Here is a 288,358-nt window from a genome sequence, read left to right as displayed (position 1 = left end):
CATAATCCTGAGAATCCTCTACCCAGAATATAGACTTTCTGACTGGCAGCAAATGTGACAAAAGAAGATGGTGGAGGCCATTGGGAGGCCCCAGGTTATTTCCGTAGGAGTTTCTCAGGGCAGTGTCCTAGGCCCAACTATCTTCAGCTGCTTCATCAGAAGGTCTGAAGTGAGGCCGTTTGTAGATGATTGCACGGTGCTCAGCTCCACTCACAAGTCCTCAGATAATGAAGCCATCCATGCCCGAATGCAGTAAGACATAGACAACATCCAGGTTGGTAAGTGGCAAGTAGTATTCACTCCAGGCAATGACCATCTCCAACAAGAGAAAGCCTAGCCACCTCCCATTCAATGACATTACCATCAGCGAGTCTCCCACCATCAACATCCTTGTGTGGGTAGGGGACGGTCACTGTTGACCAGAAACTCAACTGGGCCAGCCATATAAATACCGTGGCTACTAGAGCAGCTCAGAGACTGGGCATTCTGTGGCAAGTGGCTCACCTCCTGACTTCCCAAAGTCTTTCGACCACCTGCAAGTCACAAGTAAGTAGTGTGATGGAATACTTTCCACTTGTTGGATGGGTGCAGCTGCAACAACAGCCAAGAAATTCAACTATTCAGTCCGTTTGATCAACACTTCATCCACTCGTCTAAATATCCACCCCCTCCACCACCGGTGCACCGTGTATAGTATCCACAGGATGCACTGCAGCAACTCCCCGAGGCTTCTTCGGCAGCACCTCAAAAATATCTCCACCACCCAGAAGGTCAAAGGCCGCAGGTGCATAGAAACACCATTACTTCCACGTTCTCCTCCAAGTCGCACACTATCCTGGCTTGGACATATATTGCCATTCTTTCAGTGTTGCTGGGTCAAAACCCTGGAACTTCTTACCTAACAGCACTGTGGGTGCACCTTTACCACACCATCTGAAGGGGTTCAAGCAGAAGGCTCTCAACTACCTTCTCAGTGCAACAAGGAATGGGAAATAAATACTGGATTTGCCAATGATGCCCACATACCGAGAAATAAAAGTAGAAAATATAGGCATATGTACTTTATCCCCAATTGCTACCTCTACTGCACCAGTATGAATTCTCACAATTCTCACATCTACCTTAGTGTAAAGTTACACCAAATCATGTGGGCCTACCCGCGCTGGGCGTGGGTGAGATCTCCTATCTCTTTCATAGCACTTTTTTGGTTGCAGATGAATAGGCCTGTTTCTTCACTCTCACTATTACTTATCATCAATAAAAGTCTTTGGGTTGTAAAGTGCTTTGTGATGCCCTGAGGTTGTCAAAGACACTATATAAATACAATTTTATTTTTCTATAAAATATTCTCTTTCTGATTATTCAATTTTGCATGCCTTCGTGACTAATTTTTCTGAGACTATTTGATAATTTTCTACTTCAGTCCTTTTTTCTACTCAGTGCAACCCATTATCTCCATTTTGCTGCATCTCTGTTGTCACATTGTTTGTCCGATATCCACTCTTGGATGAGCCAGTTTCTTGCAGTTAAACATTGGGAAGACCGAAGCCATGGTCTTCAGCCCCCACTGCAAACTCTGTACTCTCATCACCAATTCCATCCCCCTCCCCAGTCATTCAGCTGCAGGCTTCCCACCCCATGTACAATCCATCATAAGACCGCCTACTTCCAGCTTGTAACATCGCCCACCTCCACCACTTGCATCAGCCCAGCTGCCACTGGCACCTCACCATTGGCACTGCCATTGTCCCCTCTAGATTTAAGTATTCTAATGCCCTTCTGGCTGGCCTCCCTTTCTCTAGCCTCTGTAAACCGCAGCTTATCCAAAATTGTGCTGCCCAGAATCTATTCCGCATCATGTCCTTGCTGACCTATAATAGCCCCTGGTCCTCCAAAGCTTCATTTTTAAAATTTTCACTCTTGTGTTTAAATCCCTTCATAGCCTTACCCCTCCCTATGTCTATAGCTTCCTTGAGCACTCACACCCCATCCGCCCCTCCCCACTCCATCCCGAATTCTCTGTTCCTCTGACTTTGGCCTTTTCTACATTCCCTGCCTTCGCCCCACCATTGGCAGCCGTGCCTTCAGCCATCTAGGCCCAATGCACTGGAATTTCCTCCCTTATGCCCTCCTCCTCTCCACCTTCCTCTCTTCCTTTAAAGACTACTTAAAATCCAGCTCTTTGACCAACCTTTTGGTCACACCTCCTAACCTCTCCTTTCTCGGCATTGATTTTTGTCTGATTACAGGGTTGTGAGGTGCTTTTGGGACACTTATCTATGTTAAAGGCACTATACAAATGCAAGTTGTTGTACATCACCTCTTCTTTCACAATCATTCGTGTTGCATAGAATTTACAACATGGAAACAGGCCATTTGGCCCAATAATGGCCAATAAGTTACTCTGTCGAAAATTCGAGCATTTTTACTAAATTGAAAAGCACAGCCTGCACTAACTTTCCATTTAACTTCATTTAATTAAGGTCTGTTCAGCTTCCTGAAAAGGCTTTGAGCTTTAAGTAAATTGTGTAGATTGTATTTATAACACACCTTTTTAGGCTTAACAAAGTATTTTAATTGCTGTTTTTTTTAAATGACTATAATCTCATGCCGGTATTTCGGCTCCATATGAGCCTGCCCCTCCTTATTTCATCTCATCCTGCAGTTGAGCCATAGGTGGAGAACTGTATCCAGTTGTGGGTGCCCTACATAAGGATGTGAAAGCCGTGGATGATGCCAGAGAGCTAATTCCCTTCGTGGCACCATGTTGTGAGAGTTTGGCAACCAGCATTGGTAGATCAATCAGAGTCCATAGTCCTCCTCACACTTCATGCGACATCAGCAAGCAATAGCTCTTTTCCATTACTTTGATAGAGCTTTGAAATCTTGCAATCAGAGTGTGACTTTCAAAGTGTTTGGAATTTGCCATGCATTATATGTTACATAGAAACATAGAAACTAGGTGCGGGAGTAGGTCCTTCGAGCCTGCACCACCATTCAATAAGATCATGGCTGATCATTCACCTCAGTACCCCTTTCCTGCTTTCTCTCCATACCCATTGATCTCTTTAGCCGTAAGGGCCATATCTAACTACCTCTTGAATATACTCAACGACTCTCTGCGGTAGGGAATTGCACAGGTTAACAACTCTCTGAGTGAAGAAGTTTCTCCTCATCTCAGTCCTAAATGGCTTACCTCTTATCTTTAGACTATGTCGCCTGGTTCTGGACTTCCCCAACATCAAGAATATTCTTCCTGCATCTAACCTGTCCAGTCCCGTCAGAATTTTATATGTTTCTATGAGATCCCCTCTCATCCTTCTAAACTCCAGTGAATACAGGCCCAGTCAATCCAGTCTCTCCTCATATGTCAGTCCTGCCATCCCGGGAATCAGTCTGGTGACCCTTTGCTGCACTCCCTCAATAGCAAGAATGTCCTTCCTCAGATTAGGAGACCAAAACTGAACACAATATTCCAGGTGAGGTCTCACTAAGGCCCTGCACAACTGCAGTAAGACTTCGCTGCTCCTATACTCAAATCCCCTAGCTATGAAGGCCAACATACCATTTGCCTTCTTTACCACCTGCTGTACCTGCATGCCAATTTTCAATGACTGATGTACCATGACACCCAGGTCTCGTTGCATCTCCCCTTTTCCTAATCTGCCACCATTCAGATAATATTCTGCCTTCGTATTTTTGCCATCAAAGTGGATAACCTCACATTTATCCACATTATACTGCATCTGCCACGCGTTTGCCCACTCACCTAACCTGTCCAAGTCACCCTGCACTCTTTTAGCGTCCTCCTCACAGCTCACACCGCCACCCAGCTTAGTGTCATCTGCAATCTTGGAGATATTACACTCAATTCCCTCATCCAAATCATTAATGTATATTGTAAATAGCTGGGGTCCCAGCACTGAGCCCTGCGGCACCCCACTAGTCACTGCCTGCCATTCTGAAAAGGACCTGTTTATCCCGACTCTCTGCTTCCTGTCTGCCAACCAATTCTCTATCCTCGTCAGTACATTACCCCCAATACGATGTACTTTCATTTTTCACACCAATCTCTAGTGTGGTACCTTGTCAAAAGCCTTTTGAAAGTCCAAATACAGCACATCCACTGGTTCTCCCTTGTCCACTCTACCAGTTACATCCTCAAAAAATTCGAGAAGATTTGTCAAGCAGGATTTCCCTTTCATAAATCTATGCTGACTTGGACCATCACTGCTTTCCAAATGTGCTGCTATTTCATCTTTAATAATTGATTCCAGCATTTTCCCCACCACCAATGTCAGGCTAACCGGTCTATAATTACCCATTTTCTCTCTCCCTCCTTTCTTAAAAAGTGGTGTTACATTAGCTACCCTCCAGTCCATTGGAACCGATCCAGAGTCGATAGACTGTTGGAAAATGATCACCAATGCATCCACTATTGCTAGGGCTACTTCCTTAAGTACTCTGGGATGCAGACTATCAGGCCCTGGGGATTTATCAGCCTTCAATCCCATCAAATTCCCTAACACAATTTCCCCCCTAATAAGGATTTCCTTCAGTTCCTCCTTCTCACTAGACCCTCGGTCCCCTAGTATTTCGGAAGGTTATTTGTGTCTTTCTTGGTGAAGACAGAACCAAAGTATTTGTTTAACTGGTCCGCCATTTCTTTGTTCCCTATTATAAATTCACCTGAATCTGACTGCAAGGAACCTATGTTTGTTTTCACTAATCTTTTTCTCTTCACATATCTATAAAAGCTTTTGCAGTCAGTTTTTATGTTCCCAGCAAGCTTCCTCTCATACTCTATTTTCCCCCTGCTAATTAAACCCTTTGTTCTCCTCTGTTACATAAAGTAAGAAAAGCAAATGCAATGCATTATTCCCTCCTCCTCCTTTAACTCAGAAAAGAACCATAGCCAGGGATGGAGTTGCCAGAGAATGAGAAATGCTCACAAAAAATGAGCTCTTTCTGTCAGAAGTGATGACAGACAATACTGTGGAAATCATTAATTAGTAATCAGATCATGCAAAAGGAAGCATCAACAGTCCAATGTAAACTGAACTCTACTGACCCAAATTTTTCTGAAGATTTAATGTTCTCTCACTTTTAGAGTGCCGGCATAATCAGCTTTTTAATAAGTGTTAGAACTGAGAGTTTATTTTTCAATTAAAACCAATCATCCGCAGTGAGCTCACAGTGAGTCGGAGGATATTTTTTTAATGAGGGAAATATAATGTAACAAAATACACTGTAATCTAGTTGCTCTCCTATAACAGAAGAACATAAGAAATAGGAACAGGAGTAGGCCATTTGGCCCCTCGAGCCTGCTCCGCCATTTAATAAGATCATGGCTGATCTGATCATGGACTCAGCTCCACTTCCCTGCCCACTCCCCATAACTCAAAAGTTAGACAATGTGATAAAGACATCACAATGAGAAGTCACAGAGAGAGATGAAAATCACAAGAAGAATTAGTGAATAGGAAGGAAGCATTAAATTAAACAGTAATTTTGACCAAGTGCAAAGTTATATTAATGACTTGGATGAAGGGACCGAGTGTAATTCAGCCAAATTTGCTGATGATACAAAGATGGGTGGGAAAGCAAATTGTGATTGTCAGGGGTGCTCAGTGGCAGGTGTACATGGTTGTTAATGAAATGTCTTATTCAAGTAGCTTGGTTGAAAATAAACAATATTCACCCTAACAGAAGCAGGTGGATTCAAGTGACAGGCACCAGCCTAGTATTTGAAGCTATTAGTTTAAGTTAACAGTGGCGTAACTAATGCATAGATGTGCCATCACATTAAAAAAGTAAGTACAAATAATATTAATAGGAACTTTCTATTCATTGTTTTCGCAGGTGTACTGGATTGGCCCTATCCTTGGTGCTATCCTCTCTCAAACATCTGTCGATCTCCACCTTAAATATATTCAATGACCCAACCTCCACAGCTCTCTGGGGGAGCGAATTCCATAGATTTACAATCCTCTGAGAGAAGAAATCCTCCTCATCTCAGTTTTAAATGGGCGGCCCCCTATTTTAGTTTCCCTTATGAATAGAAATATCCTCTCTGCATCCACCTTATCGAGCCCTCTCATTATCTTATATGTTTCGATAAGATCTCATTTTTCTGAACTCCAATGAGTATAGGCCCAACCTACTCAACCTATCTTCATAAGTCAATCCCCTCATCTCCGGAATCAACCCAGTGAACCTTCTCTGAACAGCCTCCGATGCAAGTATATCCTTCCTTAAATACGGAGACCAAAACTGCATGCGGTACTCCAGATGTGGCCTCACCAATACCCTGTACAGTTGTAGCAGGACTTCTCTACTATCCCCCTTGCAATAAAAGCCAACATTCCATTTGCCTTCCTAATTACTTGCTGTACCTGCATACTAACTTTTTGTGTTTCATGCACAAGGACCCCCAGGTCCCTCTGTACTGCAGCACTTTGCAATTTTTCTCCATTTAAATTATAATGTGCTTTTTTTATTTTTTCAGCCAAAGTGGATAACCTCACATTTTCCCACTTTGTACTCTATCTGCCAAATTTTTGCCCACTCACTTAGCCTGTCTATATCCATTTGCAGATTTTTTGTGTCCTCCTCACAATTTGCTTTCCCACCCATCTTTGTATCATCAGCAAACTTGGCTACATTACACTCTGTCCCTTCATCCAAGTCATTAATATAACTTTGCACTTGGTCAAAATTACTGTTTAATTTAATGCTTCCTTCCTATTCACTAATTCTTCTTGTGATTTTCATCTCTCTATGGCTTCTCATTGTGATGTCTATATCACATTGTTTAACTTTTTTGTAACTGCTTCTGTCTCACTATTTTTACACATCTCTTCTCCCTTCTGTCTCCTGTATGTCCCCAATGACACTGTGTAACTCTGTACTACTGAACTCAATTTGGCCAATTTTGAAAAATCAGCAAAACCTGGAACCAAGGGATATGGGGATAGTGTGCGAAGGTGAAGCTGAGGTAAATTTTCAGCCATAATCTTGTTGAATGGCGGAGCAGGCTGGAAGGGTCCCGAAGGCCTACTCCTGTTCTTAGTTGTTTAGTTCTTATCTGTGGGGGACAACATTAGCTGTCTGGCTCCAGCTTGCTCACTGCACACCGTGCCCAATTTTGTGGTATCAATTTACTTGAACAATTAGCACAAGACCTCAGGACAGCTTTGCCCTCCCACCAGCAGATTACCGAACGGAGGATATGCAAAGTTTGCCCATCAGCTCACATTTAAAGGGATGTTCTCAAATAAAAGTATCTGTAAATAGTGCAAATATTATTTCAGCTTTTGTAAAGCTTCAAAATTAATCTTAATTATTTGTCAGCCTTTGCTAAGGGGGAATATCAAGCAAGAAATAATTGGAAGGACACAAATTGAGTTTGTTGGCAAGTGACGGAACAATGTAGCACTCTGTTGAATGGCTAGCAAAGTCACCACCCTGGAGGAAGGGAACCTGTTTGGCATTTCAGGGCATCCTCTCCAGAGAATGCATCTCACCAGTCAGGAGGTGGCAACCAGGCTCAATGGTCTGAACAACACACTGGTAGCATCCATACACCTTATACTCTTGGGAACCCTGGCATCTGAAAAGCATTCACTTTGGTTGAGAGGAAGCAAAGTGATATATTTTGGTAGGTAGCAGATGCAGGAAGATACTGGTTGGAATGAATGGTGGCAGACATGCAAAGATGGATTGTGGGATCATTGACGGTACGGGAACACAACGAGATTGCAGTTTTGGGATTGGGAGCACTTTGTGAGTGGCTGACTCTGTCAACAATCATGGAGGGCTGATGCATAGGAGTAATGTGGTGGGATGCGAGGCCTGGGAGCACTGGGGGTCTGGAGATAGTCAAGGAGGAGGATAGGGGCATTTGGGGCGGGGGTGACAGAGCATTGAGGGTCTTGGTGTGGAGTGTGGGACTATTTGGGTAGCAAGGGCATGGGAAGTGTTATGTATGTAAACATTACCAATGTGTAAGACTTGCAACCAGGGGCGCACATATGGGAGACCCAAGGGTCACCTGCACACCCTGGGCAAGCAGGTATAAAAGGCAGTCTACCATACTGCTTCCTCACTCTGGAGTTACATTAAAGAGACCAAGGTCACAACAGTTTTGAACTCACAATATACCATCTTGTGGAGTTATTCTGGACATAACAATTGGCGATGAGTAACAGATCACGAAATTTCACGCGGTTATGGCTGCCGTTGGTATTCTTGAGAGATTTGTTGAGGGTGATGATTTGGAAGCCTTCATTGAGCGCCTTGACCAGTACTTCGTGCCCAATGAGCTGGATAAGGAAGAAACCGCGGTCAAGCGCAGGGCGATTCTCCTCACCGTTTGCGGGTCCATGAATAATGGCCTCATCAAAAATCTGCTGGCGCCGACGAATCCAATGGAGAAGACATATGCAGAGTTGTGCATGCTGGTTCGGGAACACCTTAAGCCGAAGGAGAGCATCTTGATGACCAGGTATCGCTTTTATATGCACCATCACTCCGAGGGCCAGGACGTGGCGAGCTATGCCGCTGACCCAAGATACCTTGCGGGACCGTGAGTATTTGCTGGATTTTTGGGGTGTGTGTTGCGGGACTTTTTTGTGCTTGGAATCGGCCACGAGGTCATGCTTCGCAAACTGCTGTCTGCCGAATCCCTAGATCTGAGCAAGGCCATTACGATAGCCCAGGCTTTCATGTCCTCGAACGATAAAACTAAACAGATATCATTGCAGCATCGAAGCTCACCGGCAAGCTCTGTGCATAAAATAACGCTTTCAGCAGGCAGAACTGTACATGGCAGGGCCTACACGCCCGCAGAGGCCAGACCTAGGATGACACAGAGTCCACCGTGAGGCATGAATGCAAATCCATTAACATTATGTTGGCACTGCGGGGGTAATCATCGAGCCCATCAATGTTGATTCAAGCACAATGTGTGCAAGGGCTGTGGAACAATGGGGCACCTCCAGCGAATGTGCAGATGTGCTGCGACTCACCACGTGGCAGAGTCGGCAGAAGATGACTGATTCGGCGCGGATTACGCTGAACGAGTAAGAGAGGCAACTCAACCCGAGGCTGAAGAGGAAGTGTATGGGGTACACACCTTCACCATCAAAAGCCCTCCAATAATGTTAAAAGTCAAATTAAACGGCATTCCAGTTTCCATGGAATTGGACACGGGGGCGAGTCAATTATGAGCCAGAAATCTTTTGAGAAACTGTGAGGCAACAAGGCACAAAAGCCAAAACTAAGCCCAATCCACACCAAGCTGAGCACTTACACCAAAGAGCTCATACCAGTCATTGGCAGTGCGGCAGTGAAGGTATCGTACGATGGAGCTGTGCATGATTTATCATTATGGATTGTACCAGGCGATAGCCCATTGCTGTTCGGCAGAAGCTGGCTAGGAAAGATCCGATGGAATTGGGACGACATCAAAGCACTGTCTTCGGTGGATGACGCCTCGTGCGCCCAGGTGCTAAACAAATTCGAGCCAGGCATCGGCAACTTAGAGGCGCCAAAGTGCAGATCCATCTAGTCTCTGATGCATGACCCATTCATCACAAGGCCCGAGCGGTTCCATACACGAGAGAAAGCCGTTCACCAAGCTGGATCTAACCTCTGCTTACATGACACAGGAGCTGGCTGAACCTTCGAAAAAATTGACGTGCATCAACACGCACAAAGGACTGTTCATATACCACAGATGCCCCTTTGGGATTCATTCGGCTGCAGCCTTCTTCCAGAGGAACATGGGGAGTCTGCTGAAATCGATTCCGCGCACCGCTGTGTTTCAAGACGACATCTTGATCACTGGCCGCAACACCACCGAACACTTGCACAACCTGGAAGAAGTTCTAAAGCGACTGGACAGAGTGGGACTCAGGCTGAAATGCTCCAAGTATGTTTTCCTGGTGCCAGAGGTCGAATTTCTGGGGAGAAAGATTGCGGCGGACGGCATCAGACCCAAGGACTCCAAGACGGAGGCCATCAAGAATGCACCCAGACCACAGAATGTGATGGAGCTGCGTTTGTTCCTGGGACTCTGCAACTATTTTGGTAACTTTCTACCGGGGTTGAGCACTTTGCTGGAGCCTTTGCATTTATTGCCAGGCAAGGGTGACGACTGGGTTTGGGGTAAATCTCAAGAGACAGCCTTTAACAAGGCCAGAAACCTGCTATGTTCTAACTGTTGTGTATCTGTAAAGCATGCACTCCTATGTTCTGCCACCAGGGAGCTCATCCCCAGAAATCCCAAGAGATCCCAGCATCCCTTAGAAGCACTGTATATAAGCCGGCCCCTAAGGCCTGTTCCTTACTCTGGAGTGTCTAATTAAAGACTGATGTCACTGTTACTTTAACCTCCCTGTGTGCAACCTCATCTGTGTTAGGAACACAATAACTGGCGACGAGAATACGAATCCAACGCAAAGATGCAGCAAATTGTGGGCATCCTGGAGAAGTTCTCGGAGGGTGAGGACCGGGAAGCATATGTTGAACGGCTAGACGAGTACTTTGTAGCCAACGAGCTGGACGGAGAAGGAAGCGCTGCAAAAAGGAGAGCGGTCCTCCTCACAGTCTGCGGGGCACCGACCTACAGCCTCATGAAAAATCTTCTGGCTCCGGTGAAACCCACAGATAAGTCGTATGAGGAACTGTGTACACTGGTTCGGGAGCATCTTAACCCGAGGAAGAGCGTGCTGATGGCGAGGTATCAGTTCTACACGTGCCAGCGATCTGAAGGTCAGGAAGTGGCGAGCTGCATCGCCGAGCTAAGGCGATTTGCAGGACAATGTGAGTTTGATGGCTATCTGGAGCAAATGCTTAGAGACTTTTTTGTACTGGGCATTGGCCACGAGACCACCTATGAAAACTTTCGATTGTAGAGAGACCGACCCTCAGTAAGGCCATAGCACAGGCGTTTATGTCCACTAGTGATAACACCAAACAAATCTCTCAGCACACAAGTGCGAGCAATGTTCATAAATTAACTGGAACTGTGTTTGCGAGCAGAAATGTACAGGGCAGAACCCACGAGTCTGCAACTGCCAGCAGGCCTCAGGTGACCCAGATGACTTAGAGTCCCCAACAAAGGATGACTGCAAGGCAATTCACACCTTGTGGGCGTTGTGGAGGCTTCCATTCAGCCTATTCATGCCACTTCAAAAGGTATGTTTGCAAGAGCTGTGGAACAATGGGACACCTCCAACGAGCGTGCAAACGAGCTGCAAGCTCTGCAAAACATGCCAACCACCATGTGGCAGAGGAAGATCAGTCCGTGGTGGATCAAAGCAATTTCGAGCCTCAGAGAGAGGAGGCAGATGCTGAAGTACACGGGGTGCACACATTTTCGACAAAATGTCCACCTATAATGCTAAACGTAAAATTGAATGGCTTACCCATAGCCATGGAACTGGACACTGGCGCTAGCCAATCCATCATGAGTAAAAAGATCTTTGAGAGACTGTGGTGCAACAAGGCATTCAGACCAGCCCTGAGCCCCATCCACACGAAACTGAGAACATACACCAAAGAGCTTATCACTGTCCTGGGCAGCGCCATGGTCAAGGTCAGCTATGAGGGCATGGTGCACGAACTGTCACTCTGGATTGTCCCGGGCGATGGCCCTACACTGCTTGGATGGAGCTGGCTGGGCATAATCCGCTGGAACTGGAATGACATCCGAGCGCTATCACATGTCGATGAGACTTCATGTACCCAGGTTCTTAACAAATTTCCTTCCCTTTTTGAGCCAGGCATTGGAAACTTTTCCGGGGCGAAGGTGCGGATCCACTCGGTCCCAGATGCACGACCCATTCATCACAAGGCGCGAGCAGTACCTCACATGATGAGGGAAATAGTGGAAATCAAGCTGGGCAGGCTGCAATGCGAGGGCATCATCTCCCCAGTGGAATTCAGCGAGTGGGCCAGCCCAATTGTTCCAGTACTCAAAAGTGATGGCACAATCAAGATTTGCGGCGATTATAAAGTAACTATTAATCGTTTCTCCCTATAGGACCAATACCCGCTACCCAAGGCAGACGACCTATTTGCAACGCTGGCAGGAGGCAAGACGTTCACCAAGCTCAACCTGACTTCGGCCTACATGACGCAGGAGCTGGAGGAGTCTTCGAAGGGCCTCACCTGCATCAACACGCACAAGGGACTGTTCATCTACAACAGATGCCTGTTTGGAATTCGGTCGGCTGCAGCAATCTTCCAGAGAAACATGGAGAGCTTACTCAAGTCGGTACCACACATGGTGGTCTTTCAGGACAATATATTGGTCATGGGTCGGGATACCGCCGAGCACCTACAAAATCTGGAGGAGGTCCTCCAGCGAATGAATCACGTAGGGCTGAGGCTGAAGAGGTCGAAATGCGTCTTCATGGCAACAGAAGTGGAGTTTTTGGGGAGAAAGATCGCGGCGGACGGCACTCGGCCCACAGACGCCAAGACAGAGGCTATCAGGAACGAGCCCAGGCCACAGAATGTCATGGTGCTGCGATCGTTCCTGGGACTCCTCAACTATTTTGGTAACTTCCTACCGGGGTTAAGCACATTTGAGAGCCCCGACATGTGTTATTGCGAAAAGATGAGAACTGGGTATGGGGAAAAAAACAAGTAATTGCTTTTGAGAAAGCCAGAAACATTTTATGCTCCAACAAGCTGCTTGTATTGTATAACACATGTAAAAGACTCGTGCTAGTATGTGACGCGTCGTCATACGGAGTCGAGTGTGTATTATAGCAAGCTAACGTTGCGGGGAAGTTGCAACCTGTCGCCTATGCTTCCAGGAGCTTGTCTAAAGCCGAGAGGGCCTACAGCATGATTGAGAAAGAGGCATTAACGTGTGTGTTTGGGGTAAAGGAAATGTATCAGTACCTGTTTGGCCTCAAATTTGAGCTGGAAACCGATCACAAGCCCCTCACATCCCTGTTCGCTGAAAACAAGGGGATAAATACTAATGCCCGCATACAAAGGTGGGCACTCACGCTATCAGTGTATAACTATACCATCCGCCACAGGCCAGGTGCCGAGAACTGTGCGGATGCTCTCAGTCGGCTACCATTGTCCAGCGTGGGGGTGGAAATGGCGCAGCCTGCAAACTTGTTGATGGTGGCGCAGCCCACAGACTTGTTGATGGTCATGGAAGCGTTTGAAAATGATAAATCACCTCTCACGGCCCAGATCCTCTGCTGTCCCTAGTAAAAAACTGTGTCCTACATGGGAGCTGGGCCAGCATCCCCGTTGAAATGCAAGAGGCAATCAAGCCGTTCCAGCGGCAAAAGGACGAGCTGTCCATTCAGGCAGACTGCCTGTTGTAGGATAACCACATAGTGCAACCAAAAAAGAGCAGGAAGACGTTCATCTCGGATCTCCACAGCACACACCCGGGTATAGTAATGATGAAAGCGATAGCCAGATCCCATGTGTGGTGGCCCGGTATCGACTCTGAATTAGAGTCCTGTATACAGCAATACAGCGTATGTGCTCAGTTGAGCAACGCGCCCAGTTTGTGGTCCTGGCCCTCCAGACCAGGGTCAAGGATCCATGTTGACTATGCGGGCCCGTTTCTCGGTAAAATGTTCCTGGTGGTGGTGGATGCTTTTTCAAAATGGATTGAATGTGATATAATGTCGGGAAGCATCGCCACCGCCACCATTGAAAGCCTGAGGGCCATGTTTGCCACCCACGGCTTGCCTGACATACTGGTCAGTGACAAGGGGCCATGTTTCACCAGTGCCAAATTTAAAGAATTCATGACCCGCAATGAGATCAAACATGTCACCTCGGCCCCATTTAAACCAGCCTCCAATGGGCAGGCAGAGCGGGCAGTACAAACCATCAAACAGAGCCTTAAACGAGTCACAGAAGGTTTACTCCAAACCCGCCTGTCCCGAGTACTGCTCAGCTACCGCACGAGATCCCACTCGCTCACAAGGGTGCCCCCGGCTGAGCTACTCATGAAAAGGACACTTAAAACCAGACTCTCGCTGGTTCACCCCAACCTGCATGATCAGGTAGAGAGCAGGCGGCAGCAACAAAATGTAAACGATGGTCGCACCACTGTGTCACGGGAAATTGATCTGAATGACCCTGTGTATGTGCTAAACTATGGACATGGTCCCAAGTGGATCGCGGGCACGGTGATAGCTAAAGAAGGGAGTAGGGTGTTTGTAGTCAAACTAGACAATGGACAAATTTGCAGAAAGCATCTGGACCAAACGAGGCTGCGGTTCATAGACTGCCCTGAACAACCCACAGCAGACACCACCTTTTTCAAGCCCACAACACACACCCAAAGGATCAACGACAACACCCCGGACCAGGAAATCGAACCCATCATGCCCAACAGCCCAGCAAGGCCAGGCTCACCCAGCAGCCCTGCAGGGCCAACAACACGCCAGCCCAGCGAGGGCACAGCCAACACACCAGAACAGACATTTGTACCGAGGCGGTCCACCAGGAAAAAAAAGATTCCTGACCGCCTCACCTTGTAAATAGTTTTCACTTTGACTTTGGCGGGGGGTGGGGGGGCGGTGATGTTGTGTATCAGTAAAGCATGCACTCCTATGTTCCGCCACCAAGGAGCTCATCCCCTGAAGTCCCAAGGGATCCCAGCATCCCTTGGAAGCACTGTATATAAGCCGGCCCCTAAAGCCTGTTTCTCACTCTGGAGTGTCTTATTAAAGGCTAAGGACATTGTTACTTTAACCTCCCTGTATGCAGCCTCATCTGTGTTAGGAACACAATACTAACAAGTTACTTGTATTGTATGACCCGTGTAAACGTTTAGTACTAGCTTGTGATGCATCTTCGTACGGTGTCAGGCAAACTGCAACCAGAAGCTTATCTAAGGCTGCAAGAGCCTACAGTATGGTTGAGAAAGAAGCATTAGCATGTGTATACGGGGTTAAGAAAATGCACCAATACCTATTTGGACTCCGGTTCGAGCTCGAAACCGACCACAAGCCGCTCATTTCGCTGTTCTCAGAAAGCAAAGGTATTAACACCAATGCAGTCCAAAGATGGGCACTAACGTTATCTGCGTATGACTATGTAATCCGCCACAGACCAGGCACTGAGAACTGTGCTGATGCCCTCAGTTGGCTACCATTGCCCACCACCATGGTGGAAATGGCGCAACCTTGCTTCTTGTAATGGATACTTTTGAGAGCGAGGGGTCACCCGTCACAGCTCGCCAGATCAGGACCTGGACTAGCCAGGACCCTGTGCTATCACTAGTAAAAAGCTGTGTCCTCAATGGGAGCTGGTTGGCGATTCCCGGGGAAATGCAACACGAAATTAAGCCGTTCCACCGACGCAAGGATGAAATGTCCATCCATTTGGACTGTCTCCTATGGGGAATAGTTTTGCCAAAAAAAGGCAGGGAAACGTTTATACGCGACCTTCACAGTACCTACCCAGGCATAGTCATGATGAAGGCTATCGCCAAGTCGTACGTTTGGTGGCCCGGCATTGACTCGGAATTGGAGTCATGCGTACACCAATGTAACACTTGCTCACTATTGAGCAATGCACCAAGGGAGGCCCCACTGTGTCTGTGGTCATGGCCCTCCAAACCGTGGTCCAGGGTCCATGTAGATTTTGCTGGCCCCTTTCTCGGAAAGATGTTCCTAGTAGCAGTGGACGCTTACTCTAAATGGATTGAATGTATAATACTGTTGTCATATACGTCCACCGCCACCATTGAAAGCCTCCGGGCCATATTCGTCATCCATGGTTTGCCCGACATCCTTGTTAGTGACAATGGACCATGTTTCACCAGCTCGGAATTCAACGAGTTCATGACCCACAATGGCATCAAGCATCTCAGGTCTGCGCCGTTTAAGCCCGCATCCAATGGTCTAGCAGAACAGACAGTCCAAACCATCAAGCAGAGCTTGAAATGCGTGACGGACGGTTCCCTGCAAACCTGGTTATCTCGGATGCTGCTCAGCTCCCGCACGCGACCCACTTGCTTACTGGGGTTCCCCCTGCAGAATTGCTAATGAAGAGAACACTCAAAACCAGGCTCTCCTTAGTCCACGCGGATCTCAATGATCATGTAGAAACCCGGCATCACCGGCATAACGTGTACCACGATCACGCGGCTGTATCGCGTGACATTGAGGTTAATGACCCTGTGTTTGTTCTTAATTATGGTCATGGTCTCAATTATGGTTGCTGGCACTGTGTTAGCCAAGGAGGGGAATAGAGTGTTTGTTGTCAAACTTTTGAATGGACAAACGTGCAGAAAGCATTTGGATTAGACCAAACTGCGGTTCACTGACAACCAAGAACAGTTTGAAGAGGACATACCATCAATGATCCACCCACACACACCCAACCAGCAATCGACCTCGCTGTCAACCACGAGGATGAACCCACCATGCCCGACAGTCCGATCAGGCCAGCCACACTGCAATGCAGCAATGATCCGATCGACTCACCCATGCCAGGACTTCAACTCAGGTGATCAACCTGAGAACGCAGAGCGCCAGATCGCCTCAATTTGTAAACAACTTGTATCTAAGACTTTGGGGGGGGGGGGGGAATGATGTTATGTATGTAAACATTACCAATGTGTAAGACTTGCCACCAGGGGGTGCACCTGTGGGAAACCCAAGGGTCACCTGCACACCCCGGGTATAAAAGGTAGTCTACCATGCTGCTTCCTCACTCTGGAGTTACATTAAAGAGACCAAGGTCACAGCAGTTTGAGCTCACAATATACAGTCTTGTGGAGTTATTCTGAACATAACAGGAAGAGCAGTGTGGGCTGAGGAAGGGAGGGAGGGAAAGAAAAAGCAAGAGAGAGAGAGGAAGTGAAAGAAAAAGAGGGAAAGAGAGAAAAAAGGAAAGAGAGAGAAAGAAAATAAGAAAGGAAGAAAGGAACATTTTTATGACACCTTTCACAAGCTCAAGATGCCCTAAAGTGCTTTGCAGCCAAAGAAGTACTTTAAAATTGTAATCACTGCTGTACTGTCGGAAAATGAAGCAGCCAATTTGCGCACAGGGAAGTCCCACAAATAGCAATGAAGTAAATGGCAAGACAATCTTTTTTGGGGGGATGTTGGTTGAGGGGTAAATATGAGCCTGGACACTGGGAGAACCTGCCTGCTCTTGTTCGAATAGTGTCATGGGATCTTTTATATCCATTTGAAAGGGAAAATAGGGCCTCAGCTTAATGTCTCATCCAAAAGACAGCACCTCTGACAGTGCAGCACCCCCTCCCTACTGCACTAAAGTGTCAAGTCTCTGCAGTGGAGCTTGAAACCACAAAGCAAAAATGTGACCGGTGGACCAAGACTGACAACTGGAAGTACAAAGAGTAGGTGTACTGGGAGGCATGCTTGTGGCAGCATCAGGGGGAGTAGGAAGCACTGAGTGTGAGGTGGGGACTGGACGTATTGAGGGGTAAATATAGGTTCTGAGAAATCTCAGTGGGTAGCTGGGAGCACTGAGGGGGGCGGGGGAGAGGGGACATAGGGGCTGTAACCACTGAGGGATTACACAGAATTACGTAGGATATACGGCACAGAAACAGACCATTCGGCCCAACCAGTCCATGCCGGCGTTTATGCTCCAATCTTGTCTTTCCTCATCTAAATCTATCTGCATAACCCCTTATTCCCTTCTTCCTCATACGCTTACCTAGCTTCCCCTTAAATGCATCTATACTATTTGCCTCAAATACTCCCTGTGCTAACGAGTTCCACATTCTCACCACTCTCTGGGTAAAGAAGTTTCTTCTGAATTCCCTATTTGATTTCTTGGAGACTATCTGATATTGATGGCCTCTAGTTATACTCTTCCACACAAGTGGAAATATTCTCTCTGTATTCACTCTATGAAAACCTTTCATAATTTTAAAGACTTCAATTAGATCACCCCTCAGCCTTCTTTTTTCAAGCGAAAAGAGACCCAGCCTGTTCATCCTTGCATTTCTGGTATCATCCTTGTACATCTCTGCACCCTCTCCAGTCCCTCTATATCCTTTTTATAATATGGCAACCAGAACTGTACGCAATATTCTAAGTATGGTCTAACCAAGGTTCAATACAGGTTTAGCATAACTTCCCTACTTTTCAATTCTATATCACTAGAAATAAACCCCAGTGCTTGGTTTGTTTTTGTATGGCCTTGTTAGCCTGTGTCGCAACTTTTAGTGATTTGTATATTTGTACTCTGAGATCCCTTTGTTCCTCTGCCCCACCTAGACTCGCACCCTCCAAGTAATAAGTGATCTCCCTATTCTTCCTAGCAAAATGTAATACCTCACATTTATCTGTGTTGAATTTAATTTTCCAATTATATGCTCATTCTGCAAGTTTATTACAGGAAACTCTCGTTTATCCGGATACGAATGTAACGGAAAACCCGCCGTAACGGAATTTAAAATAACTGTCACACACATGAATATCTCGCTCACTTCAACTAGCGCAAACGTGAACAGGTTGCTCAGTTACACACAAATTGACACAAGCGTGGACTTCTTTCTCACTTTTCAACTGTCACACGCATTGAAAGCAGTTCAAGCAGTCGGGTGTACAATTTAAAATGTCTTGTGACAGCACAAAAAGGAAACAAAAAGTATTGAGCATTCAGCAGAAATTAGAAATTATAAAGAAGTCTGAAGCTGGCAGAAGTGTGTGTACTTTGATGGACGAATATGAAGTTGGATCATCAACAATTTAAGATATAAAGAAGCAAAAGAAAGATTTAGAAAGTTTCACCGATGCTTCTGAATCTTCCGTCAAGGCAATGTCCCGCAAGAATTTGCGAAAGCTGAAGCTTGACAAACTAGACCAAGTGCTTTATGAATGGTTTTCTTTGAAACGGTCTGAAGGCGTGGCAATTTCAGGGCCAATGATTACAGCAAAGGCCAAGGACTTCAAGATGAGAATGAATCCAACTGACGAGTGCATTTTCTCAGAGGGCTGGCTCACACGTTTTAAGCATCGCCACGGCATTCGCCAGCTGGATGTGTCGGGCGAAAAAAAATCAGCAGACAATGAGGCCGCACAGAATTATTCAAGAACATTTGCTGAAATGGTGCAGGAAATGAAATTGACTGCAGATCAAATATACAACGCCGATGAGACTGGCTTCCTATGGAGGTGTTTGCCAACTGCTACATTGGCTGCAGCAGGGGAGAAGGAAGCTGTAGGCTTTAAAATGAATAAGGAGAGGTTAACAATCTTGAATTGTGCCAATGCCTCTGGAGAACATAGACTTCCACTTTTAGTGATTGGCAAATCAAGGAAACCACGTGTTTTAAAAGGAATTGCTCAGTTACCAGTTAGCTATAAGGCTCAGAAAAGTGCATGGATGGACAAGGACATGTTCATGGAATGGTTTTCAACAGAATTCGTCCCCTAAGCTCAAGAAAACATGAAGAAAATAGGCAAACCTAATGGAAAAGTGTGTGCTGCTTCTGGACAATTGCAGAGCACACCTGCATGAATCAAAATTAGTGTCTAGTTGTGGCAACATCTTTGCATGCTATTTGCCCCCCAATGTGACCTCGCTCATTCAACCTATGGATCAGGGTGTCATACAGGGTGTCATACAGCAATAACTTCATGCGCAAATTGATTAATAGTGATCAATCAATCTCTGATTTCCAGAGAGCATACAATATTAAAGATGCCATCTATGCATGCTCTCTGGCATGGAGAGAAGTAAAAAATGCTACATTGAAGAGGTGTTGGCACAAGTTGTGGCCCAATGTCGTATTCGAAGACAGTGCATCTGATGACGAAGAATTCGAAGGTTTTTATGTATGGGCTAATAAAAAACAGGCTGTAAAAGAAATTGTGGAGATTGTCAGCAGTGCACATGAAACAAATGTCGAGGAACCAACCAGAGAGCTGGCCATCCTAGACTGGGTGATGTGTAACGAGAAGGGACTAATTAGCAATCTTGTTGTGCGAGGCCCCTTGGGGAAGAGTGACCATAATATGGTAGAATTCCTTATGAAGATGGAGAGTGACAAAGTTAATTCAGAAACTAGGGTCCTGAACTTAAGGAAAGGTAACTTTGATGGTATGAGGTGCGAACTGGCTAGATTAGACTGGCAAATGATACTTAAAGGGTTGATGATGGATAGGCAATGGCAAACCTTTAAAGATAATATGGATGAACTTCAGCAATTGTACATCCCTGTCTGGAGTAAAAATAAAACGGGGAAGGTGGCTCAACCGTGCTAACAAAGGAAATTAAGGATAGTATTAATTCCAAAGAAGAGGCATACAAATTAGCTAGAAAAAGCAGCAAACCGGAGGACTGGGAGAATTTTAGAATTCAGCAGAGGAGGACAAAGGGTTTAATTAAGAGGGGGGAAATAGAGTATGAGAGGAAGCTTGCTGGAAACATAAAAACTGACTGCAAAAGCTTCTATAGATATGTGAAGAGAAAAAGATTAGTGAAAACAAACATAGATCCCTTGCAGTCGGATTTGGGTGAATTTATAATGGGGAACAAAGAAATGGCAGACCAATTGAACACGTACTTTGGTTCTGTCTTCACAAAGGAAGACAAATAATCTTCCGGATGTACTAGGGGACCGAGGGTCTAGTGAGAAGGAGGAACTGGAGGATATCCTTATTAGGTGGGAAATTGTGTTAGGGAAATTGACGGGATTGAAGGCCGATAAATCCCCGGGGCCTGATAGTCTACATCCCAGAGTACTTAAGAAAGTGGCCCTAGAAATAGTGGATGCATTGGTGATAATTTTCCAACAGTCTATCGACTCTGGATCAGTTCCTATGGACTGGAGGGTTGCTAATGTAACACCACTTTTTAAAAAAGGAGGGAGAGAGAAAACGGGTAATTATAGACCAGTTAGCCTGACATCGGTGGTGGGGAAAATGTTGGAATCAATCATTAAGGATGAAATAGCAGCGCATTTGGAGAGCAGTGATAGGATAGGTCCAAGTCAGCATGGATTTATGAAAGAGAAATCATGCTTGACAAATCTTCTCGAATTTTTTGAGGATGTAACTAGTAGAGTGGACAAGGGAGAACCAGTGGATGTGGTGTATTTGAACTGTCAAAAGGCTTTTGACAATTTCCCACACAGGAGATTGGTGTGCAAAATCAAAGCATATGGTATTGGGGGTAATGTACTGACGTGGATAGAGAACTGGTTGGCAGACAGGAAGCAAAGAGTCGGGATTAATGGGTCCTTTTCAGAATGGCAGGCAGTGACTAGTAGAGTGCCACAGGGCTCAGTGCTGGGATCCCAGCTCTTTACAATATATATTAATGATTTAGATGATGGAATTGAGTGTAATATCTCCAAGTTTGCAGATGACACTAAACTGGGTGGTGGTGTGAGCTGTGAGGAGGACGCTAAGAGGCTGCAGAGTGACTTGGACAGGTTAGGTGAGTGGGCAAATGCATGGCAGATGCAATATATGTGGATAAATTTGAGGTTATGCACTTTGGGGGCAAAAACACGAAGGCAGAATATTATCTGAATGGCGGCAGATTAGGAAAAGGGGAGATGCAGCGAGACCTGGGTGTCGTGGTTCATCAGTCATTGAAAGTTGCCATGCAGGTACAGCAGGCGGTGAAGAAAGCAAATGGTATGTTGGCCTTCATAGCATGGGGATTTGAGTATAGGAGCAGGGAAGTCTTGCTGTAGTTGTACAGGGCCTTAGTGAGGCCCCACCTGGAATATTGTGTTCAGTTTTGGTCTCCTAATCTGAGGAAGGACATTCTTGCTATTGAGGGAGTGCAGCGAAGGTTCACCAGACTGATTCCAGAGATGGTTGGACTTACATATGAGGAGAGACTGGATCAACTGGACCTTTATACACTGGAGTTTAGAAGGATGAGAGGGGATCTCATCGAAACATATAAGATTCTGACTGGACTGGACAGGCTAGATGCGGGAAGAATGTTCCCAATGTTGGGGAAGTTCAGAACCAGGGGACACAGTCTTAGGATAAGGGGCAGGCCATTTAGGACTGAGATGAGGAGAAACTTCTTCACTCAGAGAGTTGTTAATCTGTGGAATTCCCTGCCACAGAGAGTTGTTGATGCCAGTTCATTGGATATATTCAAGAGGGAGTTACGGCTAAAGGGATCAAAAGGTATGGAGAGAAAGCAGGAAAGGGGTACTGAAGGAATGATCAGCCATGATCTTATTGAATGGTGGTGCAGGCTCCAAGAGCCGAATGACCTACTCCTGCACCTATTTTCTATGTTTCTATGCTTCTAAATACACTTAAATCCCTAGCAGAAGATGACATTGCTAAGTGGATAGATGTTGACATCGAAACAGATGTAACACAAGCTTACACTGACGAGGAACTTATCGGCATAGTCATCAATAAAGACAAATCTGACGAAGAGATGAGCGATTCAATGAAATTGAAGAAAAACAAAAAAAGACTTGGACACCCGCTGAAGAAGCAATGAAATATGTCATTGGTTTTTTTGAGGAGAATTCTCATTTTAGTTCTCACGAGGTTCTGCAAACTCATATCATCCACAACATTTTAATTAAGAAGAAAATGAATTAATTTAAACAAGCAAATATAAGATCGCTATCTAAAAAATCAATCTCAGTTTTAACAGATTAAAATAATTTTTAATTTCGAAACATTATGAATCAATTTTCATTTATTTTGTTTCGGTCACGTTCAAATAACATAAACTAAATCTTCGTGGGTGGTTCTATCACCTTCAAATATTAGCTTTAAAATGTAAACTCGCCCTATCGGAGAATTTGTTTACCCGGAATTGCCGAATCCCCGAGCGATCCGGATAAATTAGAGTTTCCTGTAATATCTTCCTGTAATATGTTGCAGTCCTCCTCAGTATCGGCTAGCACACCCCCCACCCCCCAATTTGGTGTCATCCACAAATTTAGAAATTGTGTTTATGATTTCAAAGTCTAAACCATTAATATAAATTGTGAACAACAATGGTCCCAGCAATGATCATAGTGGAACACCACTCCCCACTTTCAGCCACTGTGAATAGCTACCCTTTGCCCCTACGTTCTGCTTTCTGTCTTGAAGCCAGCTAGCTATCCATTCTGATACTTGTCTCCTGACTCTGCATTCACTGACTTTATTTATTAGTCTATTATGTGGTACTTTAGCGAAGGCCTTTTGAAAATCTAGATAAATTACATTTACTTCGTTACCCTTGTTACCTCTTCAAAAAATTCAGTGAGGTTGGTCAAGCAAGACTTTCCCTTTTGAAATCCATGCTGACTATTCATTATTGTGTTCTTGGTTTCTCAATGTTCTTCTATTTTCTCCTTTAGTAGGAATTCCATTATTTTTCCTATCACCGATGATAAACTGACTGGTCTATAGTTCCCTGGACATGTTCTATCTCCCTTCTTAAATATATGCATGATGTTAGCTATCCCACAGTCCTCTGGCACTACACCTTTTTCTAATGAATTATTAAATATATGTAATAATGCCTCTACTATCTCTTCCCTAGATTCTTTTAAAATGCGTGGATGAAATCCATCCAAACCAGGGGTTTTTTCCTCTATGAATTTGATTAGTTTATTTAATATATCTCCTCTTTTTATCTTTAGTGCAGTTATTTCATTACTAATCTCATGTTCCAATGTCATGTACACCTGTTCTATCTCCCTGGTAAATACTGAGGCAAAGTAATTATTTAATATTTATGCCATCTCTCTATGGTTACCTGTGGTATTATCCTGTCTATCTCTTAGTGGCCCTATTCCCATCCCGATCTTCCTTTTTTTATTATAAAAACAGAAAATGTTGGAAATCTCAGCGGGTTAGGCAGCATCTGTGGAGAGAAACAGAGTTACCGTCTCGGGTTGATGACCCTTCGTCAGACCCGTGAGTCCTGATGAAGGGTCATCAACCCGAAACGTTAACTCTGTTCCTCTCCACAGATGTTGCCTGACCCGCTGAGATTTCCAGCATTTTCTGTTTTTATTTCAGATTCCAGCATCCACAGTATTTAGCATTTGTGTTCCTTTTTTTATTGATATGCCTGAGATAAGAGCTGGAAGCACGAAAGGTATGGGGCTAGTAGTTCTGAACACACGACCAAATCGTGGGTATAAGCCCAGGTCCCATGTTTTGGCACATGTTCAGGTGTAGCAAGCTCTAGTTCTGGAAATGGACAGAGTTCCACCGATCTCCTGCTGAAATTATGGTGGGGGTTTAGGAGAATTCTTGCGGGATTTCAGGGCTAAGACTTTTAATTACATACAATAACAAACAACAACAACTTGTATTTATATAGTCCCAAGGTGTTTCACAGGAGTATTATGAGATAAATGTTTGACACCGAACCGCATAAGTAGAAATTAGCGCAGATGACCAAAAGCTTGGTCAAAGAGGTATGTTTTAAGGAGCGTCTTGAAGGAGGAAAGAGAAGTAGAGAGGCGGCAAAGTTTACGCAGGGAATTTCAGAGCTTGGGGCTTAGGTAACAGAAGGCACGGCCACTAATGGTTGAGCGATTATAATCAGGGATGCTCAAGAGGGCAGAATTAAAGGAGCGCAGACATCTCGGGGGGTTGTGGGGCTGGAGGAGGTTACAGAGAAATGGAGGGGCAAGGCCATGGAGGGATTTTAAAATAAGGATGAGAATTTTGAAATCGAGGCGTTGCTTAACCGAAAGCCAATATAGGTCAGCGAGCACAGGGATGATGGGTGAGTGGGACTTGGTGCGTTAGGACACGGGCAGCCAAAATTTGGATCACCTCTAATTTACATAGGGTAGAATGTGGGAGGTCAGCCAGGAGTGCGTTGGAATAGTCAAGTTTAGAGGTAACAAAGGCATGGATGAGCTGAGGCGAGGTCAGAGACGGGCGATGTTACGGAGGTGGAAATAGGCGGTCTTAGTTATGCTGCAGATGTGTGGTCAAAAGCTAATTTCAGGGTCAAATATGACACCAAGGTTGCGAACAGTCTGGTTCAGCCTCAGACAGAAGTTGGGGAAAGGGATGGAGTCAGTGGCTAGGGAACGGAGTTTGTGACAGAGACCGAAAACAATGGCTTCACTCTTCCCAATATTTAATTGGAGAAAATTTCTGCTCATCCAGAACTGGATGTCAGACAAGCAGTCTGACAATTTGGAGACCGTAGAGGGGTCGAGAGAAGTGGTAGTGAGGTAGAGTTGGGTGTCATCAGCGTACATGTGGAAACTGACGCTGTGTTTTTGGATGATGTCGCCAAGATGCAACATGTAGATGAGAAATAGGAAGGGGCGAAGGAGAGATCCTTGGGGATCATCAGAGATCATCATCATATCATCATCATAGGCAGTCCCTCGGAATCGAGGAAGACTTGCTTCCACTCTTAAAATGTAGCTGAACAATCCAATACGAGAACCGTAGTCCTTGTCACAGGTGGGACAGATAGTCGTTGAGGGTAAGGGAGGGTGGGACAGGTTTGCCGCACGCTCTTTCCGCTGCCTGCGCTTGATTTCTGCATGCTCTCAGCGATGAGACTCGAGGTGCTCAGCACCCTCCCGGGTGCACTTCCTCCACAAAGGTAACAATGCAGGGGCAGGAAGAGAAGCCATTGCAGGTGATTCTCTGGCTACGATTAGATAGGTAAGAATGGAACCAGGCGAGTGCAGTCCCACCCAGCTGGATGACAGTGGAGAGGTGTTGGAGAAGGATAGAGTGGTTAACTGTATCAAAGGCTGCTGACAAGTCAAGAAGGACAAGGAGGGTTAGTTTGCCTTCATCACAGTCACAAAGGATGGCAGTTACTGTGGCAGGCGCGGAAACTGGATTGGAGTGATTCAAACATGGAATTGCGGGAAAGATTGGCACGGATTTGGGAGGCGACAACACATTCAAGGACTTTGGAGAGGAAAGGGAGGTTGGAGATGGGGCAGTAGTTTGCAAGGACAAAGATAAAGATTTGAATAAGTAAGTTGTCCCCTCTTCCCTTCACCAAAGATCAATGAAAATAATGTGTTGGTATAAGAGATAATTTTAAGACTTTGCATTCCTGTTCAGGAACCTCGCCCAGCTGAAGCATATATCAGACATTAAGGCGTAACATCTGCATGAATTTCCAATAGGCATTGTTGGCAGGCAAGGCTATTGCTGGAGGTAGAAAATTACCCCATATCAATGTTCTCACAACTGTGAATAGTTTAAAAGTTTGTCTTAAGCAGCCTTCTTTCTTCAGTTGTCTGAATTCCTAGGAGATCTATCATGTTACATTTTGGGTTTGCAATAAAGCTCTCCCTGTGTCACATGGTAAAACTGTAAGGGCACCATTATTTTAAATGAACTAGAGTTGAATAATTGCTTTCTAACTCATATGTTCCGTGATCTGTGTAAGTTTTCTCAGCTTTATCTCATCCCATGGTTGTCCATTAAAAATTCCACTCGTCACATTCATTCCCTATTTTCGTGCTGCTCTCAAATTTTCTCACAGTGATTTGCTGATTTCTTTGTTTCAGCTGCCAAAATGATGCAATTTTTAGCTAATGTTTCAAGGATAGTCGATCATTCTGCAATTACTAATATTACCATTTCAGCCATCATTTCACTACAGTGATAGACCTGCTGAAGATGCCAAAGGGTAGATGTTCATGTGGCCACTTCCATTGGGCCAGAGGTGGCTGGAATGAGTCTAGTGGAAGTGGTTGGAAGCCCGAACCATTTTCATGGTCAGTTAACATTTAAATACAATCGATAAGCTGCCACCATTAAATCAGCTTTGATAGGCAGCTCGTCAATCATAGGGGGTAGGAAACCCAATCCTGGTACCTGCGCTAGAAGGAGAAACAAAGTTCACAAAGGATTGGGAGAGACAGATAGAGTAAGAAATAGTAAGTTACCAGCAGAGAGCCGCAAAATATTTGCAGTCAAATTAGTATCTTTATTGCAACAGTACTTGTTTAGACTGTTATCTTCTTCGTCTATAGAATCAACGCTGATGTCCTCCCTCCCTCCACCCTCTCTCCCTCCCCTCTCGCTCCCTCCCTCCCTCCTTCTCCCCCCTCCCTCCCTCTCTCTCTTCTCTCCCTCCCACCCTCCCACCCTTCCTCTCGCTCCCCCGCCAGCCTCCGTCTCCCTCCCAACTACCCTCTCTCTATCTCTCAATCTGCCACCTTCTCTCCCCCTCCCTCTCTCCCCCTCTCCCACCCACCCTCCCTCCCCCTCCCTTGCCCTGCCATCCTCCCTCTTTCTCACCCATCGCTCCCGCTACGCGTTTCTCTTGGCTCTGCAGCAATGCCCGAGGAAGCCCCCCCACCCCACCCCGTGCCTACGCTCATTGGTCCCACCGCATCCACTGCCACCTCCTCATTGGAACAGACCCAGCGTCATCACTTCCCGCCCTGATTGGTTGCGAGATCAGGCGGGCTCTGATTGCCCATTGGTCGGTGCAACTGTCACTCAGTCCGGACCACGTGTTCCCAGCCCCCGGCCCTGCCCCAGGACAGACAAAGGACTCTCACTCGCCCTCCTTCTCTTCCCCTCCCTCTCTCTCCATCTCGCCCACCCTCCCTCTCCCTCCCACCCTCTCTCCCTTCTTCTCTCTCCTCCCTCGCCCTCCCACCATCTCCCTCCCTACCACGCTCCCTCCCACTCTCTCTCATCATCTCCCACCCTCTCCCTCCCACCCTCCCTCTCTCCCCCTCCTTCCCTCCCTCTCTTCCCCCCTCCCTCTCTCCCCGTCTGCAATGTATGCACCTGTGAGTATGCGGAGTTGTGAGTGGCTTAGCCAGTCACGCGATGTTCACAAGACTCAATAAAACCCCAGCCAGTTGGGTTCAGGGGATCCACGATGAGGCAGGTGGTTGTGAGCCTGGTGGATGAACTGGTAATGTGTAGTGTGGTGGTTAAACCATTGCTAATAAACCAATGAATGCTTAATAGCAATATAATAGCAATTCTTAAACAAAAAACCCACAAAGCAAATATATTACAAAAACACCTTTCCTCCCTCCCTCTCTCTCGCTGTTTCTCACCCGCTGCTCCCGCCACGCGCTCCTCTCAGATCCGCAGGAATGCCTGGGGAGGCCCCGCCCCCGCCGTGCCTGTGCCCTTTGGCCCCGCCACATCCACTGCCGCCTCCTCATTAGAGTAGACCCAGCATCATCACTCACCGCCCTGATTGGTTGCAAGACCAGGCGGGCCCTAATTGGCCATTGGTTGGTGCAACTGTCACTCAGTCCGGACCATGTGCTCCCAGCCTCCGGCCCCGCCCCAGCCCCAGGACAAAGGACCGACAAAAACTGACTATTATTATTGTAGATTAGGTGGGGTCAGACTAAGAGAGAATGCAAGAAGGTCTAAAATAGGTTTACAGTGCATGTGTGTTAACGTATGAAGCATGGTAAATAAGGTTGGTGAGCTGCAGGCACCAATAGCCACAACGGAGACCTGGCTCAAAGAAGGGCAGGATTGGGTATTAAATATTCCTGGATATAATGTGTTCAGGAAAGATAGGTGTCATGTATTCAACTATCATTGTAACCCATGTATAAGCTGACCTAAGTTGTATACCTTGAGAACACTGACCACAGGGGGCGAACTTGTGGGAGACATTCCTAACCTGAACTTTCCGGTTTAAAAGGGGAAGCTCTACCCACCGTCTGTCTCTTGAGGTCTTGGTAATAAAGGTAACAGGTCACAGAGTGATCTTTTCTCAAGTATGGGCCTCGTGTGCATTTATACTGTATAGTAAGGACATATTGTTGGCGACGAGAAACTGGGATTTAAACCATGCGAGCATGGCCACTAGCAGCACAGAAGAGAGGTACTGGGTTGGGGATGATTGGGACGACTTTATTGAGAGACTACAGCAAAGTTTTGTCACTAAGGAATGGTTGGGACAGGATTTGGCCGACAAACGCAGGGCTCATCTCCTGACGGTTTGTGGATCCAGAACGTACTCCCTGATGAAAGACCTTCTAGCGCCAGAGAAGCCGGCGGACAAGACGTTCGAAGAGCTCAGTAAATTGATCGGGGAACACCTTAAACCGGCAAGCAGCATGCACATGGCGAGACACCGGTTTTACATGCACCGGCGACGAGAAGGGCAAAGCGATCCAGACTTCGTGGCAGATCTCCGGCGACTGCCGAGCCTATGTAAGTTCCCAGATGCATGCAGAGTGGAGATGCTGCAAGACTTTTTTATTCAGGGCATCGGGCACGCTGGGGTTTTCAGGAAACTGATTGAGACCAAAGACTTGACCTTGGAAGCAGCGGCTCTGATAGCCCAGACAATTATCTCAGGGGAGGAAGAGACCAGAATGATTTATGGCAAAAATCTTGCCTCAAATGCAGCAAACGGCCAGGGAGTCAACATTGTTAACGTGGCACACAGTTCTCTAGGCAGACAAGGGCAATCGGACATACCTCAGCATGCAGTCGAACCCAAAGGGGGAATTCAACAGAGACAATGGCTAGCTGAACGGCGATTCATGCCATCGTAATGGACAATGCGGCCAGTAATGGAGCCATCAACACCTGTTAATGGTGCGCTTTAGGACAGTTACAGCAATATACCTGCAGAAACTGCAACATCAGTGGTCACTTGGCACGTATGTGCAGGAAGCCTGCAGCCAGGTTGATGTATGAGGAGGACAGGCCCGATGTAAGCCCTACGAAGCCAAATGAATACTGCGGGAAATCGCTGGAAGCTGAAGTTCAGCGAGTTCATGTGGAGTACATATACAGTTCATATACCAGGACGCCACCGATAATGATGAAAGTGCTCCTCAATGGCATCCCAATATTAATGGAACTGGACACGGGGGGCCAGCCAGTCCCTGATGAGTATCAAACAGTTCGAAAGGTTGGGGGTGTCCAAGGCCAGGAGGCCAAAATTATTGCCGATTGACGCACTGCTACGGACATATACAAAGGAGATCATTCCGTTGCTAGGCAGCGCCACGGTAGTCATGACCCACAAAGATTCAGAGAACAGGTTGCCACTCTGGATTGTCCCGGGGGACGGTCCCGCACTACTGGGGAGGAGTTGGCTTGCTGTCATGAACTGAAAATGGGGCGATGTCAATGCAATTTCCTCTGTGGAGCGCGTATCATGCTCATAGGTCCTGGACAAATTTGACTCATTATTTCAACTCGGCATCGGCACTTTCATGGGGACCAAGGTAGTGATTCACATAAACCCGGACGCCAGGCCAGTACACCATAAGTTCGCCCCCTGTGGTCAGTGTTCTCAAGGTATACATAAGAATAACATAAGAATTAGGAACAGGAGAAGGCCATCTAGCCCCTCGAGCCTGCTCCGCCACTCAACAAGATCATGGCTGATCTGGCCGTGGGCTCAGCTCCACTTACCTGCCCGCTCCCCATAACCCTTAATTCCCTTATTGGTTAAAAATCTATCTGTGATTTGAATACATTCAATGAGCTAGCCTCAACTGCTTCCCTGGGCAGAGAATTCCACAGATTCACAACTCTCTGGAAGAAGAAATTCCTTCTCAACTCGGTTTTAAATTGGCTCCCCCATATTTTGAGGCTGTGCCCCCTAGTTCTAGTCTCCCTGACCAGTGGAAACAACCTCTCTGCCTCTACCTTGTCTATCCCTTTCATTATTTTAAATGTTTCTATAAGACCACCCCTCATCCTTCTGAACTCCACGAGTAAAGACCCAGTCTACTCAACCTATCATCATAAGGTAACCCCCTCATCTCCAGAATTAGCCGAGTGAATCGTCTCTGTACCCCCTCCAAAGCTAGTATATCCTTCCTTAAGTAAGGTGACCAAAACTGCATGCAGTACTCCAGGTGCGGCCTCACCAATACCCTGTACAGTTGCAGCAGGACCTCCCTGCTTTTGTACTTCATCCCTCTTGCAATGAAGGCCAGCATTGCATTCACCTTCCTGATTACCTGCTGCACCTGCAAACTAACTTTTTGGGATTCATGCACAAGAACCGCCAGGTCCCTCTGCACCGCAGCATGTTGTAATTTCTCCTCATTCAAATAATATTCCCTTTTACTGTTTTTTTTTCCCAAGGTGGATGACCTCACATTTTCCGACATTGTATTCCATCTGCCAAACCTTTGCCCATTCGCTTAACCTATCTAAATCTCTTTACAGCCTCTCTGTGTCCTCTACACAACCCGCATTCCCACTAATCTTTGTGTCATCTGCAAATTTTGTTGCACTACACTCTGTCCCCTCTTCCAGGTCATCTATGTATATTGTAAACAGTTGTGGTCCCAGCACCGATCTCTGTGGCACACAACTTAGGTCAGCTTATACATGGGTTACAATGATAGTTGAATGCATGACAATAGGGAAGGAAAGAAAGAAGGTGGGGTGGCAGTATTGGTTACGGAGAATGTTACTGTGCTGGAGAGAAAGGATGTCCTGGAGATGTCAAGGACAGAATCTATTTGGTTAGAGTTAAGAAACAATAAACCTGCCATTGCACTACTAGGTGTATTCTATAGGCCACCGACTAGTGGGAAAGATTTAGAGGAGCAAATTTGCAGGGAAATTGCAGAAAGGTGCAAGAATTATGGAGTAGTGATAATGGGGGCTTCAATTATCCTAATATAGACTTGGATAGTAATAGTGTAAAGGGCAGAGCGGGGGAAGAATTTCTTAAGTGTGTTCAGAAGAACTTTCTTGATCAGTATGTTTCCGGCCCAATGAAGAAGGAGGCATTGTTGGATCTGATTCTGGGGAATGAAGTGGGTCAAGTGGAACAACTGTCAGTAGGGGAACATTTAGGGAGCAGTTAGCATAGTATCATAAGATTTAGATTAGCTATGGAAAAAGACAGGGAGCAATCAAGAGTAAAAATATTTAATTGGAGGAAGGCAAATTTCAGTGGGATGAGGATGGATCTGGCCAGGGTAAATTGGAATCAAAGATTGGCAGGCAAAACTGTAATCGAACAATGGGTTGCCTTTAAAGAGATGGATCGGGTATAGTCAAGGTACATTCCCATGAGGGGGAAAGGTAGGGCAACTAAAGCCAGAGCTCCTTGGATGAGATAGAGAGTAAGGTGAAGCAGAAAGAGCATGTATGACAAATGTCAGATTGAGAATATGTGAGAATCAGGCTGAATATAGAAAGTTCAGAGGGAAAGTGAAAAAGATAAGAGGGGCAAAGAGAGAGTATGAGAATAGATTGGCAGCTAACATAAAAGGGAATTTAAAAAGTCTTCTATAGGCATATAAATAGTAAATGGGTAGTAAGAGGAGGGGTGGGGCCGATTAGGGACCAAAACGGAGACCTATGCATGGAGGCAGAGGGCATGGCTAAGGTACTAAATGAGTACTTTACACGTGCCTTCACCAAGGAAGAAGATGCTGCCAAAGTCATTGTGAAAGAGGAGGTAATGGAGATACTGGATGAGATAAAAATTGATAAAGAGGAGGTACTAGAAAGGCTGTCTGTACTTAAAATAGATAAGTCACCAGGACTAGATGGGATGCATCCGAGGATGCTGAGGGAAGTTAAGGAGGAAATCATGGAGGTACTGGCTATAATCTTCCAATCCTCCTTAGATACGGTGATGGTGCCAAAGGACCGGAGAATTGCAAATGTTACACCCTTGTTGAAAAAAGGGAGTAAGGGTAAATCCAGCAACTACAGGCCAGTTAGTTTAACCTCGGTAGTGGGGAAGCTTTTAGAAACAATAATCAGGAACAACGTCAACAGTCACTTGGACAAGTGCGGATTAATTAAGGAAAGCCAGCCGGATTTGTTAAAGGCAAATCATGTTTAACTAACTTGATCGCGGTAACAGAGAGGGTTGATGAGGGCAATGCTGTTGACGTGTACATGGACTTCCAAACAGCATTTGATAAAGTGACATAAAGTAGGTTTGCCAGCAAAGCTGTAGCCCCTGGAATAAAAGAGACATTGGCAGCATGGGTGCAAAATTGGCTAAGTGACAGGAAAAAGAGAGTAGTGGTGAACGGTTGTTTTTCAGACTGAAGGAAGGTATACAGTGGTGTTCCCCAGGGGTCGGTACTAGGGCCACTCCTTTTCCTGATATAGATTACTGACTTGGGCTTGGGTGTACAGGACACAATTTCAAAATTTGCAGATGACACAAAACTTGGAAGTATAGTTAACAGTGAGGAGGATAGTGATAGACTTCAAAAAGACATAGATGGGCTAGTGAAATGGGTGGGCACGTGGCAGATGAAATTTAACGCAGAAAAGTGCAATGTGATACCTTTTGGTAGGAAGAATGAATAGAGGCAATATAAACTAAAGGGTACAATCCTAAAGTGGATGTATGAACAGAGAGACTTGGAGGTATATGTGCACAAATTATTGAAGGTTGCAGGGCAGGTTGAGAAAGCGGTTAAAATAGCATAAAGTATCCTGGGCTTCATAAATCGAGGCATAGAGTACAAAAGCAAGGAAGTTATGATGAACCTTTATAAAACACTGGTTTAGCCTCAACTGGAGTATTGTGTCCAATTCTGGGCACTTCACCTTAGGAAGGATCTGAAGACCTTCGAGAGGGTGCAGAAAAGGTTTACGAGAATGATTCCAGGGATGAGGGACTTCAGTTACATGAATAGACTAGAGAAGCTAGGGTTGTTATCCTTAGAGCAGAGAAGGTTGAGATGAGATTTAATAGAGGTGTTCAAAATCATGAGGGGTCGAGACAGAGAGAAATTGTTCCCATTGGCAGAAGAATTGAGAAACAAAGGTCACAGATTTGAGGTGATTGTCAAAAGAAACAAAGACGACATGAAGAAAAACTCTTTTACGCAGAGAATGGTTAGGATCTGGCATGCACTGCCTGAAAGGTGGTGGAGGCAGATTCAATTGTGGCTTTCAAAAGGGAATTGGATAATTAACTGAAGGAAAAAGAATTGCAGGGTTACAGGGAAAGGCAGGGGAGTAGGACTAGTTGAAGTGCTTTTGCAGAGAACCAGCACGGGCTCCATGGGCCAAATGGCCTCCTTCTGTGCTGTAACCATTCTATAATTCTGTAGAGCTGAGCTGAGCTGGTCGTAGTAAGTAAAACTGCAGGAAAGTGATCCCAGGAGAAGGCCAGAGAGGGTGAGAAAGGTATAGATGTTTGAGAGGTCAGGAGGTGCCTAGACTAGCCATTTCAAGGTCCTAACCAAAATGATGATGGCTGGGGTGGCAGTGAGAATGGGGCTGTCATGTCCACCGCGATTTTCACCGTGCTACCATCCTGTTTCTACCCGGCAATGACAACATTTCTTCCCTTAGATTCTTGTGTTTCTTTTCACTCTTTTACTTAGTGCATCTCCCAAGGTAATGCTCGTGGGCCAAGGAGCTGAGACCCAGGAGTGAGTGTGATGGAATGCCAGCCAAGGCCTGAAAGAGAGTGAGAAGACAAAAAGCAAGAAGTAGGAAGGTGCGAGTTAGTAGGCTAACTTCAGGCACTGCTAGTGGGGATGTCATCGTCAATATGCTGGTTGGCATTAACAAAACAAGTTACAGTTAAACACTTTAATTTGGTTTGTTTATTGGGCTATATTCGGTGTTAGCTGTGGCTCAGTGGGTAGTACTCTTGCCACTGAATCAGAAGGTTGTAGGTCCAAGCCTCACTTCAGAGACTTGAGCACAAAATTCTGATGACACTCCCAGTGCCAGTACTGAGGGAGTGATGCACTGTCGGCAGTGCCATCTTTCAAATGAGATGTTAAACCGAGGCCACGTCTGCTTTCTTCGGTGGACTTAAAAGATCCCATGGCATTATTTGAGGTAGAGGAGGGGTATTATCCCTAGTGTCTTGGCCAATGTTTAATCCTCAACCAACATCCCTAAAACAGATTATCTGCTCATTATCACATTGCTATCTATGGGACCTTGCTGTGCATAAATTGGCTGCCGTGTTTCCTACATTACAAGTGACTACACTTCCAAAAAAGTACTTACTTGGCTGTAAAAGTGCTTTGGGACATCCTGAGGTCGTGAAAGGCGCTTTAGAAATGCAAGACTTTTTGTTTCTTTTTTTTTATAAGGCCACTGAATTTATTTTATAACATCTGTATCAACCAGAAAACTATGGCAGAAGCATATCCTGAACCAGCCAGAAACCTCATAGTACAGTTTGGTGAGTGACTCTGCTCGCTTACCCAAGCAGCCATACGATTCTATGATTTGTGAATGAGCATCAAAAGGCTACTTTATTGCAGAGCTCATCACAATTGTGTCCCTACCTAAAGTCTATGCAGGAGTGCTTCAATCAGGGGTTATTGAATAGCAGTAAGGAGCTGCTATTTCCCAAATTACAACAGTGACTACACATCAAAAGTACTTCATTGGATGTTAAGCTCTTTGAGACGTCCGGTGGTCGTGAAAGGCGCTATATAAATTCAAGTCTTTCTGTTTAAGGAGTGTGAATTCTGGTTGAGTTTCCCCTCCCTAACCCAGAAGTGCTGATGCCAACTGTAGCAGCCCACTGACCCTAGACTGAAATCAGCTAATTCAGCAGGTTGCGGATCAAAACTGGGATCTTCCCGAACTGTATGGCTCAGCGCCACACTGCATAAATTCAATGAGCCATTGGGGGAGCTATAGGCATGTCAACAAAAGTTCAAACATGATTTTGACAATTTGCAGCATTCACATTTAAAAACAATCCCGCATCTGATGATGGGAAGTCACTTGCGAAGTTGTTTAAACTCTCATAAAACTCTAAGTCACTGAGGCAGTTAGTTAAATGTTTATGGATGTTCAAACGCATGCACAAAGAGTTCCGAACATGCTCATTTTGAAAACAAACAGTGTCTGATGACAGGAAGTCACTTATGAAGCTTGCTTTAAACACGATAAAGTGTTTTGAAGTTAATGGGCTGGTAGGTCAGTGTTTGTGGATACTTACAGGTCCCAGCATGCCCATTTACAAAAGCAACTCATTGCCTGATCAGCTAGTCACTTATGAAGTCTGGTTAAAAGTCTGACGAAGCATTTTAACTGACTGCTATGATCAGTTAGCACGAAAGCAGCATAACCCAGGTACTCCAACTTTATACAAAGGGATAATACATATCTAAAGGCATTATTTGGATTTCCTAACTTGATTCTCTCTCTCATATTACACATAAATTATATGAGTACTCTTTGCTGTGAATATTATTTTTATGTTCTGTCAAACAGTGAATCTTCTGGATTACCATATAACAATTTTTGTACTGCAGCCATCAATTACTCACCCTCAAACACTGTTCCCACACTTTTTCTAAACTTCATTAAAGCTTGTGCCACATAAATCATTTGGGCTTTTTGGAACACAGCCCTGTGTGTTATAGAAAACAAAACTTAACAAAATGTGGTTGTTATGTGGCAGACAGAAACAAATCCAATAGGATTAGGCATTTTTAATAGCGGCAGTCACTTGTGAAGCATACGGCATGTCAGAACACATTTAAAAAAACAAAAGAGCTGATACAAGAGCTTTTTCACAGATCAGCCATTACATTTCTGAAGTATATCTGGACAAAAATAAACCTATAAACAGTAAAATGGTGACCATCATATACAGGTCAATCCTGTGATTTTCTGATCCAACTTTTTTTTAAGCAGACCTTTACTGTAGAAAAAACCTCAGAACTATTGGTCAGAAATGTTTTATTTTGAAAGCAGATTCCTTATAATTGCATGGACACATTTAGAAACAAGGTCACACACTTAGGGTATTGTTTGTTCCAATAAGTTTAATGCAGTGATTATAGTTACTAAGAGGGTTAAAAAAAACTGGCGCAAAATTGTTTGGATTGGAGATGGATTTCTTTTTAATGTTCCCACACTTTTGTACAGCAATACGTCTTCCATTACAAAGCACAGTTCTCACAAGCAGAACATTTGTGAACTACACATTTTGTCATTTTGTGAGAAATAGGCTCGTCCAAAACTGTCCCATCACGGCTTTCAGACATGATGTGATTTTTACACATGCAAGAAATTTAGAATTCCCGCACATGGGAATACTCAATGAAAATAAACAGAATGAAACTGTAATAAAATAAACATTCCGGAGGGAAGGACAGTAGGGGGAGGAGTTCCTCTACGTGATAGAGCTATTGAGAGATAATGCTGAGTAATTTTTGCCGTTCTAAGCGTTTGGGTGCTCCAAGCACATCTTGTGAAATTGTTCTCTTCTATTCCAGACACTAATCCGGCATAAGTCATATTTAACTTGTTTGTGTCTTATTGGAGGAAAATAATGGAACGGTGTGTAAATCCTGTAGATTTGGGCCCCAAGGTCCTCAGCAACCGGTCAAGGGCAAGCATGTTGAAAGTTGATGTTAGAGGAGCAGGTGAACTAAAACCGACATACAGGACAGTTGAGGGAAACGGATACAACCAGGAATGAGGGACTTCAGTTATGAAGAGCGACTAGAGAAGCTGAGATTGTTCTCCTTAGAAAGAAAGACTTGCATTTATATTGCACCTTTCACGACCTCAGGATGTCCCAAAGCGCTTTACAGTCAATGCAGTAATTTTTGAAATGTAGGAAATGCGGCAGCCAATTTGCGCAAGCTCCCTCAAACAGCAATGTGATAATCTATTTTTAGTGATGTTGATTGAGGGATAAATATTGGCCAGGACAGCGATGAAAACTCTCCTGCTCTTTTTCAAAATAGTACAATGGGATCTTTGACATCCACCTGAGAGAGCAGATGGGGCCTCGGTTTAATGTCTCACCTGAAAGACGGTACCTCCGACAGTGCAGCACTCCCTCAGTACTGCAGCACTCCCTTAGTACTGCACTAGAGTGGCAGCCTAGATCTTTGTGCTCAAGTCTCTGGAGTGGGACTTGAACCCACAACCTTCTGACTCAGATGAGGGTGCTACCAACTGAGCCACGGCTGACACTAGAGCAGAGAAGGTTAAGGGGAGATTTAATCGAGGTGTTTAAAATTATGCAAGGTTTTGATAGAGTAAATAGTGAGAAACTGTTTCCAGTGGCAGGAGGATCGGTAACCAGAAGACACAAATTTAAGATAATTGGCAAAAGAACCAGTTGAAATTTTTTTTTACATAGCAAGTATGATCTGTACTGCCTGCAAGAATGGTGGAAGCAGATTCAATAATAACTTTCAAAAGGGAATGGGATAAATACTTGAAAAGAAAATATTTGCAAGGCTATGGTGAACATGCAAGGGAGTGGAACTAATTGGACTAGTTTCAATGCGCCGGCACAGGCACGATGGTCCCAGACTGATTCCTGGGATGGCGGGATTGTCCTATGAGGAGAGATTGAGTAGACTAGGCCTATATTCTCTAGAGTTTAGAAGAATGAGAGGTGATCTCATTGAAACATACAATATTCTTACATGACTTGATAGATTAGATGCAGGGTGGAGTTGAGGTAGATGATCAGCCATGATCTCATTGAATGGCAGATCTCTAGGGGCCGAATGGCCTGCTCCTGCTCCTAATTCTTTTGTTCTTATGAATGGCCTGCTACTGCACTTCTATGCTTCTAATTATTCCTTTTATAAACAGTAGAAAATCACAGTAAGTTAGCGGATGTTATTTCATTCTAATTAGCAGTATGTAATACTGCTGGTGCTCTGTGTCTCTTTCAACCTACCAGAGTGCAGGAAGTTTCTAGCTGATTATTGTAATAGCTGCTCATGCAATTGGCATGTGCTCCAGTTAGTGACAAGTTGATCCAAACTGCTTCTAGTGGGATGAGCATTTGCTGACTTGTATAAAACACACACAGATCTCCCATGGCATTGCTCAATGCAAGTTATATAATATGTTGTTTTAAAAGGAGTGTTATACCATGAAAATTCAATGGCCAAGACTTTCCATCCTGCTCTGGAAAATGAATTTACGTTGATAGGGCTTGTTAAGCTACCCAGCTCGTTTCCCAACTCAATTAGAGGACGATGGTCTGATGATGTCATTCATAGCGCGTCATTGGCTGGTTTCCTTAAAGGGACCATGGCCATATTTCTTTTGACATTTGTGCTGTCAGTGTTCTACAGTATTGAAGAGCTGAAAACACTGACATTCACTGCACAAAGGTGCAGGGTTGCACCCAGGTTCTCCCATGACTCCCTCGATATGCTTGTGGAAGGAGTCAGAGCACACAGATGGGACCTCTTCCCTTCCAATGGACAAAAGACACCTCCTCAGGAGACCAAAACAACCTGGTTGCACATTGCACAGGAGGGCACAAGCAGGGATGTGGTCAGGAGGACCTGGCTGCAGTGGCACAAACATTTCAATGATCTCAGTAGATCACAAAACGTTAGTACACAGCCACACTCAACCTCATCCTGCTGTGCCTCTCATCACATCCCCATCACTTCCCTACTCTATGTCTGCACATTCTTACTCATACTAACTTACCTTGCACCTCCACCCATCCTTCTCTATCTACATTATCACTTCCCCATCTCACTAGCCACTCCTCACACACCCTCATCCTAGTGCAATCATATCAACTAACAACTCATGAAGGTAGCCACTTGGGTGTTTTATCCAATGTTTATGTAAAGTTTCCAAAGCTGTCAAACATTGAAATCTTTATTTTCAACACTTTGCATTCTTGGGACAGATTTGTGTGCACGTTTGGAAGTGGCTTCGTGAGTTACAGTGAATGTTGAGACGTAACGGTACTCCCCCACCCCGCAAGGGTGGTGATTGTGAAAGGAATATCTTGGACATTGTAGAGATGCTTTATGGTGTTGGTGTGAGGTGATACCAACCTGGTACATCATGTGGCAGCCAGGGTGTACAGCATCAAGTGATGTAAATCTAGCCATATTGAGGCCATCCCTGGCCTCCCGGGCAGCAACGTGCTCGGATGCTGATGCCTTCTCTACTATGCAGCATCAGGTGATTGCAGAAAAGGTTGGTGTTGCTTTTGGTGCTGCTGGTATGCCTGATGTTGGGGCTGATCGTGGTCGGAATCTGAGAACCAAAGTGAGACAGTATAAAGCGCACCCATGCGAGACAGTATAAAGGGCACCTATAAAAGGCCCAGTGTCATCGGGGAGGCCAGCGGGAGATCGAGGAGGTGGAGCGGCAGCGTTGAGGAGGCCTATAAAAGGCCCAGCATCGTCAGGGAGGCCAGGGGGAGTTTGAGGAGGCGGAGTGGCAGCATCGAGGAGGCCTATAAAAGCCCAGCATCATCGGTGAGACCAGCTGGTACAGGTGCAGGGAGAGAAGGCAAAAAAGTAGAAAGAAATCGAAGGGTGACGTCACAGCCAAGGGGTTACGTGATTGGTGAGCAGTTTTTCTTCTTTTTCTTTTCCTTTATCAGAAGGTAACCTTTATCATTGTTGCCAAATTAAATTAATCTAAGGGTTAAGTCATGGCAGGAGAGCTCGGACACGTGTCATAGAAACATAGAAACATAGAAAATAGGTGCAGGAGTAGGCCATTCGGCCCTTCTAGCCTGCACCGCCATTCAATGAGTTCATGGCTGAACATTCAACTTCAGTACCCCATTCCTGCTTTCTCGCCATACCCCTTGATCTCCCTAGTAGTAAGGACCTCATCTAACTCCTTTTTGAATATATTTAGTGAATTGGCCTCAACAACTTTCTGTGGTAGAGAATTCCACAGGTTCACCACTCTCTGGGTGAAGAAGTTCCTCCGCATCTCGGTCCTAAATGGCTGACCCCTTATCCTTAGACTGTGACCTCTGGTTCTGGACTTCCCCAACATTGGGAACATTCTTCCTGCATCTAACCTGTCTAACCCCGTCAGAATTTTAAATGTTTCTATGAGGTCCCCTCTCATTCTTCTGAACTCCAGTGAATACAAGCCCAGTTGATCCAGTCTTTCTTGATAGGTCAGTCCCGCCATCCCGGGAATCAGTCTGGTGAACCTTCGCTGCACTCCCTCAATAGCAAGAATGTCCTTCCTCAGGTTAGGAGACCAAAACTGTACACAATACTCCAGGTGTGGCCTCACCAATGCCCTGTACAACTGTAGCAACACCTCCCTGCCCCTGTACTCAAATCCCCTTGCTATGAAGGCCAACATGCCATTTGCTTTCTTAACCGCCTGCTGCACCTGCATGCCAACCTTCAATGACTGATGTACCATGATATTTAGGTCTCTTTGCACCTCCCCTTTTCCTAATCTGTCACCATTCAGATAATAGTCTGTCTCTCTGTTTTTACCACCAAAGTGGATAACCTCACATTTATCCACATTATACTTCATCTGCCATGCATTTGCCCACTCACCTAACCTATCCAAGTCGCTCTGCAGCCTCACAGCATCCTCCTCGCAGCTCACACTGCCACCCAACTTAGTGTCATCCGCAAATTTGGAGATACTACATTTAATCCCCTCATCTAAATCATTAATGTACAGTGTAAACAGCTGGGGCCCCAGCACAGAACCTTGCGGTACCCCACTAGTCACTGCCTGCCATTCTGAAAAGTACCCATTTACTCCTACTCTTTGCTTCCTGTCTGACAACCAGTTCTCAATCCATGTCAGTACACTACCCCCAATCCCATGTGCTCTAACTTTGCACATCAATCTCTTGTGTGGGACCTTGTCGAACGCCTTCTGAAAGTCCAAATATACCACATCAACTGGTTCTCCCTTATCCACTCTACTGGAAACATCCTCAAAAAATTCCAGAAGATTTGTCAAGCATGATTTCCCTTTCACAAATCCATGCTGACTTGGACCTATCATGTCACCTCTTTCCAAATGCACTGCTATGACATCCTTAATAATTGATTCCATCATTTTACCCACTACCGATGTCAGGCTGACCGGTCTATAATTCCCTGTTTTCTCTCTCCCTCCTTTTTTAAAAAGTGGGGTTACATTGGCTACCCTCCACTCCATAGGAACTGATCCAGAGTCAATGGAATGTTGGAAAATGACTGTCAATGCATCCACGATTTCCAAGGCCACCTCCTTAAGTACTCTGGATGCAGTCCATCAGGCCCTGGGGATTTATCGGCCTTCAATCCCATCAATTTCCCCAACACAATTTCCCGGCTAATAAGGATTTCCCTCAGTTCCTCCTCCTTACTAGACCCCCCGACCCCTTTTATAACCGGAAGGTTGTTCGTGTCCTCCTTCGTGAATACCAAACCAAAGTACTTGTTCAATTGGTCCGCCATTTCTTTGTTCCCCGTTATGACTTCCCCTGATTCTGACTGCAGCGGACCTACGTTTGTCTTTACTAACCTTTTTCTCTTTACATATCTATAGAAACTTTTGCAATCGGTCTTCATGTTCCCTGCAAGCTTCTTCTCATACTCCATTTTCCCTGCCCTAATCAAACCCTTTGTCCTCCTCTGCTGAGTTCTAAATTTCTCCCAGTCCCCAGGTTCGCTGCTATTTCTGGCCAATTTGTATGCCACTTCCTTGGCTTTAATACTATCCCTGATTTCCCTTGATAGCCACGGTTGAGCCACCTTCCCTTTTTTATTTTTTGTCATGTCATGTGCCTCTTGTGCTTTGTGGGAAAATATGGACGCTTGAGTGTCCCTGACGACTACGTGTGCAGGAAGTGTATCCTACTACAGCCCCTGACAGACCTATTGCGGCATTGGAGCTGCGGGTGGATTCACTCTGGAGCATCCACGATGCTGAGGATATCGTGAATAGCACGTTTAGTGAGTTGGCCATACCGCAGGTAAAGGATACACAGACAGAAAGGGAATGGGTGACCAACAGGAAGAGCAGTGGAAGGAAGGTAGTGCAGAGGTCCCCTGCGGTCCTCTCCCTCCAAAACAGATACACTGTTTTGGGTACTGTTGCGGGGGATGAATCATCAGGGGAGGGCAGCAGCAGCCAAGTTCATGGCACCGTGGGTGGCTCCGCTGCACAGGAGGACAGGAAAAAGAGTAGGAGAGCTATAGTGATCGGGGATTCTATTGTAAGGGGATCGGGACTCCAGGATGGTATGTTGCCTCCCTGGTGCAAGGGTCAAGGATGTCTCGCAGCGGCTGCAGAGCATTTTGGAGGGGGAGGGTGAACAGCCGGTTGTCGTGGTGCATTTGGGACCAACAATATAGGTAAAAAAACAGGATGAGGTCCTACAAGCTGAATTTAGGGAGCTAGGAGTTAAATTAAAAAGTAGGACCTCAAAGATAGTAATCTCAGGATTGCTACCAGTGCCACGTGCTAGTCAGAGTAGGAATTGCAGGATAGCTCAGATGAATACGTGGCTTGAGGAGTGGTGCAGAAGGGAAGGATTCAAATTCCTGGGACATTGGAACCGGTTCTGGGGGAGGTGGGACCAGTACAAACCGATTGGTCTGCATCTGGGCAGGACCGGAACCAATGTCCGAGGGGGAGTGTTTGCTCGTGTTGTTGGGGAGGGGATAAACTAATATGGCAGGGGGATGGGAACCTAGGCAGGGAGACAAAGGGAAGTAGAATGGAGGCAGAAGCAAAAGATAGAAAGAAAAGTAAAAATGGAGGGCAGAGAAACCTAAGGCAAAAATCAAAAAGGGCCACATTACAGCAAAATTCTAAAGGGGCAAAGCGTGTTAAAAAGACAAACCTGAAGGCTCTGTGCCTCAATGCGAGCAGTATTCATAATAAGGTGGACAAATTAACTGCGCAGTCAGCAATTAATGAATATGATATAATTGGCATCACAGAGACAGGGTTCCAGGGTGAACAAGTTTGGGAACTCAACATCCAGGGGTACTCAACATCCAAGGATAGATAGAAAGGAAAAGGAGGTGCGGTAGCGTTGCTGGTTAAAGAGGAAATTAACGCAATTGTAAGGAAGGACATTAGCTTGGATGATGTGGAATCTGTATGGGTGGAGCTGCGGAATACGAAAGGGCAGAAAGCACTAGTGGGAGTTGTGTACAGACCACCAAACAGTAGTAGTGAGGTTGGAGGCAGCATCAAACAAGAAATTAGGGATGCGTGCTATAAAGGTACAGCAGTTATCATGGGCGACTTTAATCTACATATAGATTGGGCAAACCAAACTGATAGCAACACGGTGGAGGAGGATTTCCTGGATAGGGATGGTTTTCTACACCAATATGTCAAGGAACCAACTAGAGGGCTGGCCATCCTAGACTGGATGATGTGTAATGAGAGAGGACTAAATAGCAATCTCGTTGTGCGAGGCCCCTTGGGGAAGAGTGACCATAATATGGTAGAATTCTTTATTAAGATGGAGAGTGACACAGTTAATTCAGAGACTAGGGTCCTGAACTTACAGAAAGGTAACTTCGATGGTATAAGACGTGAATGGGCTAGAATAGACTGCCAAATGATACATAAAGGGTTGACGGTGGATAGGCAATGGCAAACATTTAAAGATCACACGGATGAACTTCAACAATTGTACATCCCTGTCTGGAGTAAAAATAAAACGGGGAAGGTGGCTCAACTGTGGCTAACAAGGGAAATTAAGGGTAGTGTTAAATCCAAGGAAGAGGCATATAAATTGGCCAGATAAAGCAGTAAACCTGAGGACTGGGAGAAATTTAGAATTCAGCAGAGGACAAAGGGTTTAATTAGGTGGGGGAAAATAGAGTATGAAGGGAAGCTTGCTGGGAACATAAAAACTTACTGCAAAAGCTTCTATGGATATGTGAAGAGAAAAAGGTTAGTGAAGACAAACGTAGGTCCCTTGCAGTCAGAATCAGGTGAATTTATAATGGGGAACAAAGAAATGGAAGACCAGTTGAACAAATACTTTGGTTCTGTCTTCACGAAGGAAGACACAAATAACCTTCCAGAAATACTAGGGGACCGAGGGTCTAGTGAGAAGGAGGAACTGAAGAAAATCCTTATTAGGTGGGAAATTGTGTTAGGGAAATTGATGGGACTGAAGGCCGATAAATCCCCAGAGCCCGATAGTCTGCATCCCAGGGTACTTAAGGAAGTGGCCCTAGAAATAGTGGCTGCATTAGTGATCATTTTCCAAAAGTTTATCGACTCTTGATTAGTTCCTATGGACTGGAGGGTAGCTAATGTAACACCACTTTTTAAAAAAGGAGGGAGCGAGAAAATGGGTAATTATAGACCGGTTAGCCTGACATCAGTAGTGGGGAAAATGTTGGGATCAATAATTAAAGATGAAATAGCAGTGCATTTGGAAAGCAGTGACAGGATCAGTCCAAGTCAGCATGGATTTATGAAAGGGAAATCATGCTTGACAAATCTCCTCAAACTTTTTGAGGATGTAACGAGTAGAGTGGACAAGGGAGAACCAGTGGATGTGATGTATTTGGACTTTCAGAAGGCTTTTGACAAGGTCCCACACAAGAGATTGGTGTGCAAAATTAAAGCACAAGGTATTGGGGGCAATGTACTGACGTAAATAGAGAACTGGTTGGCTGACAAGAAGCAGAGTCGGGATAAACGAGTCCTTTTCAGAATGGCAGGCAGTGACTAGTGGGGTGCTGCAGGGCTCAGTGCTGGGACCCCAGCCATTTACAACATACATCAATGATTTAGATGAAGGAATTGAGTGTAATATCTCCAAGTTTGCAGATGACACTAAGCTGGGTGGTGGTGTGAGCTGTGAGGAGCATGCTAAGAGGCTGCAGGGTGACTTGGACAGGTTAGGTGAGTGGGCAAATTCATGGCAGATGCACTATAATGTGGATAAATGTGAGGTTATCCACTTTGGTGGCAAAAACACGAAGGTAGATTATTATCTGAATGGCGGCAGATTAGGAAAAGGGGAGGTACAACAAGATCTGGGTGTCATGGTCAATCAGTCATTGAAAGTTGGCATGCAGGTACAGCAGGCGGTGAAGAAAATCCTTTCCCACCCGACCCGACACCGCTCGCTGACTCCCCTGAAAATTCCGGCAAATGTCTTACTCTGATAAGGTGCAGCTATGACCCTTTAAGGGCACGATTTTCTAATCGATGAGTAACCAGAGGCTCAAATAAATTAAGAGTATAATTGTTGATTGGTCAGAAAACTTTGCGGGATTGGTACGTGCTGATCAGTTTCAGGCTGCGGCTCCAAAACATACAATGTTTTAATTTTGCATTGTATTGGTAACAAAGTGTAACATCTGGAGCCATGCCGCGTGCATTGCTGTCTACAATTGAAGCATAGCACTACTGTACTTGCATGTTTCTTCAATTTTATTCCCACTGTGCAAAATAATAAGTTTACAAATATTATGAACATGTATATGAGCTTTTAAAGCATTCCAATTTCTGAGGCACCGCTTCATTTCATTTGTATAGAAACATAGAAAATAGGTGCCGGAGTAAGCCATTCGGCCCTTCTAGCCTGCACCGCCATTCAATGAGTTCATGGTTGAACATGCACCTTCAGTACCCCATTCCTGCTTTCTCGCCATACCCCTTGATTCCCCTAATGGTAAAGAGTACATCTAACTCCTTTTTGAATATATTTAGTGAATTGGCCTCAACAATTTTCTGTGGTAGAGAATTCCACAGGTTCACCACTCTCTGGGTGAAGAAGTTTCTCTTCATCTCGGTCCTACATGACTTACCCCTTATCCTTAGACTGTGACCCCTGGTTCTGGACTTCCCCAACATTGGGAACATTCTTCCTGCATCTAATCTAACCTGTCTAAACCCGTCAGAATTTTAAACGTTTCTATGAGGTCCCCTCTCATTCTTCTGAACTCCAGTGAATACAAGCCCAGTTGATCCAGTCTTTCTTGATATGTCAGTCCCGCCATCCCGGGAATCAGTCTGGTGAACCTTCGCTGCACTCCCTCAATAGCAAGAATGTCCTTCTTCAAGTTAGGAGACCAAAACTGTACACAATACTCCAGGTGTGGCCTCACCAAGGCCCTGTACAACTTTAGTAACACCTCCCTGCCCCTGTACTCAAATCCACTCGCTATGAAGGCCAAAATGTAATTTGCTTTATTAACCACCTGCTGTACCTACATGCCAACCTTCAATGACTGATGTACCATGGCACCCAGGTCTCATTGCACCTCCCCTTTTCCTAATCTGTCACCATTCAAATAATAGTCTGTGTCTCTGTTTTTACCACCAAAGTGGATAACCTCACATTTATCCACATTATACTTCATCTGCCATGCATTTGCCCACTCACCTAACCTATCCAAGTCACTCTGCAGCCTCATAGCATCCGCCTCGCAGCTCACACTGCCACCCAACTTAGTGTCATCTGCAAATTTGGAAATACTACATTTAATCCCCTCGTCTAAATCATTAATGTACAATGTAAACAGCTGGGGCTCCAGCACAGAATCTTGCGGTACCCCACTAGTCACTGCCTGCCATTCTGAAAAGTATCCATTTATTCCTACTCTTTACTTCCTGTCTGCCAACCAGTTCTCAATCCAGGTCAGCACACTACCCCCAATCCCATGTGCTTTAACTTTGCACATTAATTTCTTGTGTGGGACCTTGTCGAAAGCCTTCTGAAAGTCCAAATACACCACATCAACTGGTTCTCCCTTGTCCACTCTACTGGAAACATCCTCAAAAAATTTCAGAAGATTTGTCAAGCATGATTTCCCTTTCACAAATCCATGCTGACTTGGACCTATCATGTCACCTCTTTCCAAATGTGCTGCTATGACATCCTTAATAATTGATTCCATCATTTTACCCACTACCGATGTCAGGCCGACCGGTCTATAATTCCCTGTTTTCACTCTCCCTCCTTTTTTAAAAAGTGGGGTTACATTGGCTACCCTCCACTCCATAGGAACTGATTCAGAGTCTATGGAATGTTGGGAAATGACTGTCAATGCATCCGCTATTTCCAAGGCCACCTCCTTAAGTACTCTGGGATGCAGTCCATCAGGCCCTGGGGATTTATCGGCCTTCAATCCCATCAATTTCCCCAACACAATTTCCCGACTAATAAGGATTTCCCTCAGTTCCTCCTTCTTACTAGACCCTCTGACCCCTTTTGTGCCCTCCTTAGTGAATACCGAACCAAAGTACTTGTTCAATTGATCTGCGATTTCTTTGTTCCCTGTTATGACTTCCCCTGATTCTGACTGCAGGGGACCTACGTTTGTCTTTACTAACCTTTTTCTCTTTACATATCTATAGAAGCTTTTGCAGTCCGTCTTAATGTTCCCTGCAAGCTTCCTCTCGTACTCTATTTTCCCTGCCCTAATCAAACCCTTTGTCCTCCTCTGCTGAGTTCTAAATTTCTCTCAGTCCCCGGGTTCGCTGCTATTTCTGGCCAATTTGTATGCCACTTCCTTGGCTTTAATACTATCCCTGATTTCCCTTGATAGCCACGGTTCAGCCACCTTCCCTTTTTTATTTTTACGCCAGACAGGAATGTACAATTGTTGTCGTTCATCCATGCAGTCTCTAAATGTCTGCCATTGCCCATCCACAGTCAACCCCTTAAGTATCATTCGCCAATCTATCCTAGCCAATTCATGCCTCATACCTTCAAAGTTACCCTTCTTTAAGTTCTGGACCATGGTCTCTGAATTAACTGTTTCATTCTCCATCCTAATGTAGAATTCCACCATATTATGGTCATTCTTCCCCAAGGGGCCTTGCACAACGAGATTGCTAATTAATCCTCTCTCATTACACAACACTCAGTCTAAGATGGCCTTCCCCCCTAGTTGGTTCTTCGACATATTGGTCTAGAAAACCATCCCTTATGCACTCCAGGAAATCGTCCTCCACCGTATTGCTTCCAGTTTGGTTAGCCCAATCTATATGCATATTAAAGTCACCCATGATAACTTCTGCACCTTTATTGCATGCACCCCTAATTTCCTGTTTGATGCCCTCCCCAACATCACTACTACTGTTTAAAGGTCTGTACACAACTCCCACGAATGTTTTTTGCCCTTTGGTGTTCTGCAGCTCTAGCGATATAGATTCCACATCATCCAAGCTAATGTCCTTCCTAACTATTACATTAATCTCCTCTTTAACCAGCAATGCTACCCCACCTCCTTTTCCTTTTATTCTATCCTTCCTGAATGTCGAATACCCTTGGATGTTGAGTTCCCAGCCCTGATCATCCTGGAGCCACGTCTCTGTAATCCCAATCACTGTTAACATCTATGAAAGTGCAAAAGGTGGCACTCATACAGCATAACGTCTGTTGAGTCAAGTGTCTTGACCCAGGATTCAGTGGACATGTATCCTGGAGCTGCTAATTAACTGTAACAACACTTTTACAAACGATATCTCGAACACAGGCTGCAATTTTTCATTTGCAAAAATCAGAAGTGTTGCCAAAACAGGGCTCAGTGGATTCTGGGTTTACCATTTGTAGCCCGTCCAATCAGAATGAAAATCAATGGCGACATCTGCACCAGACAATATTTTGTAGAGTGCAGCTTATTCAAGTGCCCTTTTAGCATCATTGTTGCAGGTGGATTCTGATTGGTTCATCAGTTAGCACATCAATTGGCCATGTCTTCTAACAAATTAAATCTTGCAAAAATTGCGTTTCTTTTCAAAATATTGCATGATTAAAAATCTGGGCAGAGAAAGTAACACTTGTTCAATACATTTTTTTTGTGCCAAAAGAGGAATTTCATCCTGGCCATTTTCTTTCTGGCTTTGTTCAGTTTGGTATAGAAAATACCACTGACAGAACAGAGAGAAAATCACAGCTGTTGAAAGATACAGGTAGTGAATTCAGAAATTTTACATGACCCAATTGTATTATAATAGAACCCCAATCAATAAAAACAGATTATTTGGTCATTCATCTCATTGCTGTTTGTAAGACCTTGCTGTGAGGAAATTGCCTGCCACGTTTCCCTTACAACAGGGACTGGCTATGAAGCATTTGGGGATATCCCGAGGTCGTGAAAGGTACTATATAAATGCATGCTCTTTCATTTAAAATTTCTGGACTTCTATAAACCTGTATTTCACACGTTCCGACAGCAGAACAAGACTCAACATTTTCTTGCAATTGTGTGTACGAAGGCACAAAGTCCTTTGTTTATAATTACAAGCCACTTGTTTAACCGTGTAGTTTTCTGCCTACACTCTTTTCAGAAATACATATGTTTTAAGGGACAAAATACTATCTATTTATTAGTTGAAATAACAGTGATCAGCAATTGATTAAAGGGATGTGCTTTTTGAATTGAGGGTTGTACATACACATACACAAAAGTGGCTATCCTACCCAAGTAAATACCTGAGTCATCTTATGATCACGGGGTGTCTCAGAATGCACCCCCTTTTTGATAACTGTCCATTATTTTACAGCAATTAGTTCTGGAGGTTACATGAAAATATGAACATATTTCTGACAAAGGTACAAAAGACAATGACTACCAATTGCTTAAACATGACCAAAATTTTATTGCAATGCAGTTACCCAATTAACAGATATTTCTGCTTATAATCAGATCTCAGTTATCAAGTTCAGATCAGGTGATTTGACATGTATGAAATGTTAGGATGGCTCGCTAAAAATGGCCCAACACACATTTAAGTTTGTAAACTTCATGAAAATCTCAATGACACTAAAATTGATTACTGATTAGTAGCTAAGTCTGAATGTTAAAATACTCATGTACAAGATTAGTGGACCATATACTGTCCAAATATTCTAACGAATTTGAGTCAATGATCACCACTGATCATCAGTTTCCTATTTGACCCTGAGCTAGCTTCAAACCCCACTTCCCAGCCTTCTACATTGCCTATTTCCACCTCCACACCACTAAGCACCTCTGTCCGTATCTTACCCCCACTGCTGCTGAAAATTTCATCTCAGCCCTCGTCACCTCAAGTCTTCTCTGGTCAATGCTCTCCTCACCAATCTCCCAGGTTCCCACTCTACATAAACTACTACTTATCCAAAAGTCAGCACCCACACCCTCTTCCGCACTTCCTCTTCCACTTCTCTATCAGCAATGTCCTGTTCGCCAGACATCAAATTCAAAATCCTTGTCCTCTTCTATACTTTCTACAGATTAAACTCTTTAGTATACAAGGCTTTCATTTCTGTAGTTTTTAAAAAAATAAACAAGTGAGATTGCTAAGCACCTTAAATTAAAATCTCTGTAAATCTAGGTTGAGATCTCAGTGGAATGTGACAATAATACAGCAAAAATCAACAATTTCATCAAAAGTTACATTTTGAAAACCACAAGATTTCTTAATTTAATAAATTCATATACACTGGAGAGCAGGAAAAAGAGTGGGAGAGCTATAGTGATAGGGGATTCAATTGTAAGGGGAATAGATAGATGTTTCTACGGTCGCAACCGAGACTCCAGGATGGTATGTTGCCTCCCTAGTGCAAGGGTCAAGGATGTCTCGGAGTGGGTGCAGGGCATTCTGAAAAGGGAGGGTGAACAGCCAGTTGTCGTGGTGCATATAGATACCAATGATATAGGTAAAAAGCAGCATGAGGTCCTACAAGACGAATTTAGGGAGCTAGGAGCTAAATTAAAAAGTAGGACTTCAAAAGTAGTGATCTCAGGATTGCTACCAGTGCCACGTGCTAGTCAGAGTAGGAATCGCAGGATAGCTCAGATGAATACGTGGCTTGAGGAGTGGTGCAAAAGGGAGGGATTCAAATTCCTAGGACATTGGAACCGGTTCTGGGGGAGGTGGGACCAGTACAAACTGGACGGTCTGCACCTGGGCAGAACCGGAACCAACATCCTAGGGGGAGTGTTTGCTAGTGCTGTTGGGGAGGAGTTAAACTAATATGGCAGGGGGATGGGAACCTATGCAGGGAGACAGAGGGAAGTAGAATGGGGACAGAAGCAAAAGATAGAAAGAAGAAAAGTAACAGTGGAGAGCAGAAAAATCTAAGGCAAAAAGCAAAAAGGGCCACATTACAGCAAAATTTTAAAGGGGCAAAGTGTGTTAGAAAGACAAGCCTGAAGGCTCTGTGCCTCAATGCGAGGAGTATTCGGAATAAGGTGGACGAATTAACTGCACAGATAGCAGTTAACGGGTATGATGTAATTGGCATCACGGAGACATGGCTCCAGGGTGACCAAGGCTGGGAACTCAACATCCAGGGGTATTCAACATTTAGGAAGGATAGACAGAAAGGAAAAGGAGGTGGGGTGGCATTGCTGGTTAAAGAGGAAATTAATGCAATAGTAAGAAAGGACATTAGCTTGGATGATGTGGAATCGGTATGGTGGAGCTACGGAATACCAAAGGGGCAGAAAACGCTTGTGGGAGTTGTGTACATACCACCAAACAGTAGTAGTAAGGTTGGGGACAGCGTCAAACAAGAAATTAGGGATGCATGCAATAAAGGTACAGCAGTTATCATGGGTGACTTTAATCTACATATTGATTGGGCTAACCAAACTGGTAGCAATGCGGTAGAAGAGGATTTCCTGGAGTGTATTAGGGATGGTTTTCTAAACCAATATTTCGAGGAACCAACCAGGGAGCTGCCCATCCTAGACTGGGTGATGTGTAATGAGAAAGGACTAATTAGGAATCATGTTGTGTGAGACCCCTTGGGGAAGAGTGACCATAATATGGTAGAATTCTTTATTAGGATGGAGAGTGACACAGTTAATTCAGAAACTAGGGTCCTGAACTTAAGGAAAGGTAACTTTGATGGTTTAAGGCGTGAATTGGCTAGAATAGACTGGCAAGTTATACTTAAAGGGTTGACGGTGTGTAGGCAATGGCAAACATTTAAAGATCACATGGATGAACTTCCAACAATTGTACATCCCTGTCTGGAGTTAAAATAAAACGGGGAAGGTGGCTCAACCGTGGCTAACAAGGGAAATTAAGGGTAGTGTTAAATCTAAGGAAGAGGCATATAAATTGGCCAGAAAAAGCAGCAAACCTGAGGACTGGGAGAAATTTAGAATTCAGCAGAGGAGGACAAAGGGTTTAATTAAGAGGGGGAAAATAGAGTAGGAGAGGAAGTTTGCAGGGAACATAAAAACTGACTGCAAAAGCTTCTTCAAATATGTGAAGAGAAAAAGATTAGTGAAGACAAACGTAGGTCCCTTGCAGTCGGATTCAGGTGAATTTATAATGGCGAACAAAGAAACGGCAGACCAATTGAAGAAATACTTTGGTTCAGTCTTCACGAAAGAAGACACAAATAACCTTCCGGAAGTACTAGGGGACCGAGCGTCCAGTGAGAAGGAGGGACTGAAGGATATCCTTATTAGGCGGGAAATTGTGTTAGGGAAATTGATGGGATTGAAAGCCGATAAATCCCCGGGGCCTGATTGTCTGCATCCCAGAGTACTTAAGGAAGTGGCCCTAGAAATAGTGGAGGCATTGGTGATCATTTTCCAACAGTCTATCGACTCTGGAACAGTTCCTATGGACTGGAGGGTAGCTAATGTAACACCACTTTTTAAAAAGGGAAGGAGAGAGAAAGCGGGTAATTATAGACCGGTTAGCCTGACATCAGTGGTGGGGAAATTGTTGGAATCAATTATTAAGGATGAAATAGCAGCGCATTTGGAAAGCAGTGACAGGATCGGTCCAAGTCAGATGGATTTATGAAGGGGAAATCATGCTTGACAAATCTTCTGGAATTTTTTGAGGATGTAACGAATAGAATGGACAAAGCAGAACACCAGTGGATGTGGTGTATTTGGACTTTCAAAAGGCTTTTGACAAGGTCCCACACAAGAGATTGGTGTGCAAAATCAAAGCACATGGTATTGGGGGTAATATACTGAAGTGGATAGAGAACTGGTTGGCAGACAGGAAGCAGAGAGTCGAGATAAACGGGTCCTTTTCAGAATGGCAGGCAGTGACTAGTGGAGTGCCGCAGGACTCAGTGCTGGGACCCCAGCTCTTTACAATATATATCAATGATTTGGATGAAGGAATTGAGTGTAACATCTCCAAATTTGCAGATGACACCAAACTGGGTGGCGGTGTGAGGGGGACGCTAAGAGGCTGCAGGGTGACTTGGACAGGTTAGGTGAGTGGGCAAATGCATGGCAGATGCAGTATAATGTGGATAAATGTGAGATTATCCACTTTGGGGGCAAAAACGCGAAGACAGAATATTATCTGAATGGTGGCAGATTAGGAAAAGGGGAGGTGCAACAAGACCTAGGTGTCATGGTTCATCAGTCATTGAAAGTTGGCATACAGGTACAGCAGGCGGTAAAGAAAGCAAATGGTATGTTGGCCTTCATAGCTAGGGGATTAGAGTATAGGAGCAGGGAGGTCTTACTGCAGTTGTACAGGGCCTTGGTGAGGCCTCACCTGGAATATTGTGTTCAGTTTTAGCCTCCTAATCTGAGGAAGGACGTTCTTGCTATTAAGGGAGTGCTGCGAAGGTTCACCAGACTGATTCCTGGGATAGCTGGACTGACATATGAGGAGAGACTGGATCAACTGGGCCTTTATACGTTGGAGTTTAGAAGGATGAGAGGGGATCCTTTAGAAACATACAAGATTCTGACGGGACGGGACAGGTTAGATACGGGTAGATTGTTCCCGATGTTGGGGAAGTCCAGAACCAGGGGACACGGTCTTAGGATAATGGGTAAGCCATTTAGGACTGTGATGAGGAGAAACTTCTTCACTCAGAGTTGTTAACCTGTGGAATTCCCTGCCGCAAAGAGCTGTTGATGCCAGTTCACTGGATATATTGAAGAGGGAGTTAGATATGGCCCTTATGGCTAAGGGGATCAAGGGGTATGGAGAGAATGCAGGAAAGGGGTACTGAGGGAATGATCAGCCATGATCTTATTGAATGGTGATGCAGGCTCGAAGGGCCGAATGGCCTACTCCTGCACCTATTTTGTATGTTTCTATGTTTCAATACACAATACATTTTCCTCCTCCGTCTCCTGCACTCTGTCCTCAGGTGGTCCCGCAGTCCCCTGTGGCAATTCCTGTGACCACATGATTACTAAATTATGCAACATGCAGCACACCACTGTAAACTGAGCAACCTGCTCAGGGTGGTATTGCAGCCTGCCGGGGGGTCCAAGCATCGAAAGCGCTGTTTCAGCACTCCAATTGTCTTTTCGATAATACTACGTGTGACTATATGGCTCTTATTATATCTTTGCTCTGCTTCTGTCTGAGGGTTCCGTGGGGGGGGGGGGGGGGGGGGGAGTGGGGGCGGGTGGTCAAGAGCCAGGTGGCGAGGCCGTCAGCATCCTCCAGCATCTAGCATTTACTATGTGGCTCAGACTTCAACAGGTCAGAAACAGTGCTCTCACGCAAGATGTGCGCATCATGGCTGCTCCCTGGAAAGTTGGCATTCACTGCCATTTTGCGCTTTGTATGGTCGCATATGAGCTGCACGTTGAGGGAGTGAAATCATTTATCGTTTTGGTACACCTCCGCCTCCTGTAATGGTGCTCGCAGGGCAATATGGGTACGGTCAACAGCACCCTGCACCTTGGGGAAGCCAGCAATGAGTACAAATCCCAAAATCCTGTTACTCTGTGCCTCCCTGGTCATTGGGAAGTTTATAAACTTCATTCGGCGTGCATACAGTGCTTCGGTTACCTGTCGAATGCACCGATGAGTAGCGTACTGAGAAGTACAGCATATGTCCCCAGCTGATGCCCGAAAAGAGCCATATGCCTAAAAGGAAAATGCCGCAGTCACCTTCATCTAGACAGACGGTGCAGTAATGTTGGTGATACTGGGCTGCAGGTCTGCCTTAATGAGCTGACAAATCTCATCTTTTCGGAAGCTTATCCTTCGAACACACTGTCCAAGTATAAGTGCTTCTCCTGAAAATCCTTTGGGGGCCAGGCCTCCTCCTCTTCAGTCTGTGACCTCTTTCATTACCCTGATAACTCTGCTCAATAAACCTTCTCCCATCTGGATCCTGCGTTTGACAGGTAAGGAGCAATACAGGCTGAGATAGTACATGCCCCATTCTTTTTAAATCTCCAGAAGATTTTTCAATGAAAAAAATATAACTAAAATGCCTTTGATCTTAATAAGTTACTCAGTACCAATAAAAAGACCTTTTCCACTGTAAATCGCACTGTAAAGTCACTGTTCACCTCAGAAATAGAGGTGCTGCTTTAGCTGACCGTTCTTGATTTCAAAATGGCGGCTCTGAGCACTACCGCCTATTCCCGCCCACTTAACATCGCGGAAAACCACCTTTTCCAGGATGGTATGCAGCTCCGGTGGTATGTCGGCGGTATGCCATGAAAATCGGACTTTTTGGGCGGTATGCGGGCGGTTCTGCACGGCGGACGGTGTGCCTATCGCCCGGCGGTATGTCAAGGATGAATATTCCGCTGGCGGCAGTATGTAGGTGTTTTTTCACCAAAATTTCATTTTTGGGCAGTATGTCGATGAATTTCGAGTCCTATACTTCTGCCTTGTATGGATCAGACTTGCATCCTCCCATGATGTGGTGCTGTGAGTTCGTACTTTAACATGCAGAATGAATGCATTAACACACAGCATGACCATGCCACCCAAGTACTGATCTGGTCAATCAGAACTGTCTGAGAAAAATGATGTCATAAAAGACACATGTAGATGGTTTTAGCTTCTGTAACTTTGGCAGAATATCTTTCCAAGCAGCATGGCAAGTAATGCTAAATACAGCTGTGACGTCAGGTTAGATGTTATACTGTAGGTCTTGTGTTGGAATGTTATGGAATGTCAGGCTTGATGTACTGCTGGGGCATGAGAGTTTAATTCTGGTCCTGAATAACATATTGTAACTCAACTATCAAATTAGCTGTTTCTACTGCTACTTGCAAAGCATTAAGTTTCACAGTGTACGAGTCCAATACTAATTGATCAGGGAAGTATTCACTAGGTTTCTCAAGGGGCATTTCTAGGCTAACTATTGCTGTCCTCTTACCTAGAACAGTCCAGTTCAGATTTTGTTGCGCTGTATATAATCCACAAGCACACCTCGAAAATACCTCCGGCCAGTCAGTGTGTAGAGGCATATTGGGCTGAACTGACCAACGATGACCATACATAGTGTCAATGAAGTTCTCACCACCGTCATGTTCCAGTGAAGAGGCAGTACGTTCCAGTGAGCGGCAGAAACCATCAGCAACAATTCTGTACTCTGTTCGAGAGCAGCCCAGCTCTGCTAATTTATCGTCAGTCACACAGTGGCTCTGTGAAGAGAGTTCAGCTTAGAAAATATTTCACAATAATCTAATAACTATGCTTGTGATGCACAATCGTTGTGAAAATCACCCTAATCTTCAAAAATACAAAATATATATAACTGTACTGAATCACAATGGATTTCATCATACTCTAATCCAGCATATATACTATCAAATAAAGTGTATTGGTTGTTCTCGTACACATTCACAACTTTGATGTCAGCAAAACATCTACTGCACAAGTGCGCAAATCAAACCTCTGCATTTTCAGGTTATGAAAATCTGTGTTAAGATATGACAGTACTTCTATCACATTGTTTTACACTATGCTTTTCTAAAATTATTATAACGCAAGGCAAAATTTAACTCATATAATTTACACCGGTTTTGACTGAATTACATGCAAATATGCAGAAAAGAACTCTTGCGTGACAAATAGCTCAAATAAAAAGAATCCAGATTCAAATCTTTAAATATGGTTTTGAGTAATTCTAATTAGCACTTTTTATTATATATAACTGCACTGAATCACAATGGATCGGATAAAATTACGTGGAAACCTAATAAAAGGGTTCCGACGATGTCCAACCCGGTGAGGAAAATTTGAATGCTTTATTGTCATCTGAACCATGAGATCAAATTATTTTCTTTGCAATTGCTCCCTCTTGTTATTTTTAAATTGAGTTCATGCCACTTTTTGTTGTTCTTGTTTTCCTTTATTTTTCCCTTAGTGGCAGGTGTCATAGAACATACTTAGAACCAGTCTGTTCTATGCCACTGATGTGCAATGATAGCAACACTAAAGCATCAATATTGTGAGATAAGCAATTTATCCATTACTTAATATATATATTAAACGCACAGGCACACACACACAATCAATCTCTCATGGCATTGCACATGGGGAGTCAAGGCCAATTTTATTTTTTCAGATCAAGCAGAGTTAGATGTAATATTATAATGTTGGGAATAAGACAAAGGCAGATAGAAAGTCAAGGAGAAAGCAGGAGGTAAAGGGAGAGAGATGGGGGAGAGGAATAGATAGGGAGGTGAGGGGAGAGAAAGAGAGAGCATGGGAGAGAGAAGAGGAGGCAGCGCAGAATGGAGTAGGGAGGAGGGCATGGGAGAAGGTAAGGGAGGGAGAAGAGGGGAATGGAAGAGAATGGGGAGTAGGAACAGAGGCGAGGGAGGGCAGTCGAAGAAAGGAATGGAGCAGGAAAGATAGAAGGGAGGAGATGTGCAAAGGGAGAAAGGAGAGGTGGGACAGGAGGGGAAGGAGACAGGAAGAAAGGGAGCACAGGGTGAGAGGGAATGGGAGAAAGGGGCACAGGAGGGGTTGCTGTTCAGTGGGAGTGGTTGGGTGCCAAATACTATCATGTAGTGAAGTTCTTGTTTAGGCTATGGTATAATATTAGATGTTGCTTGATTGTTCCATAATGTTACGTTTTCAGCACTACCTGCAGATGCAGTAGCTTTGGAATCTTGAGACCTTCATTGCTTTTAATATATTGTCGATATAAGTCAATTTCCCATGGTGCTGTACATGGGAAGTCAATACCAAATGTAGTCTTTAGGTGAACTGGAGGGCAAAAAAGCATATTTCAGCCGCCAAATTAAAGCACCACATTATGGGCTCAATTTTCCCCAAAGCTTTTTTTTGGCATACTTGAAGAGTTACGCCCGTTTTTTGGGGGCCCCAAGAACACCAAAGAAAAAGAAATTTGAAGTTTCCCCTTTGGATTTCTTCATTTTGGCATGGCCTAACCTGTCCTTTAGTTTTGGGGGTGGAGCCTTGATCTGTGCCAAAAAGATGGGACTGCCATGGTAACCAGGGACACAATGCGGGCTGAGGCTGCAAAGTGAAACATACAGCCAGCTCCCAACACATTAAAACATATTGCGTCAACTTAAAAACACATTAAAGGATATTGCATCAACTTAAAAACACATTAAAGGATATTGCATCAACTTAAAAACACATTAAAACACATTGCATCAACTTAAAAACACATTAAAATATATTGCAGCAACTTACCTCCAAATATTAAAGCCGGTCCCGCTCTCCGCTCCTAGCCGAAGGGCATGCCTAGCCCGCCCCAAGCCCCTTGCTGTTGCCCCCCACCCCAGTGCCTTGCCAGTCCCGCTCCCCCCCCCAACCCAGCCCAGAGTGCCTTGCCAGTCCCGCCCCTAGCCCTGGCCGAAGGGCTTGCCGGTCCGCTCCCTGGCCCCGAGTGCCTTGCCCGTCAGCTCCCCTGCCCCTGGCCGAAGGGCTTGCCAGTCCACTCCCCTGCCCGCAACTGGCCATGAGTGGCCTCCCGGTCCACTCCTCTGCTCCTAGCCCTGGCCAAGTGGCCTCCCAGTCCGCTCCCCCGCCCCATCCCAGGTCGAATGGCCTCCTCCCTCCCAGTCCCCGCACCTAACTACACCCGAAAGGCTTCCCCCCACCCCCTCGCTCCCCCCCAACCCCCTTCACTTCCCCCCCCCTCCCCACCGACACCTCTCTCACCTTTCCTGCTGCTGCTGTCCCGGCATTGCCGGCACTTACCTGTGCCGATTTCTTTAACTCTCCAGAAGGTTTTTCTGCAGAGGCCACATACGCTGACCTAAGTAGAAGTGGAGTAGCTCTCAGCTGGCCAAACTTGCCTAAATGGCCAGAATTGGCACAGATGGCAGGCTACGCCCCCTTTGGCTGAAAAAAAAAACTTACCTAAAAAAATCGTAACTAACTGAGTTGCACTGGTGCAAATTAATTGGGGAAACTGTGGTTTTTTTAAAACTTATACCAAAAAAAGCAGCCTGTTCCAAAAAAATGGCACAAATCACTGGGGAACATTGAGCCTTATGTTCTTACATTTTAAATTATACAAAAGCAAAAGCAAAATATTGCGGATGTTGGAAATCTGAAATTAAAAACAAAAAATCCTGGAAAAACTCAGCCGGTCAGACAGCATATGTGGAGAAACAGAGTTAACATTTCAGGTCGATGACCTTTCGTCAGTTCTGATGAAAAGTCATCGGCCTGAAACGTTAACTCTGTTCCTCTCTCTACATATGCTGCCTGACCTGCTGAGTATTTCCAGCATTTTTTGCTTTTATTTTAAATTCAACTTTAACTAGAAATAATACTATAAAATCAAACAGCAAAATTTAGTGGGGCCGAAATTCAGGCACGCCAGAAAGCTGGCGCACCCACGATGTTTTAATTTTTTTCCTGCCGGGAACGGTGAGACGGCCTGCGGAGCTATTTTCCCTTCACTTTAACCTTTTATCCCCGATGGACCGGAAGTCAGTCATAATGGGGGCGGAAGTTGGGGCGTTAAGTCCTGGAAGTTTGGGGCTGGACTGAGTCTCCGCTGCTGCGGAGATGACGCAACGATGCGTTTGCGTCACCATGCTCTCCCCTTCACTTAAAGGGGAGAGCATCGGCATTTTTAAACTTCGGCCCACTGGGCCACCAGGGAGGGTTTTGGCGGGCCTGTGACCTGGCACCCTGACGATGACACGGTCAAACAGGGCTGCGTCATCGCCCCAACCCTCTTCTCAATATTCCTCACTGCCATGCTCCACCTCACACACAAGCACCCCGCTGGAGTGGAACTAAACTACAGAACCAGTGGGAACCTGTTCAATCTTCGCCATCTCCAGGCCAGGTCCAAGACCACCCCAATCTCTGTAGTTGAGCTACAGTACGCGGATGACGCCTGCGTCTGCGCACATTCAGAGGCTGAACTCCAGGACATAGTCGACGTATTTACTGAGGCGTACGAAAGCATGGGCCTTACGCTAAACATTCGTAAGACAAAGGTCCTCCACCAGCCTGTCCCCGCCGCACAGCACTGCCCCAATCATCAAGATCCACGGTGCGGCCCTGGGCAACGTGGACCATTTCCCATCCCTCGGGAGCCTTTTATCAACAAAAGCAGACATTGATGAGGAGATTCAACACCGCCTCCAGTGCGCCAGCGCAGCCTTCGGCCACCTGAGGAAAAGTGTGTTCAAAGACCAGGCCCTCAAATCTACCATCAAGCTCATGGTCTACAGAGCTATAGTAATACTCGCCCTCCTGTATGGCTCAGACATGGACTATGTACAGTAGACACCTCAAGTCGCTGGAGAAATACCACCAATGATGCCTCCGCAAGATCCTACAAATCCCCTGGGAGGACAGACACACCAACATTAGTGTCCTCGGCCAGGCCAACATTCCCAGCATTGAAGCACTGACCACACTTGATCAGCTCCGCTGGGCAATCCACATTGTCCGCATGCCAGACACGAGGCTCCTAAAGCAAGCGCTCTACTCGGAACTCCTTCATGGCAAACGAGCCAAAGGTGGACAGAGGAAATGTTACAGGGACACCCTCCAAGTCTCCCCGATAAAGTGCAACATCCCCACCGACACCTGGGAGTTCCTGGTCAAAAACTGCCCTAAGTGGAGGAAGTGCATCCGGGAGGGCGCTGAGCGCCTCGAGTCTCATCGCGGAGTGCATGCAGAAAACAAGCGTAGACAGTGGAAAGAATGTGCGGCAAACGTGTCCCACCCTCTTTTACCCTCAACGACCGTCTATCCCACCTGTGGCAGGGACTGTGGCTCTCATATTGGACTGTTCTGCCATCTAAGGACTCATTCTAAGAGTGGAAGCAAATCTTCCTTGATTCCAAAGGACTGCTTATGATGATGATGATGATGATGATGACCCAAGCGGGGGTGCCAGACTGCCTGTTGGTGACCCGGCCAAACGTGGGGGAACAGTAGTCCGGCCGACATGGAAGTTGGCTGGCAAAAAAAATAAGATGGCGGCCGTGGCATTCGGCCCTCGCCTTTAATGGCCGCTGCACCGCTAGGGCAGAGAGAGATCAGACAAGGTGCACCGACAGAAAAAGCTGTCGGGAGCACCGGTCATCGGGTCGTGGATTTTTTTCAGCAAATTTGGGGCAGGATTGAAATGGAGGTGCGGGATAGCAGCAGCGTGCGCTTTGATGATGCGTTTGCGGCGTTCGGCAGCAGCGGGGCGTAAGTGGGGACAGGCCAAAAAATCCCCGTCCTGAATTTGGGTCGAGGCGGCCAATGGACTGGAACGCGGCGGCCATTCGATTCCGCTGCATGGTCGCTGCAAAACGGCGGTAACGGGCCATATAGGGACCCTGAATTTCAGCCCCAGCAGATGCATTGGTTGTCATCTTCCAAAAATCCATAGATTCTAGAAAGGTTCCCGCGGATTGGAAGGCAGCAAATGTAACCCCGCTATTTAAGAAAGGAGGGAGAGAGAAAACGGGGAACTACAGACCAGTTAGCCTGACATCAGCAGTAGGGAAAATGATAGAATCTATTAAGGATGTCATAACAGGGCACTTATTAAAGAATAATAGGATTGGTCAGAGTCAACACGGATTTATGAAAGGGTTTGACAAATGTTTTTTTGAAGTTGTAACTAGCAGAATAGATAAGGGGGAACCAGTAGATGTGGTGTATTTGGATTTTCAGAAGGCGCCACACAAGAGGTTATTAAACAAAATTAGGGCTCATAGGATTGGGGGTAATACACTTGCATGGATTGAGGATTGGTTAACGGACAAAAAACAGAGTGGGAATAAACGGGTCAGTGCTTGGGCCTCAGCTATTCAGAGTCTATATCAATGATTTGGAAATATATCTAAGTTTGCTGAAGATACAAAGCTAGGTGGGAATGCAAGTTGCGAGGAGGATGCAAAGTGACTTCAAAAGGGATATAGACAGGCTAAGTGAGTGGGAAGAACATTGCAAATGGAATATAATGTGGAGAAATGTGAAGTTATCCACTTTGGTAGGAAAAATAGAAAAAAAGAGTATTTTTTAAACGGTGAGAGATTGGGAAATGTTGGTGTTCAGAGGGACCTTGGTGTCCTTGTACATGAATCACTAAAAGTTAACATGAAGGTACAGCAAGCAATTAATACAGCAAATGGAATGTTGGCCTTTATTACAAGAGGATTTGAGTATAAGAGTAAAGATGTCTTACTGCAATTATATAGGGCTCTGGTGAGGCCACGCCTGGAGTATTATGTAGTTTTGGCCTCCTTACCTGAGGAAGGATATACTTGCGATAGAGGGAATGCAATAAAGGTTCACCAGACTGATTCCTGGGATTGGGGGGGGGGGGGGGGGTGATTGTCCCATGAGGAGAGGTTGAGCAGACTAGGCCTATATTCTCTAGAGTTTAGAAGAATGAGAGGTGATCTAATTGAAACAATCAAAATTCAGGGCTTGACAGGGTAGATGCAGGGAGGATATTTTCACTGGCTGGGGAGTCTAGTACCAGGAGTCAGAGAATAAGGGGTCGGTAATTTAGGAATGAGACGAGGAGAAATTTCTTCACTCAGAGGGTGGTGAAACTTTGGAATTCTGTACCCCAGAGGGCTGTGGATGCTCAGTTGTTGGCAGAGATCAATAGATTTTTGAACATTAAGGGAGTCAAGGGATATGGGAATAATGCAGGAAAGTGGAGTTGATGTAGATCAGCCATGATCTTAATGAATGACGGAGCAGGCTCGAGGGGCCAAATGGCCTACCCCTGCTCCTAATTCTTATGTTCTTATTTGAAATAATTTTAGCAACAGAGTATTAATGTTCCTTGGAGTATAGGGGCTCTTCTGCAGTACAGGATGAGGAGCTGGGAACTGCAAAAAACCGAGGTGCTGCGGTGCCACCACTGATAAGGGGGTATAATTAGAGGGTGACAAGTTTACATAGGCAGATTCCATTCCAAATGTGGTCATAGGAACTTACAATGGAGAAAAATTGACACAGGAAATGGATATAGGTATAAGATCTTTATCACAGTTTTTTCCCCAGTCATTAAGTATGTTATTTTATAACTTGAGAGAGAGGATTAAAACTATTCCTCGTTACATTTAATGTGAGTTTTTAAAACATGTAATAAAACTTCTATGGATCGTTAAGTGAAAAAAGTTATTTTCAAATATCCACCAAATAAAGCACAAACCTTATGTCCAACGTAAGTAGCTAGATGACTTTCAGTACAACCTCCTCCTAGTAAAGCCAAAGGTTCTTTGAGTGCGAGTCGCATCACACATTTTGCAGATTGACAGACAAGCTGCAAAATACAGGTAGATAAACTTTGCAAAGAATGCATGCAAATTTAATGTAGAAAATTCTGACATAACTGCCCTTTACATTACCACCTCATTCAGACGAGTATTTATGAGGAAATATATAATTTATATTACACTTGCAGATAACAATTAAAATATTATTTTCAAGCGTACATTTTCTAATCGATAGAAGTATAAATCCATGAATAAATACAGTACCCTAGAAGCACACTTTGAACAGATATTTCTGTGGAACAAAGGATAATTTTCAACCGGGTGCTGCAAACTGCTTCATCTGTTGTTTTTCTGATTTTAGATCATTAAAACCATCATCTAACACCAGTTAGCTACAAAGGGAGCCTCACATTAGAAAAAAAAAATAATTCTAATTTCAATGGCTTACTTAGTCCTTCTTTGAATTGTGTGCTGTTATGTTGTAAAGAAACACTGTACAAATTATCTTATCCCTTTGGGTTATTTGCAATCCTCTGAATTAAGCTTTGTGATTTTCAAGTCATTAGATGTAGACAACAAAAAACAGGACTTAAGAAACTGGTGGATCAGAATTTTCTCCCAAAAGTTTTTAACTATGTGCTGCAGTGCCTTTAATAATGTATTTTGTTTTCACCGAGGGAAGCAATTGATTTTCCTTTGTGCAGTGCATTCTAGGAAATATAACATTGTAGCGTTGCTGTAAAGCATTTCATATAAATTTATTTCATACATAAGCAACAGATTAGATATTTTCCAAAGCAAAATTCTCCAGTTTTACAATGCAGAAATAGAGCGCTATACAGCCAGTGGTCTCATCCTTCCCAGAATTCACTTCATAAAGGAGCAACAATAGGTCTTTTCCTTATAGTGAAACAATATAATTAATTATTTATCTCTCTACAACACAGAGCAAATGAGCCAGAAGACTTAGGAGTGAAATTTTCTTGTTAGTGAACTGTTAAATCAATTTATAAAAGAAAGTATTTAAGATTCTTTAATGTTGTATCGCTCTGCAGCTTCCTAAGATTATAACTTTAAGCTTCCTTTTTGAATGAACTCCCAAACGGTGTTCTCTGAATTAGATGGCAACTTATTCCACAAGTAAACAATCCTGCATGAGAAAAAATTCTTTCCAAATTCCAGTTCAGTAAATGTTTCATAATGTGAAAGCAACTCTCTTTTCCTGCAATCCTGATTAAATTAAACAAAACTGTTAGCATTCACTTCATCTGCTCTTACTTTAAAAAAGCAACTCCTATTTTCTTGCTTTGTGAGAGAATAATCTTTATTCTCTTATCTTGTCTTCATAGTTCAATGATTTAAAATATCATTGTGGCTTTCAGCTTCTTTCTAATGGATCAATGCCTCTTTGGAGGTCTATTGACCGACATTGAATACAATAATCTAAGCACAGTCTTGTCAGCATATTATACAGAACTAAAAAAACTTCCTTGGAATTGTACCCCAGGATTTTGGCAATGTGGCTTAACATTCTATTGTTAATATTAATCACCAATTCGCATTGTATATACTTTTTAAAGTAACAATTTGCAGGGAATCCCAATTTCTATTACTCTTCAACATCATGAAAGTTATAATCGCCCAATTTGTAGCTGAAGTAATTTTTTTCTGCCATTATCACAGGTCTTTGTGATAATGAATGTTAAACACCACTTGCTTATTATTAGTCCATGTGATGAGTGCTTCTGGATCCCTTTAAATAATTGACACTGCTAAGCATTCTGCCATCCCACACTTTTCTGTGTCATCAGCAAATTTAGAAATTCTGTTTCTAATCCTCTAATCTAGCTCATTTGTAGTCTGTGAAAAGTAGAGATCTAATGACTGGTCTGTGGCATTGTCCACTAGGCATCTCCCAGGTCAAATAATACACATTTATAATTAGTCTGAGTTTCCATTTGTCTAACCAGTTTTTCATTCACTAATTCCACAAGTCCTTACTTTTGTTCAACCTCTTTATCAAATGGCTTTTGAAAATCAAGAAGCTTAATTTCACAGGATGCCAGACTTTAAAGGGGCCAAAATAATTTTGTGAAAGACTTAACATAAAGGCTTGCAAGGAACTATAACCCCGAGTGATTATCTTGTTTTCCAGAACCCTTATTGTGAATCTTGAAACCCTATTGAGTCACCTCCAATAGGAGAATTAAAAGTTAATATAGTTATAATATCTACTCCGAGAACCTGCCTTAAACTCATAATCGACCAATCTTTGTACATGTACCAGATTTTTTAGAACCACATGCTTAATGGGCCCTTCTCCAAGGCCCATCATATAACAAGCCCCTCATATTGACTGCAATATACAGTATAGAGCTCAAAATTCCTAATATAAAAAAGGAATTCTGTTTTTTTTCCACAGTTAACAATCCACAAATTAAATCACCAGATGATGGCTCTCAAATGGGATTTTGATCATTTTCATTAGTGGGTCACCCACTAGGCAAACAAATAATTTATCTCCTTCAGTAACTACGCTATCAGTTTTAAGCTGGCTGGTGCAGGATGGGAAAGAATATTAGTCTCTTCTAAGATAGAGGAAATCTGTCAGTAGCTAAATTAATTCTGTATCTTGCTCCTTTAGAATGTTTTATGCAATATCCCATTCTCCCATGTGGCACAGAGTGATTCACTTTGAAGTGCATGCTTTGCTATGTCTGCTTAGCCAAAGGTGTCAAAGTGATAGAGAACTTGAAGCAGTTGGCAGTCAATGAGATGATTCCAAGCAGCCCCCTCCTTTTGATGTTTGGAGGATTTTTTATGGGACAAGAAAGCAAATGACTGGAACAACTGTAGACTTTGCAGTCTTGCTTGAACTCAATGCTTCAGCAATGTCCTGGAATTCTTCCAATCAGTGGTTTTATGAACCTTGGTGAAATCTTTGCCTGAATCCACATAATGCAAAGTTGTGATTCAGAACAATACATTTGAGGTACCAGTCACACTCGAAAACAGAAGCTATCTTCCTGCATGGTATACAAATTTAGAATCTAGGATATGTCACAAAATCAATTTTAAATGTAAAAGTGTTAACAGAAGAACTCAACTATTAAACTTTATTAAACATTGACCCACAAACTGAAACAGATGCATTACCACACTCAGTTTTTTTCCATTTAATGACAAGAGCAGCATGGAACTAACATGGAGACAGTAGGTGAAAAGTCACTCAGAGAATCATGCTGCATAAATTGTATGTGGAAAAGAAAAAAGAATCTTATTTATAATGGCAACGTGTTATGTTGCTTAAAATGTTCAGAACAGTGCAGCCTTGGCCTAGATGCCCTATCTGGAGTTAATGAAGCATTGAAGGTTCAAAAGGTTTTTTCTTTCTGCAGGGTTTTGACGCTGATAATCCCTATTTCCCTACCCTTTTGGTTATAAGCCTGCTTCATCTATTTGTTGCTATTTCAATCCAAATTGTGGGCACAGCCTCAAAGATTTGTGGCTTTACACAATTAAGAAAATAAAAACACATCAACAAAGCTGGATTTTATGGCTCTGATTCACTCGCCATTTACAAGTTTTATAATAAATGCTGCTTGATTAATATGTAATGAAAAATCACAGCATTAGAATAAGATGATCTGGCACGCATCAGAAATATAATAGAACTCTACAATGGAGAACATTTAACCTACCTTCAGCTCATTCACTCCAGCTTCACTTCGATTGCATAGTAACAAACTACACACAGACTTGTTTTCATTCGGGACCAGATGCAGGAATTGCTTGGAACCACACTTCACAACACACAGGTTCTTAACGTTGCCATAGCAGCTGGGGGAAATTGGATGATAATATGAACTAATGGACTGGCCACCTAGAAAATTCAAAATGGCCAAAAATTACAAAATTGTAGATATTGCAAAGAAATTGAAAAATCCACTAACTAAAAATTAGATCAAATGTGGGAAAATTTAATAATAATCCATACAAATTAACATTTCAGATAATGCATTCATATAATTACTGAGTAAAACAATAACTAATGGAATATGGAAAGTTATGGCAAATGCTCAATGATAAACTTTGATGGTCCAACAACAAGCAATTTGCCAGATTAAGTGTGCTTCTAAATTAAATTTTCATTAAAAAGACTATCAAATAATCTAACTCCTATTGATAATGTTACCATTCAAACATGTATTTTTAGACTGTATGCTATTAATTTAGCAGCAGTTATTCAGTAGGTAGGGATGAAGGGTAAAACTATTTGGAATGTAGTATATGAATAAGAAAAACCTTTTGTGTTGTAATTTGATCAACTTCATAGCCATCCGAAACAAAAAAAGCCAAAATTAAGGGGTAGAATTTCTGCAGGGGTTCTCCTGAATGTCCATCATAATTTCAGTGAAAGAAACGGCATGTGCGGCACTACAGTGGACGATCAGTAGAACCCACGCAACGATTCCAGGCAAAAATGTTCTAATATTTTATTTTACTACATAAAGCAATTTAGAGTTTCAGAAAAGATGTGATGAGGCTAGTAAGATGAAGTTTTGATTTTGCTCAAAAATTTTCCGAAATAACGTATTAATTAATTTGGAGAAGAAAATTTGCACCATTATAGGATCTAGCCCATATTGCAACAGTGACACTTCAAAAAGAACTTAATCGGCGCTTTGAGACATCTGGTGGTCGTGAAAGGCGCTATATAAATGCAAGTCTTTCTTTCTTAGCCTGCTGAGTTTGTCCTTCAGTGCTCATACACGTGGCATCTCACTTTCCCTCATATGCAGATGTGAGGTTAACTTCCACATGTATGTTACTTATTATTTAGCGTATGCAGACTCGACATACAATTCAATCCATCTTAGACCATCGTCATTGTCAGCATGCAAAGTGCGTAGGCCACTAGATCGTTTAGATAGTGGGAATGATTCAACGATGTGGGACATGGTTTCTATTTATGTGCAAGGTCATTGGTGTCATCATGAGGGTGAAGATTTGAGGCAATTTTGGTTACTACTGCTAATATCTCCTTCAATGGCTTAATGTCCATTTTTTAATTATGCCTGTGTGAAGCACCTTGGTACATTTTACGACTTTAGAGCTCTATAAATGCAACTGGTTATTGTTGTTGCCCTAATATTACACTTCATTCAAACGTACTCTGTAATTTGCAAATATAATTATCCAATTGTTCTAAATGCTGGATCAAAACTAAAGTAACTGATTGTTTTTGCAATACATTGGCCCTGAAATTGCGGTGTGTATGGCATATTTCTTTTGAAATGCACCGCAAGTTTGGGATTTCCGCATGCGCATGCATGAACTTCAGAATTTGGGGCCTTTCAAAGTACATTTTGACAGGCCATCCGCAGGGGCCACAAAAAAGCAATCGCTGGCGCAGAGCTGGGCTATTTGCCTACCGACTGGCCAACGATTGCACATGGAAGTCTTATGGTTAATGCAAGCAAGTGCAGGGCCTGTTTGCATCAGCGTAAGGGGATATCTAAGCCATCAATTAAACATTTTCATATCATAAATTATGCCCATACACTGTATGAAATAAGTTTATGCAAATATTGGCCCGGATTACAGTTTTAAAGATGTATAAAATTATCAAAAAATTTTATTTTTATGTGAGGTTAGTGGAATGAAGATAATTCTGAATAAAATTCCAATTCTGTATTTTGTGTAATTCTTAGATTTGGGGATTCCATTGCATTCAATGATTGAAATGGAATTCTGCTTATGGATAGGAGGACTAGGCCCACCTGATCACAGGTAGTCTTCCGCACCGCTTGCGTCCCTGGGATCCATGGGACTTTATGCAGCCCTCCGCCTCGAGGCCCGAGACCGCAGGTTTTCACAGCCTAAATAAAAGGCTTTGAACCACAGTTATGCAGGAGCAATGTAGGTTGACTCAACCACTCATTTTCTCTTCCTCTAATGGAACCACTCCAACCACTGCTTTGGTCAGATCACCTGGCCCAGAATCGAAAACTGCAATTACTGGTGTAATTCTGAGTTCTACTATTTCTACGGCACGCCAAGGTAGGGTACTTACACACTGCTGATTGATTTCTGATACCATCAATGTCATATTAAGTTCATCTTAACTAAACAGTCTATTTTTTGTTGAAATCAGTAAAATCAGTGTTAATAAAAACTATTGCTGCAATGTTTAGCATTGAGAATAATTAAGGGTGAAACTGGTGGGGTGATGGGCTGAACATGGGGTTTCTCTTTTGAAGTATTTTATTTTCTATGTGGAAAAAGTATCAACTATCACCAACCAAAATGGTTTCCCACATAGGAACATTTTAACAATAGTTTCTGATAGTCTGGTTTTCTGCATTAATTCAATATGGATGTCAAAAATAAAAAATTGATTGTAAAAGTTTGCAAAATCATATAGATGGCATATTAATCTAAAAATATAATTTGAAAAGTTTAGGCATTTGAAGTCAGCGGTCTGCACTTGACTTCGCACTAAAGATACTAAGTTGTTTTATAGACAGATGTACAGACGTTTAAAAAAATATTATTTTGATGGCTTTTCAGTACTGCCAATCTTTGTCCGCTACATTAGTGAATTGGAAAAACACTGCAAAAAAAGTTGATTTGAGTTCTGATTAGCAAAAATATTAAAAAGTTATGCATTTCCCATGGGACTACACCAATATGCATTTTACATCTGAAAAGCAAAACCACAGAAATTGAGTTTGTAAAAATAATGCAGAAATAGCAAGCAGTACACAGACCACTTAATTTGCATGTGCTCGTGAGAAGGACCTGAAGAACTCATTCGCACATACAGCATCGGTAAATTACAGTGTCCTGCCTTTCACACGCTCTAAATAAAAAGGTACAGTAAACTGCCAACCCTCTATTAGTCTCCATATAATCATTCAGTAACAGAAGCTTGTTTCATGGACTACACCAGTAAAACTTTATGGTGCTAGTATAGCATGAATAACTCAAGCTACTGAAAAATGCAACTTTCTAATACGCTCCCGACTTGTCACAAAATGCTGTGGTTTCATTAACTTTGCTCAGCGTTTCCTGAAATCAGCTAGCAGTGTTGCTTCAATCTTGAATAAAAACATTCCATTTGAAATTTAAGTCATAAAAATACACTAGCACAGAATATTACAAATAACTAGGGTACTGTACCTAAAAAGTTTAATGCTGCAATGGAATCTTTGGATTTTGATAAACTACAAGTGCAACTTTAGTCTTTGAATTCTCTCAGAATAAGCAGACTAATTTATTTACATCTGGTGATTTTGTGATGTAATGGGTTTGCACATTGCCATTCATTTTTGAGACTCAAATCTGAATCCAGTCGATACTGACTCCAGCTCAAAGGGTTCTCTATGGGATGGATTTCAACCCAGTGTCTAGTAGGTGTAGGCCCACAGCACACAGTGCTCTTGGTAACCCGGTCAGGATTCCCTCTCTTGATTGTTGCCCAGTGACCCTTGCTGGAAAGTACTTGTGCATGGAAATTGGCTAAGAACAGGATCGAGCTCAGCTAGGATAGCATCCACTGTAGAATAGTCTATTGACTCTCATTGTCCGAGCTTCCACAGAAATACGACCATTTGAATAAAACTGGAATTTATAGAACGTGTAGTCATTGAGAATGCACTCACAATAGATCACTAGTAACTGGTATTCACTAGTCATCCGTCAATGGCTCTAATGACATGTCATTGCTAAAAAATCATCATAAATAGAATTCACAGGATTAATTTCTCCACAAGTTTTCAATGTAGGTTTAACATTCTAAAAAGAAATTCAAAAGAGCCTTTTCTAGACTGTAATGGTTTGAACTTTGGATTTGAATTATATTGTAGTTGCACCTGCAGTAACTTTACTATCTTTGAACATAATTGGCTGTTATTTGAATTGGATTTTGATAAATTTCCGTTTGAAGATATTGGTCTGGAATTACCTGAAAACTCGTGTTGAAACAATGGCATAATATCGTGTTTAAGCACGAAAGATTAAGGAAATGTAGGTGTTAGTGACTTACTTTCTTTTGCGAGCCTATTTTCTCCAGTTTTTGCACTGATTCCACAAAACCACCAGCAAATTCCTCTGCTGCTCATTAACAGATCTGTTCCCATGCAAAGGAGCAGCTCATGTAAATATCCTGCATTGATGCTAGTCTTCCCCAGGTGTAAATTTTGTGTGAAGCAATTTAGGCACAGCAGGGACTAGTGATTATTTATGCAGTTTTACAGCATTTACTTTTTCTTACTGAGACCTACACTGTATTATCTACATCTCTGAATTCCTTTTTATGGAATCAGAAAGTGTTAATTAAAAATGTAAATGCTTTTGTGATGCACATAAATGATGGTTTGATGGTTTCAAACTTTAATTTTCAAAGATAGAGGTTCTTAAAGACGGAACTTTCTGTGCTTCCCTCGAGTCCCAATTGCTTACGCTGATTACTTCTTGTTTCCGCCAGTTTTTACATTATGGCATATGCTAATAAGATAGGTAGGACATTTTGGCGCAAGTTCTGATTGGCATAGCAACTGGCCTATCTTTTGATCCTGAAGATTCCTGACCAATTGTTTCCGCAAGAATAGAAATATGTGAAAAGAGGAAGTAGAAAGTAAAGGGTAGAGGCAAAAGGAAGTTTCTCTGATTACAAAGATATGGCGAGGTGTTCTACATGAGTCTGCCTTGGGGCTGCACTTACATGATATGTGCATATAAATAATTAGAATTTATGAATTAGGGAAATATATAAAACTTGCTGATGACTGCAAATTGGAGGTATGGCAAATTGTGAAAGACTTCAGGAGGGCACAAGATAGGCTACTGCTGGGCAGAGAGGTGGCAGATGAATAGTAGAAAAATGTGAAGAAATTGTTTTGAAATCAATAGGTAGAGATTACATCTTAAATGGCAAGCATTTAAATTGAGTAGGAGAGCAACTTTGATGTGCAAATAAAATGACAATCAGAACTTTTGGTTTGTAATTCAAGGTACAGAATAAAAAAGCATGGTGAAAGTGTTGAACTTGTTCAAAGAAAGACCTTAGTTGAGCTGAATTGGGAGTATTTTGCACAGTTCTGGGCAGCCCATTATAGGAAGGATATAACAGCAATGAAAACGGTGCATAAGAAGGTTAAGGGATGATCTAATCTTCAAAATTAGTGAGATTATAAAAAGGTAAAAAATATGAGTTGTTTCCACAGGCTGTCAAAGATACACGGTGCAGCACTGAGGGAGCACTGCATCAGTGAAGGTGTAATTTTTCAGATGAGATATTAAACTGAGGTCCCGTCTGCCTGCTCAGGTGGACACAAAAGATCCCGCAACACTGTTTGAAGAACAGCAGGGACTTCTCCTGGTGTCCGGACCAACATTTATCCCTAGCCTAAACCACTAAAATCAGACTAACTAGTTATTCATCTCACTGTTGTTTGGGGGGACCTCGCTGTGTGCAAATTGACTGCATTTATCTACAGAACAGCAGACTTCAAATATAATTAATTGGCTGTAAAGTGCTTTGGGATGTCCAGAGGACATGAAAGGTACTATATAAATGCAAGTTTGTTCTTTCTTTATAATCACAAAAAAAATTAAAGGGGAGATTAGAAAAATACCTTTACACACAAGATTGAACCGAGACTTCTCAAGGCTGTACTTCTCAGCCACTCAATAAACTTGCTCAGCCATTGGAATGCTACAGTATAATTTTCACTAATATAGTGTATTTTTATTGTATTGAAAATCTCTCACTTTTTGCATCCATTGTCACCTCCTGGTCAGGTGTAGGAAAGACCACCTCCCAGCAATAATATCTTCGGGAGTTAAACAAAAACCACACAAATAATGGGCTTATGTATAAAGAACATTCTGTACATTTTCACCTTCAAAGAATTAACCTGTACACAAACATCACATAGTATATCAGTATCAGGGACACGAAAACAAGCGTACATTGTCAGTGGATAACATACTGACCTGTCAATTGAATCAGAGGCTCCATGAGGGCAACTCCAAGTCGATCTTCCACCATCACTTGTTGCTCCTGGAGATACTGTTTTAGAATTGGATGGATCACTTTCTGGCATACCACAAGGTGAACTTGATCACAAACTAGCTGCTTTCCCACCTTCAGCAGCTGTGTAAGCGATTCATCTTCTGGACAGAAACCCGATGCCACCTCCCAATTTCCATTTCCGCTGTCAACAACATCTCCTGACATGGAGACATTGAATACAGCAATCTTAATACAACCAAAAGTTAACTTTGTGATATCAATTGTCGTTGAATGAGATGCAAATATTTCTATAAGGATTCCAGAAAGCACACAGGAGTCGGTAACACTTTGTCCCTCAATGGGAACAATCAGCATCTTTCCCAAGGATACATTATCTCCAATCACAGATGGAATTGTATAAAAGAATGCCTTTAACACTAAGGAACTGATGTAGTCAGCTTCTTTAGTCGTCAACATGCAAGTAGGTTTATTTATCACTGCACGTACAAGCGAAATCAAAGTCTTGCTGTTACTAAAATCTATTTGTATTCTGCAGCTACATTCCTCAGAAGTTAGATAGTCAATGCAAATATTCAGAAGGTGTTTATGGATTTTGACAATGTGACTGCTTGGTATACTAAGTCTTTTTGCATTTTCAGCCAAATTACAGCAGAGAATTGCTGTAAACAGTCCAGAATCACTAAATCGAGAAATGTGATTCAACACCGAAGCTATTAGCAGCTTTATCACAGGATGGGACACAGAAAGATTACCCAAAAGGGCAGAAGACTGTGATGTGGTTAGAACGTAGCCTCCCACAGCGTTGTGAATTAATTTTAGTCTACCAAATGGACCATAACAGGTCTCCACAATTCCTCTGAGAGTGGAAAGTGCCTGACAAAGTACATCACTATTTAAGTGTCCAGAGCTGCATAAAGATGATATTTTAGGTTCAATGCTGGACATCATTCAGGTAGGGAGGAAGGTTTTAAAGACAGAAAACTTGCGTCGAAGTACAGTTGGTTTATTATTTTCGAAAGGAAACCAAAATTTAACATACAGCATTTTATGTCTGATTTTTAAAAAGTGCAATGCTTGTATGCTTGCTGTACATGCCAGCCATATAATAGAAACATTGAACATTATTTGAAATTCCCATAGAAGTATATTTCAATGTTAACTCAACTAGAGGAGCAAAATCTGGGCATATTGCAGAAGATTTATCCTACATGACAGTTCTATATTATTTTCCATCATTCGTCTGCTTCAGTTCTAAACTGGACTGAGTTGATTTTTTTACAAACTTCTGCATCAAATACGTGACAGTATGAATGCCAAGTAAGGATAGTCCTGACACCAGAAGCCAGTTTTGTCGTAACCACCTTTTACTCCTCATTCCACAATGAAATATCCAATTTAATTTCCGCAATCCAATTTAATGTTACCTGTAATTAAAAAATATGTAGTCAGAATATGCTTTGATAAAATGAAGTTTTCAATCACAGAAAAGAATCATAGACTCCTACAGCACAGTGCAGGCCATTTGGTCCATCACACCTCTTTGAAAGAGCTGTCTAATTTAGTCACATACCTTTGTTTTTTCCCCATAACCCTGCAAATTAGTCCTCTTCAAGTACATGTCCAATTGCCTTTTAAAAGTTGCTATGAAATCTGATTCACCACCCTTTCAGATAGTGCATTCCAGATCTTAACAATCCTGTGAAGACATTTCTCCTTATTTCCCCTCTAGATCTTTTGCCAATTATTTTAAATTTATGACCTTTGGTTACCGACCCACTTGCCAGAAGAAATAGTTTCTCCATACTTGCTCTATCAAGACCCCTCATAATTTTGAATACCTTTATTAGGGCTTCCTTTAACCTTCTCTGCTCTAAGGGGAACAATCCCAGCTTCTCCAATCTCTCCATATAACTGCACCCCCTCATCCCCGGTAAAATTCCTCTGCACCCTCTCCAGGGCCCTGACATCCTTCCTGAAGTGTGGTGCCCAGAACTGCACATAATACTCCAGTTGACACCTAACCAGAGATTTGTAAATGTTAAGTATGACTTCTTTAGTGTTTTTGTATTTAATGCCCCTATTTACAAAGCCAAGTATCCCATACGCTTTCTCAACCACCTTCTCAACTTGCCCTGCCACCTTCAAAGATTTGTGAATATGCACCCCAGATCCCTCTGTTCTTGTACCCTGCTCAAAACAGCACCATTTAGATTATATTGCCTCGCCATGTTGTTTCTCCCAATGGGTCTAGCCTGGAGACAGCGAAGGTTGAACAGCTTCCCACTGGTTCTGTAGTTTAGTTGCACTCCAGCAGGGAGCTTGTCGACTGTGAGGTGGAGCATGGCAGCGAGGAAGATTGAGAAGAGGGTTGGGGACGATGACGCAGCCCTGCTTGACCCCAGTCCGGACATTGATTGGGTCTGTGATGGATCCGTTGGTAAGGATCACGGCCTGCATGTCATCATGGAGCAGGCGGAGGATGCTGACGTACTTTTGAGGGCATCAGAAACGGAGGAGGACGCTCCATAGACCTCGCGGTTGACAGTGTCAAAGGCTTTTGTAAGGTCGAAGAAGGCCATGTATAAGGGCTGGCGCTGTTCCCTGCATTTTTCCTGCAGCTGTCGTGCTGCAAAAATCATGTCCGTTGTGCCCCATAGGGGACGAAATACGCACTGCAACTCCGGGAGGAGCTTCTTGGCCACAGGGAGAAGACGGCTGAGGAGGACTCTAGCGATGACTTTCTCAGTGGCTGATAGCAGGGAGATTCCTCTGTCGTTGCTACCGTCGGACTTGTCCCTTTTTTAAAAAATGGTCACGATCACTGCATCTCTTGGATCCGTTGGTAAGGATCACGGCCTGCATGTCGTCATGGAGCAGGCGGAGGATGGTGACTTACTTTTGAGGGCATCCGAAATGGAGGAGGACGCTCCATAGATCCAGCATGCTCTCCTCCCTCCAGATGAGAGAGATGAGGTCAGTATTCGTGCCAGTAGTGCCTCTCCGCCATACTTCAGTGCCTCAGCAGGGATTCCATCGCTCCCGTAGCCTTGTTGTTTTTTTAGCTTTTTCTACCTCGTGATCCAAGACCACCCAACCTCTTGTCGTCGAGCTACAGTACGCGGACGACGCCTGCGTCTGCGCACACACAGAGGCTGAAGTCCAGGACATAGTCAACGTATTTACTGAGGCATACGAAAGCATGCGCCTTACGCTAAACATCCGTAAGACAAAGGTCCTCCACCAGCCTGTCCTCACCGCACAGCACTGCCCCCAGTCATCAAGATCCACGGCGCGGCCCTGGACAACGTGGACCACTTCCCTTATCTCGGGAGTCTCCTATCAACAAGAGCAGGCATTGACGACGAGATCCAACAATGCCTCCAGTGTGCCAGTGTAGCCTTCGGCCGCCTGAGGAAAAGTGTGTTTGAAGACCAGGCCCTCAAAACTGTCACCAAGCTCATGGTTTATCGGACTGTAATAATACCCGCCCTCCTGTATAGCTCAGAAACATAGACCATGTATAGTAGACACCTCAAGTCACTGGAGAAATACCATCAACGATGTCTCCGCAAGATCCTACAAATCCCCTGGGATTACAGACGCACCAACGTTAGCGTCCTCGACCAGGCCAACATCCTCAGCACTGACCACACTTGATCAGCTCTGCTGGGCAGGCCACATTGTTCGCATGCCAGACACGAGACTCCCAAAGCAAGCGCTCTACTCGGAACTCCTTCACGGCAAACGAGCCAAAGGTGGGCAGTGGCAACTTTACAAGGACACCCTCAAAACCTCCCCGATAAAGTGCAACATCTCCACTGATACCTGGGAATCCCTGGCCAAAGACCACCCTAAGTGGAGGAAGTGCATCCGGGAGGGCACTGAGCTCCTCGAGTCTCGGCGCCGAAAGCATGCAGAAATCAAACGCAGGCAGCGGAAAGAGCGTGCAGCAAACCAGACTCACCCACCCCTTCCCTCAATGACTATCGGTCCCACCTGTGACAAGAGACTGTGGTTCTTGTATTGGACTGTACAGCCACCTTAAGAACTCATGTTAAGAGTAAAAGCAAGTCTTCCTTGATTCCGAGGGATTGCCTATGATGATGATGCTCCCAATGTGCATCACTTCACACTTACCCACATTAAATTGCATCTGCCATGTGTCTGCCCATTTCACTAGACTGTTAATGTCCTCCTGAAGCCTGCTATTATTCTGCTCACTATTTACTGCATTGCCAAGTTCTGTATCATCCACAAACTTCAAAATAGTACTCCTATACCCAAGTCCAGGTCATTTATATATAAGAGCAATGGTCCCAATACCGACCCCTGGTTGACCCCACTGCAGTCAGAAAGATATCCGCTCACCACCACTCTCAGCCTCCTATCCCTTAGTTAATTTCGTACCCAATTAATCGCCGTCCCTTTAATATCAAGTGCTTCTATTTTCTGAATAAATCTGTTATGAGGTACTTTATCAAATGCCTTTTGAAAATCCATATATATAAATCTATTGTACTCCCTTCTATGACATACGCCTTTACTTAAATGCCATGGAGATATCAACAATTCCAGATTTGCTTCTCTAAATTTGCAAATGTAGCATATAGTGGAAACCTATTTAGGTTTGCATGTTGTTTAAAGCATGTTCAGCCTTAATGGAACTTGATGAAAGCTGCAATGAATACCCATCTCCCTTTTTCTTCAGTTGCCCAACCACTTTCTTCATGTGGTACGATGGGGTAGACTTGGCCACAGATATTCTTCACAACTGCTGTCTGTAATAACCTATGACTGAACGCAACCCAAGTATAAAATAATCTACTCCTATGCAGCATACCATCATCTGAATAAGTTTAGTGACAGAAGAAACACCAACAGAGATAGCTGAATTCAATCTTATTTTGTGATAGTCTATAAAACTAGATAATATGAAGTAGCTGCGATGAGACTAATTAAATGAATTGAAAATGGTGCAATATTTTGGAATTTTATATCTTTAGTTTGTAAACTGAACAATGATCATATCAATACTACCTGCTGCACTTCGAAGCAGCAAAACACAGGTTCACAGCTTGTTCCCAAATAGGTGGTTTCTGATCTCAGCTAGTATATTAGCAAGAAGGCATCTAGCATAGACAATCGCTGCTCTAGAGAATATTGGAAAATAAAAATAAGAACCATAGCAACACAGGGTAGGGCTTTACAGCATTAAAGTTCAGTCACAGAGTAGGAATGAATGCAGGTTCAAATTGCACTCCACTCACTGTCCAATCTGAGTCACAAATGAGAAAAAGCATTAAGCAAACGCTGTGGTTTCTTCCTGCAGAGCGGAGTGTAAACTGGAAGGAACAGTCATATTTCATCACCTGACAGACAATAACATAAGGCATTGAATGTGGTCTGGAAATAGGCCACTTTTCTACCCATCTTCTTTACAGCAAAGATGCCTTGGGCAGGCAGAAGAGAGGGGATCATTTACAAACAAAAATGACATGAGAAAAATCAGAAGACAGGTCAAACGTGTTCTCCTAGCTATGAATCCAAGGAGAGCACTAAAGTCACCCTGGGGTATCTGTCTGCCCTCCCACACGCATAGCCGAAACTAAAAGGAATACTTTTATCTTAAAAACAGATAACTGCTTGCTAGTACTGCAATAGGAGATGGGCTCATGCAAATTATTTCTAACCTAGTTTTGCACACATTTCATCCCAAATAATTCTGTGTTGATTCCTTATTCTCTGAAATATGAAACATTATTTGACATAAGTAATAAAGGGAGTGTACATTACCTAACAAATCCAGTTACTATTTTCCCTTTGGTTCCTTGATGTGTGTCACAATTCCAGGTTCTGCAATATAGTCTTGGTTTTTGTTCTTGAAAGTTTCACTGGACTTTATATTATACCATCCCCAATGAATCATTGCAAGGCTTGTCCCCATAACAATTAAAACTCTGTAATTCTTCCAAGCAGCTTTAAGACTCATGTCTAATTTTAAAAATCACCTACAAATAAAATAAAATTTATTCAGTGAAAATATTAATAGCGCAGTTTAAATAAGGATAAAGTATCTATTATCTTTTAAAAATCTATTGCATGTTGTAATTACACTACAGATACTTCATATTTATCGTACATAGAAGGTACAGCACAGAAACAGGCTCTTCAGCCCAAATGGTCTATGCCAGTGTTTATGCCCCACACGAGCCTGCTTCCCCCTCCTTCAGCATATCTTTCTATTCCTTTTTCCCTCGTGTGTTTATCTAGCTTTCCCTTAAATGCATCTTAACTTTTAAAATAAAGTAATTCAAAAACATTAAAATAGAACTGTATTGACAAAACATGATTTCTGGATGTAATTAAACCCTCTTCTGTATGAAATTTTTTGTATGATACAGTATTGTGACACCAATTTTTTTAACGAGCAAGGAATGGCTCATGCAAAGGGAACACAGAGTCTTAAAATACAATTTAAACTTTTTCCTATCTTTTCCTAGCTCCTTGTCTTTTATCACTTTGAATGATCCCTCTTATGAAGACCTATAATTCAGATCTTCCCACATGGAAATGTTCCACTAATATAGTATATCGTGATGCCTCGGAGTACAAATCTACAGTCCAGACTGACCTGGACATTTCTGAGCCACAACACAGTAAGAGTGCTACAATTTGTTTCTGGACTCTCAGATTAGGAAGGGAAAAATTGGTCAAGAATCCTACTCCTGACCTATATCCACCAACCCACTGGAAAGCACATGTGCATGGGATCTAGCAAGCATTCAGCTGTGATGGTCCGTCTAGATTGAATAGGTTACGAACATTTACCGTCTGGGCTCACAATTGAATAAAGAGAACTTGGGACTTGGTACCAGAGGTTGACTGGTGCCTGTCTAACTGTAACACAACAAGAGTGAAGGATGGGAGTGGAGAAAATTGGCAGGTAAAGATAGCAAAAATCATTAGCATAATCCAGTGTATAAACCATGCTTACCATCGAATTGTCTCAGGAGCTAAGCAAAAATCTAAAATTGCAGGTCTTAATAGGAAGAGTAATATACAAGGGAAAATATCTCCCTCCATGTAAAACTTACACATAACAAAACATCCCAGGCTGTTTGACAGCAGTGGACATGAGATGAGGAGAGATGACCAAAAGCATTACATTTTTAGAAGGTTTTTGAATTATTAGAACAAGGAGGCAAGGCAAAGAGGTTCAGAGAGAGTTCTAAAGTGCAGGGATGTGGTGGTTGAAATCTCTTCCACTGATAGTGAAGAGAAGCAGCCAGGGCAGCGGCAGACATACAGAAGAACTGAGGAATGAATACGAGGACATAGGGCTGAAGATTGGAGATAAGGTAAAGCAAAGCCATGTAGGCATTTGAGGATGAAGATTTTAAAATCAATATGGCAGGCAGAGAGCAGCAGATGGGTGTGCAGAGTTTGGTGTGTCAGGGTACGGGCTACAGATCCAAGGGAAAGTTAGAGCTTGTGCAAAATGCAGTTGGGGAGAGGGGCAAGTAAGGCATTGTTGAGATCAAAACTATGAGGTGACCAAAGACATGGATGAGGACTTCAACAGTAGTGGAGCAAATGATATACCTGTAGAGAACTCATGTTCCGCTTTAGCGGAATTGTGGTGCATCGTCAGAATGAAGATCTGGTGAGAATGTGAGGTTGAGGTAGATGATCAGCCATGATTTTATTGAAACGGGCTCAAGGGGCCGGCATGGCCTACTCCTGCTCCTATTTCTTATGTTCTTAAACAAGCAGACTTGTCAATGGACACTGGCATGTGGCTCAGTTCACGGATTAGCAAGATACCACATCTGTAGTATTGTGTACAGTTTTGGTCTCCTAAGAAAGGATATACTTGCCAAAGAGGGAGTGCAATGAAGGTTCACCAGACTGATTCCTGGGATGGGGGGATTGTGCTATGAGGAGAGATTGAGTAAACTAGGCCTATGTTCTCCAGAGTGTAGATGAGAAATGATCTCATTGAGACATACACAATTCTTACAGGGCTTGACAGGGTAGATGCAAGGAAGATGTTTCCACTGGCTGCGGAGTCTAGGAGGGTCACAGTCTCAGCACAAGGGGTTGACCATTTAGGACTGAGGTGAGGAGAAATTTCTTCACTCAGAGGGTGGTGAATCTTTGGAATTCTCTGCCCCAGAGGGCTGTGGAAGCTCAGTCTTTGAGTATATTCAAGACAGAGATTGATAGATTTTTGGATATTAAGGGAATCAAGCGATATGGGGATAGTGCAGGAAAGCGGAGTTGAGGTAGAAGATCAGCCATGATCTAAAAACAGAAAATGCTGAAAATCTCAGTGGGTCAGGCAGCATCTGTGGAGAGAAACCGAGTTAACATTTCGGGCCGATGACCTTTCATCAGAACTGCCGAATGTTCGAAATAAACAAATTCTTAAGGAGCACTTGAAAGGGGGGGGGGGGAAGAGGAGAGGAAAGATCAAAAGGGAACGTCTGTGATAGGGTGGAAGAAAACTTAAGGAAAGGTAACTTTGACGGTATGAGGCGTGAAGTGGCTAGAATAGACTGGCAAAGGATAATTAAAGGGTTGACGGTGGATAAGCAATGGCAAATATTTAAAGATCACATGGATGAACTTCAGCAATTGTACATCCCTGTCTGGAGTAAAAATAAAATGGGGAGGGTGGCTCAACCATGGCTAACAAGGGAAATTAAGGATAGTGTTAAAGCCAAGGAAGAGGCATATAAATTGGCTAGAAAAAGCAACAAACCTGAGGACTGGGAGAAATTTAGAATTCAGCAGAGGAGGACTAAGGGTATAATTAAGAGGGGGAAAATAAGAGTACGAGAGGAAGCTTGCAAGGAACATAAAAACTGACTGCAAAAGCTTCTCCAAATATGTGAAGAGAAAAAGATTAGTGAAGACAAACGTAGGTCCCTTGCAGTCGGTTTCAGGTGAATTTATAATGGGGAACAAGCAAATGGCAGACCAATTGAACCAATACTTCAGTTCTGTCTTCACGAAGGAAGACACAAATAACCTTCCGAATGTACTAGGGGACAGTGGATCTAGTGAGAAGGAGGAACTGAAGGTTTTCCTTATTAGGCGGTAAATTGTGTTAGGGAAATTGATGGGTTTGAAGGCCGATAAATCCCCGGAGCCTGATAGTCTGCATCCCAGAGTACTTAAGGAAGTGGCCCTAGAAATAGTGGATGCATTGGTGATCATTTTTCAGCAGTCTATCGACTCTGGATCAGTTCCTATAGACTGGAGGGTAGCTAATGTAACACCACTTTTTAAAAAAGGAGGGAAGAGAGAAAACGGGTAATTATAGACTGGAGAGCCTGACATCAGTAGTGGGGAAAATGTTGGAATCAATCATTAAGGATAAAATAGCAGCGCATTTGGAAAGCAGTGACAGGATCGGACCAAGTCAGCATGGATTTATGAAAGGGAAATCATGCTTGACGAATCTTCTGGAATTTTTTGAGGATGTAACTAGCAGAGTGGACAAGGGAGAACCAGTAGATGTGGTGTATTTGGACTTTCAAAAGGCTTTTGACAAGGTCCCGCACATGAGATTGGTGTGCAAAATCAAAGCGCATGGTATTGGGGGTAATGTACTGATGTGGATAGAGAACTGGTTGGCAGACAGGAAGCAGAGAGTTGGGATAATCGGGTCCTTTTCAGAATGGCAGGCAGTGACTAGTGGAGTGCCGCAGGGCTCAGTACTGGGTCCCTAGCTCTTTACAATATACATTAACGATTGAGATGAAGGAATAGAGTGTAATATCTCCAAGTTTGCAGATGACACTAAACTGGGTGTTGGTGTGAGCTGTGAGGAGGACGCTAAGAGGCTGTAAGGTGATTTGGATAGGTTAGGTGAGTGGGCAAATGCATGGCAGATGCAGCATAATGTGGATAAATGTGAGGTTATCCACTTTGGGGACAAAAATACGAAGGCAGAATATTATCTGAATGGCGGCAGATTAGGAAAAGAGGAGGTGCAACGAGACCTGGGTGTCATGGTTCATCAGTCACTGAAAGTGGGCATGCAGGTACAGCAGGCGGTGAAGAAGGCAAATGGTATGTTGGCCTTCATAGCTAGGGGATTTGAGCATAGGAGCAGGAAGGTCTTACTGCAGTTGTACAGGGCCTTAGTGAGGCCTCACCTGGAATATTGTGTTCAGTTTTGGTCTCCTAATCTGAGGAAGGACATTCTTGCTATTGAGGGAGTGCAGCGAAGGTTCACCATACTGATTCCAGGGATGGCTGGACTGTCATATGAGAGACTGAATCAACTGGACTTTCATTCACTGGAGTTTAGAAGGATGAGAGGGGATCTCATAGAAACGTACAAGATTCTGACGGGACTGGACAGGTTAGATGCGGGAAGAATGTTCCCGATGTTGGGGAAGTCCAGAACCAGGGGACATAGTCTTAGGATAAGGGGTAGGCCATTTAGGACTGAGATGAGGAGAAACTTCTTCACTCAAAGAGTTGTTAACCTATGGAATTCCCTGCCGCAGAGAGTTGTTGATGCCAGTTCATGGAATCTATTCAAGAGGGAGTTAGATATGGCCCTTACGGCTAAGGGGATCAAGGGGTATGGAGAGAAAGCAGGAAAGGGGTACTGAGGGAATGATCAGCCATGATCTTATTGAATAGCGATGCAGGCTCGAAGGTCCGAATTGCCTACTCCTGCACCTATTTTCTATAACAACAGAGATTAGAGAGACAAAAGGGATGATGAGATGGTAATAGCAGGTTAGAAAAAGATTTGTTTAGATAGGGTGTGAATGGCAGGATAATTACCAGCTGCCATGGAAAATAGAGAGAGAGAAAATACATTAGAGCAAAATATGGGCAGAAGTTAAGGTGTGAAATTGTTGAACTCGATGTTGAGTCCAGAAGGCTGTAATGTGCCTCATTTTAATGTGGAAGCAAGTCATCCTCGACTCTGGGGGACTGCCTAAGACGACACGGTTGATCCCAGAACTTAAGGAAATTATGCACAAGGAAATGCAGGAGGAACCGGCAAGTAAAAGAGCTGGAGCGGCATACCACTTCAACCTCCAGTGTGAGCTGCTCCAAGGATTTTGAGATGGGCACCTGGGTGGCATCATCAAAACCCTGGTCGCCGTTTTGAAGCATGGGCAGGAACATCGGCAGGGCCCAGGTACAGAGGAGTGGGAAGGTCGGGACGGAGGAGCGGCGAGTGTTTGTGGCGGAGGTGCGACAGATGAGGGTACGGGGCCGAGAAGAGCCGAGGGCCCAGGGGCAGCACGAACCAGCCCACACACCGATATGTGTGCACGCTAGGTCCGTGCAGCAGAGCAGGTCTCCAGTTGTCTTGGTTAACCCTTGCCACTGGACCAAGACCTAGCTCTGTCAAGCCCGTGTGGTGGCTCGTGTGCAACGGTCACCACACTCTTAAAAAAAAATCCACGCACAGGCATCTTCCACCCACTCAATTGGAGTTCAAGACTGGAACATCGGGTCCTTCATCGAAAGGACCTGCGAACTCGTGGAAGCAAGTCATCTTCGTTTGAGGGACCGCCTATGATGATGAATGTGTCTAAACGAAAGATGAGTTGCTGTTCCTCGAGATTGCATTGAGCTTCATTGGATCAGTGCAGGAGATATGAGGAGTGGAGAATTAAAATGACAGGCAACTGGAAGCCATGATCTTATTGAATGGTGGAGCAGGTTCAAGGGGCCGAATGGCCTACTCCTGCTCTTAATTCTTATGTTATTATGTTATGTTCTTATACCAAGGGAGCATTAGGGAGCCTTCAATATGTGTGCAGCCAGGTAAGGCAAGAAGAACCAACAAAAAAAGAGAAAATGCTGGAAATCTCAGCGGGTCAAGCAGCATCTATGGAGAGATAAACAACAGTTAACGTTTCAGGTCGAAGACCCTTCGTCAGAATCAGCAACCCGAGGTGGAAATAAATTTGGCAGCACCCAAACAGAATGGCTTCAATCTTGCCTCTGCTGTTGAATTTAAAAAAAAAAATACGTTCTAGTTTAATCTACAGCTTGATGTTCACCAGAGTAGAGGCGGGATGGCGAAATCTTCAGCTGCCCTTCAACATTTAAAAAATGAAATACAGACAGATGGAGATGAGGGAGTACTTCCTCCTGACGTCCCCTTCACCTTGCAGCACATTTAGCGCTTTTCCTGTCGAATCAGACAAGTCTCACTAACTTTACAGCGGCTCTTAGCTGGCGGGCGCGGCTGAATGTTGCTACGGGGCTTCGCCACCTCTCTCCCTTCACTCACCTGGAGACGCTGCCAAAGCCGCTTCCCATCGTGTGCAGGCCCTGGCTGCAGAGGGCCTTCCTCAGCCCGCCGCCGGCTGTCCGCTTCACTCCTACTTTGGGAAACCCAGAAGAAAAAAAATATTGTAAAATATTTCGTTTTTTTTAAACGGTCTGAAAATTAACGATTCGGCTGGGGCATCACATTAGCCGTACTGGTATCTATATTTTATTAATTATAAAAATCCGGCATTAATGTAGCCACCTATAGTTATTTATCTATATCTATTAGACGAGATATATCGATTTTCAGTTTCTTGTTTTTGTCTTGAGGAAGGGATGGAGTGTGATTTGTATTGTGGTTGGTTGGTGAGGGTCGCTGACTGTGCCAGAGCCCGCTAGCAGTTGACGCATGCGCCGAAAGAGTCCGGTTTGAATGAGACGGCGGGTTCGAAACGGTTGGTGACTGCGGTGGGCGCGCGTGCGCGCGAGCGAGTGGGGGTTCAGTGAGCGCGCGGCTGCAGCTTCTGTGCACAACATTTCAGGTACTGTGCGGTGCCGCTGCATATTGCTGGGGCTGGGGGGGGGTTCATGCGACACTGGGCCAGCACCAGCTTCAACACCATCTCTTTGCAGTACCAGCCATGGCTCAGCGGGTAGCACCCTGGCCTCTGAGTCAGAAGGTTCATGGGTTCAAGGCTTGAGCTCATAATTCTAGGCTGACGCGCCAGTGCGGTGCTGAGGGAGTGCTGCACTGTCGGAGGTGCCGTCTTACTGGTGCACCGCGGCCTCCGTTTACTCTCTCGTGGACGTAAAAGATTCCACGGCGATATTTCGAAGAAGAGTTGGGGACTTCTCCAATTTTTATCCCTCAATCAACATCACTTTTTTTTAAATCGAGATTATCTGGTCATACTGTTTGTGGGAGCTTCATGTGCGCAAATTGGCTGCTGCATTTCCTACATTACAACAGGCTGCACCTCAAAAGTACTTCATTGGGTGTAAAGTGTGTTGGGATGACCTGAAGTTGTGAAAGGCACTATATAAATGCAAGTCTTTCATTCTACCTCCTCTATGGTAATGAGGTGCAACCGAGAGTATGTGTTAAAGTGATGTGGGCCAGCACCAACCTTTTCTTTTGTATATTATCTATTTCTTCTGCTACATTGATTTTTAAGGCAGTGTTGTCCAATTACATTAGCTACATAGAATGATGGAGGCCATTTGGTCCATTGTGCATGCTGGCTAATTGGGAATACAGATATGATAGTCAAAAAGTGAGTAATATAGACCATGAAGAATGGGACTAACTGGATAGCTCTTTCAAAGCGCAGGCACGATAGGTCGAATGGCCACCTTCTGTGGTGCATGATCTCAGTACTCTTTCATATGGCATATACATGTGTACTTAAACGTTTTGTGTGTTGGTAACATGACAAGACGAAAAGCAGACTATCTGAGTTTTATTTTATTGTGAGTGCTTTAATTCCTTAGTTAATTCCTTGGTGGTAGATGTTTAAGTAAACATACACATGTGAAGTACATGATGAAAGGCTTGAAAAATTGGGTCATGTTTCACTAGAATATAGATTATGAGGTGACATGATAGAATTGTTTAAAATTGTGAAACAATGGGATGGGATAGAAACAAAACTGTTTCCAGTACTTGAGGGGTCTTGGATGTGGGCCATAGATACAAGATTAAATGTGTGAGACTTAGAACAAAATGGAAGGAGAATGAAATGAGAGCATATGGAGTTCATTTTCAGGGTTAGTGGTTGAGGTAGCTACTGTTAACCTTCAAGATTGGATAGTGGATGAAGGAAATGGGATTGAAGCTATATGGGAACAGGGTGGGTAAATGTGATCAGGAATATTTGCTTGGGGGAGGGTAAACACTGACATGGACTGGCCGAATAGCTTGTTTCCATGTTGTAACTTCCATGCATTGCTATGTACATTTACCTGTACTGTGTGTGTTCTACTGAAGTTAGTGCATGTGGCTAAAATAGTGTCGCTGTAGTCACACTTGTGGCTAGTCAGCAATTTCTAATGTACAGCAATGTTTTAAGGGTTCCTAATAGTTCAGCATTGATGGAAGGAAAATAACTGGATTTGTTATGGTTGAAACTCCTGTACATACATTCTAACCATCAGCATTTCATGGCTAATGGCCACTTTCCTGGTCACGCCTTGATTTTTAAATTTTCATCCTTGCTTTCAAATCCCTCCATGGCCTCACCCCTCCCTACAACCCTCTGAGATCTCTGCATTCCTCCAATTCTACCCTCTTGCACACCCCTGACTTTAAATCGCTCCACCATTGGCAGCTGAGCCTTCAGCTGCCTAGGTCCTAAGCTCTGGAATTCCCTTTCCACTTCTCTCTCCTCCTTTTAAGACCCTTCTTAAAGCCTACCTCTTCGACCAAACTTTTGGTCACCTGACCTAATATCATCTTATGCGGTTCGGTGTCAAATTTTGTTAATGCTCCAAAAAGCACCTTAGTGAAACATTCCATGTTAAAGGCTCTATAAAAAGGAGCCAGACAGAAAGCAGGAAACTATAGACCGGTTAGCCTAACATCTGTTGGGAAAATGCTGGAGTCCATTATTAAGGAAGCAGTAGCAGGATATTTGGAAAAGCATAATTCAATCAAGCAGAGTCAGCATGATTTTATGAAAGGGTAATCATGTTTGACAAATTTGCTGCCGTTCTTTGAGGATGTAACGAACAGGGTGGATAAGGGGGAACCAGTGGATGTGGTGTATTTGGATTTCCAGAAGGCATTCAATAAGGAGCCACATAGGTTACTGCACAAGATAAAAGTTCCCTGGGTTGGGGGTAATATATTAGCATGGATAGAGGATTGGCTAACTAACAGAAAATAGAGAGTCGGGATAAATGGGTCATTTTCCGGTTGGCAAACAGTAACTAGTGGGGTGCCGCAGGGATGGGTGCTGGGACCTCAACTATTTACAATCTATATTAATGACTTGGATGAAGGGACTGAGTGTAATGTAGCCAAGGTTGCTGATGCTACAAAGATGGATGGGAAAGCAAATTGTGAAGAGGACACACACAATCTGCAATATTTGGCAGATGGAGTACAATGTGGGAAAATGTGAGGTTATTCACTTTGTCAGAAAAAATGGAAATGCAAATTATAATTCAAATGGAGAAAAATTGCAAAGTGCTGCAGTACAAAGGGATCTGGGGTCCTTGTGCATGAAACACAAAGTTAGTATGCAGGTACAGCAAGTAATCAGGAAGGCAAATGGAATGTTTGTCCTTATTGCAAGGGGGATAGAGTTTAAAAGCAGAGAAGTCCTGCAACAACTACAGGGTATTGGTGAGGCCACACCTAGAGTACTGCGTACAGTTTTGGTCTCCATATTTAAGGAAGGAATATTGGAGGCTGTTCAGAGAAGATTCACTAGATTGATTCCAGAGATGAGAGGATTGACTTATGAAGATAGGTTGTGCCTATACTCATTGGAGTTCAGAATGAGAGGTAATGTTATCGAAACATAAGATAATGAAGGGGCTCGACAAGGTGGATGCAGAGAGGATATTTCCACTCGTAGTGGAAACTAAGACTAGGGGGCATAGTCTCAGAATAAGGGGCCACTCATTTAAAACTGAGATGAGGAGGAATTTCTTCTGAGGGTTGTAAATCTGTGGAATTCTCTGCCCAGAGAGCTGTGGAGGCTGGGTCATTGAATATATTTAAGGTGGAGATAGACAGATTTTTGAGCGATATGGGGAGCGGGCAGGGAAGTGGAGCTGAGTCCACGATCAGATCAGCCATAATCTTATTAAATGGCGGAGCAGGCTCGAGGGGCAAAATGCCTACTCCTGCTCCTATTTCTTATGTTCTTATATAAATGCAAATTGTTTTGCTGATTTAAAAAAAGAGTGGGATTTAAACTGGCTATACTGCCTGGCCACTTTCTACAAATTGCAACAGAGCTACACATGTAGGACCACAATTAGGTGACTGCTGTGCTTTCTTGTAATCAAAGCACCCAGTGGCAGGTGAGTAAGCCAAATTTGTTGTGCCTTATGTGCTGAAACTCTCTGATCAATGAGATCAGAGAGGTTGTAAGTAATAAAGATGTGCTGATGGGTATAATAAAGTCAGATTATAAACATGTGTATCAATTGCTGAGGCCTTAAAACTAATCTCTTCAAGGTGATCTTAATGTTTAGATAAGCATTTCACACAATGCCTAATCCCAGTTCAGTTGCTAATAAACTCTAAATATGGAATATACTTTCCTCCATTTTCAGAAAGTTTGAACAATACATTTTTGCTAAAATACTTACTCTGGAGATCCAAATTCAAATGCCTTTAAACTATAAGAACTTAGACTGAATCAGGTCACTTAATTATTATTGTTGTACATATCAACAGCTTTATGAAAGTTGCTGAAAATAGACTGCTCCTGGCTCTTTGGGTGCTGTGCAATCTTGGACAAAGCCAAAAGCTACCCTACAAATTACTCAAAAGAGCAAAATACAGCCTACTCCTGCTGTTTTGTGGAACCATGCTGTGTGCAAATTGGCTGCCACATTTCCCTATATTACAACATTGGCTACACTTCAAAAGTACTTCATTGGTTGTGAAATGTTTTGGGATGTCCTGAAGTTGGGAAAGGTGCTCATGAACAAACTGGAAACTATGGGTGTATACAGGATTTGACTGCCATTCTCCCCTTCAACATCAATCATTTAGGGAGAACAATGTTAGGAAGCACTCTTAGTTGGTTCTGCCTTTTCCGGGGCTGGATTCTGTTTCAGGCATGCATATCCTTGGTGTTTCTGAGCACAATTATGGTTTCTATCCACAAGAAATGGGATTCTGGTGAGCCTGAAAACTATCAAGGAATAAACTTAAGGTTGTTCTTTGTATTATTGTGGCATACATATTGGGTGCTTTGAAAGGCCGCAGAGTAATCAGAAAGGAGTAGGCTGGATTTTGCTTTTTGAGTAATTTTAGGGTAGTTTTTGGCTTTGGGTGCTCTACAATCTTGGACAAAGAGCCAGGAGCAGTCTTTCAGCAACTTTCATAAAGCTGTTGATCTAGTGGTCACTGAGGTCCTGTCTGCCCACTCGGGTGGATGTAAAAGATTCATGGTACTATTTGAAGAAAAGCAGGGGAGCTTTCTTGGTATCCTGGTCAGTCTTTATCCCTCAAGCATCATCACTAACACAGATTATCTGGCCATCTTTTTCATTGCTGTTTTGTGGAATCTTGCTGTGTGCAAATTGGCTGCCACATTTCCCTACATTACAACTTTAGCTACAATTTAAAAGTACTTCAGTGGTTATGAAATGCTTTGGGATGTCCTGAAGTTGGGAAAGGTGCTCATGAACAAACTGGAAACTATGGGAGTACACAGCCAAATTTTGGATTTAATCTGGGATTTTTACGCAAGTTCCAAGCTTCATGTTCAGTTGGACGGAAGAACTTGCTATAAAAGTGCAAGTTGTGTTCTTCAATATTTTATTTGCACTGAAAACAATGGGGGTAATTGTAACCTAACACACAAACCGAAAGCTAACAGGATCCAAATCCATCGGTTTCCTATTGGGAACATTGGATTAAAATTATCCCCTTTATAATACTTTTTCTATTTCAAAAATGTCATCATAAGTAAAGCTACAATCCATTATTAGTTACATTATTACTTTATCCATCTATAGCACATGCATAAATGTAGGTCTGCTGTCCAGCAAAGAATGATTAAGAAAGCAATAAAGAAAGGAAAGATAGATTATGAAAGTAAACTTGCGCAAAACATAAAAACAGATAGTAAAAGCTTTTACCGATATATAAAACTGAAAAGAGTGACTAAAGTAAATGTTGGTCCCTTAGAAGATGAGAAGGGGGATTTAATAATGGGAAATGTGGAAATGGCTGAGACCTTAAACAATTATTTTGCTTCGGTCTTCACAGTGGAAGACACAAAAACCATGCCAAAAATTGCTGGTCATGGGAATGTGGGAAGGGAGGACCTTGAGACAATCACTAGTGCTGGACAGGCTAATGGGACTCAAGGTAGACAAGTCCCCTGATCCTAATGAAATGCATCCCAGGGTATTAAAAGAGATGGCGGAAGTTATAGCAGATGCATTCGTTATAATCTACCAAAATTCTCTGGACTCTGGGGAGGTACCAGCGGATTGGAAAGCAGCTAATATAACGCCTCTGTTTAAAAAAAAAAAAGGGGGTAGACAAAAGGCAGGTAACTATAGGCCGGTTAGTTTAACATCTGTAGTGGGGAAAATGCTTGAAACTATCATTAAGGAAGAAATAGCGGGATATCTAGATAGGAATAGTGCAATCAAGCAGACGCAACATGGATTCATGAAGGGGAAATCATGTTTAATTAATTTTCTGGAATTCTTTGAGGATATAACGAGCATGGTGGATAGAGATGTACCGATGGATGTGGTGTATTTAGATTTCCAAAAGGCATTTGATAAGGTGCCACACAAAAGGTTACTGCAGAAGATAAAGGTACGTGGAGTCAGAGGAAAAGTATTAGCATGGATCGAGAATTGGCTGGCTAACAGAAAGCAGAGAGTCGGGATAAATGGGTCCTTTTCGGGTTGGAAATCGGTGGTTAGTGGTGTGCCACAGGGATCGGTGCTGGGACCACAACTGTTTACAATATATATAGATGACCTGGAAGAGGGGACAGAGTGTAGTGTAACAAAATTTGCAGATGACACAAAGATTAGTGGGAAAGCGGGTTGTGTAGAGGACACAGAGAGGCTGCAAAGAGATTTAGATAGGTTAAGCGAATGGGCTAAGGTTTGGCAGATGGAATGCAATGTCGGAAAATGTGAGGTCATCCACCTTGGAGGGAAAAAAAAACAGTAAAAGGGAATATTATTTGAATGGGGAGAAATTACAACATGCTGCGGTGCAGAGGGACCTGGGGGTCCTTGTGCATGAAACTCTTTTGAGTTTACCTGAAAAAAAACATAAACATTAAACCGTGCCACCCGCCTGGGTGACACAGCAGACATTTTCAAGGCCCCTTTTTTCCCCCCTTTTTTTGTGTTTTTTTTGTTTTTCTTTTTTTTTGGTGCTAAAATCACATTTTTCCAAGTGCCCCCTATAAAAGGGGAGGGGGACACTAAAAGCACCGGCAATTAAAACAAATTAAACTTTAAAACGTAAAATCAAATTAAAATTTGGATGCCGGGCGTGATGATGCACTCCAGTCCCTCCGGTGCCCACCTCTCGCGGAAGGCCGCGAGCGTACCGGTGGACACCGCGTGCTCCATCTCCAAGGACACCCTGGACCGGATGGAAGAGCGGAAGAGCGGCAGGCAGTCAGGTTGAACGACCCCCTCGACCGCCCGCTGCCTGGACCGGCTGATGGCACCCTTGGCCGTGCCCAGGAGCAGTCCTACGAGGAGGCCTTCGGACCTACCCGCTCCCCTCCGCACAGGGTGCCCAAAGATCAGGAGAGTGGGACTGAAGTGCAGCCAGAATTTCAGGAGCAGCCCCTTCAAATAATAAAACAGGGGCTGCAACCTTGTGCATTCCATAAAAACATGGAACACGGACTCTTCCAGACCGCAGAAATTGCAGGCGGCCTGGGAGTCCGTGAACCGGCTTAAAAATTTGTTGCACGGCACTGCTCCGTGCACCACCCTCCAGGCCAAGTCCCCGATGAATAGTGGGAGGACCCCTGCGTAGAGTGCCCTCCATCGGGGACCCCCGCCTCTTCCGGACGGCAAGATGGTACGCCATGGCGTGTCCGGACGGCTGGCGAGGATGGCAAAGTTGAGAGTGTGCAGGAGCAGCCCGTACAGGAAACCCCTCCGCGCGGAACTGAAAGGCACGGAGGGGATTTCCCCGAGGCGGCTCAAGTTGTGAGGCGCCGGCTCCCGAGGGAGGTTCCGGGGTTTGGCGCCGATGAGGAATTCCGTCCGGACGGGGGTCAGTTCGGACGGGATCTCCCCACGTGCTTGAGCCTCCTCGATGCACCTAATGGAGTCAGGGCCCAGAGCTGTTTTTAGCGACTCGATGGCATCGGCCGCGTGGCGAACGTTGGCAGAATTTAGGCGCCGCGCCAGCGTGTCTGGCGCCATCCAGCCCGCCCCTCCGCCATCGAGCAGGTCCCTGACCCTGGTCACCTCACCAGCCACAGCCCTCACTTCCGACCGCCACATAAAACCTCGGTCGTGGAGGTACGGATTCCCGAGCAGCGGCTCCTGCAGGACGGCCGCCACTCCAGCCGGCGGAGAGCTGCGCTTGGTGGAGACTTTGTTCCAGACCCTGATGAGTTCCTTGTAAAAGACAGGCAGCTCCCGGAGGGCGGTCCTGACACCCCCCAAGTTCACAAACAGGAGCTGTGTGTCATAATTGAGGTCGCGCTGCTGGCGGAAGAAATACGTCGCCAGAGCACACCACCTAGGAGGGGGCTCGACGTAAAGGTATCTCTGCAGGGTCTGAAGACGGAAAGTCGCGAGCTGGGCGCTGGCGCACACCAACGACTGACCGCCCTCCTCAAGCGGGAGACTCAAGATCGCAGCAGAGACCCAGTGCTTCCTGTTGTTCCAGAAGAAGTCCACCAGCTTCTTCTGTATCTTGGCGACAAACGCAGGGGGAGGGGTCAAAGTGACCAGCCGGTACCACAACATTGCGGCCACCAGCTGGTTTATGACTAGCGCTCGACCCCTGTAGGACAGCACTCTGAGCAGTCCTGTCCAGCGTCCTAGGCGAGCGGCGACCTTGGCCTCCAGCTCCTGCCAGTTCGCCGGCCAGGCTCCCTCGTCGGGGCTAAGGTAGACTCCCAGATAGAGGATATGGGTCGTGCTCCAGGCAAAAGGCCTGAGCTCCTCCGGCAGGGAGTCCACCCGCCACTGACCCACCAGGAGTCCGGAACATTTCTCCCAGTTGATCCTGGCAGAGGACGCGGCCGAGTAAATCTCCTGGCACTCACGCATCCTCCGCAGGTCAGCGGGATCCTCTACCGCGAGGAGCACGTCATCGGCGTAAGCCGAGAGGACGACCCCCACGCCCGGCCCTTGCAGAGCCAGTCCCGTCAACCTCGTCCGCAAGAGGCGTAGGAAAGGCTCCACGCAAACGGCGTATAACTGGCGGACATGGGGCATCCCTGGCGCACCCCTCTCCTAAAGCGAAGGGGCGCCGTCAAGGACCCGTTAACCTTAATCAGACACTCCGCGGCGGCGTACAAAAGTCGGATCCGGGTGACGAAATGCGTCCCGAACCCGAAAGCGCGCAGAGTTCCGAGCAGATAGTCGTGATCCACCCTGTCGAACGCCTTCTCTTGGTCGAGGGATAGGAAGGCGACCGACAGACCAGCCTCCTGGGAACAATGGATGAGGTCCCGGACCAGATGGATGTTATCGTGGATTGTCCGGCCCGGGACCTCCTTGTGCATGAATCCCAAAAAAAAGTTAGTTTGCAGGTGCAGCAGGTAATCAGGAAGGCGAATGGAATGTTGGCCTTCATTGCGAGAGGGATGGAGTACAAAAGCAGGGAAGTCCTGCTGCAACTTTATAGGGTATTGGTGAGGCCACACCTGGAGTACTGCGTGCAGTTTTGGTCACCTTTCTTAAGGAAGGATATACTAGCTTTGGAGGGGGGTACAGAGACGATTCACTAGGCTGATTCCGGAGATGAGGGGGTTACCTTATGATGATAGATTGAGTAGACTGGGTCTTTACTCGTAGGAGTTCAGAAGGATGAGGAGTGATCTTATAGAAACATTTAAGGTAATGAAAGGGATAGACAACAAGATAGAGGCAGAGAGGTTGTTTCCACTGGTCGGGGAGACTAAAACTGGTCGGGGCACAGCCTCAAAATACGGGGGAGCCAATTTAAAACTGAGTTGAGAAGGAATTTCTTCTCCCAGAGAGTTGTGAATCTGTGGAATTCTCTGCCCAGGGAAGCAGTTGAGGCTAGCTCATTGAATGTATTCAAATCACAGATAGATTTTTAACCATTAAGGGTTATGGGGAGCGGGCGGGTAAGTGGAGCTGAGTCCACGGCCAGATCAGCCATGATCTTGTTGAATGGCGGAGCAGGCTCGAGGGGCTAGATGGCCTACTCCTGTTCCTAATTCTTATGTTCTCACTATCACCTATTGATGATACAAAAATTGTAACTTGTAACGAATACCTTATTTCAATATTTAAAATATCTGTAAGCCTTTCAGGATAAATTTGGTTCAAAGGCAGAATTACAATTTCTTCAAAATATTGGAAAAAGTGTCAAAACTTGCATATCCTGAATGGGGAAGGGGAGAGGTCAGCAAATAATTTCAGATTTGCCTATAATCAATTGGCAGTCACGACAGAAGCTTCAGAATTAACCAGAAATGTACAGGACCATTAACATTAGAGTCCATCAGCTGGCATGGTAGCATAGCATGTTGCAGCTCTAACATGCTGCAACGCTGGGCAGTGGGATGTCGATTTGCACCTGCGATTTCTCCTTCCGCAATTTAATTATTTCAGTTGTGCAATCCCAAAAAGCGGTCGAGTGGGCAGTTGGAGTGAGACTCTCCCTGGGGCTGCTCTCATGTACCTCCTAGTGGTTGGTCATAGAATGTCAGTGGCATACTTTTCAGATGAGGGAGCCTGCCTATTTTGGCGAGGGATGGCTTGTAGTACACAGATTACAAAGGTAAAAGGTAGAGGAAAAATATTTTTTAGAGTGGAGTTTATCCTTCTCCATGTTTTATACAATTAATAATAGAATTCAGAAACAATGCAGGAGTAGTTACTATTTTTAAACTATGCCATTTTGTAAGTCATGAGTGTTTTAATACAAGTTAACTAATTGCCAACTGGTATGATTAAGGTGAAGGACTATACATTTGATCTGGTTGCTTAGATCCAGTTTTGCAGAAATCCTTTGACAACACCTCTATTTTTAGTGCAAATTATAATTTTTACAGTTGACAGGCTGTGGGTATTGTGTAAAATGTAATGTTAAACAAGCTGAGACTTGATCAGCCTGCTTATCAACACATTATTATAGAAGTCACTTAATGTGCATTGAACCAGGAAACACCATTTCAAGAGTAGCCTAATATGAGAAGTATTCTAAGTATTACAATATTCTGAATATCTCAATATACCAAGTATCTCAATAGTCAATATAACAGAATAATCAGCTTCAGCATGGTCTGGGAAAAATTTTAAAATATGTATTCTACTTTCAGGTGCACTTTCCACTAACAAACTTAAAATGCCGGATGTTACAAAAGCAATTTGTAAAACTAATTGTTTTCGTTTAATATTTACGGGTTGACATTCGGTCATTTTCTCTGAGGGCAGGAAAAAATGGAAATTGTAAATACATTACCACTCCAGGAAGGCTTGTTTTAATCTCTGGTCTGTGCTATGTGAATTAATCTCAATCAAAGTAGGAGCAGTTAACTCCACTGCCTCCAGATTAGGAGGGGAAAAGGCTCTTGGTATCTAGCAACCCCTATTGGAAGTGCAGATGTATGGATGTCAGATGAGGATTGGACTGCGCTCTTTGATGATCCTTGCAGCTGAGTAACCCATTGACGCTTGCTGTTTTTTTTTGTGTTTTTCTTTTTTTTGGTTTTTTTTTTTTGGGCACTGAAATCACAATTTTCCCTAGTGCCTGACGCTTGCTGTTAAAGCTCTCGCATGATGGAACCTGAATGAGGTTAACGAGACTGCTCAGCCAGCACCTGTGATATCCCAGTGAGGAGTCAATGCTTTCAGAAAAGGGGGCGGGGGAAGAGAGATTAACAACAACATGGAAGAATTTCCAAATTGAAAAGTTAAGAAAAAAACGTACTTGAGTTTAATATTTAACAGCTTCAGCAACTTACATTTATATAGCACCTTTTAATGTAATCAAATATTAAATACATTTCATACAGACCGTAAAATCTAATCACCTTTGAGGGGCTTTGGAAGTAACCAGGCTCTCTCGGATCAAGTTGGCTCCAAGCTGGTATGTCTGGTAATCGTACTTTGAAACGGAGTCAATCTTCTGTGAGGCAGATTCGATAATCTGATACCTGAGCTCGTCAGGCCTTCAGTACTTAAGGGTTTGTTGATGAATGACCAGCCAGCCTGACTCATTGATAAGACTCGGAGAGGTAAACCTTGGAAGGGCTGGGATTCTTCTCCCTCGTCTCAAGATGACTCTGCCAGCCATTGCCATAATTAGAAGGTTGGTCCGCCTTTTGGCTAAGATCAAGTGTAGTATCTGTTCTTCTTCTCGGCCTTTTGGCTAAGATCATGCGTAACTGACCTGACGGGGGAGTGGCCACCATGACCCCAGGGTGGTTCTCCCTGGATCAGGAAGGTATATGCTTGCTTTTTTGGAAATAGGAGGTGGGTGGGGTGGCTTGACCCATCCACCTCCACGGAGGTGTGTGGGGGACCTGACCCATCCACCTCCATGGCACGAACCTGGTATTGCAGTACTTCCAGGATCGGTGCAGTGGCTCTAGGCCTTTTGGCTAAGAGCATTGGCGCAGAGTGATCCTTGGCGTGTGCAAGGTGACCTCTGGCGTTTGTGATTTGACAAAGAATTGGAACGATTGGCTACGAATTTCAAAAAAAAAAAATTAGAAGGTTGGTCCAGCTGAACAAGTGCTCTGTACTGATGCATACCATTCATTCCATAACATGGAAAAAGGAAAGCTATTCGCTCCATCCAACATGCTCTTTTAAAAAGGCAATCATGAACTCTACATTACTTATTTAATCTAAACTGCAAGATTTAGCTGATTAAACTCCAGCAGTACCCTTTTGCACATGGGGAGCATCTATTAACTACAATGGTCCAGATGCACGTGGCAGGGATTGCAGATTTAAAAGTTCAATATTGAATTCAAGCTAAGTGTTGCCTTAATTTCCTACCTAACAATAAACTGGCAGGTGCTGGAGTGTTCTCGGTGCAACACAAGTATGATCTCTCCATGAAATACTGTAACTTGATAAGGGAAGTAGATATTCACCTGTAACGATACTAGTTACAAATTAATAACAATTAGCCTACCGAGACCACTGAATTACTACCAGCGATGCAGTAGAAGTAGATTTTCCCCAAGGCCCTCACCGCCTGATTGCTGTCCAGAAAATACCGCTAAGCTTCATCAGTTAACGCCGGCGAAAGTTTCCACTAATTAGGTAATTTAAATCGCCCGGCGAGAAAATGGTTTTTATGCCAAGATTCTCGGCGGTTTCTGCCGAAAATAGTGAGAACGGGCTGTTCTTAAAATGATTTTTTTTTAAATTTACTCTGAGGCTGCAGTTGGGCCTAGGGAGAGGGGGAAAACTCTAAATATTTTTTCACTTAAACAAAAAATAAAAAGTTATAGAACATTCTCAATACATCTTTTAACGTAATCGGCATTTTAGAATGTTTAAAATAATTTATAAAAAACTTTACCTTTCTTTGCAGGGTACTCACCTACCGCCCTGTTTCAGGCAGATTTTCGTGGGCGGTTTCCTTGGCGGTGTGTATGGGCCTTCCGTTGAAGTAAAATTTTGATCCTGGTGGTTTTCTCAGCGGTGCACGTGGGCGGTTTGGTACCCGGCGGTCTTTTCAAAATGTGGGCAGAACTCTTCAAAAAATAAAGAGGAAACTTTTGCCGGCAGCTGTAGCGCCAAAAATGAAGGCGAAAGTCTAGCCCTTTGTGATTTCTAAATTGTTAAAGCGGCTAGAAATCTTTGAAGTGTTTGACATGTTTTGAAAGGATTGAGAGAGCAAGAACTTGCATTTATATAGTGCCTTTCATGTCTTCAGACCATCCTAAAGCGAATTATGTTTGAAGTTACAATTATGTGTACAGCCAGGTACCTCAAATAACAAAACTGAAAGTCCAATTTGTTTTTGATAGCATTGATTGAGTGGTAAAGATTGGCCCAGGACACTGAGAACTTCTTTGGATAGTACCGAGGGATCTTTCATGTTCACCTGAACTGTATGGGTCTGGCCTCGGTTTAAAGTTTAATCAAAGACTGCAAAATTGCACTGAAATATCAGGAACCAGAATACATGCTGATGTTGTGAAGGAGGGCTGCAACCCACATTTTTTTGACTCCGAAGTGAGAGTGCTGCCAATGAGCCAAGTTAGCACTTGGTGTTTAATGTAGTGTTTATATTTAATTCGTATTTGGTTCCCATTGCATTTTATTTACAAACTGTTTTTCTGTCTACGCTCGGGTTGACTGTCCTATTGTGTGAATGAAATGATAGTTAAATAAATTACTATCATTGCAGGTTAAGCAAGATCTGTTTCTATTGCAGTAATGCCCTCAAACAAATTTGTCCTTCAGGTAAGTCTACTTCAATGTTCAACTAATCCTTTTTTATGTATAATTTTGCATTGTAAATTACTGTTATTTATATAAAATCACTTCTTTATGAATGGAGAGTGCTTAGTTTATAGGGGGAAGGGAAGAGGGAATTGCTGACTAAGACCTGTGATACACAGAATGGAGTAATGGGTTACTGCGCGTGACTGATGGAGCCTCTTAACATCGAGGCTGAACTGTAGTCTTAGTTTATCTCCACTGGGGTCCAACTGAGGTTGCCAAAGACATTGCTCTCATAAACTAGTTATTTTCTTTAGTGTTCCCATGCAACATGAAAGTAATATCCTGCCCTTCATGGAACTCTACCTCACCGTGAGTCACTGATTTCATGAGTGATAGGTAAGGGGAGAGAACTAGATGATTAAAAATAATACCTTTCCCAACTCATCCTCGTTTTGAATGGCGGTGCAGGCTTGAAGGGCCAAATGATCTACTTCTGCACCTATTTTCTATGTTTCTATCCTGATAAAATATAATAGAGAATGCAGCATTTTAAAATTGTTGCATAGAAAAATGATTGTAGTTGTTTCGCTATACACTTTTCTGCCTTCTGCTAAACAAAATACGTCATCCTGGATTATAGTTCCACAGGCTCTACTAACTGCCTAGCAAGTCACCCAACTGGCAATTCTTCAAGGTTAAGGCCCAACAATGAGGGGAGTTTTGCGACGGGTCGAGTGGGCAAGTTTTTTTTTTTTACCTGGTTGGGACCCCGCTGTCAACCTGCCACCACACGCCTTTCCCAAATGTCGGGTCTGTCCGCGCTAAGCAGACCCGACATGCAGCGGCAGGGGAGGCAGCTTGGGTCCTTATGACCTTGTTAAGAGGGGATTAAGAACTATTTTCAGCTTGCCTTCAGAGTTTACCAGGTTGCCCACAGAGTTAATGCTGCTCGGGGATCACGTCGGGTAAGCAGGGCGGGAGTTAAATGGCCTTGGAATCATTTCATTCTTGACAGCTGTTAATGTGCTATAAAAGCTCCCATCTCACAGCTGTTCACTTCCAAATGCAGTAAGCAAGAGCTTCTGAGCTTGGAAGACAGATTGAGCTTTATGAAGGTTGCAAGTGTTTGGAGCAAACTCTCTATCCAGTGTCACCTCATTGGAACCTCCTTGCGTGCTGTGACTCCATAAACATATGGAGGGGAGTCATGGGAAAGCATGAATGCAACCCTTCACCTTTGTGCAGTGTTTGCAGCACCTCAGTGCTGTAGAACACTGTCAACACAAATGTCAAAATTAATTTGCGCATGATCCCTTTAAGGAAACTGGCTGATAACGTGTCATCAAGTGACGCCATCAGTCCCAAGTGAAGGTTGGCATGCAGGTACAGCAGGCGGTTAAGAAAGCAAATGGCATGTTGGCCTTCATAGCGAGGGGATTTGAGTACAGGGGCAGGGAAGTGTTGCTACAGTTGTATAGGGCCTTGGTGAGGCCACACCTGGAGTATTGTGGACAGTTTTGGTCTCCTAACTTGAGGAAGGACGTTCTTGCTATTGAGGGAGTGCAGCGAAGATTCACCAGACTGATTCCCGGGATGGTGGGACTGACCTATCAAGAAAGACTGGATCAACTGGGCTTGTATTCACTGGAGTTCAGAAGAGTGAGAGGGGACCTCATAGAAACGTTTAAAATTCTGACGGGTTTGGATAGGTTGGATGCAGGAAAAATGTTCCCAATGTTGGGAAGTCCAGAACCAGGGGTCACAGTCTAAGGATAAGGGGTAAGCCATTTAGGACCGAGATGAGGAGAAACTTCTTCACCCAGAGAGTGATGAACCTGTGGAATTCTCTACCACAGAAAGTAGTTGAGGCCAATTCACTAAATATATTCAAAAGGGAGTTAGATGAAGTCCTTACTACTCGGGGGATCAAGGGGTATGGCGAGAAAGCAGGAAGGGGGTACTGAAGTTTCATGTTCAGCCATGAACTCATTGAATGGCGGTGCAGGCTAGAAGGGCTGAATGGCCTACTCCTGCACCTATTTTCTATGTTTCTATGTTTCAATTGGTTGGCAAATGCGCTGGGCGGGCTTAACATGCCCAATTTGTGGGGGGGGGGGGAGAAGAGAGAGAGAGAGAATCATTTTGGACATTGTGCTGGAGCCGCCACCGAGGCCGGGACCCGCCCCCGATGTCGCCCACCATGGACCCGCCGACGTTGATAAAATCCAGCCCTGAGTGTTGCCAACTATTCTGTAATGGGGGACATCACTGCTAAAACTGTAGTGAGATTTTGTGTAGATGATATAAGAGTTACCTAGGCTATACTGCACAGAAAGAGGCCATTTAGCCCAACCAGTCCATGCTGGCATTTATGCTCCACTCGAGCCTTCTCCCATCCTTCCTCATCTAAATCTATCGGCATAACCCTCTATTTATTCCCTTCTCCTTCATGACCATATCCAGCTTCCCCTTAAATGCATCTGTACAGGATCTGGGGACCCTGCATGCTGGCACCGTCCGGCTTGTCTGTGCTCTTTCTCCGCCGACCGATGACTGCCGAAGGATTGGGGATTAGGCTCGTCGAGTTGGTGTTCGAACTAGTTTCAACATTGATTTGAGAGAGGGGTCGTTGACTCCAGCAATTTAATCTAGCATCAAGTTATAAATTTGGGACCCAAACATTCTCGCCAAGTACCTAGCAGCAAAATCGTTTACCCAGAATAGCCCGATCCCCGAGGGACCCGGATAATCGAGAGTTGCCTGTATTCACCTCAACTACTCCGTGATAGTGAGTTCCACATTCTAACCACTCTAGATAAAGAGGTTTCTTCTGAATTCCCTATTTGATTTCTTGGTGACTATCTTATATTGATGGCCTCTAGTTTTGCTCAAGTGAAAACACTCTGTGACTACTCCATCAAAACGTTTCATAATTTTAAAGATCTTTGTTAGGCTACCCGTCAACCTTCTCTTTTCAAAGGAAAAGAGGCCCAGCCTGTTCATCCTTTCCTGATAGAATCGAGAACTATCACTGCAAATAAATAACCAGCATGTAGAAAGACAAACATGACATTTTAGCAAAGTAAGCCTGCTTTAAGAATATTAATGAGGTTTGTGGATAATTTAAAAGAATTAGGATGAGTTCAGGAGATATGGATATGCCTAATTAACTTCTGTACCATTTAATGTTTCGAGGCCTGTATAATCATCATAGGCGGTCCCTCGTATCGAGGATGACTTGCTTCCATGCTAAAAAGGGATGAGTTCACAGGTGTTTCAATGAAGGACCTAATATTCCAGGTCCCGAACTACATGTTGAAGGGTGGAAGATGCCTGTGCATGGATTTTTTTAACGTGTGGTGACCATTGTGGTGGCACACCAGCCACCACTCTGGCTTGACGGAGCTAGGTCTTGGTCCAGTGGCAAGGATTAACCAAGACAACTGGAGACCAGCTCTCCTGCACGGACCTAGTGCGCGCACATATTGCAGTGTGGGCTGGCCCATGCTGCCCCTGGGCCCCCTCCGCTCCTGGGCCCCAAAACTCACGCGCCTCCTAGGCCCGATCATGTTGCTCCACAATCACCCTTTTTTATCCAGAATGAGTCAATAACCATGGATCCATTGTATCCCATATATCTGTATCTGTCTAAGTAACAATACAGTTCTACTAGTAATATGGCACCAATATTACCTAATGTACCCTCATTCAACCTATCCAATACCCTTCAGTTCCTTTTAAAATTGGTGCAAGAGTGCCATGACACATTTTGATACTACTTTAAAAAGAGCTTTACTTTTGCATTATAGAAGATAACATTTGCAATATACATTCAACATGTTCTTTGATACTGAAAATGGTGTAGACTATTATAAGGCTAGATGATGCTCAGTTACCATTAATACAATGTACAGCTAGCACTAAAGTTGAGAATATCAAAGTGTGGTTGTACATATAGTCCGGAATAGAATAAGGAGTCTTCAGCCTGACTGGGTAACTGGGCCTGATGGCATTCACCACAGGGTACCTAAAGAAATGGGATCTGTGTTAAGTAAGCACCTGGCTTGTATATTTAATAGCTCAGCAAAGACTAAGGGGTGGAAATTCGATCTTCTGCTGCCTCTCTTAGCGCCTTGGAGAAGCGGTAATGGCGGCAGAAAGCACTTGCGCCCGGCGCCCTCACAATGGTGCTAGTATCAACAGGGCGTGGAGCATTACTGCTAGGAAGTGGCGAGCCAGTGTGAAACGCCCCTGGTTGTAACACCAGCTCGACTTTTGTTTGCCGCCCAATCCTTGGCGTTCTGTGGCACGCCCTGGTGGGAACGCCTGTGAAGGCCGCTGTGAGGTAAATAATGCTGACCTCCGGTAAGTGTGGTTTTTAAAAAAAATTTATTGCATTTTATGTTGTGGTGGTGTGAGCTATGTATTGGGAATGTTTTTGCTAGGTTTTTTTCCGGGGCTTTTCCCCCCAGGTCTCTACAATGCACTGCGAGGCCAGCTGTTTTGCTTGGGGTTTTCCCTTGCTCAGCCGGCCTAGCGCCCCAAGAGGTGTACATCGCCTCCCTTAGCGTCATTTGCCGGCACAAAATTTACCACACCGCCCCAACTGAGTACTGTCCCCATAAATTTGAGGGAGGCTAATGCAGTTTCAATTTTTTAAAAGCATACTAGGTCAGATCCAGGAAATTATAGACACATTAGCTTAACTTCAATTATTGGAAAGTTGATAGAAGGGATCAATAGAGATGCCCCATATGATCACCTGGACAGAGATGGGGTTATTAGAGACTCACAACATGGCTTCTGGAAAAGAAAGTCATGTCTCACCAACTTGATTGACTCCGGTTAGCTCCTGAAAAAAACTCAATCACATTTAGACAGCTGCACAACACAAGAATGAATCTGTAGATGCTTTTCGTAAATGCTGATATCAACCAGTGCAAAATGTAATTTCATTGTTGCAGATTAGGAAATCAAGACATAGATTATAGAAAGAGATTAACTCAAATTTTACACTGTTGAGCCCTAGAGAGAGAATGTACCTTAGATGAGAACTTAGAACTGGACTAAGCATTCCGTCTTATAAGAAATGAGAGCAGGAGTAGGCCATCTGGCCCCTCGAATCTGCTCCGCCATTCAATAAGATCATGGCTGATCTGATCTTGGCCTCCGCTCCATTTCACGCCCTCTCCCTATAATCCTTGACCCCCTTGTCTTTCAAAAATCTGTCTATCTCCACCTTAAATATATTCAATGCCACAGCCTCCATAGCTCTCTGGGTAGAGAATTCCAAAGATTCACGACCCTCTGAGAGAAGAAATTCCTCCTCATTTCTGTTTTAAATCGGCGACCCCTTATTCTGAAAGTATGTCCCCTAGTTCTAGACTCCTCCACGAGGGGAAACATCCTCTCTGCATCTACCCTGCCTTGCCAAATATTGTGCAATAGATGTGGAAGCTAAGCAACAAGTCTCAATGACTGGATAAACATTAAGTGTGAACCCTGTTGTGCTAAGCGAAACCATAGTGAAGCCAGGTCAGCTCCAATCACGTGTTATTACTTCGGTGGAAATTATCCTCATATTGATTGTCCAGCAAAACACAATAAATGTCATGCATTTACTGCATTCATGCATTCCCAGAGTACTTAAGGAAGTGGCCCTAGAAATGGTGGATGCATTGGTGGTCATTTTCCAATATTCTATAGACTCTGGATCAGTTCCTATGGACTGGAGGGTAGCTAATGTAACCCCACTTTTTTAAAAAAAGGAGGAAGAGAGAAAACAGAATTATAGACCGGTCAGCCTGACTTCGGTGGTGGCGAAAATATTGGAATCAGTTATTAAAGATATAATAGCAGTGCATTTGGAAAGAAGTGACAGGATCGGTCCAAGTCAACATGGATTTATGAAAGGGAAATCATGTTCGACAAATCTTCTAGAATTTTTTGAGGATGTAACTAAGAGAGTGGACCAGGGGGAGCCAGTGGATGTGTTGTATTTAGACTTTCAAAAGGCTTTTGACAAGGTCCCACACAAGAGCTTAATGTACAAAATTAAAGCACATGGTATTGGGGGTGATGTACTGACGTGGATAGAGAACTGGTTGGCAGACAGGAAGCAGAGAGTCGGGATAAACAGGTCTTTTTCAGAATGGCAGGCAGTGACTAGTTGGGTACTGCAAGATTCAGTGCTGGGACACCAGCTATTTACAATATGCATTAATGATTTAGATGAAGGAATTGAATGTAATATCCAAGTTTGCAGATGACACTAAACTGGGTGGTGGTGTGAGCTGTGAGGAGGACGCTAAGAGGCTGCAGGGTGACTTGGACAGGTTAGGTGAATGGGCAGATACATGGCAGATGCAGTATAATGTAGATAAATGTGAGATTATCCACTTTGCTGGCAAAAACAGGAAGGCAGATTATTATCTGAATGGTGACAGATTAATAAAAGGGGAGGTGCAATGAGACCTGGGTGTCATGGTACATCAGTCATTGAAAGTTGGCACACAGGTACAGCAGGCGGTGAAGAAGGTAAACGGCATGTTGGCCTTCATAGCGAGAGGATTTGAGTATAGGAGCAGGGAGGTCTTACTGCAGTTGTACATGGCCTTGGTGAGGCCACACCTTGAATATTGTGTACAGTTTTGGTCTCCTAATCTGAGGAAGGACATTCTTGCTATTGAGGGAGTGCCGCGAAGGTTCACCAAACTGATTCCCGGGATGGCGGGACTGACATGAGGAGAGACTGCATCGTCTGGGCCTGCATTCACTGGAGTTTAGAAGGATGAGAGGGGATCTCATAGAAACATATAAAATTCTAACGGGATTGGACAGATTAGATGCAGGAAAAATGTTCCCAATGATGGGGAAGTCCAGAACTAGGGGTCACAGTCTAAGGATAAGGGGTAAGCCATTTAGGACTGAGATGAGGAGAAACTTCTTCACTCAGTTGTGAGCATGTGGAATTTTCTACCACAGAAAGTTGTTGAGGCCAGTTTGTTAGATATATTCAAAGGGAGTTAGATTTGGCCCTTACAGCTAAAGGGATCAAGGGGTATGGAGAGAAAGCAGGAATGGGATACTGAAGCGCATGATCAGCCACGATCATATTGAATGGTGGTGCAGGCTCGAAGGGCCAAATAGCCTATACTTGCACCTATTTTCTATGTTTCTATGCAGGAAATTAAATACTTTCTCCTGGTGTTGGCAATTATACAATTATAGACGTCTACAGAAGCATCCAATGAGAAATGGTGGCTCAGGTACATATCCACAAAAATATAGTCAATCAAAACTCCACATTGTGCAGCACGTAACTGAAACAGTACCCACTTTATGCAGGGCCGGAGATGACTCATACAGTCGAACTTCACTATAACAAACCCCCTTAGCACCGGCACAAAAGATTGGCGATTTTGCTGCATCAGAAAAATGAAGGACCTACATATCCAGCGTAAATTGCTTCATATTATTCGTGCTTCCATGCACGGTGTTTCTATCTTGTTAACTAGTCCAAACAGATACTCAGTTCTAGGTAATGACTATGAAGATTTGAACGTTTGCGATTGCCTTTCTGAACTCTCCAGCAAAGGGATAACTGGTTCTGTGCCTTCCATGTCCTCGTCATCAGAAGTTTCCTCATCCTCTCCAGGACACAGTGTCGCTGATTCAGTAATGTCCTCATCGCTCATTGTTGCTCATGAAGGGGCTTGGGTTTGTTCAAATTCAATTTTCCATCATTTTTCTTTCCAAAATTCTCAGTGTATCGCCTTCCCCTCTATCAGACATCTTATCAGGCAACGAATGCATACGTCATACTGGATGTACACTACAATAGGTTATCTTTCATTTAGCCTCAGTTTGAATTCCATCGTTGTAACCGAGTCGGTTTGGGTCAATACTGCTTAAGTGTTCGCTGCAGAAGAGCTGATTGCCATTGGGAAAAAAATCTGTTCTTGCCATTGGGATCGTTTAAAACCTGGGTTTTATTGTAAAGCAGGGTTTGTTATCGTGAACTTAGACTTGATTTATTCATCATATCAGAACAGCACATCATCAATTCAGTAACTAGCAACAAGCCAAGGGCAATATATATTTTTAAGGGGTCACAATCAATGTTCCTCCTAAGGCTGCGCGCGCATCAATCGCGAGGTCCCATGCAGCCTGCTCATCAGCTGCTGCTGCTGGAAGAGATACCAGGCTGCGCAGTAAATTTAAAGGAACCGCACGCAAAAAAAAATGAGGGAGCATTGGTCACAATTCAAGCTACTGCTAATTCAGTTGTCCACAGAATATTATTGGCAAATCAAGTTATGAATCTATTGTTACTTGTTCTGAATCTTGATTGAAGGTCCACCATATGCTGATCCAGTTATTTCCATTTGGTACAGATACCTTTTCCAGTGCTTGATAAATGTTTTTTTCATATCGAGTCCAGCAACCAAGCAGTCTCAGCTGATGTATTTGTCATGGAAAGAAAGCCTGGTTGTCTACACACAGCTCAGGCATTACAACTCATTAGTCTACCTACAACAGTATGTAGCATCTATATACCAGAGCTACTGCTTCTATTTGCTGTCTAGTGATCCTGTTGCTGGAAAGTTTATGTGGATGTTAATAAGAATGGGATTAGACTCCACTGTGATGGTCCACAGTTAACTAACCACCAACCTGTCTTGGCTCACAAATCAAGATTGGCCAAGGTACTGGAAGTCAACCATCATCTGTAGAACTGTACTTTAACATCAGTCATTGTTTTTTTTCAGAAGAGGGGAAGGGATTTTGGGGAGAAGCACTTCTCTATACTTGCTCTTTCCTTTTAAAATCAACATTTTGTTTAGATTGTTTATTCAAATGTACTTTTATTCTTTATCAAATCTTTGCTGAGATCAGGCCATGGTAACTTGTCACTGATCAGGATTCTGTTTAATAATGTATATTAGTTGAGACTGCAGGTACTGTAACCCAGAAGAGGGAGCACTTGAGCTGCATTTATATATAATGTTCTGCAATATTCCCTACGCAAAAATATGTAATGTCATTTTAATTTTAGAAAAAATGGACATTTGTATTATAAATTTATACACCAACACAATCATTTTCTTTTAATTTTGCATGGAACTGAACAAACTTGGTTATATTTGCTAATTCAAACAATATTGCTTTAAATTTCCTTTATTTAATGTTCCTGAAGAAAAGCAGATCAGTGATCACAGAACTGTCCACTTAGCTGTATTCAAAGTAGTTTCCCACAGTCAACATAATCAACTTTTGTCCCGCCCACACAGATTTCTCACTTCTGGCTGGTCAATCATCACTGTCAATTATTACTTGCTGAAGTGAGTGATGATTGACAGTGACGATTGGCCAGCCAGAAGCGAAATAACTCCATGGGTGGGACAAAAGTTGATTGATAGGCCCGTATTCACACTACCTTTCATGTCAAAAGTATTGTGCAGTCGGTCCCAAGCTCTGAAGTTGGCCACAGTCCACCATCTGAAGACCCCTGAAGTATCTGACATTCGACTAGCAGTAACGTTAGCTTGGTTTAGTTCATAGCAGTCACACCTCTGATTCAGATTTTTGTGTTTTGAAGTTCCACACCAGGACTTCAGCGCAATATCTAGGCTGACAGTTCAGTGCAGCACTAGGGGAGTGCTACATTGATGGAGGTGTTGTGCTTCAGATGAGAAATTAAGCAGAATCTATTTATCTGTTCAGGTGGATGTTAAAGATCCCATGGTACTGTTTGAAGTAGTGCTGGGAGTTCTTTCTCAACCAACACCACAAAAAATAATAACTAGTTACTCATCTTACTGCTGAACATGACTGTAGTGTTTGCCTACATAAAGAGTCAGTAAACTTCAAAAAGTTATTAATTGTGCGAATCACTTTGAGACTTTGTGATCTGCTATATAAATGCAAGTATTCAATTTCAACTTTCTTCTGATGTAATGATTGACATTTTAGAGCATAGCAGTGCCATATGATACTCATTACTGTTTAAAGCAGCTTACCTTCATTATTTTGCATTAGTATACATCAATGAATTCAGTACCTATACACGTATGTTGTGACTAGTAGTGTCTCACAGGGATCTGCGTTAAGGCCTCAACTATTCACAGTATTTATTAATGACTTAGATGATGCATAGAAAGTAATATATCCAAATTTGCCGATGACACAAAGTTAGGCGGCATTGTAGTCGGTGTAGATGAAAGCATAAAATTACAAAGGGATATTGATAGATTAAGTGAATGGGCAAAACTGTAGCAAATGGATTTCAATGTAAGCAAATGTGAGGTCGACCATTTTGGACCTAAAAAGGATAGAACAGGGTACTTTCTAAATGGTGAAAAGCTAAAAACAGTGGAGGTCCAAAGAGACTTGGGGGTTCTGGTACATAGATCATTAAAATGCCAAGAACAGGTACAGAAAATAATCAAAAAGGCTAATGGAATACTGGCCTTTATATCTAGAGGACTAGAATACAAGGGGGTAGAAATGGTGCTGCAGCTATACAAAGCCCTGGTTATACCACACCTGGGGTACTATGAGGAATTTCTTCTCTGAGGGTCGTGAATCTTTGGAATTCTCTACCCCAGAGGTCTGTGGAGGCTGAGTCATTGAATCAAGGCTGTGATAGACAGATTCTTGAACTATAGGAGAGTTGAGGATTATGGGGAACAGGCAGGAAAGTGGAGTTGAGGCCAAGATCAGATCAGCCATGATCTTATTGAATGGCGGAGCAGGCTCGATGGGCTACTCCTCCTATTTCTTATGTGAGCAGTTCTGGCCACCACACCATAGGAAGGATATATTGGCCTTGGAGGGAATACAGTGTAGGTTTACCAGAAGGATGGAATGGTGTCTCTAACAATTCACTTGTAGGAGGCAATATTGTGTGTTAAAGGAATGGTCCTGCCAGTTGTGTCATTCTCTAAATTCTAGAATGGTCCCAACAGATTGTAAGGTAAAAAATGTAACCCCACTATTCAAGAAAGGAGAGAGCGAGAGAGAGAAAATTGGGAACTGCAGGCCAGCTAGCCCTGCATCAGTTGTCTGGAGAATGCTGGAATCCATTAATAAGGAAGTTGTAACAGGGCACTTAGAAAATCATCATATGATTAGGTAAAATTAACATGAAAGGGAAATGTGTTTAACAAAATTGACTTTTTTCAGGATGTAACTAACAGGATAGATAAAGGGGAACCAGTGGATGTAGTATACTGTGTTTAGATTTCCAAAAGGCATCAATAAGGTGCCACATTAAAGGTTACTACACAAGGTAAGGGCTCATGGGGTTGGGGGTAATATATTAGCCTGGCAATAGGATTGTTTCTATCCGTTAACCAGAGAGTCGGGATAAACGGTTGGCAGACTGTAACTATTGGGGTTCCACAAGGATCGGTGCTTGGGCCTTAGCTATTTACAATCTATATTAATGACTTGGATGAAGGGACAGAGTACAATGTATTCAAGTTTGCTGACGATACAAAGCTAGGTGGGAAAGTAAGTTGTGAGGAGGACACAGTCTGCAACGGGATATAGACAGGTTAAGTGAGTGGGTAAGAGGTGACGGATGGAGTATAATAGGAAATGTGAGGTTATTCACTTTGATGTGAAGAATAGAAAAATAGAATATTTTTTTAAATTGAGAGAAACTTAAATGTTGGTGTTGAGAGATTTAGGTGTCCTCATACAGGAAACACAGTTAGTGTGCAGGTACAGCAAGCAAATTTTTTTTTAAATCGTTCATGCGATGTGGGCGTCTCTGGCAAGGCCAGCATTTATTGCCCATCCCTAATTGCCCTTGAGAAGGTGATGGTGAGTTACCACCTTGAACCGCTGCAGTCCGTGTGGTAGGGTACTCCCACAGTGCTTTACGGGGGGGGGAGTTATAGGTTTTTGACCCAGTGACGATGAAGAAACAGCGATATACTTCAAAGTCAGGATGGTGTGTAACTTGGAAGGGAACTTACAGGTGATGGTGTTCCCATGCGCCTGCTGCCCTTGTCCTTCTGGGTAATAGAGATCGCGGGTTTGGGAGGTGCTGCTGAATAAGCTTTGGTATCTTGTAGATGGTACCCACTGCAGCCACGATGCGCCGGTGGTGGAGGTAGTAAATGTTTAAAGGTGGTGAACGGGGTGCCAATCAAACAGGCTGCATTGTCCTGGATGGTGTCGAGCTTCTTGTGTGGTTGGAGCTGCACTCATCCAAGCAATTGGAGAGTATTTCATCACACTCCTGACTTGTGCCTTTGGCCGCCTGAGGAAAAGAGTGTTTGAAGACCAGGCCCTCAAAATTGCCACCAAGCTCATGGTCTACAGGGCTGTAGTAATATCCGCCGTCCTGAATGACTCAGACATGAACCATGTACAGTAGACACCTCAAGTCACTGGAGAAATACTACCAACGATGCCTCCGCAAGATCCTACAAATCCCCTGGGAGGACAGATGCACCAACATTAGCGTCCTCGACCAGGCCAGCATTGAAGCACTGACCACACTTGATCTGCTCCGCTGGGCAGGCCACATCGTTCGCATGCCAGACACTAGACTCCCAAAGCAAGCGCTCTACTCTGAGCTCCTTCACGGCAAACGAGCCAAAGGTGGGCAGAGAAACGGTACAGGGACACCCTGAAAGCCTCCTTGAAAAAGTGCAACATCCCCACTGACACCTAGGAGTCCCTGGCCAAAGACCCAAGTGGAGGAAGTGCATCAGGGAGGGCGCTGAGCACCTAGAGTCTCATCGCTGAGAGTATGCAGAAATCAAGTGGAAAGAGCGTGCAGCAAACCTGTCCCACCCACCCTTTCCCGCAACGACTGTCTGTCCCCCCCTGTGACAGGGACTGTGGTTCTCGTATTGGACTGTTCAGCCACCTAAGGACTCCTTTTTAAGAGTGGAAGCAAGTCTTCCTCGATTCCGAGGGACTGCCTATGATGATGTCGGCGGCGGCTTCTGCTTCTGCTTCTACTTCTACTACTTGTGCCTTGTAGGTGGTGGAAAGGCTTTGGGGAGTCAGGAGGTGAGACATTTGCTGCAGAATACACTGCCTCTGACCTGCGCTTGTAGCCACAGTATTTATATGGCTGGTCCAGTTAAGTTTCTGATCAATGGTGACCCCCAGGATGTTGATGGTGGGGGTTTCAGCGATGGTAATGCCATTGAATGTCAAGGCACGGTGGTTAGATTCTTGTTGGAAATGGTCATTGCCTGGCGCAAATGTCACTTGCCACTTATCAACCCAAGCCTGAATGTCGTCCAGGTCTTGCTGCATGCGGGTATGGACTGCTCCATTATGTGAGGAGCGGCAAATGGTATATTGGCATTTATTGCAAAAGGGGGTTAGAGTACAAGAGTAAGGAAAACTTACTATAATTATACAAGGTATTGGTGAGACCATACCTGAAGTATTGTGAAGTAGATTTGGCCTTTCCCCTCGAGTTTAAAAGAATGAGAGATGATCACATTGAAACATGCAAGATTCTGAGGGGGATTGACAGGGTAAATGCTGTTTTCCCTGGCTGGAGAGTTAGAATTAGGACATAGTCTCAGGATAAGATAAATGTAACCCTGCTATTTAAGAAAGGAGGGAGAGAGAAAACAGGGAACAACAGACCAATTAGCCTGACATCAGTCATAGGGAAATTTTTGGAATCTATAAATACAGGACACTTAGAAAATAATAATAGGATTGGGCAGAGTCAACATGGATTTATGAAACGGAAATCATGTTTCCAGGGAAACCATGGGTCACAGACTCTGAATAAGAGATCGGCCATTTAGGACTGAGATGAGGAGAAATTTCTTCACTCAGAGGATGGTGAATCTTTGAAATTCTCTATCCCAGAGGGCTGTGCATGCTCAGTCGTTGAGTATATTCAAGACAGATCAACAGATTTTTGGATATTAAGGGATATGGGGATAGTGTAGGCAAGTGGAGTTGAGGTGGAAGATCCTTCAGGCTCGAGGGGCTGAATGGCCTACTCCTGGTCCTATTTCTTATGTTCTTATAAGGGGTCAGCCATTTAAGATTGATGAGGAATTTCTTTGCTCAGAGGATTGTGAATCTTTGGAATTCTCTGCCCCAAGGGGGTGTGGATGCTGAGTCATTGAGTATATTCAAGGCTGAGGTTGATAGACTTTTGGATACTGAAGGAATCGATGGATATGGGGATCGGGTGGGAATTGAATGGCGGAGCAGGCTCAAAGGGAGGCATGGCCTACTGCTGCTCCTAATTCTTATGTTCTTATACACTGCCGAGGGGCACTGTGTTCCAACTAATGTCCACTTAAAATTGAAGAACCTCTCCAGTGAGTTTAAGTGAGCTCATGTGTCACTTAAATTGGAATTTCACATTTTTAGCTTCATAGGTTGATCATCTAAAGAAAGAGTTAGCAGGTCACCCCAGTTAAGTGTTAAAACACACAAAGTTGGGTCAATTAAAACGAAAGTTAACAGCTTTTTTGAGAAAAGAAAATGTCATTTTATTTTCTTAGCCTACATTATAAAATATTCAATTTCAAATAACATTTTACAACACAGAAGGAGGCTCTTTGGTTTTGGTGGTTGAATCATAATATTGACCCTGTCACATTTTATATATGCATGCAATTTTTCAAAATAATTAATGTCAATGCAGTAGCATCCTGGTACTCTACTAGAAGTGCATTGTTTCACGTGGGTGAGCGGAGCTGACCACAGCTGCAGGTTCCGACCATTTCACATTCCATGGTGGAGTAATGAAAGGTATTTAAAATTTTTCAGTAATGCTCACTTTTACTTTTGTCAAAATGTATTGTTCTCAAGTGCAACATTTGGAATGAAATCATAAAAATATTAGCATTCTTGGAACCTTTTTTCCAATAAAGGTTGCACATGTATAATGCAGTTTTTGTATATTTTTTTAAGTTGATAATCTGGCATCCTAAGCAAAACCAATAAAGCTTTGAGTTTTGAGAAATGCAACCCAGTGTGCTTTTATACTTTAAAACAATATAGAAGAGACACACCATTTATGTCTGGATATGGTATTGTGTGTGTTTGAGTGGGGGGGTGGGGAATCATTCGATTTTTGAATTTAAATCATATCTTAGTTGATTATTGGGCTGCTTCCTATTTCTCACCGAGATGCAACATTGGCTCCCAGTTTTTGAACCACCCATACAACTCCCCCCACCCCCACCAGAATCCTCTGTTCCTCAGATTCTTGTCTCTTGTACATCCATCCCTCCCTTCCTTCACCCCACCATTGACGGCCCTGCCTTCAGCCGCCTACGCCCCATGTACTTGAATAGTCTCCCTAAATCCCTTCATCTCGCTCTCCTTGAAATCACCCTCTTTGAGCAAGCCTATTATCATCCCTACTAATATCTTCTTTAGCTTGGTGTCTATTTCTGTCTGATTATGCCTCTGAAGAACCTTGGGTTGTTCGTCTACATTATAGGCCCTATGCAAATGCAAGTTACTGTTTTTTTACGTCCAAATGATGGAATCAATTATTAAGGATGTCATAGCAGCGCATTTGGAAAGAGGTGACATGATCGGTCCAAGTCAGCATGGATTTGTGAAAGGGAAATCATGCTTGACAAATCTTCTGGAATTTTTTGAGGATGTTTCCAGTCGAGTGGACAATGGAGAACCAGTTGATGTGTATTTGGACTTTCAGAAGGCTCTCGACAAGGTCCCACACAAGAGATTAATGTGCAAAGTTAAAGCACATGGGATTGGGGGTAGTGTGCTGACCTGGATTGAGAACTGGTTGGCAGACAGGAAGCGAAGAGTAGGAATAAATGGGTACTTTTCAGAATGGCAGGCAGTGACCTAGTGGGGTACCGCAAGGTTCTGTGCTGGGGCCCCAGCTGTTTACATTGTACATTAATGATTTAGACGAGGGGATTAAATGTAGTATCTCCAAATTTGCGGATGACACTAAGTTGGGTGGCAGTGTGAGCTGCGAGGAGGATGCTATGAGGCTGCAGAGTGACTTGGATAGGTTAGGTGAGTGGGCAAATGCATGGCAGATGAAGTATAATATGGATAAATGTGAGGTTATCCACTTTGGTGGTTAAAAATGGTGACAGATTAGGAGAAGGAGAGGTGCAACAAGACCTGGGTGTCATGGTACATCAGTCATTGAAGGTTGGCATGCAGGTACAGCAGGTGGCATGTTGGCCTTCATAGCGAGGGGATTTGAGTACAGGGGCAGGGAGGTGTTTCTACAGTTGTACAGGGCCTTGGTGAGGCCACACCTGGAGTATTGTGTACAGTTTTGGTCTCCTAACCTGAGGAAGGACATTCTTGCTATTGAGTGCAGCGAAGGTTCACCAGACTGATTCCTGGGATGGCGGGACTGACCTATCAAAGACTGGATCAACTGGGCTTGTATTCACTGGAGTTCAGAAGAATGAGAGGGGATCTCATAGAAACGTTTAAAATTCTGATGGGTTTAGACAGGTTAGATGCAGGAAGAATGTTCCCAATGTTGGGGAAGTCCAGAATCAGGGGTCACAGTCTAAGGATAAGGGGTAAGCCATTTAGGACCGAGATGAGGAGAAACTTCTTCACCCAGAGAGTGGTGAACCTGTGGAATTCTCTACCACAGAAAGTTGTTGAGGCCAATTCACTAAATATATTCAAAAAGGAGTTAGATGTAGTCCTTACTACTAGGGGGATCAAGGGGTGTGGCGAGAAAGCAGGAATGGGGTACTGAAGGTGCATGTTCAGCCATGAACTCATTGAATGGCGGTGCAGGCTTGAAGGGCCGAATGGCCTACTCCTGCACCTATTTTCTAAGATGCTTTATACACTTTTTCAATTGACATCAGTCATCTGCACTACATTAAATGTATCTTTTAAAGAAAGCTGTTGGAATATAAACAAAATGGTTGTTATTCTGAGGGTGCGCATACTGTAACTATTTTGCAATTGACGTGTATTATTTCAAATTAGATTATGGGTTTGAAATCTACACTGTTATTTGCACCGCATGTTACCTGTAAAACGAATTGCAGCGAACCATTGTGGGACAGTCAAAATGCACAAATGCCAATGTGGCCAGTGCAATATTTAGAATTGGAATATTGTGTCACTTCTGTATTTGTGACTAAACTTTTAAAAAAAAACTGAATAGTATATATCTGAAGCTCAAAGAAAGTAAATACTGATCTGAATTACTTTAAACGTACCAAGTTATATTTACAAAACTATCTAATGGTGCCATTGATTACCTACATTTTGAAAACTTCTGGATGTATATATATTTTGTACATCCCAACACTAATTGCATTTTGAAGTGAATTTGACATCTGGAACTATTAAAGAAATTAGATTTCTAACATGCTGCAACATATTTAGACTGGATAGAGCTTGGGTACTGGAACTGTTGGATAGTTAAATGTTTTTATATACTATTGCTGCACTACAGTATAGAGGGTTCTAAGACCACACGCACTTAGTTTGTAGGTGCAGTAAAGTATTTCTCGGTTATTGAAAGTGCTATATATGGAGACTTAATCAAAACGTCTGTATGCAGTAAAGGCCTGATGAGAATGACATTGTGCTGATATGCATTTTAACTAATATGAAGTGCAATATGTTGAATTAAGTAATTACACTCACATTTATTTTGTATGTCAGTACACAAATCCAGACACACACACCTCAAACTCTGACAGTGGTGTCACTAAAAGATATCCTGCTAATCTTTTCCCATGAAAAGCTGGGGTGGATGTAGATTAAAGGGTTACTATGACCTACGTCATCTATATGTCTAGAACTTTTGCAAAGTTCACTCATTAGTTATGTGATACAGACACAGTTTCATAATGAGGCTATACTTCTGAAAGTATAAGTGTTAAAAGGTTGTGATTCATATCTAATGCTATAGTGTTTTTTTTCAGCTACGTGTGTAGGCACATTTTTTTACAGTAAAGAAAGACTTGCAATTATATAGCGTCTTTCATGACCTTAGGATGTCCCAAAGTGCTATACAGCCAATGAAGTACTTTTGAAGTGTAGTCACTGTTGTAATGTAGGAATTGCAACAGCCAATTTCAGCACAGCAATGTGATAATGACCAAATAATTTTTTTTTTTAAGTGATATTGATTGAGGGTTATATATTGGCCAGAACACCAGGGATACCTCCCCATGCTCTTCTTCACAATAGTGCTACAGGATATTTTACATCTACTTGGGAGTAGACAGGGCCTCGGTTTAACATCTCATCCAAAAGTACTATAGTATAACATTGTATTTTACATTATTAAATGTCATCAAATGTCCAAAATTTAGGAACAGAAATATATTTTCTTTAGCAATGTCTGCAGCCTTTGACACGATTGACCACACTATCCTTCTCCAACCCCTCTCCATCGTCGTCCAGCTGGGTGAGACTGCACTTGCCTGGTTCCATTCTTATCTCTAATCCTAGACAGAGAATCGCCTGCAATGGCTTCTCTTCCCTCCCCTGCATCGTTACCTCTGGTGTCCCTCCAGGATCTATCCTTGATCGCTTCCTATTTCTCAGCTACATGCTGCCCTTTGGCGACATCATCTGAAAACACAGCGTCAGTTTCCACATGTATGCTGATGACACCCAGCTCTGCCTCACTACCACTTCTCTCGACCTCTCCACAGTCTCGAAATTGTCAGACTGCATGTCCGCCATCCAGTTCTGGATGAGCAGAAATTTTCTATAATTGAATATTAAAAAGACAGAAGCCATTGTTTTTGGTCCCCACTACAAACTCCATTCCCTAGCCACTGACTCCATCCTTCTCCCCCAATTTCTGTCTGAGGCTGTTCGCAACCTTGGTGTCATATTTGACCCTGAACTGAGCTTTCGACTACATTTCCACCTCCATAACTTTCGCCTGTCACTGCCCTTGCCTCATTTCCTTTGCTGCTGAAGCTCTCATTCATGCCTTTGTTGCCTCTAGGCTTGACTCTTCCAACACACTCTTGGCTGACCTCCCACATTCTACCCTACGTAAACTACAGGTGATCCAAAACTCGGCTGCCTGTGTCCTAACTTGCACCAAGTCCTGCTCACCCATCATCCCTGTGATCGCTGACCTACATTGGCTCCCAGTTAAGCAAAACCTCGATTTCAAAATTCTCATCTTTGTTTTCAAATCCCTCCATGGCCTCGCCCCTCCCTATCTCTGTAATCTCCTTCAGCTCCGCAACCACCCAAGATGTCTACGCTCCTTTTAATTCTGCCCTCTTGAGCATCCCTAATTATAATCGCTCAACCATTGGTGGCCGTGCCTTCTGTTGCCTGGGCTCTGGAATTCCCTGCCTGGACCTCTCTACCTCTCTCTCCTCCTTCAAGATGTTTCTTAAAACCTACCTCTTTGGTCAAGCTTTTAGTCACCTGCTCTAATTTCTTATGTGGCTCAGTGTCAAATCTTTTGTCTCATAATACTTTTTCACAATAACGTTTCACTACGTTAAAGGCGCTATATAAATACAAGTTGTTGTTTGAAACATGACTCTAAATGCCTCAGGCATATCATAGGATGAGCTATCTATTAGATTAGAAAAGGACATTAACGAGTGATTATAGGTTTTCATTGTCGCAGTTGCAATTGTAAAAGTGAGTAAATTGTTATAAATTAGGTGTTGTGATCTATAAACTGGGACTGTACCTCTGTCGTTCTGTTTATTTGGATCTGGTTTGTGTTATTGTTCCTGCATACAATATGCACATTATACAAAATGGTTGTGGTTTCTGTAAGGCTTCTAACAATGTGGCAGCTAAAATCCTGTAGGTTGATAGTAGTGTCAAAGGGTACAGAGGTGCTGAGCAATGCATTCATTTATACTGTGGTTCACTACACTGCAAAAACATAGCCTGGTAGTGGGAAACTAGGCAGAAGATAAGAGGTGGTGGAAAGATGTCTGAGAGCTGTGAGTGATGTAGAACAGAGCTAGCAAGGACAACAAGTGAAAAGAACTTTGTATTGATGGCATTATTAGTTTGTTTTGTCAATTAATAGATTAAAATATAAAGATGGAAATAGTTTGAATTTGATTAAATATATTGTGCAGAATAGAATTCTATTTAACTACAGTAATTTTTAGAATGTTTAAGCCAGGTTTAATTATAAGGTATAGATAAAGATCATAAAGTGCATTTGCAGTGTTTTCTGCTTAGAATTGAGCATCATTGAACATATGGCGAACAGTTAAAGAAATAATTCAGAATTCTCAACTAATGTACATTTCTTTGAGGAATCAAAACTCTGGGAAAAGTGGTCCAATGGTGACTAACTAGAGAAGTTAAAGATGTTATTAGATTAAAAGAAGAGGCATGCAATGTTTCCAAAAAGCATAGTAAGCCTGAGGTTTGGGAACACTATAGGAATCTGCAAAGGATGACCAAAAAATTGATAGAGGGAGGAAATAGAATACGAGAGTAAACTAGCAAGACATATAAAACTAGACTATAAAAACTTCTACATTTATGTAAAAGGAAAGAGATTAGCGAAAATAAATGTGGGTCCCATAGAACCAGAGGCAGGAGAATTTATAATGGGGAATAATAAATGGTAGAAACATTAAATAAATATTTTGTATCTGTCTTCACAGTAGAAGACACACAAACATACCAGATAGAGGGAAACCAGGATCTAATGAGTGTGAGGAACTTAAAGTAATTAATATTAGTAAAGAAATAATACTGGAGAAATTAATGGGACTAAAAGCCAACAAATCCCCTGGATCTGATGGCCGACAACCTAAGGATTTAAAAGAGGTGGCAACAGAGATAGTGGATGCATTGGTCTTCCAGAATTTCCTACATTCTAGAATAGTCGCCATAGATTGGAGAGTAGAAAATGTAACCCTGCCTTTCAAGAAAGGAGAGGGAGTGAAAGCAGGAAACTATAAGTCAGTTAGCCTGACATCTATAGTAGGGAAAATGCTAGACTATTATTAGGGATGTGGTAACAAGGCACTTTACCTAATCATATTATGATTTACTGAGTTAACACGGTTTTATGAAAAGGAAATCATGTTTGACAATCTATTCGAGATTTATGAGTGTGTAACTAGCAGGGTAGATAATGGAGAACCAGTGGAAGTAGTACATTTGGATTTTCAAAAGATATTGTGTCATGTATGAGGTTGCACAAGATTGGGGCTCGTAGGATTGGGAGTAATATATTAGCTTGGATTGAGGATTGGTTAACGGACAGAAAACAGTAGGAAAAAAAAGATCATTTTCAGGTTAGCAAGTTGTAATGAGTGGTGCCGCAAGGATCAGTGCTTGGGCCTCAGCTATTTACAAGCTATATCAATGACTTGGATGAGTGCACTGAGGGTAATGTATCCAAGTTTACTGATTATACAAAACTAGGTGGGAAAGTAAGCTGTGAGGAAGACACAAATAACCTATAAAGGAGTATAGACAGGTTAAGTGAGTGGTAATAAGGTGGCAGATGGAATATAATGTGGGGAAATGTGAAATTATCCACTTTGGTAGGAAGAATAGAAAAGCAGAATAGTTGACCTTTTCAAACCTGTCTGCAGCCTTTGACACAGTTGACCACACCATTTTTTGTAAACTCCTCTTCACCTTGCCCATGAGACTCACCACCTGCTCCCTCGACCCTATTCCTGCTAAACTACTGACCACCCAACTTCTGTTCCTGGCTCTCATGTTGGCTCATATTGTAAATGACTCTCTCTCCTCAGGTACTCTCTCCTCCGGTTCTGCCGTCATCACCTTCTCAAAAAAAGCACCCTTGACCCCTCTGTCCTTGCAAACTATTGCCCCATCGCCACCCAACCTTTCCTCTCCAAAGTCCTTGAACATGCTATTACCTCCCAAATGTTTGAATCCCTCCAGGTTTCCACCCCTGCCACAGTACCAAAACGTTTTTTATGAAAGTCACAAATGACATCCTATGTGACTGTGACTGTGGTAAACGATCCCTCTACGCCTTCCCGACCTGCCTGCAGCCTTTGACACGATTGACCACACCATCTTTCTCCAACATCTCCCCTCTGTAGTCCAGCTGCTGGGACTGCACTCACCTGATTCGATTCTTATCTATCCAGTCGTAGCCAGAGAATAACCTGCAATGGCTTCTCTTCATGCTCCCGCACGGTTACCTCTGGTATCCCCCAATGATCTAACCTTGGCCCTCCTATTTCTCATCTGCATGCTACTCCTTGGTGACATAATTCGAAAACACAGCATCAGTTTCCACATGTACGCTGATGATACCCGTCTCCAACTCACCATCACCTCTCTCGACCCCTCCACTGTTCGTCCAACATCCAGTACTGGATGAGTAGAAATTCCCTCCAACTAAATATTGGGACGACCAAAGCCATTGTCTTCGGTCCTTGCTGCAAACTCTGTTCCCTAGCCACTGACTCCATCCCTCTCCCTGGCAGCTGTCTGAGGCTGAACAAGACCGTTGGTAACCTTGCTGTTGTATTTGACCCTGAGATGAGCTTCTGACCACATTCGTGCCATCACCAAGACCGCCACCTTTTATCTCTGTAAAATTGCCCGACTCCACCCCGTCTCAGCTCACCTGCTGAAACCCTCATCCATGCCTTTGTTACCTCTAGACTTGATTATTCCAATGTTCTTCTTGCCAGCCTCCCATCTTCCACCCTCCATAAATTTGAGCTCATCAAAAATTCTGTTCGTATGCTAACTCATTCCAAGTCCCATTTACCCATCAACCCTGTGCTCGCTACATTGGCTGGCAACGCTTCTATTTTAACATTTTCATCCTTGTTTTCAAATCCCTCCATGGCCTTGACCCTCATTATTTTTGTAACATCCTCCAGTCCTACAACACTCCGAAATCTCTACGCTCCTCCAATCCTGGCCTCTTGCGCACCCCCTATTTTAATAGCTCCATTGGCGGCCGTGCTTTCAGCTGTCTAGGCCCTAAACTCAAATTCCCTCCTTGAACCTCTCCACCTCGGCACTTCTCTCCTCATTTGATGTGCCTTAAAACCTACCTCTCTGACCAAGTTTTTGGTCATCGGTCCTTATGTGGCAATCTTGTTTGATATAACTCCTATGATGTGGCTTGGGATGTTTTATCACATTAAAGGCGCTATATAAATGCAAGTTGTTAAAAGGTGAGCAACTAATAAATTTTGGTATGCAGGGGGATTTGGGTGTCCTTTTACAAGAATCACAAAGTTAGCATGCAGTTACAGCAAATAATTTGGAAGGTAAATTTTATGTTCGCCTATATTGCAAGGGCTTTGGAATAGAAGAGTAAGTCTTGTTCCAATTATACAGGGCTTTGGTAAGACCACACCCTGGAGTACTGTGTACAGTTTTGGTCTCCTTACCTAAGGAAGGATATATTTGCCTTGGAGGGAGTGCAACGAATGTTCACTAGATTGAGAGGGTTGTCCGATGGGGAGAGATTGGGTAGAATGGGCCTGTATTCTATGGAGTTTAGAAGAATGGGGTGATCTGATTGAAGCGTGTAAAATTAGAGGACTTGACAGTGTAAATGCCGAGTGGCTACTTCACCTAGTTGGAGAGTCTAGAACTAGGAGTCATAGTCTCAGGATAAGTGGTCGGCCAATTAGGATTGAGATGAGGAGAAATTTCTTCACTCAGAGGGTTGTGAATCATTGGAATTATCTACCCCAGAGGGCTGTGGATGCTCAGCGTTGAATATATTCAAGAATGAGTTTGATAGATTTTTGTGCACTAAGGGAATCAAGGAATAGGGCAGGAGCATTATCAAACAAGCTTGCCACATAAGGAGTTGAGGTAGAAGATTAGTCATAATTTTATTGAAAGCCGTAGCAGGCTTGAGGGGCCGTATGGCTTATTCTTGCTCCTAGTTCTTATGTTCTTATAATGAAAATTACTACAATGTACTGCACATTTTCCCTCTTCTAGAAATGATCCAAAACTTGGCTGCCCGCGTCCTAACTCACACCATGTCCCACTCACCCATCACCTCTGTGCTCGCTGACCTATATTGGCTTCCGGTTAAGCAAAGCATTGATTTCAAAATTCTCATCCATATTTTCAAATCCCTCCATGGCCTTGCCCCTCCCTATCTCTGTAATCTCCTCCAGCGCCACAACCGCCCCGAGATGTCTGCACCCCGGAATTGCGCCCAAAGCAGAAACTCTACCCCAACATGTAGACAACACTTACAAGCAGCATTAGAGTATTTAATTGAAACAGATAAACCACCTTTGTTTTAGATAGTTAGAGCTGTATAGGCTTAGCTATGTAACAATTTTTTTTTAAATTAGCAAAAAAAGTGGAAAGATGTAATCAACTAAATTGAGGCTTAGTTCCATGAACCTGCCAAACTTCACCAAGTATCCCTGTTCTGTTAGGTAAGTTACAGTTTTAAAAACTATTAAACTTGTATATTTCATTAAAGCAAAAATGGCATTATTTAATTTAAATTTTCTCTTTAATGTGACATGTTATTCCACTCCTGTGGGAGTACAGATAGGTCACTGCACTAATATATGCAAGTGTGGAGCCAAGAATTAATTTCCTGCTCCAGTTCCCAGATCTGCTTCAATTAATGATCTGAAAATGACTAGTATCGTTGTTAGTCTAAAATTCTATTTCTCTGAGACTAATATAAGTATATTTTTAAAGTAGTATTGTAAAGAACGAAAGTGAGGATTGTTTCTATTAACCACCAGTTTGTGATAAGGCCACATACCAACATGGCAAATGTATATTGATAGTTTCATCATTGTTTTGTGTCAAATGCTTGCCACGTAGAAGCATGACCATTTAGTAATGCATAACACGTTGAAGCTGGATTTGAAACATAGAAAATAGGTGCAGGAGTAGGCCATTCGGCCCTTCGAGCCTGCACCACCATTCAATAAGATCATGGCTGATCATTCACCTCAGTACCCCTTTCCTGCTTTCTCTCCATACCCCTTGATCCCTTTAGCTGTAAGGGCCATATCTAACTCCCTCTTGAATATATCTAATGAACTGGCATCAACAACTCTGTGGTAGGTAATTCCACAGGTTAACAACTCTGAGTGAAGAAGTTTTTCCTCATCTCAGTCCTAAATGGCTTACCCCTTATCTTTAGATTATGTCCCCTGGTTCTGGACTTCCCCAACATCGGGAACATTTTTCCTGCATCTAACCTGTCCAGTCCTGTCAGAATTTTATGTGTTTCTATGAGATCCCCTCTCATCCTTCTAAAATCCAGTGAATACAGGCCCAGTCGATCCAGTCTCTCCTCATATGTCATTCCTGCCATCCCGGGAATCAGTCTGGTGAACCTTCGCTGCACTCCCTCAATAGCAAGAACATCCTCCGATTAGGAGACCAAAACTGAACACAATATTCCAGGTGAGGCCTCACTAAGGCCCTGTACAACTGCAGTAAGACCTCCCTGCTCCTATACTCAAATCCCTTCGCAATGAAGACCAACTTACCATTTGCCTTCACCGCCTGCTGTACCTGCATGCCAACTTTCAATGACTGATGTACCATGACACCCAGGTCTCATTGCACCTCCCCTTTTCCTAATCTGCCTGTAATTTGTGACTTTTATCCACTCTAATGGTCATTTTCAAGATGGTAGATAAAATCTTCTGGTGAGAGATACAAGCCATTTCACATCAACGCATGTTGATTACTAAAGTATCTTCTGTGCTTATAATATTCAGATTACAATAGAATTGATTTAGTAACTGGAAAGATTAGCAGTAAACTAATCGAGAGATTTATCTGAATCACTGGGTGAATTTACTGTTGTGAAATCATTTCCTTATATCCATTAGTTTTAATTTATAAAACATATATTGAAGAGTTGGTGGCAGTTGTTTTTCTCCTGGCAGTAGGTGTTGTGGCAGACGTTTGCTATGGTGCTCTCTGTAATTGGTGTATATTGACATCTTTACTGAAAGATTACTGATAATCATATCATGTTTATCCAGTAATATTTTCTAGTTTTAAATTGATCATTCCCTGTACATACCAACCGACCAATCATTTAAAAAAAAAAGTCTCACCTTTTTGATTGTCTCAAATATCCATGTTATTCGCTCACATATACACAGATAGGAAAAGCCACTGGGCCATAATGCTTCTTTTTATCTACCGTATTTTAAATCTCTACAGATAACATTTTTAACATTATAAGCACATACAAAATTCAACAATTCTGAAAAATCTATGACATAACTACCAATACAGTTGCTCTGTCCGTGGAACTCATATAATTCTCCTTAGCCTCCATTGCTGTGCTAACTGCACAACTCAATGTTTTTATAGTCTTGCATGTGTGAATTTTCCCTTAACTGCTGTTAATCTTTCACCTTGCCGTGCATGTACACCTTCATTATTGCACTCCTGTGTATATAACTCTACTTCACTTTGTGAGTGTTAGACACATGAACTGCATGTACTCATTGAACCTGCTCACACTCTGTCAACAACTTTACACCAGTGCATACAGGAAGACCTACGATATCAATGTTGCAATATCCCACTGCTGCCACTCTGCGAGCAACACCACTGGTGATCTCCTAATATTAAATACAATTATGTTCTTTTACATCATTATATTTATGCTACAGTTGAACCTCCATTATCTGCCAAAATGGAGATCACCCAATATATAAAGAATCAAATAATTAAAATGGAATGATTTTGATCCTCCCATAATACTGCATTTGGTCTTAACTCTCCATATGCAATGCCATGGGATATTGATTAATATAGATGCAAATAGAAAATGTTGTGATAACTTCTTATTTCAGCAGTAAGTCACTTATCAAATACTGTGGTTTTTATATTATCCTTCTTCACATAAGTGTGGATAATGATACAATTGAGCAATCTGTCTTGACTGCTGGAATCTCTTGACAATTCTCTTTCCCCCCCCCCCCCCCCCCCCCGCCACTAGATTTGACTCCAGCACTATGAAAAGAGAAAGATTATCTTGTTTTCTTAACTCGTCATCCTCCACTTCGACACAAAGCTTTCCCATCCCTTCAAGCCTTGTGAAGAACACATTGTAATTTTTGTTCTCTTGACTACTTCAAAGTAAACTTGCCATTCAAACCTTTTATGCTGTGTGGGAGCAGGGAATACCATATTGGAAACATCTTAAAGGGAGGTCGTCCCTCACATAATTTCCTCGAACATGATCCAAGCCTGGCTTAATTCCAGCTGTGTATGGAAAATACCTTTATCCAAGAAGGCTCTAAGTTAGATAATCTTTCTAACTACTGAACAGTACATAACATGGAAGAAAAAGGACTGCTTAATATTTGGCTACCCATGCAACTGAACTGGAGAGCTGTCTGAGGATTTTGTTTTAATATGCACATGGGAATTATAAAATATAACTTGGATGTGAGATACAACCGGCCTGGTTTGCTGCTTGCAGCATAATAATTCCATTCTGCATAAGCTTAACTGGATCCAGTTTATTCTTGCTGCCCTTGAGGTAGCTTCCAAGTTAGGTTTTCTAAAGATTTTTTTTTAAGCTGGCCTGGTACAAGTTAAATTTCAGGAAGTTAAGATTAAGAAGGGAAGTATAGCAGACACTTTACAGAATGAGAAGTCGGGTGATGCACGTTTTACATAAAAGGGCAGTAAACTTCTGGAATAAGATTCCAGGAAGACTATTGGTGGATTGTATAAATGAGCCCAAGAGACAGTTTGATGCATTTCTGTGGAGAGCATGGATTGAGGGATTTGGTAAGGAGTGTAGGTGGACAAAATGATGTGCTTGTTCAGCTAATGGCTAATTTCTCTGCTTAAAAGTTCTTTCATTCTGATTTGCCGATTATTAGAGTTGGTAGTTAGCAGTTCTTATCTCTGAGGTCTCTGAAGTGCAAACTCTTTATATAAAAAAAAATCCACTCTGATCTTGACATGATAGAAAGTTATTGACACGTATTCATTTTTACATTGTTGAGACTGGTAATATTTTGCTCTGCAGCTAAAATTCAGTACAGATACATTCAAAGATATTAATTTACGTCCTCTCATTCTTAAATTATTGTAAGGAATAGATAGAGTGCTGTTCCAAAAGATTATACAAAAATCTTGCAGCACAAAGGGAAGTACCAACTTAAGCAGTAAACAATGCCACTGATCATTGTGGACAAAAAGATTTACAGCAGCTTTGAAATGTGAGATACAACAATTTAAGATTGGATTTCAGTAGGTGAGAGTAATTGAATACAGTGGTATTGTATTATATTCTTGTCTTGGAACACTAAGTCCTTCAGCTGCTTTTGTGCCAATCCAAACTTGCAACAAATTGCATTATAAAATGAATAAATTAGAATTTAGCATCTATGATGTTGACCGACTTTTATAACAGTACTTTGTCTATTTTATATGAAAGAGAAAAATAAACACTTTCATTTTGATAGGTGTAGCTAATGCTTCAAATGTTAAACTATTTGGAAATAAATCTACCTTCATATACTCTGAACTTGGACCACTTAAAACATACATGTGTCTTGATTTAATCTAGACGATGACCATCCTAGGCTTAATGTTAAAAATCATAGCGGTGGCAAAAATCTGATAGTAATTTCTTCTGTCTGCAAGGCATGTGCCTTGCAACAATCAGTAACTTTTCCTTTTGTTTTGCAGTGTGGGAACTTTGCAGTTCTGGTGGATCTTCATATTTTGCCTCAAGGAACAAGTAAAGACACCAGCTGGTTTACTGAACACCACAAGGAGGTACAACAAAATCTACTTTCTACTTCAAAAAAAAAGCAGATAGCTGCAGGGAAAGAACTGAAGTACAATGATGTGTTTATATCTTGGACATTGTTAGGAAGATAGTATTATGAGTTACACCTGAATTCTCAACAATTTTTGTGATATTTGAAGCCTGTGATATGTTTTATTTCATTGGGTGTCTCAATGCTTCCTTTTTTATTGGTTTTAATATTTTGGCAAACTATAAAATGAAATTGCAATAGCTAACTCATCTGAATTAGCCAATAAGATTGTTAAACTAATTGACCTACCTACATATAATTAACTCTAGTGTCATGAAAAACCATTTTGCTGGAGCGAGGCATCAGGTGCTGGTCCTGTTAGACTTGTTCGTGCACATTTAGATTTTATAAATTTTCCCTACAAAGTTGCTGGAAGTGCAAGCTGATAACGGCGCAGCGAGGGCAACAGGGCACCTGGGACCTTGGTGAACAACAGGACAAACAGGGTTTCTTAGCCAGTGAGATAATAAGGATTAAGAACTAATGAATGATTGAGAAGGAGGGTGAATTACAGTGGGTGAGTTCAGTGTTAACAACAACAACTTTTATTTATCTAACGCCTTTAAAGTAGTAAAACGTCCCAAGGTGCTGCTCAGCAGTGTTATAAGACAATACAAATAAATTTTACACCGAGCCACATAAGAAGAAACTACGGCAGATAACCAAAAGCTTGGTAGCGTCTTAAAGGAGGAAAGAGAGGTGGAGATGTTTAGGGAGGGAGCTCCAGAGCTTGGGGTCCAGGCAGCTGAAGGCACGGCCACCAATGATTGAGCAGTTATAATCAGGAATCCTCAAGAGGGCAGAATTTGAGGAGCACTGACATCTCATGTGGGGTTGTGAGGCTGAAAGAGATTACAGAGATGGGGAGAGGCGAGGCCATGGAGAGATTTGTAAACCAGGATGAGAATTTTGAAATCGAGGTATTGCTTAACCTGGAGCTTATGTGGGGTCAGCTAGCACAGGGGTGATCAGGAATTGGTGCAAGTTAGGACATGGGCTGCTGAGTTTTAGATTACCTCAAGTTTACGTAGGGTAGAATGTGGGAGGCCAGCCAGGAGTGCATTGGAGTAGTCAAGTCTAGAGGTAACAAAAGCATGGATGAGGGGTAACACTAGTATAGAGAGGGAAAGAGAGATTGGATTAATAGAGAGGAAAAAGCCACTGGGTCAGTAATCTCGGTTTTTTCCTTCCCGCGGGCGTTCGAATGGAATATAGAGAAAAGATGTGCACCTACCTGAAGCTGTTGCGGCCACGCGAGATCCCGGTTCGGAGGCCTCTCCTGACCGCGCATCGCAGTGCATGCACGTCGAGATGTGCACAGGCCTGGAGCTGGAGTCACATGGCTCTGGGCAGCCAATCAGGTACAGTATATTCTCATTCATAATAATGAGAACTCCGTAAGTTGGAGTTCCCATTATTATGAATGAGAAACAGCCCCCGAAACACGAATATACAATAATAAAAGATAGAAAAAATGCGCAACTTATTTTTATTAATTTAAATTAGTTATTTATGTATTTAAAAAAATATATATTCCCGATTTAAAAAAATTTTTTTAATTATGCTTTAAAATAAACCTACTGTAGTGGGGAAGGTTTTTAACAAAATGTGTTTTTATAACTTTATTTTAAAATGTTTTTGTGCATTTTAAAACTCTTACGCCTGTAAAAGTAGGCTATGTGCCTGCTTTTATCAGGCGCAAGAGTTTTGAGGACATTTGCTGGGCAAGAAAAGGGTAAATCCCGCAATCTTGCCCTTGCAAATGTCCACGCTCCCGATATGCACGAGATCTGTCAAGCCAGAAACATGCGCATTGTATGCTGAAAACCGGCTTTTCCGAAGCCTTCCCGGATCCATAGAAACTCCGTACGGACCTGGGGAGGCTGGGATTTCCACACCAATGGAAAAGTAAGAAAAAAATGTAAAAATTGACATTTTTTTAAATCTCCTAGAATAATTCATAACCTGAAGGAATGAGACTCCACACTTTTAATTGTTTACTTTTTTGGCAACAGGTTGACTGGGAGCCATTGCTACATCGTTAAAAGGATACTTGCGTTGCTAATTACAAGACTTGATTTACTGGGCAACTAATGTGCAAATGGAGGTTAAGCGCGAGATGCCGCTTTCTTGAAGCTAATGGCGGGGTGACACAAATCGGCCTGCAATTTGCGGCGATACACAATTCCCGGGTACCCTTTCCTCGCTTCAAATTGCTGAACGATTTGCGCTTTAATACCAGCATGCATTGTTTGGATGTTTATTTTCAGCAAAATCTGGCCCCACATGTTTAAGCTAAATTCAAGTGACTGTCTTTAAACGATTGGATTTTAAAGTACTTGACATAATTAGGTACGGTGGTGTAATGGTTATGTTACTGGACTAGAAATTCAGAGACCTGCACTAATAATCCAGACAATCTGAATTCAGTTTAAAAATTCCGGAAATAAAAAGCTGGGATACATAAAAGTGACCATGGAATTGATGGATTGTAGTAGAAACCCAGCTGGTTTATTAATGTCCTTTTAAGGAAAGAAGCCTGCCATCCTTGCCTGGTCAGGCATATATGTGACTCCAGTCCCACGCCAATGTGGTTCACACTTAACTGCCCTCTGAAATGGCCTAGCAAGCCACTTACTTGTATCAAACTGTTACCAGTGGTTCACGAAAGCCCACCATCGCCTTCTCAGCATAACTAGGGATAGGCAATGAATGTTAGCGACATCCACCTCCCAAGAATGAATAATAAAAATAAATCCCATTAGTTTGGCCAGTCATTTTACTAATTTTGTTCTGTATATTTACTTTTACTTTAGTCTTAGTACTGTAATCCGTAAAAGCAACCTTTACAGGAACATTGTTTAGTGGTTTGGAGTTGATAGCTTACTGTAGGATATTGCGGTGATACTGTTTTTTGAATTAAAGCAGTTATGTGAAGACTTCAGCGTCCATTTGAATGTGACAAGGAAATGTGACCAATGCCATCTTTTAGCCAGCTAAGCTTTAGATTTTGAGTTAAGCCTTAGCTTTTGAGCTGTTTGCAGTGGCTTGAGTTACGAACCACAGCAAACGGTAAGAATACTTGGGTGATATGACAGAAGTAGTAATTCAGGGACGGAAGTATATCTAAGGTAAATGTTCAGGAAAATGTTGTCAAATCTCTTGGGATATATATAGAAAAATCTGTAGTACTTCTCCCTCTCCCTCATAAGAGTGAAAGCAAGTCTTTCTTGATCTGAGGGACTGCCTATGATGATGATGGTATCTGGTGTATAGTCATATATCTCTATGTTGTTCATTCAGGCCAATAAACCTGGAAATGTGATTGATGCACCACTTGAATCTCAATCTTCTTCCCTGTAGACCTGCCAAAGCATCTATAAGCCAATATAGATGCTTATCTTTATATTGCATCTATATATTATTAATTCTGCCCTGACATTACTCATAATCGAGCAACTAATAACTACCTGCGGGGTGGGGAGGGAAGGTAAGTCCTTTGGGATCGAGGTGCCTCTAAAATGACATGTCTGATGACAGAAATAGGACAGTAATGTCCTGTGGTAGAGGTTTACAATTGATGTAGAACGCAGTGAATTGTGGGCTTGTTGAAGAAATAGGGAGGGGCAAGGCCATGAAGGAATTTAAACACGAGGATGAGAATTTTAAATTTGAGGCATTTATGGACTGGGAGCCAATGTCGGTCAGCTGGGAGAGGGGTGATGAGTGAGTAGGGCTTGGTGCAGGATAGGATACAATCAGCAGAATTTTGCATGAGTTGAGATTTAGAGTGTGGAGGATGGGAAGGCCAGCCAAGCGAGCATTGAAATAGTTAAGTCTAGAAGTGACAAAGGCATGGATTTGAATCTGGTGTCTGCGGATGATGTGGTTAAAGGGCAGCATGTAGTTGAAGAAGAGAAGGTGGCCAAGGATAGATCCTTGGGAACTCCAGAGGGTAATGGTGCAGGGCGGGAAGAGAAGTAATTGCTGGAGTTTCTTTAGCTACGATCAGATTGGTAAGGGTAAAATCAAGCGAGGGCATTGGAGGAGGGTGGTGTGGATTACCATGTCAAAGGTTATAGAGGTCAAGGAGGGATAATGCAGCAGTGACAGAGTCTAATTTTTGATTTGGATTAGGGCTGTTTTGGTGCTAAGGCAAGGGTGGTGACCTGATTGGAGAGATTAGACATAGAGTTGCAGGAAAGATGGCAATGAAATTGGGAGGCAGCAGTGATTTAGAATGATGAGAATAAATGCAGATGCCGAATTTTTTTTTGAGTATGATGGTTAATACACAGTTGGCACCATGATTCACTTGTGGAAGGCACCTGGTTGAAGTTGTAAATTTGGATTAACGTTTTGCTCAGTTACCTTTTTTGAGGTAAGAATTACATTTCATAGAGCATTTACTTTTGTGGGGTTTACCTGTGATTCTTTACCTTCCTCAGGAGACTGAATCAATTGGGTCATGTCAATGATTGGGCAAATTATATACGGTCTGGGTTTGATCCATCAGGAGAGAGGAGAGCACCATGAAGACCGACTTTAGTCATGCTATTTGTGCTGGGTCCTGTATCTTAATGCCCACTGTTTTGTGGGAAGGCGGACATGTAGGTATCAGTTAGTTCCTTGCGATCCTGACCGAGGGTGCTCTCGAGGCCACTTACCATTATTCCTTCTAAATGACCCGCAAAACCTGAAGGCCAGTTGTCAAAGTAACCACATTTTATGCATTGACTGGTCTCAATGTCGCTTTGTCGGGGGAGGGGGTACTGATGCAGATGTTCATGGTGCTGCCATATGCTCAAGGTGGCACTATATTGTGTTGAATCCTTCTTGGATATTGGCACTGTCCTGTCCCCTGCCATCTAGCTCAGACCCTCTGAGATGGTCCATGTGAATCTGATGCTCCACAGGCTCTGGAACTAGGGGCTGAGTTCAATGACTCTTCACCCCACTGCAAGATCCCACTTTTACCTCTGACTCCTTTGGTGCCCTCATCTACTACCCAGTGGAAAAAGCTTAATTGGAACTATATACCCCACCCTCCCAACCCCGTTGGATTTCTCTGGGCAGGTGAGTACGAGAGAAAGGGTCAGTGATAGCTTGTGAGGATATGGCTAGTTGAGCAGAGGTGGAAGGCCAATCAATTATTTCTTCCTTTTCTTCCTCTGTCTCCTCAGCAATATCTTGATTTAGTATATCTAGAGGAAGAGAAAATGGAGACGTCACAATGTGGTGTGGCTACCATTATATTTCGTCTAGCTTTGGAAGGTGCCTATTCTAGTTTCTTGCTAACGTGCTTGCACTCCCAAACCATTATCCAGGGAAGCTACAGAAGGTTCAAACAAACCTGCAGCAGCTACTCGTCCTCCTACGTCTTCCGACTCCAATAAGTACTGTCACACAGCTTCCCAGGATCTTCAAGACTTCTTTCTCACGAACAATGACGGACAACAAAAGGCTGCCTGGTCCATCCAACCTGCCCCTCGCAACTGTGATACTTTGTGTATCACAATATATATGCTCTCCACCCCACCCGAAACCATGTTATCTCCTGGGAGAGGAGAAAAAAAACAGTTTAAAAATCCAGGCCAATTTGGTGAAAAAACTCTGGCAAGTTCCTCTCTGACCCCCCCCCCCAGGCGATTGAAACTAGTTCAGGAGATCACTCTGGCACTGATGATTCTATGTAGTACCTACCTTTTATACAAGGTGACCTCCAGAGTAAGGGTGCAAGTATTGTAGACTTTGGGCTATTACTAGTCATGTCCAGATCACAGGAGAAGAAAAGCCAACACATAGGATTCAACATTTGAAGTGTATGATAACAATTGTCATGGGGACCACCACCCATGGCTTGAAATTCCCAGTGATTATGGGCCACCTTCTCTTGTGAGAAAGAAGAAAAGAAGACATGAATATTTCAGTGAAGGCTGGCAGGCCTTTTGTTACAATGTTTTGACACGTAAGGTTATAAGGGGGGCAGAAAGCAAAAAATGCTAAGTGTGATGAGTTCGGCAGGCATGCTCATGCAGAGCACACTGTGAGGGAAGCTGCATTTTAGGTTGCAACTGAAACAGGATGGGAGAAGGGATCAGAGGTTCAGAGTACAGTCTTGGAGCACTGGGAGAGTAATGAATGAAGGTGTGCCACACACACAAAGATAATACAAGGAAAGGTTAGGGGAGCAGGTGGCTGCTCTGGTGACATGGTTAAAATTCGTCCCGTATTGCAAAGGAGTCCTGGTAGCCAATGAGATGACACTCACTGCCACAGCCCGTTCCTCCTACTCCATAAGTCCAGATCAGACTCCCTAAAGTTCATTGCTCTTCCATTTAATCTGGATGTCATCCTTCTTGCCCAGGTTACCTGCTTGCTCCACTGCTGCCATTGCCCTCTGAAGCAGCAGCAGGTTTTATATCTTGAATCAGTGCTTCAGATGTCTGGACAGATCAGGGCCGCACAGCTCTCTAGTATCATTGCCACCTGTTGCATGTTCCATAGCTTTGTTATACAGAGGCCAAGTCCTAGTGGACAAGGAGTATCCAGAATAAATTCTAACCTTCATCAAAAAATCCATCATTTGCTGATCTACCTTATTCTGCACAATTACAATGAAAATCTCAGCATGAGATACAAATCGAGTGCAAATAATTTATTTCCCTAATTTATGTCATATGTCTGCAGCCATTTTTTTTACACAGTGCTTCCGCTTAGTGCTGGTGGGTTGTATGTGATGCCTAGTAACTAACCTAAAAGCCTTCTATTTCAAAGTGATTGTCTTGTAGCCCTGCAGCTGATTCAGCCACGTCTGATGCCGCAGTGATTGGCTGGTTTGCTGGCACATTTGCTGTGACTTGACCAAGGCCGCTGAAAGGGCAACGCCATGCCTGGCCCAGAGAATCAGCAGCCACATCTGTGTCTACTCTAAGCATGCTGCTATAGGGCCCTTCCTCACCATGCCTATGATGTATGTGGAAGCAGAATGTTGGGTGATAATGAGGTCTGCGAATTCCTGCCTCAAAGTTCTTTCAATCCAATTATCAAGCATGTTGAAGCTGGAAGAACTGTTTTTTTAGATTTGAGCCCAAGGCCTCTATAGCAGCAGTCTGAGCATTTGTGAGAAATGCCCCACTGTGCTTAGAACCTGCACCACAGCGAGCTCCGTGACTAAGCGCTCCATGATAGACTGCTGTACAGACAACTGTTCATCTACGACTGAAGATCTGGCTTCGGATTTTTCCATATGCTTGGCCGTACCTTGCAGGATTATTTGCATGGGCATATGTGGCTTATGTAGACTGCCCTGCTCAGACAGCAATCTCCTTTTCAAAGCAGGCCCTGTGATTGTGCAATCTCTGGGCATTGCAGCACTGATTCAAGATATAAAACCTGCAGAGGCAAGAATTATGGTGGCTCTTTGGGATACGGGTATCTGCTGGTGCTTGCCAAGATGGTGAGAGGACACACTGAACTGAGATGTTGGTTTAGTCGGGGACCCTGGCTGCAGTTTTAAGTCTTTTCTTCCAGGCATCCAAAAACAGAAAAGGAACATGTGTCAAAATACTATACAACAGAGAAGTACCTTCAAGCAGTTCTTCTATTGCAATATACTGTGTTTGATGTTTTTGAAACTAAGTATATGCCTGTTTTTCAGTGACTAAGTTAGAACAGAATAGGAGCAAGACTGAACACAAATGTTTTGGTACCAACCCTAAGTTTGGGGCAGGCCTCCAGTTTCATCCTTCCCAATTCCCTCAATTATTCTCACCCAACTATATCCAAGTGCCATCTTGTCAAATAAGTAGATTTAAGATGTGGGAAGTTTAGTTAGCACAGATAGTGATATATTATCGTGCTGCTCTTCCAGCCCCTCCTGTCTGCCAATAACTGACCATGCATCATATACCTAGGTTGGCTTGCAATGATTTCTTGGGTTGCTTATTGTATTTCTCCTGTGCTGCAATTCAGTGTTCTGCTTGACTTATAACAGTGTTGCACTGCATAAGCTTCTATTATTTCTGATTGTTCATCATAAAATCTCTTCCAGGTTATGAGGGTACATTTTGTGGCATATCCATCTGAGCTAGGTGTTCGACGCACTAAACTGCAATTTAGACTTAGCTTGGCTGCTTTCTTTAGATAAGTTGTCAACAACTTATCTGTCCGTTCCCACTGGTTTCTGGAATCTATTTATTTGTTCCCAAACCTGCTAGACTAATGGGAAGGTTCCTTTTAAGCTTCATACTGAACCGCCCTACTACCCTATTCTTGTACCAGTGCTTCCAGTGTCTCATCCTCAAAACAACTCGAGTTCTGGATGTCTGCACTTTACATACAACAGTATTATTGAAGAAACCCCATGCCTGCTCTTTCTGCAGTTGCAAGGTTTAAATGCCTCCCTAATATAGTTAACAGCTGCTCAGCCTTGCTATGGCTTCTGCACTGCATTGATGAATCTGCTGTGCAGAAACCAGCAGTGTTGGGCTAATGAGCAGCAATAAACTCTTTCAGAAACTTTTAGTAAGCCACAGTTAACTACAGAATAGCACACAAACAGCAATCTCTGGGTCATAATGACCATGCTAATCACATGACTATCATGATCACAATTCATATTTTTATATTACATACCAGAAAAATGCAATATTTTGTTAAATTGACTTAAATTGTGAAAATTACATTGCATCATTCAGAAATAACGTTAAAGCAGCAAAGAAAAATTAACTAGTAATTCAGCATTTAGGTCAGTTCAGAAGTCAAATCCACAAGCAGATAGGAATGAATGTTGCTGCAACCGTATAAGGTATTGGTAAGGCCGCACCTGGAGTACTGCGTGCAGTTTTGGTCACCTTACTTAAGGAAGGATATACTAGCTTTGGAAGGGGTACAGAGACGATTCACTAGGCTGATTCGAGAAATGAGGGGGTTAACTTATGATGATAGATTGAGTAGACTGGGTCTTTACTCGTTGGAGTTCAGAAGGATGAGGGGTGATCTTATAGAAACATTTAAAATAATGAAAGGGATAAACAAGATAGAGGCAGAGAGGTTGTTTCCATTGGTGGGGGAGACTAGAACTAGGGGGCACAGCCTCAAAATACGGAGGAGCCAATTTAAAACCGAGTTGAGAAAGAATTTCTTCTCCCAGAGGGTTGTGAATCTGTGGAATTCTCTGCCCAAGGAAGCAGTTGAGGCTGGCTCATTGAATGTTTTCAAGTCAAAGATAGATAGATTTTTAAGCAATAAGGGAATTGAGGGTTACGGGGAGAGGGCGGGTAAATGGAGCTGAGTCCACGACCAGATCAGCCATGATCTTATTGAATGGCGGAGCAGGCTCGAGGGGCTAGATGGCCTACTCCTGTTCCTAATTCTTATGTTATTATGAATGTCCTCACCATTTACAGTGCATTAGTGCATAAGCATTGTAAGAAATCGCTTTAGGCAGGAAAATCAGGCAGAGGTCGTTCACACCCAATTTCCCTTGCACTTTTTGAACCTTCCTGCAATCTACCTTCTGACTCCTGACCAACCTTATTTGCATATATCAATTGATGGCCAGTGGAGCAGCAACTCCAGGGTGCTTGGTTTTACATTATTAATGCACTCTAATCAAGATCAGCTGATTCCAGCAAAAATTATGAGTTTATGAGCCTGAAATATTTTAATCGTGATTCTTGTAGCTGGGGATTTTTTTTTCCCATTCTGCCAACAGATTCCTGCATTATAGAATCATAGATGGTTACAGCATGGAAAAAGGCCGTTTGGCCGGTCGAGCCCGTGCCGGCTCTCTGCAACTGCACTTCAGCTAGTCCCACTTCCCCACCCTTTCCCCATAGCCCTGCAAATCTTTTTCCTTCAGGTACTTATCCAACTATCTTTTGAAAGCCACGATTGAGTCTGCATCCACCACTCTTTCAGGCAGCGCATTCCAGATCCTAACCACTCGCTGCGTAAAAAGGTTTTTCCTTATGTCGCCTTTGGTTCTTTTGCCAATCACCTTAAATCTATGTCCTCTGGTTCTCGACCCTTCTGCTAATGGGAACAGTTTTTCTCTCTCTACTCTGTCCAGACCCCTCATGATTTTAAACACCTCTATCAAATCTCCCCTCACTCTTCTCTGCCCTAAGGAGAACAACCTCAGCCTCTCCAGTCTATCCACATAACTGACGTGCCTCATCCCTGGAATCATTCTTATATAACTTTTCTGCACCCTCTCTAAAGCCTTCACATCCTTCCTAAAGTGCGGTGCCCAGAATTTGACACACTACAGCTGAGGCCGAACCAGTGTTTTATACAGGTTCATCATAATTTCTACACTTTTATACTCTTATACCTCTGTTCATTAAGCCCAGGGTACCGGAAGCTTTTTAAACTGCTTTCTCAACCTGCCCTGCCACTTTCAACGATTTGTGCACATATACCCCTAGGTATCTTTGTTCATGAACCCTCTTTAGGATTGTCCCTTTTAGTTTATATTTCCTCTCCTCATTCTTTCCACCAAATGTATCACTCACACATTTCTGCTTTAAATTTCATCTGCCATGTGTCCGCCCATTTCACCAGCCTGTTTATGTCCTCTTGAAGTCTCACTATCCTCCTCACTGTTCACTATACTTCCAAGTTTTGTCATCTGCAAATTTTGAAATTGTGTCCTGTACGCCCACATCCAAGTCATTAATATATATCAAGAAAAGCTGTGGTACTAGCACCAACCCCTGGGGAACACCACTGTATACCTTCCTCCAGTCCAATAAACAGCTGTACATCACTACTCTGTTTCCTGTCACTTAGCCAATTTTGTATCCATGCTGCCACTTTTACTCCATGGGCTCCAACTTTGCTGGCAAGCCTAATATGTGGCACTTTGTCGAACACCTTTTGGAAATCCATATATAACACGCCAGCATTGCCCTCAGCAACCCTCTTTGACCTCATCAAAAAATTTGATCAAGTTGGTTGAATGCAATTTGCTTTTAACAAATCTGTGCTGGCTTTCTTTAATTAATCCACACTTGTTCAAGTGACAATTTTGTTTCTAAAAGCTTCCCCACTACTGAGGTTAAACTGACGATAGTTGCTGGCTTTATTTTTACACTTTTTTTTGAACAAGACTAACATTTGCAATTCTGCAGTCCTCTGACACCACCCCAGTTTCTAAGGCAGATTGGAAGATTATGGCCAATACCTCCGCGATTTCTTCCCCCTCAGCGTCCTAGGATGCATCCCATCTGGTCCTGGTGACTTATCTACTTTAAATACAGCCAGCCTTTTTAGTATTTGGTACCTCCTCTTTAGCAATTTTTATCCCATCCAGTATCATCTCTAGCTCCTCCTTCACGATGTCTATGGCAGCATCATCTTTCTTGGTGAAGACAGATGCAAAGTACTCATTTAGTACCTCAGCCATACCCTCTGCTCCATGCGTAGGTCTCCTTTTTGGTCCCTAATCGGCTCCACCCCTCCTCTTACTACCCGTTCACTATTTATATGCCTATAGAAGACTTTTGTGTTACATTTTATAAAAGCTCCATTCTGTTCTCATACTCTCTCTTTGCTTCTCTCTTCTTTTTCACTTCCCCTCTAAACTTTTATATTTTGCCTAATTCTCAGATGTATTCTTGACCTGACATCTGTCACACATACTCTCTTTCTGCTTCATCTTACACACTATCTCTTTCTCCATCCAGGGGGCTCTGACTTTAGTTGACCTACCTTTCCCCCTAGTGGGAATGTACCGCGACTGTACCCGAACTATTTTCTCTTTAAAGGCAGCCCATTTTTCCACAGTTTTGTCTGCCAATCTTCGATTCGAATTTACCCAGGTTAGATCCGTTCTCATCCCACTGAAATTGGCCGCCTTCCAATTAAGTATTTTTACTCTAGATTGCTCCCTGTCCTTTTCCATAGCTAATCTAAACCTTATTATACTATGATCACTGTTCCCTAAATATTCCCTAAACGGCCATCTCTTAGACTGTGCCATCTCTTGTGGCCTCGCTATTCCAATCGTGTCAATTACAGATAAAGCCATCTCTGACCATTTCCTTGTATCACTCTCCACTCGCATCCTCTTTCCCCAATCCAAACCTACTTCCTGCTGCATCCGCCCCGGAAAAAACTCTCTCCAAACTCTTACAACTGCACTTATCAATTCCAAACTGTCCAACCTTTGGCCCTTCTTTCACCATGACATTTCTGCAGCCACCGATCTGCTCAACCACACCCTCACCACGACCTTTAATGCCCTAGTCCCTATTAAAACTATTACACGCTCATCCTGGCTGATCCCCCTGGTACAGCCTTCATCTTTGCTCCCTCAAGTCCAAGGGGTGCAGACGTGAACGGAAATGGCGGACAACTGGTTTAGCCATTTACCACCAGGTCTGGCTCTAATACAAAGCATTATCGGATCCATCGTCCAGCTGGGTGGGACTGCACTCGCCTGGTTCCATTCTTCTCTATCGAATCGTAGCCAGAAAATCTCCTGCAATGCCTTCTCTTCCCACTCCTGGATCATTACCTCTGGTGTCCCCCAAGGATTTATACTTGGCCCCCTCTTATTTCTCATCTATATGCTGACCCTTGGCGATATCGTTTAAAAACAAGGAGTCAGTTTCCACATGTACGCTGACTATATCCAGTTCTACTTCACCACTTCTCTCGACCCCTCCATGGTCTCTAAATTGTTAGACTACTTGTGCGACATCCAGTATTGGATGAGCAGAAATGTTCTCCAATTAAATATTGGGAAGACCAAAGTCATTGTCTTTGGTCCCTGCCACAAACTGCATTCCCTAGCCATTAATTCTATCCCTCTCCCTAGCATTTATCTGACACTAAACCAGGTTGTTCGCAACCTAAGCGTCATATTTGAATCTGAAATGAGCATATCTGCAGCATAACTAAAACCGCCTATTTCCACCACCACAAAGCATTGCCCGCCTTTGCCTCTGCCTCAGCTCTTCTGCTGCTGAAACCCTCATCTCTGCCTTTGTTACCTCGAGACTTGACTACACTATGTAGACTTGAGGTAGACAGGATGAATAGACAATGTCCTTGTAGTGTATGTAGGCACCTTTAGTAATGACTCCACGAGGCAGGGTATGATAAAACTGTGGAGACCTGTAGTCCTTTATTTGCAGCTCCTGAGTGAGGACAACAAGCTGTGAGTTCCTTTTTATACTGGGTTACCTGCAGTGTACAGGTAACCCTTGGGTCTCCAGCCGCAGCACCCTCTGGTGTACAGGTAAGGTGTGTACAGTATAAGAACATAAGAATTAGGAACAGGAGTAGGCCATCTAGCCCCTCGAGCCTGCTCCGCCATTCAATAAAATCATGGCTGATCTGGCCGTGGACTCAGCTCCACTTACCTGCCCTCTCCCCGTAATCCTTAATTCCTTTATTGGTTAAAAATCTATCTATCTGTGACTTGAATACATTCAATGAGCTAGCCTCAACTGCTTCCTTGGGCAGAGAATTCCACAGATTCACAATCCTCTGGGAGAAGAAATTCCTTCTTAACTCGGTTTTAAATTGGCTCCCCCGTATTTTGAGGCTGTGCCCCCTAGTTCTAGCCTCCCCTACCAGTGGAAACAACCTCTCTGCTATCTTGTCTATCCCTTTCATGATTTTAAATGTTTCTATAAGATCACCCCTCATCCTTCTGAATAGAGTAAAGACCCAGTCTACTCAATCTATCATAAGGTAACCCCCTCATCTACGGAATCAGCCTAGTGAATCGTCTCTTACCCCCTCCAAAGCCAGTATATCCTTCCTTAAGTAAGGTGACCAAAACTGCACGCAGTACTCCAGGTGCGGCCTTACCAATACCCTATACAGTTGCAGCAGGACCTCCCTGCTTTTGTACTCCATCCCTCTCGCAATGAAGGCCAACATTCCATTCGCCTTCCTGATTACCTGCTGCACCTGCAAACTAACTTTTTGGGATTCATGCACAAGGACCCCCAGGTCCCTCTGCATCTGAGCATGTTGTAATTTCTCCCCATTCAAATAATATTCCCTTTTACTGTTTTTTTTTTCCCAAGGTGGATGACCTCACGCTTTCCGACATTATATTCCATCTGCCAAACCTTCGCCCATTCGCTTAACCTATCCAAATCTCTTTGCAGCCTCTCTGTGTCCTCTACACAACCCGCTTTCCCACTAATCTTAGTGTCATCTGCAAATTTTGTTACACTACACTCTGTCCCCTCTTCCAGGTCATCTATGTATATTGTAAACAGTTGTGGTCCCAGCACCGATCCCTGTGGCACACCACTAACCACCGATTTCCAACCCGAAAAGGACCCATTTATCCCGACTTTCTGCTTTCTGTTCGCCAGCCAATTCTCTATCCATGCTAATACATTTCCTCTGACTCCGCGTACCTCTATCTTCTGCAGTAACCTTTTGTGTGGCACCTTATCGAATGCCTTTTGGAAATCTAAATACACCACATCCATCGGTACATCTCTATCCAGCATGCTCGTTATATCCTCAAAGAATTCCAGTAAATTAGTTAAACATGATTTCCCCTTCATGAATCCATGCTGCGTCTGCTTGATTGCACTGTTCCTATCTAGATGTCCCGCTATTTCTTAATAGTTTCAAGCATTTTCCCCACTACAGATGTTAAACTGACCGGCCTATAGTTACCTGCCTTTTGTCTGCCCCCTTTTTTAAACAGAGGCGTTACATTGGCTGCTTTCCAATCCGCTGGTACCTCCCCAGAGTCCAGAGACTTTTGGTAGATTATAACGAATGCATCTGCTATAACTTCCACCATCTCTTTTAATACCCTGGGATGCATTTCATCAGGACCAGGGGACTTGTCTACCTTGAGTCCCATTAGCCTGTCCAGCACTACCCCCCTAGTGATAGTGATTGTCTCAAGGTCCTCCCTTCCCACATTCCCGTGACCAGCAATTTTTGGCATGGTTTTTGTGTCTTCCACTGTGAAGACCGAAGCAAAATAATTGTTTAAGGTCTCAGCCATTTCCACATTTCCCATTATTAAATCCCCCTTCTCATCTTCTAAGGGACCAACATTTACTTTAGTCACTCTTTTCCGTTTTATATATCTGTAAAAGCTTTTACTATCTGTTTTTATGTTTTGCGCAAGTTTACCTTCGAAATCTATCTTTCCTTTCTTTATTGCTTTTTTAGTCATTCTTTGCTGTTGTTTAAAATTTTCCCAATCTTCTAGTTTCCCACTAACCTTGGCCACCTTATACGTATTGGTTTTTAATTTGATACTCTCCTTTATTTCCTAGGTTATCCACGGCTGGTTATCCCTTCTCTTACTGCCCTTTTTCACTGGAATATATTTTTGTTGCGCACTATGAAAGAGCTCCTTAAAAGTCCTCCACTGTTCCTCAATTGTGCCACCATTTAGTCCTTGTTTCCAGTCTACTTTAGCCAACTCTGCCCTCATCCCACTGTAGTCCCCTTTGTTTAAGCATAGTACGCTCGTTTCTGACACAACTTCCTCGACCTCAATCTGTATTACAAATTCAACCATACTGTGATCACTCATTCCGAGAGGATCTTTTACTAGGAGATCGTTTATTTTTCCTGTCTCATTACACAGGACCAGATCTAAGATAGCTTGCTCCCTTGTAGGTTCTGTTACATACTGTTCTAAGAAACAATCCCGTATGCATTCTATGAATGCATTCTAGGGTACATTCACTGTGGCATAACAGTGTTACAGGCATCACACAGTAAACAGGCATACATACACAACAGTCCTAGTAAAGGAACCCCTTGGAATGAGTGATCATAGCATGATTGAATTTCAAATTCAGATGGAGGGTGAGAAAGTTGGATCTCTAACCAGTGTACTAAGCTTAAATAAAGGAGACTATGAAGGTATGAGGGCAGAGTTGGCTAAAGTGGACTGGGAAAATAGATTAAAGTGTAGGACGGTTCATGAACAGTGGTGTTCATTTAAGGAGATATTTCACAATTCTCTCAAAAAATATATTTCAGTGAGGAGGAAAGGATGTAAGAGAAGAGAGCCATCCGTGGCTAACTAAAGAAATAAAGGACGGTATCCAATTTAAAAACGAGGGCATACAAAGTGGCCAAAACTAGTGGGAGGACAGAAGCTTGGGAAGCTTTTAAAAGCCAGCAAAGAATGACTAAAAAAATGATTAAGAAAGGGAAGATAGACTATGAAAGTAAACTAGCACAAAATATAAAAATAGATAGCAAAAGTTTCTATAGTTATATAAAAAGGAAGAGTGGCTAAGGTAAATGTTGGTCCCTTCGAGGAAGAGACCGGGGAATTAATGGGGAACATGGAGATGGCAGAAACTCTGAGCAAATATTTTGTATCAGTCTTTAGAAATATAGAAAATAGGTGCAGGAGTAGGCCATTCGGCCCTTCGAGCCTGCACCACCATTCAGTATAATCATGGCTGATCATGCACTTCAGTACCCCAATCCTGCTTTCTCTTCATACCCCTTGATCCCTTTAGCCGTAAGGGCCACATCTAACTCCCTTTTGAATATATCTAACGAACTGGCCTCAACAACTTTCTGTGGTAGAGAATTCCATATGCTCACAACTCTGAGACACTAACAATATCCCAACCGTGGATAGTCAAGGGGCTATAGGGGGGGAGGAACTTAACACAATCATAATCACTAAGGAGGTGGTACTCAGTAAGATAATGGGACTAAAGGCAGATAAACCCCCTGGACCTGATGGCTTGCATCCGAGGGTATTAAGAGAAGTAGCGGCACTGGTTATAATTTACCAATATTCCCTGGATTCTGGGGAGGTCCCAGCAGATTGGAAAACTGCAAATGTAAAGCCCCTATTTTAAAAAAAAAAGGAGGCAGACAAAAAGCAGGAAACTATAGAACAGTTAGCCTAACATCTGTGGTTGGGAAGATGTTGGAGTCCATTATTAAAAAAGCAGCAGCAGGACATTGGAAAAACAGAATCAGCATGGATTTATGAAGGGGCAGTCATGTTTAACAAATTTGCTAGCATTCTTTGAGGATGTAACGAAGAGGGTGGATAAAGGGGAATCTGTGGATGTGGTGTATTTAGACTTCCAGAAGGCATTTGATAATAGAGAAACATAGAAATTCAGTGCAGGAGCAGGCCATTTGGCCCTTCGAGCTTGCACCGCCATTCAATAAGATCATGGCTAATCTTTCAACCTCAGTACCCCTTTCCTGCTTTCTCACTATACCCCTTGATCCCTTTGGCTGTAAGGGCCATATCTAACTCCCTTTTGAATATATCTAATGAACTGGCCTCAACATCTTTCTGCGGTAGAGAATTCCACAGGTTAACCACTCTCTTGAGTGAAGAAGTTTCTCCTCATCTCGGTTCTAAATGGCTTACCCCTTATTCTTAGACTGTGACCCCTGGTTCTGGAACTCCCCAGCAAAGGGAACATTCTTCCTGCCTCTAACTTGTCCAATCCCGTCAGAAATTTACATGTTTCCATGAGATCCCCTCTCATTCATCTAACCTCCAGTGGATACAAGCCCAGTCTCTCCTCGTACGTCAGTTCTGCCATCCCGGGAATCAGTTTGGTGAACCTTCGCTGTAGTCCCTCAATAGCAAGAACTTCCTTCCTCAGATTAGACAACCAAAACTGAACGCAGTATTCTAGGTATAGCCTCACCAAGGCTCTGTACAACTGCAGTAAGACATCCTTGCTCCTATACTCAAATCCTCTAGCTATGAAGGCCAACATGCCATTTGCCGCCTTCACCGCCTGCTGTACCTGCATGCCAACCTTCAATGACTGATGTACCATGACACCCAGGTCTCGTTGCAGCTCCCCTTTTCCTAATCTGTCACCATTCAGATAATCTGTCTTCCTGTTTTTGCCCCCAAAGTGGATAACCTCACATTTATCAACATTATACTGCATCTGTGATGCATTTGCCTGCTCACCTAACCTGTCCAAGTCATCCTGTAGCCTCTTAGTATCCTCCTCACAGCTCACACCACCACCCAGCTTAGTGTCATCTGCAAACTTGGAGATATTACATTCAGTTCCTTCATCTAAATCATTGATGTATATTGTAAATAGCTGGGGTCCCAGCACTGGTCACTGCCTGCCATTCTGAAAAGGACTCGTTTATTCCGACTCTCTGCTTCCTGTCTGCCAACCAGTTTTCTATCCACGTCAAACATTACCCCCAATACCATGTGCTTTAATTTTGCACACTATTCTCTTGTGTGGGACCTTGTCAAAAGCCTTTTGAAAGTCCAAATACACCACATCCACTAGTTCACCCTTGTCCACTCCACTACATACAAGTTTACTGCACAAGATTAAAGTTCATGGGGTTGGGGGTAATATATTAGCATGGCTAGAGGATTGGCTAATGAACAGAAAAGAGTCAGGATAAATGGTTTATTCTCTGGTTGACAATCAGTAACTAGTGGAGTACTGCAGGGATCAGTACTGGGACCCCAACTATTTACAATCTATATTAACGACTTGGAAGAAGGGACCGAGTGTAATGTAGCCCAGTTTGCTTTTGCTCCCATCTTTGTATCGTCAGCAATGTGTGAGGAGGAGACACAAAATCTGCAAAAGGACATAGACAGGCTAAGTGAGTTGGCAAAAATTTGGCAGATGGAGTATAATGTTGGAAAGTGTGAGGTCATGCACTTTGGCAGAAAAAAATCAAAGAGCAAGTTATTATTTAAATGGAGAAAGATTGCAAAGTGCTGCAGTACAGCGAGACCTGGAGGTAATTGTGCATGAAACACAAAAGGTTACCACAACCCTCAGAAGAAATTTCTCCACAGCAAGTGATCAGGAAGGCCAATGGAATCTTGGCCTTTATTGCAAAGGGGATGGAGTATAAAAAGCAGGGAAGTCTTGCTACAGTTATACAGGGTTTTGGTGAGGCCACACCTGGAACACTGCAGTTTTGGTTTCCACATTTACAAAAGGATATACTTGTCTTGGAGTCAGATCAGAGAAGGTTCACTAGGTTGATTCTGGAGATGAGGGGGTTGACTTATGAGGAAAGGTTGAGTAGGTTGGGCCTCTACTCATTGGAATTTAGAAGATTGAGAGGTGATCTTATTGTAACGTATACGATTGAGAGGGCTTGACCAGGTGAATGCAGAGAGAATGTTTTCACCCAAAAGAACATAAGAAATAGGAGCAGGAGGCGGCCACACGGCCCCTCGCGCCTGCTCCGCCATTTAATGCAATCGTGGCTGATCCGATCATGGACTCGGGTCCACTTCCCTGCTTGCTGTTCATAACCCCTTATTCCCTTAACATTTTTTTTTAAACTCTCTTTCTGTCTTAAATTTATTCAATGTCCCAACTTCCACAGCTCTCTGAGGCAGCAAATTCCACAGATCCACAACCCTCAGAGGAAATTTCTCCACATCTCAGTTTTAAATGGGCGGCCCCTTATTCTAAGATTATGCCCTCCAGTTCTAGTCTCCCCTATCAATGGAAATATCCTCTCGAGGGGAGGGGAGGGGAGGGGGGGGGGTATAGAAACATAGAAAATAGGTGCAGGAGTAGGCCATTCAGCCCTTCGAGCCTGCACCACCATTCAATAAGATCGTGGCTGATCATTCCCTCAGTACCTCTTTCTTGCTTTCTCTCCATACCCCTTGATCCCTTTAGGTGTATCTAACTCCCTCTTGAATATATCCAATGAACTGGCATCAACAACTCTCTGCGGTAGGAAAAACACAGGTTAACAACTCTGAGTGAAGAAGTTTCACCTCATCTCAGTCCTAAATGGCCTACTCCTTATCCTTAGACTGTGTCCCCTGGTTCTGGACTTCCCCACCATCGGGAACGTTCTTCCCGCATCTAACCTGTCCAGTCCCGTCAGAATCTTATATGTTTTTATGAGATCCCCTCTCATCCTTCTAAACGCCAGTGTATAAAGGCCCAGTTGATCCAGTCTCTCCTCATATGTCAGTCCCGCCATCCCTGGAATCAGTCTGGTGAACCTTCGCTGCACTCCCTCAATAGCCTAAACAGGCCGGGCCGCCGCTGAGACGACACTTCGGGCGGGCCCCGCCGACGACATGGGGGGAGGGGAGGAGAAGGGGGGAGGGGGGGGAAGGCTGAACGGGAGGTGGGGTGGGGAAGGCTGAACGGGGGAGTGGTGGTGGGAGGCTTGGGTGGGGGGGAAGAGATGAGGGAGCTGAATGGGAGGAAGGTCCAGTCCGATCTTTGCCTGGTGAGCCCATTCAGCCAGGGCTAGGGTCGGGCCCCTCCCACGCAGCCTCCGGGGCCTGGAGCTACTGCACATGCACGCACACTCTAGCACGCATGTGCAGAAGTCCCGGCACTGTTTTCAGCGCTGGGACCTGGCTCCGCCCCTGTCCCCTTGTGCTGCGCCATGCTGAGCACAAAGACGTCCTGAGGAGACCGGAGAATCACAAGGTAAGTTTTCGGCGCCCTTTTTCTTCCAGAAAGTTGGTGCACCTTATCGAGATGTGCCGTTTTTCCAGAGGGTGTAAACTTGGGCCCATAGATTCTGTCCTTGGCCCCTCCAGAACCAATACTGGCGCCTCCTTAACCAATACTACCACTCTGCCTCCTATCTTTTCTTCCCTATCTTTCCTGAACACCTTGTATCCAGCAATATTTAATACCCAATCCTGCCTTTTTTTGAGCTAGGTCTTTGTTATTGCCACGACATCCTAGATCCAGGTGGCTTTTTGTGCCAACAGCTCACCAACCTTGTTTACATTGCTTCGTGCGTTCACTTACATACACTGTAAACCTGTGTTAGACCATCCTGTATTCTTAGTCTGACCCCACCTAATACTATTCATTTCTTTAGTGCTATCTGTCTCTCTCTTCTTTGCACCCTTTGTTTCTCCTTTCTAATGTTACATCCTGGTGCCCATCTCCCTGCCAACTTAGTTTAAACCCTCCCCAACAGCACAAGCAAACCTCCCCGCAAGGATATTGGTGCTGGCTGTGTTAAGATGCAACCCGTCCAGTTTGTACTGTTTCCCCCCTCCCCCAGAACTGGCCCCAATGCCCCAGAAATCTGAAGCCCTCTCCTACACCATCTCTCCAGCCATGCATTTATTTGCTCTATCCTCCTTATTTGTATACTCACTAGTTCGTGGCACCGGGAGTAATCCAGAAATTACTACCTTTCTGGTCTTGCTTTTTAATCTCTTTTCTAGCTACCTAAAATCTGCCTGCATACCTGCAGCCCCTCATCTCTCTCTCTTTCTACCTATTTCGTTGGATATGGACCATGGATTCTGGCTGTTCACGCCCCCCCCCCCCCCCCCAGCATCCTTAACTCCCAATTGAGGGGGTGGAAGATGCCTGTGTGGTGACTATTGCACATCAGCCACCACATGGCCTTGACAGAACGAGGCCTTTATCCAGTGGCAAGGATTAACCAGGACGACTGGAGACCTGCTCTGCTGCACGGACCTTGTGCGTGCACACATTGCAGTGTGGGCTGGCCTGTGCTGCCCCTGGGCTCTCTCCTCTTCTGGGCCCCGTACCCTCATTCACCACACCTTCGCCCACGATGTTCTAGGGCCCGGCGCGCCAGCTCTATAATCCCGACCTGCGGTGGTGGTCTCTCACAGGTCGGGGCAGCCCACAATGTGACACTAACAATACAGAAACACACACACACACACAATACTAAATACACGCAATACACCCCAATCCGCGCAATACACACACGCAATGCACACACGCCAGAGCGGGGGGAGGCTGGGTTTGTATGGGGGGGGTGGGGAGCTGGGAGAGAGAGCACTCCTGCTCTTCACCTCGCTGCAGAATTCCTGAGGCCCGGGGAAACAGTTAGAGCTGCGAGGGAGGTTAAATTACAGGCTTCCAGCCTCATTATCATATTGAAATTGCCAATTACCTCGTGGGAGCAGGGTGACTGCCCGCCTCGGGTAAAACCCGGAAATCGATGGGTTGGAGCCGGCTTCCAAACGTACTTCCAATTTTCCCACATTTAATGCGCCCTGCACCCATCACTTCTGTTTGAATTACCCCCGTGGTGCCAGCTGTGGCTCAGTTGGTCACACACCTCCCTACAGGGGTCACTGGAGAGGGAGCAGGAGCCCCCTGTTGGACCCTCAGAGCCTCCGTGTGGGCTGGAATTGAAGCCTAGTCCACAGGTGAAAGGTCAGTATCTAACTCCCTGTGCCATCCAATCCACCAAAAGTACAAATTTGAATTCAGCAATCTATCCTTGAATCACGTCTGCGGCCGCAGAAACGAGTGTCTATTCCCCTAACTATCAAATTCCCCTACCACTATTGCCTTCCTAATGTTACACCTCCTCCCACTCCCCTTAGTTCAGCTGAGCCACCCATAGTGCCGTGGACTTGGCTCTGGCTGCATTCCCCAGAGGAACCATCACCCTCACCAGTATTCAGTACAGGATACTGGTTGGAGAGCGAGATGCACTCAGGGGACTCCTGCACTGCCTACCTGGTCCTCCTTGTCTGTCTGACTGTTACCCATTAACACGAGAAGCACCCTGGATTTCCCACATGGCACATGATGTGCATTCCGCGGGACTGAGCTGCTGTGCAATCTCTCTATTAAGTTTATTTCTGTAAGTTAGTTAATAGCCAATTTTGGTTCCTTAGTCTTAGGCTATCACCCTGGTTTGGTGCAGTAACCTCTCTGGGCCTTTAACATTCCGTTAAAGGGGAGGGACGCTGCGAGCTCTGCAGGCCATTTGAGGAAAATGCAGCCAACCAGACATTACCGCCCCTCCCACAGAATAAAGCGACAGCGCAAGTCATTTGAGGATTTTTCTGACGAGTTGTGCTTTACCAAAGAGGCAATAAAGCAGCTCTGTCATTACTTCAGGAGGACCTGCAGCCACACTCATCTGACCGCAATGCTTTCATTGTGGCTATAAAGGTGACCACTGCCCTCAACTTTTATGTTATAGGGTAATTTCAAATAGCCTCAGGTGATCGATGCAAAAGCAGCCAGGCAGTACTATAAACATGCACTCATCAGGTCGGTGACGCCCTTTATAGGACAGCAGACACATTCATCACTTTTTGGCACCACAGCAGCAAGATGGGACCATCCAGTACGACAGTGCTGCTGCCATTCCAAGGTCCAGGTTGCAAAAATTGCGCATGCGTTGTTTTACATCCTTTCACAGAAAGCCCCTTTCCACCACATAAGCAGGAATAGTTTCCACTACCTGAATGTGCAAATTGTATGTGACGTTAACACCTAATATGTTGGAAGTTGTCTTACTGTCTTCATACTGTGGAATCTGGCCTTCCATGATCTCTTCAGAAAAGAACATGACATCAACAGACATCTTCTTGGTGAGAAAGCCTACACCCTGCTCCCATCGATAATAAAACCAGTATGAGTGGTCTGGACAGCAGCAAAGGTGTGCAGCGAGGCACATGTCTCTACAGGATTGATCATTGAGAGGACCATCGGGATCTTAAAGGCACACTTTTGCTTCCTGGACAGGTTGGGAAGGGCTCTGCAGTCTGCTACAGTTTGTGTGTCATGAATAGTTATAAACTGCTATGCCCTTCATAACTTGACCATTTAAGAAGGGCTGGACTTTAACATTGTGGTGAAGCGTCCCTTGCTCCAATAAACCCAAAACTATATGGCGAAGTGCCTCATGTTGACCGACATTCGGAAGACTCCTCCGTGACTGGTGCAAGGACCATCAGAGCACATTTCACCACTCCCTTAATACCCTTGCCCAATAAAAACCTGTCAATCTCAGCCTTGAAAAAGTTCAATATGACCCAGCATCCACAACCTTTTGGGGGAAAGAGTTCCAGATTTGCACTAACCTTTGTGTGGAAAAAAAATGCTTCCTGATTTCACTCCTAAATGGTCAAACTCAGATTTTAAGATTGTGCCCTCTTCTTTATGATTCCTCCACCAGAGGAAATAATTTATCTGTATCTGCCCTATCTAATCCCTTTATCATTATAAACACCTCCATTAGATCAGCCTTCACCCTTCTAACAGCACATCAGCACCTTTTGCACCTGTATGAGCGTGCCAATACTCATCGCCTGAGTGGATACGTCAGCACCAAATAAGTGCACCCTTTTGCGTATAACTTTAACCTCCATGAATAACAAAGGGTCATGCCATTTTGATACAATAAAGTCCAGGATGAACACAAGCTATTCTCCCCTTTCTTAACACTGCTTCCCCTAGGTGCCTGCATGTGCCTTTCTTTCATCTATTCTAATACTTTGCTGAAGTATAGCCCAAGGGCCAGAACCATGAGAGGTGGTTGACTGTTATACTCTACAAAAGGGTCATGGGACTGAGGCAGCTGTTTTCTCATGGCAGTTTGGTCCTGATGGGGAGGTGCTGCTGGCTGTGTCTCTGGAGCTTCCTCTTGGGAAGCCTGGTGTTGCTTCCCACTTGCACGTGGTACTGAGGGGGAAGACTGGATGCCTGGCTTGTGCAACTTTCTTAGGAGATGGCAGTATCAGGCAGGTGAACTCCAGCCATTACCATTCCACTGGGCTCCGGATCTGTGGCCCCAGCGAGGTGGCTAGATTAATTGCAGCTATAAAATCCTGAAAGGATCGAGCACTGCAGCATGCATCGTGGCTGCCGTGATCTCGAAGCTGGTATGCAGGATGTTGTCTATTCTTTTCTCTATTACTACCAGAACTGCAGTCTGTGGAGGTGGAGGCACAAACCTGGTCCATGGCTGCTGCTTAGTTGGGGGTGGCCTGCAGATTCCAATGAAGCTGCCACATGCTTCATTGGTAATGAAGACAGATTCTATGATGTTGCCACAATGGAGAGCTGTAGATTCGAAAGTCGCACCTGTCTATTATTGTACTTCCTCTGAGATTAACCTTAGAGCTTGCATGTAGGTGTGATGTTTAGATAACTAATGATCTGTATATGGCAGTGTTGTCATCAGGCATTCAAAACATCAGGCATTATATTCTATAGCAAAGTATGTGGCTGGGTATGGTCAGAATGTCCCAAAGTTTACAACCAATGAAATACTTTTAAAATGCAGTCACTATTGTAACGTAGGAAATGCGGCAGCCAATTTGCACATAGGTAGGTCCCACAAACAGCAGCGAGATAAATGACCAGATAATCTTGACTTTTTTTTTCAGTTGTTGGTTGAGGAATTAATATTGAGGAAAATTCTTTTGCATCCACCTGGGAAAGCTGACAGGACCTCGGTTTAACATCTCATTTAAATGACGGCAGGTACCTCTGCCAATACAGCACTCACCTAGTACTGTGCTGGAGTGTTAGCCTAGATTATGTGCTCAAGTCTCTGACTCAGAGTTGAGAGTGCAACCACTGAGAGAAGGCTGACACCTTGCAATTCATTTGAGGAAAAGGATTTAGTTCTAGTGGGCTGTTGTGACCATGTAAGGTACTTTGGGGGCGAAATTTGCATGGTTTGCAACTGCCATTAGTGTCCCCCGGAGGCGCTAACGGGGCGCAAACCATTTCTCGCCCGGGGAGGGCGGGGACAGCCGGCTACTGCGAAATTGCGCGAGGGTTAGTGGAGGTGCAAAACCGGTGGCGCTGCATCCTCGCCAGTAGCACCCCGGGTCGCTGCACCTCTGGCAATGACATCACCATGCGCAGTGGCTCATTTTCGCCCCACGGCATCACCCCGTGAGGCTGCCATGGGAACTGCCAGCGCCAACCTCGCGGGTCGTGAGCCAGGCTGTACTCGTTCGAGGGGCGGAACTTAAAGGGGAGGTGCGCGGTGCCATTTTACGCTGCCCTCCGACTTACCGGTCCGGCCTCGGTGTCAATTTTCACGGGGTATGTGTTGTGTTCGTGCAGTCCGCCACTCCGTTTCGGTGCCGGGCTGCGGCCATGGCACACCGCATCCCTGGCGGCCTAGTCTAGACCCCTGAAAACCCTGCAGAGCTCGCAGCGTGCCCTCCCCTTTAACGGAAGGAGAGCGCCCTTGGAACGCATCAGCGCTAAGCGGAGAGGCCTCGAGGCGCTCCAACCTTTGCTCGGGTAGCGCCCCCGAGCCAGACCCGATGGAGTGGAGTGCCCGACATTACGGTCCAATTCCTCTCGGTGACGGTAAGCCCAATTTTGCTTCCAGTGGTGGGACTTCTGCGCCGGCCGCAGAATGTCCGGCCTTGCAAAGATTACCACCCCCAAATGGGGCGTACGCAATTTCGGCCCCTTTAACTTTAAAATGATAGAGTAACCTTTGTCATTGATAATGGTATTTGCATGTTTGATTTTTGAGATCTAATATTAGCTGGATTGTCTGGCATCTTTAGGAAATAATTAGCATTTTGCAGTTTGGTGCTGTTGTTCATTTAATGTTTTTAAGTCTGTTCAAAATAATAAGTCTATTTATAGAAAATTTGCAAAGAAAGAATTTCAAAGTATTAACCTGCAGTATTCAATTTACAAAGAAATGCAGCCTTCAATTGAGATGGCTGTCTAATTTTAATAAATAACCCACTAAATTTTTATTTTTAATTGAATAATTGTTAGTAAAATTAGACACCACCATTAAAAGCTACTGCAATTTTGCTTTGTAAATTAAGGCACTTGATTTGATCATGACCAAAAGCTTTCCTGTTACTGAGATGAAATTTAGCACACAACGTTGGGCGATGCTTCCCAGTAAGCTTTACCAAAGTCCTGGTGACACAAAGCCTTGAATTTTACGATCCAGTGACAATCGTGCCAGGTTGGTGGTGAGCTTTTTGCCTACTTGTCTCGTTCCACCCTGATCCCAAAGGATCTTCTGGAGTTAAACCAATTATCATAATTGTGGCAAACTTCCGGCTGTATTACCTTTCCACCATTGGCAGCAGTGCCTTCAGCTGCCTAGACACTCAGCTCTGGAATTCTCTCCCAAATTCTCTCTGCCTCTCTACCTCTCTCCTTCCTTAAGATGCTCCATAAAACTTATCTCTTTCGCCAAGCCTTTGGTCAACTGTCGTAATATCTCCTTATGTGGCTCGATATCAAATTTTGTTTGTTAACATGCCTGTGAAGCGCTTTGGGATGTTTTACTACCTTAAAGGTGCTACACAAATGCAAGTTGTTGTTGGGTCGCCCAGCTCGGGGACTTCCCGCAGTGCAGTGTTGCCATGTGTGATGGTCTGGGTGAAAACAGTTTTCTGTATTTTTTAAAATTATCTTTTAGGTCTAGTGTAGTCTGTTATTCTGAATGGATTGCACAATTAGATTAAGTTCTTAAAATTTTAAATGGCCCTCCACTGACTTAGTTATACTGATCACCACAATGGCAATGGTGTTGCTGTCTCCCAGTGTCGCTAAAGCGTTAATGATGGAAAATAATTCTAATGTATTTTCATCTTTAACATTTATTTTGAATATGCCCACCCAAACATGGGGAGGTATATTCAGCTTCTGTTGATGGGGAAATCCCGGAGGTGACACTTGAAGCTGGCGATCCAGCAGAACAACTCCTTGGCATATATAGAACTGTCTGCCCAGCACCTGCCTGAAAACAGAAAATTACTTGGAAAATCAGTACAAAAGTCTGTAAAGGGAATGCCTTTGATGGCTTAGTATTTGTAACGTATGCTCACAGGTTTGTGAGTGGCTTAGCCAGTCACGTGATGTTCATAAGATTCAATAAAACCCCAGTCAGTTGGGTCGAGGTCATCCACGACGAGGTATGCGGTTGTGAGCCTAGTGAATGAACTGCTAATGTGTAGTGTGATTGTTAAACCTTTGATAATAAACCAACTAGTTCTTAATAACAATGTATTGCGATGAATTCTTAAGCAAAGAACCCATGAAGCAAATACATTACAGTATTCTTTTCTTGTTCTATGCTTTATTTCCTTCTGAAGAGTATAAAGTCACACAAACTTTTAGATGTGAAGGTGTTTCAAAAGCAACATATGCATTGCAGCACTAATATGGCAAGTGGGACACGGAAATAATTGTTTTACACTCTTAAAAAGTTTCTAGTCTTCGTCACATTGCTGTGGGAGGTGATGAATGAATGCCAGAAAGGGAGGAGAAAATGGCTGAAGTTATCACTGGGACATTCTTTTAGCAGGTTCAGAGCAACATTGCAATTCATCTGGGCACAGGTCACTCTCCCACACTCCCTGCTGCAGATTTTACATGGCCTGGGAAGACCAAAAAATAAAACAAAATGAAATAAGGAAACCACTAGATTACTCAGATGTTAGGTTAGATTTAACAAATTTGTGCGTCCGCAAGGAGCTTCCATGCCAGGAATAATGCATATTGGGATTTCAGGCATGGAGATCAGCAGACTCAACAGGATTTCTGGTCCATTTGCCTGAATTCCTGGTGTACATGCCTGTACACTAAGCTCCTTGCCAGGAGCATGAAGTCAGAAAATCGACCTGATTATTTCTCTGTTCAGCTGAAAGAGATGCACAGAAATAAATCTGTGACTCAAAAAGAGTAAAATGTAAATGAGCTTTTATCAGGGAAAATATGTATAAATTGAGAACAAAGATATTTGGATATTCATTTCAAAATTAATTATACTGAATTTTTATTCATATATAGGAGATTAGTGCACTTGTAAAGGAAGATGTTGATTTAAGGATCAAACAGTACCTTGAAGCGAGAAAACAACGTGGTAACATGCAACCTAAACCAAGCAAAGAACTGACGCCCAGTAACCCACTATGCATTAAAGGTAAGAAACCCTTTATTTATGTGTACACTAATGAGAATAATTCACTGGAGATTAGGTCTGAACCTGAAACTGTATTGTCAAGTCATGAATCATCACCACAAAACTACTGTAAAACCACTGAAATGTATATAGCGCAAAAAAATAAAACAAATGAATTTGAAGCCCAAATTCAGCTTAAAGGATACAATGTAGGAGCCAATACAGAGACCTGGTTACAAGTTGGACATGATTGGGAGAAAAATACAACAACAACTTTCATGTATATAGCGCCTTTATCGAAGTAAAACATCGCAAGGCACAGGAGCATTATCAAAATAAATTGACTCAAATGTGACACCCAACCACATAAGATATTGGGACAAGTGACCAAAAGCTTGAGGTGGGTTTTAAGAAGCATCTTAAAGGAGGAGAGAGACGGAGAGGTTTAGAGAGGGAATTTCAGAGCTTGGGGCATCGGTCACTGAAGGCATGGCCACCAATGGTGGAGGGATGAAAAACGACGATGAGCAAGAGGCCAGAATTGTAGGAGAACAGAATTCTTCGAAGGTTGTAGGGCTGGAAGAGATTACAGAGATGGGGAGGGTTGGTGAGGCCATGGAGGGATTTGAAAACAAGGATGAGAATTTTTAAATCAAGGCATTGCCAGATCGGGAGCCAATCTGGGTTAATGAGCACTGGGGGGAATGGGTGAACGGGACTTGAGTTTTGGATGAGTCCAAGTTATGTAGGGTGGAAGATGGGAGGCTGGTCAGGAGAGGATTGGAACAGTCAAATCTAGAGGTAACAAAGGCAAGGATGAGAGTTTCAGCAGCAGATCAGCTGAAGCAGGGGTGGAGTCAGGTGATGTTACAAAGGTGGAAGTAGACAATCTTGTTGATGGAGCAGATATGTGGTCGGCAGTTCACCTCGGGATCAAACACAACACCAAGGTTGCGAACGGTCGTGTTCAGCTTCGAACACGTGTCAGGACAAGGGATGGAGATGGTGGCTAGGGAAGAGAGTGTGGCAGGGACCAAAGACAGTAGAAGGATAAAATTTCTGCTCATCCAATACTGGATGTCAGACAAGCTGTGACACAAATGGTCAAGAGACATGGTGGTGAGGTAGAGCTGGGTATCGTTAGTATAAATGTGGAACTTGATAATTGTGTTTTTGGATGATGTCACCGAATATCAGCATGTAGATGAGATGTAGGTGGGGGGGCCAAGGATAGATCCTTGGGGAACTTCAGCGGGAATGGTGCAGGAGCAGGAAGAGAAGCCATTACAGGTGATCCTCTGGCTACAACTGGATAGATAAGAATGGAACCAGTCGAGTGCAGACCCACTCAGCTGGATGACGGTGAAAAAGTGTTGGAGGAGGATGGTATGGTCAACCATGTCAAAGGCTATAGACAGATCAAGAAGGATGAGGCGAGATAGTCATGTAGGATGTTATTTGTGACTTTGATAAGAGCCATTACAGTACTGTGGCGGGGCGAAAATCTGATTAGAGGGATTCAAACTTGAAGTTGCAGGGAAGATGAGCACAGATTTGGGAGGCAACAACACGTTCAAGGATTTTGGAGAGGAAAGGGAGGTTGGAAATGGAATGGTAGTTTGCAAGGATAGAAGGGTCAAGGGTGTTTTTTTTGAGAGGTGTAATGACGGCAGAGTTGAAGGGGAGAGGGGGCGGCACCTAAGGAGAGGGAACCATTAACAATATCAGCTAACATGAGGGCCAGGACGGGAAGTTGGGTGGTTAGCAGTTTGGTGGGAATAAGGTGGAGGGAGCAAGAGGTGGGGGTACGATGGACAAGATGAGCTCAGAGATGCCATGAGGGGAGATAGGAGAGAAACTAGAGAAAGATGTGAGTTTAGGCTGGGGCTAGTGTGAATCTTGGGGGAAGTTTTGGCTGGTGGGCTAGGGAAAGGAAGGGAAGTGGTAGAGGCAGCTTAATGAATGGTCTTAATCTTAGTGACAAAGATGTCCATGAACTCCTTGCACTTGTTTTTGGAGGTGAGAGTGGAAGAAGCGGGGGAGAGGGGTTTCAGAAGTTGGTTTGTAGTGGAGAATTATTAGCTGGGGGTTATCTTTGTGTTCCAGGATGATCCTGTAGACAATGAGGGAGAGTAATGGTAGCCATAGCCTTGCCCCACCTCCTCCAGCCCTATAACCCTCCATGATCTCTGCACTCCTCCAATTCTGGCCATTTGCGCATTCCTGATTCTCATCGCTCCACCATTGGTGGATGTGCCTTCAGCTGCCTAGGTCCTAAGCTCTGGAATTCCTCCCTAAAACTTTGTGCCTCTCTACCTCACTCCTCCTTTAAGTCGCTCGTTAAAACCTACCTCTTTCACCAAGCCATTTGATCACCTCTCCTAATATCTTTTTATATGGCTCAGTGTCAAATTTTGTCTGATAAAACAGCCCCATAGGATGTTTTCACTATGTTATTTAAATGCAAGTTGTTGGTGTTGTTGTTGTGAGATAGTGTCAATCTGGAGAGAAATCACAAAATGTATTTTGTTGAGTGCTGCAAGAGAGTTAGTCTGTACTTTTAAGTTACATCTTTAAAGTGCAGATGTTGTTCCCTATGAGGATTAGCAAATTTAAAAAAACAATTAAAGCAATAGTTTCTTTGCTTAGTAGAATTTGTGGTATGTTCAATCCACTCACGCAGACTTACTCCAAATCAGGAATTGACATGGGTGGCCCACTTTTTAAACTGCTGTGTCTGTTCAGACATGACTAATTTGCAACAGGGCCAAGACACAACAAGAGCGTCACAATGCAAAAGTGAAAATCATCAGCTTTGCACTGCTCAAGGAAGCTCAGGCACTCCATGATATCAGAGTTGCTGTGCATCCTTTTCCTGAGATTCTGAACATCGATTAATCCATATGTGTCCCATTGCTTTACTGTCCATGACGATCATGACATTGCCAAAGCGTCTGGTCTCATTAGCATTTGAAGTTTTTAATGTAGATATTTCAGTGATACAAAAGCTCTGGTCCTCACTTGCATATAGTGTTCATAAATTACTTTAGTGCTCCACAAGGAAAAATACCTACTTGGCTACCTTCTCTGTAATCCTACAGACTCTACTATTCTTTGATGTGATTGATTGCTGTACAGATTATGTAATTTTTCTTTTTGTAGTTACTTCGTTCACACCCTAGCTCTCAGAATTTACTGAAAAGGGTGCAGTCGTGTAACACTGCCTGTCCAACTATGTCTGGTGACTTCATGTTAAATAGAAGATTTTTTTTCCGTACAGTATCTTGTCAGTACCATACCTTAACCTCATTCAACTGTATTAACAGTACTGGTCAATAAAACAGACTATTTAGAGAGCTAATATTAGTTTCTCATAACAAAGCTTTGTGAATGCACAGCAAAGATAAAAGTTTTTTTTTTAAGGTGGAATTCCTCTATTGAAAATAAAGTACTAAACTAAAGCATGGCAGAGAAGCACTATTGGCGCGAATCCATTAACCCATTTCTCTTATTTGGAGAGCATGCCAGGGGATCTCAAAGACGTCGTATTCGTGACCATCTTCAAGAAAGGTGACCAGTCCGATTGCGGTAATTACAGATGAGTTTCTCTGCTGTCTGCCACAGAGAAAGTCATCGCAAGAATCCTCCTCCATCGTCTTCTCCCAGTGGCTGAAAAGTTCCTCCCAGAGTTGCAATGCGGATTCCGCCCACTAAGGGGCACAATGGACATGATCTTCACCGCGCGTCAAATTTAAGAGAAATGCAGGGAGCAGCACCAACCTCTGTACATGGCCTTCTTTGACCTCACAAAGGCCTTCGACTCTGTCAACCGTGAGGGATTATGGAGTGTCCTCCTCAAATTCTGCTGTCCTCAAAAGTTTGTCACCATCCTCTGCCTGCTCCACGATGACATGCAAGCCGTGATCCTGACCAACGGATCCACCACAAACCCAATTCCCCTACAGATAAGGGTCAAGTAAGGCTGTATCATCGCACCAACGCTTTTCTCGACCTTCCTTGCTAGAAATTTACAGCGCGGAAGGCGGCCCTTTCAGCCCATCTTGTCCGCGCCAGCCGACCAAGGACTATCCAGCCTAATCCCACTTTCCAGCTCTTGGTCCGTAGCCCTGTAGGTTACGGCACTTTAAGTGCACATCCAATTATCTTTTAAAGGTGGTGAGGGTTTCTGCCTCTACCACACTTTCACGCAGTGAGTTCCAGATCCCACCACCCTCTGGGTGAAGAAGTTTCCCCTCGTACCTCCTCTAAATCTACCCCCAATTACTTTAAATCAAGCCCCTTGGTTGTTGACCCCTCTGCTAAGGGAAACAGATCCTTCCTATCCACTCTATCCAGGCCCCTCACAATATTATACACCTCAATCAGCTTCCCCTTAGCCTCCTCTGTTCCAAAGAAAACAGACCCAGCTTCTCCAATTTTTTCTCTTAGCCAAAATTCTCCAGTCCAGGCAAATTCTTGTAAATCTCATTGCTGCAATGCTCCAACTCACCCTTAATAAACTCCCCGCTGGAGTGGAGATAATCTACAGAACAAACGGGAAATTGTTAAATCTCTGTCGCCTTCAGTCCAGATCCAAGCTCGTCCCATCCTCTGTCATTGAATTACAGTATGCAGATGAAGCTTGCGATTGCGCACACTCGGAGGTCGAACTCCAAATCATCGTCTGCACCTTCACCGAAGCGTACGAGAGTCTGGGCCTGACACTAAACACCCGTAAGACAAAGGTCCTCTACCAACCTGCCCCCGCCACACAGTACTGACCAACCCCCATTATCAAAATTCATGACGAGGCCTTGGACAACATGAACCATTTTCCTACTATCAACAAGGGCAATTGTCGATGACGAAGTGCAACACCGCCTTCAGTGTGCCAGTGCAGCCTTTCGTCGCCTGAGGAAGAGAGTGTTTGAAGACCAGGACCTCCAACCCGGCACCAAGCTCATGGTCTACAGAGCAGTGTTGATACCCGCCCTCTTGTATGCTTCATAGACATAGACTATGTACAGCAGGCACCTGAAAGCACTGGAGAAGTACCACCAACATTGCCTCCACAAGATCCTGCAAATCCATTGGCAGAATAGGCGCATCAATGTCAGTGTTCTTGCTCAGGTTAACATCCCCAGCATCGAAGCACTGACCATACTCGACCAGCTCAGTTGGGCGGGCCACATTGTCCACATGCCTGACACAAGACTCCCAAAGCAAGCACTCTACTCGGATCTCCTACACGGCAAGCGAGCCCCAGGTGGGCAGAGGAAACGTTTCAAGGACATCCTCAAAGCCTCCTTGATAAAGTGCAACATTCCCACCGACACCTGGGAATTCCTGGCCCAAGATCGCTCAAAATGGAGAAGCATCCGGAAAGGCGGTGAACACCCAGAGTCTCTTTGCCGGGAGCAAGAGGAAGCCAAGCGCAAACCGCAGAAGGAGCGCACGACAACCCAAGCACCCCACCCACCTGTCTCTTCAACCACTGTCTGCCCAACCTGTGACAGAGACTGTAGGTCCCGCATTGGACTCATCAATCACCTGAGAACTCATATTAGTGTGGAGCAAGTCATTCTCGACTCTGAGGGACTGCCTAAGAAGACCACTAAACTATTGATTGAAATTATTAAAATATTATATAGATTCTCTCTCATTTGTATGGGTATCAAAAATAGAGTTATGGGTGATTTTTGATTGAGATCATGATGTTGCCACAATTCCATTCTGGTATAGTTGAAGTTGGAAAATTAGTAAATGCAATGCAGGCAATGGTGTTTAATGTAGGTGAAATCGCTCTAAAATGGTCTTTTTGCATCGGTGAGATGTAACAAAATATAGATAGATAATTATGAAAGGAAAGAACAATGCAATGCAAGATAAAAGGAAAAAATGGACTATACTATGCTTGAGTAAAAAGACCATGCAACGTTAAATGAGATATTTTGTACGTTACCACTAATGTGACCATCAGTAAATTCGAGGTTTGTGGGATGTAATGTGAGTTTAGTTCTGAACCAGCAAGCAATCAGTCAGATAATGAAATAGGAGGATGGTATAACAATCTAGATTAACCAGGATTATTGATCATTTTCAGATTCAATTAATAGGATTGATTTTGCTTTTAAATGTTTTCAATATCATAATTTGTAAGTTAATAATGGATCAAAAACCTGGTTAGTTGAAAATGTCTAAACATGATATACACTTTTCCTTGCTATGCACTAAACAAACTCTAAATTTCCTTTTCGCTCCTTTTGATGCAAGGTGCCACCTGTGCATGTGTAAATGAGAACGATTAGAATTTCAATAATGGAATGAGTTTTATAAAACAATTTTCAGATTAAAACTGTTTGTGTATGGTCACAAATGTATTCTACCGTACTTGTTTAGTGTCTATATATGTCAAAATAAAATCTTCAACTCCACAGGAATAGCTGATTCATTTTTGATGCTGGTTATATATGTGTGGGAGAGTCGCAGCAGGTAGTGGTGTCCTTGAGAATGACAGTGAGGGAATGAGGACAAAACTGAATGCAAGGGAATGTGTTAGATGTGGTCTGACCTGTTATTGGAATCTGAAAGCAAATGGGTAAAAGTTTGCTGCAACAATTCTAATGAAAAACAAGAAACACTTTGATTAAGTAATTGATATTGATGGGACGTCCCTGCTGAATTACCTTGTCTGTTAAGTCTTTTTCATGGTATGTGATAGCTGTGTCCACTGTTCATCGGACTGTGGGAGATGTGGTAAGATCTAACAGTGCCACAGGGCTTTCAACCAGCACAGAATCAGCTTCTACTGCTACTTGATCTGCTTTTACTGATGTTCACTTTGTAAGTAAAAACAAAGAAATAGAAAGTTATCTTAGCCGTTAGTCATTCTTTTTCTACACCTGGTTAGTTTTTTCCTATAATCTTGTACTGTTTTGTTTCTTTCTCTGGTGTGATCCAAGACAGGCCGGGGATGCAATTACCATTACTTCTACTACGTAAGAGTATAATTGACTGAGGGATAACGGGTAGCCACAGCAATAAAGGAAGGTCAGCAAGACTTGAAGCTAGCTATGTGATCTTTGAATTTTGCAAACCAAGGTTCTATCTATAAATCACATGGTTCACATTTCTATCCATGATATTCTTACTGTAATTTATCAATAAGGCTTGCTGCATGAGTGGACAGCAGAGAAAAATAGCCAGATCCTTGCAGTTCAAGACTTCCAATTTCTAATTCTCTTCAAATGTGTGCTCCTTTCTAAAATTATAATTGTATCCATTTTGTTAGAAAGTCTTGAGTTAATCTTTGTGACTGAAGAAGCTTTCACAGGCCAATGGTTTCAGTCTCCCAGTTCCTAAAGTGGTATGCATGTAATGTGAGGCTATAATTTGAAGTATGCAAATAAAATTGTTATTAACCCTCTCCTCTCCAACCAACCAACCCCTTTTTCCTAGATAGATGGACAGAAGGGGTGGAATGGACATGTGAAATAAACTATGGCCGGGATTTTGCACACCTCGGCGGGTCTGGTGCGGCGATGTTGGTGGCGGGTCGCGACCCCGCTGCTGGCTCCATCCCGCTATCGAAAATGAATTTACGTTGATGGGGTTTGTTCAGACTGCCCAGCGCATTTCCCGGTCCAATTAAAGGAAACGGGTCTGGTGATGTCATTCATGCCACATCATCAGCAGGTTTCCTTAAAGGGGGCCATGCCCAACTTTCTTTTGACATTTGTGCTGTGTCAGTAGTATTCTACAGCATTGAAGTGCTGCAAACATTGACAATCACTGCACAGAGGCACCCAGGTTCTCCTGTGACTATGGAGAGAGTCAGAGCACACAGGGAGGTCCTCTTCCCTTCTGATGGGCAGAAAGCACCTCCCCAGGAGACCAAAACAGCTTGGTTGCACATTGCACAGGAGGGCATAAGCAGGGATGTGGTCAGGAGGACCTGGCTGCAGTTGCGTGAATGTTTCAGTGATCTCAGTAGATCACAAAACATTAGTACAAAGCCACACTCAACCTCATCCTTCTGTGCTTCTCATCACATCCCCATCACTCTGTCTTCCCTACTCTACTCCTGCACATCCTTACTCGCACCAACTTACCTTGCACCTCCACCCATCCCTCTCTATCTACATTATCACATCCCCATTTCACTGGCCACCTCTCACACTCACTCTCATCCTAATGCAATCATACCAACTAACAACACCCAAGGGTAGCCACTTGGGTGTTTTATTCAATGTTTATGTAAAGTTTCTATTAATGTGCTGTCAAACATTTAAATCTTTATTTTCAACATTTTTTCTGTTCTTGGACAGATTTGTGTGCACTTTTGGATATGGCTTAGTGAGTTGCAGTGAATGGTGATACATAACGTTGCCCCCCCCCCCAGCAATGGTGATGAGTGAAAGAAATGGCTTGGTCATTGTAGGGATGGTTTATGGTGTTAGTGTGGGGTGGTGCCAACTTGACGCATCATCTGGCAGCCAGGGTGTACAGCGTAGTTACGTTAAGTAAATTTGTCTATGATGAGACCATGTTTGGCTTCCTGGGCAGCAACATACTCGGGTGCTGATGCGCTCTGTCCTGTGCAGCATCAAGTGATTGCAGAGAAGATTAGTGGTGTTGCTGGGGCACATCATGGTCCGCTTCTGAGAAACAAGGTGAGACAGTATAAATGGCATCTATGCTGATGGAATAGATGACAGAAGTGATCTGTCAATGGTGAAATAGGTAATGAGGTGAGATTAGATGGAGATGTGTGGAAAGACTTGCAACATGCTGAATCGGTAGTGGAAATACAGTCAAGAACAGCTTCTGGCTGAGTAAAATGATTTCTGTCAGGTGGGAGCTTTTATTGTATATTTGAAGCTATCAAGGAATCAGCTGGAGCAATGGCCACTGAACTCCCACCTCAGATTGACAGACGTGGTCACCAAAGAGCGTAGTTCCCATGGCAGTGAAGTTAAAGTTAAAAGGTAAGGTACAAAAGCCTGTTAAGGGTCTGGTAAGTACATTATAATGAGTTTAATTGGGTCGCCCGCCGCTCCAGTTGGGCAAGAGATCTTTGCAGCCTTTCCCAATTTATTTCATTCCCAATCTGTGAGAACCAGCAACAATCTGAAGAGAGGGCAGCAGCAATGAGAGGAATGGGTGTAGATTGGGGATTGAGGTGGAGTTGGAGAGTGGGTCTACCTGGGTTCTGGAGTCAGGCTTTAGGCCCCTTGTGTTAATTTCCATCTGTGGTCGATTATTTGAGGCACAGGTTTCTAGCGGTGAAGTTTGTTTTAAAAAAATTATGTCGGTAGCTGTAACTTGGGTGTTATTGGAGAATTTACTTTGTTTTAAGTCATTTCTAGTGGTGGTTGTCAGTACGATGGGCTTCAACGTTTCATATGGAACCGTGGAGTCATAAGCCAGTGGAGAAATAGTGAAGTGGTGAGAAACGTGTGGGGTTACTCGGGAAGAATTGGGGTTGCACGAAAGTTACTTTGGGTGGACATCTGGGAATGGACGGAGGAAAGAAAGCATTGGGCAATGTAAAGATGTGGTCAGGGCTGTAGGGAAAGACTCCAAATGGCCTTAATTTGAGGCTTATGTTGTTGACGTACAATTACGCCTGAGGCAGAAAATATTTTCGAGGGATTCAGAACACTAGAGTTCAGTAACGATAAGGATTTTGTTTAAAATTTAATTATTTTCTTGTGGGCTTATGTTATAGATTTAATTTTCATCTGTATATTTTGAGTTTGATTTCTCTTTCATACGATTTCCATTGTGATGTCCTACAGGTTTACAAAAATTAAGAAATTTGCATAAAAGCTAAATCAGCTGGAAGAAATTTGCCGAGGATTTTGGTTATGATTAAGTGCAACACAAAAAAATACTATGCCATTTTATTATTTACCAGTTGCTTTACTCCAACATGTCAAATGATATTTTATAGGGACAAGCACATTACACCATGTAATGAGCAATTCATCATTCTACTACTAAAGTGAAACTGTGTTTTTTAAAGCCACAAAATCTAAATGCCGTTGTATAAATGGGGTGAATTTAATTTCTCTACATGCTGCAGATCAAAGCCATGGTTTTCTTTTTCCTTTTAAGTGATTGTCAATCAGAGCTTACATATTCTGGCTCTTATCAATTATTTGTAACTGCTGGAGGACATTTGATAGCCCAAATTGCAAGTGGACTTTGTATATTCCAAATTACTACCTTTGTTTTTTTTTAAGTGTACGAAACTCCAAGTGTGACTGTCGCGAAGTGTGCTTTACTCATGCCATTTTATGACAGCGGAAGAGGGGACAATTGCCCTCAGGAGTGTTGTAGAGCCTCCTCCTCCTGGCTTTGTCAAAACTTTTTTTTTTAAGTTTTTTTTATTTATTTAGCTTTCTGGTGGTGGATGCTTGTTTGGCTGCATCCACATGAGTAAAACCTAAATGGAACAGGTCGCTGGCATTTTCAAGAGGGGTCTAAAACTGACATTGGGTCCCTCATTAGCATATGCAATAAGCCCAATGCCTGTTTCAAACAGCCACCCTAACGCCTGAAAAAGGCCCACTCCAATATCGGGTTGGACATCTTTCAGACATCCTTGGTCTAAAAAAATTGGCCCTTTTTATGGCTGTTTTACACCTGTAAAATGGGCGCAACTATGAGTGCTCTCTAGCTCTAATTTAGAGAGCGGAGTTTTATTTATAACTAAGTATCACACCACATATTACATTGAGCTATCAAAGGGCAATCATCACCATTGTTAACCAAATATTGATCCAACTGTTTTGTACAGAATTTAATCAACATAACTTTCGATGGGAATCTATTCCATAATTGTTGGCAAAAATACTTCATCAAATTTCCAGACTAGAAAGGCATCTGGCACATCCATTTCTGAACAAACCCTAATTTGATGAAAGGAAATCCCAATCATGAATTCAGTGCAATTAATACTTGTATACAGAATGTTGTTTACACAAACTGGATACGTGTAATTTTCCCTACGTCACTCTTTGAATGAAACCCATTTTCCAGTGGAAATTGGTGAAATTTCGGATAAAATCTGGGGTCATTTAAGTGATTGAGATGACCAAGTTATTATTTACAGATGGATAGCATTGCAACTTAAATCACTCTCATCCACGCACATATTGAAGGGAGATTAGAAACATGAGCGAAACCTGTAGTATAGGCCAGCTTGAACCATCTAGTTGTCACTGGGCCAGTTTCAACCATTTAGTTGTCATTTAAGGGATACCTACCAACAGTATACCAGTACATTCTGTATCCATGACAAAGAACCACAGACATATGAAACATTGGAAGTGATTACACTGGTAATCTCTCTAGATGTCCACAGGCTATTTGAGGTGGTTTTATCAAAGCACATCTGTTCCATTTCTAGAATAACGTACTTATTATCTGACTGCATGAACTTTGTCTATATAAGTAGGTTTAATTATCATCCACAAATTTATAAAAGCAGTTTAGATACCCCTCCTGTTTTACACTGCTTTATAATCTCATTCTTGCTTACGTAAGACTTTCAGTACCCTTATGCTGAAAAAGTTTTCTTTTGTAACGATTGTGATTGAATGATTGTTAAAAGTTTAGGAATGAAATGGTTAAACTCCATAGGTAAAATGACAAGTGTCTCTTGAATTTGTGTAGTTTCACCTTGTATGTTGGCTGTTTACAGGAAGACAACGCGCCTCCTTTAATCTAATACGCAGCTTCGAGAAAATGCTGCTGGTGTTAGTGGTAAAGTTATGCAGGTGCCAGATTCCGCTGGGACAAGAACACCTGCCAGGCTGCTCCAGATAACTCAGCAGCTTTGAGCATTTTCCCAGGCTCCCAGATGAATGGTCACTAATAACCGTGGGAGAGGGCTTCCAGTGTCGCATAGTGTACCACATTCTCCACTTGGCAGTGTTATGTAGCTGAAGTCTGCTTGGCTGTGATTGCAATTTTTTTTTAAAGTAAGACTGAAGAAATATGCAGCTGAGGATTTTTAAATTTTAATCTCAAACAATTCTTAAATTTAGTAAGCATAACAAAATGATCTAATTTTAAGATGGTAACTTTGAAATGTAAGCAACTGCAGTATCTCCTAAAATGATGTAATTTGATTACAGTCAGTGTATCAGATAAGTACACTGCTGGAAAAAGGCTGAAGGTAGCTGCCAAAAATGACTAAAAGTAATTGCACATCATTCTGCAGTTGGTGAAGTTATTTTGAAAGTTTACATGACTTGAAATGCTCAGACATACTTGACCACTTCCCAGATTCAAGCAGAGACATGTAACTGTGCTATCTCCTGGGAAATAAAGATATTCACTGAAAACATTATTTCCAAAACCCAGCGTGGTCAGCATTCTCAATGTGTGGTTTAGAGCGGATCTACAAAACTATATTAAAAGTTTGCATTTATGCACTTTACCAGTTGATTAGTGTAACTAATAAGATTATTAACTATATATAAAGTATATCATTCAATAGTCAGAAATTGATAGTTTCTTTCCTATCGAAATGCATACAGCTTTTCATGTTGTTTTGTTTTCTGTTGAGGAATGTGCATTATTAGCATATAATAAAATGCAAGAATTCTTTCCTAAAGCCACATCTATTGCTGATGTGCCTTGCTCACTGTGTGATTTGTGTGCCTGCCATGATTTTAGCTTTGAAACTTATTTTTTTTATTGTCTTAATCATTTTTATTTTCTAAAAATATGTTTATTATATTGGCTCATTACTAGAATTCAGATGGGTAACTCAGAAAAAAAATAAGACTTGTAGACACACTTGTGGGAGTTGGTCTTTCAGTCCTAAGGCCAAAAGGTGTTGATTACCTATTGAGGAAAATGTCCCATTGGTTGATAGAGATTCAAACTGGGATGACTGATTGGCAAAAGCTTTTTAAATTCTTGTTCTCTCAGAATCCGTTTGAAGAAGATGAGGTTCTAAGAATCCCTTGGGGCACCACCTCCTTAAATCACCAAGGTTCTCACATGAATGAGTCTCTCCGGGGACCAGCTAACAGAATCTGGTCACTACAATAGCTTAACTTCTCCCTTACAGCAGACTTAACTCTGATCACTTCTCTCAATATTAACTACCATCGTAAGCTTTAGACTGGAGAGGTCATTAAAGTCCATGTCCCCACATCCAGTACCTCAGTGTATGGTAAGTGAAAGAGAGTGGGCTTGTGGCATAATAACAGTTAATTTTCAAATGCATTTTGAAAATGCACGTCCTTTTCTCTCGCCCAATTTTCTCTTCTTGTATGTCCACTGTTGCCAAGTGCTGAAATGTTGCATCCTTCATGCAAGTGATCCAACTCATAAGAACAAAAGATAAGAACATAATAAATAGGAGCAGAAGTAGGCCATCTGGCTCCTCGAGCCTGCTCTGCTATTCAATAAGATCATGGCTGATCCGATCCTGGCCTCAACTCCTGGCTTCCCTGCCCTCTTTCAATAACCCTTGACTTCCTTATCTTTAAAAAATCTGTCTATTTCCAACTTAAATATATTCAATGACTCAGTCTCCACTGCTTTCTGGGGTAGAGAATTCCAAAGATTCACGACCCTCTGAGAGAAGAAATTCCTCCTCATTTCCATTTTAAATGGGCGACCCTTTATTCTGAGACTATGCTCCCTAGTTCTAGATCCTCCACGAGAGGAAACATCCTCTCTGCATCTACCCTGTCAAGCCTCCTCAGAATCTTATATATTTCAATAAGATCACCTCTCAGTATTCTAAACTCCAATGAGTATAGGCCATTTTGGTCATCTGTATGTGGGGCAGTACTATTTTGCATTGAGTTTCTTTGAGGAACTCATATAGATACTGGCAAACTGTTTCAAAATAGAAAAATCTCTGTCAATCTAAGCTGCAATTTGAACTTGGGTCTTAAGTTTGGGCACTCAACACTCGTATGCTCTAAATGAAAACCCTTTTTAAAAAGATTAATTGTGTGTTTTTTTTAAAAAGTGTGCATTAAATGTCCATAATAGATTTTTTTTTTAAATTATGTCTATGCACACCGACCCCCGTCTACAAAATCTTTCTTCCTGTTGTCAAAGTTTTCTATTGTAAATGTTTATGTCCACATTTATAATAAAAACTGCCAATGTCACACTGTAATAATACCCTCCCACCTTTATTGGTGCTGTAGTGCCTCAGTTGGGGTCTCCCAGCACCTCGTCTTACCACCACCTCTTCCATGCCTAGCAACATATAGGGCAATCCATTTCTTCCACTGCTTTTTACATCCAGCAGATCGTATTCTGGGTTGTGTCCGTATCTAAGTCCCTTTTAGCCGTACTCACATCTCCCTACCAGGAGAACCGAGCAGATGCAATGGGAAAGACACCACTCCCTTTCCATCGGATGCGAGTACCCTGCTAGATGTTAACACAGTAGTCAGATGTTGTAGTTCTGATCTCCTGCTTGCCTACTGGGATGGATCACTCTGCTCCTGTTGGATAAGAATACCCCACTGGATGTCAATCCAGTATTCAGAGACTGAAACTATCGTCTCTGCTTGCCAGGGCTCCTTGGCTTGTACTGCATAGAAACTCCAATGCTCCAACTAACGCAACTTCTCTACTTCCTAACTTGCCATAAGTTTTGCTATCTAACCATAAATAATATAAAATTGAAGTATTGGAGACAACTAAGGGCACACTTTAAAATTGGAACTGAATTACATCCCTAGTCAAGTGATCCCTCCTACCCCGCCCCTCGAAACCCACTTCCCTTGAAGATTATACTTGATCTTGACTCTCCATGTGTAATGCCATAGGTGATCAACTAGTACAAAAACAACTTGGATTTATATAGCACTTTTAGCATAGAAAAGCATCTCAAGGCATTTCATGGAAGTGTAAAAATGACTTAAGAGCATAAGAACATTAAAAATAGGAGCAGGAGTAGGTCATACAGCCCCTCGAGCCTGCTCCGCCATTTAATACGATCTTGGCTGATCCAATCATGGACTCGTCATCTCAGTTTTAAATGGAAGGCCACTTATTCTAAGATTATGCTCTCTAGTTCTAGTCTCCCCTATCAGTGGAAACATTCTTTCTGCATCCACCTGGTCAAGCCCCCTCATAATCTTATAAGTTTCGATAAGATCACCTCTCAATCTTCTGAATTCCAATGAGTAGAGGCCCAACCTACTCAACCTTTCCTCATAAGTCAACCCCCTCATCTCTGGAATCAATCTAATGATCCTTCTCTGAACTGCCTCCAAAGCAATTATATCCTTTCGTAAATATGGAAACCAAAACTGCACGGAGTATTCCAGGTGTGGCCTCACCAATACCCTGTATAACTGTAGCAAGACTTCCCTGCTTTTATAAGGGAAATTACAAGGAGATATTACAAGTGGCTAAAAGCTTGGCCAAAGAGATGAGTTTTAAGGAGGGTGTTAAAGGAAGTGAGAGTGGTGCAGAGGTGCAGAGGTTTCGGTGGGGAATTCCAGAGATTAGGACCTATATAGCTGAAGACACAGGTGCCAAAAGGCCAGAGTCGGAGAAACACAGAGTTCTCAGATGATTGTATGACTGGAGGAAGTTACAGAGATAGGGAGGGGCGAGGCCATAAAGAGATTGAAACACGAGAATGAGAATTTTTAATTTGACGCGTACTGCCTAATTCTCTCGAAGCCAGATCACATTTTATTTTTTGTTATTTACATTAATGATGCACAAATCAAAGGTATTTTGTTACATTTATATGTAATTTGTTTAAAATGTAAGTAGTGCTTTAAAATGATACACATTTCTTTACATACAGAGACATTTAACATTTTTCCCACCAAACTGCCATTGGATAATGTTTTCCCATCATCTTGCATCACTTCAGTGCACCTAATCATTTACACACAAACCAAAGATGGCTTGATGTTGTCTTAGTTCAACACTTTAGATGCAACTATTCAAATTTCCATTCACAAATAGGGTTAGTAAAATATTTTATGCAGTAGGATTGCATGATAACCTGTAATAGAATGTTGGCATCTCAACTCATGGTTATCTGTCACAGCTGTGGCTTGTTAGTCCTTGGATAGACTGCTGGATAGGGTACCCTTTAAAGTAGACTATTGCACTTGGTATGAGAGAACAAAAATATATTTTCCACGTCTGTCTTCTATTTGTGCTAAATTAAGCAGTAGTGGCAACAATACTGGAGTATTCCGCATCCTGCACTCTTCTGTTCTCATACTGGAGAAGAATATATATATATGGGCCCCACAATTCTTGGTCCTGGGAGGGTGAGATCGTTCTTGCGCCAGATGGGGAAAGGAGGGATACGGAAATTTAGGCCGGGGCATGTACTACAAGATTTCGCCCCTTTTTATCGATGAACAAAAATTCTTAAGGGGGTGTGGGGCTGCTTACTGCACCCACCTGACATCACTAAAGTAAGGTGAGCTAAGAGAATGACGCCCCCACCAGAAATTCCACCACATCTACTCTTCTTGCAGCCACCCAAAACCAAGCCTGAATGATGCAGGCATACTTAATAGACCATCGTAGAAGTAGGGGTCTAATGCCGGTTTCTTGATACAGTCGAGCGAGCAGAGGAAAAATTCCAGTAACAATGCTCATGCTCGTCATGCCGGGAACCAGTCTCTGAAAGGCTGCACCCCAGTCACGGGAAGCTCAGCAACCCCTAGAACCCTAACCACTCAAAAACAGCAGGTGCCTAGTTCCCTAGTTCATAATGCGATATAACCAGTTAGAGGGAGCATAGAGACACCTCGATGCAGTAGAAAAGAAATTATTCAGCCACAAGTTAATCTCAGAACATTGCAGGCTAGTCTCTAGCAAATGAAGTAGGTGTTTTAGAAACATGTGAAATGCATATCTTGGCAACAGTTCATTACAAGAGATGATTTGTTCAAAATATGTTTTCTATTTTCACGTGATTTATTTCGTAGGACAAAATTTCCGTCTTGCAGCTTACTTTATGAAGAGACATACAAACTTGAGATGTGTCACAAAGCGGCAATATTGTGGTATGTACACATTTAGGAATGATAAAGTTTAATTACATTTTAACCAGAAAATATTACCTATGTACTACATGCCTATAAGTCACTGAATACATTGAAAATGCTAGCTCTCTTTAAAATGTTGTTTTTGTTATTATGCATCTTTTAGCATTGTTCTATTTTTTATTCTTAAAGTACGTTTGGTTGGATTGTCTCTTCTGTATTTTTGTTACAATAGAAGGAAAAATAACTAGTCCAAGAGCAGATTAAAATAAGAACTGCTTCAGAGCCACCCAACTCTACAAAGCCACATTACAAATTGGAAATCTGACATTGGTGACTGTGTATAAAACAATTGAGGGACTCTGCAGGGCAAATTTGGCCACAATCCCAACATATGGCTGAAGTTTTAAATGACTACTTTGCATCAATCTTCACTACTGAAGATGACACCGGGTTACCAATGTTGTAATATATAGCTGATGCTAAAATTGTTTCTGTAAAAGTAAATGTTGAAATAGTCCTTGCTAGAGTTAGACCTCTTAAAGAAAACTGAGCTATGTTGTACTGGCTCATGTATGTAGTATCTCACCAAGGTCTGGGATTGTTCCCACAAAAAACAAAAGGGACCCACGGGATGCCGATATTTAAAAAGGACAATGTCAGAACCCGGCAACTACAGGTCTGTTAACTTAAATTCACTTGTCGGCAAGTTGCCAGAAGGGATTATTGGAGATGCTGTATATGATCATCTTGATGGAGATGGGGTTATTAAGGAATCGCAGGCATGGCTTCTGGAAAAGAAATCTCACGCATTTGAATTTTTGAGGCAGTTACCAAGTTGATGGATAATGAAAGCCGGGTTGATATTGTATATTTAGATTCTGAAAAAAGCCTTTGATAAAGTGCTACACAAAAGGCTTCTAAGTAAGGCTGTGTTTTGAGGTTTGCAGGCAGATCTCTGGTTGGAAAGTGGATAGTTGCACTCGCATAAGGGGGCTATTAAAGGCCATTGAGACTGCTCAGTAGTGGTGCCCTGCAGGAAACAGTTTTAGGGCCGTTGTTGTTCAAAATGTTTATTAATGATCAGGATGAAGACATCAGGGGAACACAAGTTTGTGGATGACGGAAAGAGATATGCAGGAATTAGGACCTTTGATGGGGAAAGAAAATTACAGGTGAATGAAGAAGCAATGGGAGAATGGGTCCCTATCTGACACATGTCTTTCATATTAGATAAATGCATCGTGAGTCATTTGAGCTGCGCTAATTCCAAGCAGGTACGCACCATACTGGGTTGCACATTCAATAATGCTGAATAGGAGAAGGACCTGGGAGTTGGAGCAGTTCTGGGCACAACACCTTAGGAAAGATATATTGGCCTTGGAGTGAGTGAAGCGTAAGTTTACCAGAATGATACCTAGATTCCAAGTGTTAAGTTACAAGGAGAAATTACACAAATTAGGGTTGTATTCCCTATAATTTAGACGGTTAAGGGGTGATTTGATCGAAGTTTTCAAGATATTAAGGGGAACAGATAGGGTAGATAAAGAGAAACTATTTCCATTGGCTGGGATTCTAGGACTAGGGAGCATAGTCTAAGAATTAAAGCCAGACCTTTCAAGAGTGAAATTAGGAAACACTTCTACACAAAAAGGGTGGTAGAAGTTTGGAACTCTCTCCTGCAAACCGCAAATTGCTCATTTTAAATCGGAGATTGATAGATTTTTGTTATCCAAAGCTATTAAGGGATATGGAGTTAGGTTGCGGATCAGTCATGTTCTGGACATTGCTCATGGCACTATAACAACCTAGCAGCAAACAAAACTAATATTATACTTTGTAATATAATATATATTTTTGAAGAGTATTTTGAACAACAAATAATCCCCAGATTCCCTTTTAAAACTATATTAAGTTCAAGAGACTGGGAAGGAATTTATTATGATTATTATGCACATATTAAGCAGCATTTCGTAATCAAACTACATGTTTAGAAGATATATAAAGATTAATGTTTAAATTAATTTATAAATTAACTTATTTTTGGTATCAACATCAAATTGCTAGTTAAGGATTAGCCTCTTAATTCCTCTCCATGCTATTAACAGATGGACGTGTAACATGTTCAAATAACGTTACTCTGGCCACTTTTAGAGGAGGCATTAGCCCATTTAAAGTAAATGAGTTAATGGCTCTGTTAAAATAGGAGATAGAGAAATGTCACATCGTGTTAAGCATTCATCTAATAGTAATTTTTGGATTATTATCTATTAGCTTAACATGAGTGGCTAGAAGGTGAAGAGGAGGTAATATTTATTCTAGTGAAGCTCACTGAAAATCTACAAGCAACAAATTCACAAGAACATTTATGTTCACTCATAAAATTACAGCAAAAGAAAACCCAATATATTTTCTGTGTATTTTCTATTGGCTTACTTTTTAATGTGAATATTTTCAGTTATTTATAATTATGAGTTGAGATTTGTTTTTGTTGTGCGAATCACTACATTTGGTACAGTGCAAAACAACATATGTTATATTCAGGGTATGTGATGCATATTTTTCTATGAACAAGAATCATATCCAACACATCTAGGTAGTCTGAAGAACTGAATCATGTTATAAAGACTGATTGGCTGAAAAAAAATGTATAAAACTTTGCCTGACCTACTCATTCTATGAGGATCATAAGTTTGAATGACCTCCAAGGGTTAATGGTAAAGATGTATTAAAATCTTGTAAATGGAGTGCGATATCTGAACTTTATTCATGACACTTCTACCAGAGTGAATACCTGAGAACAATTTAGATTATATTTTATAATGTGCCAGAATGAAGGTATGATGTCGTATTGTAATACTTAACAGATGGGTATCTGGCAATGATCTATAGTCAAGTTATTAATAGTACCATTACACTCAGTCAGTATTGAATTTGTATCAAAAATAAAAATTATAAAACTAAAATAAATCCTTTTTATAAATGCCAATATATTTTATTTAAACTTGTAAGCAATCGTATGTAAAGAGTGAGTCTCACCCTCCCCAATTTAAAAAAAAAAAAATCAAAGCATTACCATTAATTTTCTTTTGTCGTTCTGTTAATTTATGTATATATCTTCATCACCATCTGTTACTCATGGCGGGAGCTGTCTGTGTTGGTAATGTGGTCAGAGTCCATTTAAAATATTTTGATATCATGCCCTCCTCCTCTGAGAGGTAATGTACCTTTAGAAAGCCTTTTTATTGCCCTTTATATGCTTTGCTAATTTTTTTGCATAGTTCCACATGGTCTATTTAATCTCCTTTTTGTAACTTTCCTTTATATATTTGTCCTGGCTTTCATTTGCTCCATAAGCACTCTTATGCTACTATTTTAGTTTCAAATTTGATGTAATCATCCTATTCATTCATGGAACCCCAGCCTTCCATGCATTCCTTTTGTTCCGTACTGGACTATACTTAATTTGTACCCTTCCTGTTTCCTGTTTCAATATTTCTCATTTCTGATCTCGTTTTATTTGCCAATTTGTACTTTCATATAATGTGGACAAGATCCCTTTTCATTTTGCTATAATTTGCTTTTTTTTAGTCAAGAGTCCTTGTCCACATTTTTTTTTTCCTTTACTGTTCTTACACTGAACCTAATTATATTGTGGTCACTGTTTCACAAATATTCCCTAATTTTAAGTCGCCTACCTGCTCTATTTAATTAGCCAGATCAGGTCAAGTTGTGCTCCCCTCCTTGTTGGAGTAACAACATATTGATTGAGAACAGTTTTGAACACACTGCAAAACAAAAAGTTATTTTCCTTTTTTACTACAAACATTTTCCTACCATAATCTACTTTTGAATAATTGGAATCTCCTCTGATTTTTATGTTATTGTTGAATTTTGCATTATCAGTTTGTGTCAGACATTCAAAGTAGTGCCAAAAGCCATTCTACTACCTCGTGCCAATCTCAAGAAAGTCATCATAGACAGTTCCAGTTAAGCCTGCTACTTGGAACAATTCTCATTCTTTTACCAGATGTTGCTGTCTGGAGTTTAGAGCCAAGAATGATCTGCAGTTAACTCGGTCTGTTCTGACTCTAAGCAAGCAGGCCATTCTCCTTCTCCTGTGCACTTTTAGGTCAGACTCCCACAGTATGTGAAATATGCTGAATGAACAAGAAAATAAGATTACTTATCTGTAGGGGCTTCCTCATTCTTCAAACTATCCTTCACATACCATGATGCATGCCCTCTACCCCGTTTGGAAATGATTGTATATATTTATACCACATTGCATTTTCTGCCTTCTATGGGGGAGAATTGATTCACCAGCACCTTTACACAGCAAAAAAGGGGCCGTTCATTGGTATTTAAAATATATTAAAGGGATTATATCCACCTCTGAAAATAGCAAAAAATAGTTCTTCTTTCTTTGCCCCCACCCCCCCTTCCCCACTAAATCAGAATTATCTTTACAAGGAATTCAAATGGCTGGATTATCCCATCTTCCAGAACTGCATTCAACCTTTTGAAGTTATCTGCCAATAGAGTAATGTCTGCGTTATATGGGGTGAGGAGGAAGGAGTATGGCAGGGAAATCCAAAGGTATGTGGAAGTATCAGAAAATTCCCACCAAACATGCAGCTCTGTGCAGCAAATCTGTTGAAGTTGAATAGTCTGTGGAACTGCAGTACTACAACTTGCATTTATAAAGCACCTTTAACATAGTAAAACGTTCCAAGGCGCTTCTCAGGAGCATTATCAAACAAAATTTGACCATACCACATAGAGATATTAGGACAGGTGACCAAAAGCTTGGTCAAAGAGGTTGGTTTTAAGGAGCATCTTAAAGGGGTAGAGAGATGGAGAGGTTTAGGGAGGGAATTCCAGAGCTCAAGGCCTAGGCAGATGAAGACATTGTCGCTAATGGTTGAGTGATGCAAATTGGGGAAGCGCAAGAAGCCAGAATTGGAGGAACACAGATGAGATGGGGTGGGTGGGAGGGGAGGGTTGTAGGGCTGGAGGGGGTTACAGAGATGTTGGGAGGCTGTTGATGAGGGCTAATAAAGAGCAGCATTTATTTTGCATACCTCTTACTAATACCCTAGTTCTGTAAAGGACATTATTTTCTTTCCTCCTCTTTCCCCTCTTTCCGATTATGTTTCCATACAATTACAGTACTATTTCCCTTGCATCTGATACTGCCAAATTAAAAAATGTGGTTTCAGGGTTGAAAGTTGTTTCTGCCAACCTAAGACTCAGGGACCTGAGTCAAACTTATTTTAAAGACTAGCATAAGACACACTCTTAGGTCTCATGGTGCTGCATTAGAGAAGCAGAGTTTTGTATATAAATTGTTATAATTGGTCTTTGTGTGAATTTGAAGGTTTTTTTTTAAACACATTAATGACTGCACAATCATTGGCAGAAAGCTTTCATAACTTGAAATATATGCTAGATTATCATTGTAGAAAAAATATTTTATAGTAGGTAATCTAAATGATTTTTAAAAGTTTATGATGTTTTATTATTTATGGCTGAAAAATTATTTGCTACTTCATTAGTAAAATGGTATTTTACCCCTTTCTTAATATGTAATATTCCCACTACTGCTTTGTTACTCCATATCAATAATAATATTGCTAACACTGACAAGTTTTGGTGTAAAGGTTGTATTAAAGAACAAGTGAAAATTTTAAACTTTTCCCTTTTAGGACTTTACATATTCCCTGATCGTTTTGTGGTTTGTATAACTCCATGTGAAACTGGTCCAAAAAAAGGAATGGCTGCGGAGACGATTACTGTATGTATTTTTTGTTTAATTGTATACATTGGTCTATAACAAAGCATATTCTAAATCTGCTTTTTAAAACATTATAATGGATGAATATTTTGTCACTTTTACAACAATCCATTGACTTTTGGGGCTGGATTTTCATCTTTGCTCATTTCGGTAATGGCGGTGGGGTGGTAAAGTTTGCGCCCGGGAACAGTTTGTGCCTCAGTCAGAAAAATTCAGCAGCTGGGCCGAGTGTGTGGGGCAGAGTGGTGAGGGAGGCATTGCACACCTCTCCTAGGATGCTCGGCCAGCTGAGCTTGCAAAAATCCCGAGCTAAACAGCTGGCCTGGGAGTGCCCTAAAGAGGCCTGGGGGGAAAAAAACCTGAAAGAAATACACCAAAAACATTCCCAATAAATAACTCGCACCACCACAACTTATAATCCAAAACAAAAAATCAATCACACTTACCTGAGATCAACGTTACTTACATCACTGCAGCCACTACAGGTCGGACCACCAGTTTTCACAGGCTACGCTCTACGGAACGCTACGGATCGGGTGGGAGCCAAAAGTCGAGCTGCTGTCGCAACCAAGGGCGTTGCACACCGGCTCGCCTCTTTTGGACGGTAATGCTCCGCACCCCGCTGAAACCGGCCACGAAAATCCTGGCTGGAAGCTGGCCATCCACCTGGAAGAGCTTACCGCCACTATTGCCGCCCCTCCAGGGTGAAAACCGAGGCAGCAACAAGCCTTTGAGGTTTTAAAACAAGCTCTAGTAACAAGGTTCAGTTGTATTATACAATGGACTAGATTTTGAAAGCTCCGCTCCCACAGAATGCCTCGCTAGATGGCGGCACGGTTTGAAGGTAAAGATGGCAGCACGGTTTGAAGGTAAAGATGGCAGCACGGTTTGAAGGTATAGATGGTGGCACGGTTTGAAGGTAGGGCAGTAACACTACAGGGCTGCTTTCTGCAACTTGCGTTCCCATCTAGCAAGGCTTCAGATTGGGAAGGAGTCCCGTAAAATTTCTTCTTGTATGTACCCTATTCTTTGTGAGTGGAACTAATGTAGGTTTTAGGGTTTATTGGAACTGGAAACAAGGTATCATAACTTATTTTAAATCTGAGTCTAAATAAACAAAAATGTTGTTCCAGGTATGTTTTGTTTTTGTGTGCTTTTTAGTTTATTATATCTATTTAGAGAAATGTATTGCTTCCTGTTTAGCAGTTTATTCAACATTCATGGGCAGTCCCTAGGAATTGAGGAGGACTTGCTTCCACTCCCAAAGTGAGTTCTTTGATGGCTGAACAGTTATAACAAATCAAAGGATATGTGGGAATGATATTAGTAGCAGCTAGATTAGCAGGTAACAAATAGTGAGGTGTGAAACTGATCTAATTAACACCTCTTCACTGAACCTCTTGTATGAAGAGCTGCTGGTCCTACACTTTATATTTGCTCTATTTATGACATCAAACGAGGAAGTTGGAATGACCTGAGTGAGCTGAAGGCAAAGGAATGTTATGTCTTGAGTAGAGACAGCTGCCTCCATTTATTCATGACACATATAAGACTTGATGCATAGAAGTTGTTCTCCCCTCTTCCATAATGTTAGTGGAACTGCATACTTCAGGAAAGCCACCTAGGATCTATGAATGTTAATTTGTTTATTTGTATAAAATACTTCAATTTGAACAAGACAGAAAACCAAAAGGTAAAGTTTATTTTTATTTTACTTGTTTGTACACCATACAGGTGCATCATTTAAATTTAAACAACAAGTATCACAATAGTCATTGATTATTTAAACAAAAATGTTTCCTTCCCTATGTTCTTTTGGCATTGTTTTGGGGGTGACAATAACAGCTCTTGGTAATATTCATTGCCTGTGAAGCATAGCAAAGAAGTGTTTGGATTCCTCATTTAAACCTTCACATTAAATGTACATTCATTTTATAACCAGTTAAATTTCACCATTATAGTACATGGAAGTAATCTTTCCATATATACTGAAGTTCTGTGCCTGTACAAGTAAATAATGTCCTAATAGAAAAAATGTGTTGGAATTGGTACTTGTTTGTTAGGTATTTCTTAAAGGGAATTAAGTTTAATTAAGCTTCCTTCAGATGAACACCTCCGACCTGAGAATTTTTTGCGAAAGTACCTAGTGGTCCCAGAGGCGCCTTAGATTGCAATGGGAGGCCTTCTCTTCCCGCACATCGGAGCGCGCCCGCGTCCTCGAGGTTTGCACATAGAAGCTGGAGTCGCGTGTGACTGGACAACCAATCACGGTACAGTATTCTCATTGATAGCCCTGGGAACTTGGAGATACAGAGTTCTCATTGCTATCAATGAGCAAAAAACACCCCAACACAACAAACAAAAAAAACACCTCACAATTCCAAAACCAATTGAAATTAAAGTTAATCAAATGTTTTATTAAAAAATATATATTTTGGGGATTTATTTTTTGTGTCTTTTAATAGGGTCTAAAATGAACTTACCTTCATGGACAGGGTCCCCACTCTAAAAATGTGTGTTTAAATTTTATTTATGTGTTTTAAAACTCTTAAGCTGGTAAAAGTAGACTATGCATCTGCTTTTATCAGGCGCAAGAGTTCTAAGGATATTTGCTGGGCAAGATATGGCCACGTCTTGACAGATCGGAAAAGCCGGTTTTCGGCGCATGCACATTGCGCGCCAAAAACTGGCTTTGGCGAGGCCAGGATTTCACGCCCATTAATTAACCAAATCATAATTAGTGTACTTTCTGAATTGTGTGGCACATGCAGAGAATACTTAAAGTGGTTCTTTGAAATGTTAACAAATAGGACCTACAGCTAATGTAACGTAATCTCCTACATCACTGATGTATTTACTTGTTTGGTCACAAGTGTAGCTTTCTACGGTGCATCATAGATAAATTGCATTGACAGTGGGTACCACCATTTGTTCTGCATTGTTTGAATTATCTCCCTCAAAATCATCATCATCATCATAGGCAGTCCCTTGAACGAGGATGACTTGCTTCCGCACCAAAAGGAATGAGTTTGCAGATGTTTCAATGAAAGACCCGATATTCCAGTCCTGAACTTGAGGGGTGGATTTTTTTAACGTGTGGTTAGTCATCAGATGATACCCTGCAGTCACTTCTCATATTTCTGTTGCAAACAACTCAACATTATATACTTGCAGGTCTATTTAGTGTATTAGGAAACTTTGTTTTTAAAAATATATTTGGGGTGATGTACTCTCAAATGTCTGTTTTTTGCTCAATTCTGCACTTTTCCAGGATGGTTGTGAGTATATCACATCAATATTTGTGCAATATGTTAGTGAAAATAGGATGGTTATAAAAATTGCACCATTGGACTACCATTGTTTTAAGACAGTGGACCCAGTAGTGGATTGAGATGTTGAGTTTATTTTAAAATATCAGTGATAACTATACACTGGCATTAACAAACTGCCTTACTATCTCTCTCCAACTTCAAAACCCCCCTCAAGACTTACATTGATGATTCCTTCAGACACCTGCCATAATCTTTCTCTTTTATTTCCTGGTTTGTGTTCACCATATCCCTATAAAGCACCTTGAAATGTTTTGTTACATGAAACATACTAAATCAATGCAAATTGCCATCAGAATAGTATTTTAATTTCGAGTAACAAAAATAAACCTATGTTCCATTTTTTTTCTTTCTTTTGTCCTTTTTTGTCAGTTTTCTCAAACTTTCCTGTAAGTTTGTACTCCTTGCTGGGGATTTCCATGGACATCAGTTGCCACCTGGTGCCTTGCCAAAATTACCATTCTTCATGTATGTACTTGCGCAGTGAGTATCAGCCGGCTATTTGACTGTAATGGCATCACAGTTCAGCCTAATTCTGTCCTCACCTGATCACAGATGTTCAGTTTTAGGTATGGGCTTGTTCTTTCCCTTTGGTTCTTCCTGCATCACACTATACTTGGCCAAGAGATAAGGCAAGCAAATGGCTTCCGGGCTTCTGCCAATGCTGCTATTGAATGAGTCATTTGAAGCAGTGTGAGAACACACTGTGGGGTTATTCCCCTTCCAATTTGTCTTCCTTCCTCCACACAGGCGTTCTTTCAATGTCCCACGCAAAACTGGGAAATTGCTGTGTGGGTACTTTATCAAGAACCTATACCCTATCATCTATTGACAACTTTCACTAATTTCATTGGATTCACATCTGATTATATGTCTACAATTTTATCACAGCTTTGGTGAACACTGGCCGCCGACAATCAGTTTCATTTGCTTGATCTTTTTAAACAAAGAACATTTACCAGTATTTTGAACCTTGTTTAAGTGTAGACTATCCGCAAGAATATATTTTGGTGGATTTCTCCCTTGATCCAAATGTTTATCTCGTGTCATATTGGTCCTGAATATCTCTTTGGGATGGAGTACTTAACAGAGGGTCTCTTTAGTCAGTGATTGTTTGAGAAGCAGAGTTATCAGATCTGTTAACTGGAGCTCTATACAGCCTTTCTTACATTTTGAACCCCTTTTTAAAAATTTCATGATTAAGCCAGTGTTTCTGAGAACAAACAAAACCACAATGGTGTTTTACTTGAACAAGCAAAGCGGAATATGTTTGCTATTACTCTAAGCTTAGTCAGAGAATTTTTAAATGGTCCCTGGTGATGAACAGTTGTGGTTGTGGCCAGCCATCTTTCAGAGAAAGCTGATTTTGCTTGACGATTGTTCTGACGAGTCTCCTCCAGGTGGACTAGCTCTTACCATCGCTTGTGTTATCATTCTTTTCCATGTGCTCTCTTTTATTCTGCAGAGAATCGAACAATATGGTGTGAAGAATCAGTTTGCTGATTAATGACCCGGGCAGCAATAGCTTTCGGAACATTCAGCTGACAGTCCTTTGTACCTTCCCTGATAAAAATCCATCCAGACTACTAGTGATGGTGACGAGGCTTTATATGCTACTTCTGATCTTTGCGATGCTAAGACGTGTGCCCATTGTATGCAATAATGTATGTGCACAATTGGGCTTTATGTGCTGAACCAGTGTTTGTTACTGCATTGTTTAGGCAATGAATGTCTCTGGTTTGCCTATACATGGCCCAGTACAGAGCACCTGGGGGAGAAATTGGACTTGGGCCTTAAACGGGCAACGAGTCAGTGGAGCGGTAGCTCCACATGCCCATCCGTGCTGGCACGAGGGCACTGGGCCTCATTTGAATTTAATCAGCGAGCTGAGAGGGGCCACTCGAGTGTCTGGAAGCAGCTGGTTGGAACCAATACTTTGGGTCGCTCCGACATCAGCCGCAGCTCGCAGGTGGGTCCTGGGAGTGGGGGAAGCAATGCTGAGCGGGGACAAGTTCTGGCTGCCAGCGGAGCGACTAGAAATCAAGTGAAATCCAGCTTGATGTGCATTTTGTCCACTACGGAACTGACCAAACTTTAGGAACAAAGGAAACCTAACTTTGCTGGATTTAGAAACTAGTTATACCTGGAACAGCAAGCTATTTTTGCATTCTAAATTTCTCCTCTAAATAGATTGTGACCCAGTGGAAATTACATAATCACCTATAGCAACGGGATGACATCATTGTCTCTGTGCAAGGACAATAACAATTTTCAATATTGTTGGTGTCAGCAGTTCATCACCTTTACTGGCAAATTCTTTCTTTGTGTTTTTTCCCCTTGATTATCCTTTTTTGTGTGTATATAATCCAATATAATGCACTAAAGAATATTACTTGCTCTTCCAATCTTAATTCCCTAAAGGTGGAACTCAGTCACTCATATGTATATTTGTGACTTTTCTTCGATGTGAAAGATCCTTCGGGGGCTAAATAGGGCCGTGTAGCACACGTTTTTTAGGCAGATTTCAGTCTACAATGCCAAATAAAGACTGAAAATGATGTCCGAGATGCGCGTGTACAGTTCCGCCGGGAAGTATGCAGGACGGCATCTTGGTAAAGGGGTTTGCGGCGCAAGCCTCACCGCCATCAGCAACATGCAGAGCAGTGACATGTACGCCAATGAGTGTGCAATTCTGATTTGAAGCCATCGCTGTCATTTTCCAACATCCCACTCCAGTCAACACCCTGTCTTTACCTCGCACAGCTGAACACAGCGTTAAATGGAATGAAGGGCCCTCCACCAGTCCTATTTAAAGTGATCATTAAGTACTTGCAGGTTAGTTGGATTATTTCTTCTGGCTCCTGGTGCAATTGTCTGCATTTTTAGAGGTTTCCTATACTTGGCTAAACTTTGAATACTCCGCAGGGAGTGGTCTGGCTGGTCTTGCAGTACTTCTATGGTCATATAAAATATAATGCTGAAAGAAGTTGCTTCCAGATATGGGTGACCTGGTAAGGCTTTTTCTGGGAATTGAACATGACTGGGAGAATGAAGAGAGACTACACAGATCAGGACAAGCATCTAGAGGAGGGGGCCATGTCCGCCGAGGGCCTTCAGGGAGCAATTCTCTTACCTCCGCTTCAGTGAGGACCAATGCATGAGACGTCTTCGCTTTACTATAGAGGTCATGACTGAAATCTGCCAACTACTACAGCCACAACTGAAACTTCAAAGCTGAGCATGGACAGCATTGCCTGTGGCTGTCAAGGTGACTGTGGCTCTTTAATTTTTATGCATCTAGCTCCTTTTAGGTTGCTGCTGGAGATATCAGCAGCTTCTTGTTGTTTGCAGTGCACTGCTGTATAAGGGAATCAGCGAGGCTCTCTATGCCAAGAAAAACACCCATCCATTTCGTTCACTCTTGCCAGAAATAAGCAGGAGGAGCGAGCACGAGGTTTTGCACAGAGTGCAGGCTTCCTCATAGTGCAGGGTGCCATTGACTGCACACACATTGCCTAGAGTATTCCTCATCTGAACTCGGCCATTTTCATCAACCAAGAGCCATTCCACTTCCTCAGTATGCAGCTGGTGTGTGACCACAGGATGCACATCATACAGGTCAATGCCTATTATCCTGGCATCCAGTCACGCTCCTTTCATTCTGCAACTGTCTTCTGTTCCAACCAGCACGGCAAGTCAAAGGCTGGCTACTGGGAGCCAAGAGTTATGACCTCATGACTCCTGTCAGGAACCCATGCACACGTGCACAGAAGACTTGCACTGTGAGCCATGCTGCCACAAGGAACATTATAGAACAGACCATCGGTGACCTCAAGCAATGCTTCCGCTGCCTAGACTGCTCTGAAGGAGCCCTGCAGTACTCAAATGAGTGGGTATCATGATTTGTGGTAGCATGCTGCTTGCTTCACAACCTGGCCATTATGAGGGAACAGTCCTTGCCACCACTATCAGGTGAGAAGCTGAGGAGGAGAAAGGGAAGCTACAAAGTAGACTGCCCCTTTCTGCCCAAGTTCTCCGTGATCAGATTATTCATGAGCAATATCAGTTCAACTACACCTCCCCATTCACCAACAATCTCACTTCTTACCTGACGATCATCATCCTCTTTTTGACAACACAAAAATAAAGACCACATGAAAATGCACAGTTAAAACCAATCTTATAAATCCATTCATTAAATAATGCATACAAAATGAAACTAATCACCCTTGTGCATTCTCTTAGTGCCTGTCTGCCATGTGCCTTTGTTTGTACTAGTGTTCCTACGAGATGCTTCCCCAGTGGCTGGAGCATGGGTGGTGGGAGACTGCAGATAGCCTTGGAGGATGACGTAGAACAACTCAGGGGCTCGAGAGTCTTTGAGGTCTGCAGGAATACATTTTAAAGCAAAATTGCAAAAGTTTCTTCTGAGAATGGTGCAGCTATAGACCGAGGTAGATTGTAAATAACTTTCAAAATTCACACAAAATGTTGCTTATAACATTAAATAGAAGTTATTGTGATAAAGAATTATATGGTCTAAAAATAGACCCGGATCACCTAAATACCTGATTTAATATTAGGCAGATTGCAATATTTTTATCAACAATGCATTCCTTTTGATCAGCACACATCTGGGGCTATCATTGTATCCCTTTATTGTCTTCTAAAAGCTGCTTAATTGATGCTTACAGGAAGGATTGCTGCGTCAGATTTAGTTTACCATAACAACTAAAATGTTCCTAAACAGTTTGTGGTGTACCAGTTGAAGCAGTTGCAAAGATTCTGACTTCATTTATACCACCGCTGTTCTAAACAGAGTCTGATTAAGTTTGAGAACATAAAGGAAAATCACAAGAAATACATCCGTATTAGCTCAGTGATTGCTTGGACTTACATTCTGTGTCATGTCCTTTGGCTTTCCTTACAACAGCTTCCCTTTGTGGCTTATTTCCAGCCTAAGGGAGTTTACATAATTCTTTCAGTAGAATTTTCAGCAGTTCCCACAGTGTCTTTCAGAATCGAGGGCTGACTCATACTTGAGCCTTTTAATCTGCATCTATTTTGTGTGTTCGTTTCATGTTTTGTTTTGTTTTAAAACTACTCTGGGGAATGGGGAGAGAAAAACACTCACTTATGACCCAAACTGATCACTTGTTGTAAGAACTCGTGTTTGTTAACCCTTTCAGGACTGCAAAAGCATTTCTGCACCAAAATAAGCTCAAGATTTCACATGTATAGTTTACTCCATGATTACTATGAATGAGGAAACATGCTGCACATTTCTTTAATTTGTAATATTTAGCATCAGAAATGTCTAGGAAACATCATTCTCACTTGCTAAATAAGAAATGTGTTTTGAAATTTGAAGACAATAAACTCTGGAAAAGTGAACTTGGAAATTAGAGTGGGGAAAGTGGTAGTAAACATATTTTGTGTTAGTGCAGTTGTTACACTTTGACTATTTAAAGCATCTTGTATAGAAAGATTCGGGGATGAAAAGTATAGCAAATAATATAATGCAACGTGTTTATGGCCCGTAATTTGCGGTCAGCAGCGATGCGATAGCGATTGCCGCTGACCTCGAAGATAGCTGCATGAAAACTTTAGGTTTCTCGGCGAGTAATTGATTGTAGTGCTGGCAATAGGGGAGTCTTAGCATGATGCCGCCGTGATATCATCAAGCTGTCTAATGACCAATCACATTGAAGAATTCTCACAGACAGCAAACCAGAAAATGAAAAGCACTGATTATCTGCACTTTTTAAAATGTTAGAGAGCAAAATAAAGATTAGGACATAAAAATGGGGTTACGGTAGAAGCTGAAATATCATGAACAATGAAGTATGGGTACGCCTTCCTTTGTAGGCATATTGGTACTTGACATCATTGTGGTGCGATGTGCATCGTTTTATGTTGTGTTGCTAAGTTCCTTTGTGGCCCCATGAGATATTCTATCACTGGAACTGGTCTTGGCAATTTCCAGATACACTGATAGCTCAATGTCTCCTCCGTTTTGCTGCAAGGATCCTACATGAATGGTATGTGAATAGTCTCAATTAACTTCTGAGTAGGCATAGGTCAGCAGCGCAAAGTTGCTCAAAATTTGAAACTAATTGGCACTAAATGAACAAACTCATTCAGAGAGCTTAAGCAGGATGGCTGGTGTTAGAAATGGGGATTGTCATGCTGGTGCATTGGGGTGCTCTTCTGTGATTGGGATTGAGGTGGAGTGGATGTACCTAACTATACTATACTAAAGCTTAGTGATTTATCACAGTACGTTTACCCAAACATCAGACAACTGAGTAAAATTTGAGAAAATTGTGTTGAAAGTAAAAACAACTGTTACTGTTGAAATGCATTATTGTGCCATCAAAAATACTTTAATAGATTTTTTTTTTTAATCTGCTCCTAATAATAAACATGCTTGTTAAATTGTTTATTTTAAGATAATAAGAATGTGAACATTGGGATCAGCTGGATTATTGTACTGTATCAGCTGGAGCTGTGGCGTGGCATGCAACCAAATAAAGCTGATTCAGTACAGTGCAGCCAGTGCATTACAGCTGATACTCCAGCTGATCCCAGCACTCAAGTTTAGGTTTTTAACTATCTTAAAAGGCACAATGTAAAAAAAAATGTGTTGATGGAATAAATAAATCCCATTAAAGTCATTACATTAGCTTTCCGACAGCGTAGAAGTATGTTTCCGGAACAATTTAACAATCATCTTTGTTGATAGCAGCGGACTTTAAAATGCAAGTCCCAAAATGTGACTTCACTAGCCTTGGCTATACCTGACCTAGTAGTGCTAGATACTGACAGTGGGTGACCCAGGTGCTAACTAATTTTAGCACTAACTGTAAAATGAAACAGGAAATTGTTTCATTTTACAGTTAGTGCTAATATCCCTCATCTTGATGAGGGATAATAGCAATGGTGCACCATAAACAATAAATTTGTATATAATTACACAGTATACCTATTATTTTTAATGAAATACTGCATTTCTTTAATAGGTTGCTGAGCGTGGAGCTTCAGAATACTTTACTGGTGATTCAGAAATGAAAGAGCTTTGCAATGTCTCCATTTCAATTCAGAAGAAAAAAGAAGCTTTGAAACACATGTATGTATGACCACATGATTAGAGTGAAACATTGCTCCCTGCCTATAAAAATTACAAGTCTGAAAATCTGGCCAGGATACAGATTGTACTAAAAAGAAAAGTTGAATTTATACAGCTGTTGAAATGCAGCATTAAACTTCCATTTCAGAGTCCATGAAAATAAGCTAGCATATGCTGCTCTCTTTTATATAGCAGGATTGAGTGACATTAAAAAAACAAAATCCTTAAATATCTTTAATTCAGAAATATTGCTTTACTGGTTCTCATCTTTTGACACAAAATTGGGCACTTCTTAGGCCTCATCTTTATGTTTTGGTAAAAGGTTTATTGGAGTTTCACTTTCTTCCTCTTCCTGCCCCACCCCCAATCACAGTGTAAACTTTTATATATCTACCAACTCACATTCTTTCCATAGTTGTACACAGAGCCTTAACTTTTTACGCAGATAATACAAAGGGTTTTCATCAATCTCATCAACTGCTTGATTCCTTAACAGATGACACTTAAACAATAAAAACTTGTATTTTTTGTGTCTTTAACATAGACAAATGTCCGAAAGCACCACACAGGTATAATCAAAAAATAGATGCCAATCTAAAGAAGGTGATAAGAACATAAGAATTAGGAGCAGGAGTAGGCCATGATTCAATAAGATCATGGCTGATCATCTTCCTCAACTCCACTTTCCTGCACTGTCACCATATCCCTTGATTTCTTTAATATTCAAAAATCTATCAATCTGTGTCTTGAATATACTCAGAGACTTAGGGCCCAAGTTTCGGGTGGAGTTGCTCCTAGTTTTTTGGAGCAACTAGTTTAGTTTAGAGTATGTTAGAAATTGCAATTCTCGGATATTAGTTTGCTCCAGTTCTAGTGAGTTAGTTTAGGTTGGCTTTAGGTAAGGTACTTTTTCTTCAAAAGGGTGTGTGTCCAGCCACTCAGGCCTGTTTTGCAAGTTTCGGCAGTGAAAACTTACGACAAACTAACTTAGGATGGAGTAAGTGTCCACTTTTGTAAGTTCTAAAAAACCTTACCTAGAGTTAAGTTTAGTGCAGGCAGAGCCAGAGACGGCGGGTGGGAAACATTAAACACAAAGGACACATCAACATCACAACAGCGGGGGGTAAAGGAAGTTAAAGGATTTTCCATAAACACCTTCACAACAACATTAAAGAAGCAAAGTACATTTAAAGCACCAAGCACTAAACGAAGCACAAAAAGTAATGAGCAATTAATTAATAAAAAATAGAAGGAACCCTGCACCTAAAGCACCAAGACCAAAGTAATAAGTAATCAATCAATACAAAATAGAAGTCCTACCTTTATGTGAAGGGAAGGTGTCTCTGTCAGTGTCTCTCACTGTAGTGTCTCTCTCTCTGTATCTGACAGTGAGGGGTGGGTGTGTATGTGTATGTGGTGTGTGTATGTGTGGGAGTGGGGGGGGGGGTGTGGGAGGGGTGGGGTGGGAGGGGGTATGTGTGTGTGGGGGGTTGAGAGGGGGTGTGTGTGTGGGGGGTGGGAGGGGGTATGTGTGTGTGGGTGGGAGGGGGTATGTGTGTGTGGGGGGGTAGGAGGGGGTATGTGTGTGTGGGGGGGCAGGGGGAGGGGCTATGTGTGTGGGGGGGTAGGGGTGTGTGTGTGTGGGGTGGGGGCGGTGGAGAGTGTGTGTGTGGGGGGGCAGGGGGGAGTCTGTGTGTGGAGTGGGGAGATGCTGGAAGGAGGCACCCCTGCTCTCTCCTCCGGCCCTTCGATCATTGAGTGCCCCCCAACCCACGCTCCCTCCAACCCACGCTCCTCCATCCCTGTTGCCACGCTCCCCCCTCCACCCGGTTTCCCCTTCCCCCCTCCTCCCGGTACCCATGCCCCCCCCCCCCCCTCCACACAGTAACCACGCTCCCCCAAGCCATTGCGCAGGCGCACATGCTCCAACGCGCCTGCGCAACGCTGCCGGCACTGAGAAGAAGGCATGATCCCTAATCCCGCCCCCCTGCAGGCAGCTCCTCCCCAGGGAGACTGCGCCACGCCACGCCATGGTCCAGGAGGACCGGAGAATTGCTGCAGAATATTCCGGCGCACCTTTGAGCCCAGTCAGGTCACGTAAGTCTCGGAGGTGCGTCGTTTTCACCAGATGCCGAAACTTGGGCCCATAGCCTCCACAGCCCTCTGGGGTAGAGAATTCCAAAGATTCACCACACTTTGAGTGAAAAAGTTGCTCCTCATCTCAGTTTTAAATGGCCGACCCCTTATTCTGAGACTGACCCCTGGTTCTAGACTCCCCAGCCAGCAGAAACAGCCACTCTGTCAAGCCCTGTAAGAATGTTGTATGTTTCAATGAGATCACCTCTCATTCTTCTAAACTAGAGAATATAGGCCTAGTCTACTCAATCTCTCCTCATAGGACCATCCCCCCATCCCAGGAAACAGTCTGGTGAACCTTTGTTGCATTCCCTCCATGGCAGGTATACCTTTCTTTAGGTAAGGAGACCAAAACTATACACACTACTCCAAGTGGTGTCTCACCAGGGCCCTATATAATTGAAATAAGATGTCTTTACTCTTGTATTCAAATTCTCTTGTAATAAAGGCCAACATACCATTTGCTTTCTTAATTGCTTGCTGTACCTGCATGTTAACTTTCAGTGATTCATGTACAAGGACACCCAGGTCTCTCTGAACACCAACATTTTCCAATCTCTAACCATTTAAAAAATACTCTGCTTTTTTATTTTTCCTACCAAAGTGGATAACTTCACATTTCTCCATATTATGTTCCATTTGCCATGTTCTTGCCCACTCACTTAGCCTGTCTATATCCCCTTGAAGCCTCTTTGCATTCTCCTCACAACTTACATTCCCACCTAGTTTTGTATCATCAGCAAACTAGGATATATTACATTTGGTTCCCTCATCTAAACCATTGATATAGATTGTGAATAGCTGGGGCCCAAGCACCGATCTTTGTGGTACCCCACTAGTTACAGCCTGCTAACCCGAAAATGACCCGTTTATTCCTACTCTCTGTTTTCTGTTCGTTGACCAATCCTCAATCCATGCTAGTATATTACTCCTAATCCCACGAGCCCTAATTTTGTTTAATAACCATGTTGACTCTGCCCAATCCTATTATTATTTTCTAAGTGCCCTGTTACCACATCCTTAATAATAGATTCTAACATTTTCTCTACGACTGATGTCAGGCTAACTGATCTGTCGTGCCCCGTTTTCTGTCTCCCTCCTTAATAGATATTGGGAGTGGTGACCAAAAGATTGTTGTGTGGGTTTTAAGGAGAGTCTTAAAGGAGGAGAGGAAGGTTCAGGAGTTTTTGGTAAATCCAATATTAGACATAAGTAAACTGAGTAGTGGAGTGCAACCCTTCTGTTAATCACCAAGAGCCACCATGGTAATAGAACATAACTTACTGATAAACAATAAGTAAATACACCCCCGTAACAGAGGTAGTAAGTTGGAAGTGTATTCTGTCCGTTGTGGTGCTGGCAGTCAGTGGTAAGGCTAACTTTGATTATGCTTGTTGGAGTAATCTCCTCCAAGTGCAGAAATTCTTTTTAGTCCTCTTGCCATTATCCCTGATCCATAAGGTAATCTAGAAACCATGAAGAAGAAGCTTAGTTATCCTGCTGGCTTACATAAGAACATAAGAATTAGGAACAGGAGTAGGCCATCTAGCCCCTCGAGCCTGCTCCGCCATTCAAAAAGATCATGGCTGATCTGGCCGTGGACTCAGCTTAACTTACCCGCTCCCTATAACCCTTAATTCCCTTATTGGTTAAAAATCTATCTATCTGTGATTTGAATACATTCAATGAGCTAGCCTCAACTGCTTCCTTGGGCAGAGAATTCCACAGATTCACAACCCTTTGGGAGAAGAAATTCCTTCTCAACTCGGTTTTAAATTGGCTCCCCCGTATTTTGAGGCTGTGCCCCCTAGTTCTAGTCTCCCCGTCCAGTGGAAACAACCTCTATGCCTCTATCTTGTCTATCCCTTTCATTATTTTAAATGTTTCTATAAGATCACCCTTCATCCTTCTGAACTCCAACGAGTAAAGACCCAGTCTACTCAATCTATCATCATAAGGTAACCCCCTCATCTCCGGAATCAGCCTAGTGAATCGTCTCTGTACCCCCTCCAAGGCTAGTATATCCTTCCTTAAGTAAGGTGACCAAAACTGCACGCAGTAGTCCAGGTGCAGCCTCACCAATACCCTGTACAGTTGCAGCAGGACCTCCCTGCTTTTGTACTCCATCCCTCTCGCAATGAAGGCCAACATTCCATTCGCCTTCCTGATTACCTGCTGCACCTGCAAACTATTTGGGATTCATGCACAAGGATCCCCAGGTCCCCCTGCACCGCAGCATGTTGTAATTTCTCCCCATTCAAATAATATTCCCTTTTACTCTTGTTTTTCCAAGGTGGATAACCTCATATTTTCCGACATTGTATTCCATCTGCCAAACCTTAGCCCATTCGCTTTACCTATCTAAATCTCTTTGCAGCCTCTCTGTGTCCTCTACACAACCCGCTTTCCCACTAATCTTTGTGTCATCTGCAAATTTTGTTACACTACACTCTGTCCCCTCTTCCAGGTCATCTATGTATATTGTAAACAGTTGTGGTCCCAGCACCGATCCCTGTGGCACACCACTAACCACCGATTTCCAACCCGAAAAGGACCCATTTATCCCGACTCTCTGCTTTCTGTTAGCCAGCCAATTCTCGATCCATGCTAATACTTTTCCTCTGACTCCACGTACCTTTATCTTCTGCAGTAACCTTTTGTGTGGCACCTTATCGAATGCCTTTTGGAAATCTAAATACACCACATCCATCGGTACACCTCTATCTACCAAGATCGTTATATCCTCAAAGAATTCCAGTAAATTAGTTAAACATGATTTCCCCTTCATGAATCCATGTTGCATCTGCTTGATTGCACTGTTCCTATCTAGATGTCCTGCTATTTCTTCCTTAATGATAGCTTCAAGCATTTTCCTCACTACAGATGTTAAAATAACCGGCCTATAGTTACCTGTCTTTTGTCTGCCCCCCCCTTTTAACAGAGGCGTTACATTTGCTGCTTTCCAATCCGCTGGTACCTCCCCAGAGTCCAGAGAATTTTGGTAGATTATAACGAATGCATCTGCTATAACTTCCGCCATCTCTTTTAATACCCTGGGATGCATTTCATCAGGACCAGGGGACTTGTCTACCTTGAGTCCCATTAGCCTGTCCAGCACTACCTCCCTAGTGATAGTGATTGTCTCAAGGTCCTCCCTTCCCACATTCCCGTGACCAGCAATTCTTGCCATGGTTTTTGTATCTTCCACTGTGAAGACCGAACAAAATAATTGTTTACGGTCTCAGCCTTTTCCACATTTCCCATTATTAAATCCCCCTTCTCATCTTCTAAGGGACCAACATTTACTTTAGTCACTCTGTTCGGTTTTATATATCAGTAAAAGCTTTTACTATCTGTTTTTATGTTTTGCGCAAGTTTACTTTCGTAATCTATCTTTCCTTTCTTTATTGCTTTCTTAGTCATTCTTTGCTGCCGTTTAAAATTTTCCCAATCTTCTAGTTTCCCACTAACCTTGGCCACCTTATACGTATTGGTTTTTAATTTGATACTCTCCTTTATTTCCTAGGTTATCCACGGCTGGTTATCCCTTCTCTTACCGCCCTTTTTCACTGGAATATATTTTTGTTGAGCACTATGAAAGAGATCCTTAAAAGTCCTCCACAGTTCCTCAATTGTGCCACCGTTTAGTATGTGTTCCCAGTCGACTTTAGCTAACTCTGCCCTCATCCCACTGTAGTCCCCTTTGTTTAAGCACAGTACGCTCGTTTGAGACACTACTTCCTCAGCCTCAATCTGTATTACAAATTCAACCATACTGTGATCACTCATTCCAAGAGGATCTTTTACTAGGAGATCGTTTATTATTCCTGTCTCATTACACAGGACCAGATCTAAGATAGCTTGCTCCCTTGTAGGTTCTGTAACATACTGTTCTAAGAAACAATCCCGTATGCATTCTATGAATTCCTCCTCCAGGCTCCCCCGTGCGATTTGATTTGTCCAATCGTTATGTCGGTTAAAATCCCCCATGATTACTGCCGTTCCTTTTTCACATGCCTCTATTATTCCCTTGATTATTGTCCGCCCCACCGTGAAGTTATTATTTGGGGGCCTATAAACTACACCCACCAATGACTTTTTCCCCTTACTTTCTCTAATCTCCACCCACAATGATTCAACATTTTGTTCATTAGAACCAATATCATCTCTCACAACTGCCCTGATATCATCCTTTATTAACAGAGCTACCCCACCTCCTTTCCCTTCTTGTCTATCCTTCCGAATTGTCAGATACCCCTGTATGTTTAAATCCCAGTCTTGGCCACCCTGCAACCACGTTTCTGTAATGGCCACCAAATCATACCCATTTGTAATGATTTGTGCCGTCAACTCATTTACTTTATTTCGAATGCTGCGTGCGTTTAGGTAGAGTGTTTTAATACTAGTTTTTAAACCATGATTTTTAGTTTTGACCCCTCCTGCAGCCCCTTTATATTCATACATATTGACCCTTCTTATCACCTTGTGGTTTGCACTTACCCCAGTGCTACTTTGCTCTGTTGCCTCCTGTCTTTTGTATTCTTTCTTGGGGTCCTGTTCATTTGCGCTCTCACCCACTCTAACTAGCTCAGAGCCCTCTCCTGGGTTCCGAATACTCCTCCCATTGAGGCACCGAGCTTTCAGGCTTGCCTTTTTATTACACTTTGACCCTTTAGAATTTTGCTGTACATTGGCCCTTTTTGTTTCTTGCCTTGGGTTTCTCTGCCCTCCACTTTTACTCATCTCCTTTCTGTCTTTTGCTTCTGTCTCCATTTTGTTTCCCTCTGTCTCCCTGCATTGGTTCCCATCCCTCTGCCATATTAGTTTAACTCCTCCCCAACAGCACTAGCAAACACTCCCCCTAGGACATTGGTTCCGGTCCTGCACAGGTGCAGACCGTCCGGTTTGTACTGGTCCCACCTCCCCCAGAACCGGTTCCAATGCCCCAGGAATTTGAATCCCTCCCTGCTGCACCACTGCTCAAGTCACGTATTCATCTGCGCTATCCTGCAATTCCTACTCTGACTAGCACGTGGCACTGGTAGCAATCCCGAGATTACTACTTTTGAGGTTCTACTTTTTAAATTTAGCTCCTAGCTCCTTAAACTCGTTTCGTAGGACCTCATTCCTTTTTTTACCTATGTCGTTGCTACCAATGTGCACCATGACAACTGGCTGTTCTCCCCTTTTTAGAATGTCCTGCACCCACTCCGAGACATCCTTGACCCTTGCACCAGGGAGGCAACATATCATCCTGGAGTCTCGGTTGCGGCCGCAGAAACGCCTATCTATTCCCCTTACAATTGAATCCCCTATCACTATCGCTCTCCCACTCTTTTTCTTGCCCTCCTGTGCAACAGAGCCAGCCACGGTGCCATGAACTTGGCTGCTGCTGCCCTCTCCTGATGAGTCATGAGTCATCCCCCTCAACAGTACTCAAAGCAGTGTATCTGTTTTGCAGGGGGATTACCGCAGGGGACCCCTGCACTACCTTGTACTGGTCTTCCATTCCCTAGCTGGCTGTGAACTCTTCACCTGCGATAAGACCAACTCGCTACATGTGCTACTTATGTCATTCTCAGCATCGTGGATGCTCCAAAGTAAATCCACCCTCAGCTCCAAATCCGCAACGCGGTCCGTCAGGAGCTGAAGGCGGATACACTTCCCACACACGTAGTCGTCAGGGACACCGGAAGTGTCCCTGAGTTCCCACATGGTACAGGAGGAGCATATCATGTGACCGAGCTCTCCTGCCATGACTTAACCCTTAGATACATTTAATTTGGCGACAACAATGTTAACGGGTTACTTACTGATATATAAAAAAAGAAAAGCTACTCACCAATCACCAGCCAATCACTTACCCCTTTGGCTGTGACGTCACCTTTTGATTTCTTTCTACTTTTTTGCTTTTTCTCCCGGCTGGACCTGCACAAGCACGCCTTTATAGGCCTCTCCACGCAGCTCGAGCTCCCGCCTCCGATCTGCCACCGCCTCTCGCAGCCGCTGGGCTTTTATAGGCATCACCACGCACCTCGAGCTCCCGCCTCCGATCTGCCGCCGCCTCTCGCAGCAGCTGGGCCTTTATAGGCCTCACCACGCACCTCAAGCTCCCGCCTCCGATCTGCCGCCGCTTCTCGCAGCCGCTGGGCCTTTATAGGCCTCTCCACGAACTTCGAGCTCCCGCTTCCGATCTGCCGCCGCCTCTCGCAGCCACTGGGCCTTTATAGGCCTCTCCATGCACCTCGAGCTCCCGCCTCTGACCTGGGCTTCTTGCTTCACAGATTATTCCAGATGAAACTCTAAATCCAGTTCTACCCAAATTTATATATGCTCCATTTGAACCAATGACTGCTATAGAAATAGGCTGCCATCTTTGAAAGGTTATTTTTGGCTCTAATCCCAGTTGTGAGTGAGAAAGCTATAAATTCTAACGGCAAAGACACCCTTGTCTTATCCAGATTGAACTTAGACTAGTGATTTAACCCGTGTCATGTTTTGGAATTTTTGATTATATTTTTCTTCATGGAAAGGACTTGGATATGATTAATGTTAAAGTGTTGATTTAAAGTGTTCATCAAAAGTTAGAAATCCTCCTCCAAAATGAATCTGCTGGGACAGAGATGGGATTTATATATTTATTAGCCAGGCCTTAAATCTGTTTCTTATGATTGTGGACCATTAGGAAATCATTATCTGATGTATTCCCACCAACTTTTCACACCATAGTGGGTTAGAATGTTCTTCTTGTTGAGCTTTGCACAGATCTAATTTCAAAGGGAGGGATGAAGTAGCAGGCTTGATTGGCAGACCATCAGGCCAAATCCTCAACAAGGGGACGGGTTGGGAACCAAGCCTCAACTTCCTGTAGGATAGGAAAAGAAGGGAACAAAGACTTGCATGTTGGGAGGTTAGTTGATGAAGTCTGTGTAGAGAGAGAGAGAGAGAGAGACCTGTAAGTTCCTGCCAGGTTTCCTAAAGAAAAGAGCCAACCAGGCTCTGCAAACTCCTTCATCTGATTTAATGCTGATTGGCTACAGCAAATGTATTTAGCCCAGAAACTTAGATAGGATCTTGATGTATTATTTTTCTTATTCACAAGGAGGACACAGAGTTATTTGGAGCAGGTGAGATTTTGTTACGTCTGTTACTCTCTGCATTGTGTCCTGTGAAATAAAACAGCTTAACAATTCGTATCTGGCCTTGGCTCGCCATGTTTCTCAATTCGCCTCTGAAAAGGTCAGGGGAAGCGCCAATGAAGGCACATGCAAAAGATGCTGTATTCCGTTCTGATCACATGGAGGTCCTATTGTTTCATTCCCCAGGATATGCTATTGCAAATTTAGATATTGGGCAATACGGACCAGCCCTTAAACATAAGATTCTTAGACCACTTATAGGAGTGTCCAGCACCCAAAGAATATCTGTGGCAAAATCCTAAAATTGTAATGGTCTGCCTTCACAATGATCATAAACTTAACAATGGATATAAATTCTATAATCTGATTATCAAATGTGCAAAAGTATCCACTTATTACCTCAGCTAATTATGATCTATGGCCCAAAATCCTAGCATCCCGTTTCTTGTTTTTCATATTAAGTGGCATAATAACAGAGTATGGTTAGAGGCAGCAGTAACAGGAATCAATATTGCATTAAATTGAACTGGTAGTTGCTGGGAGCCTTGGAGAAACTGCTGTTATATCATTGAGTAAGTCTCTGGTTTCCTACAGCCTAAAATAAGTCAGTGAGTGGTATTCTTTAAGCCTACACTATGCTTCTGCTACTGAAACCCAGTATTAAATTCCTGACTGTCCCTCTCCCCTTCAGAACCACTATCACGACCCCCTTACTCAAAAAATAATCCATACTCCAAACCAACTACTGCCAGTGTCACAGCACTGAGACTGTTGTAAAGCCATGAGTGACGTCCTCAGTGACATTGACTGTAGTGCACTTTCCCGCTTTATCTTCATCAATCTTTTTACAATGCTTGGCACTGTAGATCACTGTTCTTCACCACCATGGTCCAGCTCCCGGAGACTGTCTTTGTTTGGGTCCATTCCTACCTATCTGGATGCAGTCAACGTATATCTTGCAATTTTTTCTCTTCCATTCCTCACATTGTCACCTCAGGAGTCCCTGAAGGATCTATCTTTGGCCCCTCCTTTTCCTCATCTATATGCTGTCTTGTGGTGACAGCATCCACAGGTGTGGAGTTAGCTTCCATAAGTATGCTGATGATATCCAGCTCTACTTCTCAACCATTTCACACAATCTTGTGACCACATCTGTCCCATTAGACTTCATGTCCAAAATCTAGCCTTGGATGAGCCACAAATTCCTTCAACTGAAACAACAGAAAGACTGAAGCTATGGTTTGCAGTGGTCGTCACAAAGTCCGCTGCCTTAACCCTGGCCACTTATTGCCATCTCCAGACTCAATTACTCCATTGAACAATGCTTGTTCATTGCTCCCATCCTTGCCAACCTACACACTGCCTCCCTATCCCTAACACATTGATATTAACATTGTCATCCCTGTCCTCAAATCTCTCCATGCCCTCCTTTCGTCCTACCACTGCAAGCTCCTTCAGACTTGCTCTCCCTTCTCTACCCTTTGGTCTTCTGAATCTGACGATCTAATCTTTCCACCCTCCCCCTGCTACTGTGGTGGCAGAGCTTTCAGTTGCTTAGGTCGTGATCTCTGTAATTCCCTCGCAAGACCTCTCTGCCTTTCCTCCTTTAGTAACCTTCTCAAAAACCACCTTTTCTCCCAAGCCTTTAATTATCTCTCTGAATTTCTCTCCCTGCACAGTGTTTTGTTCCTCTTGTTACTCCTCTCAAGTGCCTTGGGAAATTTTCTACATTAAAGGCATCATTTCAATGTTTTATTGTTGTATCGCTATTGGTAGCTTTCCAGACTACAGCCCCACAAGCAGGTGAAGCAGTGTGTGAAGCCCCGTCAATGGTTGATATGCTCATCTGAAATAGATTGCCCCACAGATAACATTTTGAGAACCTGAGCAGCTAAGTACCATGATCTGCTAGCTTTACCAGACTCAGCCTGAGGCACTTCTTTGCAGGAACATAGCATTCTGCTGCTTACTAATTATTTTGAAATATTGGAATTTCCAATTGTGTCTACTGAATAAAGACTTGAAGCCTTTTTTTAAACTGTGTTGTCACTTTAAACAAGCAATATGTTAATGGAAGGATTTTTTTGGTTCATTTCAAAAACAAGCTTTTTCTTGTTAACCCCACCAAATGTGTTTCCTGCTTTTGCTTTTGTACTTAATATAAAATTTATGTGAAATCAGTATTAGTTTTCACAGCTGGAAACATCTGTACTATGTATAACAGAAATAATTAAGATTGACATTTGGATAGTTATGGGGGAACTTTTAACAAATATAGAATATTTGAATGAATGTTCTCCATCTGTAAGCCATCCAGGACTGGGTGACAATGAACACCTTAATTCATATTGGATCTTTCATTTCTTCCAGTGTAAAAAAGACGACTTACACAAAAATGGCAAACTTTAACAAATCTGAAACTAGCAATTGCTTGCCAAAAGTATTGCATGCTGTAACAGAAGATGAGCAGGATGTAGCCCAATCTGCTGCAGGTTTCAGCCATGAGATTCAGGATATAAATACTGGTAGAACAGAAGATTGTATGAACTCAGTTCAAAGCAAGTTATTACTTCCTGTCATAAAACTGGAAAAATATATTAACAAAAGACAGCCAGCTCAACAGAACTGCCAACAACAACCTCAATCTATTGAACAGCTGAAGACAGGTTTGAAAAGCACAGTGGGCGGCAATGAGTCAGCACTGCGGGATCCTAAACAAAATGAAGTAAACACTAAAATACAAACTAAGCGAAGCAGAGGCTCCTCTCAGAATGGAACAGATAGTGCCAAGAAGGTAATTTCTGGAGAGACTCCAACATCCCTCCATGACGATACAATGGGAATGAACTCTCTTAAGTCTTTAAGCAAAACATCTGAGAAAAAAAAGCTTTTAAAACGGAATTCCCATTATAAAAGGTCAGTCAAAGGTAAACCAGACAGCCTTGACCTCACTAATGGAGATGTAGGTGGGTACTTGTTTTCTGTAGGCAATTCTCCCCAAGACTTTTGCCACATGGATAAATGTAAAAAGAGACAACTAACAACACAGAGGAAACTGACTAAAAAGTTAGCGATGGCACCTTCAGGTCTTTCTTGTTCCGAATCTGTGAATTCAGCAACAAGTACAACATCGGTAAAAGTCGAGTCAGAGGTAGAAAATATGCAAAGAAAATCGAGACATCGAAGGCCAAAAAAGGCTGGAATTTTCAGGAATGAAGAAGCTGTCATGTGACAGTCGCTAATGGTTGGCACTCGAGTGTTTGGATGTGACAGGAGAGGACTACACTTAATATAGTACATAAATGAGAAGTCATTTTATAAAAGCACATCACTCTTGTAAAGTTACTGAGATGCCAGCAGCCTTGCATATTCTGGGTCATACTTGTACTTTAATATTCAATTAAAGCCCAATGGATAACTTGTTCTCCTTTAATTTCAGTACAATCCTCTTTTTGTCTTGGGTGACTTATGAACCCTTCATTTCTTGGTGTCTTTAGTTTTGTCTAATTTAATAATCCCATTAATGATTAGTTTACAAATGATGGATTTCAGTGAATGTGTTTTTAATTTTATTTTAAAATTACGCGCAGTCTTATTGATCCTCATATAATTTTCCTAAGTTTGTTCCATCTTGTATTTCACAATAAAGTTTAAATAGATTTGCAACTGTTTCTTTATATTGCTGTGTTTGGTTTTCACTTTACATAAACTTCAAGCACAAATATTTGTCTACTAATATTGGTTTTGCAGTGTCATGGTGGTTTGATAAAATGAAAACTCAGGATGTGTTCCGTGACATTACAGTATTCACTATTTACAATAATAAGTCATGTTAGATATTAATTGGAGATGGTTAAAGCCACAATGACGTGAAGAATTATTTGCCAGGATGGTCTGGTTTTTTCCCCTCCCAATTTCTGTATACACACATGACGCAGTAATCATTTATTCATTTTGTTTTGAGTAGAGGTTTGGCCATCATGTTGATGTCAATCAAGGAAAGAAGTCGTGTTCACTTATTTATGCTAAAATGGTGGATTAAAATAACTCCAGTATAGTCTCCCAGTTCTCATTTATTTACATACAAGAGGTAGGTGAGGAGGTAATCTATGGTCAACTGTGACTGAGGAAGAAGGTAAGGTATAATATTGAATCTGATGATTACCTTTTTAAGCATAGTATGATTGTAGATGAGAACTGCCATTTTTCCTCAGCTGCATTTTTGATGATGACGATCTTTATTTGATTTTCAATGACAACATTTTTTAAGATCCTTTCTGCAATTATGTTTTTAAATGGTTTGAATGCAGTAAATTTGATGCTAATGCTGGTTACAAAGATTGGAAAATATTCTGTTCTCCAACAACAACTTTCATTTATATAGCACCTTTAACGTGGTTAAATGACCCAAGGAAGGAGAGATGGGAGGGGGTGATGGATGGAGGTTGTATGGCTGTTGGAGGTTAAAAAGATGGGGAGGTGGGCGAGGCCATGGAGGGGTTTCAAAACAAGGATTTTAAAATCAGACCTGGAGCCATTATAGGTAAATGAGCACAGGGCCGATGGGTGAACGGTACTTGGTGCAAGTTAGGATATGGGTTGCCGAGTTTTGAATGAGCTCAAGCTTATGGAGGGTGGATGATGGGAGGTCAGCTAAGAGAGAATAGTCAAGTTTAACGGTAACAAAGGCATGAATGAGGGTTTCAGCAGCAGATAAGCTCGGGCAGGGGTGGAGACAGGCGATGTTACGGAGGTGGAAGTAAGTGATCTTGGTGATGGAGCGGATATAGGATCGGAAGCTCATCTCGGACACCAACATCACTCATTGCGATGTGCACAAAAATGATCTAACAAAAACATACAACAACAAAATCGGACATTTCCTCTGTCCTCAAGGGTCATTCACCCTAGTATCGACACAATTCCAATAGAAAAAATATCTTTCAAACTGGGTTCCTCTTTGCAGTCTGCAGCTGTTGATACATCTACATTATACAAAGGGAAGCATACTTCAAATTTGTTGCGGAAAGTACTGCTCCAGGCTTTAATTTAACCACAATAGAATTATAGTCACAGAAATTATAGCATAGAAGAAAGCCATTCAGCCCATTGTATCCATTGCCAACTGGAGCTATCTAAAGCCATTTCACCAACTTTTCTTTAACCTTTTATATTAAATACATTTCTAATTCCCTTTTCAATTAGGTTATAATCTCTGCCTCATAAGCCACTTGTGGTAAAGCATTCTATGTTCTAATACCCTTTATGTGGAGGAAAGAAAGACTTCAACCTTTTATTCTTGATTCACCAACAACAAAACATGCTCAGATTTCTGAACTGCCCACTTTCTACCTTGTAGTCATCTCTCTGACCATGCAGCTACATTTCCTTTAATGCTATGTGTCTTAATTCTTTGCAACAAGTCTCTTATGTGATACCTTATGAAACACCTGAAAGCCTAAGTATATAACATCCATTGCACTATTTATCTTTACATAAAAACATAAGAAGAGTAGGCCAGACGGTCCCTCGAGCCAGCTCCGCCATTCAATTAGATCATGGCTCATCTTCACCCTCAACTCCACTTTCCTGTCCAATTCCCATATCCCTTGATTCCCCTAGAGTCCAAAAATCTATCTATCTCAGCGTTGAATATAATCAACAACTCAGCACCACAGCCCTCTGGATTAGAGAATTCCAAAGATTCACACCCTGCTGATTTTTGTAACAAACCCAACAAGGGAGGGGGCAGTCTTGGACTTGGTTTTGGGGAATGAAAGAGGGACAGTTGGAAGGGGTATCAGAGGGAGAGCATTTTGGTGCTAGTAATCATAATTCAGTAAGATTTAGGGTAGTTATGGAAAAGGACAAGTGGGGACCTGAATAAAAGTTTTCAATTGGGGTAAAGCCAATTTTGCTGAACTGAGATGGGATTTGGCCAAAGTGGACTGGAAACAGCTAATTGATGGTGAATCAGTGTCACAACAGTGGGAGGCATTCAAGGAGGAGATCCTGAGGGTACAAAGCATGTATGTTCCCTTTTTTAAAAAAAGGGTGGGGCTAACAAATCTAGAGCCTCTTGGATGTCTAGGGACATACAGGGTAAGATAAAGAAAAAAAGGGAAGCTCGTGGCAGATACCGAGAACTCACTCCTCTAGAGTTTCTGCAGTGTTAAGAAGTGCAGGGGTGCAATTAAAAAAGATATCAGGAAAGCAAAGAGAGAGCATGAAAGAATGTTGGCAAGTAAAATCAGGGAAACCCCAAAGATGTTTTATAAATAAATTAAGAGCAAGAGGATAACTAGAAAAAGAGTGAGGCCTGTTGGAGACCATAAAGGAGATCTGTGTGTGGAGGCCGATAACGTGGGTAGAATTCTTTATGAATACTTTGCATCCGTTTTCACAAAAGAGAGACAATGCAGACTTTGCAATGAGGGAGGAGGAGTGTGAAATATTAGATGAGATAAACATAGTGAAAGTTGAAGTATTAAGGGGCTTAGCAGCTTTGAAAGTGGATAAATCCCCAGGCCTGGATGAAATAAATCCCAGGCTGTTAAGAGAAGCAAAAGAGGAAATAGCAGATGCTCTGAACATCATTTTCCAATCCCCTCTGGCTACAGGTGTGGTGCCAGAGGACTGGACGACTGCTAATGCTGTACCTTTGTTTAAAATAGAGAGAGGGATAGACCGAGTAATTACAGGCCAGTCAGCCTAACCTCGGTGGTGGGAAAATCATTGGAAAAAGTCCTGAGGGACAAGATAAATCTTCATTTGGAAAGACATGAATTCATCAAGGACAGTCATCATGGATTTGTCAAGGGAAGGTCGTGTCTAACTTGATTGAATTTTTCAAGGAGGTAACCAGGAGGGTCGATGAGGGCAGTGCGTATGATGTAGTGTATAAGGATTTTAGCGAAGCTTTTGTTAAGGTCCCACATGGCAGACTGGTCACGAAAGTAATAGCCCTTGGGATCCAGGGCAAAGTGTCAAGTTGGATCCAAAATTGGCTCGGAGGCAGAAAGCAAAGGGTAATGGTTGGATGTTTTTCTGACTGGAAGCCTGCATCTAGTGGGGTTTCCCATATGGAATACTTGCCTTTATTAGTGGAGGCATGGAATACAAGAGCAAGGAGGTTATGCTTGCTGTATAAAACACTAGTTAGGCCACAGCTGGAGTACTCTAGAGGAGTAGGAAGCAAAGGATAATGGTTGATGGGTGTTCTTGCGACTGGAAGGATGTTTCCAGTGGGGTTCCGCAGGTCCCTTGCTTTTTGTGATATACATCAGTAATCTAGACTTGAATATAAGGGGTATGATTAAGAAGTTTGCAGATGATACTAAAATTGGCTGTGTGGTTGATAATGAAGAAGAAAGCTGCGGACTGCAGGAAGAGATCAATCAACTGGTCAGGTGGACAGAACAGTGGCAAATGGAATTTAATCCTGAGAATTGTGAGGTAATGCATTTGGGGAGAGCTAACAAAGAAAGGGAATACACATTAAATAGTAGGATACTGAGAAGTGTAGAGGAACAAAGGAACCTTGAAAGTAGCAGGCCAGATAGATAAGGTGGTTAAGTAGGCATATGGAATGCTTGTTTTTATTAGCCAAGGCATAGAATACAAGAGCATGGAGTGATGTTTGAACTGTATAAAACACTGGTTAGGCCGCAGCTGGAGTACTTACTGCATGTACTGGTCACCACATTACAGGAAGGACGTGATTGCACTGGAGAGGGTAAAGAGGAGATTTACGAGGATGTTGCCGGGAGTGGAGAATCTAAGCTATGAGGACAGATTAGATAGGTTGGATTTGTTTTCATTGGAACAGGAGGCTGAGGGGAGACCTCATTGAGGTGTATAAAATTATGAGGGGCCTAAATATAGTGGATAGAAAGGCTCAGTCTCAGGTTAAGAGGTCAGCATTTAGGACTGAGAATGAGGAGGTATTTCTTTAGAATAGAATAGAAAATTACAGCACAGAAGGAGGCCATTTCGGCCCATTGTGTCCGTGCCAGCCAACAAGAGGTTATCCACCCTAATCCCACTTTCCAGCTCTAGGTCTGTAGCCCTGCAGGTTACAGCACTTCAAGTGCATGTCCAAATACTTTTTAAATGTGAGGGTTTCAGCTTCTACCTTTCAGGCAGTAAGTTCCAGACCCCCACAACGCTATGGCTGAAGAAATTTCCCCTCAAATCCCCTCTAAACCTTCTACCAATTACTTTAATTTTATGCCCCCCTGGTTGTTGACCCCTCTGCAATGGAAATAGGCCCTTTCTAGCCACTACATCTATTTATGTCCACCAGCGATAATACCAAACAAATGTCACAGCATAAAGAAGTTTCAGCTAGCACTGTACACAAAGTAACGTCGTTTTCAGGCAGGAATGCACATGGCAGAACGTACACGCCAGCAGCTGCATGACCTCAGATGACCCAGAGTCCGCCATCAATCGTTAATGCGAGGCAGTTAACACCTTGTTGGCGCTGCGGAGGTGATCATCGAGCCCATCAATGCCGCTTCAAACACAGCGTGCAAAGGCTGTGGAACAGTGGAACACTTCCAGCGAATGTGCAGACGAGCTGCAAACCACCATGTTGCAGAGGAAGATTGATCCATAGTGGATCAGGCTGAACTAGAGACTCGAACCGAGGAGGCAGAAATGTACGGGGTACACACCTTCACCACAATGTCCACCAAATAAACTGAACGGAATTCCAATATCCATGGAGCTGGACACTGGTGCGGGTCAGTCTATCTTGAGCAAAAAGGCCTTCGACAGGCTGTGGTGCAACAAGGCACACAGATCCAAGCTTTGCCCCATTCACGCCAAGCTAAGAACTTGCACCAAAGAGCTGATCTCTGTTATTGGCAGCGCAGAAATAAAAGTCTCCTATGATGGAGCAGCAGTGCACGAACTCCCACTATGGATTGTGCCAGGAAATGGCCTCATACTGTTCGGCAGAAGCTGGCTGGGAAAAATCCACTGGAACTGGGACGACATCCGAGCGCTTTCGTCCGTCGACGACGCCTCGTGCCCAGGTTCTGAGCAGGTTCCCGTCGTTGATTGAGCCAGGCATCGGAGGTTTCTCAGGGGCGAAGGTGTGGATCCACTTGGTTCCCAGTGCACAGCCCATCCATCACAAGGCACGGGCGGTGCCATATATGATGCAAGAAATAGGTCCGCTGCCCAGACCTATTTGCGACCCTGGCTAGAGGAAAGATGTTCACCAAGTTGGACCTGGCCGCGGCCTACATGACGCAGGAGCTGGAGGAATCTTCGAAAGGCCTCACCTGCATCAACACGCACAAAGGTCTGTTCATCTACAATAGATGCCCATTTGGGATTCGTTCAGCCGCGGCAATTTTCCAACGGAACATGGAGAGCCTGCTAAAGTCGGTTCCGCGCAATATGGTCTTCCATGATGACATATTGGTCACAGGTCGGGACACCATCGAACACTTGCAGAACCTGGAAGAGGTTCTAAGTCAGCTAGATTGCGTAGGACTCCGGTTGAAACGCTCGAAGTGTGTTTTCTTGGCACCAGAGGTCGAGTTCTTAGGACGAAGAATCGCGGCAGACGACATCAGACACACCAACGCCAAGACGGAGGCCATCAAGAACGTGCTGAGACCACAGAACATGATGGAGCTGCAGTCGTTCCTGGGATTCCTCAACTATTTCGGTAATTTCCTACCCGGGTTAAGCACCTTGCTAGAACCTCGATGTGCTACTGCGCAAGGGAGACGACTGGGTATGAGGGAAATCACAAGAGGCTGCTTTTGAGAATGCCAGAAATCTGTTGTTCAAACAAACTGCTTGTTCTGTATAACCCATGTAAATGATTAGTACTAGCTTGCGATGCGTCGTCATACGGGATCGGGTATGTGTTACAACATGCTAACGAATCGGGAACATTGCAACCGGTTGCCGATGCGTCCAGGAGTTTGTCCAAGGCCGAAAGGGCCTACAGTATGATTGAAAAAGAAACTCTGGCATGAGTTTACGGGGTGAAAAAAATGTACCAGTATCTGTTTGGTCTCAAGTTTGAGCTAGAAATTGACCATAAGCCACTCATATCGCTATTCTCAGAGAGCAAAGGGATTAAAGCCAATGCCTCTGCCCGCATGCAAAGATGGGCGCTCATGCTGTCTGCATACAACTATGTAATCCGCCACAACCAGGCACAGAGAACTGCACTGATGCTCTGTCGGCTACCATTGCCCATCACCGCGGTGGAAATGACATAGCCTGCAGACTTGCTCTTGGTGATTGATGCATTCGAAAATGAAAAGCCAGGATCCTTTACTGTCTCTGGTTTAAAAAAAACTGTGTCCTCCATGGGAGCTGGTCCAGCGTCCCAATGGAGATGCATGAAGAGATCAAGCCGTTTCAGCGGCACAAAGACAAAATGTCCATACAGGCGGACTGTCTTTTGTGGGGTAATCGCGTGGTTTTGCCTAAGAAAGGCAGGGAAACGTTCATATGCGACCTTCACAGTACCCACCCAGACATAGTAATGATGAAAGCTATAGCCAGATCCCATGTGTGGTGGCCCGGCATCGACTCAGACTTAGAGTCATGCGTGCGCCAATGCAACACTTGCTCTCAACTGAGCAATGCACCCAGAAAGGCACCACTAAGTTTGTGGTCATGGCCCTCCAATCCGTGGTCTAGGATCCATGTTGACTTTGCCGACCCATTCCTAGGCAAAATGTTCTTGGTTTGAATGTGTAATAATGTCTGTAAGCACTTCCACTGCCACCATTGAAAGCCTAGTAGCCATGTTTGCTACACACGGCCTGCTGGATGTCTTTGTCTGAATTCAAGGAATTCATGATCCAGAATGGGATCAAGCTTGTCACATCTGCCCTGTTCAAGCCCGCATTCAACGGCCAGGCAAAACGGGCAGTCCAAACCATCAAGTAAAGCTTGAAACGTGTGTCGGAAGGCTCCCTGCAGACCCACCTGTCCCGAGTCCTGCTCAGCTACCGCACCAGACCACGCTCGCTCATGGGGCTCCCCCAGCCGAGCTGCTCATGAAAAGGGCGCACAAAACAAGGCTCTCTCTTGTCCACCCTGATCTCTATGATCATGTCGAGGGCAGGCGGCATCAACAATGCATGTACCATGATCGCGCAAACTTGTCACGTGATATTGAAGTCAATGATCCTGTATTTGTACTCAATTATGGACATGGTCCCAAATGGCTTGCTGGCACTATCATAGCCAAAGAAGAGAGTAGGGTGTTTCAGGTCAAACTGGCCAAAGGACTAATGTGCAGAAAGCATTTGGACCAAACCAAACTGCAATTCACAAACAGCCGCGAGCAACCCAAAGAGGACACCACCAACTTCGACCCTCCAACACATGCACAAGTGGCAACTGACATCACAGTGGACCACGAAGCTGAACTCACCATCCCCAGCTGCCCAGCAGCCCAGCGACGAGCCAACCAACTCACCTACACCTGTATTTTTACCGAGACGATCAAAAAGGGAGCGTAAAGCCCCAGATCGTCTCACCCTATAAATAAGTATACTATTGACTTTGGGAGGGAGTGATGTTACGTATGTAACCCTTGGCAACCTGTATCATACCACCGCCAGAGGGCCTACTTGTTGGAGTCCCAAGGGATCCCTTGGGAGCACTGTATATAAGCAGGCGTCCCATGCTGTACCAACTCTCTGGAGTTTAATTAAAGGCGCTAAGGTCACACTCATTGCATACAGTACTCAGTCGTATCACTTTATTATGAGCGTAGTATTCTGCTTCCTGTCTTTGAGCCAAATTTGGATCCAATTTTGCTCTGGATCCCATGGCCTTTTACTTTCGTGACCAGTCTGCCATAGAAACATAGAAAATAGGAGCAGTAGTAGGCCATTGGTCCTTCAAGTCTGCACTTCCATTCAATATGATCATGGCTGATCCTCTATCTCAACACCATATTCTCACTTTTTCCCCATACCCTTTGATGCCTTTTGTTTCTAGAAATCTAACTAGCTCTCTCTTAAATATATTAAGTGACTTGGCCTGCACAGCCTTCTGTGGTAAAGAATTCCACAGGTTCACCACCCTCTGAGTAAAAAAAAATCTCATCTCGGTCCTAAATTTCCTACCCCATATCCTGAGATTGTGGCCCCTTGTTCTAGACTTCCCAGTCAGGGGAAACATCCTCCCCGCATCCAGTCTGTCCAACCCAGTCAGAATTTTATATGTTTCAATGAGATCCCCTTTCATTCTTCTAAACTCTAGTAAATACAGGCCTAGTCGACCCAATCTCTCCTCATACGACAGTCCTGCCATCCCAGGAATCAGTCTGGTGAACCTTCGCTGCACTCCCTCCATGGCAAGTATATCCTTTCTTAAGTAAGGAGACCAAAACTGCACATAGTACTCCAGGTGCGATCTCACCAAGGCCCTGTATAACTGCAGTAAGACATCCTTGCTCCTGTACTCAAATCTTCAATGTAGAATCTTATCAAAAGCCTTGCTAAAAACCATATACACTACATCAAATGCACTACCCTCAACGACCCGCCTTGTTACCTCCTCAAAAAATTCAGTCCAGTTAGTCAGACATGACCTTCCCTTAACAAGTCCATGCTGACTGTCCGTGATAAGTCCATGTCTTTCTAAATGAAGATTAATACTGTCCTTCAGAATTCGTTCCAATAATTTTCCCACCACCGAGGTTAGGCTGACTGGCCTATAATTACTCGGTCTATCCCGTTCTCCCTTCTTAAACAAAGGTACCACATTAGCAGTCCTCCAGCAGCACACCTGAAGTAAGAGAGGATTGGAAAATGATGGTCAGAGCCTCTGCTATTTCCTCTTTTGCTTTGCTTAACAGCCTGGGATACATTTCATCCGGACCTCGGGACTTATCGACTTACAAAGCTGCTAAACCCTTTAATACCTCCTCTCTCACTGTTTATTTCATCTAATATTTCACACTCCTCCTCCCCAATAGTAATGTCTGCATCGCCCCTCTCTTTTGTGAAAACATGCAAAATATTCATTAAGAACCATACTCACGCCTCCTGCCTCCACATACACATTACCCTCATGGTCTCTAATAGGCCCTACCCTTTCTTTAGTTATCCTTTTGCTTTTAATATATTTATAAAACATCTTTGGGTTTTCCTTGATTTTATTTGCCAAGAATTTTTCATGCACTCTCTTTGCTTTCCTAATATCCTTTTTAATTTCACCCCTAACTTTCTATACTTAAGATTCTGCCAGTATTTATCCCTCGGTATCTGTCATAAGCTTCCCTTTTTTCCTTTATCCTACCCTGTATGTCCCTAGACATCCAGGGAGGCTCTAGATTTGTTAGTTCCACCCTTTTTCGTTAAGGGCACATATTTGGTCTGAACCCTCCGGATCTCCTCCTTGAATGCCTCCCTCTGCTCTGACACTGATTTACCATTAAGTAGCTGTTTCCGGTTCACTATGGCTAAATCACCTCTCAGTTTATCAAAATTTACTTTTCCCCAATTTAGAACTTTTATTCCTGGTCTATCCTTGTCCTTTTCCATAACTACCTTAAATCTAACTGAATTATAGTCACTAGCACTTAAATACTTCTAACACTGATATCCCTTCCACCTACCCAGCTTCATTCCTTAAAACTAAGTCCAGAATCAATCTAGACTCATCCAGGAATCAATCCAGTGAACCTTCGTTACACCGTCTCTAAGACAAATATATCCTTCCTCAGATAAAACCAAAACTGTATTCAGTACTCTAGGTGTGGAATCATTAAAACCCTGTACAATTGTAGCAAGACTCTTGTACTCCAACCCCTTTGCAATAAAGGCCAACATGTCATTTGCCTTCCATAATTTTTTGCTGAATTACACTCTTGTTTCACGTTTTTAAAAAAAACTGCAAATCGTTTTTGTCTGTCCCATGGGTAGCACATCCCTTTCTACGTGTTCACTAATTTAATTCTGTATTTAGGAAAAACATTAGTCATGAATTCATTCTCTTCCTCTCTTCAAGCTTATGGTCCACGGGGCAGTAGTGATACCCGTCCTCCTATATGGCTCAGAGACATGGACCATATACATAGAAACATAGAAAATACGTGCAGGAGCAGGCCATTCAGCCCTTCTAGCCTGCACCGCCATTCAATGAGTTCATGGCTGAACATGAAACTTCAGTACCCCCTTCCTGCTTTCTCGCCATAACCCTTGATCCCCCGAGTAGTAAGGACTTCATCTAACTCCCTTTTGAATATATTTAGTGAATTGGCCTCAACTACTTTCTGTGGTAGAGAATTCCACAGGTTCACCACTCTCTGGGTGAAGAAGTTTCTCCTCATCTCGGTCCTAAATGGCTTACCCCTTATCCTCAGACTGTGACCCCTGGTTCTGGACTTCCCCAACATTGGGAACATTCTTTCTGCATCTAACCTGTCTAAACCCGTCAGAATTTTAAACGTTTCTATGAGGTCCCCTCTCATTCTTCTGAACTCCAGTGAATACAAGCCCAATTGATCCAATCTTTCTTGATAGGTCAGTCCCGCCATCCCGGGAATCAGTCTGGTGAACCTTCGCTGCACTCCCTCAATAGCAAGAATGTCCTTCCTCAAGTTAGGAGACCAAAACTGTACACAATACTCCAGGTGTGGCCTCACCAAGGCCCTGTACAACTGTAGCAACACCTCCCTGCCCCTGTATTCAAATCCCCTCGCTATGAAGGCCAACATGCCATTTGCTTTCTTAACCGCCTGCTGTACCTGCATGCCAACCTTCAATGACTGATGTACCATGACACCCAGGTCTCGTTGCACCTTCCCTTTTCCTAATCTGTCACCATTCAGATAATAGTCTGTCTCTCTGTTTTTACAACCAAAGTGGATAACCTCACATTTATCCACATTATACTTCATCTGCCATGCATTTGCCCACTCACCTAACCTATCCAAGTCACTCTGCAGCCTAATAGCATCCTCCTCGCAGCTCACACTGCCACCCAACTTAGTATCATCCGCAAATTTGGAGATACTGCATTTAATCCCCTCGTCTAAATCATTAATGTACAATGTAAACAGCTGGGGCCCCAGCACAGAACCTTGCGGCACTCCACTAGTCACTGCCTGCCATTCTGAAAAGTACCCGTTTACTCCTACTCTTTGCTTCCTGTCTGACAACCAGTTCTCAATCCACGTCAGCACACTACCCCCAATCCCATGTGCTTTAACTTTGCACATTAATCTCTTGTGTGGGACCTTGTCGAAAGCCTTCTGAAAGTCCAAATATACCACATCAACTGGTTCTCCTTTGTCCACTTTACTGGAAACATCCTCAAAAAATTCCAGAAGATTTGTCAAGCATGATTTCCCTTTCACAAATCCATGCTGACTTGGACCTATCATGTCACCATTTTCCAGATGCACTGCTATGACATCCTTAATAATTGATTCCATCATTTTACCCACTACTGAGGTCAGGCTGACCGGTCTATAATTCCCTGTTTTCTCTCTCCCTCCTTTTTTAAAAAGTGGGGTTACATTGGCTACCCTCCACTCCATAGCACTCCATAGGAACTGATCCAGAGTCAATGGAATGTTGGAAAATGACTGTCAATGCATCCGCTATTTCCAAGGCCACCTCCTTAAGTACTCTAGGATGCAGTCCATCAGGCCCTGGGGATTTATCGGCCTTCAATCCCATCAATTTCCCCAACACAATTTCCCGACTAATAAAGATTTCCCTCAGTTCCTCTTCCTTACTAGACCCTCTGACCCCTTTTATATCCGGAAGGTTGTTTGTATCCTCCTTAGTGAATACCGAACCAAAGTACTTGTTCAATTGATCCGCCATTTCTTTGTTCCCCGTTATGACTTCCCCTGATTCTGACTGCAGGGGACCTACGTTTGTCTTCACCAACCTTTTTCTCTTTACATACCTATAGAAACTTTTGCAATCCGCCTTAATGTTCCCTGCAAGCTTCTTCTCGTACTCCATTTTCCCTGTCCTAATCAAACCCTTTGTCCTCCTCTGCTGAGTTCTAAATTTCTCCCAGTCCCCAGGTTCGCTGCTATTTCTGGCCAATTTGTATGCCACTTCCTTGGCTTTAATACTATCCCTGATTTCCCTAGATAGCCACGGTTGAGCCACCTTCCCCTTTTTATTTTTACGCCAGACAGGAATGTACAATTGTTGTACTTCATCCATGCGGTCTCTAAATGTCTGCCATTGCCCATCCACAGTCAACCCCCTAAGTATCATTCGCCAATCTATCCTAGCCAATTCACGCCTCATACCTTCAAAGTTACCCTTCTTTAAGTTCTGGACCATGGTCTCTGAAATTACTGTTTCATTCTCCATCCTAATGCAGAATTCCACCATATTATGGTCACTCTTCCCCAAGGGGCCTCGCACAATGAGATTGCTAATTAATCCTCTCTCATTACACAACACCCAGTCTAAGATGGCCTCCCCCCTAGTTGGTTCCTCAACATATTGGTCTAGAAAACCATCCCTTATGCACTCCAGGAAATCCTCCTCCACCGTATTGCTTCCAGTTTGGCTAGCCCAATCTATGTGCATATTAAAGTCACCCATTATAACTGCTACACCTTTATTGCATGCACCCCTAATTTCCTGTTTGATGCCCTCCCCAACATCCCTATTACTGTTTGGAGGTCTGTACACAACTCCTACTAACGTTTTTTGCCCTTTGGTGTTCTGCAGCTCTACCCATATAGATTCCACATCATCCAAGCTAATGTCTTTCCTAACTATTGCATTAATCTCCTCTTTAACCAGCAATGCTACCCCACCTCCTTTTCCTTTTATTCTATCCTTCCTGAATGTTGAATACCCCTGAATGTTGAGTTCCCAGCCCTGATCATCCTGGAGCCACGTCTCCGTAATCCCAATCACATCATATTTGTTAACATCTATTTGCACAATTAATTCATCCACCTTATTGCGGATACTCCTTGCATTAAGACACAAAGCCTTCAGGCTTGTTTTATTAACACCCTTTGTCCTTTTAGAATTTTGCTGTACAGTGGCCCTTTTTGTTCTTTGCCTTGGGTTTCTCTGCCCTACACTTTTCCTCATCTCCTTTCTGTCTTTTGCTTTTGGCTCCTTTTTGTTTCCCTCTGTCTCCCTGCATTGGTTCCCATCCCCCTGCCATATTAGTTTAAATCCTCCCCAACAGCACTAGCAAACACTCCCCCTAGGACATTGGTTCCAGTCCTGCCCAGGTGCAGACCGTCCGGTTTGTACTGGTCCCACCTCCCCCAGAACCGGTCCCAATGCCCCAGGAATTTGAATCCCTCCCTGCTGCACCACTGCTCAAGCCACGTATTCATCTGCGCTATCCTGCGATTCCTACTCTGACTATCACGTGGCACTGGTTGCAATCCCGAGATTACTACTTTTGAGGTCCTACTTTTTAATTTAGCTCCTAGCTCCTTAAATTCGTTTCGTAGGACCTCATCCCTTTTTTTGCCTATGTCGTTGGTACCAATGTGCACCACGACAACTGGCTGTTCTCCCTCCCATTTCAGAATGTCCTGCACCCGCTCCGAGACATCCTTGACCCTTGCACCAGGGAGGCAACATACCATCCTGGAGTCTCGGTTGCGGCCGCAGAAACGCCTATCTATTCCCCTCACAATTGAATCCCCTATCACTATCGCTCTCCCACTCTTTTTCTTGCCCTCCTGTGCAGCAGAGCCAGCCACGGTGCCATGAACTTGGCTGCTGCTGCCCTCCCCTGATGAGTCATTCCCCTCAACAGTACCCAAAGCGGTGTATCTGTTTTGCAGGGGGATGACCGCAGGGGACCCCTGCACTACCTTCCTTGCTCTACTCTTCCTGCTGGTCTTCCATTCCCTATCTGGCTGTGGACCCTTTCCCTGCGGTAAGACCAACTCACTACACGTGATACTCACGTCATTCTCAGCATCGTGGATGCTCCAGAGTAAATCCACCCTCAGCTCCAATTCCGTAACGCGGACGGTCAGGAGCTGGAGGCGGATACACTTCCCGCACACATAGTCGTCAGGGACACCGGAAGCGTCCCTGAGTTCCCACATGGTACAGGAGGAGCATAACACCCGACCGAGCTCTCCTGCCATGTCTTAACCCTTAGATACACTTAAACTGGTAATAACAATGTTAAAAGTTACTGACCAATATAAGAAGAAAAAGAAAAACTACTCACCAATCACCAGCCAATCACTTACCCCCTAGGCTGTGACGTCACCTTTGTTTTTTTGCCTTCTCCCTGTAGCTGCACCGGCACGCCTCTCGCCGACCCCGGACTCGCGCTGCTCCGAGCTCCCGCCTCCTCGACTGACTGCTCGAACTGCTCGACAGTAGACACCTCAAAGCACTGGAGAAATACCACCAGCGCTGCCTCCGCAAGATCCTACAAATCCATTGGGACAGTTAGATGCACCAAAGTCAGTGTTCTCGATCAGGCCAACATCCCCAGCATCGAAGCACTGACCACACTCGACCAGCTCCGTTGGGCGGGCCACATCGTCTGCATGCCCGGCACGAGACACCTACACGGCAAGCGAGCCCCAGGTGGGCAGAGGAAATGTTTGAAGGACACCCTCGAAGCCTCCTTGATTAAGTGCAACATCTCCACCGGCACCTGGGAATCCCTGGCCCAAGACTGCCCTAAGTGGAGGAAGAGTATCGGGAGGGCGCTGAGCACCTGAAGTCTCGTCGCCGAGAGCATGCAGAAACCAAGCGTGGACAGCGGAAGGAGCGTGCGGCAAACCAGACTCCCCACCCACCTTTTCCTTCAATGACTATCCCACCTGTGACAGAGACTGTAATTCCCGTATTTGACTGTAGAGTCACCTGAGAACTCACTTTTAGAGTGGAAGCAAGTCTTCCTCGATTTCGAGGGACTGCCTATAATGATGTTGAGACATGAATGCTGGTGGCAGTAACTGATCCAGCTAAATTTTGTTGTTATGCATCTTGGGAGTTTAACAGTTCGCTTAAGGATACTGCCTGGAAAATAAATGCTCCCGTCTCGATCTTCTGTTAAGTAGATACCAGATGTTTGATCTCCTTGGAATAACAGATCGTGTTTGCAACATCTGAGAGATGTATCCAGTTCAGATACACAACTGCTGCTGAGCTGATCCAGTGCATTGACCTGCCACCCGTGTATACCATGAATGAGGTCCAATTATCCAATTGCCCTTTCCACAATGTCATTTTATTTGTTTGTATGCCTCAATATTTTGGTATTATTGGCCCAGAATAGAGACGTGCTGACAAGTTAGCTGGCTCTGGCAGAGAATGTAATGCTTGGACAGTTACAACTTCAGGCGTTCAACTAAATTTCCACCAGGCTTCTTTCTATTAACTTCCTCCTATTATGGGAATGCTGGAATATTATCAAAGGAATAATTGTCTATTTAAGTTAGTTTGACTTGGACCCAAGTTACCTTCCTTTCTTGTTCCCTATTTATAAGCAACTTGTATGAATTGTTTGGATCCTTTCTGTCCAGTACTAACAAACTAGATTTTGTTCCTCTTATAAATGCGAGAAAAAGAAAATCTCAAACAATATTGTTTCTGTTCTCCGCCTGTGAACTTGAAAATTATTTTTAGTAGTTTGATCTGTGACTCAGTTCTGCAAAAATTATGAATTTTGCCAAGCAATGATTTCATAATATGTCTTTTCCCTTAACAGTCAGTTGCCTTTGGTACTTCCTCATGAATTTCAAATGTGCATTGCTCACACACCATCCAACGTTTTCAAAGGAGCTCCATAAAGGAACTCTGCAAATTTGGAAAATCCACTTTGATATATTTTGTGCCAAATTTTGGCCTAGAAGTGTAACACGTCTCGTCCCCTCACCCCTCTCCCCCAACCCCCTCACCCCCAGTCCCCCCCTGCAAAGAGAGACTGGAAAGATGATTGAGGTTTGATGCATCTGCTAATATCCCCTTTATCAGTGACTTCATTGGCGTTTGTACCGTGTAAGCAATAATAAAACCATGTGACTTTAATAACAGAGAATCTGCACAATTGCTCAGTTTTTTATTTTTAACTTATTTTATTTTCTATCTCATGATTGCTTAAAAAACTATTCAGTTTTACCTAAGAGAATGTTGATACCAAAGAAACCAAACTCTGGAGCCACCTACATCTTAAGTCATTGATACCACATGTCCTGTGCAAAACAACACTAAGGTTGATGGCCTGTACTTGAAGCAGTTAAACTCATCCCTATTAATTTATAGAACCTTGCATCAAAGATCATTTCTGTAAAGAATTGAGGAATTATTTTAGTAGAGCAAAAAGTCAGATTACTAAAAGTCATAGTGATACATAGAGCTTACATTTAAACAATGAGTGGAACTTACCACATAACCACATGTGTGTTTTGTCCATTTGTTTAAATATGGTATTAGACTCTAACCTGTTCTAGTTATCCAGTGGCCAAAGGTATTAAATTTTTTTAATGACAGTGCAGAAACAGGCCATTCAGCCCAATTGGGCTATACTGGTGTTTATACTCCACATGAGGCCCCTCCCACTCTACCCCTTCCCACCCTGCCCTAAGAATCTGGAATGTGGCTTGAACTCACAACCTTCAGATTCGGAGGTGAGAATGCTCCCAACGAGCCAGGGCTGACATCATAAAGAAATGTAAAATTTACTTTTTAATTGATGCTTTCCATTGCTGACAAAGGTATTGATTGCATGCAGTAATGTGCTGACAGTTGGATATGATTCTTGTATTGAGGAGATTGCAGGTACCGTGCAGAGACATTGGGCCCAAGTTTCGGCATCAGGTGAAAACGGTGCACCTCCAAGACTTACGTGACCTGCCTGGGCTCGAAGGTGCGCCGGAATAGTCTGCAGCAATTCTCCGGTCCTCCTGGACCATGGCGTGGCGTGGCGCAGTCTCCCTGGGGAGGAGCCTGCCTGCAGGGGGGCGGGGCTAGGGATCATGCCTTCTTCTCAGTGCCGGCAGTGTTGCGCAGGCGCGTTGGAGCATGTGCGCCTGCGCAATGGCTTGGGGGAGCGTGGGTACCGGGAGGAGGGGGGACATGGGTACCGGGAGGGGGGGGGGGGGTTAGTGGGTACCGGGGTGGGGGGGGGGGCGTGGGTACCGGGACACACACACACACACACACACACACACACACACACGCCCCCACACACACACACGCCCCCACACACACACACACACACACACCCACCCCACTCCCACACATACACACACACACAGACACACACCACACAACACCCCCCCCCCCCCGCACCCCTCACTGTCAGATACAGAGAGAGAGACACACGACAGTGAGAGACACTGACAGAGACACCTTCCCTTCACATAAAGGTAGGACTTCTATTTTGTATTGATTGATTACTTATTACTTTGGTCTTGGTGCTTTAGGTGCAGGGTTCCTTCTATTTTTTATTAATTAATTGCTTATTACTTTTTGTGCTTCATTTAGTGCTTGGTGCTTTAAATGTACTGCTTTGTTTAGTGCTTAGCGTTTTAAATGTACTTTGCTTCTTTAATGTTGTTGTGAAGGTGTTTATGGAAAATCCTCTAACTTCCTTTACCCCCCGCTGTTGTGATGTTGATGTGTCTTTTGTGTTTAATGCTTCCCACCCGCCGTCTCTGGCTCTGCCTGCACTAAACTTAACTCTAGGTAAGGTTTTTTAGAACTTACAAAAGTGGACACTTACTCCATCCTAAGTTAGTTTGTCGTAAGTTTTCACTGCCGAAACTTGCAAAACAGGCCTGAGTGGCTGGACACACACCCTTTTGAAAAAAAAGTACCTTACCTAAAGCCAACCTAAACTAACTCACTAGAACTGGAGCAAACTAATATCTGAGAATTGCAATTTCTAACATACTCCAAACTAAACTAGTTGCTCCAAAAAACTAGGAGCAACTCCACCCGAAACTTGGGACCTAAGTCTCTGAGTATATTCAAGACACAGATCGATAGATTTTTGAATATTAAAGAAATCAAGGGATATGGTGACAGTGCAGGAAAGTGGAGTTGAGGAAGAAGATCAGCCATGATCTTATTGAATCATGGCCTACTCCTGCTCCTAATTCTTATGTTCTTATCTCCTTCTTTAGATTGGCATCTATTTTTTGATTATGCCTGTGTGGTGCTTTGGGACATTTGTCTATGATAAAGACACAAAAAATACAAGTTTTTATTGTTTAAGTATCATCTGTTAAGGAATCAATCAGTTGATGAGATTGATGAAAACCCTTTGTATTATCTGTGTAAAAAGTTAAGGCTCTGTGTACAACTATGGAAAGAATGTGAGTTGGTAGATATATAAAAGTTTACACTGTGATTGGGGGGTGGGGCAGGAAGAGGAAGAAAGTTATCCCAAAGCTGAATCTTAATCATTCTGGTGCTTGTAATCAGTCAGAGCATTGAGCAGAATAATGTGGGAATCTATCAATAGAACATACAACCAGTTTCGGCATTTGTAACAACAAAGCTGCATTAATGAAGAAAAATAGTTTTTCTGTGATGATTTGCTGACGAGTTATGGGCCATAATCATTTGAGCCATCTAACATGTAAGCATTTTGGAGAGTTTTGCAATAATTTGACTTCTGATATATATAGCTCCAACTGGAGATGTGAATAAAGGGTCTGAATGTACTGTCAGCTGTCAGGGTTTTATGCACAAAGTTTACTTGTTCTGTTGGCTGTCACTAACTGTCTGTTACCATTTAGCTCTGCACATTCTTGTGCCCTGATTTAGTTAGTGGGAATGTTGCTTTCATTGAATTTTGGTGTGCATTCATTTTAAGTTTTAATATTTACTGTTTTATGATGTCCCTATTTTGTGTCATGTTTTTAAATAATGGTCTGATTTCCATATGTTGTGTTGTCCTTGGTTCTCATTTGGTACGATTTGGAGGCAATTTTTAACCAAACAGTGGACTATTTTGAATTTGAGGTACAAAAGTGCTGGATCCAGAAGAGGTAAACAATTTAGGACATAAGAATTAAGAGCAGGAGTAGGCCATACAACCCCTCGAGCCTGCTCCACCATTCAATAAGATCATGACTGATCTTCAACTTCAACTCTACCTTCTCGCCCAATTTCCATATCCCTCGAGTTCCTTAGTTTCCAAAAATCTATCGATCTCTGTCTTGAATATACTCAACAACTAACTACCATTTATTTTAAATTTTTTCCCCCATAAATTTAAATAAGGTCCTTGCCTCTTCTCCTGTTCCTTCTCTCTGTGCATCTGCCCTATGGAACACGCTTCCTAAATTACTTTGCCTTAATACTTCTCTCTCTACTTTTAAAAGGGCTTCTAAAAACCTTTATCTACAACTGCGCCTTTAGTCTTTCCACAAATTCCTTCACTTCCTACCTCTCCCTCATGTCAGGCACTCTAAGATTGTATTTGAAGAGTGCTATGAAAATGAAAGTTTTCACTCAGAGGGCAGTGAGTCTTTGGAATTTTCTACCTCAGAGGGCTGTGGATCCTCAGTTGTTGAGTATATTCAAGACAGAAATCGATAGATTTTTGGACTCTCGGGGAATCCAGGGATACGGGGAACGGACGGGAAAGTGGAGTTAAGGTCGAAGATCAGCCAGGATTTTCTGAATGGTGGAGCAGGCTCGAGGAGCTGTATAGCCTACTTCTGCTCCTATTTCTTATGTTATGTAATACTGTCACTTTAGAATTTGTTTCAGCACTTAAAAATAATGTCAGACCCAGAAGTCTGGAATTGTCTGAAGCTACTGGCAGTCTCAGGCTAACATTTGTGCCCTGTAGTTTCATAGAATAATTAAACATTTTTTTAAGTTTTGTATTTTGAAATGTTAGATTAGTTTTTCATGTCGTATAAAATTCTTCACCTGTGTTTTCTATGTCCAGATGTGTAATTTGCTGATGTTAAAGACTCTGGGGGCCAAAACTGACCCTTTTTATACCCCATTTACGCCTCCGGGGGATGGTAACGGGGCACAATGGTGTTTTTGCCTGGGGGATGGGGCCGCTAATCCCTCCGGGGAATTTGCCCCGGTGGTTTGAGGGTTGCAGTCCCGGCAGCGCCACACCCCGCGATTAATGCCTTGTACCGGTGTGCATCCGGTGATGTCATCATCACCGTGTGCGGTGACCCCTGTGCGCCCCAAGGGGGAAATTGCTTCACTGGCCACGAGGGTGGCGCAGGCGGATGTCAACATCAGGTTCACGGGTCGCGAAGCTGGCTGTCAACCGCTGCCGGGGCACCCCTTAAAGGGGAGGCCTTTATTGTTCCAGGCCACCATTTTGATTTGTTGGCTGACTCTTACGTCGGCCCAACAATGGCGGTCCTCACATCAACCGGGCCACCATCATGCAGTCCGTCATTCTGTTTTGGGTGCCGTGCTGCTGTCGTGGTCGATCGTCTCCCTGTTGGCCCAGTGGTGACCACCAAAGCGCCTTCAAAGTTGCAGCGGCCCTCCCCTTTAATCGAATCCATGTAGCGCTGGACTCCGTGCCGCGCTACCAGCTCCCCTCAAAGGAAGTCATCATTATAGGCAGTCCCTCGGAATCGAGGAAGACTTGCTTCCACTCTTAACATGAGTTCCTAGGTGGCTGTATAGTCCAATACGAAAACCACAGTCCCTGTCACAGGTGGGACAGATAGTCGTTGAGGGAAGGGTTGGGTGGGACTGGTTTGCCGCACGCTCTTTCCGCTACTTGCACTTAATTTCTGCATGCTCTCGGCGACGAGATTCGAGGTGTTCAGCGCTCTTCCGGATGCGCTTCCTCCACTTAGGGTGGTCTTTGGCCAGGGTCTCCCAGGTGTCAGTGGGGATGTTGCAATTTATCAGGGAGGCTTTGAGGGTATCCTTGTAATGTTTCCACTGCCCACCTTTGGCTCGTTTGCCATGAAGGAGTTCCGAGTAGAGAGCTTTCTTTGGGAGTCTCGTGTCTGGCATGCGAACGATGTGGCCTGCCCAGCGGAGCTGATCAAGTGTGGTCAGTGCTTCAATGCTGGGGATGTTGGCCTGGTTGAGGACGCTAATGTTGGTGTGTCTGTTCTCCCAGGGGATTTGTAGGATCTTGCGGAGACATCATCTCCTGTACATGGGGGTATCTATTGTATATGGTCCATGTTTCTGAGCCATACAGGAGGGTGGGTATTACTACAGCCCTGTAGACCATGAGCTTGGTGGCAGTTTTGAGGGCCTGGTCTTCAAACACTCTTTTCCTCAGGCGGCCGAAGGCTGCACTGGCGCACTGGAGACGGTGTTGGATCTCGTTGTCCATGCCTGCTCTTGTTGATAGGAGGCTCCCGGGATATGGGAAGTGGGCCACGTTGTACAGGGCCGCGCCGTAGATCTTGATGGCTGGGGGACATTGCTGTGTGGTAAGGACAGACTGGTGGAGGACCTTTGTCTTGCTGATGTTTAGTGTAAGGCCCATGTTTTTGTACGCCTCAGTAAATTCGTCAACTATGTCCTGAAGTTCAGCCTCTGTATGTGCGCAGACGCAGGCATTGTCCGCGTACTGTAGCTCGATGACAGAGGTTGGGGTGGTCTTGGACCTGACCTGGAGACGGCGCAGGTTGAACAGGTTCCCACTGGTTCTGTAGTTTAGTTGCACTCCAGCGGGGAACTTGTCGACTGTGAGGTGGAGCATGGCAGCGAGGAAGATTGAGAAGAGGGTTGGGGTGATGACACAGCCCTGTTTGACCCCGGTTCGGACGTGGATTTGGTCTGTAATGGATCCGTTGGTAAGGATCTCGGCCTGCATGTTGTTGTGAAGCAGGCGGAGACTGGTGACGAACTTTTGGGGCCACCAAAATGAAGGAGGACGCTCCATAGACCCTCGCGGTTGACAGTGTCAAAGGCCTTTGTAAGGTCGAAGAAGGCCATGTATAAGGGCTGGCGCTGTTCCCTGCATTTTCCCTGCAGCTGTTTTGTTGCAAAAATCATGTCCATTGTGCCCCGTAGGGGGCGAAATCCGCACTGTGACTCCGGGAGGAGCCCCTCAGCCACAGGGAGAAGACGGTTGAGGAGAACTCTTGCAATGACCTTCCCAGTAGCTGATAGAAGGGGGATTCCTCTGTGGTTGCCGCAGTCGGACTTGTCCCCTTTTTTAAAGATGGTCACGATCACTGCATCTCTGAGATGTGCCAGCATGCTCTCCTCCCTCCAGATGAGAGAGATGAGGTCATGTAATCGCACCATACTTCTGTGTCTCAGCAGGGAATCCATCCGCTCCCGAAGCCTTGTTATTCTTAAGCTGCCTTAAGGCTTTTCCTACCTTGTGCAGTGTTGGGGTTTTACTGAGGTGGTAGCGAGTAGCATGCTGTGGGATGGAGTTGAGAACACGCGAGTCAAAGGCAGAGAGGTAGAGAGCCAGAGACAGTGCTCCGCTTCCTTTGAGGGGCGCACGGCCCAATTTTGCATCGGGAGTGGGACTTCTGGGCCAAGCGTAGGAAGTCCTGGCCCTGGAAAGTTACCACCCTCAATTGGGGGGCGGGACAATTTCGAGGCCCTGGTTTCTCAGTGTATTTTAGTGTCTGTAAAGGCTCGATTTAAACATTGGCCCTGAAATTGTGGTCTGCGGCGTAGTACGTGCAGCCAACCTCCGAAAGAAATCCGCACTTACCTGATGTGAGCCACCTTCGAAAACTTGCATTGTTTCGCTGCGATGTTGAGCGCAGCATTGTGCCTCTGGGAGCCTGTTATCAACAAGGGCAGACATCGACAACGAGGTTCAACATGGCCTCCAGTGCGCCAGTGCAGCCTTCGGCCGCCTGAGGAGAGAGTGTTTGAAGATCAGGCCCTCAAATCTGGCACCAAGCTCATGGTCTACCGGGCTGTAGTGATACCCGCACTCCTGTATGGCTCAGAGACATGGACCATATACAGTAGACATTTCAAATCGCTGGAGAAATACCACCAATGGTGTCTCCGCAAGATCCTGCAAATCCCTTGGGAGGACAGACGCACCAATGTTAGTGTCCTCGATCAGGCCAACATCCCCATCATCGAAGCACTGACCAAACTCGACCAGCTCCGTTGGGCGGGCCACATTGTTCGCATGCCTGACACAAGACTCCTAAAGCAAACACTCTACTCGGAACGCCTACACGGCAAGCGAGTCCCAGGTGGGCAGAGGAAACGTTTCAAGGACATCCTCAAAGCCTCCTTGATAAAATGCAATATCCCCACCGACATCTGGGAGTCCCTGGCCAAAGACCGCCCTAAGCGGAGGAAGAGCATTCAGGAGGGCACTGAGCACCTAGAATCTCGTCGCCGAGAGCATGCAGAAAACAAGCGCAGGCAGCGGAAGGGGCGTGCGGCAAACCAGACTCCTCACCCACCCTTTCCCTCAACGACTGTCTGTCCCACCTGTGACAGAGACTGTAATTCCCGTATTGGACTGTTCAGGTCACCTAAGAACTCACTTTTAGAGTGGAAGCAAGTCTTCCTCGATTTCGAAGGACTGCCTATGAATGAATGAGTGGCCCTGGGATCCCACAGGCACACTGTGCACATAAGTGTACCTGGAATCACTTGGAGCAGTGCTCCGATCAGGAAACAGAAATTTCCGATGCCCATTTATGATTTTATAGTCTCACCCGGTAAATTAATAAATAAATCATTCTCTCATTCACCCCAGTAAATTATTAAATAATTCAGTCTGCCATTCTTGGTAGAGTTGTGTTGGGATCAGGAGATAAGTTAGGTGGATATAGATACTTATTTTGGAGATTTTTTTATCATGATGGGTGTATATTTCAAGCTGCTGCACATCCCCCTCCCCTTATGCTGTGCTAACATGCTCTTACACGTATTTGCACCAGCCATAAAATTTTACTGCGTAATTGCTGGGCAGTTGATGGGCAATTAGCCAACTCTGCGGCAACAATAATGTCCTGTCAAGTCGGAACTTCAAGCACATGCAGAAATCCCAAACTGGTTGTCCATTTCAGACGGTATGACGGTGGGTAGGTCGTCATACCAACCGTAAGTTGTGCCCCATTGATTTCCCAAGAAGGTAAGGATCCAATTAGTTTAGTTTGCTGTGTAATTCTGCGATTTATGCGCATCATTTTTTTTTAGTATCTGTGATTAATCTGTTACAACCCTTTGTGTGTAAAATCATTTATTTGTAGAAAGTTTGGGCAGAATTAGGCAAATTCAAGTCACAGTTCATTTTTATTGTTTATTATTGTAAATCTTTGTGGATAATTGATGAGCCCTCATTTAGAATATTGTATGCAGTTTTGAGAGCCTCCCTTCCAAAAGACAATGATGAAGTGGAGAAAGTTCAGAAAAGAGCAATGGGGATGATCGTAGGACTAAGAGCTTTGAATTATGAAAAGTAACTCGGAGCTGAACTTGTTTTAATTGAAAAAGAATATTTATTGTGGATGTGATGGTTTTTAAAATATTGAGAGAAATTAACATAGGTGCAAATTAGTTATTTAACTTGGATTGTGTGTGCAGAACTAGTGGCACAAATATAAAATTAACAAGCCTTAGAACATAAGAAGATAAAAATTAGGAGCAGGAGTAGGCCATTTGGCCCCTTGTTTCATGTATAGGACCCCCGGGTCCCTCTGTTCTGCAGCACTTTGCAATTTTTCTCCGTTTAAATTATAATTTGCTTTTCTATTTTTTCTGCCCAAGTGGATAGCCTCACATTTTCCCACATTATACTCCATCTGCCAAATTTTTGCCCACTCACTTAGCCTGTCTATATCCCTTTGCAGATTTCTTGTATCTTCCTCACATTTTGCTCTCCCACCCATCTTTGTATCAGCAGCAAACTTGGCTACATTACACTCGGTCCCTTCATCCAAGTCATTAAAATAGATTGTAAATCGTTGAGGCCCCAGCACCGATCCCTGTGGCACCACATTCGTTACTATTTACCAACCAGAAAATGACCCATTTATCCCAACTCTCTGTTTTCTGTTAGTTAGCCAATCCTTTATCCATGCTAATATATTACCCCCAACCCCGTAAACATTTATCTTGTGCAGTAACCTTTTATGTAGCATGTTATCGAATGCCTTTTGGAAATCTAAAGACACCAAATCCACTGGTTCCCCCTTATCCACCCTACTTGTTACATCCGCAAAGAACTCCAGCAAATTTGTCAAACATGATTTCCCTTTCATAAAACCATGTTGACTCTGCTTGATTGAATTATGCTTTTCCAAATGTCCGGCGACTGCTTCCTTAATAATGGACTCCAGAATTTTCCCAATGACAAATGTTAGGCTAACTGGTCTATAGTTTCCTGCTTTCTGTCTGCCTCCTTTTTTAAATAGGGGCGTTACATTTGCGGTTTTCCAATCCGCTGGGACCTCCAGGGAATTTTGGTAGATTACAACCACTGCATCCACTATCTCTGCAGCCACTTCTTTTAAGATCTTAGGATGCAAGCCTTCAGGTCCAGGAGCCTTGACCGCCTTTAGTGCCATTATTTTGCCGAGTACTACTTCTTTAGTGATGGTGATTGTTCCTCCCTCCCTATAGCCCCTTGATTATCCACTATTGGGATGTTTTTAGTGTCTTCTACTGTGAAGACCGATACAAAATATTTGTTCAAAGTCTCTGCCATTACCATTTTCCCCATTATTAATTCCCCATTATTAATTCCCCAGTCTCATCCTTTAAGGGACCAACATTTACTTTAGCCACTCTTTTCCTTTTTATGTACCTGTAGAAACTCTTAGTATATTTCGTGCTAGTTTGCTTTCATAATCTACCTTCCCTCTCTATTATTTTTTTTAGTCGTTCTTTGCTGGCTTTTAAAAATTTCCCAGTCCTCTGGCCTCCCACTAATCTTGGCAACATTATATGCCCTTGTTTTCAATTTGATACCATCCTTTATTTCCTTAGTTAGCCACGGATATTTCCCATTAGAATAGTGGACCTTTGAATTAAATTCCAGCGAAATCATTTTACGTTGTGTCCGTTTTTTAAAGGACCTGGTTGAATATTTGGTTAAGGGCAGAAGTGAAGATTAAATTAAGAAATTCACAAATGTTTTGTGGAACGTGATGTATTCTGGCATATCAGAAACCAGAAGTGTTACTCCAAAGAAAGCAATTGGCAAAGGATAAATAATGTACCATGTATGGCTAGATATTCTGCAATCTTCCTTGACTTTTCTTGGCAGATTCGATAGGTAAATAGGGACCTATGATAGAGCAGATTTTACATGTATGTGGAAGGAATATGCTTGATGGATCTCATTCTATACTTCCTTACATCCTGAGAAATCAGGAAATGCTGGTAAATCATCCTTGCACAGCAGGCAAAATGGAAGAGTAAAATTGCAAGCCTCCGCTCTGGCAAGGAACCTCCCTGGATGTAAGCACAGGTCAGAGAAGGGGCTGGTACACTGTAGGGCCAATTCTGAAGTGTTGGTGGCGGGAGAGAGGCAGATGTGCGGTCGGGTCGGAGTAGTTGCCACTAGCGAGGCGGAAGCGGGGGCGGGTCGGAGCAGCCGATGCTCCAAGTCATCAGCGTGACGCGGATGTGCCGCCTTGTGCTGACGTATCACAACATTCCTCCCCTTCAGTTAAAGAGGAGGGCCGCTACGAATGCTACGAATGCAGCCATTTTAGTGGCAAACACTGGGCCACCAGGTAGGGTTTCAGCCAAGATGGGGGGGGTGCCAGGCTGCCTGTTGGCAGCCCGGACTAACTTGCGGGCATAATTGTCAGCCCGACCTGGCAGTCGCCCGACAATAAAAAAATAAAATGGAGTCCCCTTTAAGGGCGGCCACGCTCCCGTGGGGCAATTCCACATGAGGCAATTACTGAAAGGGGTTCGCCACCGGTTGGTAAGGGGTCGGCGTGTGCACGTCGCGGCGGGAAAACGGGCGGGGCGTACTCGCACACTGCTCCAAAACTAAAGGAGGGCAATGTGCAAAATGTCCGTGCCGACTGAACGGTGATTACTTACCGACCCGTGGCCGTCTCTTTGAGGTATTCACGGCCCTTACCAAATGAGCTAAATTTCCCTGATTAATCCAACTTCCAAACTTTCATTGGATGGGAGTGGCATGTCTGCAACCATTAACCTTAATTACTCATACTGTTCAAATCCGCTCCCTATCTCTGTAATCTCCTTCAGCCCCACAACCCTCAGAGATCTCTGCGCTCCTCCAATTCTGGCCTCTTGAGCATCCCCGATTTTAATCGCTCCACTATTGGCGGCCGTGCCTTCAGCTGCTAAGGTCCTAAGCTCTGGAATTCCCTTCCTAAACTTCTCCACCTCTCTTTCCTCCTTCAAGACGCTCCTTAAAACCTACTTCTATGATCAAACTTTTGGCCATCTGTCCTAATATCTCCCTATGTGGCTTGGTACTTTTTTTGTTTTATAACGCTGCTGTGAAGCACCTTGGGACGTTTTACTATGTTAAAAGCGCTAAAGAAAGACAAGTTGTTGTTGTAATGTGCCATTTTTCACACTTTGATTTGCCTTTGTTAAATTAAGTCAATTGAAGGCAAGCTTCATTCAAATTAATCCTCCCGTCCCCGTACCAGCAAGAATTGAACCATCAGACCATTTGGTTGAGTCAGATCTCATTTTCTCTGCCAGTAACAGAAGCAAAATAATATACAAAACCCAACCTATTAACATTGATCTTTTACAGAGCATGTGCTTCACATTTCAGTTGAAATTATTCAAAGAAGTTGACTCAGAAAGCTACGTGACTATACTAAGTGGACTTTTACTGGTCTGCTGAAAAATTACCCAGAATATAAATATTGCCAGCAGAAAGGATGCAGAGGAGTGCTGAAAGCAGTGTAATTGTCTCAAAAGAATGGCAAGAGTGAAACATGACAAACATTTGAAAAGCAAGGGCAAAGGTGAAGTTGCTATACATTTTTACATTATACATCAGCCTCTCCATCAGTAGCTAATAATAAAGCCATGTGCAATTTTTCTAATATGGTACAAGTGAGGAAAACACATTGTGGAGCATATAATGCAGATACACTATTCAACAGTTCAATGTCTTATGATACGAAAGAAACTCAAATTATGAATAGTCCAGTCAGATGTTCTTAAATCATGATTTATATCCATAAATGATTCATCTATATGCAAAACCATGCCTAGTGTCTCTGCAGAAATCACGTCTGGGCAGCAGGATGAAAACAAAGACAGGCGGACACTGTAGAATCCCATTAACGTACAAGGAATGCAGTCGACCCAACTGAAAAGATCATCTGGAGTTTTGTTTGCAAAATCCATCATGGGCCCGCCTCATAAAATTGATTAAATCTTCCTTGTTTTGCACTTGAAACAGAAGACGACATATTCACCACAGGAATCAAAAGTTGTTCCCCACACTACTTTACAATAGGCCAAGAATTCGCTGGAGGCCAGCTATCCCAACAGTGCTTTTGACATAGGTTAGATTGGCTGCGTATGAACATTAAATTCTGTATAATTCTTGCATCATAACATGCAAGCTTGCTGGACACAGCCCAGCAGACTAATTGTCTATCAACTACAAAAGCAAGTTACTGCAGATGCTGGAAATCTGAAGTAGAAACAGAAATTGCTGGACTCAGGTCAGGCAGCAACTGTGGAGAGACAAACAAGAGTTCACGTTTCTGACAAAAGGTCATCGACCTGAAACGTTAACCGTTTCTTCACAGATGCTGCCTGACCTGCCGAGCATTTCCTGTGTCTATCTACTACCACCAGTCTAGCCTCTCACATAGGTCTGGGATGTCAGCCTCAAATCCTACTGTGGACCTGGATGTGCCTTCCCAGTCGGAGACTGACTCTGTACAACATCCTCATTCTAATATCTCTCTTCAAAATTTAATTTCAGGTACGTATATAATCCTGCATATCCATTTTGTTTCTTTCTGCATCCTCATTTGGTTGAAATCAAGACTGACTGAACCATTACTTATTCTTTCCTGGTCCGCAAGACTGGAACTCTTTAACACTCATGTCTTCCTTCTAAAATTTGCAAGCTTTTAAATGTCTTAAATTAAAACAAAACAAGCTTGGCACCACCTAACTATTGTCAGATTTACAGATACTAAAATCTCAACCATGGTATCGGCCTGCAGTTTGGCAAGTACTGAAGTAAATTCCTAACCTTTTCTCACTGTATAAAACTATAAGTAGGGAGAAATTTGGCAGCATGTGTTAGCACACTGCCCTCTCACCTTTATGAACTGCATTTGAATCCATCCTGGAATGATGGAATGAAAGTCTCCTCTGCTTGCCAGTTATGAGTCCAGTGTGAAAATTATATATTCTAATCTCAGTTGCTGGGGAGTACGAAACCAGAGAATAAAACTGCCAATCAATTGGCAGTAATGCATCCTCACCTGATGAGACTATAAGGACTAGTTTTAGAAATTTGGGGAGGGGGAGCGGGGGGGCAGTGTATAGAGAAATTACATGCAATAGGGATATTGGTCACAGGATGAAAGGAAGACATAGAACATAGAAAATAGGTGCAGGAGTAGGCCATTCGGTCCTTCTCGCCTGCACCGCCATTCAATGAGTTCATGGCTGAACATGCAACTTCAGTACCCCATTCCTGCTTTCTTGCCATACCCCTTGATCCCCCTAGTAGTAAGGACTTCATCTAACTCCTTTTTGAATATAGTTAGTGAATTGGCCTCAACAACTTTCTGTGGTAGAGAATTCCACAGGTTCACCACTCTCTGGGTGAAGAAGTTTCTCCTCATCATGTTCCTAAATGACTTACCCCTTATCCTTAGACTGTGACCCCTGGTTCTGGACTTCCCCAACATTGGGAACATTCTTCCTGCATCTAACCTGTCTAATTAAACGTTTCTATGAGGTCCCCTCTCATTCTTCTGAACTCCAGTGAATACATGCCCAGTTGATCCAGTCTTTCTTGATAGGTCAGTCCCGCCATCCCGGGAATCAATCTGGTGAATCTTCGCTGCACTCCCTCAATAGCAAGAATGTCCTTCCTCAGGTTAGGAGACCAAAGCTGTACACAATACTCCAGGTGTGGCCTCACCAAGGCCCTGTACAACTGTAGCAACACCTCCCTGCCCCTGTACTCAAATCCCCTCACTATGAAGGCCAACATGCCATTTGCTTTCTTAACCGCCTGCTGTACCTGCATGCCAACCTTCAATGACTGATGTACCATGACACCCAGGTCTCGTTGCACCTCCCCTTTTCCTAATCTGTCACCATTCAGATAATAGTCTGTCTCTGTTTTTACCACCAAAGTGGATAACCTCACATTTATCCACATTATACTTCATCTGCCATGCATTTGCCTACTCACCTAACCTATCCAAGTCGCTCTGCAGTCTCATAGCATCCTCCTCGCAGCTCACACTGCCACCCAACTTAGTGTCATCCGCAAATTTGGAGATACTACATTTAATCCCCTCGTCTAAATCATTAATGTACAGTGTAAACAGCTGGGGCCCCAGCACAGAAACTTGCAGTACCCCACTAGTCACTGCCTGCCATTCTGAAAAGTACCCATTTACTCCTACTCTTTGCTTCCTGTCTGACAACCAGTTCTCAATCCATGTCAGCACACTACCCCCAATCCCATGTGCTTTAACTTTGCACATTAATCTCTTGTCTGGGACCTTGTCGAAAGCCTTCTGAAAGTCCAAATATACCACATCAACTGGAAACATCCTCAAAAAATTCCAGAAGATTTGTCAAGCATGATTTCCCTTTCACAAATCCATGCTGTCTTGGACCTATCATGTCACCTCTTTCCAAATGCACTGCTATGACATCCTTAATAATTGATTCCATCATTTTACCCACTACCGATGTCAGGCTGACCGGTCTATAATTTCCTGTTTTCTCTCTCCCTCCTTTTTTAAAAAGTGGGGTTACATTGGCTACCCTCCACTCAATAGGAACTGATCCAGAGTCAATGGAATGTTGGAAAATGACTGTCAATGCATCCACTATTTCCAAGGCCACCTCCTTAAGTACTTTGGGATGCAGTCCACCAGGCCCTGGGGATTTATCGGCCTTCAATCCCATCATTTCCCCAACACAATTTCCCGACTAATAAGGATTTCCCTCAGTTCCTCCTTCTTACTAGACCCTCTGACCCCTTTTATATCCGGAAGGTTGTTCGTGTCCTCCTTAGTGAATACCGAACCAAAGTACTTGTTCAATTGGTCCGCCATTTCTTTGTTCCCCGTTATGACTTCCCCTGATTCTGACTGCAAGGGACCTACGTTTGTCTTTACTAACCTTTTTCTCTTTACATATCTATAGAAGCTTTTGCAATCCGTCTTAATGTTCCCTGCAAGCTACTTCTCGTACTCCATTTTCCCTGCCCTAATCAAACCCTTTGTCCTCCTCTGCTGAGTTCTAGATTTCTCCCAGTCCCCGGGTTCGCTGCTATTTCTGGCCAATTTGTATGCCACTTCCTTGGCTTTAATACTATCCCTGATTTCCCTTGATAGCCACGGTTGAGCCACCTTCCCTTTTTTATTTTTACGCCAGACAGGAATGTACAATTGTTGTCGTTCATCCATGCGGTCTCTAAATGTCAGCCATTGCCCATCCACAGTCAACCCCTTAAGTATCATTCGCCAATCTATCCTAGCCAATTCATGCCTCATACCTTCAAAGTTACCCTTCTTTAAGTTCTGGACGATGGTCTCTGAATTAACTGTCATTCTCCATCCTGATGCAGAATTCCACCATATTATGGTCACTCTTCCCCAAGGGGCCTCTCACGAGATTGCTAATTAATCCTCTCTCATTACACAACACCCAGTCTAAGATGGCCTCCCCCCTAGTTGGTTCCTCGACATATTGGTCTAGAAAACCATCCCTTATGCACTCCAGGAAATCCTCCTCCACCGTATTGCTTCCAGTTTGGTTAGCCCAATCTATGTGCATATTAAAGTCACCCATTATAACTGCTGCACCCTTATTGCATGCACCCCTAATTTCCTGTTTGATGCCCTCCCCAACATCACTACTACTGTTTGGAGGTCTGTACACAACTCCCACTAATGTTTTTTGCCCTTTGGTGTTCTGCAGCTCCACCCATATAGATTCCACATCATCCAAGCTAATGTCCTTCCTAACTATTGCATTAATCTCCTCTTTAACCAGCAATGCTACCCCACCTCCTTTTCCTTTTATTCTATCCTTCCTGAATGTTGAGTTCCAAGCCCTGATCATCCTGGAGCCACGTCTCTGTAATCCCAATCACATCATATTTGTTAACATCTATTTGCAGAGTTAATTCATCCACCTTATTATGGATACTCCTTGCATTAAGACACAAAGCCTTCAGGCTTGTTTTTTTTTTTAACACCCTTTGTCCTTTTAGAATTTTGCTGCACAGTGGCCCTTTTTGTTCTTTGCCTGGTGTTTCTCTGCCCTCCACTTTTCCTCATCTCCTTTCGGTCTTTTGCTTTTGTCTCCTTTTTGTTTCCCTCGGTCTCCCTGCATTGGTTCCCATCCCTCTGCCATATTAGTTTAACTTCGCCCCAACAGCACTAGCAAACACTCCCCTGAGGACATTGGTTACGGTCCTGCCCAGGTGCAGACCGTCCGGTTTGTACTGGTCCCACCTCCCCCAGAACCGGTTCCAATGCCCCAGGAATTTGAATCCCTCCCTGCTGCACCACTGCTCAAGCCACGTATTCATCGGTGCTATCCTGCGATTCCTACTCTGACTAGCACGTGGCACTGGTAGCAATCCCGAGATTACTACTTTTGAGGTCCTACTTTTTAAATTTAGCTCCTAAAATTCGTTTCGTAGGACCTCATCCCTTTTTTTAAACCTATGTCGTTGGTACCAATGTGCACCACGACAACTGGCTGTTCTCCCTCCATTATTGAGCCAGCTGACCTGACAATACTTGATCTCACTGGCTGCCTAAAATGTAAAGTATATCATTCCTTCGCGCAGATATCTCTCACCTTGGTAAGCACACAATATTCTTTAATTTTGAAAACCTGCAGAGATAGTGCCACGGTACAGCTTTGCTAAAGTGGAAGGAGTTCAGTCTGAACTGAATGTTCAAGACATTCCTCTGGCAATTGACTGGATCATTTGGTATGTTTTGTAGTCCCTTCTAGGTTGAATTATTAGAACAATTGCGAGTCATGCCATGGCTTTCCACAAGAGTCCTTGGATGATCTCATTGGTCTAACAGTGTTGATTATGGTATTAAGGTTCTGAAATGATCAGCTTTTGTTTAAATCAGTGTATTCAATTTTTGAGCAGGAAATTTAAAGCATACCCAACTTTAAATCAGTAGACGTGACAGATTTTCAATGTCTGTAGAAGTGTAAATACATCAACTATGGTGTAGCTGCAGATATAGGAACCAAAACAAACCTAATGCTGTTTACCTTACCAAGCATTTCACTTCTCATCTCACTACAGCTTGTGGGAATACCAGTACCAGTAACACTTGCTTCAAATACTGATCTCTTCACACACTAACTGAATCAATCACTGTATAACATAGGGATGGGTGCCTGAGAGGGAATACAATACCCAACTTTTAAACTATACAAATAAAACCTGGAGCATGGTTCTAAAAGCAGAGAGTAAACAATAAGGGGGTGGGAAAGAGAAAGATGATTTAGTCTTTGTAACCGGCTTATTTTCACATTAGGTTACAGAACATCTACTCTGTTACATAGAAAAAGGTGCAGGAGTAGGCCATTCGACCCTGCACCACCATTCAATATGAGCATTGCTGATCATTCAACTTTAGTACCCCATTCCTGCTTTCTCTCCATACCCCTTGATCCCTTTAGCCGTAAGGCCCACATCCAACTCCCTTTTGAATATATCGAACAAACTGGCCTCAACAACTTTGTGGTTGGGAATGCCATAGGTTCACAATTCTGAGTGAAGTTTCTTCTCATCTCAGTCCTAAATGGCTTACCCCTTATCCTTAGACTGTGACCCCTGGTTCTGGACTTTCCCAACATCAGGAACATTCTTCCTGCATCAATCCTGTCAGAATGTTGACCTTGATTAAGGTGCAAATTCCATACTGATCAATTACACCAGGAAACTTGTGTATACACCACTCAGCTCTGACCATAACCTAGCAATATTTGTAAAAGCAAGGTGAGACTTTTTGAATAATCACAATATGTCAGGGTAAGTAATGAAGTATTACTTTTATTTTATGGCTTTTTAAAAATAAGTTTTCCCAAAGTATAGAATTAGATTTACCAGGATCAAAATTTGAATTTTTTTTAAAACTTCATTTAGGCAAGTTAGCAGTCTGGCAGAGAACATACACATGTGGCACATACAGTCTAAATTCTAACAGCATCAAGACTCAAACTAGAGACCATAGGTTAGAAGGCAAATGCCTTTACAGCACTGCCAGGACAGGGCATGTGAATCAACTGAGCTTTCATTTCTCAAAACTATGAGAAATATCAATTAATGGCTTTAAATTGTTGAGGAAGGACACAAAGATCAATCCCTGAACCAGGTTAACTAAAAGGTTAGTGAAACTCCTCCACACTAGGTAGCAACAAGCAAGTGGTGGCACTCAAAAGTATTAATGTATCAAAGAAAGCACGGTTTCTAAAATAAAAACATTACAAGAAATACAAGTACAGCAATAAACACCCCCCCCCCCCACCCCACCACACAGGCTGTTACCTTCAGTACAGTAATGGATTACAATTGCCCTCAATTGCAGCAAATACTTATAGAACAGTGATGAGCAAACTTTTTATTCTGTAGTGCCAATTTTGTTTATTATTTCAAAGCTGAAGTTTTACGGTTTATGATTTCAGTTGGTCATGGGGCAGGAGAGAAAAGATGGATAAACTCACTAGCAATCTGGAATCCTTTTTCATTGTCAACTGGTCACATGCAATTTGTCAATTTTGATTGTTAAACATGCCCCATTCACTATTGCCTAATGTAAATGAAAAGCTGGTCATCCAGCTCTGCTATGTTATGAATGAGTTGGAGCATGTCAGTCATTAATGTTTCTGAATTACTAGAATGCACAACAGGTTGTAAAACCGTTTGAGTCCAAAGATCAGTTGGATTACACAATTCCCTTCCCCTTCACCACAGCGCCCCCCCCCCCACCCCCCACCCCCCCACCCCACAGTAATAGATTGGACAAACAATGGACAAATTGAATGATAGCCTTAAAAGTAAAATCTTCCATAAAAATCGGAATACTTCTGTTCAAAACGTTTTTATTGGGATTTTCCGGATAATGGGCACAAGAAAAAGTCACAACATACAGACATGTTACAAAGAATTAAACAGTTGGCAAATAGTGATTATTACACAATCAAATTGGGAGAAGCTGGACAGCAAGAATTTGAAAGTAACATACAACTTGCTTAACAAAATATTTATGCAACTATAAACCAAATTACGGGAAGCCATCTCTTGAACCAGCTATTACACTTCAGAGTAAAACTCTTGCAGGAGGCTGACAGGAACACAAAAAAATACAAGACAGCCTGAGGTACTGCAGCAACTTGTCCATTTAGAAATGGTGCCCTGTCATCCAATTGGTTAAAGACCAACAACTAACAAGTAAATGTAGACAATGCAATAGAATGCAATTGGAGAAAAAGTGTAAGATTTGTAGAAAATTACAAAGTAATAGTCATGTAACTGGCTGATCTGCTTGACAAAAAGCTCATTGCTAATAACCCAGCATTTTTCTAACCAAAAGATACATTACAGTTCCAAAACATTGAGTGAGTTGCAATTCGCTGTACAAGTCAGTGTTTGAAATCTCAAGGTACAAAAGTACTGGGATTAACAATAATGTCTTTTGTTTAGCCAAAATAAAATTTCAGAACTGAGTAAATCTAAGGGGCACATTTTAGAACTGATCGTGTAACGCTCATGTTTTAGAAATTATGGAAATGCATGCACATTTTGAAAAGAAAGCACACAACAGTAGTGCATTGTTGTATCAAAATATTTAATAAATATTAATTTCCAAAATTTATTGCCAGGAGCAACACATCAAAAATGCATCCTCATGTTCATATAACACTAATGTCACAATACCCAAGAAAACATCATGATCAAGGTTTCACCAATGAGATTACCATGTTTAAGAGCCTTTTCAGATCTGGGTAGGGATTGCAGAAGCACTTGGATTTCCTCAGGTAAGGCAGGCAGTGTAATGTGGCATTTCTACATAGTGATCTCACTGGAGAAATCTACCATTCAAGTATTCAACAGCTAGCTTATTAGAATACTTCCTAAATGCAGGTATGTTATTACAAGAATCAAATCTACAAGTGGTTCAATATTATATCCATGGTGAAAGATCAGGATTTACAAAATAAAGTTGTTGTGTTGTGCTTTTAACTCAAATGCACTATCTAGAGATATTCAATATATTTTTTTTAATTTTTTTTAAAGTACATGCAACCACTCACATTTCAGTTACACAAAAGTAAATAGGTTAATTTGTTCCCTTACACGTGTATCTTGTTGCAGACTGTCTGCCTGTCACTCAAATGTTTTAAACTCTAAAGCAGCAAATATTAAAGCATTCTAGTCTAATGCTCTCCGCTCGTCCTCAAATTGATGCATACAAAAAATATCCTGGCCAAAAGAAAGAAAAAAGAGCTTGAAGTGATACTATAGAAATTGATCCAAAATGTCTGACATTGTACAAAACAGTTCCAAGGCACACGGCCAATCCTAGTGTTAAAAAATAATCTATTCTGCATCTAGAGCACACCTCAAAACTGGCATGGAGGCAACATTACTGAAACACAAAAACAATTCATCAAAAATAAAGGAGCCATAAGCTTACAAAGCTATCAAAAATCTTCAAATCTAAACATACATATAAATAAAAGGAATGGTATTTAAGGCTCTTGATTATTTAAGTTATTAAATCAAATATACACAGTGATTAATTAAAAAAAAGTATTTACATTTATACAAAATCATAAACACTTGGCCTTTTTTTTATTAAATTCTTCATCTGAACAGCAACTGCTGACATTTGTGCCCAACAAAAAAAATATCATCTTGGATTTTGATGATTGCTGTGGTTCCCAGCTGAAAAGGCACTTTCAAATACAAAACTAGGACTAACAAAGTCAAACCTATTATACATAACTTAATACTGAGAAATTAGAGCCAGTAAAAAATAAATAAAAATTCACCATCTTAAATTAAATTGGGACCGGGCAAACGCCTACAACTGGGTTTCAGTTCAAAAGAGCAAGGAATCCGAATTAGACTGCGATTGAAGTACAGAATGCTTCAGCAATGCATCAACTGCAACTGAATTTACATGAGGGCACTTTGACTAGTTTTGCATAGACGTGAGATGCAGCACGTGTAATCTCAGCCAACCACAGCAACTATCAATGCCAGTGTAAGTCAGTTTGTCTTAACTTGAACGAACATAGGGATTCTTTGTAGATAATACCCTTTACACTCAAATATTACAGAACAATTTAGGAACTATGACTTTGAGCCTTCAGGGATAGCAAAAGGCTGTGCATCTTTAATATTAAATAGGCAGCACCGCTGACTGCTATACAATGTATTCCATGTGACTCAAGCTCTGTGCACTTTCTAAGTCTCTGTTATCTTGTTTATTTGTCCAATTCGGATTTTTTGTAGGAGTGCCTTGTGCCGGTTTTTCATCTCTGTCCACCAGTGTGTAGGCCGGCTGTTTGGAAAACCTCGTCTTTTGTTGGTGCTTGTCTACATCCACTTCTTCAAGCTCTGAGTTATGCGTCCTTATTTTGGCAATTTTCGAATTTTTGTTTTCGTAGTCTTTGCTGGTGGAACTATTTGTTCCGTGCTTCTCAATGGGATTTTTTATTTGATGCAGCTGCTCTCGGACATTGTTTGTGGTGTCATCAGACGCCGTGGGAGTCGGACTGCTCTGTTTTCTTCGACGTCGTATCCACCAGAAAAACAACATTACGAAGCAACAGATCCAAACAACGGTGATCACCGAGCTCAGCAAGGGGATCAGGAAATCTGCAATGAGAACAAAATGAAGTGAGACAGCAAGAACTAAAATTTATACTTTAGGAGCTCCTGATGCCTTGATTGGAAAATGTACCAGCCATAGAAACCAGAAGGTTTTGGAATAAATCTTTCCATAGCTTTCCCCCTTTCCTATCTCTAACCTCCTCCAGCTTACAACCCTCCAAGATCTCTGCATTCCTCCAATTCTGGCCTTTTGACCATCCAAGATTTTAATCACCATCATTGGTGGCCGTGCCTTCAGCTGCTGGGACCCTAAGCTCTGGAATTCCCTCCTTAAACCTCTCCGCCTTTCTACACCTCTCTCCTTAAAGGCGCACCTTAAAACCTACCTCTTTGACCAAGCTTTTGGTCAGCTGCCCCAATATCTCATATGGCTTGGTGTCAAATTTTGTTTGGCAACGCTCCCGTGAAGCGCCATGGAACGTTTTACCACGTTCAAGGCGCTATATAAATGCAAGCTGTTGCTGATCCTCGGTCAACACAGTTGGCTTAGCTCAGCCAGGGCAGCAATTAGATTGCTACAATTAGCCTAGTACCCCTTGGGTTCGCACTCCTGATCACAGGGCCGTGACACCCACTGAAACACATGCACGTGAATGTTAAGCGAGGACAGGATCTAGCAATACCTTCCAGCGTTATATAGCCTGCCAACAATCTCAGACTACGTGCCAAGTTAGGCAAGGCATAAATAGCTGCCAGAGAACCTTAAGACTTGCATTTATATAGCGCTTATCACGACCACCGGAAATCTCAAAGCGCTTTAGTCAATGAGGTACTTTTGGAATGTAGTCACTGTTGTAATGTGGGGAATAGCAAAACCGGATTACATTGTCGTCAAGATATTAAGTACGCCCTTATCTATATGCAGAACCATATTTGCCGATTTGTCTGATAGAGGCGGTTAAGACCCGATTATCTGGTGCCAAGGTAGATTTTGCATGGCTTGTTCTTTGGGAATGGACAGCAAACTCTCTTGCAGACGTCGATCCCAATCGACAACCAACTGCCAAGTAGGTATGGGAAGCAACCAAGGCTGTCGAAGCTGTTTATTTGTCCCTATCCTTATGGGAAAATGCCTTAGACAACCTGAGTTTTAGAGTTGCCTTTTTCTAAACTCCCAAATCGCACTGCATCTTACCTGGCTTGAGGGGTTCATGCATTGTTTGGACTCGAACCTCTGCGATAGCTGCAAGGATAGTGTTGTTTCCATCACGTTTACTGATGACATCAGTAATTTTTTCAGTTATATCCTTGATTGGATTAGTTTCCTGGAGTGAATTCTCCACTGACTGGGGGGCAAGAGTAAAAAATAAACTTTTAACAACCTGAACTTATTGACACCAGGTTTGTTTGAAACTTTAATATGATGCAGGGAGATACTTACTATTGCCACGTTAATCTCATTTGCAGCAGACTGGGTTTGCTCACAGACGAGATAAAGTGAATGTTCCACCGACAGGTTGCGCAAAACCTGCAGACGCCTCAGTTCCACACAAATTTGTTCAATGGTAACGCCCTAAAATAAAACAAATCAAACAGTCAGATAATATCGGGTAGATACTTTGATACAGCTGGAATGGACATATCGAAAATGTAGAACCAGGTCATTAACATTACAAATACTCGCTGCAATATAGAAGGTTAAGGGGTGATTTGATTTGGGTTTCTAGGGAAGGGTGGTTTATAAGAGAGAATTAGATAGGGTAGAGAGAGAGAGAGAAACTCTCTCTGCTGTTGAGGGGAGTCCAGGACAAGGGGACATAACCTTAAAATCAGAGAGCCAGACCATTCAGGAGAGAAGTTAGGAAACACATCTTCACGTAAAGTGTGGACTTTCTCACTCCCACAAAAAGCAGTAGATGCTAGCTCAATTTATATATTTTTTAAATCAGAGATCGATGGATCTTTGTAAGCCAATGGTATTAAGGGATATGGATCAAAGGCGGCTAAATGGAGTTAGGATACAGATCAGCCATGAGCTCGCTGAATGGTAGAACAGGCGTGAGGGACTGAATGGCCTTCACCTGTTCCTATGTTATCACATCAATAAAAATAAATTCTGGAGTTAAAAAGTCACTTTGATATTTGGGTGTTACATACCGGTCGCAGCATCTCCTTGTTAATAGCAAGAGTGATCTTAGCACAAGTACTGTCAAGGTAATCAGTGTTGGGCTGGCATCTGGTTTTCGTTGGCGGCCGACTAGATGAGCATTCACCCAAGCCCACACATGGAGGCACAAAGCAGTGGTCATCCTGGACAGGGAGGCAGGTTTGCCATGCTGGGCAATCGCCACGGCCTTTCCCGTGCACTCTGCAAGGTTTAGGTCCACACCACATCTACAAGACAGAATTTATCAAATTCATTATCTACTGATCAGGGTGAGCATGGTCTTACAAAAATATTCTTCAAAAGTAATTTCTGGATCTTATTGTAATTTTAAAGCATGGTTCTCACACATCCCTTAAAAACATCTTGCCAATTGCACTGTATAGATTTTGTAAACAAAAATCTATACTTTATTCACCCTGTAACAAATTTAATATAGATCACTACTTCATTTCCTAGTTTAATTCCATACTAGAGCATACATTTTCTTGCTCAAGCTTATCAATGAACACGATAAAGATCATCCAAATTCAATTCCCCAGATACAAATACTTATTTCAGATCAGCTAATTGGAGTCTTGAGCAGGAAGAGGACAAGGATATGCGAGCAGCAAGGGCAGGGCCTGAGAGAAAGTTGGTAGGAGATCACTCAAACATGCTTTCACACCCCCGATAGGGAGCCAATTGAATGACCCTTCATTAGGATGGATGGAAGGCAGAAAGGCAAGTATGCAATCCAATGGATACTTGAAATTCCAGTACCTAAAAGGGCAAAAATTCTCATTCAAGCTACTTGTGGCTAGCTATGTAAAATATGGCTAAATGTTCGCATTCAACCTAGGCACTAAAGGTTAGCCCCATGATGAGCTTTTCAGTTAATCTTTTTTAAATACTTTTCCAACAGTTTTTTTTAATAAAAAAGTTTCTGCAACCGTCACTTTTATTTTACCTTCTAATTATCAGCCTCTGCTCATAGTCTTTTGACATGGTGTAATTTGAGTGCAACACTGTGGGCTAGCTTCCCTGGTTTATGTTGCTAAAGCCACTCCCTTATCCCAACAGCAGAATTGTAACTATGTTTAGCGATATAAACATGAGGAGCCAGCAGATACTGCTCTACTGCGGGAAAAGGGCCAAATCTAAAATCACCGTTACTCTGATCTCCTTCCTCTCTCCCACCTCGCCCATATTTAATTTGGTTCTTTTATTAGATTTAATTTCACTTCATTTTCACAGATTTGAGCGCTCTTATTGCACTCATCATACCTTTGTACATGTAACTCTGCCATTGTGACATTGACATCCGTTGCAGTCTTCTTCCCATTTAGCTCCGTGCGATACAATGCTATCTTTCAGAATGCAAGCTCTCCCTGTAACTACATGATGCAGGGGAGACAATTGAAACTAAAAAACTTGCTTCAGAGAATATTCAGAAAAAAAAAACTTAACATGCTCAACAGAAATGTTGCATTCTAGAATTCAGAACTCCACCCCCAACTAATTATTTCCCTCCTTGCAACATCCAACTCATACATCATGACAGCCAGTTTAAGAATATTAAATTCATTCTGATGTGGAAGGAAACCACAATACTAAAACCCTCCTCACTGTAAATGCAACGTATTAGCAAGATTAAAATGTACAGAAAAAGTTAAGGCTGGGACTAGTAACAGGAGTAAGCCATTCAGCCTTTCAAGTCTGTTCTGCCATTCAATGAAATCATGGCTGATCAGTATCTGAACTCCATCCACCAGCCTTAGTTCTGTAACCCTCAATATACTTAACATAAAAAATTATTCAGTTTTGATATTTTCAAGTGACCCCCAGCCTCAACAGCTTGTTGGGGAGAGAGTTCCAGTTTTCCCCCTACCCTTAAGAATGCGCTTCTTGACATCACCTCTGATCGGCCTAGCTCTAATTTTAAGGTTACGCCATCTTTTTTTGGATTAGTTTCTCTCCATCTACCCTATAAAATCCTTGAATTATCTTAAACACTCCAATTAGATCACTCCTTAATCTTCTATATTCAAGGGTTTATATTCAATATATTTGGAGACGGGATTTACCTTCTTGACACCTTAAGCCACTTCGTCCTGGAGGGCAAATACAACGATAGCCATTGATTTCATCTACACATGTAGCTCCATAAGCACAGGGTGAAGACTGACACTCATTGATGTCTGAAAATGTAATTGTTTTATTATGAGACAAAGGCATTTAAAAGCAATTGTGCTCCTCAATTGTCAGTCACAAGAGAAGTTTAAAAATCTCATTTTTGGCTATAATCTTTCACTTTAACCCAAATGATCAGGCACATTCGGAGGAATGTAACTTGTCCAAAATAACATTTTGACTTTAAAAGCAATGTTCCCTTGTATATATATATATATATATATATATATTTTAAAACTTGCAATGGCCTGGAGTGCTGCAAATAGCTGATTTCCAGGCTGGTAATTGCCAAGAACACTAGATAAGACTGGGAACTATGCACGACAGCTCTTTCAAAGAACCAGCACAGGTTTGGTGGGCTAAATTCAAGGGATATATTCAATATAATTATATCCCTCTTTCTGTGCTGTATGTTTCTATGAATCTATACTAAAAATGCAAAGAAGACACAGATAAATTAGACAGTTTGGACAGGAATAGTGTGTTGATTTTTGCCTCCCACACCTCCCGAGGTGAATGTCTCGCTCCTCAGGTATTTCCAATGGGAGCTGCGCACCCTCTGCTGAGTCTCAATGAGCCAGAGAAAGTCAGCAGTCTCTTTAACCACAGTGGCATTACAGCCGAGCCTTTACCCAACAAATGCACTCCCAGCAAACAAAGGGTGGGATGGGAACACAAGATAGTAACTAGCAATGGGAATCTCCTCTGCCAGTTTTCAAGTAGGACAGAGTAAAAAGTTGAAACACAGTGCAGAAACAGCACAAGTTAGGATTATAGTGAAGTAGTTTAGGACATCAGGAATGGATTTTAACCAAATAAATTGTTGATTACAGAAACCTCACTTGCTGGATCAATAGTGCAGTAAGAGTTAACATTAGATATTAAAATATTTTACTTATCCACATTAAATTGCATCAGCCACTTGTCTGTCCATTCCACTAATCCATGTTTTACAGTACCTCTACATCATTTGGCAAACTTGTTATTTTTAGGTCACTGGCAAATTTGAGACAGTGCTTACTAATCCCAAATCATTACCAATCCTCCAATCATAGCAACACCCATTAACCCCAGCTCAGCTTCCTGTCCATAAACCAACTTCCTATCCACACTGCTACACTTACTCCTATACCATCCACCTGAACTTTTCTAACCGGATGCTTGCGCGAACTTATCCAACACATTCTGAAATATATACAACACATCTACTATATTCCTTTATCTTTCCAAAAAGCTTTTTTTTTAAATGAAGAAATGACCAATAGATTTTCAAACATGACTTGCCTTTAAAAATTCCAAGCTGAATCAGGCATTTCTAAATGCTCACTAATTTTAATCTTGAATGTTGGATGTTAAGAGTTTGCGTACAACCAATGTTTGACAAACAGGTCAGTAATTAATTGGCTTATCCTCCCTTCTTGAACTAAAGATGCTATATTGGCTAATCTCCAGACCCACAACACATTGGCTTTGAAACATAGAAAATAGGTGCAGTAGTAGGCCATTCGGCCCTTCGAGCCTGCACCACCATTCGATAAGATCATGGCTGATCTTTCACCTCAGTACCCCTTTCCCTCCATACCCCTTGATCCCTTTAGACGCAAGGGCCATATCTAACTCCCTCTTGAATATATCCAACGAACTGGCATCAACAACTCTCTGCGGTAGAGAATTCCACAGGTGAATGAAGAAGTTTCTCCTCATCTCAGTCCTAAATGGCTTACCCCTTATCCTTAGACTGTGTCCCCTTTGAAGTAAATGTGGGGTTAGCGTTGAGCTCATTCTACAACTACTCACATTTACTGTTCATTAATGTCAGCTCTCGGCCAATACGATTACAACTTGCATTTATATAGCGCCTTTAATGTAGTGAAACGCCCCAAGGCACTTCACAGGAGTATTATGAGATAAAAAATTTGATATCGAGCCGTGCAAGTAAAAATTAGCACAGGTGACCAAAACCTGTGTCAAAGAGGTAGGTTTTAAGGACAGAGGTGTAGAGGCGTAGAGAGGCAGAAAGGTTTAAGCAGGGAGTTCCAGAGCTTGGGGCCGAGGCAACAGAAGCCACAGCCACCAATAGTTCAGCGATTATAATCAGAGTTGCTCAAGGCGGCAGAATCAGAGGAGCGTAGATATCATGGGGGGGTTGTGGGCGGGGAGGAGATTACAGAGATAGGGAGGGATGAGGCCATGGAGGGATTTGAAAATAAGGATGACAATTTTGAAATCGAGGCATTACTTAACCAGAAGCCAGTATAGGTCAGTGAGTACAGGGGTGATGGATGAGCGGGACTTGGTGCAAATTAGAACACAGGCAGCCGGGTTTTGGATCACCTCTTGTTTAAGTAGTGTAGAATGTGGGAGGCCAGCCAGGAGTGCACTGGAACAGTCAAGTCTAGAGGTAACAAAGGCATGGATGAGGGCTTCAGCAGCGATGAGCTGAGGCAAGGACAGAGACAGGTGATGCTACAGAGGTGGAAATAGGTGGTCTTAATTATGCTGTGGTTATGTGGTCGAAAACTCATTTCAGGGTCAAATATGACACCAAGAAGGACTCAGTAATAAAAACACAAGCCTTAAAAACAACAGTGATGCCATATTTTAATACTCACTTATCCGACAGTCTGGTCCAGCAAAACCAGGTGCACATTCACACCGATACCAGTTTTCGCCATCCACGCAAGTGCCACTGTTGTAACTGTTAAATTACAAAGTTAACATTAGACATGCAGAGACTATAATAACACACGTAGAGAAGAATCGAATCCAAATATATATTTAAAAAAATAAAAAATCTTACTTACCAAGGGTGTGGATTGCAGTCATTTGTATCTAGAAAAAAAATTTAAAATTTAAGTTTTAATGATTGTGAAACACAAATTTTCCACTGTACTAGCGCCTAAGGTGGTTACTTGTTAACAGGCCTCTGATTAAAGTGTAGGAAGTCATTTACTGTTTGTCAAATAGGCTGTTACCCTTCTGAATGGATTCCAGGCTTTCACCATGGACTTTGCTAAATACATTTTGACAGATGTGCACATAGGGAGGCAGTCCTTGTAAAGTAACTAACAGGAAGAAATGAGTGGAAGCAGACATCTCACTGATCAGTCAAGAATGTTGGGAACAAGATCACATCTGCATTCATTTATGTAATTTGTGTCTCTCCCAGGCACAGGTCTAGTACTGGGCAGTAAAATGGATTGCTATTAGATCTGGCAGAGTCGCAGTTAAAATGCTTATTTTGCCTGCCTTCACAAAAATAAAGCCAAGAGGAGAACATAAACATGCTGGTGATATTAGAACACAGATTTAAGATACTGGGCCTGATTAAGCTATAGGAGTGAATCAAATGGCATCTGCGTTAGTTAGACTCGCCCTTGCCTGTTCAGGTTTTTACATTTTTTTGTAAGTTGGCAAGTTGCTGAGAGTGCGAGCTGCTAATCGCGCAGTGAGGAAAATCGGGCATCTGGGACCCGGGTGAACAGGGCAAGCAACAGGGTATTTTTGTGGCCAATCAGATCGAAGGATTGTGAAATTAACAACTCAAGGATTGAGAAGGAAGTCTAAATTAGAGTTGGTGAATTCAATGTCAAATCAGGTACAAAGAGAAATAAAGAGGGGGAAAGGAAGATTGGAGGGAGGGAGAGGGAGAGGGAGGCAGAGAGAGAGAGAGAGAGAGAGAGGGAGAGAGAGAGGGGAGAAAAGTAAAAAAAAGAATTTACATTTTCAAAATCTCCAACTGCAATTAAAACCTGAAGGAATGAGACGCCACGCTTGTAATAGTTAATTTTCAGTGCAGAGAGCTTGATTTGGCAATAATTAGCACTTCACATTGTAAACAGGGAACTTAGACCGAAATGAACAAGATTTAACTTTGTGGTGAGTTTAGTTCTTGTCTACCGTGAAGATACAGCAACATCACGCAGTTCAATGTGGAGAGCCAGACAGCAAGATGCTGTTTTCGTGAAGCCAATGGTGGAGCGACGCAACTCGGACAGCAACTTCTGTATTTCCACCTTTAGCTGCACATCTGCCCCTCTCTTGAAGTTGCTATACCATTTGCACATAAATAATGGCGAGCGCCATTAGCCTCACCGTTATTTGGACAGCAAATTATGGTCAGTTATCATTTGCCTGCATAAAACTCTCTGCACGCCAAAAAAGTAATTTGCTGCGTGAAGCACATTGGGATGTTTTGGCAATGGGATAAAGCGGTATGTAAAGGTACGGTCTCTTTTTCATTAAGGGAAAAGAGGATGGATTACATTTTTGGCTACTAACAGGAACAAAAACAGCTTTCCATCTTTGATAGTTCTGCTGCCACAAAATGCGGATACTCACTCTGCGAGCATGTGAATCCTTCCCAGCCTTCTTTGCAGACACAAGTAAAGGAATCGCCACTGACCACACAAGTACCGCCATTCTGACAAGGATTTGGTAAACAGCTACTATTTCTTGCTATGGGATTGCAGGAGAAAAATAAAAATCACAATTTTTGCCAAGTGCACTAAGAAAACGAAGCTTAAAAAAAATCATCCAACAAATACTTACCAATGTTGCAAGTGGCACCTTCCCAGCCAAGCGGGCACATACACTTAAACGTATCTCCTTCGTCATAACATGTCCCGCCATTGTTGCACGTCGCTTCATCGCATTGGCTGTCCCCTGCAAACCACCACAAGTTTAAAAATTGGCTGCACCAGGTAAAAATTCTGCTTTCTCGTGCAACAGTGCAGTTAATCAAAATGAAGAGCACTTACTAGAATGACATGTTTTGCCTTTCCAATCATTCTTGCATTCACAATAGAAATCATTCACCAGATCCTGACACTTGCCTCCATTCTGGCATGGATTTATACTGCAATCGTTAATATCTGCAAAACAGAAAAGCAAACAGTAACTTGACAGCTGCACACACAACTTGCACTGCATCAGGCTCTGAGCTACCACTATTGATCACCAAGCAGAGCCAGTAAAAAAATAATGCACCCTTGCACATGCCCCTGTCCATCTTGGTAACCTCCTCTAGCCCTACAATCCTCCCAGATCTCTGGCCTCTTGAGCATCCCTGATTTTAAATCACTCCACCATTGGCGGCCATACCCTCAGCTGCCTCGGCCCTAAGCTCTGGAGTTTTCTCAAAATCTCCGCCCCTCTATCTCTCCCCTTTTAAGAAGCTCCTTAAAACCTACCCCTTTCATCAAGCTTTTGATCACCAATCTCTCATGGGCTCGGTGTCAAATTTTGTTTGATAGTTGCTCCTATGAAGCACTTTGGACATTTTACTATGTTAAAGGCGCTATATAATTGCTAATATCCATCCAGCAAATACATGAAAGCTGCACATCAAAATTAAGTTTTGCGAAAACTCTACCCTTTAAATTTTTATTCTGAGGACTATAACCAACACTGAAGTGTATAAACAGAAATTGCTCGAGGAGTGGGCCAACTGCTTCACAAATGTTTTTATTGAACAGATCACAAAGAAAATCTACATCTTGCTCTGAACATTTGAGCGATGCAAAGCCATTAGGAGACAGCACAACTTACTGATTTGGCAGAGGATGCCTTCCCATCCTTCACGGCATATACACTGATAGACGTTGACTCCGTCAATGCAGGTCCCACCATTTTTGCAAGGATCACTCTCACAGTCGTTAATATCTGTTTCGGGAAATGCAGAAGTCTCATTTTTAGAAAAAGTAAGCTACTGTTTTTCAACGCTCACTATTTTTCAGTGATGTGTAAAATTCTCTCAAACAGCAAACCAATATTTTGATCAGAGAGGGTTCCTGCTGATTTAGGATGCTATCAAGACCTCTGATCTGAGAAAGCCAAGTGCAGATAAAGGCTATTAAATAGCCTGAATGCTGACTGAAAGTTTTAATCTCATGTTGAAACAAAGATCTCTGCTTCAAACAAACTAAAGAAAGAAAATTGATCACAAGTTTAAAAATTGCACTCTGTTACTAAGTTACTTTCAAGTGTGGTCTATCCACAATTGGATTCTGTGTCAAGATCAGGGACAACTAGCTGATTATTCACAGATGCCACAAGGTCAAAAGGGAAAATAAAAGCCTTGCCAGTCAAGGAAATGTGTCGAACCTATAGCACACTCCAAGATTCAGACACAAGGAGGTAGTGGTCTTCGAGTGCAAGTGCAGTTTATGACCTGCAGCTCAACATTTAGAGGAGGAATTGAAACAATTATGCTTTAACTCACTGGGGGGAGGGGAAGGAAAGAGAAGAGGTGGGGGGGGGGGGGGGGTGGGGGGAGGGAAGGAGGAATAAAGTACGGGAAGGAGGGAGGGTGATAACGTCATTCTTACTTTCATGACAGTAGGTGCCAGTGAATCCTTCGTTGCAATCACAGGTGAATTTCCCCCCTGCCTGACTCTTGCATTTCCCATGAGGCCCACAAACATTTGAAGAGATGTATCGGATCCCGTCGGGAGTACTGTTGGAAGCGACGGCGACTGTGCAGCTGTCAATAACTGAGTAAGAACAGGAAGCAAAAAAAAATAAAGTTTCTTAATGGATCTTTCAGACCTAAGTCAATGAACTCGTACGCAAATGGTAACAAAGACATCCAGATGCATATAAACTACCAATAATTTAAAAGAGTTTGTGGAATTTAAGAGCTTGGTCCTAACTTTTGGGAGAGTGCCACTATTCCACAAACACTTTTTTTTTTGGTTCCACAGGACAGTGGGGAACAATGTAATGTTTTAAACACATACAGAACGCCAAAAGGTGCATTGCCTTGCCTGTGTACAACTGTTTGCATTGTTCTCCTAGTATAAACACTTGAGGTACATACATTTTCTTGTAAGTGTTATAACGCATCAAAACCAAAGCTGCTGAATTACTATCGCACTCTGTGGTAGGTCTGACCTAACACCCTACATCCCCATAGAACAGAATGAGAAAGCCACTGAGCAATTATTAGGTGGAACACACACAGAGCTTGTTAATGGTTAGCCAGTGTCTGATCCGTTGCAAATAATGTCCTTTCCTGTAGGAATGGCAGCTCAGGCTCTCACAGCATCCTGCAAATAGCCCCATCGAAGAAGCGTTCTGTTTTTAGAACGAGGCTTACAATGATGCCTCGGAGAGCCAACAGTTGTGCCGTGTACCAGTAACGCAGGACTCAATTGGAATGACTGTACAGTGCAATGCAATCACCACTGAAAATAAAAGCATGCACTGTATCTGCTAACTAGAATAACTACTTTGCAATTCTTCCCCGTAGCTTGTTCAAGAAATCTGCTTGAACAAGCAAGTGACTGGGAAGTACCTTCACAAGGGGTAGTTCGGCAATGGTCTTTCCAATGGGAGCAATTTTTTCCTTCGTAGTCTTCTGGGCAACTGCAGAAGTAATCATTGGCCAGATTAAAGCACTGCGCCCCATTCCGGCACGGGTTTGGTTCACAGTAATCAATGTCCAGCTGTAATGTGTAAAAAGGGAAACATTTTAAGTTCTAGCCTACAGAGGAGAGGTAGTATTATAGACAAAGTTATCAACAGGACCAACAGAGGAGGGGTAGTATTATAGGCAGAGTTATCAACAGGACCACAAAGATAGCACATTTATAGTGCTTTACCCTTTCACCGACACAAATTTGCACCTAGCTTTTAATTGGCCTATGGTCAGTTTGTACTATGCGACTTCTGGGTTTCAACATTCCTCACCTGCAAGTTATCTTGAAAGATTTGAACTGTCTCACTTTGTTCTGCTACATCCTAATTTGCCAGGCAAATAAAGGGCACGGTGGTAAAGGATCTCCCCGTGGCTTAGCTGGTAAAGGCAACACGAAACGGAGCCATACGGACCACAAGGTCCTAGGCGTGATGCAATCTCAGGGCACAGAGAGCTAGTTAATCTCCAGTCAGCAGCTTGGGCAGTGCAATTAACCTTTCGTGCCTTAGGGTGGGGGTGGGAATGAAGAGGAAAAAAAAAAATCAGCCAGAGCTCCCAGTCAAGAGAGACACTTCTGGTGGAAACGTTGCTGGGCGAAGACACGTTGGCTGTGAGCTCTTCTCTTCTCTCCTCTTCCCCTCCCCCACCCCCCCCCCCCCCCACCCCCTCCCAAGCAGACTCACTGTCTGAGGGCCACACATGAAATACAATCACATGGGGCCCCAGCACCCACAGAACTATGCTACAGCAGGAACTAATGCTCAAGGGGTAGGGAGAAAATAGTTTTTTTTTTAAAAAAAAAGAGAAACTATACAGGGAATTTAAATTGCGCTCAGTTTCTGAATTTTCCTATCAAACCACTAGCCAGTGTACAGCAGGTCTTAAGTAACTAAGAAATACATAGTGAATACCAGCAAAACAGAGATCTTTTGTGGCAGCCCAGTTATCCAGGGTATGCATTACACCCAATGCTCACCTGACAGAGGTTTCCAGAGAAACCGACAGGGCACAGACATTGGAATCCATTGACTTCATCTTGGCAGTGACCTCCATTGAGGCAAGGGCTGCTTTCACATTCATTGATGTCTTTCTCACAGTCATCTCCTGCATAGCCAGGCAAACAGGTACAGCGATAATCATTAACCAAATCCTGAAAGAGAGAGAGAGAGAAAGAGAATCAGTCAGGCCAGTGCAAGCACATTTAACCCTTAAATGGTCAGTCTTGAAGGGGTAAAATAAATTTTAAAAGCGCACATTTGTCCTTTGTCCAGCAGAGAAACAAGCGGAATTACTGGCAGACCATCGAGTTCTCCATGACTAGCTGGTGGTATGTGTAGTGCAAAATGCTGAAAAGATTTCTCTCAACTCTACAAAGGTTGAACATTAAACTGTGAAAGAGCACTCGCGAAACTGTAATTAGACACAAATAGATTTTGGTTACACTAAATACAAGTGCTTTAATAAATTTAAGTTAAATGCATCAGCTTGAATGATATTTAATTGAATCGCTGCACATTAAAAAGCAAAGACGCACCTTGCAAGTTCCCCCATTTTGGCACTGCCCGTGACAGTCATCAACATCTGTAACAAAACAGTTAGAACCATGAGGGATAATGCTCGGTCATATAATACAAAGATATTTTTTAAAAACCTTAGAACTCTCTTGCATCTATTGGATACAGTTCCGTCATATTTTCTGTGCACTCTTAGATAAGTTGATTCTGTTAGATGTAACGGCAGGCAATCCTCCCAATATAGTTACTAAAATTTTCTTCTTGCATTATCAGGAAGGGGTTACATTATGGCTCAGTGACTGGTAAAATTGTATTTTTCCATGGTGGTACTTCAACTCCCTTTTTGAAATACTTGTCTGCCGATGTCTCCCTCCCCAGCAATATATTTCAGTATCAATCGTTCTGAAGGCAATCACATTTGAATTTTACAAACAGAACACTAAAAACATCACACACACAAAAATACTAACCTGAATCACAATTTTTGCCAGTCCATCCAGGCATACAATCACAGTAGTAGTCACCAATCAGGTTTCGACAGGAGTTAGCATTTGCACAGGGCTTTCCTTCACATTCATTGGCATCTGGGATAAGAAATATATATACATAGATATATATATTTTTTTAAGTAATCAACAAGACATCATGTGAGAATAGCTGCTCTAAACTGATGAGGGCTCATTCTTGTAGCCAAAACAGAGTGCAAGCGAGTGCATTATAATCATGCTTTCAAAGGGCATTTCATTATCTGGTCACCGTCTTTTACCGTCAAATCTTCAAATCTCTGGGCTCCCTCTCCAACTTTAAGTTCAGCAATTTATCCATTCTCAGCCCAAGTCCTTGCATGAAGTACAATAGGCTTCATAAAAGCAAGGAGCTTCATCACAAGGTGAAAGCGGAGAGGTGTGACTGCCCGCAGTTAGCATCCCAGTCACACCATTCCAACGCTTGTGTAAGCAGCCCACAAGGGGAAAAAGGGAAATTTAAGAGAAAAAGCAATTCACCTTCTAGCTAAAACGCAAGATGCAGTTTAGACAGATTCACTGACACATGCCCAGTTACTAATTAATAATAAGAAAAGCAGGATTAAACAATAAAAGGAGTTAATCAAGCATTTCCAAAGTCCAGAGAGACTCTGCTTGCCCCCGTTGTAGTCAGGCAGATTAAAGGATTGCAGAAGGAATGCAGCCAGCCCATTCTTTATGAGATCATCCCCATTCTAAATCCAGCTGCAAGACTCCTTGGTTTGAAAGTTGACATGACCGAGAAAGGTGCGAGATCTTTCCCACAGGAACCAATACGAGTGCATGTTTCCCATTCGAGTGATCTATTTTTTTCCTCCCTTTATTCAAAGTACGATGCATTCGAAACAACAACCTTCACGCCCAAGTTTTTGAAAAAGTCCACGATGACAAACAAAAATGAAGCAATTGCACTGGTTAAAATAATGGGTTTACCGTCAGCGCACTCCATTAGCACAAACTCAAGTTGTTTTTTTTTTAAAAAAGTAGTTACCTAACTGGCATGTTTTGCCAGTCCACTGTTGTGGGCAATCACATTTAAAGCCATCTACCATATCTTGGCATGTACCACCATGGGCACAGGGGTTCAGAGCACAGTCATCAATATCTACACAAATAAAAAGACAAGTGACGAAAATTTAGTGAAACACGAAGAAAATTCTACATTTACATTGAAGTTTGGCATCCGCCTTTTCAGTTTCGGATTTGGTCAGCCATGCATCTTTAACTTGCTTCCAAATTCATTGAGATTTCCGTCACGACGCGAGCACAAATATCTACACTTAATTAAATCTCAATATAAAGTCGAAAGAACAACCCGCATGTCTTTTTTTGCATCCTCCCTCTGCCTTTTGTATGCAGCACCAGGGCACTTACCGACAGTACAAGTTGGGCCAGTCCAGCCAGAGGCACACAGGCACTCAAATCCCGCTGTGGTTTCAGAACAACTTCCTCCATGATGGCAGGGATCAGAGATGCAGGCATGCTCAGCTAGAATGCAAAGAATATACCAATAAGCAATCAGCGTTTTATTTTAGTTCATTATCATAACTCGATTCAACCATTTGCTGCTCGTACCACCTTTCACCCTCCTCCATAGCCTGGGTCTGTCAACAGGCAGCTTTCTTTTGGATGCAAATCCTATGTTCTCATTGCCAGTGCATGATTTCAGTGTCAGGAAATCATCTTTTATGCCAAGCTGACCTGATCAATGCACCATGACTTATTACTGACTTGAACCAGAACAAGGATCCCCAGCTCCAACAATGCAGTCCTACACGCTTGCTTAAAATTTGAGAAATTTTTGTTTTATTAAAAATCATATTCTAACAGCATCTGTAGACAGTTAAAAGACCCTCAAAAAAATATGCAGCAAGCTCCAAGTGCCTTGATAAAATGGGTTCATCATTGTACTCTAACTTGGAGGATTGCCACGGAACATTATCCTTCTTAGAAGCCCAAATACCACAAAAAGCCTAAAGATTTGATCTATGCAAGTACTTGCCAGGCTTACAAACAAACTGGTAATAAAGCCATCAACAGAAAAAAGGACATCTTAAAAGATAGATGGATAAATTAGGTCGAAAATAAATTTATTTCACTACAGGCTAGCTTGTCCCTTTTCATATAGCAATTTACTTATTAAGAACTAAAAAGTCGTGGAATGTGAAACCTTAAGAGAATTCTTAAAAGTTTCCAGAAAAGCAGGCGTGCTACTCGAACAGTACAGACCGTTATGCACGATAAAACCAAAAGATTCTAAATCAGGGGTCGATTTTTTTCCCTGCATGTCTGGTCATTTTTGCAGCTTAAAACTTAATCCCAATGTGTCAACAAGTTTTCTTTAAACTGTTGTTTTATTTTCCTTTTGACAATATTTTCCAGCAACCTCCAGTACCTTGCCCAAGTGACCATTAATTATGTACTAGCCTTGACACTGTGTTGGTGGGTGATTCGACTGCAGGAAACATTATAGGTCAACCCAATTCTGTCCACAGAGCTACATGTCCAACATGATGATAGATCAAGAACAGGAATGCTGACACCTCCAGGTTGGGGCGGGGGAAAATCAACCAGCTGATCACTGGATCAGCTAACCAGACCATCACAAGAGGCTCTGATAATGAACAGAGTTTTAAAGTGTGACAAAGTCAGTTAGAATGTGGAACGTGGTACCACAAGGAGTAGTTGAGGTGAATAGCATGGATACATTTAAGGGGAAGCTAGATAAACACGCGAGAGAAATTAATAGAAGGATATGTTGATGGGGTGAGATGAATAGGGGTGGGAGGAGGCTCGTGAGGAGCATAAACACCAGCAGTTGGGCCGAATGGCCTGTTTCTGTGCTGTAAGTACTTTGTAAGTCATCAAATCATTAACCATAACACTCACCTATTTCGCAGTTTTGCCCAGAATAGCCATCAGAGCAAGTACATTGGTACTTGTCAGGTCCAGTGTTGCTGCAGGTGCCACTATTCAAACAAGGCTGGTGAGTTCCACAGTAGTTCAAATCTGGAAATTCAGCACGGATATGAACACATCAAGTTAGAAGCTATGTGTTTAAATTTACGGGAGATTAAAAAAAACTGCAGATGCTGTAAATGTTACATTTAACGGAAACAGAGGTCAATTAGCAACTGAAGGGGAAAGATCGGTTGTGGGTAGAGCCTCATCAGAACGTTAACCTTTTCATTCATTTGCTGACTGGTCTGCTACACATTGAGGATTTTCCATTTAAAAGTTACTTCCTAGTAATTAGTTACGCAAATGTAGCTTTACATTCAGTTTTTAATAAAATCTTGCATCATAGGAATTATCATTGGGTACAAAGCAAATAAATAGTCAACCTTTTAATCCACTAAATTTTACACATGTACAATATAATCGTGGAACACTTGATGTACTAAATCTAAATTCTCATCTGCATTTCAGAACATTAGCAACTCGCCAATGTATCTTTGGAGCTTAGCTTACCTTTGTTACAGAGCTGACCACCCCAGTTGGTTTCACAGAGACACTGCCATGGTTCGATGCAAGTTCCATGGACACATCCAGGATGAGGAATACATTTATCACAGTATACCCCACGCCAGCCATATTGGCACCTGTAAACATAAAAAACACTCACTACATTTAAAAAATAATTACAAATGCGAAACAATCCTTCAAATTTTCTGAAGAAAAGAGTTTCTAAAAGATATTCCTTTCAGCTTTGTTTATTGATCGTTGTCGTTTCTTATAAATAAACATTAAGGCAGACTTTCCAAGGGCTGAAGCCAACTTTCACACAAAAGAGTAACTGTTCGGGGAGACACAGCATGGTTCTACCAAGTACAATATCATCTTATTTTCAGACGCAGCACAACTGAGTCAGTAAGGGTATGTGTCAAATACTTCCTTAGATTACATCAAATTCAGCTTCTACCCTGAATCACGAGACTCGCTGTCAATAATGGACCGGCAAAATCGACCATTCCGGTTATCTTTTTAAAAAAACACCTTCAACCATACGGTCTTAATTTTCATCTAAAAGCGCACACACATGCTGAACCAGCAGGCCACTTATGAAAGCTTCAAATAGATGAAAAGCAAAATCTCTTGCTGGCATGCAAAACACCGCTTACTGCACAGAGATGTACCAACACAATGTTCAGCCACTTCCTGTGACCCTAACATGACTGCTGGAAAGCAATTTACTTCTAACTATGATCTATCCAACAGTAAAGGTTAAACGATCAGCCTGTTATATTTTGGTAGCTGTCTTTCATTTCACTACTTTTTTTTCCCATACTCTAGCATTCCCGCCCTCCATATTCTCTTCCCAGTATCGTTGGGGCGGGGGGGAGAGAAAGAGTTTAAGTAGCAACACAACTGAACTTCATGCAGTTACAGCTGGATGTCTGGATACAAGTTTAACATTACAAGCCTTGACAGCAAGACTGTTAAAAGCTGGAGCAGGCACACTCTAAGAATAGTACATCGCAGCTAAGACCTACAACATTGACTTATGAAAGCACTTGCAAAGCAAGACAAGCAAGTGCCATATAAACTAGGAATCCTTTAAGCTTGAATTGGATTGTTGGCACCTAAAAACATCTGCAGCTTTCGTGACTCCCGTGTTATTTCCCGAGGGGCCATAACAGAAAATTAGTCTCCAAAATTGTCCATAACTTTACCCAGTTAAATCAGACATTACAAGTTACGTTTTTGACTTTCCTTAATGATAGTTTATGCTGGGAGCGGGAGCAGGAAGAGAATGAGGATTCTTAAATCAATGTTTCTTTTAAAGTTAGCATAATGTTAAGACTTTTAGAAAGGGCCTCTACCCAAAGCCTGCTAATTCTTTGGCCCTTTAAAAACAAATGTAATGGGAAGCAAGAGATCTGTAAATACAGAGAGTCGACATGGAATCCGGGACTAAGTGGTGAGAAGGCAATTAACCCAAAGCAGTGAATAAATCATCAAAAATAAACCTGTCCACGCTAGTTAAGTAGGCATTTAGTTTTTTCCTGAAAAACAATCATTCTGAACTGATTATGGGATTAAAAAACAACAAATCCATCCGCTAACTATCAGTAGCAAATTTCTGCAAAAAATTCTAATTAAAGTATACAAGCACTGCCTTAAAATGAGCTGCAGGCTAATAAACATTTACAGTCCCAAATTGTTAACTTTTTTCCCCCACATTTTACATTAGCAGCTAAACCTCTAGAAAGTGTCATTTTAGACAACTGGACAATATTAGAGATACAAGATGAATATTTGCAATCTTTAAAAGATCAATGGCCAGTAAAAGCTAGGACTAACTGCACTGCATAAATGAAGTGACTTATTTATAAAACAGGGGTGTGGGGGGATGCTGCTTCAAGCTAAGCTTTTACTATTCAACTCAAAAACTACTTTAAAAAAAGTCAACAAATTAACAAGCCTAAGAAAATATACTTTTCTAAAAAGGGATATAACCCAGCATTAGGTATTAATCCAGAACAGTCCTTCCACAAAGGTTGCCCTGTTTTGTTTAATATACATCAGCAAGTTTTCTCATGGGAAATTCTTAACTATTTCCATTAGATTTGCACAGATGAGCAATCTTAGCCAACCAGCAGAATCCAAGCTGAAGTTAGCACAGCAGAGACAGTGAACTGCTCAAGCACGAACTAAGCATTTTTAATTACTAAGTGGCTTCGCCAGTAATTGTATTAAAATGGAACCAGAAAGTCAACTTTAGAAATCTTTCAAACGCATAAACTTCAACTAGATCAATATTAAAATGCTACATGCGGACATCAAATGTACGAAAAAATCCCAGATAATTAAAGGCACATTTTGGGTCAAGCAATGCTCAGTTCTGTAATCCAAAAATTATTGAACGCAAGGCCTAGATTTCTCCAAATGCCTTCACACTTCCTAACCTACAGATAGGTCAGCCAGCTGTGGAATAAAATGGTGAACCCATTGTAAATGATACAAATGTTCAGTCTAGAGCTACACAGCCATGCAAATTAAGTGTGGGAAAGTTGCACCTTAAGTAAATAATCACCAGTGCATGTCCAGACAATGAGTGGGAGGTGAGCTGGTTTTAAAAAAAAAGGGAGGCCCAGGTCCTAGAAACAAAGCTTGCTGTACTGGCTCGATTGCAGTAACTCCTGCTAGGCATGTTTATTCTGATGACAGCAGCACAAATCTATGTCAGCCTCGCCTGATACAGATCTCAGCATCTGCTCTCATCAGTTTAATCAACAACCAGGTTTTGATTTGACCCCAATGGCAATTAGCAAAAATTAATAGAAGAACTTAAGGATTTAATTCAGGCACAAATCTGCTCAGTTAACCTTCAGATTAAAAGCCGGTTGTAAATACAATAGCTGTATTTGCACATCAAAATAGACAGGTGTCATTCTTAGAATGATGTCTCCCCTGAACAAGAGTCTTGTGAGAGAAAGATTCATGGAGAAAGAGATGTTGCATCTTTTTAAGCAATTTGTATATTCACACACCATTTACACTTTTTGGAATGGTAGGTTAAGTGAAGCATTTTTATCCTACTCCTTCCTCACTTTACCCCTCCCCAGCAAGCTCCTCGCCATTCCTCCTCCTTCCCCCCCCACAAGCCTTTTAACAGGGCAGTATCATACTTTTGTTAAATGTGAACTTCGTAAAATATGATTCCATTTCTATGCCTCCTTAACTTAATCCACAATTGCGCTGTCAAATTTGCAAATGAGAAGCAGCTACAACTGAATCAAAGATTAAAAGGAGAGCATTCGAATTTCTGCATTCATCAGTTGCTGCTGACAAGATGCCATGCAGCCTTTAACCTCTCAACACTCGAGTGCAACCGAGAGGAGCAGAGACTGATGTAGCTAATCCCATTTTAAAGAATGCTTTACTTCGGCTTAGATATTTGCTATTCATGCACTGGATGGGGAGGGGGGAGGGGCGGGAAACAAAGAAAAATGAAGGGCAGAATGAGTGGAGAGGAGGGGGCATGGATCCAAATGGAACTGGTTTACAGTTCGAGCAACTGCTGATTATCACTGTCAAGAACAAGCAATGTAGAAAGAACTCAGTCTACAGGCAGCAAGTCCATGGTTGCAGCCTCCCTTCCCTCAACAGCACAGACCGTTAAAATACCCTGGAATTGGGCTCTTCCTGCGTTTACCATCTCTTTCTTGAATAATAAATGTTTGCACAGTTCCTAAAACCAATTACATACAAAAAATTTTTTTAAAACATCTAAACTCTCATTATACATTTTTTTAAATGTCAATTTAACTTTTGGAGTATCACAAAGCTCATCGGAGCTTCATTGGCCTGCGGTAAACTGGCTGGGCTGTAATGCTTCCTGTTTGATGATACTTAAAAAAAAAAATGAATGAAAAACCACGTCAAATCCTTCAACTCATCTACCTCAAATGACTTGGGAGTGGAATTCTTTGAAGCCTGTTTGTTGTCCCATACAGGCACAGGCACGATGGGCTGAATGTGCTGAATCATTCTATTCCGGTCCCACCTCCAAAATAAAAATCAATATTGGAACCCAGGAGGTAGAACGAAACAACCATGTATTGAAAGTTAATTTAGGGTGTGGAGATAAATCCAGAATTGTTTCCAGTGTTTGATCCATTTTAATGAAAGTTAAAATATCAGGCAAAAAATAGTTAATCGTGTACTCGGCTCACGAATCTTCAGGCCAGACAGATGGACTGATATGATCTTTATTAGTCCTGCATATTCCGACTTAAAAAAAAAAGTCATACCGGTTTAACTTTTATTAGAAAGAACTTGTACGGCAATTTTCATATCCCAAGGATGCCCCAAAGTGTATTGCTGCCAATAAATTATTTTTGAAATGTAATCACTGATATTTTGTAAGCAAATACAGCAGACAATTAACTTGAAGCAAGGCCCGACACAACCGTTGTTTTGCGCTGGTTGGAGGAACAAATGTTGGCCAGGACAACTTTCTGTTCTTCAAAACAAAAAGTGAAATGTCAACCTGGATTTGTGCGTTGGAATCCTGGAGTGGGGCTTGAACCCACAACTCTCTGACTCGGGTGAGGGCAGAAAATATTAGCTACTGAGCCAAGCTGACAAGTGTAATGTTAAAAAAAAATTACTACTGGCATGTCATTTAATTACTGGAATATTGGAACAGTTTTCAATATGGTGCTTTAAACACACAAAACTCAGGAAGCCTGGAATTCTATGACCTGGCAGTGCTCAAAAGGCTATAAACAAAAAGGTTTCTGGAAGCAGTGCAGCAAGATTAGTAAAGATTTACATGGACTTCTGTCCTAAATCCTGGAGCAAGTCTTGGTTCAGGAAAAAAAAAGTTTTCCAAAAGCTCTAAAGAGCTTCACTTTTTTTTTATGAAAGTGTTCTCTGTATCTATTTTAGTGGTACTGCTTTTTCAATGTTACCGATTATTCCCATTCACTCTCAGGTTTACAATAAATGCCCAGTGCTTTCAGAGTGACTTGTGTGTTTACCTGCAATCCCCAGGCACTTTGCAGGAACCATGTTCAGGACTGCAACCCTGACGACAGATAGCTGGAAAAGAAGAGGAGGGCATCACAATTCAACCAGTACATGGGTAACTCATTAAACATTCCCCTCGACATGGTTTAATCCCCACCAGCGTTATAATCTGTGAACCCAAAAGTGTATTCTGCTTGAAAACAGCAATTGGGATTTAAATCTGATAAACCACCAATACTGGAACATTGAATTATTAACAACATGCTTTATCAACATTAGCTATTTCAGATCTGGTTATCAAAGAACAAATATATCAGTTCAACAATTGTGTTCTCGCAGTTAAAAGAATTTTTTTAGAGAGCTTTTAAGTGATGAACACAATCTTTCTTTTCTGATCTACACTAAATTCCTGGGATGTTTCCACAAAAGGAAATTAATTGCTCCTTTCCAATGCCACCCTCTTCCCTTCTTGTACAGGTATATGAGTCTAGTATTAAAGAAGTTTTTAAAAAATGCCTCCATCACAATTAAATCAATTGGAACAAATCATTGCCACAGGTCACATTAAAAAGGAAAAAAAAACAAACCTTTGTTACAGTCAAGTCCCATCCAGCCCTCCAAGCAGGTCTTGTTGCCATTGTGATCACAGGTATAGTGTCCAAAAAAGTCATCCCTCGGTCTGCAAAACTTGTTACATCCAAAGCCGTAGTAGTGTTCGTCACACATCACTCTAATCTGGTATTCGAAGTGGGCAACAGCACCATTGTGGCGCAGAGTTTGCCACTGGTGACTGGGATTGATCATCCCAGAATAGACAGCCTTCTCTATAGTGTCGCCTGGACCTATGTTGAAAAGAAAACATCTCAATACCATATACACACACACACAAAGTATAGTTTGAAAATGGTTGCTTAGCTGGCTCAACTCTTTAAAACTGCATCGATTCTCCGGTGATGTGGCTATAGAATAACCACTCTCCAAATGATCTGATTGAATGGCGAACAGGCTTGACGGTCCGAATGGTCTTTTCCGATGCTAGCCCTTTGTTTCTCTGAATCCCTAGCAAGAACAGTAACTATCGTATGCATTACTGATCCATTTAACAGGCTGCTGCATAGAATACTGGTTAATTTCTGTATTCTTATATACCAGTTATATTCAGCGGTCCGGTTCCCTGCAGCTGTTTAAGAGTGCAAATGTCGACATAACTTGTTCTTCACGTCAAGAAACCCAACATTTGACATGCTTCTGATATTAAAGTGATCTCATTCAATGTTTGGCTAAGTTTGTTCAAATTAACACCAAGCTTGATGTTGGGCGACATATACTGAATGAATACCCTATCCTGCCGTGGATTGGCAGCAATAACAAATCTACAAACACTTGAAATTACACTTCTCCTGCATGGCAGACTTCTTGCCCTCTTAAGAAGAGGTTTCACACTGTGATCAGAATTTGTATGGTACATTGGCTCTTAGATGTTATCTATTATTAGCTGTCATTTCTGGCTTCAGAAAACAACTTTGGAGCAGTATCTCTTTAAATTATGCCGCCGAAATAATATTTAGCATCAGTCTGGCACATCATAGAGCTCTGTGGCATTTCACAGTGCCTTCAGAGCCCTACAACTGGCCGATTTAATGTTTCCCTTAAACCTGCTGCCGGCAGCACTTGGCTAGAAAGTGAAGATTTATCATAAAACATCCAGAATATCTGCACACAGTTAGAAAATGATAGCACTGAACTGTTTTCCCTCTCTCCCTCCCCTCCTCTCAATCCAAGGTCAATTGTGCCAGTAGTCAGCCCAACCTCTTGATGTTAAGGGAAGATCACATGCCAGAATAAACTACCATTTACCACCATCCTAGCAGATTGTACACAACGGAGCCAAATTAGGAGTAAATATTGGCATAGTAATGCAATTTTCTAATGCTATGACAATATTAATAACCAAGTTGAGCCTTAATAACTAAACTTAAAATAACTTTGGTAATGGGACATATTTCAGTGTAAAAAGCTCAAGAAGCAACTGCGACGTAGCATTTTATATATTTTGCCAACAGCTGTACGAGCAATTATGTAGGATAAACAGGAATACTCTGCAAAGTGTATGGCAATACCCGATTTTAATTTCTAGAATGGTTTCAGTGCAGATTACCACTACAGTAGTTCTAGCAGTTTAATGTAATCAAAGAAAAAAGACTTGCATTTATATAGCGCCTTTCACGACCACCAGACGTCTTAAAACTTTAGACAATTAAGTACTTTGAGTGTAGTCACTGGTGTAATGTGGGAAACGTGGCAGCCAATCTGCGCACAGCAAGCTCCCACAAACAGCAATGTGATAATGACCAGATAATCTGTTTTAGTGATGTTGATTGAGGGATAATTATTGGCTAGGACACCGAAGATAACTCCTCTTCAAAATAGTGCCATGGGATCTTTTACATCCACCCAAGAGTCCAGAAGGGGCCTCGGTTTAACTTCTCATCTGAAAGACAGCATCTCCGACAGTGCAGCACTCCCTTGGTACTGCACTGGAGTGCCAACCTAGATCTATGTGCTCAAAGTCCCTGGAGTGGGACTTGAAACCACAAGCTTCTGACTCAGAGGCGAGTGTGCTACCTAGAGCCACAGCTGTCACTGCTAAATTGCTTACTTTATTATGGGTCTAACACAAGAGTTCATTTCCAAAGTACCCAAACAGCTGACGCAATTAAATGATCAGCTTTTTAGGCTTGTTCAGGGAAAAAGAAGATGTGATAGTTTAGGAAACCAATGGTTAATATTGTGTGTAGTTTACCTGTCATTTCCAAAGTACACACACAGCTGACAATTAAATGGACTTGCATGTTAGAACCATAATAAAGTAAGCAATTGAAACCAAACTGAACATGTCAAACTGTTACAAGCCTAATTTCCTTTCTCCAGCAGAAAGGAGGCATTCTTAATAACTGGAACGGTTCTACCTTGTGATTATAAAGATCATTGTTCAAATAATCATTACCTACCAAAGCAGTACTCGTCTATAGATACATCTATAACTAACATTTCTTCCAACCAACTTCCTCAGAGCTAATAAGCTGTCAGACTCCAAAAGATTTTCAAAGGTTGTTCCCTTGCTCACAGATTTAAATGCTGCAGGTCATTTATATAACTCACTACACCCCCACAGCACTTTGTTGGAACAATTCCTGATAAACCCAAATGGAAAATAAACCAACGGATTAAAACACACAGGATCACCCAGGTAAACCACACACAGAATATTAACCCTTGGTTTCCTAAAGTATCACACCTTCCTTTTCCCTGAACAAGCCTAAAAAGATCTTTTATAAAGTACACACACAGACCGATCAGGGATAATAACCAGATTTTACATAGGGTGTGGCAAGAAAGTTATTTCCCAATCCTACATTTAAAGAACAATCTAGCATACCAAAGATACCCACCTGTTTAAAAATGTAACACAGGACTTTATCTGGCCTGAGATATTGTAAATACTGTTAAACCCAATTTAAACGTATAGCTGTTAAAATAAAGAACTGGAGGTTAACTGACAGATTTCCAGTTGGTTAACTCTGATCATTTTGTGTAATAAAAGAAATCAATAGTCTTGCACTCGTACACCAAAGGCACCAGCTCATTCCAAAGATGATACGTTTTACTAAGGTATAATCTGCAGCATCAGACAATCCCTTCTGTTAATGTAGACCTTCAACAGTAAGAAAATGTTTTAAAGCCCAGATCCACCATTTTTATATATCTCGATCCAGTTAAGGGTTTTTTTTTGACACCCAGTAGCTCAGTATTAGAACAGTAACACATCCGCTCTGCTTCCTCTGTTTGCAACAACTAACCGTCAACCAGTTTTCACCGATATCCTACGTGGCTAGCCCCAAAACATGACCGTCTGGGCCAATCACCAACCCAGGGTTGTGGTAATGGCGCACAAGTGTTGAATCTAGGCAAAAGGGTTCATACAAGAATCTAGAAATCTTAAACTCATCAGTAGATTTTTGAATTTGTCCGGATACAAGATTGCCTTAATTTGCACAACTGTACATCATAAATCTGCTAGAGAGACTGCCTATGAATATGATAGATGTAAGGTTAGCTTCCCTTCTTGCAATTACAAAACTCACAACTGTGTAAAACAAATGCAAACAACTTGTATGTATATAAAGTCCCAAGGCGCTTCACAAGAGTATTATGAAATTAAAAATTTGACACCGGAGTCAAGTAGAAATTAGGGCAGGTGACCAAAAGCTTGGTCAGAGGTAGGTTTTAAGGAGCTTCTTGAAGGAGCGTCGAGGGGTAGAGAGGCAGAGAGGCTTAGGCAGGGAATTTCAGAGCTTAAGGCCTAGGCAACAGAAGGCACGGCCACCAATGGTTGAGCAAAAATTCATTTATCCAAAAAGATCAGCAGGAATAGGCATGTTGCACCCCACCCCCACTACCAATTTACACAGTGTGATGTAGGACAAATGCAAATTAAAAATAAATTCATGGCAGGTGAAGTATTATTGCATCGCTAGTGAATGGGTGATTTGTCTCTGCAGTATTTCAGGGTCTAATTAAGACTGAATAGCAGACCTCTGCCTTTTATAACCCCAGTAATATCCATTAGCTCCCTGTCGTAAATGGGGCTCAGCTGCACTTCCAAGTCACAATTTCACGTGGGACCACATAGCACGAGAAATTGTTGAGGGCAGTTTGACAATCTGTAGTTAAAAATGCTCATGTTTCATCTAGTTTCTCTATCTACAACAGGTATTCCTTTCAGTTGGTAAGTATTTTTAAAAATAGTGTGCGCACTTTAGAAAATCCAGGAAATCCTAAACTGGGGTCAAGTGTTAATACAGACAGTTGAGAATTTTGCGATAGCTAGAGGGAATGCAAGCCTCACATACATTACAGGTTTATGATATACAGTTGTGCATGTTACTTCTGGTCAAGGCCACATAGGCTTCCATGACCCTAACACCTGCCATTACCCATCAGCTGTATAAAAACATTTTCATAACCAAGTAAGGCGTGTTCCTCCCTGCTGGCTTCCCCCTCCCCCCAGCCCACCTGTCAGCACACAGTCCAACACTGGGAATGGGCTAAGCTCAAGAAAAATATGACCACAACTAGACTGCATCATTTCTTTAGATTCATAATGTGGAATGAAGTATCAGAACAAGGACCAAAAGAGACTAATTGAGATTCTACCGGGGAGGGGGGGGGGGGGGAGGGGAAGAGAAATCATAGTATACTCTACATTAGATAACAATTGGCTAAGAAACTATACCACAAATCCAGCCTCCAAACCAAGACTGAGATATCTGGAAATGCCTACCTACATCCTCTACACTTCCAAATGGAGCCTTCCTGGTTAAGTAAAAATGACATGATGTAACATGTACTTACTGCGCATGCCATTTCTATTTATACTGTGCACAAATCTGTAACCCAAGTAGACTCAAACACTTACTGGTGTCATTATTGTAGTCACAGGCTTCCACAATCAAAGTATAGGACCTCTGCAAGACAAAAACAAAATGCATGCATTAAAATCAGGAAGCATAAAAGCACCATTCTTTTAAAAGCCCATTCATAAAAAGGTACCTGCACTACCCTCTGATATTTGTAGTACAGGTACTTTGCTGAGCCTAGCAAGCACACTTAAAACTGTGATTAAATATCTAGCGCATTCCTTAACATTTGAGGTGGGCAGATTTTATTAAAGTATTAAAATTGCATTCTGATCTTGAAATGAAAAGGCTCTCATCACCTGTACCATCGGAAGTGGAAAGGATATAATTACATTCCACCACCCTTCCCCCACACAAAAGTTAATTTAAATCTTTCATTTCCACCTCTCTTCAAGCTCCTAAATGTTTTACATTTAGCAGATTTAAACCTTAAGAAGCTGTCAATTTGGTTTCTGCAGCACAATAGATGTCAAGAATGCTTTTTTTTTTGCTGCTGTTGTAAGTGAAGAACATTCTGAGGTGGACGAGCTAAACCGAGCAATACAATCTCATGGGTTTTCTTCATTTCAGCACCCCTTTCAAAAAGCTTTGTCTGTCTTAGGCCATCACTGCTCCCACAAGTATCAAGTATCGAAGGGCAGATCTCATGAATCTCAGCAGAAGAAAGGAACATTTTCCTGTCTGCACAACAAAAGCTGGTGCGGAAAACCATCCTGGAACACACCTACTCACCACATTTACACGCATAACACTATCCCGCTGGAACCATTGGAATTCTACAACACTGGGTCACCACTGAACAGTAATACTAGATATGACGCCTTGCATGGTTCTATACTCTGCATTCACACAAGGACTATTTAGGTCAGCAGTTTTTAAATCTTTATTTTGCCCACTTAAAGAACCAACGCTGTTTAATTTCCTAAATAACTATGAAGGTCAAATGCCGACACCAATAGTCCAACCAACCAAGCCTGAACCTTTAGTGAATACAATTACCAACTTTTTTTTAAATATAAACAAAGGTGTGATAAACAGTATTTTTGGATTGAGACCCAATTATGTGTCATATTCAAAGCAGAACGAAACTTCAGTTTCACTCACTGATAACTGTGGGAAAAAGCCTTTAACATGAACAAAACTAGGCAAGCCCAGACAAGTACCTCACGCCTCAATTTAAAAGACTCTCAACCTGCAGCCTAAAAATTACTTGTCAGATGACAGGGTCACAGCATTACCTAATGCCACCGAAAATTTGAAATCGGAGGCTTGCTTTCAAGTGTAGTAACAAAAAGTTTGAATCAATTAAACCCCCAAAAGTAAACAACTCAGAAAAGTCAATGCACATGCAGTTTGGTATCCAACTTTTGCATTATATATGCCAGCAATGGGCACAGATGAAGAAGCTGGGCATCACTGAATATAAAGTGGTCAAGCATTACCATACCCTTAATCCGAAATCATAGAATTCAACACAATAGATAATATCTTGTATTTATATAGCGTTTAATGTAGTAAAACATCCCAAGGCGCTTCACAGGATCGTTAAAACAGAATACAATACCTAGCCACACAAGGTGACCAAAAGCTTGGTCAAAGAGCTAGGTTTTAAGGAGCGTCTTAAAGGAGTAGAGAAGTGGAAAGATTTAAGGACGAAATTCCGGAGTTTAGCACTAAGGCAGCTGAAGGCATGGCCGCCGAAGGCACAGCCGCCAGTGGAGTGATTAAAGTAGGGAATGCGCAAGAGGCCAGAATTGGAGGCGCAGAGATCTTGGAGGGTTGTAGGAGGTTCGAGAGATAGGGAGGGGGCGAGGTCATGGAGGGATTTGAAAACAAGGATGAGAATTTTAAAATTAAGTCATTACTGGACCGGGAGACGATGTAGGTCAGTGAGCACAGGGGTGATGGTGAACGGGACTTGGTGCGAGTTAGTACACGGGCAGCAGAATTTTGGATGAGCTCACATTTATGGAGGGTGAAAGATAGGAGGCCGCCAGGAGCGTATTGGAAGTATCACATCTAGAGATACCAAAGGCATGGATGAGCAAATGAGCTGAGGCAGGGCTGGAGTCAGGCGATGTTAGAGGTGGAAGTAGGCAGTCTTGGGGATGGCACGGATGTGTGGTCGGAAGCTCATCTCTGGCTCAAATACGATACCAAGGTTGCAAATGGTCTGGTTTGGGCTCAGACAGTTGCCAGGGAGAGGATTGAGTGATTGGTTAGCGAACGGAGTTTGTGGTGGAGACCAAAGACAAACAAACTGATCAGTTAAAATCTTACATGAAATCTGCAATAAATGAACTTGATGCCTCAATTAGTAAATGTAGTTAGTAGTGTGAACTCCAGCAACAGAATAAGGTGGTCCCATGCTTAGTCCCCAGTTTGTGCTGAGCAGTTAGTGAATTTCAGCCAAAGAGCAAGACAATCAAACTGCAGTGTGTCTGGACAGGGGAGCGGGGGAAGAAATAGAAAGACTCCTGATCACAATCTAGTGATTCACGCTAGAAAGTACAAGCGTGCAGGAGCACAGGTGTCAGTTGAGGCCATGATCAGGCTCAGCTGTGAAGTCACACACTGCCGAATAGCCATCAATTTAGTACAGTCAACACTCGCTGTACAAGCCACTTGGCAGAAGGTAGCAGGTGCTAATGGCCCCCTTGGAACCAGATCCTCCACTAGTCTCAGGAGGGAAAGGCCAATGGGAATTTAAAATAAATGATATAGTTACTGTTCCACTCATTTAATGGTGGAACAGCTATGCTTACTATTTTAAAATCACCTTGCAGGAGCAAGTTTAAAAAAAAATTCCAAATGTAGTTAAATAAAAGCTTCCAGGTTGCATTAACAGGTAAAATACTACAATGTACAAGGTGTCATAACTAAGACCACATGTTAATGGTTTACCATGGACAAACTAACTCAGTCATACTTTATTACTTAAATAGTCAATATTAAAACACACAACACAGCAGACTTTTCCCATTAAAATTTTCCCCCAATGATTCACTGCCAGGTTATCAGTACGGGATAGATATCAGTATGCCGTTTATTTTTCCCATGCTCAGACTTGACCTATGCTCATCACTGAATTAATGGACAGCTCAAAACACAGTGCAGTTATTCAAACCAGTATATCCTGCACAAAGAAATCATTCTGTCTATCATTATAATTACTCGGATTACTCGGGTACGCAGTCAAACCATGATCTACCCATAAAAAATGTAACCCTTTGAGTAGTGACATCACTGAGCCTACCTTTGCTCAAAAATCAGATTTTTATAACGACAAATACATGCATTTAGTGTTTATTTTTAAAGTAATTGCCATAAATTCAGCCATTTTGATGCAATATCCTGTACAGTGTTTTCAGTCCCTTTTGAAATATTCTAAAAGCTGAATGTTCGGTATTTTATTTTTCAAAAAAGAATATTTACTTCTATGCTGGAAACTGGCCCCACACCCCTCTCCCACCACCAGCACAACGGTTTTACAGCTTTAAGTTATTTGACAATTTACTGTAGTAAAGTTTCGATAATGCGTCACCCCCCACAATTTAATAAAACGTAACAGCAGCACAGCAAGTTTGCAATGCAAAGTTTGGAATAAATTACTGCGCAGAACACAGTTACCAAATTAAATATCTTTCGCGGGGGCTGGGAGAATATATATATTTTAACTATAATATATATGTAGATTTTAATCTACAATGGGGAGTGAACAAGACTTCTTAAATCGACCATGGAACTGTAAATAGGAACAATTGCTTAAAGTTTTCTACAACACCAGTTCTGGCCACATATACTGCTCAATTAATCGAGGGGGATGGGGACAGGAGAAAGAGAAAAAGCAAAGGACATTGGGAAAGTGATAAAGAAAAAGTTTCATGAGACTGGAGGACACAAAAAGCAGCCCTGGACAGGGTCGATGCTTAAAATATTTAACCTATCTTTTCAGATGTTGATGAATCTGCTGTGCATTTCCAGCACTTGCAGTTACTTATTCACCTCTCCTCGTCAATACAACAGACATCACAGCACTTCCGTGTTTAAGTGCTTGACCCATTTTGAATATTTGTTTCCTTAAAAGAATCCTAGCTTTCACCCGGCAGCTTAATTTACCTAAAAATGTCATTACTACCACACATATTTAAAAGTCAGAATTTTGAGTGTGGAGTTCTGTAAACTAGGAGTGGAACTATACAAAAACTATAGAAAAATAATTGATTTGAAAATTATATTATTGTGATCTTAGAATTCTAAGATCACAATAATATAATTTTCAAATCAATTATTTTTCTATTCCAGTTCCAAAGTGAGAAAAGGGGGATTATCCAGATCAAAAAGAATATAGAAAATCAGTCACTAATTGCTCAATGCCATTAAGGAGATATTCCAATGGGCTATAGGAACTATATAGTTATATACCAAAGCGATTTATCTAAGTCAAGGTCAGAATCTTGGATCAAGATCTTATGCGATGCTGCTCTGCAAAAAAGAAATCATAGAATCATAGACTAGCATAGCACAGGAGAAGGCCCATTGAGTCTGCGCCAGCTCTTTTGAAGAGCGATCCAGTTAGTCCCCCTCCCCGACCCTTTCCCCATATCACTGCAGTTATTTCTCCAAGTATTTATCCAATTCCTATTTGAAGGCTACTATTGAATCTGTATCAACCACCCTATCAGGCAGTGCAGTCCCAGTCCTAACCACTCGTTGCATAAAAAGGTTTTTCCTCATGTCACCTCTGGCTCTGTTGCCAATCACCGTAATCCGTGCCCTCTGGTTATCAACCCTTCAGTTATTGGAAACAGTTTCTCTTTATTAACTATCTAAACCCTTCATGATTTTACACACCTCTATCAAATGGATACTAAAATGTAATGAATGGATGCAAAATTTAACATTCGCATTAGCAGATTGGAATGCATTTGTAATTCCTACATTAAATTCCAACACACCCAAGGAATCAGCAGGCATTCAAGAACAGTAATTAGGTTGGGGGAATTAAAAGGGCTAATTAGCAAAGTTAAAAAGAACTCTGAACTTACCATTTCTCGCCTCCAAAAATGAACCTCTGAGGCCCATAGCACTTCCATTAGTTATTTATCCTTTTAGTACGTTTTGTAAAATAATTTAAAATTTGCTTCTTCGAGCAGAGTCAGTTAGGAAGTTTAATTTATGTTGCGGAATAGTTTTATTTCATACGAAAAAAACGTTTAAACACCTAAACGTGCACGAGCAAGTCTAACGAACGGCAGACATTGTTAGTTAGATGCTCTGCCAGAGGCATTTAGCCCAATATCCTACAAGTCAGGTGGTAGCATGGCTCCAATAGACTACGGCCGCTTTTTGAGGGAGAGGAAGTGTCCAGATACAACACTGAAAATTGCTCGTTTCACCAACCCGAGCTAAATTAATAATCTCTGGCTCCAGAACAGAAGGGAAACACTTCATTGCCACATTAAGTTGAGATGTAAAACAAATTAATGATATAAGCAGCTGCTCGCTCTTTCCCTTCAAACATCAGTGGCCAAACTGGCAGCTGAAGGCCAGCACCCCTCTCTTCCAGCAGCTGTCCTTCGGTTGCCGAACGATGAAAGACAAAAGTACCGCTATCGAAACTATGTGTGCAACATCCCATAAACTGGGCTGATGTCTGATCTGGCAAGCCTGTTGGAATAATTAGTATCCTGTGAATATATAATATGCTGAAGTTGCCATTATGTGAAGTTCTGGTGTGTCTGGAAGCTCAGCAATGCTGAGTCTACTGGTGCTTCCTGTTGCTTGTCCCGTATTAGCATTATTTCTGGATGGCTCCATTATATTCTGTAATCCTCAACGCAGTCAGTTTGCTTTTGCTATTGTTCTTGGTTAATATTAGCAATCCCCGCCTGTGTCTGGGTGGCCAGAACACCACTTCCTAGACTCAGAATACTGATAAGGCAAGCGGGATTTTTTTTTTATAAAAAAGGAGAAAAAAACACATCCACACAATGCATAGCACAAGTTATGCCAACATGGACCCGATGTAAAATCCATGCCCTTTGCATTTTCTAAGCTTGGCAAGAATAAAGGTTTTCCATTATTTTTAGTCGGTACTTGAGTTACTTTGGAGAAAAGCATCCCCATTGATAAATCTATTAAATGCACCAGTTATTGAAGGTGCAAGGTTAATAGAAGCAATACCTTGCAGTCAGCCAGGCGCAGCAGTCAGGTTCATGAAGAGCAAGTCTGGACAAGAGGTCTAGTTACTTAGGGTAAAATTTTAAATGGAGCAGTGCTTAATGACTTTGAACATATACAAGCAATATTCTCTAGCCATTTCTATTCAGCACCTTAACAAGCATGTTCCATGCCAGTCTTTTTGTACACCACTAGAAATTGGCAGCACTGGAGCCAGGGACCAATGTTAGCCTCCAACTAACTGAACATTACTCCACACAAAATGGCTTCGAAAATAAATTGGCCATTTTCATTGACATGTTGTGGTTTCTTGATGGTTGTACCATTTGTGGATGCTGCTGATAAAACATTAAAAGCCTCAGATTTTTCAGTTACACAGCTATTTCGTCAATAATGCCAAGATGCAAAAGTGTCCCCATTACATTTAATCCACTACATTCTTTATTCAACAGGAACACGCACATGACAATATAGCATTGTCCAGCTCACTGGCTCTAGCATCAAGTTCACCATATCTGTGTGAATGTGAAAATATACATCGTATCAAACTGAAATCTGATCGCAACTCCGGGAGTGCATGACCAAATGGAATCAGAATTTTAAAAGTGTAGTAAGGTTTCCCCTCTCTATTTTGTTTAACAGGAACATTTCTGTTAAATTAGGCCATAAAACAATGTGCCCACTGGCATAAAAAGAGATCATTTAAGTAAACTTCATCTACCTCAAAAGAGTGTGCTTTTTTTCCTTTAAAAAAAACCCATCCGGCATCTGAAGTTGATTACCATTCTTTGATTGTGCCAGAAGGCAGGCTCAGTGCACTGACTGACTAGCCAGAGATTTCCCACACACTTTCACACAAAGTACCAGGTGCAGCCTCACTTACGCTGCCTGGAGACCACAACTGCATATCAAATCCATGGGAGTTCTAAAATGACAACAGCAAAGGGATTTTGCAATGCTGGAAACATTATAGTGCTGTTTAGTAGCTGCCCCAACTTCACCACAAATTATTTCCTTGGTGAATTACTGTCATGTTGCTGAATGTTATCACTGCAAAGTGAATACTTTTTTTTAAACTTAAATACACAAGAGTTAGAATTTTGAAAAAAAATAAACCAGATGGGTTTGCCTTTTCTTGAAAATAAAAATATATTTAAATGCCAATCTGAACCTGCCATCTCAATAAGCTGAACCAACTTTCAAATCAGTGCTTTAGTTGAATAGAAGTTTGTTATCTCAGCTTCTTGCAGATAACTGCTATCAATTGGCTAACCAACCAATGCCAAGACCATGCTTTAGTTTTCTAAACAAACTGAAATTTGATCCAGACATGCCAAAAGGGAAGAACTAACACTGATTATTTCCAGAGGGAACCCACTAACTTAAGCAGAACGAGTCAGAGACTTACACACATGAACTGCGCAAATCCAGACAGAACTTTAATTACTCCCGCCTTCTTGAATCGGATACACATGGTGTAACATGGCAGGGCTTCGATGTAGTGATTCCCAAAGCTTCACTTAGCTTTATTCACCAAACTGATTTCTAGCCCAACTACAATATATGAAATTGATTTCCAGTCTTACTCCTGAATTACTGTTCTGCATCCTCTCTCAAAATGAAAGTTACCATAGGTTTTTAAAACTTCCAAAACTCCGATCTGTAAAGCAGATATGGTGGGATAGCAAAGGTAACATTTTAGTTAGCATACTTACAGGACATTATTTTGATGGGATTTTAAATCAAATTAAATACAAGGCAACAAAGCCTTTTGTAAGGCAATGAACCTTAACAGTGGTTAGCATTGTACAGTCAATAAGATCCAGGTATTTGAATTACAGCACCCGAAGATATAGTATACATCCGACTATTGCACTCATTTTAGTTTTCCTATTCCACCGTGCATTGTCATGACCTGGTCATGCTTTTCTGAGCAGTTCTGCATCAACAGCAGGAGACAGATTTACTGGAGATAATGTGGGCTTTTATTTGCCCCATAAGCAAGAAAGTTAAACTCACTGAACTACACTACAGCCGTGTATACCACAGTGCTAATGCTTGTTGCATCACTAAGTAAATGGTGCAGGGTTTTAAACTCAGGTTTGACTTTTACATGCAGTTGTGCCAACTCCTTCCAATGCAGGTGCAGCTCTAGTGCACTCTAGTTATTCCTCTACGCTAGGCTGTTTCCATGTTTCCTAGCAACCCATTCAACCTTCCAATCATCTAAATGAATTTACAGCCCACCATTTCCACACCCATTATTCGCATTTCCCCGTCAAACCCAACACATCAGAACTCAGCTGTAAACTATGTGCAAAAAAGTATCACCCTCACATTTACTATTATATACACAACTGTTCCGACATTCTTGACTTCTGCCTCACCGACGGTGGTACAATTTGCATTTGCTTATTTGCCATAATGGCTGGAATTGCCAAGTACAAGCTCTCTGAATAAGCAAGCATGCAAGATGACAATGTCCAATTAGAGCTCACCTTTCAACACAAAGAGGGAAGAAAGGAAGTGTCAATAGTTGTAGTCAAGGCAACGCAGCTTTTTGAACCATATACCCCCAATTACAAGGAATGTGCTCCTTTGTATCAGGTCATCTATAATACTAAACCCATAACAAGGAACTAAAACCCCAATAGCAACAGAATGAAAGACCAGTACTCTGATGACTATGGAGGTCCAAGTACAGGGGATGCAGTTAAACACAGTATTTGGACAGGGCTGCACGATGCATCACCACACTTTACAGATAATACTTTCATTTCCCTCTTGCCTCTCCACACTGCATATTCACAAAGACCATTCACTAATATTCACATAAAGGCCATTCACTAATACTTCAATGACTGCTTACTTGGCTAATACAGTACTAGTAAAGCTTACCAGGTGCTCGATAAGCCAACAAGCCAACATATAGCTCTTGTGCGCAACTCTTTCACTGACTTATCAATTGCAAATACTTCATTTTATCTTTTATTAGGGGCCCCGCAAGTAATCAAGATAATCCTCTCCTTTACAAGCCGCAACTCCGCTGTCAGTCACAGTAACAGACCCATTCAAAGAAACTGGCACTTTTTGTAGTATTGTGTGCTTCAGTGGGATGGCCTTTCATTTAACACTAGGGACATGGCAAGAACTTTCCTGTGATAGGGAAAAAACCTGCAATGCTGCAAACTGCATTCAATTTCACATTTTCCCACAAACTAGCATTTCTATAGTGAAGTACAAATTCAGACCTATACTCAAAATAAGCAGTAATTTAGAATTTGTAGGCTCGCGTCAATTGTAACTACACAACTCTACTACTCATCTGCCCATCAATCTTTTGTTCATTTAAAATCTTTTTAAAAAGTGAACGATAACTTTGATTAGACTAAATGGAAATAGAAAGACTACACCAGCCACAATGCAAGATTCACATCCATGTACTCTCAATGTGAGACATTGGGAACTGCACATTAGCATCCATGTGTATAGGAACACAAATGAGTACTTAATGTCACGAGTTGAATTCTGATTTTTTTTTAATAAACAAATCAAACCCCTACATGGGGTTAGATTTAAAAGTGGAACTCACCACCAATGTTCAAGCTACAGACATACTTTATATACATCCGCAGGATTACTACTATAAATGTTTACCTATTGAACCAACAGCTTTCAGTAACTTCCATTGTCACAGCCCCAGTCACATGGAATCTGACTCAACAATTTATTACTAAAAAAGATCTAAAAGCAAATTTACTTGGCCCTTTTTCCAGGTTTCAGTGATAGGAATGGTTTTAATTCCCTTGACTGAAATTAGAGTGGAAGAACCCAATATGGTGTAATAACAGACACCTATTTTTTAAACTGTGATAAAGATGATAGATCTACAATTTAAGTCTACAAACATTTTATTTTTATAATTTTAAAATTTCAACACATTGGTGCTCCTACGCTTCAATTCCACCTCCCAATTACTCAAAAAACACACGGTCAGGCCTAAACACATTAAACGGAGACACTTGGGGGGGGGGGGGGGGGGGGAAGTTAAATCCAAAGTTAAGTGCTGGGTGCAGAGGTGAAAAAGCTTTGGGTGCATTGCATTTTGCAGCCACACCATACATCGAAATTCCACATTGGCTCAGCGGGAAGGGGGCTGCAGGTTTTTAAGATGGCAATGAACAGACTCACTTTTGCAAGACATTCTGCTCCTCTCTATCCCCCCCACCCCCCACAAAAAAAAATACTGAACTGTGATGGAGTGTGCGTTACAAGCACAACAAATGTCCTCTTTAAAAAGAAATACAACTGCATCTAGTTTTTGCTTTGCTGTCGGTGGCCTCACCAGTCATGAGGACTAAACGTCGCCAATAAAACACCCACACACTATGTTTTAAAACAAGTGTAAAATAAACGGATTGAAAACAAGTGTTAAAACGTGTTTGAAAACAAGAATGGAAAGTGCTTTAAAACAAGTGTGGAAACTAAAAAAAAGTCAAAACTGGTCTTTAAAGTGTTTGTAAACAAGCATGGAAACTGCCTGCAAAACTAGTGTAAGAAGTGCAAAGTGTAAAGGTGATGGGGCACCAAGGGGAGCAGAGAGAGAGGGAGCCAGGACTCGGGCTCCATGTGCCTGCGGCTCCCGGTGCCTCTGCCCGGCGTACACGGACTGCCAGACCCCGGCACTCACCGGCCACGCGAAGTTGAAGGGCAGCACGATCCTGCGCTCGCTGCCGCTGCCGCCGCTTCTCAGATTAAAGGTATTGCCTCCGATGACCGGGGTGGAGGAGAAGCCGAAGCTGCAGGGTCCGCCGGGGGAGACGCGGGATTGATACTCCTTCAGGCAGACTTTGAAGAAGGTGTCGCACTGGGCCCGCACACACTTGCGGTCCTGGGGATTCCTGCTGCTCCCTTCACAACAATTCCCATTCTGCAACTCGCCGTTAATGTTCTGCATAAAGTTTATCTGCAACTCGAACTGCCCCGATGCCAGGGATAGCTGGTGGTGGAGGAAAGAGAGAAAAATAGCTTAAAAAATGCAATTGGCAGCAACTGGGCGGAAAAAAATAATATAAATATAAATAAATCCTCAATCTAACGGAGTGGAGCAGTTGCAAAAAATAGGGAGAGAAAAATCTTAAGATAAAGAGCAAATTATTACAACTGCACAAGTTTGCAATTTGCAACAAAAAAGTGGGTTTTTAAAAAAAAGTGACTATGATTTCGTTTTAAATGACTACCACGGGCGAATGATCCGCACAAAACCTACCTGGGTCCGCAAGACGGTAAGCCAGAGAGCAGCAAAGAGTGAGATCCGTCTACACACCATGCCCATGGCTTCGCCTTGCCTGCACTTGGATGAACTGAGGGTGGAGCGGGCCGCCGCACAGCAATATAGTCCACCGATTCTCGCATGCACGACTGGAGAAGACACTTGCTATATAAAAAAAATTTGAAAAGAAAGCGAATCATCAATGCAAAAAAAAGCCTCCTCTCTTTTTTTTATTATTCTCCTTTTATTTTCCAAGAGCGAGTCTTCTCCCCCTCCTCCTTTCCCCCCCTCCCCCCAAAAAAAAAATTTCCTCCTCGATCACACACACAACAAACCCGCCCCCCCCCCCTCACACACACATACACAAAAAAAACACCCGTCTAGTGATAGTGACTGCTTCATCTAGACAAGGAGAGACAGACGTATGCGTTCATTAATATTCATTAGTGGGCTTGGACAGGGGCACATTCAACGCCCACTTTTTTTCCAGACCAGTCTTTTTAAGAGAGAAAAAAAAGTTGGTTTATTGGAATGGCAACAGGCATTAAAATTGTGCCACAGATGGAGGATTTAAGCGTGAACACATCAAACAAAAGTGTGGAGGGGGGCTTTTAAGCAGGAGCTTCTACCAATACACATGGGAAATGCACATTATATATATATATATATAATGTGAATTATCCCGCAATAAAAATGACTCATTGTTTCTTCAGCATTAATGTTGCTGCAGAAGCTTATGATTTTTTTAATGTTGAAGACAGTGAAATGAAAGTGATTTGCTCTCCAGTGCTGTTACACGGTGTCTACACAGGAATCGAGTTTGCTGCTTTCCTCATGTTGCACCTGTAGGCGTCTCCTCTCGCCCATGCGGCTGCTCTTGGTCGCTGTGTATGCAAACAGCGTGCTGACGGGAAGCAACAGAGTTTATTGCGTTATACTACACTTGTACTACCTTCCAAGTTCACGATATATGAAGTATAAATATTTTGCAAGGCAAAAAATGTTGTTGGTGCTTTTAGGGATATCAATCATGCAATTTACCTATCATCCCGGCATAAGTCTTGCTCAGAATGGTTAACAACAGTGCAACCATGTAGTACTTAATGAGGGCATTTTCTTTGTGTAACATCTAACAAATGCTGGAATCAAATCTTTGGTGCATCTAAAGTACGTGAAGTAGTTAAAAAGCCTATTTGGTCCCAATCAACATTATTGATCAATAAGCCGGTGACTGTTTCCCCTTTCGCTTCTTATTGGATGTCGTGTCAGAGACAATTTGGGTTTGTTAAACTGAACGTTGTCGAGCAAATTCAATTATAATCGTCAATTATCTAAATTACTGCATTTTGTCCACATTTTTAAGTACCTGTTTCTGCTCACGTTTTGAACAGATCTGGTCAGAGCCATGATTGTCAAAGGAACTGCCAACTTAAAACTTGATTAATTAATCTTTTCTGCATCACTGTCTGAAATGTTGAAGTAAAATAGTTGATTTCAGATTCATTGCATAATATCAGTGTGTATCTTATTAAAAACTATAAATATTTTCAGATCTCAAATTGTAAGGCTGCTCAGATGCTCAATGAACATCAGTAGACTCCTGCGATTGACTTACTGAGTGGAACTCAACTTCAGTTATTTTGTTATATATAATTAAATTGAAGTTTTATTTAAAGAGACTTTCTATTACACTGTAGATAAAACATAACATGTGCGAGAGTGTTGTAAAACTAACAGTGATGAGGCATCTGTAGATATATTGAGTTTTTTCAGTGGTAGATTACTAGAAAATAAACTAGTTAATTGTGGGAGCTTGCTGTGCACAAATTGGCTGCTGTGTTTCCTACATTACAACAGTGGCACTTCGAAAGTACTTCATTGGTTATGAAGCACTTTGGTGCGTTCTGTGGTCGTGAAAGGCATTATTTTTTTAATACAGAAAGCATGACTGATAGCTTGAAGTGATTGCAGGACAGTAACTCCTCAAATTGGTTTCGATAATATCACAGAAGACCACCACTACTACCTGTCCTAATACAGTTGCGACCTGCTGGTGAGTAACCTCATCCACAAACACAGGAGCAGCGCCCATATGTATAATGATGATGCGCAACTCTACCTCTCTGCCACCACCATTGAGTTGTTGCTATAGTCTCTAACTGTGGATCATGGATGAATTGAGATTCCTGCAGCTCAATATCAGCAGAACTGAACCCAGCCTATTTAGTTTGCAAAGGGCTCACATGCCTCTGGCTCTGACTATATCAACCTCCCTGGCTCGTCATCCGGGGTGAACTCAGTGTTGTACAATCTTGTCCTGCATTGCGTTTTATACCAAACATGCAACCAAGACTGCCTCCTTTCATCTTCTTTGGATTTCTCTTTTATTCTCAGTTCCTTTGCTGAAACTTGTATTCACTCCTTTATCACCATGCCGATTGGTCAATGCTCTTCTGGCTGGCCTCCCTATCTCCATGGGTCACAAGCATCAGTAAATCCAGAACTCTGCTGTCTGTATCCTCTCTCAGCAAAGTCTTGCACACATATCACCCCCATCCCCACTATTTCTCTGTTACACAGCATGTCTTCAAATCACTCCACAGAATCTGGATTACTGCTTCTCCACTGCCAATCTTTCAGCCATTATACCCCTGCCCTCTGGAATTTTCTTCTGAAACCATTTTACTTCACTCCCTCAAACTCTTTCGCACTCTTGCCTCTTGAGTCAGAAGGTTGTGGGTTCAAGTGCTGCTCCAGAGACTTGAGCACAAAGATCCAGGCTGACACTCCAGTGCTGTACTGAGGGAGTGCTGCACTGTCAGAGGTGCCGTCTTTTGGCTGAGATGTTAAACCGAGGCCCCGTCTGCTCTATCAGGTAGATGTAAAAGATCCCATGGCACTATTTCAAAGAAGAAGAGAGGAGTTATTCCTGGTGTCGAGGCAAATGTTTATCTCTCAATCAACATCATTAAAAAACTTGATCTGGTCATTATCACATTGCTGTTTGTGGGAGCTTGCAGTGTGCAAATTGGCTGCTGCATTTCCTACATTACAACAGTGACTACTTTCTGTACAATATTCTGGTTAAACTGTTATGGCTTGAAGTTTGAAAATTAGCTATGAGATGAGGTATTACAGATAAGAGTAATGCTGACTGGCAGTATGCAGTATCAAATAAATGCTAGTATAGTAATACCACATTTTATTATGATAATAAAAAATGTAAGTTTAGGTTCAGATTCCATACATATGCTGGTGACACCAGTTTTACCGTGTGCCACCATACTCAGCTTCATGACTGCCACTGTGTCACTTGATTGACAGTCTGACATTAAGTCATAGATGAATGAGACCAAAGCCATTCTATTTGGGCCCAATTCTGTACCCCTCCCCAGCTGTTTGCTTAGGTTTAACCAAATGGTGAGTAATCTTCATGTCCTGTTTGACCCAGAGGTGAGCTTCAAGCCCACCGTCGCTGAACTCTATCACCAAAAGTGCCTATTTCACCTCTCCAACATCAGCCACCCCTGTGTCCATGTCCATCCCACTGCTGCTGAAATGCTCATCTGTGGTTGTCATTCTCAGGTATACTTCTCCCATATATTCTTGGCTGGCCTCCCCAAGTCCAGCCTACACAAACTCCAACTCAACTGAGAATTCCACCAGCCATATCTGATCCTGTACTAACTCCTGCTCACCTATCACCTCGATCCACTGCTCGGGCTCCATCCCTGATTTCAACATTTTCATCATAATCATCAAATTTCTCCATCACCCTACCTCCGTAACTTCCTCAGCCCTACATCCCACTTTTCATCCACTCCTCTTCCAATTTGGATGTAGTGTCTGTCTGTCCCGCCTCCCTCCACTGCACCATCAGTGGCTGAACCATCATATCCTGTACTCTTGAATTCCCTTTCCGTCTTCAAACACCGTCTCAAAACCTACCTCTTTCAGCTCATCTTCGATCGTCCCCCTCGATATCAAACACTTCCTTGCTTTGTGACGTGTATTGGGACATTAAATAGAACAATATCCTACTTAAATGAAAGATGTAATGTAATAAGATTTTGTAGTGTATGCAAGAATATGTAAGTATATGTAGTATATACAGGGGCAATTTTAACCCTACCTACCTAGCAGAAACCGGCTGAGCGGGCAGTTACAATTAGTCAGTTGACTTACCAGCCTACGTCCTGCACCGATCGTGCCGTCTTCAATTTTAACCGCACTTTTCTCAACAGGTGGCAAGGATGCCCGCATGAAGCTCACAGCGTCCTTTAAATATAATGTCGTCGGGTCCCAACTGCAATTTTAACTGTGGCCCGAGCAGGGACACCACGAGGAGAAGACAGCAGGAACAGGATCAGGAAAGGCACTTTTTCAGAATATTTTTTGGGGGGCCTGGAAGAGTCAAGCTCCTCCCCTTCCACCTGTGAGACCCTCCCCTTACCTCGTTGCCAGTGACTGTTCTTTTGGTGCCGGCCTCCTGCTGCCTGAAACTCCGCTGCTACCCACCAGCCAGCTGCTGGTTTCGGGCAGGCAGCTTACTGGCACAATGCAGATGAAGTTAAAATCACCCTCACCCACCTAATTCTTACTCCTGGTTAATATTGGGTCTATACTGTATGCGCTTCATACCATTGTGAATCCATGGTGTACGTGTGGGTCCATTTTTTGTATATTTCCATATTTTTGATAACAAAAAATATAAATCTGTAGAAAGAAAGAACAATTTGCATTTCAATAGCAACTTTCACAACCACCGGACATCCCAAAGTGCTTTACAGCCATTGAAATACTTTTGAACTGTAGTCACTGTTGTCATCATCATAGGCAGTCTCTTGAAATCGAGGAAGATTTGCTTCCACTCTAAAAGTGAGTTCTCAGGTGGCTGTACAGTCCAATGTGGGAATTACAGTCTCTGTAACAGGTGAGGCAGACAGTGGTTGAAGGAAAGGGTGGGTGGGGAGCCTGGTTTGCCGACGCTCTTTCCGCTGTCTGTGCTTGGTTTCTGCATGCTCTCGGCGACGAGATTCGAGGTGTTTAACGCCCTCCCGGATACTCTTCCTCCACTTTGGGTGGTCTTTGGCCAGGGATTCCCAGGTGCTGGTGGGGATGTTATACTTTACCAATGGGAACCTATTCAATCTACATCACCTCCAGGCTAGATCCAAGGTCGTCCCATCCTCTCTCATCGAACTACAGTACGCGGACGACACTTGCCACCTTCACCGAGGCATATGAAAGCATAGGCCTTATGCTAAACATCTGTAAGACAAAGGTCCTCCACCAACCTGACCCCACCACACAGTACTACCCTGGTCATCAAAATCCATGGCTCAGCCTTGGACAAGGTGGACCATTTTCCATACCTCGTGAGTCTACTATCAGCAAGGGCAGACATCAATGACGAGGTCCAACACTACCTCCAGTGTGCCACACAGCCTTCGGTCGCCTGAGGAAGAGAGTGTTTGAAGACCAGGACCTCAAATCTGGCACCAAGCTTATGGTCTACAGGGCAGTAGTATTATCCGCCCTCCTGTATGGCTCAGAGATGTGGACTATATACAGCAGGCACCTCAAAGCATTGGAGAAGTACCACCAGCGCTGCCTCCACAAGATCCTGCAAATCCACTGGGAGGATAGATGCACCAATGTCAGTGTCCTCGCTCAGGCCAACATCCCCAGCATCAAAGCACTGACCACACTCGACCATCTCCGTTGGGCGAGCCACATCGTCCGCATGCCCGACATGAGACTCTAAGCAAGTGCTCTACTCGGACCTCCTACACAGCAAGCGAGCCCCAGGTGGACAGAGAAAACACTTCAAGGACACCCTCAAAGCCTCCTTGATAAGGTGTAACTGTTGTAATGTAGGAAACACAGCAACCAATTACGGACACTACGCTCCCACAAACAGTAACGTGATAATGACCAGATAATTTGTTTTTGTTATGTTGATTGATGGGAAAATATTGGCCAGGACACTGGGGTAACTCCCCTGCTCTTCTTTGAATTAATGCCAAGGGAGCTTTTACATCCATCTGAGAAAGCAGACAAGGCATCGGTTTAACGTCTCATCTCCAACAATGCAGCACTCCCTCAGCACTGCACTGGAATGTCAGTCTAGATTTTTGTGCTCAAGTCTCTGGAGTGGGACTTGAAACCACAAACTTCTGTATACAAAATCTATTTGAAGCATGTTGTATAAAGATCATAATCAGTGAGCTAAGACAAATATTTTCAGATCTAAGATAGTTATTGTGAAAGTATGATTTTTATTTCCTCTTGTATTTCTCCATTTACTCAATACCTAATGTTTGGGGTTTCTCACAAATAAGCTTAAACAAAGTATTTGTAGCTGCCCTAATGGCCCAGCAGGTACATGCACCACATGTGTGGTAGCATGAGGCAATGAGAACAAAAAGGTCATAGGTTCGATCTTGAGTTAATTGATCTCAACACTGACAGGAAACGATGGGGGAATTTAAATTGGCTTCAATGTCCTGGGACCAGAGAGTGAAAAAACATCAGCCAGTGTTTCCACTCATGATAATCATGCAATGACATCAAGTGAGAACAGGACTGGTCTTGGTTGTGATGCCTTTCATGGGAATAGGCTGTTGACATTCAATACTTAAGTTCACACCACTTCAACGAGGTAAATGTGTGGAACTGTACT

General features: G+C 42.9%; 4 protein-coding genes and 1 pseudogene across 4 annotated transcripts; 2 read left to right on the top strand and 3 right to left on the bottom strand.

Moving 5' to 3' along the window:
* Nucleotides 1–50,196: 50,196 nt before the first annotated feature.
* Nucleotides 50,197–74,975, bottom strand: mkks (MKKS centrosomal shuttling protein). Its single transcript, XM_070889850.1, has 4 exons — nt 73,988–74,975; nt 67,687–67,868; nt 63,922–64,032; nt 50,197–56,944 (listed from the first exon to the last, which is right to left on the bottom strand). The coding sequence occupies exons 1-4, from the start codon at nt 74,973–74,975 to the stop codon at nt 56,504–56,506; spliced, it is 1,722 nt and encodes a 573-aa protein (XP_070745951.1). The 3' UTR covers nt 50,197–56,503.
* Nucleotides 74,976–75,014: 39 nt separating this feature from the next.
* On the bottom strand, nt 75,015–79,908 carry LOC139273230 (uncharacterized). The gene is made up of 2 exons (XM_070889852.1): nt 79,821–79,908; nt 75,015–75,451 (listed from the first exon to the last, which is right to left on the bottom strand). The coding sequence occupies exon 2, from the start codon at nt 75,400–75,402 to the stop codon at nt 75,250–75,252; it is 153 nt and encodes a 50-aa protein (XP_070745953.1). The 5' UTR covers nt 75,403–75,451; nt 79,821–79,908; the 3' UTR covers nt 75,015–75,249.
* Nucleotides 79,909–86,770: 6,862 nt separating this feature from the next.
* Nucleotides 86,771–204,150, top strand: slx4ip (SLX4 interacting protein). The gene is given in 10 exon segments (XM_070889851.1): nt 86,771–86,830; nt 99,733–99,810; nt 100,582–100,610; nt 129,219–129,308; nt 157,876–158,008; nt 174,949–175,026; nt 180,714–180,802; nt 191,154–191,260; nt 202,906–203,725; nt 203,727–204,150. Coding segments are annotated over 8 exon segments (1,395 nt in total). The 5' UTR covers nt 86,771–86,830; nt 99,733–99,810; nt 100,582–100,583; the 3' UTR covers nt 203,778–204,150.
* Nucleotides 98,491–98,772, top strand: LOC139274291 (U2 spliceosomal RNA; annotated as a pseudogene).
* Nucleotides 204,151–240,455: 36,305 nt separating the features above from the next.
* Nucleotides 240,456–281,954, bottom strand: jag1b (jagged canonical Notch ligand 1b). Its single transcript, XM_070889849.1, has 26 exons — nt 281,671–281,954; nt 281,092–281,400; nt 270,218–270,266; nt 265,326–265,580; nt 264,750–264,810; nt 259,732–259,862; nt 259,150–259,269; nt 257,635–257,748; nt 257,252–257,365; nt 256,207–256,320; nt 255,757–255,803; nt 255,199–255,372; nt 254,100–254,250; nt 253,132–253,296; nt 252,353–252,466; nt 251,563–251,676; nt 251,354–251,467; nt 251,144–251,260; nt 249,607–249,634; nt 249,415–249,500; nt 246,697–246,810; nt 245,897–246,006; nt 244,624–244,860; nt 243,908–244,039; nt 243,662–243,812; nt 240,456–242,511 (listed from the first exon to the last, which is right to left on the bottom strand). The coding sequence occupies exons 1-26, from the start codon at nt 281,734–281,736 to the stop codon at nt 242,057–242,059; spliced, it is 3,642 nt and encodes a 1,213-aa protein (XP_070745950.1). The 5' UTR covers nt 281,737–281,954; the 3' UTR covers nt 240,456–242,056.
* Nucleotides 281,955–288,358: the final 6,404 nt, after the last annotated feature.

This window comes from Pristiophorus japonicus, chromosome 9 (assembly GCF_044704955.1).
Source record: "Pristiophorus japonicus isolate sPriJap1 chromosome 9, sPriJap1.hap1, whole genome shotgun sequence".
NCBI lineage: Eukaryota > Metazoa > Chordata > Chondrichthyes > Pristiophoridae > Pristiophorus > Pristiophorus japonicus.
Note: the sequence above shows the minus strand (reverse complement) of the source record. Positions and strands in the feature narration are given on the sequence as shown.

What these genes read in the sequence shown, in the direction of transcription:
- mkks (XM_070889850.1), bottom strand. Translation starts at nt 74,975, where the DNA reads ATGATGTCCAGCATTGAACCTAAAATATCATCTTTATGCAGCTCTGGA. An exon ending in GCCTCTGATTCAATTGACAG is followed by an intron (nt 67,869 to 73,987) that starts GTCAGTATGTTA and finishes TGAATTTTCTAG; the next exon opens with GTGGCCAGTCCATTAGTTCA. An exon ending in CTACTTACGTTGGACATAAG is followed by an intron (nt 56,945 to 63,921) that starts GTTTGTGCTTTA and finishes CTCTCTTCACAG; the next exon opens with AGCCACTGTGTGACTGACGA.
- LOC139273230 (XM_070889852.1), bottom strand. Translation starts at nt 75,402, where the DNA reads ATGAGGAGTAAAAGGTGGTTACGACAAAACTGGCTTCTGGTGTCAGGA.
- jag1b (XM_070889849.1), bottom strand. Translation starts at nt 281,736, where the DNA reads ATGGGCATGGTGTGTAGACGGATCTCACTCTTTGCTGCTCTCTGGCTT. An exon ending in TGGCAAAACATGCCAGTTAG is followed by an intron (nt 256,321 to 257,251) that starts GTAACTACTTTT and finishes TTCTTATCCCAG; the next exon opens with ATGCCAATGAATGTGAAGGA. An exon ending in TGGCACCTACTGTCATGAAA is followed by an intron (nt 252,467 to 253,131) that starts GTAAGAATGACG and finishes TTCCCGAAACAG; the next exon opens with ATATTAACGACTGTGAGAGT.